Genomic DNA, 255,181 nt, shown 5'->3' with positions numbered 1-255,181 from the left:
CTGACTTCCAATACCTTTATATCTAACTTCCAATATCATTATATCTGACTTCCAATACCTTTTATATCTGACTTCCAATACCTTTATATCTGACTTCCAATACCTTTATATCTGCCTTCCAATACCTTTTATATCTGACTTCGAATACCTTTTATATCTGACTTCCAATACCTTTACGCTGGGTTCACACCTGAGCGTACTGGATGGAGCGATCTGTATGCGCGATTCTACGGGCATCTCACATACGCGGCTCCTGTGCAAGCGAACGCCCATTGTCGCGCGTTCCCGGAAGTCTATGTACGGGAACGCGCGACACTACGCCCCAAAGAAGCTCCTGTACTTCTTGGGGCGTAGGGCATTTTACAGCGCGTTCGTACACGCTGTAAAACACTCAAGTGAGAACCATGCCCATAGGGAATCATTGGTTCTTGCCTGTTGAGCGTTTTACAGCGCGTAGGAACACGCTGTAAAACGCTCAGGTGTGAACCCAGCCTTATATCTGACTTCCAATACCTTTATATCTTACTTCCAATACCATTATATCTGACTTCCAATACCTTTATATCTGACTTCCAATACCATTATATCTGACTTCTAATACCATTATATCTGACTTCCAATACCCTTATATCTGACTTCCAATACCCTTATATCTGACTTCCAATACCCTTATATCCTAAGGTACGATTTTAGACTAGATTCTGTAGAGAGTATTTTACACTAATCGGTTTTTGCTATACTTGCATGGAACTAGATGTTCTTGAGCTCTGCATTTCCTTCTGGGGCAGCATGGTGGCTCAGTGGTGCTTTGCATGGCTGGGGTCCTGGGTTCTAATCCAATAATGGACAACATCTGCATGGCGTTTCCTCCCACACTCCAAAGACATACTGATAGGAAACTTAGATTGTGAGCCCCATTGGGGACAGTGTGATGCTAATGTCTGTAAAGCTTTGCAGAATATATCAGCACTATATAAATGTGTAAAAATAAAATACAATTTATCACCCAAAAGTAGATTTCAAAACATGACTGCATAACATTTCTTCAGATGTCTAACTGTACCCTCTGGACAAATGTCTGTCTACCCATGTACACCAGGGATGGCCAACCAGCATCTCTCTAGCTGTTGCAAAACTACAACTCCCAGCATGCCTACAACAGGGCATGGTGCAAATTGTTCTTTTAGAACAGCTGGAGAGCCGCAGGTTGGCCATCCCTGAAATACAGGTGTTCCAGGTGATGACATAATCTCTCATAAGCATCTGCACTGCATAAGGGTCCATTCACACGTCCGCAATTCTGTTCTGCATTTTCCAGAACGGAATTGCAGACCCATTCATTTCTATGGGGCCACACTATGTGCTGTCCAGATCCGCACTTCTGAGTCCGCAATTGCGTTCCTGAAAAAATAGAACATGTCCTATTCTTGTCCGCAATTGTGCGGAATGCACATTGCCGGTGTCCGTGTTTTGCGGATACGTGGATCCGCAAAACACACTACGGATGTGTAAATGGAGCCTTACACACGTCCGTAGTGTATTGCGGATCACCCGGCCGGCACCCCTAAAGAACTGCCTATTCTTGTCAAGCAATTGCGGACAAGAATAGGACATGTTCTATTATTTTCCGGAGTCGCAGACCGGAAGATCGGGGGCACGCTCCGGAAATTGGGATGCGGACAGCACACTGTGCCAAACACAGATAAGCTACATCTTACAGGTAAATGAATGGGTCTAACGCAACAGGATTCACTTAGTGGGTATTTCAGCTGTTAGACCTTATTCACATGTCCGTGTCCATTTTCAATCCGTGAAAAAACAATGATGATGCCCATGTTTCATCTGCATTTGGTCCATGTCTGTTTTATTCATTTATTTTATATCTGTGTATTCATCCGTTTTATACATGCGTGAAGAAGGATGGTGGCCCATCCCACTTTGCAGATCGAACCTACCCATAGTCCAACAGTCCATGGTTTTCACAGACCCATAGAGATAAATGGGCGTGCTTGGTCCAGAAAGCAGATCAAAGTAGTGCCACACCTTCAATTCTAAGGATCCGTGTGCCGTCCATGGAGAACACGGACAGCACACATCCGTGATTCATTGACATATGAATAATACCTTAGTAAATGAATTATGAGTGCCAAATATGCAAGAGAGCTGGAACTTGGTTGATCTAGTAATTTTGGTTTTAAGGCAACAATTTTCTATGCTGGGCCCCCTGATCATGAGAACAGCGACCTTGTACCCAACAGGGACTCCTGAAATAATTGGATTGGCAGGTCGGGCATGCATACTGCTGCTCCATTCATCTCTATGCCACTGCTGGAGATAGCTGAGTATAGTCCTGTAGTCCTATAGAGATGAAAGGAGCAGCACTGCACATGCATGCCCATCAATTTTGGGGTGCCCAGTAATATACAGTGTCCCCATTCTCATGATCATGGGGGTCCCCGCAGTTGGACCCCACCGATCTAATAAATTATCCCCTATCCTGTGGAAAGGGGATAACTTATTACAATCCGAATAATTCTATAACCTAACACCTATTAAAAGGCTGCTCTTCTTTTTTTGCTTTATACACATCTAACCAGTTCTAAATCACTGGCAAACGTCCCACTGGTTTTCCTAAACAGGAAGCAGAAGACTCACAGTGACCATAGCAAATCAGATGGAATTATAGAAATCTACAGGTTACAGGTTTTACTTAAAGGCGCATTTACACATGGCGGGTAGGCAGGCAAATATCGGTTTCTTTCCCATAATAGCCTGCTCGTCAGAGGAGGTGAGGGCTGCATTCACATGTGTGTATGTGGAAGAGTGATCACTACTGCAATCGCTCTTCCCCTTTCTAGATTCATTGTTTCTGGGCAGTGTTTTTAGGGAGTGACTAAAACTTTGAGAGTTGAGGGGGTTGCACCAAGTATAGGGTATAACTAGCTGATCGATGGGGGTTTCGACCGATGGGATCCCCACCAATGCCAAGAATGTGTCCCATTCATCTGAAGTATGCTGCTCTATTCCAGTGATGGTGAACCTTTTAGAGACCGAGTGCCCAAACTGCAACCAAATACCCACTTATTTATCACAAAGTGCCAATACGGCAATTTAACCTGAATACCAATATAGTATATCTTCCATGTACTTTATTATTTAGCTATAATAGCTTAATATCCTACATTCAGTGCGCTGCCTGTGCTGTTCATAGTGCGTCCTGTGCTGATGAATGGCAGGAAAAGTCTAAAGCATATTGGTACGCCATGGACTTTTTCCAAGGCGCGGGTGCCCACAGAGAGGGCTCTGAGTGCCGCCTCTGGCACCCGTGCCATAGGTTCGCCATCACTGCTCTATTCATTCTCTCTGGAACAGCTGGAAATTGCCGAGCACTGTACTTGGCTTTCTTCAGCAGTCCCATACAGTAGGGCTGCAGTAAACGATTATTTGAGAAATCGAGTATTCTACCGATTATTTTTACGATTAATCGAGTACTCTAATAAGAAGAAATGATTAGACTGTTTTCCTTTATAAAAACTCATCAGACCCCCTGCCATCAGTCCCCAAAACCCTTCCCCCCATGCGATCAGCCCAAGGGCATCAGTTCTCCCCAGTGCCATCAGCTCCACTATCCCCCCAGTGCCATCAGCCCCCCCCCCTCCCCCCCCCCATGCCGTATTACTCGATTTATTCCAGCACTTGTTGCAGCCCTACCATACAGAATGAGTGGAATGGGATGGTTGACTTGCTGCTCTATCAGATCGGAGGAACGGGACCCCCATTCTCAGGATCAATGAGGTCCCAGGGGTCGGACCCACACCCGATCGCTTAGTGATCTCCTATCCTATAGATAGGGGATAGTTTATACAGTATGCACAAACCCTTTAACCTAATTTCCTGGGGTAGCATGTTCCAGAGAACTGATGTAGCTCAAGAGAAGTAAGAGGTTTGGATTATGGTGGATTGTAGTCATAAATTAGTGGCAGAGCGACGAGAGCAGGTAGGGTGGTAGATGAGGCAGGAGATGTAGGAAGGTAAGTGAATTTTTCTGCTTAATTACAATTACACACAAGATTCACATGTCATTTGGTTACACAAGAGGAATGGATTTTCCATGACTGACATTCAGTTTTGGTGAATTTCAAAGAATGATAGTTTATACCATTGTATTCTACAGAAGAAACAGCATCTTAGACTTTGTTCACGTTTGCATCTGAGGCTCCATTCTTAGTCTCCATCACACATTTTCTCCTGTTTGCCAGGAAATGTAATGCTATTTTCCTAGGAAACACTACTGATACTTTCCAGTCCCCCAACAGACTCCACTGTAGGGTAGTGGTGTCCTTTAGGGTGATACGTCCCGCAATGGACCCAGCACTGAGTCATAGTTTCTGTTGTAAACAGAAATCACAATGCAGATGTGAACAGAACCTAAAAGTTTACACATTAGAGAGAAATCAGTGTCAGAATGTTAGGGGCATGGCCAGAATGGGCTTTGCCCCTCATGGTGTCATTGAGACATAGAATGTTTTTGTGGTATTTTTGCTTATTTTATCCTCAGATTTACAGTAAGCGGGGACAGTTCAGACAGCGTTAGGATTGGTCAATTTGGTTGCTGACTGGTTGCTGGGCATATTTCTCATTTTAAATTGAACTTTGATTGACGGAGGGCCTTTTGTGGCGGGAAATTTAGCTATTTATGGAGTGGCTTACATTGAGGATTCAGTCACCGTGTCAAGATTCAAGCTGGAAGTTCGTCCCGTCCGCCCTCCCTAAAGATCTGTCGCAGTCTTTGGAATTTTTTTTCGTTGGGGGGGGGGGAAGGGGGACGGGGGGGTTAGTCGCCCAGCCTTCTGGGTGGACAAAAAGATAAGCTGTAATGGACTTTATTATTTATGGGTATTTCAAAATTATAATGGTATATTAACTTTTGGTAATTTTATGTTACCCCAAAAATTTACTAAAGACCACGGCCATTTCAACCACTCTGTGCGGACAGAGCAAAAGATGTGATAAACAAGGAGGCATACTTTATGAAATATAGAAAATGGCACAGCATTTCAACAAAGGCGTAGTAGGTTGCCATATAGTCATCTTACCCACACATTGGTAACAGGTAGCCAGAAAGTGGCCAACCCCTTTAATAGAGCTTTGCTGCAGGTCCCTACACTGGGAATTGTGGGGTGTCCCAGAAGTCAGACTCCCACTGATCACAATGATGTGTCATATCCTAGCAATAGTCTATAATGTTCTTCAAAGGCAATACTGCTTGTAAATGAATGTATGTATGATATAATGCTGCGGTGATTACTTTCATATTTCCTTATAGTGGTCACTGCTCTGATATTCTGACACAGAGCTCCAATTTCCAGCATACACATGGATTCAAAAGACACCACTAGAAGGAGCTTAGGAACATTCATACCTCCAACGCTGAACACAATAATAACTCCCATTTTTGAAAATCAAATAAATGTATATACCGTATACAATCATGAGAAGAACAAAGTACAACCTCTTTGTATTCAAGGACATATTAAAAAGATCTGGTCCTTAAAAAAAATATTAAAATTAGGTAAATACAACCTAAGGCCTCTTTCACACTACCGTTCTTTGTTTCCGTTTTGCGGGCCGTTTCTTGCGTTCCGTATACGGTCCGTATACGGAACCATTCATTTCAATGGTTCCGCAAAAAAACGGAATGTACTCCGTATGCATTCCGTTGCCGTATTTCCGTTCTGTTGAAAGATAGAACATGTCCTATTATTGCCCCCAAATCACGTTCCGTGGCTCCATTCAAGTCAATGGGTCCACAATAAAAACGGAACACATACGGAAATGAATCAGTATGTCTTCCGTATCCGTTCCTTTTTTTCTGAACCATCTATTGAAAATGTTATGCCCAGCCCAATTTTTTCTATTTAATTACTGTATACTGTATATGCCTATGCCATACGGAAAAACAGAACGGAACAGAAACGGAAACAAAAAAACTGAAAAACAGATCCGTGAAAAACAGACCGCAAAACACTGAAATAGCCATACGGTAGTGTGAAAGCGGCCTAAGATGAACAACAAATGACAAATTACAAACCAGATTCCCAAAAAGTTGGGACACTAAACAAATTGTGAATAAAAACCGAATGCAATGATGTGGAGATGGCAAATGTCAATATTTTATTTGTAATAGAACGTAGATGACAAATCAAACGTTTAATCCGAGTAAATGTATCATTTTAAAGGAAAAATACGTTGATTCAAATTTTCACGGTGTCAACAAATCCCAAAAAAGTTGGGACAAGTAGCAATAAGAGGCTGGAAAAAGTAAATTTAAGCATAACGAAGAGCTGGAAGACCAATTAACACTAATTAGGTCAATTGGCAACATGATTGGGTATAAAAAGAGCTTCTCAGAGTGGCAGTGTCTCTCAGAAGCCAAGATGGGTAGAGGATCACCAATTCCCACAATGTTGCGCAGAAAGATAGTGGAGCAATATCAGAAAGGTGTTACCCAGCGAAAAATTGCAAAGACTTTGCATCTATCATCATCAACTGTGCATAACATCATCCGAAGATTGAGAGAATCTGGAACAATCTCTGTGCGTAAGGGTCAAGGCCGTAAAACCATACTGGATGCCCGTGATCTCCGGGCCCTTAAACGACACTGCACCACAAACAGGAATGCTACTGTAAAGGAAATCACAGAATGGGCTCAGGAATACTTCCAGAAACCATTGTCAGTGAACACAATCCACCGTGCCATCCGCCGTTGCCAGCTGAAACTCTACAGTGCAAAGAAGAAGCCATTTCTAAGCAAGATCCACAAGCTCAGGTGTTTTCACTGGGCCAGGGATCATTTAAAATGGAGTGTGGCAAAATGGAAGACTGTTCTGTGGTCAGATGAGTCACGATTCGAAGTTCTTTTTGGAAATCTGGGACGCCATGTCATCCGGACCAAAGAGGACAAGGACAACCCAAGTTGTTATCAATGCTCAGTTCAGAAGCCTGCATCTCTGATGGTATGGGGTTGCATGAGTGCGTGTGGCATGGGCAGCTTGCATGTCTGGAAAGGCACCATCAATGCAGAAAAATATATTCAGGTTCTAGAACAACATATGCTCCCATCCAGACGTCATCTCTTTCAGGAAAGACCCTGCATTTTTCAACAAGATAATGCCAGACCACATTCTGCATCAATCACAACATCATGGCTGCGTAGGAGAAGGATCCGGGTACTGAAATGGCCAGTCTGCAGTCGAGATCTTTCACCTATAGAGAACATTTGGTGCATCATAAAGAGGAAGGTGCAACAAAGAAGGCCCAAGACGATTGAACAGTTAGAGGCCTGTATTAGACAAGAATGGGAGAGCATTCCTATTTCTAAACTTGAGAAACTGGTCTCCTCTGTCCCCAGACGTCTGTTGAGTGTTGTAAGAAGAAGGGGAGATGCCACACAGTGGTGAAAATGGCCTTGTCCCAACTTTTTGGGGATTTGTTGACACCATGAAATTCTGATTCAATATATTTTTTCCCTTAAAATGATACATTTTCTAAGTTTAAACCTTTGTTCCGTGATTTATGTTCTATTCTGAATAAAATATTAGAAGTTGGCACCTCCACATCATTGCATTCAGTTTTTATTCACGATATGTATAGTGTCCCAACTTTTTGGGAATACTATTCCATTATTTATTTATCAAAAACTAGACCAAAATGTAGAAGCTGTGTGTGAAAAAATTACCCACTTTCTGCTTCCATGGGAATTAAGAGGGTAATTTATCATTAGTAAGTGTGACCACCTATCTAAAAGCAGAAGCTTTGGCAGTTTTCTGGTCTTCAGCATTCAGCTGTGTGTTGGCACAAAGGAGGAAAGACTTCAGCAATGATCTTAAAGGGTATCTGTCACCACTTTTATGGTGTCCTAAGGACAAAATAATTTAGGGACAGATCCCCTTAGCAAAATCGAGGGTCACTTATTTTTAATTGATCCAGCCGGTTTGCTAAAATCTTGTATTGAACCCAATGCATCCCATTGAGTCCTGAATATTCATGAGCTCCTGATTTTCTCCACCACCTGATGGAAAAAAACTGTCAATCAGTGGAAGGGGAGCGGAAAATTCCCGAAGCTAATGAATGTCAGGACTTGTTGGCATGCGCTGGGGCTGTTAGAACCTAGCAGAATAAAACTGGTGACAGATACCATTTAAAGATGCAATTATTGCTGCCCGTCAATCTGGAAAGGGTTATAAGGCCATTTCCACCCAATTTGAAGTCCACCATTCTGCAGTGAGAAAGATTATTCACAAGTGGATAACATTCAAGACAATCAGCATGTTCCCCACAAGGTCAGAGCATGCAATTCTCAAAAAAAGTGCAAAAAAACCCCAAGAGCTTTATATAAGACTCAGGAAGCATACAGCTAGAAAAGAGTCTGAACATGTACAACTTGTTTGGAAGGATTGTCGGGAGAAAGCCACCTCTTTCTAAAAAGAACTTGGCAGGATGGCTTAAGTTTGCAAAGTTGCATCTGAACAAACCACAAGACGTCTTGAAGAATGTTCTTTGGACAGACGAGACTAAAGCAGAGATGTTTGGCCATACACACTTGGCAAAAAGCACACAGCATATTAGCACAAACACGTCATACCAACTGTCAAGCACGGTGGTGGAGTGGTGTTGTTTTAGGCTTATTTTGCAGCTACAGGACCACAAAGTCCTCTGTATAGCAAAGTCAAATGTGAAGTTACCTATCGAACAGCAAAGGCTCGGCCTTAAACTGGGTCATGCAGCAGGACAATGGCCCCAAACACACCAGCAGATCTACAAGAGAACGGCTGAAAAGAATCAAGGTGTTGCAATGGCCCAAAGTCCAGACCCCAACCCGAAATTGAAATGCTGTGGTGGGACCTTGAGATATATGTACATAAACGAATGCCCACAAACCCCAATGAAGTGAAGCAACATTTTAAAGAAGACTGGGCCAAGAGACTGGTGAAGTCATAACGAAAATGTTTACTTGAAGCTATTGCTGCTAAAGGTGGTTTACAAGCTATTGATTCATGGGGTGTACTTAGTTTTTAACACATGGCTTTTCCATCAATATTTGACTCCCGGAAAACCTCTTTTAATATACAAAGGATCCACTCGTTTTGTAGGCCAACTAACTGGACTATCTAGTGAAAATCGGGAAGTATGCATGCAGACAGCAAGTTATCCTCATTTACAAAATTGTGTTTTGTAGTCCACAAACTATGGATACTGGCCGGCATTTTATTTTTCCAGTGTAGTGAAATGTCCTATCCTTGTCCGCAAAACGACATAGGACATGTTCTATTTTTTTTTCGTGGGACTGTGTGCTGTCTGCATTTTTTGCAGCCCCGTTGAAGTGAATGTCTCTGTATCAGATCCAGACAAAATAGATTGGATGGCGAAGAAAATATGGCTGTATGCATGAGGCCTTAAAGGGACACTGACAGGCCCAATAAGCATATTTAGCTATATATATGACTGCACAGGTCTTCTAATGTGTATTAAAATCATATAAGTATACCCCCTGTCCACCTTATAAATACAGTAAACTGATGTTATAACCTGGTAGAATCGTATTCTTTCTGCCCAAGGGGCGGCGTTTCAGCTACACTTGCGCCCAGTCAGCCGCCCCCAACCGCAGTTTTGAAGCGCAGCCCAGCTCATCAATATTCACTTCGCTGGGCGGCTTCTGCTGTCCCCGCTCTGGAGTGCTGCTCTGAAGAGTGCCCGGCGCAGAACGCAGAGGCTGAAGCGGCCTCTAAGAAGCAGAGGGGACGCAGGCGCGATGTGATCCCGGCCAGTGAGGGTGCCGGGCGCATGCACTGAAGATGAAATGGAGTCCGATGCCCATAGCTTTGTATTGGGCATGCGCTGGATCTTGTAAAGTCGGGGACAGCAGAAGCCGCCCAGCGAAGTGAATATTGATGAGCTGGGCGGCGCTTCAGAACGGCGGTTGGAGGCGACTGACTGGGCGCAAGTGTAGCTGAAACGCCGCCCCTTGGGCAGAAAGAAGACGATTCTACCAGGTTATAAAACATCAGTTTACTTTATTTATAAAGCTGGACAGGGGGCATACTTATATGATTTTAATACACTTTAGAAGACCTGTGCAGTCATATATATAGCTAAATATGCTTATTGGGCCTGTCAGTGTCTCTTTAACCACCTCCCGACCGCCTAACGCGCCGATGCGTCCGGGAGGTGGTTGATTTGTTCCTCCTGGACGCATCGGCGCGTCATCTCGCGATACCCGAGATTTCCTGTGAACGCGCGCACAGGAACAGAAGGTAAGCGAGTGGATCTCCAGCCTGCCAGCGGCGATCGCTCGCTGGCAGGCTGGAGATGTGATTTTTTTTAACCCCTAAAGGTATATTAGACGCTGTTTTGATCACAGCGTCTAATATACCTACTACCTGGTCCTCTGGTGGTCCCTTTTGTTAGGATCGACCACCAGAGGACACAGGTAGGTCAGTGAAGTCGCACCAAACACTACACTCCACCCCCCACCCCCCCTGTCACTTATTAACCCCTTATAAACCCCTGATCACCCCATATAAACTCCCTGATCACCCCCCCTGTCATTGATCACCCCCCTGTCATTGATCACCCCCCTGTCAGGCTCTGTTCAGACGTCCGTATGATTTTTACGGATCCACAGATACATGGATCGGATCCGCAAAACACATACGGACGTCTGAATGGAGCCTTACAGGGGGGTGATCAATGACAGGCGGGTGATCACCCATATAGATTCTCTGATCACCCCCTGTCATTGATCACCCCCCTGTCATTGATCACCCCCCTGCAAGGCTCCATTCAGACGTCCGTAAGATTTTTACGGATACATGGATCGGATCCGCAAAACACATGCGGACGTCTGAATGGAGCCTTACAGGGGGGTGATCAATGACAGGCGGGTGATCACCCATATAGATTCCCTGATCACCCCCTGTCATTGATCACCCCCCTGCAAGGCTCCATTCAGACGTCCGTATGATTTTTACGGATCCATGAATACATGGATCGGATCCGCAAAACACATGCGGACGTCTGAATGGAGCCTTACAGGGGGGTGATCAATGACAGGCGGGTGATCACCCATATAGATTCCCTGATCACCCCCTGTCATTGATCACCCCCCTGTCATTGATCACCCCCCTACAAGGCTCCATTCAGACGTCCGTATGATTTTTGCGGATCCATGGATACATGGATCGGATCCGCAAAACACATGCGGACGTCTGAATGGAGCCTTACAGGGGGGTGATCATCCCATATACACTCCCTGATCACCCCCTGTCATTGATCACCCCCCTGTAAGGCTCCATTCAGACGTCCGCATGTGTTTTGCAGATCCGATCCATGTATCCATGTATCCGTAAAAATCATGCGGACGTCTGAATGGAGCCTTACAGGGGGTGATCAATGACAGGGGGTGATCACCCATATACACTCCCTGATCACCCCCTGTCATTGATCACCCCCCTGTAAGGCTCCATTCAGACGTCCGCATGTGTTTTGCGGATCCGATCCATGTATCCATGGATCCGTAAAAATCATGCGGACGTCTGAATGGAGCCTTACCAGGGGGGTGATCAATGACAGGGGGTGATCACCCATATACACTCCCTGATCTCCCCCTGTCATTGATCACCCCCCTGTAAGGCTCCATTCAGACGTCCGCATGTGTTTTGCGGATCCGATCCATGTATCCATGGATCCGTAAAAATCATGCGGACGTCTGAATGGAGCCTTACAGGGGGTGATCACCCATATACACTCCCTGATCACCCCCTGTCATTGATCACCCCCCTGTAAGGCTCCATTCAGACGTCCGCATGTGTTTTGCGGATCCGATCCATGTATCCATGGATCCGTAAAAATCATGCGGACGTCTGAATGGAGCCTTACAGGGGGTGATCACCCATATACACTCCCTGATCACCCCCTGTCATTGATCACCCCCCCTGTAAGGCTCCATTCAGACATTTTTTTGGCTCAAGTTAGCGGAAATATATATTTTTTTTGTTTGTTTTTTCTTACTAAGTCTCATATTCCACTAACTTGTGTCAAAAAATAAAATCTCACATGCACTCACCATACCCCTCACGGAATCCAAATGCGTAAACATTTTTAGACATTTATATTCCAGACTTCTTCTCATGCTTTAGGGCCCCTAAAAAGCCAGGGCAGTATAAATACCCCACATGTGACCCCATTTCGGAAAGAAGACACCCCAAGGTATTCCGTGAGGGGCATATTGAGTCCATGAAAGATTGAAATTTTTGTCCTAAGTTAGCGGAAAGTGAGACTTTGTGAGAAAAAAATCAAAAAAAAATCAATTTCCACTAACTTATGCAAAAAAATTAAAATTCTATGAACTCGCCAGGCCCCTCATTGAATACCTTGGGGTGTCTTATTTCCAAAGTGGGGTCACATGTGGGGTATTTATACTGCCCTGGCTTTTTAGGGGCCCTAAAGCGTGAGAAGAAGTCTGGGATCCAAATGTCTAAAAATGCCCTCCTAAAAGGAATTTGGGCACCTTTGCGCATCTAGGCTGCAAAAAAGTGTCACACATCTGGTATCGCCGTACTCAGGAGAAGTTGGGCAATGTGTTTTGGGGTGTCATTTTTCATATACCCATGCTGGGTGAGAGAAATATCTTGGTCAAATGCCAACTTTGTATAAAAAAATGGGAAAAGTTGTCTTTTGCCAAGATATTTCTCTCACCCAGCATGGGTATTTGTAAAATGACACCCCAAAACACATTCCCCAACTTCTCCTGAGTACGGCGATACCAGATGTGTGACACTTTTTTGCAGCCTAGGTGGGCAAAGGGGCACACATTCCAAAGTGCACCTTTCGGATTTTGCAGGCCATTTTTTACACATTTTGATTGCAAGGTACTTCTCACACATTTGGGCCCCTAAATTGCCAGGGCAGTATAACTACGCCACAAGTGACCCCATTTTGGAAAGAAGACACCCCAAGGTATTCCGTGAGGGGCACGGCGAGTTCCTAGAATTTTTTATTTTTTGTCACAAGTTAGCGGAAAATGATGATTTTTCTTTTTTTTCCTTTTTTCCTTACAAAGTCTCATATTCCACTAACTTGCGACAAAAAATAAAAAATTCTAGGAACTCGCCATGCCCCTCACGGAATACCTTGGGGTGTCTTCTTTCCAAAATGGGGTCACTTGTGGCGTAGTTATACTGCCCTGGCAATTTAGGGGCCCATATGTGTGAGAAGAACTTTGCAATCAAAATGTGTAAAAAATGGCCTGCGAAATCCGAAAGGTGCACTTTGGAATATGTGCCCCTTTGCCCACCTTGGCATCAAAAAAGTGTCACACATCTGGTATCGCCGTACTCAGGAGAAGTTGGGGAATGTGTTTTGGGGTGTCATTTTACATATACCCATGCTGGGTGAGAAAAATATCTTGGTCAAATGCCAACTTTGTATAAAAAAATGGGAAAAGTTGTCTTTTGCCAAGATATTTCTCTCACCCAGCATGGGTATTTGTAAAATGACACCCCAAAACACATTCCCCAACTTCTCCTGAGTACGGCGATACCAGATGTGTGACACTTTTTTGCAGCCTAGGTGGGCAAAGGGGCACACATTCCAAAGTGCACCTTTCGGATTTTGCAGGCCATTTTTTACACATTTTGATTGCAAGGTACTTCTCACACATTTGGGCCCCTAAATTGCCAGGGCAGTATAACTACGCCACCAGTGACCCCATTTTGGAAAGAAGACACCCCAAGGTATTCCGTGAGGGGCATGGCGAGTTCCTAGAATTTTTTATTTTTTGTCGCAAGTTAGTGGAATATGAGACTTTGTAAGGAAAAAAGAAAAAGAAAAAAAAATCATCATTTTCCGCTAACTTGTGACAAAAATAAATAAATTCTAGGAACTCGCCATGCCCCTCACGGAATACCTTGGGGTGTCTTCTTTCCAAAATGGGGTCACTGGTGGCGTAGTTATACTGCCCTGGCAATTTAGGGGCCCAAATGTGTGAGAAGTACCTTGCAATCAAAATGTGTAAAAAATGACCGGCGAAACCCGAAAGGTGCACTTTGGAACATGTGCCCCTTTGCCCACCTTGGCAGCAAAAAAGTGTGACACATCTGGTATCGCCGTACTCAGGAGAAGTTGGGGAATGTGTTTTGGGGTGTCATTTTACATATACCCATGCTGGGTGAGAAAAATATCTTGGTCAAATGCCAACTTTGTATAAAAAAATGGGAAAAGTTGTCTTTTGCCAAGATATTTCTCTCACCCAGCATGGGTATATGTAAAATAACACCCCAAAACACATTCCCCAACTTCTCCTGAGTACGGCGATACCAGATGTGTGACACTTTTTTGATGCCAAGGTGGGCAAAGGGGCACATATTCCAAAGTGCACCTTTCGGATTTCACCGGTTATTTTTTACAGATTTTGATTGCAAAGTACTTCTCACACATATGGGCCCCTAAATTGCCAGGGCAGTATAACTACCCCACAAGTGACCCCATTTTGGAAAGAAGACACCCCAAGGTATTCTGTGAGGGGCATGGTGAGTTCCTAGAATTTTTTATTTTTTGTCGCAAGTTAGTGGAATATGAGACTTTGTAAGAAAAAATAAAAAATAAAAATCATCATCATTTTCCGCTAACTTGTGACAAAAAATAAAAAGTTCTATGAACTCACTATGCCCATCAGCGAATACCTTAGGGTGTCTACTTTCCGAAATGGGGTCATTTGTGGGGTTTTTCTACTGTTTGGGCATTGTAGAACCTCAGGAATCATGACAGGTGCTCAGAAAATCAGAGCTGTTTCAAAAAGCGGAAATTCACATTTTTGTACCATAGTTTGTAAACGCTATAACTTTTACCCAAACCATTTTTTTTTTTTGCCCAAACATTTTTTTTTCATCAAAGACATGTAGAACAATAAATTTGGCGAAAAATGTATATATGGATGTCGTTTTGTTTGCAAAATTTTACAGCTGAAAGTGAAAAATGTCATTTTTTTGCAAAAAAATCGTTACATTTTGATTAATAACAAAAAAAGTAAAAATGTCAGCAGCAATAAAATACCACCAAATGAAAGCTCCATTAGTGAGAAGAAAAGGAGGTAAAATTCATTTGGGTGGTAAGTTGCATGACCAAGCGATAAACGGTGAAAGGAGTGTAGTGCCGAAGTGTAAAAAGTGCTCTGGTCATGAAGGGGGTTTCAGCTAGCGGGGCTGAAGTGGTTAACCACTTCAGCCCCGCTAGCTAAAACCCCCTTCATGACCAGGCCACTTTTTACACTTCTGCACTACACTACTTTCACTGTTTTTTCACTCGGTCATGCAACTTACCACCCAAATGAATTTTACCTCCTTTTCTTCTCACTAATAGAGCTTTCATTTGGTGGTATTTCATTGCTGCTGACATTTTTACTTTTTTTGTTATTAATCAAAATGTAACGATTTTTTTGCCAAAAAATGACATTTTTCACTTTCAGCTGTAAAATTTTGCAAAAAAAACGACATCCATATATACATTTTTCGCTAAATTTATAGTTCTACATGTCTTTGATAAAAAAAAAATGTTTGGGCAAAAAAAAAAAAATGGTTTGGGTAAAAGTTATAGCGTTTACAAACTATGGTACAAAAATGTGAATTTCCGCTTTTTGAAGCAGCTCTGACTTTCTGAGCACCTATCATGTTTCCTGAGGTTCTACAATGCCCAAACAGTAGAAAACCCCCACAAATGACCCCATTTCGGAAAGTAGGCACCCTAAGGTATTCGCTGATGGGCATAGTGAGTTCATAGAACTTTTTATTTTTTGTCACAAGTTAGCGGAAAATGATGATTTTTATTTTATTTTATTTTTTTCTTACAAAGTCTCATATTCCACTAACTTGCGACAAAAAATAAAAAATTCTAGGAACTCGCCATGCCCCTCACAGAATACCTTGGGGTGTCTTCTTTCCAAAATGGGGTCACTTGTGGCGTAGTTATACTGCCCTGGCAATTTAGGGGCCCAAATGTGTGAGAAGTACTTTGCAATCAAAATGTGTAAAAAATATCTTGGCAAAAGACAACTTTTCCAATTTTTTTTATACAAAGTTGGCATTTGACCAAGATATTTTTCTCACCCAGCATGGGTATATGTAAAATGACACCCCATAACACATTCCCCAACTTCTCCTGAGTACGGCGATACCAGATGTGTGACACTTTTTTGCAGCCAAGGTGGGCAAAGGGGCACATATTCCAAAGTGCACCTTTCGGATTTCGCAGGCCATTTTTTACACATTTTGATTGCAAAGTACTTCTCACACATTTAGGCCCCTAAATTGCCAGGGCAGTATAACTACGCCACAAGTGACCCCATTTTGGAAAGAAGACACCCCAAGGTATTCCGTGAGGGGCATGGCGAGTTCCTAGAATTTTTTTTTTTTTGTCGCAAGTTAGTGGAATATGAGACTTTGTAAGGAAAAAAGGAAAAAAAAAGAAAAATCATCATTTTCCGCTAACTTGTGACAAAAAATAAAAAATTCTAGGAACTCGCCGTGCCCCTCACGGAATACCTTGGGGTGTCTTCTTTCCAAAATGGGGTCACTTGTGGCGTAGTTATACTGCCCTGGCAATTTAGGGGCCCATATGTGTGAGAAGTACCTTGCAATCAAAATGTGTAAAAAATGGCCTGTGAAATCCGAAAGGTGCACTTTGGAATGTGTGCCCCTTTGCCCACCTTGGCTGCAAAAAAGTGTCACACATCTGTTATCGCCCTACTCAGGAGAAGTTGGGGAATGTGTTTTGGGGTGTCATTTTACATATACCCATGCTGGGTGAGAGAAATATCTTGGCAAAAGACAACTTTTCCCATTTTTTTTATACAAAGTTGGCATTTGACCAAGATATTTCTCTCACCCAGCATGGGTATATGTAAAATGACACCCCAAAACACATTCCCCAACTTCTCCTGAGTACGGCGATACCAGATGTGTGACACTTTTTTGCAGTCTAGATGCGCAAAGGTGCCCAAATTCCTTTTAGGAGGGCATTTTTAGACATTTGGATTCCAGACTTCTTCTCACACTTTCGGGCCCCTAAAAAGCCAGGGCAGTATAAATACCCCACATGTGACCCCACTTTGGAAAGAAGACACCCCGAGGTATTCAATGAGGGGCCTGGCGAGTTCATAGAATTTTTTAATTTTTTTTGCATAAGTTAGCGGAAATTGATTTTTTTTTTGTTTTCTTCTCACAAAGTCTCACTTTCCGCTAACTTAGGACAAAAATTTCAATCTTTCATGGACTCAATATGCCCCTCACGGAATACCTTGGGGTGTCTTCTTTCCGAAATGGGGTCACATGTGGGGTATTTATACTGCCCTGGCTTTTTAGGGGCCCTAAAGCGTGAGAAGAAGTCTGGAATATAAATGTCTAAAAATGTTTACGCATTTGGATTCCGTGAGGGGTATGGTGAGTTCATGTGAGATTTTATTTTTTGACACAAGTTAGTGGAATATGAGACTTTGTAAGAAAAAACAAACAAAAAAAATATATATTTCCGCTAACTTGGGCCAAAAAAATGTCTGAATGGAGCCTTAAAGGGGGGTGATCAATGACAGGGGGGTGATCAATGACAGGGGGGTGATCACCCATATAGACTCCCTGATCACCCCCCTGTCATTGATCACCCCCCTGGTAAGGCTCCATTCAGACGTCCGTATGATTTTTACGAATCCATGGATACATGGATCGGATCCGCAAAACACATGCGGATGTCTGAATGGAGCCTTACAGGGGGGTGATCAATGACAGGGGGTGATCAGGGAGTGTATATGGGTGATCACCCCTTGTCATTGATCACCCCCCTGGTAAGGCTCCATTCAGACGTCCGTATGATTTTTACGGATCCATGGATACATGGATCGGATCCGCAAAACACATGCGGACGTCTGAATGGAGCCTTACAGGGGGGTGATCAATGACAGGGGGTGATCAGGGAGTGTATATGGGTGATCACCCCCTGTCATTGATCACCCCCCTGGTAAGGCTCCATTCAGACGTCCGTATGATTTTTACGGATCCATGGATCGGATCCGCAAAACACATGCGGACGTCTGAATGGAGCCTTACAGGGGGGGTGATCAATGACAGGGGGTGATCAGGGAATCTATATGGGTGATCACCCGCCTGTCATTGATCACCCCCCTGTAAGGCTCCATTCAGACGTCCGCATGTGTTTTGCGGATCCGATCCATGTATCCGTAAAAATCATACGGACGTCTGAATGGAGCCTTACAGGGGGGTGATCAATGACAGGGGGGTGATCAATGACAGGGGGTGATCATGGAATCTATATGGGTGATCACCCGCCTTCATTGATCACCCCCCTGTAAGGCTCCATTCAGACGTCCGTATGTGTTTTGCGGATCCGATCCATGTATCTGTGGATCCGTAAAAATCATACGGACGTCTGAACGGAGCCTGACAGGGGGGTGATCAATGACAGGGGGGTGATCAGGGAGTTTATATGGGGTGATCAGGGGTTTATAAGGGGTTAATAAGTGACGGGGGGGAGGTGTAGTGTAGTGTGGTGTTTGGTGCGACTTTACTGACCTACCTGTGTCCTCTGGTGGTCGATCCTAACAAAAGGGACCACCAGAGGACACAGGTAGTAGGTATATTAGACGCTGTTATCAAAACAGTGTCTAATATACCTGTTAGGGGTTAAAAAAAATCTCATCTCCAGCCTGCCAGCGAGCGATCGCCACTGGCAGGCTGGAGATCCACTCGCTTACCTTTTGTTCCTGTGAGCGCGCGCGCCTGCGTGCGCGCGTTCACAGGAAATCTCGGTATCGCAAGATGACGCGCCGATGCGTCCAGGAGGAGTAAATCAACCACCTCCCGGACGCATCGGCGCGTTAGGCGGTCGGGAGGTGGTTAAAGGGGTTGTCCAAGTTCATTTTTAGTTCTCTGCATGTTTCTAACTAAGCAAATGTAAAAGGGTTTTCAGTTCACTCGCTTCATCTGCAGAGGCCCTATTCTCCTAGTTATCTGAGCGTCATATGACCTGTGATGTCAGCTTCTTTCCCTGCTCTGATGACATTCTGTGCACAAACTTAAGGGTGCAGGAGGGAGCAGTCCTGCCTCTATGCATGGAACCTCACTGCGGGCTGTGCTAGTTGGAGTGACAAACTATGCCCCCTGGGCCCTGCACTGCTGATCTGCTGGCTGAGCTGTCTGCCCTGTGTCTCCCCTCCCACAGACTCAGGGTTGGAGCCTCTGCCTCAGGTACTGAGCATCTGCAGGGTTTCCTCTTCTCCAGGCAGTGAAGAGACAAATGTCTCCCTCCCTCCAAATAGAGCTGACAAAGACCGGGGGAGCTCTCTCCTCTGTACTACATTTTTTCCATTTGAGTATTCCAATATTTGGGCTCACCCTTTTTTCTGACAGGTAGGGCTTTATTTTTAATGTATTTTTTATTTTAATGTTTCTTTTATACCTGGAGAAAATTTAAAAAACTGGGGGAAAAGCCCTTTTTTCGCTTTTTTTTTTTTTTAATAGCACAAAGTGTAACTAAATAACTTTTTTAAATTGTGTCCCATTTCTGTTACAGGGGGATGAAAGCAGTGGCATGGTCTAGTAGTGTTTTTTCCCACACATTGTGCCCCCAATAAGGTCATACAAAACCTTTGTGGACATTTTGAAGGGGTTGTCTCACTTCAGCAAATGGCATTTATCATATAGAGAAAGTTAATACAAGGCACTTACTAATGTATTGTGATTATCCATATTGCTTCCTATGCTGCCTGAATTCATTTTTCCATCACATTATACCTTGCTTGTATCCAGGGGTTACGACCACCCTGCTTCTCTGGTGGCTGAGACCGTGGCCGAGCACATAGACAAGCACGCGCAGCAGCTCCCATCCAGGGCCTCCTTGTATCTGTGCTGCAGCAGTGGCCTTAACCACTGGATATGAGCAGTGTATAATGTGATGGAAAAATGAATCCAGCCAGCAAAGGACGCCATATGGACAGTCACAATACATTACCTAGGCTACTTTCACACTTGCAGCAGAGGATTCCGGCAGGCAGTTCCGTCGCCGGCCAGATCCGGACTCAAACGGATGCTTTTGTGAGACGAATCCGGATCCGTCTGACAAATGCATTGCCTTTTTAAAGGTCTGCGCACTAATACACTTCAATGTATATTAATGCCGGATCCGGCAAGTGATCAGGATTTTGGGCCGGAGAGAAAACCGCAGCTTTCTCCGGCAAAAAAACGTAAGAGGGACTGAACTGATGCATCCTGAACGGATTGCTCTCCAATCAGAATGCATTAGGATAAAACTGATCAGTTCTTTTCCGGTATTGAGCCCCTAGGACGGAACTCAGTGCCAAAAAAGTAAAACGCTAGTGTGAAAGTACCCTAAGTGGCTTTCTCTACATGATAACTGTGATTTGCAGAAGTGAGACAACCCCTTTAACGTTACATTATTATTATTTTTATTCTCGCTGTAACTGGGGCTGACATATCCGTCCCAGTTATTGGGAAGGCAAGGACAGTAATAAACCGTCCTTTCCTTTTGAGCAGTCCAGCTGTCACTGACAACTGCAGCTGTATACCGTACTCACCTATTACATCCCCTGCCATTGCTCCGATTCTCCCCTCTAGGCTTTGTTTTTTACAGCTCAAGCCATGATGACGGGACCATCCCAGCAGATAATCTTCAGTGGTCACTGTGGAGGACAGTGATTGGGTGCGGTGGTGTCTGGAGTATATGGCATGTCACCACTACCGCTAAGAAGATGACATCATTGATAAGGGGCGAGGAGCATCGAAGCGGCAGCACTGGAGGCGGCGGGGGTTAAAGGGATTCTGTCAGCTAGTTTGAGCCTAAAGAGTGGACATGTGCTGCTAGATCGCCACTAGCACGTCCACAATATACATTTCCCATAGCTCTGAGTGCTTTAAGGGTACTTTCACACTAGCATTTTTCTTTTCCGGTGTTGAGTTCCATCCTAGGGGCTCTATACCGGAAAAAAACTTTTATCCTAATGCATTCTGAATGGAGAGCATTCCGTTCAGGATACATCAGTTCAGTCCCTCTTACGTTTTTTGGCCGGAGAAAATACTGCAGCATGCTGCAGTTTTCTCTCCTGCCAAAAATACTGATCACTTGCCGGATCCGGCATTAATATACATTATAGTGTATTAGAGCGTAGACCTTTGAAAATGAAAAAAAAAAACGGATCCGGTGCCATCAGTTTGCTGGATCTGCCTGCCGGAATCCTCTGCCGCAAGTGTGAAAGTAGCGTTATTCAGTCAAAAAAACGATTTTTTATATATATATATATATATATATATATATATGTAAATAAGGCTAGTAAGGAGCCCAAGGGGCTGTTACCAACGTTTCAGGAGCCCAGCACTGCCCGCATCCTCCAAATCTCCTCCTTGCTCCCCTGATGTCACAGAGTTGAAGCGCTGTAATCTAGCGCCTGCGCAAGTATGCCGCATGTGAGTGCCGGAATGGTGTTCCGTCCCTGTGCTGGCATGAGCCTCAGGGGACAAACAATCAAGGAGCAGATTCTGAGGATGCGGGCAGTGCTGGGCTCCTGAAACGTTGTTAGCCCCTTGGGCTCCTTACTTGCCTCATTTGCATATACATATATATAAAAGCACTCACAGCTATGGGGACTGGATATGGTGGACCTGCTAACGGCACATGTCCCCAGCTCTATAGGCTCAAACTGGCTGACAGAATCCCTTTAAAATAAATAATTTTACCACATTTTATCACAATTGCTGCATTGGGAGACCATTTTTTATAACAACCAGGGAGCTGTTGTGCCCTGAAAGTTGGGACAGTATGATAACGTAGAAAATATAAAGGGATAAATATAAATTGCTCAAATTCCATTTTTTGGGGGCTGGGGAGGTTGTACTTATTTTCCATACGTTCGCATAAAGGTGTGAAAAAGGCTTTCTCTGAGGACATTGCTCGCTACAGAACATGGGACTGCATCTGCAATCTAACTGCGCTGTCTTCTTCATTACTGCGCTGTCTTCTTCATCTCGAAACGGAAATGTGTGCTCAGCCATCTTAGTACACCTCCTGTCCGCAGTTTACCATCGGTAATCCCGACCTCTTTCTCAGCCATAAAGGAATCGCCGTGAGTACCAATATGGAGGTCACTTCCGTTGTAGTTTCCAAGCGTCCGCACAGGCGCAGTGAGAGGAATGGGCGGGGCTGCAATGCCATTGGTTTGACGTAATTAACGTGCGGCGAGAGTGTTCCATTGTTGGCGCCTAGCGTGTTTCATCCGTTTTCTGTTGTCGTGACGCGGTACCGCGGTGTGATTGTGCAAAGCTGGAGATGAGCGGAGGAGTGTACGGTGGAGGTATGACACACGTGCACATTCAGCGCAGGAAGACATATTTACTGTAACCCTTCTACTAACTAAACGACACGCTTCTGTATACGGAAACGCCTGGTGTGAACGAGGGCGTGACTCCCAAAGCGGCAGAGGAGGGTTCAGTGTAGTATTGTTAGTATTCAGGAGGAATAAAGAGGTCAGATCTATGATGTATCTGCACTCTGGATTACATGGAATAAATGCAAAAATCAGAAAGGATAATCCTAAAACATAACATTTAATTTCATATGCCAATAAAATCCTAAATGGACTGTGCGAAATGAGATAACAATTAAAGACCACTGAAACGTGTGGACCATGGTCATCCCAGAATAATATAAATACAAATTTTAAAGTGCACGGCGGCACTGAGCAACCAGTGTGTCCTACCGGTACCCAGGGAAGGTCGTCAGATGCTTCGCCATACGATATTGCAGTAGTAATTCATCCTGTATGGATATGCGGATGAATCTCAGGGAAGATAGTATACGGCTGGCAGTCAAAACACACGTGTGCAGGGTCCCTAAAAGGATCCCTATAACTGTCTAGCCAGTATGCCCTGTAACTATAAGTATGGTAGCAGCCTGACCACGGGGCACTCGTCCTTATAAGGACGACCCCGTCCGGAACCTGTATCTTCCCTGAGATTCATCCGCATATCCATACAGGATGAATTACTACTGCAATATCGTATGGTGAAGCATCCGACGACCTTCCCTGGGTACCGGTAGGACACACTGGTTACTCAGTGCCGCCGTGCAATTTAAAATTTGTATTTATAGTATTCAGGGCACCCTCAGCAGTCAGATGGGGATTCTGCCAGTCTGCTCTCCTACCTGCGGTCACCACAGGGCTGTGTTGCTTTACAAGCCAATTGCTATGGACGCACTGCCTAACAACTGCCCTCACTGGTATGTTATGTGCTGGGGTCACCTCCTTATGACAGCTGTCCCCCAAGTATGGCTGCCATCATTTGATTTGTCTTTCAGGTGCTCACAGATATCAGGATCTGCTTGCTGTCAGTGAGTTGAGCCATCCTTGTTTACACTCAGAGGCTGACTACCATATCCAGCGGACACAGCTTCATGGCTCCTTAGAAGGCGGCTGTGAACCTGCCTCAGCTGGATGTGATCAGGTCAGGGTTTGGTTCTGAGTGCAGACCGAAAGGCCATGGGCCCCGAGGACCTCAGGTGCCTATTAAGTTACTAAAACAGTAAAGCAAAAAACATATATCTATTGAATAGCATTAGAGAAAGTTGTAGAAAAATGTAGTTACTCTTCAAGCATCATTTAAAGGAGTTGTGCAGGCAGTAATAGTGATGACCCAGCCTCAGGATAGGTCATCAGTATGAGATCGGCGGGGGTCCGCAGAGGAGGCGGTATTTGGTACAAGCGCTGATTACACTAGGCGTTGTCTCAGAAGCGCAGTGTAATTACCAGTCACTTGAATGGAGTGAGTGCTTGTTATTACACTGCAAGGGAGACGACGCTCGTTATAATGCGCCGCCTCCAGTTCAAACAACTGACGGGCAGGGTGGCGGGTGTTGGACCCCAACAATTAGATATTGATGTCCTATCCTGAGGACCCCTTTAACGGTGATCAGACCTACGGCAGGTTTCCACTGGCTGATCATTGGGAACAAATGTTGCTCCATCCGGCCGCCTACATCCATCTTTTAACCCCTGTGCAGGAGCTCTGAATACAACGCACAGGTAACAGGCTTGGAGTCCACGGCTGGTGGCAGTCAGGAGATACCTGCATCCATCCATCTCAGATATATGAGAACACCTTCTTATATTCTCAAGGAGGATGCACAAGTTCTTCAAGAAGTCTGCTGAGGATCCTGGTATCTCATACGGTGATGGTAGAACTGAGGGGAATTCTCGCTGTTGAGTGCATTATATGTGGCCGCGCTCGGACCAGTGATCTCCACCTATGCCACACGCCCTGCCTACCCTGAACCCTCTTGCAGCCCAATCTATTACCCTGTTGAAGGGGACCTTTCCCATCTCCGGACATGACTGGTTTAGTCAATAACTGTATTCCATATGAAAGTAAAATTCTTATGACTCTCTGTTGTGTCATCCTTCTGTTATTCCTACTAGTAGTTTATGAATAAATGGATAACTGGGTGTTACCAGCTCGGGAAGGGGTGCCTTTACAGTCTGGCACTGTACCAGGACTATGCAAGGACACTGCCCTTTTGTTTTGACAGTGGGAATGGTAAGGCCCAGTTAGTCCTTTATTCATACATTTACAGTAGGAATAACCGAGGAATAGCACAACATAGTGTTATCCGATAAGATGCTTGTCAGTGCATGTGGAATACAATTATGTACTAAAACAGCCATGTAGGGATGAGCGAAGCATCGGAAGTCGATTTGCGGATCCCTAGTATTCAGTCTGGGGAAATCGGCTTCTTGTGAGAGCAGTATTTTCTGGAGAGAAGACCACTTCTGAGACCCTCGCACTCTGGGCTTCTTACACAGGTACAGTAAAGGACGCATGCTTCTGTGACAGCCCTGTTATGGCTCTGCACAAAACTGGCCATGTATATGAACCCTTAAAGGGGCTGTCCACTTTCTGATGTTCATGAATGTGCTGAAAACAGAACTATAAGGGCTAATGCACACACAAGTTTTTTGCGTTCCCCATACGTGCCGTATTTTGATTCTGTATACGGAACCATTCATTTCAATGGGTCCGCAAAAGATGCAGACTACATTCTGTGTGCTGTCCGCATCCATTGCTCCATTCTGTGGCCCCGCAAAAATTATGAGCCCTGTCCTATTCTTGTCCGTTCTGCTGCATCAGTTTTTTGCTGATCCGCAACTTAAGGACTGCAAAAAATGGCACGGTCGTGTGCATGAGCCCTAAGCCAGTTGCTAATATATTATTAGTACATCAGTGGTCTCTATTGGCTGGCAATACACATAGCAGTACGCACTCTAGCTTCCTGTGCTAAGCTCAGGCACACGACCGCGCCGCTTTTTGCGGTCCGCATCTTTTGCGGACCAATTGAAATAAATGGTTCTGTATACGGAATCAAAATATGGCCCGTATACGGAACGCAAAAAAACGTTTGTGTGCATGAGCCCTTATTCAGTGGAGACCATGGATGGATGCTTGGGACCAGAGCACAAGAAATGGGGATATGCCATCAATGGCAGGTAGGTGCGGGCCCTATTATAAAAATAAAGAATGCTTGTCATTTTTTACCACCAATGAAAAGAATTGTATGAAGGAGGAAGAGAGGAGCACAAGTACTCTCAATTTGGGGAAAAAAGGCACCGGGAAGGAGTTGTTGTTGGGATTGAATGGAACTTTGTGTGTGTGACTGTAATGATGAGATGTTAGGCTGCTTTCACACTAGCGACAGCCTTCTCCGGCGGGTGAACAGCCTGCCGGATCCGTGCTGCATCTAGTGCATGCGTGCCGCCGGAGGTCCGCTCTGGGCCCATTGACTATAATGGGGGCAGGCTGGAGTTCCGGCGGCGCAAACATGCCGAGAGTGGGCCGGAATAAAACTACGACGTGATTACAATATTAGAGCAAAAGCGGGAGTTTATTGGGAGAACTGTAAAAATTAAAGGAGACTCTAGCACACTGTTGGGCCCCCTCTAGCCTGGATACAAGGGGAGATATGGCTGGAGATGGAGACATTACATAGAGAATGGTGTAACTAGCACATTTCTGATTCACTGCCTGCATCCACCTGAAAACAAAGCTGTAAAGTCCTAGCCACTAGGGGTCTCACTTCCACCTAAGTTGCAAGATCCCTCCCTGGTAACAGAAGACAGCTGAGAGTAGGTGGGGGGTCTCAGAGCTAGCTGAACTGCTTCTGAACCTCCTGCCTTTCTGTAAGGGCTCATTCAGAAAGATCTGAAATGTATGACGCCATCCTGACTAACCTCCTAGCACAGGGATGGGCAAACTGCAGCTCTCCAGCTGTTGTAAAACTACAACTCCCAGTATGCCTACAGCTATCAGCCTACAGCAGGGCATGATGGGATTTGTAGTTTTATAACAGCTCGAGTGCCACAGTTTGCCCATCACTGTCCTAGCACTATGACTAAGGCTGTGATCAAGATCTATTATGGACCAAAACGTTGGCCAGTGGCTAAATATTATTTTCTGGATTGATAAAAAAAGTAAAAAAAAATCAAGAACTTTTTAAAAATAATCATTTAACGAAACAGCGACTTGAGTGGCGTGGTTTACTCTTCTACTTGCATGCACTTGGCATAGCACTGAGCACCACCTTCACCACAGAGGTGTGCCGTTCTCTCCGCTTCCTAATATGAGTCTAGGTACAAGTGTAGGGCTGAGAGCAGGTTAAAAGAATTGTAATATTGTCATATATGTTGGAACTTTTAGAAATGAGGAGACCGTTACATTCGTGATCAGCATCTTGTAATACTTCAGAGTATTGTTTTTTCCTTGTAGATGAGGTTGGAGCTTTGGTCTTCGATATTGGCTCCTTTTCCGTACGTGCTGGCTATGCAGGAGAGGACTGTCCTAAGGTGAGCAATTAAAGTGGTCCCATGATGCTGGGGGTTGGGGGGGAGGTCACCGCTGTGATTGGCTGCAGAAGCATGGCTACCTCGCTCTAGTCCCCACTGACAACATCCACATCCAAGGATGGGGAGCAAAGGAGCCAGGAACCAGCCTCAGGGATCAAAGAAGCAGGATTCCCTTTTGAAGGTCTGGTCAGGAGGGCCAGACCTTTTTTTTTCCTAATTCATAAAAAAATAAGTAGTTTTCTGTGTTCTTTAATCGCTTTATTCTTACGTATCCAGGTAGACTTTCCTACAACGATTGGTGTAGTACTGGACAGGGAAGATGGGAGCACACCCATGGAGACAGATGGCGATCCAAACAAAGCAAGAGGGCCAACATACTACATAGATACCAACTCACTCAGGGTACCACGGGAAAACATGGAGGCCTTCTCACCCCTCAAAAACGGAATGAGTAAGTTCTCTTCACTGGTTCCCACTGCCAATAGACAACTGTCAGACTTTATTTTCTCATGTCCTGGGGGGTCAGGGGCGCTGTGTTCCCAGATGGTTATAAGATATAATCAAAATTGAAAAACTTTTCAGGTAATTTGAAAATAAAAAAAAGCTGGACCATAATGTACCCTGTTACCGTGTTATTTAATGCCTAGGGGGTACCAGTCATTCAGGACTATGGGAAAGGGGTTTTCAGTAATATCAGTATTGATGACCCATCCTTAGACCAGGTCATTAATATCTCTATGGGGGAGAGTGAATGTGAGGTACAATACGGCCGTATGATTGAGCAATTAGTAGCACCTATTTTATGTGGAGGGCACTTCGCTTCAGAGCTGAACCCGGACATGCCTCCATTTTCACCCAGGCAGCCCCCCTGACTTGATCATCGGAGCAGTCCATGCTCCGAAGCTCTCCTTTGCCCTGCGCTAGATCTCGCAGGGCAATGGCATTTTTAGGAGTTCCGGTGACGTACCGGGCTCTCCGTGGGGCTGCCAGGAAGCCCGGTAACGTCACCGGCACTGATGGGCGGGCTTTAGCGCTGCCCTAGCCAGTAAAACGGCTAGGGCAGCGCTTAAGCACGCTCATCAGAGCTGGGGGTGAAAATATGGGTATGTCTGGGTTCAGCTCTGAAAAACCCCTTTAAACAGTTTTACTAATGTGCCTCTAACTCTAAAGCCAGTTCCAGTTGGTAATGTAATTTTTGCTTATTTTTACCAGTTGAAGATTGGGACAGCTTCCAAGCCATTTTGGACCATACCTACAAAATGCACATTAAGTCAGAAGCTAGTTTACATCCGGTTCTCATGTCCGAGGCTGCTGTGAGTAGAGGGAAAACGGAATGTCCATCGTGATTATGGCTTATGGCTTATTATTGTTTTTTCCCTTTCCTTTTTAGTGGAATACAAGGGCCAAGCGAGAGAAACTGACAGAACTGATGTTTGAGCATTATAATATTCCAGCATTTTTCCTCTGCAAAACTGCAGTTCTCACAGCGTATCCTTTTAATAGTAGGTCTCTGAGATGGGCCACATCCACACGTTTGTATATTGCATCAGTATGTGTAAGCCATTCCCAGGAGAGGCTCCTAATAGGTATAAATCCTTGTATGATATTTCTATTCTGATGTAATATGCAATGGTATATGATGGTATACTCATGGTTTATGGCTATAACCCCTTCTATAGATATATGGCTTCAAACCCCTTGGAATTAGTAATGAATTTCCAGTATAAGTAATGTGGTTTTCTGAATTTAAGTTTACAGGTGTCTTTCATTTCAGACCATATCCCTCCATACATTTTATAGTGTAGTTGTAGGGATATTAGGAATTGCCCATGTCTATCATGGATATGGCAGAGGACTGGGATTTGTGCAGTGCTCAGGACTGGTAAATGACATTACAAAATTCCTTTTTCTTTTCCCACATACACACCGCCATGGGGCCAAGGAGCAACAGCCAGTGTCTTCTCTAAGTGCAGGTCTTATACAGCAGTACTCCAGTAGAAGACGGTGCTCCATATTTGTAACTTTAATGTTCATTTATTTCAGCCAGATGCACATTATGTACAGCATCTCAGGCTCATATTTAAAGCCCTTTTCAAGGCTACCCATGCACACTTTGCTGCCAATGTAGAGTCACGCCCCACCAATCTGATATTACAAGCCTAGCCTGAGGTTAAGCCTTCAGTATGTTGAAATCTAAAAAACAGCTTTATGTATATTAGATTGTTTTATAGCTCTTCATTTATGTAGCGATTAGGCTTTGCTAATCTAACACAGGAAGCACCCTCTAAGCCTCTCTCTATATGAAAAAAAAATGATTCCTTCACTCTTTGAATTAGCTTTGCCAATGGTCGATCTACGGGTCTGATTTTGGATAGTGGTTCCACACACACTACAGCCATTCCAGTACATGATGGATATGTACTTCAACAAGGTAAACCAATCTCAGCGATGCTAAAGTGCTTTCCTCCAGTAGTGAATACAGTAGACTGTATTATAATGATGCATGTAACACTGGAGCACTACACCAGCATTATGTTGTCTAGTCCTAAACCGAGAGGAGCAGCCAGCAAAAAAATCCCTGCATCAGCCGCCCTTTTCCAGTAATTGTAATAAAATGCTGTTCACATGCTGTGTCTTCTGCATGGTCTGTTTTTGGGGTTTGTCTCATTTATTCTCCCTTAGGATCAAATTGTTTGAAACGGTAGGGGGGATTTACAAAGCTATGTGCACCAGAATGTTGGTGAAAAAACTGCCATACATGCCTTGTACCACATTTATAACGTCTTGTGGACACTTGGCTCCTTGCTTATAAGGATGTGGAAAAGGACGTGAGTTTTTGCAGGTAAGCGTCATGGTTTTAAGGGTCCATTCACACGTCTGTATGAATGGGTCGGTACCCGTTCTGCAATTCATTTCAATGGGGCCGCAAAAGATGCGGACAGCACACCACGTGCTGTCCACATCCGTGGTTCCGTTCTGCGGTCCCGCAAAAAAAAAAAAGATAGATCATGTCCTATTCTTGTCTGCAGCCACAGACAATAGGCATTTCTATCACAGGGCTAGCCATGTGCGGTCTGTATAATGGGAAACGCGCATAGGCGGTGTCCTTGTTTTGCGGATCCACAATTTAAGGACCACAAAACACTTGCAGACGTGTGAATAGACCCTAAATGAGACAATGTGTGCCTATTTTTATTGTAAGCTGGTTAATAGCGGGTATAAAGTTTAGACAAAAGTGTCTCTTGAAGGTGTTTTCCAGGGCTTAAATATTGATGACCTATCTTCAGGATAAGGGGTCTGACACCCGGCACCCCCACCCATCAGCTCAGGCAAGTGCTGTAACCTCTTCTTCGTATACCAAGCACAAAGCTGTACGTTGTATGGTGGCTATGCTTGGCGTTGCTGCTTAGTCCCATTGACTTGAATAGGACTGAGCTGCACAAAGACCATGTGACATCACAGACTGAGGAAGAGGCCAGAACACTCACCCGTGTACTGCGTCCCCTCCTAACAGCTGATTGGTGGGTGTCTGACCCCCCCCATCTGATATTGATAACCTGTGCTGAGGATAGGTCAGCAATATTCATGTCCTGGACAACACCTTTTTAAGAGGCACAAAATCTGTCATACAGCATGAGCGACTGTAATAAATCTGGTTCATTTTTACACTACGTGGGCTAAGGGCAGCCATTCCCATTCAGTAGCCATCTCTCCCGAATCCTTCATGCACATTCACCGTGGCCGATTGTATGAGCGGGGAGAAAGCGGCTGCCAGACACTTCTGTCTGCAGCTTATCTCCTGGGAGAACAAAAGGATCGGGGGTCCGATCCATCGTCGGGAGCTCCCCTCACACATTACAGTGTCGGCTGAACCCACCATTCTCGGCAGGTTCGGATGACGCCTCACTAATGTTTACAGGGGTCTAGGGTTGATGAGTAAATCTGCCCTAGTATCTACAGGACAAGTTGTGAACACTTGACATGGGTTGTCCAATTTGGGCATTTCAATACTTCTCTTCCTCTTTTTTGTAGGCATTGTAAAATCTCCTCTGGCTGGAGATTTCATTACTATGCAGTGTAGAGAGTTATTTCAAGAGATGGGCGTGGACTTGATCCCTCCATATATGATTGCTTCAAAGGTAAGTGTTGAATACATACATAAAGGTGTAAAGTAGCAGAAGATGCTGGATGGTCAGAGCCTGTTTTTGGGCTGTTTTAGGAAGCGGTACGGGAGGGCGCCCCAGCTAATTGGAAGAGAAAAGAGAAGCTACCTCAGGTCACTCGTTCTTGGCACAATTATATGTGCAGTGTAAGTACAAGGTTACGTCTTGGGATCTTCTCTTTTTGTCTTAAGTAACTGGTATTGATCCTTCCTTTTTATCTTCTTTTTTTTTCAGTCTGTAATACAGGATTTCCAAGCATCTGTTCTCCAAGTGTCAGACTCTACCTACGATGAACAGTAAGTTTATGTAGCGTCTTCACTTCAGAGAGGTTTACATAGTAATGTTGAAAGTCCTTCTGAATGCTGTTGGGTCCCATTTCTGCAGGGTGGCCGCCCAGATGCCTACTGTCCACTATGAGTTTCCAAACGGTTATAACTGTGATTTTGGAGCTGAACGTCTTAAAATTCCAGAAGGATTGTTTGATCCTTCAAATGTTAAGGTCAGTTTTGTAACCTGCTACGTCTCTGGTGTCAATTATTCAGTTCAAATGACTGCAGCTACTGCCAGCAAATCGGTGCATGTGTTTAAATATATTGAGTACACATTGGGGCAGATTTAGGGTTTATTCACACGTCCGCAATTTCATTCCGCTTTTTGCGGAACGGAATTGCTGCCCAGATACGGAATTGCGGACCCGCACTTCCATGTCCGCAATTCCGTTCCCGAAAAAAAAATAGAAAATGTCCTATTCTTGTCCGCAATTGCAGACAAGAATAGGCATATCCTATTAGTGCCGGCAATGTGCGGTCCGCAAAATGCGGAACGCACATTGCAGCTGTCCGTGTTTTCCGGATCCGCGGATCCACAAAACACACTAAGGACGTGTGAATGGAGCCTTACGATTGGAAAGTCACCATAATGTTGGCCCAGTTTGCTCCAAAACAACGGCTTGTACCACCACATTTTATAAACCATTTTAGGCACTTTTTCGCCCTCCTTCTGGTTTAGCGGACAAGGGAGTGTCTTCATAGGAAAGAGGGCCTGGCCTTAATATGCCAATAATTGGCACTTTTTACTAGACAGTCTAAAGATGTGCCAGATTTATTATCCAGCATCTGCCACAGTCCAGACTGTCTATACTACGCTTACACTGTCTTCGTTACTCCTAAATCTGCCCCATTATGTTTAGCATGTTTGGAAAATATATACTGACATTATACTGCACATACAGGACTTTTTTGTCTGGAAGACTCCTTTTAAAAGTGTTTTCTGAAATGTTAATACTCGTGACATATCCTCTATATAGATCATCAGTATCTGATCGGTGAGGGTCCCTACACTTGAGACCCCTGCCGATCAGCTGTTTCAGCTGGAGCATCTTTTCTTTTATCTGTATGTTGTGCAATTCCTCTATTATCCCTACTAGAAGTTTATTAATAAAGGTTCACTGGGTGTGTCCCTGCGCAGTCTGACACTGTCCAATCAGTGCTGCCAGTGTCAGACTGTAAAGAGCCCCCCCCCCCCCCCCCCCCAAAAAAACTGGTAACACCCAGTACCTTTATTCATAATCTTCTAGCAGGAATGATAAGCCACATGTCCTCCTTAAATGGTTCAAATAATTTGATTTCTGCATTGAACTCTATGAATATCGCTTACTCATGTGACTTATTCTAAAGAGATGTTTTTGTCCCCAGGGTTTGTCTGGTAATACTATGCTTGGTGTCAGCCATGTTGTGACTACAAGTGTTGGAATGTGTGATATTGATATTAGGCCGGTAAGTATAGAAGTGGCTTATTAATAAAGCTAATGCTAACGACTCCACATAGAAACATAGAATGTGTCGGCAGATAAGAATTATTTGGCCCATCTAGTCTGCCCAATATACTAAATACTATGGATAGCCCCTGGCCCTATCTTATATGAAGGATGGCCTTATGCCTATCCCATGCATGCTTAAACTCCTCCACTGTATTTGCCGCTACCAGTTCTGCAGGAAGGCTATTCCATGCATCCACTTCTCTCTCAGTAAAGTAATGCTTCCTGATATTACTTTGAAACCTTTGCCCCTCTAAAATATAGAATTTCTAGCTGGTTAATATGCACCTGTTTGTTTTTATTCTGTATAAAGCTACATAGATTGATATTGACGCTAATGGGATCGATCTTTAAGATCAGTTTAATGTGGATTACTGTTCCACTGTCTGTTGAAAGCTCGCACAATACAGGGCCCGTGGCTTACCAGACCTGGTTTGGTTGTCGTCCTCCTTGTGACTTATTTCATCTCCTCACAGGGATTATATGGCAGTGTGATTGTTGCTGGAGGTAATACCTTGGTACAAGGCTTTACAGATAGGCTGACGCGAGAACTCTCACAGAAGACTCCACCGGTACGTGTCTCATGTCCTTCAGTGCCATTAGCGATTCTGATCGTTCTCACAGTTTTGTGGAAGAAAACCTTTCTAAGGGTACTTTTACACTTGTGGCAGAGTGATCCAGCAAGCGGTTCCGTCACCGGAACTGCCTGCCGGATCCGTCAAAACGTATGCCAACTGATGGCATTTGTAAGACTGATCAGGATCCCGATCCGTCTTACAAATAAAGTGTTGAGTTTTTTGGGCCAGAGATAAAACTGTAGCATTCTGCGGTTTTATCTCCATCCTGAACAGTCAAAAAGACTGAACTGATGCATCCTTAACGGATTACTCTCCATTCAGAATGCATAGGCATATGGCTGAGCAGTTATTTTCCGGTATTAAGCCGCTAGGACGGAACTCTATGCCGGAAAAGAAAAACGCTAGTGTGAAAGTACCCTGAAATGTAGACTCTTTCGAGGGGTTCTTAACCCTTTCAGCCCTGGAGGTTTTATCGTTTTTGTTTGTTTTTTCCTCCCTGCCTTTCTGGGGCCATAACTTTCTTCGCCATATTCTGACCCCCTATAATTTATTTTTAGTTATGTCTGGAACTGTGTGAGGGCTCATTTTTTGCAGAGCGATCTGTTCTTTTCACTGATGCCATTTTGGGGTGTGTACGACTTTTTGATCACTTTTTATTTAATTTTTGTGGGAGGAGAAGCGACCAAAAGCGGTGAATTGACCATTTTGACTTTTGACATTTTGACAATTTTTTTTACCTAGTCACTGACATTAGCCACGGGTGTCTGCTGCATAAAAACAGCAGTCACTCGTGAGCGGGGGCCTTCTTTATAGGCCAGCGCCGTTATGGGTTTTACAGTTAATGAAATGGCAGCATGCAGGGTGGATTTGATTTAAATCACAATTTAGCTAGTCAGTAAGGCTTGATTTAAATCATAGTTTTTTACATAAAGATTCATATTTGGACAATTTTTCTGTTGTACTTAGGAAGGAGAAAAATAATCATTACCTTAATAATAACAATTTAAATAGGATTTATTCAACTGAAACAATAACATTACAGCATGTTATTTGCCTAAACATCCTTGTTTGTTAACTAATTTGGCTAAAGAAAATATATATATTTTAAGAAACTTAGACTGTCAGCCCAGCCTACACAAGAAAAGCTTAATAATGTCCTCTGTAGCTCACTCGTCATCTTCATCTTCTTCTTTGTTCATAATCTGGAAAATATTCTTTATATTCTATTCACTGAACTTTAAACTTAGCAGTGAAGGGGTTGATTCTGTACTTATAGGTTTGTAGAAGTTAGGATTAAGATCTTTTTCTCAACTCTTCATGTTATAAATTCAGTTTTGAGAACTCCAAAATTAAACCAAGCATCTGTGATAATATCTTGTAGGCAGAGAAACTACCCAGTAATCTTACAAAGACCTCTGGAAGAGCATGACATTGTGAATGGATTAATGGAATTTAACAAAAAATTAAACATATACAGCCTTATTCTACATAATTAAAAGTAATCTTTATTTCATAATGAAATACCTTTGGATGGTAATATATTTTCCTCAAAAAGCATTTTAAATAAAAAAAAATCCGATTTTAAATAAAAAAAATCCGATTTTAAATAAAAAAATCCGATTTTAAATAAAAAAAAATCCGATTTTAATTAAAAAAATCCGATTTAAATAAAAAAAAATCCGATTTTAAATTTAAAAAATTGGATTTTTATTTATTTATTTTTTTTATCATTGATTTTTATCCACCCTGGCAGCATGCATGGTTCCGACTTTGTAATATAGACTTTAAGGTATTGGCTTCTTCTTGGTTAATATTGATCAATGTGTTTGTAAGTTGACTATATGGTACTCGCTGACATAGCCTTTTCTATATTTCATAAGTTATTCCCCCTTGTTTACCGAGTCTTTTGTGCTGTCTACAGAGGTCAGTCTGTAAAATGGCTGCTGATGGAGAGTCATGTGACCAGGGATGTCTCCTCCTTTCAGATACACCGCGCCTGCCCTGTTAGGAGTTTAGGCCAGTTGCAGTGAGTTTGAATGGAGGAGGCTGAGTGATGTCGGGTCACATTAACCTCCATTGCAGATCAGCAGAACACAAACCCCGTCTGTGTGCATGCTGCCATTTTCTTTTTCACATCAGTAGAAATGTCCTATCCTTGTCCACAAACCAGACAAGAATAGGACATGTTCTGTCCTTGGTCGTGTTCATGAGCCCTAGTTGTTTCTTTATTTCACTGCTGTTAAAGGTAAAGCATTGCAGTTCCATTTTTCAGCATTATCTATCTCAATAATCTAATTTTTCCTCTTCAGAGCATGAGATTAAAGTTGATTGCCAATAACACAACAGTGGAGCGAAGGTTTAGTTCCTGGATTGGAGGGTCTATCCTCGCCTCTCTGGTAAGTGAACAGTAGTTATATAGTTTATGAAAACTCTGGATAGAACAGATCTCGGCAACCTCCGGCACTTTAGCTGTGGTGAAACTACAACTCCCAGTATGCAAACTTGCTAGGCTGTTCTTGGGACTCCCAAAGAAGGCAGTGGAGCATGCAGGGAGTTGTAGTCTCACAATAGCTGGAGTGCCAGAGGTTGCTTTTCCCTGGCAAAGAACAGAGAAAATGTATATTTGAAACTTGCTCAGTGAATGTCGCCAAAAGAGGAGGATTTATGATGTAGGGCTGCAGCTAACTATTATTTTAGCAATCGAATTTTATTTTTACAATTAATCGAGTACTCTAATAAAAACTCATCAGACCCCCTGCCATCATTCCTGCCCAAGTGCATCAGTTCCCCCTCCCCAGTGCCATCGTCTCTCCTCCCCTTGTGCCATCTCTCCCCTATGTCCGGGCCCCACTTCAGTTAAACCACGGACGCACGTGAAAGCCCAGCCTGCCCTCCTCTGGACACCCGTGCTTGCTATGACACTGTGCACTTTAGGCGCCCGGCCTTAGTCGCGCCCCCACCCCTTTGGTGTCACCAGCTTACGTTTCCAGCAGGGGCGCCGACAACTCCATCGTTCCGCGCTGCTCTAGACCTGACGTCACACAGCTCGTCAGGTCACGGCATGCGTACGTCAGGAGGTCAGTGCAGCGTGGGACCATGGACGTGCTGTGGAGTGTCCGGAGGCCCCCTGCTGGAAAGGTGAGTATTCTGAGCGTATTGCGGGCCAGCTGGAGTAATAGCAAGCAATTCACTCCCGCTTCGTGGTCACGTGACACAAATGAATCCTCAATGCAAAAAATTAGCATCAAGGATTTTTTTGTGACGTATTACTCTATTTAATCGAGTACTCGTTGCAGCCCTATTATGATGTACCTTGTTCAATGAAGAAATACATTTTATCTTTGGCGTCTTGCAGAGTGTTAATGGTAATACAACTGCTGGTCTAGGGTAATGAATTGCTGAATGCCAACATACCTGATGGACTGTGGTAGTTAAAGATTTATTAAGACAGATGAATATCCGCATCCTGGTGCTGTCTGAGGGTAGAAAGGACAGCACTTGGATTAAAGGGGTTCTGCAGTTTGTTTAAACTATCCTCTGGATAGATCATCGGCATCTGAACGGCGGGGGTCCGACACCTGGGACCCCCGCCGATCAGCTGGAGCTTGTCTGGAATAGCCCTAAGAAAACTATGAGCTCATGTGATATTTTCTTTGTAATAAAGAACTGTGTTGTTCTTCTGTTAATCCTACCAGAAGTTAATGACTAAATTGGCAACTGGGTGTTATCGGTTGGGAGGTGTCCGCATATACCCTGACACCGTTCAGACTGTGTAGGAGCACACTACTTTGACAAGGGGCATAGTAACAATTTTGGAGTACTAATAAATATTTAGGAGGAATAACAGGAACAAAGCAGCATTATGAGGAAAGACGCTCCAGAATTGTTACCTCATGGTGAATTTAAGTATTTACTGAAACAGGCATGTCAGGAGAGCTGATGGGTCATCTTTAATGCCTGGTGTTGAATGGGCTTCTCACTTCCAAGCCTCAGGTTTCGTCATCCTGTGAGTGAGGCTAGCCTCTCAGGCCTTTATCAGAGATGATAGCTACACTATTGACTATATGAGTGCTCTGCCCGATCACCATAGAAGTCATGCCAGACCACTGTGCCACCTTACCACGCATGCATATCTCCCAGGCTGACATTCCTGAAAGCTATGAATGATGAACATTGGGTCTGCCACTTGAGAAGTATTTGTTGAAGAGAACATTAGTCTGTTTGCTTCTAGCAGCTTATGCATTAAAATTCTTACCTAGGACCAAACATGGAATACTCAGGCCAATGGCAAATTCTTAATGAATTAGAGGCATGGGATACACAAAATGCTGTAAATGTCACAGGGATGCACCGTCTCACTCCAAATTGTCTTTCTTGCAGGGGACATTCCAGCAGATGTGGATTTCTAAACAGGAATATGAAGAAGGAGGGAAACAGTGCGTGGAAAGAAAATGCCCCTAGTGTCTCAGACCACTGCCGTGTCTTGTGCCCTTTTCTGAAATAGCTTTAGCGCACTCAGGAAACCAACGGACTTCTTTTCTAGTTATCAGCCTCCTGTAGATTTTTTGACTCCTCAATAGAAATCTGGGTAGCGAGCATTTGCATCCAATGCATCTGTTTCCAAGCAATAACCTCCCGTTTTATAACCCATGGAGCTTCCCTTTTCACAGAGACTCCTTCGTAATTGCAGTTTCCGGCAGTGTGATGTACAGGACGAACATCAGGATCAACACATGAGATTTGTTAGAAACTGCTCCTTTTTTGTAACATATTTAAGAAAAACGTGCCACAGTTTTTTTTATGTTTTTTTTAGTTTTTTTTTTATATATTTAGTTTTTTTTTGTTTTTTTGAGCAAACTAATGAATGGTTCAGTATTAAAGTTACTGCCTAAACACACAACTTATGTCTCTTGTTTTCATATTGCAATACCTTCCAAAATATGGCTTCTCAGACAACCAAAGACTCCATTCAGCAGCACAGTACAGAGATACGAGAGGCACCAGGTCCTCCGTGATCTGACCTAGCCTTACAGCCCCTTTTTGGAGTCTAGAAGTGGTAGAGAAGCCATCGTTCCAACAGCACCTTTGCTCGGTCCTGTTTTTGACGGTCTTCACCGCAGCCTCCTCTTCTGGTCTCTTGAGTGTGTGTTTTGTGTGGACAGTTAGTAGGGAAGTTTAATCATTAGAGGGGAGTGCTGACATCCCAGATATGAGAGAGTGCACCCAGAGGTTGAATAACCTATTAGTGACCCTGTTATATAGCATTCAGTAGAATTCTGTGTACTGTGTCATGCCCTCCAGCAAATCTATTCTGAATACAGTGGACGCTTGATCTATACTTTTGCTGTACACTAATCTACTAACCAATTGGCCTTGATTTTATCTGGCAGACATCATAGAATAACTAAAATCCACATTCGATACACTTGAGCCGTACATATGTCTCTCCTGACGCCTACGTGCACAGTTGGTTTGGCTGACATTCGTGTGGCTGTGGTTTATTGCTGCAATTGTTTATTGCTACAGAAAGGTTCTAGTCTAAATTCTCTTGTAGTATATATTGAGGGTAGCGCCTCTTTTAGACTGAACACGCCCATCTACCTGGGACTTCTGAGCAGAGTACGTATGTAGCTGGTTCCTACACTTCCCTGAATATTGTAGGCTTAAGTAAGTCTAAAGAGAGGCAGTATATTTAGTGTTAGGGACCCCTCTGCAGAAGCCACCTTGACGCCTGGTAGATGGGCCCGGCACATGTTTGAGCAAATATGTGCGCTAAGAGCTTCCATTAATTCATTTATAGTCGGTATTGTACCACTTTTATTTAGAATGACCCCAATTTCATAGTCTCTCTACAGATAGTGATGCTATCGGCAAGCCTGCTGATCCTCCTAGGGTCCTCAGGCTGGTAAGCCTCCTCCTTGATCAAGCACACTATTGGGTGGGGTTTGCACCTTAAAATGGTTTGTGTGTTCACTGATTTCCTGGTAGAGATTCTCTAACTTTGTTTTCTGGCGAAAAAGTCACTATTTATATTTTAGGGCAAGAATACCATTAAAAGTAGAGGACCTTTCACAGAAGACTAAAAATGTGCCATATGCAGGAAATTACTGGCGGCATCTTATATAAAAAGTAGCTGTGTACAGATAAAATAGTAACACAAAAAGACTGATAGAGTACAAATGGAAAAGATCTGGTACTTCCAACATTTTTAAGAGGAAGTGTCCCTTTAATGATGAAGATTCTACTCAGTAGGACAAAACCTCAAGAGTGGATGCCCCTGTGGCCAGAATGTCTAAAAAATCATCGCTATCCTTTAAAGACATGGGTTTGCTACGAGATCCCATGGATGGAAAAAATGCTAATCTATCCTGAAAAGATCATGGGAGTTCTGTACAGCCATGTTGAGGCCTAGTATTGCAGCAGGACACTATCCCTATGGCTATATCAATTAGAAGAGCATCTGGTCTCGGGCTCATCAAGAAAGGATATATTATCCTCCCTTTCCATTTCGTCCACCATGACGACTCTACTATGAGAGATTGACCCTTGACCTTTGTAGGGGCAGGAACACACCGAGTTTAAAAGGCCACCACCCACTCTCACCCTCAGTGTTTCCTGTCCCTACGGGGGCAACTCATAGAGAGCCCTCCTGGTGGAGGTGAAGAACTTTTTATTTTTAAAAAAAACCTGGGGATTTGTGTCCTCCTCCTCTGCCCTCCTGTGGTTTGGTCCAAAGCTGGGCAGAGGACATAAGTGGAGTCGATCTCGTTCCTGATCGCAGGAGCCTGTATCCCTCCCACAGCGTCTGCCCCCCTTCCCTGCATTGGGAAGCTGACCGCACACAAGCAGAGCATGCTGCACGCGGACTCCGGTCGAAGCATCAGCACTATACTCTGCTCTGGGCCAGCAGGAGGCGGAAGGGGCGGAGCTTGGACCGGCGCACTGCGATGACGTCAGACGCCGTGCCGACTATGTGAAGCGGCAGTTTCAAACGGGCAGTGGAACACACCGGTCTTCCTCCTGGAGCACATAACCAGATGTCTGCCCCTGACGCCTCTGCAGCCCAGATGGAAGCCCCCTCGGCTACTCCAACAGTGAGTTCCCCTGTGGGGAAAAGGACAAATTATGTATCATTTTTTTGACTTGTTGATTATCTTGTCTATTGATACCTGGCTGCTCCTCTCTCTTTATAGAGAGTTAAAGAGCCCAAAACAAGAACTAAAGTTCAGAGATGTGCGACTTGTAGCAAGAGGCTTCCTGAGAATTATAAAAAGAAGCTCTGCCAGGGTTACATAAATGATCTTATAAAAGAGGAGCAACCGTCCATTTTGTCAGAGGTCAAATCACTTATTCAAAATGAAATTAAGTCTTCTCTGGCCTCACTCAGATCAATCCCGCCTACACCTCCGGCGAAAAAAACAAGATTGTCGGTTCCATCCTCCTCTGTCTCATAGGATATGGACGAGGAGGCCTCCACCGCTAGACAGAATGTTGATCTTGTTGCTCTGTCAGAGGGTAAAATCATGGAAGATAGTAAAAAAATACTTTTTTTCTTCCGAGGATATGGAGGAGCTTTTGGGAGCTGTTAGAGCAACCATGGGGATTGAAGAGGTGAAAAAACCAAGGATAGGAAAAATCTGGCAAGGGGTCCTACAGCTTATAGACTCAGGGGTAGTGACCGAAGTCCCAAGTATGGAAAGAGGAAGGGGTTATTATTCCAGTTTATTTCTGGTGCAAAAGCCAGATGGTAACTTCCGCACCATTATACATTTAAAGGGACTAAACAAGGCGGTCACATACAGAAAGTTAAAAATGGAATCCATAACATCCATCATTCCCTTGATCAAAGCAGGAGACTTCATGACTTCCATAGACTTAAAGGATGCGTACTATCACGTCCCCATAAACAAGTCATCTAAAAAATTCCTCAGATTCGCCCTAGTGGACAGTTTAGGAGAAGTAAAACACTTCCAGTTCACCGTGTTACCCTTTGGAATCTCATCTGCCCCAAGGGCATTCACGAAGCTCGTAGTAGAAATGATATCTCCCCTGAGAGCAGAAGGAATAAAAATATTCCCATACTTGAACGATTTTCTGGTCTTAGGACCCTCGAAGCAAGAAACAGCCAGCATTACCAAAGATCTGATGCGCAGATTTTCAGACCTAGGTTGGGTAATAAACCTAAAAAAATAATGCATAATAATCCCTTCAACCAAAATGAAATTTCTGGGAGTCATCCTGGATTCAGTGTCCCAGATCACATCCCTCCCTCAGGAGAAGATAACATCCTTTATGGACAAAACAAAGGAATTCCAAAGTGAATCTCAGTGCTCCATTCACAGTGCCATGAGCCTCCTAGGTATGATGACTTCCTGTATAACAGCAGTATCTTGGTCTCAGGCTCACACCAGGGTTGTCCAGTCGTGGATCCTGAGAAATTGGGACAAGAGACAGTGCTCTCTAGAAAAAAGAATCCCCATGCCAAATCACGTAAAATCAGATTTAAACTGGTGGACGAAAGAGAGAAACCTGCTAAAAGGGATACCCTGGGTAAAAGATCCAGAGATACAAATAAACACGGATGCAAGCGGTACAGGATGGGGAGCAAAAATAGGCTCGCTAAATTACCAGGGCACTTGGTCAGGCACCATGTCAAGTAGGGCTGCAGCTAACGATTATTTGAATAATCGATTAGTTGCCGATTAATTTCTACGATTAATCGATTAATCGGAAAAAACGACAAAATTACCAAACAGAGAGGTTTATATGATCTTACTTGAAAAATTATGTTTAAAGGCCATATTAAAACAAATTGTGGACGACACTATTATGGGGGATCTGTGGACGACACTATTATGAGGGATCTGTGGACGACACTATTATGGGGGATCTGTGGACGACACTATTATGGGGGATCTGTGGACGACACTATTATGGGGGATCTGTGGACGACACTATTATGGGGGATCTGTGGACGACACTATTATGGGGGATCTGTGGACGACACTATTATGGGGGATCTGTGGACGACACTATTATGGGGGATCTGTGGACGACACTATTATGGGGGATCTGTGGACGACACTATTATGGGGGATCTGTGGACGACACTATTATGGGGGATCTGTGGACGACACTATTATGGGGGATCTGTGGACGACACTATTATGGGGGATCTGTGGACGACACTATTATGGGGGATCTGTGGACGACACTATTATGGGGGATCTGTGGACGACACTATTATGGGGGATCTGTGGACGACACTATTATGGGGGATCTGTGGACGGCGTAGTTATGGGGGATCTGTGGACGGCGTAGTTATGGGGGATCTGTGGACGGCGTAGTTATGGGGGATCTGTGGACGGCGTAGTTATGGGGGATCTGTGGACGGCGTAGTTATGGGGGATCTGTGGACGGCGTAGTTATGGAGAGGGGGATCTGTGCACTGTTATGGGCATAACAGTGCACAGATCCCTTTCCTCATAACAGTGCACAGATCCCTTTCCTCATAACAGTGCACAGATCCCTTTCCTCATAACAGTGCACAGATCCCTTTCCTCATAACAGTGCACAGATCCCTTTCCTCATAACAGTGCACAGATCCCTTTCCTCATAACAGTGCACAGACCCCCCTCCCCATAGCAGTGCCATAGACAGATCCTCCCCCCCTTCCCATAGCAGTGCCATAGACAGATCCTCCCCCCCTTCCCATAGCAGTGCCATAGACAGATCCTCCCCCCCTTCCCATAGCAGTGCCATAGACAGATTCCCCCTTCCCCCTTCCCCCTTCCCCCTTCCCAACAGCCCCGGCCCCGATGCTTGCATCTTTATTTTACCTTTTTACAATGACGCTCCCGCTCCTGTAACAGCCAGGCAGAGCGGACGGCGGCGTAACGTCACTCAATCACGTGACGCGCCTGCTCCGCCCACCTCATGAATGAAGGAGGCGGAGCAGGCGTGTCACGTGAGTGAGTGACGTTACGCCGCCGTCCGCTCTGCCTGGCTGTTACAGGAGCAGGAGCGTCATTGTAAAAAGGTAAAATAAAGATGCAGCGACCGCCCGCCCGAATAGCAACGAATCGGCGATTATTCGATAACTGGATTCGTCGACAACGAATCCAGTTATCGAATATAATCGATTACATCGATTAATCGTTGCAGCCCTAATGTCAAGAAGATCATCAAACCACAGAGAACTGAGGGCGATCTGGGAGGTGCTGAAGGTGTCACAAGACAAGATCTCAGGAAAACACCTGAAAATCTTTTCGGACAACGTAACTGCTGTCGCATATCTGAAAGATCAAGGGGGCACAAGATCTACAAGCTTAAAAGAACTGGCGGAAAAAATATTCTCCTGGGCCGAAAAAAATGTTCTCTCCATCACAGCTATCCATTTAAAGGGCACAGAAAACATACAGGCGGACTTCCTCAGCAGGATGACCATAGATCCGGGAGAATGGGCCCTAAACTCGGATGTATTCCATCAGATCACCAGGAGATGGGGTGGGGTCCCCCAGATAGACCTGTTTGCATCAAGGAAAAACGCAAAGGTCCATCCTTTCTGCTCCCTAAACCCAAGGGACAACCCTTGGGCAACAGATTCATTCTCAATCAGGTGGACTTGGGATCTGGCCTACGCCTTTCCCCCTTGGCCGTTGATACCCAGAGTGCTGCAGAAAATAAGGTCGGACCCAGTAGCAATAATTCTGGTTGTCCCATACTGGACAAAAAGAAGTTGGTTCCCAGTACTTAAAAGAGCTAGCTCTGGAAGAACCCTGGAGAATCCCCCTACAGGAAAACATTATTTCTCAGGGTCCAATTCTTCACCAGAATCCAGGTCTGTTCAAATTATCAGCCTGGATCCTGAGCGCGAGGTCCTAAAAAGCAGAGGGCTATCAGATAAGGTTATAAATACCCTTAAATCTAGCAGGAAAGAAGTCACCTCTGCGATATATCTTAAAATATGGAAGAAATACCGTAGTTGGCTGGGCTAGAGCCCTCTGGTAAACTCTTCCCCGAATATTGAAAAGGCACTAGATTTTCTCCAACGGGGCTTAGATCTGGGACTCATACCGAGCACTCCTAAAGTACAAGTCTCTGCCTTGGGGACCTGCTATGATACGGACCTAGCAATAGGTGGATAAGGAGGTTTATAAGAGCTGCCTCCAGATTAAGGCCATCCCTAACCCCTAGGGCGCCTCAGTGGGACTTAAACCTGGTCCTGAGAAGCCTTACAAGTTCACCATTTTCTCTTATCCAGGATATCTCACTCGAATACCTTTCATTAAAAGCAGCTTTTCTAGTGGCCATTACTTCAGCCAGACAACTGGGCGAGATCCAGGCACTGTCCTGCCGGGAACCATATCTTACTATCTTCCCAGACAGAATAATTTTACGTTTGGATCTGGGTTTCCTCCTGAAAGTGGTGTCGGACTTTCACAGAGATAAGGAAATTATTCTTCCATCCTTTCCCAAAGATGGTCCATCACAAGATCAGTTCCAGCTCCTGGATGTTCGGGATACTATCATACAGTACCTAGATTCAACGAAGGAATTTAGGAAGGATGATAATCTTTTCGTTCAATATGCAGGTCCAAACAAGGGAAGAAAGACATCCAAAGTCACCATTGGAAAATGGATCAAAACTACCATTACTTGTTGCTATCAGAAGTCGGGTCTAAACAGCCCCACAAATATAAAAGCTCACTCTACAAGGGCTATGGCTTCTTCGTGGGCAGAGAAAGGGGGTGTCTCCTTAGACAAAATTTGTAGAGCGGCCACCTGGTCGAGTATAAATACCTTTTATCAAACATTACCGAATGAATGTGTCGGCTTCTGCGGACTTAACCTTCGGTCTGAAGGTTCTGCAAGCAGTTGCCCACCCTATTTAATAATAATCTCGTAGCTCTCTTAGTAGAGCTGTCATGGTAGACGAAATGGAAAATCCGTAATTAGACTTGCCGGTAATTCTGTTTCCTTGAGTCCACCATGACGGCCCAGATTTTCCCCCTGAGATTTAAGGAGGGGTTGAGTATGAATTAATACTCCAAAAAATAATAAAAAAATGATATAGGTATACATTGCCTAGATTAAGGCTGCACCCACTTGGTAATTTGGAAAGCACTGAGGGTGAGAGTGGGTGGTGGCCTTTTAAACTCTGTGTGTTCCTGCCCCTACAGAGGTCAAGAGTCTATCTCTCATAGTAGAGCCGTCATGGTGGACTCAAGGAAACAGAATTACCGGTAAGTCTAATTATGTTTTTTCTGTGTTAAAGCAGGCCTCTAATTTTATTGCAGATGCTTCTTCCGATCTAGTAAAGCTTTCGGCACTATCCGCAGCCCTGTCGGATGCTGCTTGTAGAGCGTTCTGGTTAAGATCATGGTCAGTTGACGCATCTAAAAACAGGTTGTGCGGAATACCCTGTGAAAGGTGATAGATTTGAACGGTTTTAGATATACTAGACAAGGCTTCAGATAGGGAAAAAAAGGGTTCCCAACAGAGTTGGGAAGATGTAAACCTGACCAAAAGAAAAAGTTAAATTGTTCCGGTTGGCAGTCCACAAAAGGCAAGGCAAAGGGTTTACTGTTTAACCCAGACAAGTCGACTAGACAGTCAAATCAGTAACGCCAGATGCCATGTAGGGAGGGGACTAAAAAGATTTGTATCCGTGTGGGAGGAAGTGTCTACTTCCTGTTGGATTCTAGATGTTATACATCAGGGGTACAGACTAGAATTCAGCTCTCCTCCTCCAGAAAAAAATCTCTTGTTTTCTTAGTTAAAAAAAATAAATGGATCCTAAAGAGCCATATTCTAAAATCCTTAAAGTATAACTGTCATATATATTTTTGGGGGGAGTATTGGATTGTGGTGATTAATATCTCCTTGGTGGCCCTATTTCAACTTTTCACTGTGTATTCAATTACCCCTTAATTCCACAGTTTTGTTCCCTGTACTGTCTACTTTTACCTGTGCTTAAAATAGGGTTGCTAGGCATGGTTCGTCTATGTGTTGAAGGATGGAGGACGCTGCGTGCAAGGTCAGATTACAGACAGCCAGGGACTGTAAGTAAATGATTAAAGCCAGGTCCTCCTCAGCACCTGATAACAGTGCCTGGGCTGGGTGCACTTCTCCCTGTCCCTGCGCTTGGCAGACGCTCCCTTACTCAGCAGAGCTGGAGAATGCAGAGTTGAAGCAGTGCAGACCAGGGAAGGGAGATCTGCCATCTGCTCAGTGTATAAATAAAAGCAACATGTGGTAAGAGGACCCCTTTGTGCTGCAGGAGATTAACCCTTTAGGGGGAGGGCTCTGGTTACTGACACTTTTGGGGGGCTATTGTTACTGGCTAGTGAGGGCAGGCGGGATTAGCCTCAGGGGGAGGGCAGTGGCGGCCATCTTAACTGAAGTGAAATTGCAGTTTTATGCAGACTGGTTGCTAAGGGCTGAATCTTATTAAATATGGGGTAAGTCAGTCTACTAGTAACTGATTCTGGAATATCATGTTATTAGTAACTACATATATGAAAATTGAAATTGGGGTCTAAGTGGGACAGTTATCCTTTAAGCAAACATATCTTACAAGAAATTCAAAATGGAAACTGTCAGATCAATCAAAACTGACACACGATTGCTTACATGGTAACCCTGTATCTGGTAGATGTGTACTATCATGTACCGATTCAAAAAGATTAAAACATTTTGAGAATTGCTCTGTACATAAACAGTTGCCTTTTACAACTTCAATTTCAGATATTACCTATCGGTCTCTCTTCCGCACCAAGGATTTTTACAAAAATAATACTAGAAGTCTCAAGTTTTCTACATCTGAAAAGTACAATTTTCCCCTACCTGGATATTTTTTTTAATAGCAGTCCAGACAGAGAACCACCTCAGGACCTAGCTACAGGCAGTTAAGGATTCCCAACTCATTACATCTTTTCTTCCGGAACAAAAGAAACAGAGCCAGGTCCAAGAAATATTGACCTTTTGTCAATCTCCAAAGGTATCAATCAGAGGCATTATGACGATCCTAGGTCTGATAACTTCTACGATACTAGCAGTAAGTTGGGCTCAGACACGTCAGGACATTACAAATTTTCCTAGGGACAAAAGTCAGTTTTCTCTAGACAAGAGAGTTGTCAAATATATCTTTTATATAAAATATAAATATTTTATATAAAAAAAAATTAAATTTTAATAAAATAATAAAATATGGAAATCAGTCAGGAAATCCACTAGGCGGACATAAAACGCCTTTCTTTTATCTTGAGACTCTAAATTTAATTTATGCAATTAATGAAAACAAAGGGGCAACCAATTATGCAAAATATATGTAATAATTTAATGAGTATAAAACCAATACAAAACTGACATGAGATCAATGGATAGACAAATTGACGCAGTACCAACAAACCACCACTAGATGGTGGTGTAATCCACTATCACTTTCTCATCATCACAGAATCATTAAAAATAACATATGATAAGAAATAAATGCTATATCTTTATCAAACAGACCAATAATTAATACATCAAGAGAAGCTCAGGATTTTCTGTTTACCAACAGGTTATTACATGACAAAATACAGATTAATACAAGAACAATAAATGTTGTCCCTTAACTCTGTCTCAGCCTATGACAATCAAAAATATAAATGATATTAATATGATATTATATCCCACTCAGCAACCAGACTATGGAAATATAATTTCCCAGAGTTTTCCTCTACTCAGACAATGTCTAATCTCCCATTAGCAATATGCATCTTTGCTAAGAGGACAACTAGCATTAGGGAGGTGATTAACACTATATGTTCCCGCAATATGGGAACTCTTGACTATACGCTGAGAGGAATATCGTAATAATATCACAAGCAAAAATATAACATACGTTACCAAGTCAAGGATGGACAGGTTTCTTAAAACTCTTCCAGTAGACAAAATTTAATCCAAGTTTCTTTTTGTTGTTGCAGTTATTTCAGTTGAAGAGTGTAGATTCATAGATAGCTTCCCCATAGATAGCTTCCCCTCTAATGTTTTTACATGCATACTTTATACCCCATGTTATCGAAAAACTCATCCCCTTCCAAATTAGGGATCTCCAATCAGACAAGGTGGGTGTATTCGTATGCAGATACCAATGATGTCATTTTAACCCTTGGAATACTGGTGAAAATGACATACTATTATTAATTTACCTCTAGATGACACTGTTGTACCACATGACAATTTCAACATTAACTCTAAATATCTAATAATATATTCAGATGACCTTATTAACCTTCCAAATATGCATCAATATTAAGGGTTTCTTCCTGACATTTTAATTACCCCTAATCTAGACACGTTGGAGTCACCATCTCCTACTGTCTTCTTAGGGACAATGGACAATGGTTCCTTTTACTTAACATCCGGATTCATTAACTTGCCCACATGGCTAACTAATAATATTCAGCTTTCCTCATGAAATACAATTAGTAAGACGATAGCTTCAATACTTTTCTAAATCTTAAAAGTCTATATGGTCAGTGGGATATACACGACATAAAATATATATTCTAAATAATGCGTATATATATATATATATATATATATATATACAGACGTGGACAAAATTGTTGGTACCCTTTGGTCAATGAAAGAAAAAGTCACAATGGTCACAGAAATAACTTTAATCTGACAAAAGTAATAATAAATTAAAATTCTATAAATGTTAACCAATGAAAGTCAGACATTGTTTTTCAACCATGCTTCAACAGAATTATGTAAAAAAATAAACTCATGAAACAGGCATGGACAAAAATGATGGTACCCCTAGAAAACACAGAACATAATGTGACCAAAGGGACATGTTAATTCAAGGTGTGTCCACTAATTAGCATCACAGGTGTCTACAACCTTGTAATCAGCCATTGGGCCTATATATATGGCTCCAGGTAATCACTGTGTTGTTTGGTGATATGGTGTGTACCACACTCGACATGGACCAGAGGAAGCAAAGGAAAGAGCTGTCTCAAGAGATCAGAAAGAAAATTATAGACAAGCATGTTAAAGGTAAAGGCTATAAGACCATCTCCAAGCAACTAGATGTTCCTGTGAGTACAGTTGCACATATTATTCATAAGTTTAAGATCCATGGGACTGTAGCCAACCTCCCTGGACGTGGCCGCAGGAGGAAAATTGATGACAAATCTAAGAGACGGATAATCCGAATGGTAACAAAAGAGCCTAGAAAGACTTCTAAAGAGATTCAAGGTGAACTTCATGCTCAAGGAACATCAGTGTCAGATCGCACCATCCGTCGTTGTTTGAGCCAAAGTGGACTACATGGGAGACGACCAAGGAGGACACCATTGTTGAAAACGAATCATAAAAAAGCAAGACTGGAATATGCCAAACTACATGTTGACAAGCCACAAAGCTTCTGGGAGAATGTCCTGTGGACAGATGAGACAAAAATCGAAGTTTTTGCCAAGGCACATCAGCTGTATGTTCACAGACGAAAAAATGAAGCATATCAAGAAAAGAACACTGTCCCTACTGTGAAACATGGAGGAGGCTCTGTTATGTTCTGGGGCTGCTTTGCTGCGTCTGGCACAGGGTGTCTTGAATCTGTGCAGGGTACAATGAAATCTCAAGACTATCAAGGAATTCTAGAGAGAAATGTACTAGCCAGTGTCAGAAAGCTTGGTCTCAGTCGCAGGTCATGGGTCTTGCAACAGGACAATGACCCAAAACACACCGCTAAAAACACCCAAGAATGGCTAAGAGGAAAAAATTGGACTATTCTAAAGTGGCCTTCTATGAGCCCTGACCTCAATCCTATTGAGCATCTTTGGAAGGAGCTGAAACATGCAGTCTGGAAAAGGCACCCTTCAAACCGGACACAACTGGAGCAGTTTGCTCATGAGGAGTGGGCCAAAATACCTGCTGAGAGGTGCAGATGTCTCATTGACAGTTACAGGAAGCGTTTGATTGCAGTGATTGCCTCAAAAGGTTGCGCAACAAAATATTAAGTTAGGGGTACCATCATTTTTGTCCATGCCTGTTTCATGAGTTTATTTTTTTACATAATTCTGTTGAAGCATGGTTGAAAAACAATGTCTGACTTTCATTGGTTAACATTTATAGAATTTTAATTTATTATTACTTTTGTCAGATTAAAGTTATTTCTGTGACCATTGTGACTTTTTCTTTCATTGACCAAAGGGTACCAACAATTTTGTCCACGTCTGTATATGTATATATATATATACCCACACACAGACACACTGTTATACATAGATGACATATTATATAAGTCATTGGTTAAGATATGTTGCAAATTTAAATACACCACACAGGAATATATAGAATATAATTATGAAGACATGAATGGGACATTCATACACCCAAAGTAGATTTGCCTAATGATTTTGTAATGAGGTAAAATAATACATTGCTATTCAAATGGTTGTTTCTCACAGATACATGTCTGTAGGACCCATTATAGTATTAACAGATATACTACATCTGCTCACAATAATTTTAAAAGACAATACACTCTATGTCCCTACAAACATGTTACCCAAATTGAACTCAGCATAACCTCATCTCGGCCTGTTTCAACCCTATAGAGAAATATCAGATTCTGGTTCAATCTGTGATTACACTTAAAGGCAATGGGCATTGATATTTAGACTATAATATCTTCAGATAAGACTGTACATTTATGAAAATGCACGACAGAGTGAAAGTACCCTTCCAGGTATAGAATTCACTGAACTAGTGGCTGATTCAGAAGAATATAAATCAAGAAGTATAATGGCACCAACTGAACCAGGTGGTGATTACAACAGATGCAAGCGGAACAGGATTGGGAACTTACTGCGATCAGCAGATGGTACAAGGAACCTGGGGATTAGATCTCCTCCAATCATGCTCCAATGTAAAAGAGCTTACAGCAGTTCTAGAAGTCCTCAAGGCTTTTCTTCTAAACATCCAGTCTCAGAACATAAAGATCCTTTTGAACAACAGAGCTACGGTGGCCTATATCAACAAGTAGGGAGGAACAAGGAGCAAAATTTTTAATCTGATTGTGGCTTCAGAAAAAACCCCTGTCAATATTTGCAGTTTTATGTTTTTATATCTGTCGTGTGATTCTATATATATTTTTATGCCACTCTGTAATTGTCTGTACATTGCTGTTCAGTCTGGACCGGTAGGAGCAAATATACCTTTGATTGGATTCAAACTAGCATCCTCCTGCTTGCAAAAGTAGTGGTAACAAGGTTTCCTGGACGGGACACTAGAGCCTCATGGAATAAATTCCTGACATGTCAGACGTGTTGGCACCGGTGCAGAGCAGACATCCAGAAATGTTTCAGATGGACTACCAAAAGATGAAGAATACATACCATATGCTATAACTCATCCCGCGTAATTGGTATCAGAATGATAAGCCTGATGAAATATGCGTTAGTAAAACATGTCGGGGCCCAATATCCATTAGTGTGGACGGGAAGACATGTTTTGTTAAGATTTTATGCTTGCCATCCGAGGGATAGGGCTGGAGCAGGCACCCATAATAAAGGCCTTCCCAGAAGGCTGGCCCAAGGATGGGAGGGAGACTCCTCTGAGCTCCACCCTGTGTTAAAGGGGGATAAAAATGTGGGATTTGGAACCTTCCGTTGACACAGTTGAGGGATCCGATCAACACTGGGTTGTGTTCCATGTCCTCCTGTCTCCAGAACCAGAATGGACTCTGATCACACAATTCGCTGAGTAGTAAGAACCTTTCTATTTTTATCTTTTTATAACTGTTTTGTGCACATTTATGTATGTCTCTTAGTTTTATAACTAAGTACTGTAGCCTTTTTAGTACATTAAAGCACATCTTTAATGGTTTTGCCATGTAATATAATTTTTATACCTAATATATAAAACTGAGAGTATGTATGTGTGTGTGTATGTCCGCTAAAGAAATCTGCACCGTCACATTTACCATCACAAAATTTGGCACACAGATACATCAGGTGTCCGGGAGGGTTTTAGACGGGGGTCTCAGCTCTCTAGCACGTACCATTCATGAGATATTCCCCAAAAATGCAAATATGGCACATCACATGACCTACATTAGCCAATAGAAGCCTGCAGGTCTTTCTCTTCATATGCCAACTGCCATACACACGGTCACATGTCCCTTATCAGCCAATAGAAGCTTGCGTGTCCTTAGTCTCCACATACACACAGTTTTACACCAGGTTTCCATAACAACCCAGACATTTTTCTTCACTGCTGCAGGTCAGCTTTAACCGCTTTCCGCCACTGTAACGCCGATAGGCGTCCGGACGGCAGCGGTCTCAGCGACGCCTATTAGCGTCATCTCGTGAGACCTGAGATTTCCTGTGAACGCGCGCTCACAGGATCGTGCAGTTCACAAGTTGATCTACAGCCTGCCATTGCATCAGAAAGGTATATTAGATGCTGTTTTGTTAACAGCGTCTGATATACCTGGTCCTCTGGTGGTCCCTTTTGCTTGGATCGACCACCAGAGGGCACAGGCAGCTCTGTAAGTAGCACCACACTACACTACACCCCCCCCCATCCTGTCACTTATTAACCCCTGATCACCCCCCTGTAAGGCTCCATTCAGACGTCCGTATGTGTTTTGCGGATCCACAAAACACTGACACCGGCAATGTGCTTTCCGCATTTTGCGGATACGCACATTGCCAGAACTATATAGAAAATGCCTTTTCTTGTCTGCAATTGCGGACAAGAATAGGACATGTTCTATATTTTTGCGTAATGGAAGTGCGGACCTGGAAGTGCAGATCCGCAATTCCGGATCTGAGTGGGACAAAGTCTGTCCCCATAGAAATGAAAGGGTCCGCAATTCTGTTCCGCAAAATGCGGAACAGAATTGCGGACGTGTGAAGGGGGCCTAAGGGTCCCTTATCACCGCCAGCTAGTTAGCTACTTGTTAGGTAGTTAGCGCCCAGCCCACTGCACCACAGTCACTGATTAGTCGCTGATTAGCGTCATCGCTGTCGCTAATCAGCACAAGTACTATATAGTATCTGTAAGTGATCAAGACTGATCGCAATCAGATCTATATCAGTACATTAGGGTCACCTTAGGCTCTACAAAAAACGCAGTGTTCGCCCGATCAGGCCTGATCTTGTGCGCACACTTGCGTTCAGTCCAGCCCACCGCAGTGACAGAAATTATTTTTTTCTTATCACTGCAAAAATACAGTAAAATCGCTGCGGCGCTATAAAGATCCCTTTTGAGCTTTTTAGATCTTTATTAGCGATCGCAGCTTTACTTCGCAAGCACTCCAATGTCCTTTCCCCCAAAACGGCGGCTCGGATGCGGACCCAAACAACGGTCGTGTGCAGGAGGCCTAAGGAGAACAGCAGAAAGTCCTAATGCTGGCCATACATGTAATGATTGCAGAGACCCTCAAATGCCAGGGCGGTACAAACACCTCACAAATGACCCCATTTGGGAAAGAAGACACCCTAAGGTATTCGCTGAGGGGCATATTGAGTCCATGAAAGATTGAACTTTTTGTCACAAGTTAGTGGAAAGGGAGACTTTGTGAGAAAAAAAATATATAAATTTCTGCTAACTTGTGCCCAAAAAATAAAAATCTTCTATGAACTCGCCATGCCCCTCACGGAATACCTTGGGGTGTCTTCTTTCCAAAATGGGGTCACATGTGGGGTATTTATACTGCCCTGGCATTTTAGGGGCCCTAAAGCATGAGAAGAAGTCTGGAATCCAAATGCCTAAAAATGCCCTCCTAAAAGGTACTCGTTGGACTTTCGGCCCCTTTGCGCATCTTGGCTGCAAAAAAGTGTCACACATGTGGTATCACCGTTCTCAGGAGAAGTAGGGTAATGTGTTTTGGGGTGTATTTTTACATATACCCATGTTGGGTTAGAGAAATATCTCTGTAAATTGGCAACTTTGTATAAAAAAATTGAAAAAGTTGTCATTTACAGAGATATTTCTCACACACAGTATGGGTATATGTAAAAATACACCCCACAACACATTGCCTTACTTCTTCTGAGTACGGCGATACCACATGTGTGAGTTCATGTAAAAATTGATTTTTTTTGTCACGTTAGTGGAATATGAGACTTTGTAAGATAAAAAAGAAAAAAATCTATTTCCGCTAACTTGTGCCAAAAAAATCAAATCTTCTATGAACTCGCCATGCCCCTCACGGAAAACCTTGGGGTGTCTTCTATCCAAAATGGGGTCACTTGTGGGGTATTTATACTGCCCTGACATTTTAGGGTCCCTAAAGCGTGAGAAGTAGTTTGGAATCCAAATGCATAAAAATGCCCTGTGAAATCCTAAAGGTACTCATTGGAATTTGGGCCCCTTTGTGCACTTAGGCTGCAAAAAGGTGTCACACATGTCGTATTGCCGAACTCAGGAGAAGTAGGGCAATGTGTTTTGGGGTGTATTTTTACATATACCCATACTGTGTGTGAGAAATATCTCTGTAAATGAGAACTTTTTAATTTTTTTTATACAAAGTTGTCATTTTAGAGATATTTCTCTCACCCAGCATGGGTATATCTAAAAATCTCAGCAGCAATTAAATACCACCAAAAGAAAGCTGTATTTGTGAGAAGAAAAGGAGGTAAAATTAATTTGGGTGCCAAGTTGCATGACCGAGCAATAAACCGTTAAAGTTGTGAAGTGCCGATTTGTAAAAAAAAGGGCCTGGTCACTAGGGGGGGTATAAACCTGTGGTCCTTAAGTGGTTAAAGGGGCAGGGCACTGGGGGTGACGCTGTTAAAGGAGCGGAGTGCTGTGGGGGTCACAGTTCAGGTGGCAGGTAGGGTGGCCATTCAGGCCATCCTCAAAAGACGGACTTAAAAACCCCGCCACCAGGTCCTGCAGTTGATGGGGATTGAGAAAATGAAGGTAAAAATCTACATCTGTCAGCTGCAGGGGTGGGAGGGAGGGTGACTTTATCCATGCAGCTCACACTCAGACAGCACAGTGCTGCTGTCTGAGGGTGAGCTGTTCAAAAGTACATCCCTGTGTCCGTCCATGCCCTGCATCGGACGCAGGACAGGAAGTGTGAAAGCCAGACTGTCCGGCCTAAAACCGGACCTCTAGCCAGCCTACGGGCAGGCTTCTGTAGAGGTCACAGTTAAGGGGACAGTCCACTATGGAGGTCAGTGTTAAGGGGCTGTAGAGTCCAATGTTAAAGGGAACCTGTCACCGGGATTTTGTGTATAGAGCTGAGGACATGGGTTGCTAGATGGCCGCTAGCACATCCGCAATACCCAGTCCCCATAGCTCTGTGTGCTTTTATTGTGTCAAAAAACCGATTTGATACATATGCAAATCAATCTGAGATGAGTCCTGTACGTGAGATGAGTCAGGGACAGGACTCATCTCAGGTTAATTTGCATATGTATCAAATCGTTTTTTTGACACAATAAAAGCACACAGAGCTATGGGGACTGGGTATTGCGGAGGTGCTAGCGGCCATCTAGCAGCGCATGTCCTCAGCTCGATACACAAAATCCCGGTGACAGGTTCCCTTTAAGGGGATGGGGTGTTGTGGAAATCACTGTTAAGGAGGTGGGGTACTGTGGAGGTCACTAATAAAGGGGCAGCCGCTGTGGAGGTCACTGTTAAAGTGGTGGACTGCTTTGGAGGTACCTGTTAAGTGGGCGGGCTGCTGTCAAGGTCACGGATGCCGTGAAGGTCACTGTTAAAGGGGCAGGCGCTGTGGAGATCTCTGTTAAGGGGACAGGGAACTGTGGAGGTCACAGTTAAGGGGACGGTCCGCTATGGAGGTAAGTGTTAAAGGGCGGGGTGCTGTAGAGGTCACTGTTAAAGGGGTGGGGTGTTGTGGAGGTCACAGTTTAAGGAAACAGAGCTCTGTAGAGGTCACTATTAAGGGGGCGGATTATTCTGGAAATCACTGTTAACGAGATAGGGTACTGTGGACGTCACTAATAAAGGGGCGTCTGTTGTGGAGGTCACTGTTAAAGGGGAGTGCGATGTTACTGTTAAGGGGGCAGGCCACTGTGGAGGTCATTGTTAAAGGGGTGGGGTACTGTAGGTACTGTCGATATATTTTAACGACACACACAAACATTAAATTAAATAGATTAAATATACCAGTGCAAAGCCGGGTCCTTCTGCTAGTATAATATATATGTATGTAAAGTGGAGAAAATATGGCACAACAGTGACATTACCAAGAACTGGACATCCCTCCAAAATTGATGAGAAGACGAGAAGAAAACTGGTCTGGGAGGCTACCAAGAGGCCTACAGCAACATTAAAGGAGCTGCAGGAATATCTGGCAAGTACTGGCTGTACATGTGACAACAATTTCCCGTATTCTTCATATGTCTGGGCTATGGGGTAGAGTGGCAAGATGAAAGCCTTTTCTTACTGAGGAAAACATCCAAGCCAGGCTACATTTTGCAAAAACACATCTGAATTCTCCCAAAAGCATGTGGGGAAAGGTGTTATGGTCTGATGAAACCAAGGTTGAACTTTTTGGCCATAATTCCAAAAGATATGTTTGTCGCAAAAACAACACTGCACATCACCAGAAGAACACCATGCCCACAGTGAAGCATGGTAGTGGCAGAATAATGCTTTGGGGCTGTTTTTCTTCAGCTGGCACTAGGGCCTTAGTTTAGCTAGAGGGAATTATAAACAGTTCCAAATACCAGTCAATATTGGCACAATACCTTCAGGCTTCTGCTAGAAAGCTGTACATGAAGAGGAACTTTATCTTTCAGCATGACAACGACCCAAAGCATACATCCAAATCAACAAAGGAATGACTTCACCAGAAGAAGATTAAAGTTTTGGAATGGCCCAGCCAGAGCCCAGACCTGAATCTGATAGAAAAATCGATGGGGGTGATCTGAAGAGGACTGTGCACAGGAGATGCCCTCGCAATCTGACAGATTTGGAGTGTTTTTGCCAAGAAGAGTAGGCAAACCTTGCCAAGTCAAAATGTGCCATGCTGAGAGACTCATACCCAAAAGACTGAGTGCTGTAATAAAATCAAAAGGTGCTTTAACAAATGCAACCATATTATTTTATTTTTATATTTTTTCTTCCCTCTACCTAAAAGATTTCAGTTTGTTTTTCAATTGAGTTGTACAGTTTATAGGTCACATTAAAGGTGGAAAAAGTTCTGAAATTATTTATCTTTGTCTCATTTTTTACATCACAGAAACCTGACATTTTAACAGGGGTGTGTAGACTTTTTATATCCACTGTATATACATTGTGTGTGTGTGTTCAAATCCCAGAGTAGCACCAAGAGATATTTAGTAATCACCCAAAAATGTAATAGTGGAAAATAAAGTATATATATATTTATATTTATTAATTATTTTGCCCTATTACATTTTTGTGATCACTAAATAAATGACACTTGCTGTTATCCTGGTATACAGAGATGTATCTGTAGATACCAGTGCATTGTGCAGGAATACTAGCAAAGGTTTTCAGTTAGAGAAATTCCACTTCCACAAAGCTGTCAAGCATGTTCCTCAGCTAGTAAGGTTTTTGCCTCTGATTCAGAAGGGTCCCTGGTTCAAAACCCGCCAGTAGCAAATTGGATAAAACGGGAATACAAGTTTTAAAATACACAGAAGTGTTCTCATTTGCTATTATAATGCTCAAGGCCCTAGTTATATGGGGAAATGACTTTTATTTTAAACCCTTTCTGACCTCTGCCATACATGTACAGTCTGTGGGAGCATCAATCAAATGATTGCATGTTAGAGTTCCCTAGGGTCCCTTAAAATAAGTGATCAAAAAGTTTATGAAACTATAAAACAATTTATAAAAATTTAAGTCTGCTCCATTCCCCATATTATTAACAAAACAATAAAAAATGAAGATCATTGTCATTGTAGTGCACAAAATGCCTGTACTATTAAATATAAATGGTATTTATTCTGTACGGTGATCTCCATAATGGAAAAAAAAATTAAAATAAAAACTGCTGATGAAAATCAAAAAGGCATATTTCAAAATGGTTTCAATAAAAACTACAGATTGCCCCCGCAAAACCAAAAACTGCTCATTCATCGGGTAATCTGATTGGTTTTGCACATGCAGAAATGATGGTTTACCGGAAGCAGATTGTGCTGTGTAAACAGGATTTCCTGTCGGCAAACAAGGAGTCAGTAAGGGGAAGAACTATGGCATTAGCGATCGCTCCTCCCCATACTCTGGAGGAGATTACCGCATGTAAATGTAGAGGTCTCCTCCTCCAGCCATCAGTAGATGGTCAGGAAGGGAAACCTCCTCTTTCCGGCTATCTGCTGTAATATCGTCCCGTGTAAAGGGACCTTTAGTTTCAGGTTTTGTCTCGAGATCTGAAGTGTGTGGGAAGGTTTTCAGTGATAAGAACCTTGTCAAGCTCGGCTTATCACAATGAGTATGAACTTGTTTTGCATCAAGGGAAGAGACAAAATTGTCAACTCCTCAGAATTCCTAGTCACCTTCTGGCACCTAGTCAATGACGTTATCTTTTATTACGGTCATAGTTCAACAACTTCCCATATTAGGCTTGTGTGAACGTCGGGGAGGTGGCAAAGTACCACACAATATAACCGGTGGTGATATATATTGGGTGACCCACGGGAGTGTAGTCACACTGTACAGGAGGAAGGTTTTCCAGATCTAAAGATGAGTGGAGGTAAGAAAGGGCTGTGTGGGGAGAAGCTTCTCATTGTGAGCACATACAATCCACTGTCAGAACATTTGTTAGTTACGTACACTCATCTGGGCATGCTTTATTTTGCACTATTGTAATAGAAACTGCTTATTTTTGCAATGAAGAGTGGCTGCTATTAATAATAAGGAGATTTTAATGCTTATTCATATGTATCCGTACATTTATTAAACAAACCAAGTGATTTATTATCTATATGCCTCAAGCTATAAACCTTTATTGTACCATGTACCTGACACTGACAGTGGTTTGTTACGTTGTCAGTGTCTTTGTTGTAAAACTGGCCTCAAAATTATATCCATAGTGGACAACACATCCATAGTAACCAGGACATAAAGGGGTTATGACATGTAAATTACTTATTACCTATCTGCAGGATTGGTGATAAATATTCGATCATGGGGGTCTAACTGCTGGGAGGTCTCAGTCTCCTCTCTGAATGGAGTGTTAAAGAGTTTCTGCCAAGTTTATGTTATCCGTATTATAGGAGATAATTAGCTGATTGCTGGGGGTCCAAACGCTGGGACCCCCACCGAGGACGAGGATCCCATTCTGATGGAGCAGCAGGTTGTGCCTGCACACTGCCGCCCCTTTCATTCTCTATGTGAGCACCAGAGCTCAGCTATCTGTGGTGTTCCCATAGAGAATAAATGGAGCAGCAGAGTGTATGCTCAAACTGTTGCTCCATCAGAACGGGGAAATGGGCCCCACATACTCTTGATCCCTGAGGTCTGAGCATTTGGACCCCTAGTTATTCCCTATTCCGTGGATAACATAAATTTGGTACAACCCCTTTATTGCACATGTTGGTCCGCTACCTCATTTATTTTTATGGGACTGATAATGCCAAAAACTTAATTATAAACCCTATTATAAGTCAAAGAGGACCTTTGATGGGATTATGGGTTACAAACTGGTATGCTTAGCAGATAGGGCAGCCCCCTACAGATGCCAGCACTTTTTTTTCCTCTCAAATACCCCTCCGTTCTGGCGCTTTGTCCCCTGCTGTTTTGGGCGCCTGATATGTTCATTTAGAGTATCGGTACAGGTAGGAAGAGAAGTTTCTCAATGGGCATCTTCTCCCTGGCTTTAGTGCTGTCCAATCGCAGCAGAGAGCATCATAGCCAGGGAGACAAAACAGCTCACCTTCTCCCTGGCTATGACGCTCTCCGCTGCTATTCTATACCAGGCATGGCCAACCTGTGGCTCTCCAGCTGTTGTAAAACTACAATTCCCACCATGCCCTGCTGTAGGCTGATAGCTTTTGGCAGTCTGGGCATGCTGGGAGTTGTAGTTTTGCTACATCTGGAGAGCCTCAGGTTGGCCATCCCTGTTCTATACCATGATAACAGTGCACACAAAGATGAAGTTAGACACTGGAAAAGGGAGAGTTTTTTAAAATTATTTCACAAAAAGTAGCAACCTACTGTGTATTTTTTATTACATTTAATAGTCACATATGGCTTGCTAATATGTGAAAAATTCAAAGTGTCCATTTAACCATAAAGCAGGGATCAGTCATATCCGCAGTACTATGCCGATAATTGTTATATGTTTTGAAAAAATTGGAATCCAGCTGAGGTTTTATACCCTTATTCTAATTTATTGTAGATGAGATTGGAGCTTTGGTCTTTGATATTGGTTCATTTTCAGTACGGGCTGGTTATGCAGGAGAAGACAGTCCTTTGGTGAGTCATATATGTATAAAACCACTTAAATTGAGTATTCCATTATAACCTGGTTAGATTATACAATGCATTCAGAAAATCTTCAGACCTCTTTACTGTTTTTTACAGTTTGTTGCGGCCTTATACTTAAAATAAAAAAAAAGTTTTTCCCCATCATTCTGCACTCAGTACTCCATATTAAGATAGTGAACAGAATTTTAGAAAGTTTTGCTAATTTATTAAAAAGGAAAAACTTAAATTTTGCATGGACATAAATATTCAGACCCTTTGCTGTGACACTTTAAATACATTCAGTTGATTGGACATGATTTGGAAAGACACTCACCTAGAAGTTCTAACAGCTGACAATGCATATGAGAAGAAAGAACTGAACGAGGGGAAGGATTGTCTGGCGCCTCAGATCTGGAGAAGGGTACAAAAATATTCTGCTGCCCTGAAGAGCACAGATGCCTTCACAATTCTTAAATGGAAGACGTTTGAAACAACCAGGACTCTTCCTAGAGCTGGCTGCCCACCAAACTAAGTAATCAGAGGAGAAGGGCCTTGGTAAGACAGGTGACCAAGAAGCCAATGGTCACTCTCACTGAGCTCCAAAGATCCTGAGTGCAGATGGGAAAAACTTCCGGAAGGTAAACCATCACTGCAGCAGTTGCCAGAAAGAAGCCTTTTCTCAGTAGAAGACACATGAAAGTTTGCAAAAAACAAACAAACATGTAAAGAACTCTCAGACTGTAAGAAACAAGATTATCTTGTTTGATGAAACCAAGATTGATTGATTTATTTTTTGCTGCAATTCTAAGCATCATGTCTGGAGGAACCTAGGCACTGCTCATTATCTGCAGCCATCTTACAATGAAGCATGGTGGCAGCATCATGCTGTAGAGCTGTTTTTCAGTGGCTGGGACAGAGAGACTGGTCAGGATTGAGGGAAAGTTGAATAGAGTAAAGTACATAGATATTCTTAATGAAAACCTGATACAGTATGCTCTGGACCTCAGACGGGGCAGAAGGCTTACCTTCCAACATGACAATGACCCTAAGCACACAGCCAAGACAACACAGAAGTGGCTTAGGGACAATTATGTTAATGTACTTGAGTGACCCAGCCAGAGCCCTGACTTGAACCAAATTGAACATCTCTGGACAGACCTGAAAATGGCTGTCCATGCACAGTCCCCATCCAACCTGACAGGGCTTAACAGGATCTGCAGAGAAGAGTGGGCGAACCTTGTGGCATCATATTCAAGAAAACGGAAAGCTGTAATCACTGCCAAAGGTGCTTCTACTAAGTCCTGAGTAAATGGTCTGAATGTCAATGCAAGATTGTAGTTTTTCCTTTTCGATAAATTAGTGAAGATTTTGAACATTCTTTTTTCACTTTCTCATTATGGGATATTGGGTGCAGATTGATGGGGAAAAAGCGTTATTTTTTTTTATTATTGTTTTTTACATTTTAGCACAAGGCCACATAACAAAATGTAAATAAAAGTCTGAAGACTTTCCGAATTTTTTTTTTCCATGTTTGGCACGAAGAAAAAATGTCTGCATCTAATACTGTTTTCGTATACAATAATATACAGTACATAAAATGCTGCCTGTCTCTGACAAAAAAATAATAAAAATATGCCAATACTTCTAAAACACTGTGATAATGAAATGAAACTGAATAAATATGAAATAAATAATATAGTATCCAATGGGGAAACTGTTAATATGCTTGGTAATGAATGATGTGAAAAATGTTAGTAATTTACATGATAACTATATGCAGGTAGATTTTCCTACATCAGTTGGCGCAGTACTTGATGGAGAAGATGGAGGTACGCCATCTAAGTATTACATAGATCCTAACCTTCATGAGATACCTCAGGAAAACTTGGAAGCCATTACACCTTTCAAAGAAGGAATGAGTAAGTTGTGTCTCTTAAGGTACATTTCTAATGATAGATTTTTTATGGAATGTCACATGTGCTATAGGCAAATGTTCTGAAGATCTCAAGTTCCTTCCACCTTGTTCCTATTTTCATTGTTAAGATGGCTGCATAAAGTCATTTTCAAGATTGTTGAGGGTCTCAAAACCGTGCCGGATCTTACTTTTTAAATTATGTCCAGTTGAATCATCATAAGTCTATAATAAGAAATCAAGCAAAACATGATGTTGACTTCTTATTTCCTTGTGTCTAGGTGTAGAAGTTTAGTAACCACATGAGAGTATCACAGCATTGTTTATATACCTATTATACTGCAATTCCCCTAATCTCTTCTACATCTTTCTTTACATAATTTGGTGCAGATTCATTTCATAATATTAATTTTTGAGTACCAAATCCTGGCTTTCATTTACACCGGTAAATAGTAAAATTTTGCCCCCACCACTGGTGGGAGAACAGAAGCCTCTGAACCACATGTAGTTCCCAGAAACACCTTACTATGGTTCATTTGCCTATCACTTAATGCTCTTTTTTTCTCACACGTGGCTTAGTTTACCTGATTACTTTATATCGTTTTGTTGTTACTGAAAGTGTCTGAATATGAATGGCTACAGCCTGAAGCAAAAAGACGGACTTTAGACTTCTTTAGTTTCCCTGTAAGCACTGTAGCGAAGCTGTAGTCATAAATGACAACTCTGCTGAGACATGAGGCAGAAAGGGGCATCACCTGTGGGTGCTGATTTAGGCTATCTTCACATCTGCGTTTTCAATTCCACAATTGAGATCCGTCATAGGATTTTAATAGCGGAAGAAAACACTTCAGTTTTGTCCCCATTCATTGTCAATGGGGACAAAACTGAATTGAACTAAACGGAATGCACCAAAATGCATTCCGTTCCGTTGCATCCCATCACAGACAGAATAATGCTACAAGACGGATCCGTCCTGACACACACAATGTAAGTCAATGATGATGGATCTGTTTTCACTGACACAATAGAAAACGGATCCGTCCTCTGACTTTCAATGGTGTTCATGATGGATCCGTCATGGCTATAGAAGTCATAATACAACCGGATGGTAACGGAAGCGTTTTTGCAGATCCATGACCGATCCCCAAAAAACGCAAATGTGAAAGTAGCCTTACCTGTATATATGTGCTGTGCTTGGAAAGCTTCCGGGAGACGGCTGCACTAACCAGAGCTCTGATGAGCGTTGTGGTTCCCGGTCACATACAGGAACTGGTAATGTAACCATTTACTTTCATTACAATACTTACCAAAGTGACGATAATAATCAACAGGATTGAAAAGTGGAGTTCTCATTGACTATATTTACAAGGAAGCATTTATGTATCTAAAATGGACTTCAAAATGACCCACTGAGATAAACATAACCAGTGCAATTTAAGTTGGCATTTTATGGCCATATGAAAAAATGAACCCATTGTATTGTGCTGTGATATGAAACGGACATCTACGGTCCCACAGAGAGAATATTATTAACAACAGGAGTTGCCTATATGGAATATTAAAAGGACACTCATCTTTATCTAAGTGACATTGATATACAATAAGCGGGTTAACTGAGCGGGACATCAGATTTAATGCATATACAGGGAGTGCAGAATTATTAGGCAAATGAGTATTTTGACCACATCATCCTCTTTATGCATGTTGTCTTACTCCAAGCTGTATAGGCTTGAAAGCCTACTACCAATTAAGCATATTAGGTGATGTGCATCTCTGTAATGAGAAGGGGTGTGGTCTAATGACATCAACACCCTATATCAGGTGTGCATAATTATTAGGCAACTTCCTTTCCTTTGGCAAAATGGGTCAAAAGAAGGACTTGACAGGCTCAGAAAAGTCAAAAATAGTGAGATATCTTGCAGAGGGATGCAGCACTCTTAAAATTGCAAAGCTTCTGAAGCGTGAGCATCGAACAATCAAGCGTTTCATTCAAAATAGTCAACAGGGTCGCAAGAAGCGTGTGTATTGAAGGAAGGGTCATATTTAAATATATATGTATATATGCCGTGACATATATACATATATATTAGCCCTTGTATATGGGCTCCTCCAGGTGGGATCTGTGGATATGCACAGAGATGTATGTAGGCCCCTTGGCAGCATGCATCTCTGTGTATATGTATTAATGGGAGAGATGTGCCCCCTTTATAGAGATGTGCCCCCTTTATAGAGATGTGCCCCCTTTATAGAGATGTGCCCCCTTTATAGAGATGTGCCCCCTTTATAGGAATGTGCCTCCTTTATAGAAATGTGCCTCCTTTATAGAAATGTGCCCCCTTGATATTATATATGCCCCCATATGTAATGTCCGTTCCTATATGCCTATGGATGTGCCCCAAGCATCTATAGGCATATATGTCCGGAATCATGCTGCTTGCTGGAGGGGGAAGGAGACCGACAGTTGGACAATCGTGTCCAGCGTCGGCCTCTACAAAGGACAGAGGATCAATAGATCCTCTGCCCTTTGTCACCATCTCCGGCCGCGCCGGAGATGATGCTCCTAACAGAGACATGGGAACAAAGAGTTCCCATGCCCCTGCGAGTGGCTGACCTCCGGCGCTGTAATTACAGCGCCGGAGGTAAGCGTCCGCTTCACAGGCGGGAGGATCAAAGGATCCCCCCCCCTGGAAGCGCGCTCCGAGATCCTCGGGCCGGCGCGGTGACGTCATATCACCGCGCCGGCCCACGTATTGAGGCCGGCGGTGCGCATGCGCACGGCGCGAATAGAAAGACTGCGAGCGGGCGCCGCCAAGTTTAAATAGACCGGCGGCGCCCCGCTCAGCAGTCAGGTAAGTACACCATCAAGCGATATCATCCCCTGGACTGACGAGCCCCCCTGGACGGACGAGCCCCCCCTGGACAACGAGCATTAAGTATCATTAACCCCCTGAATTATACCCCCATAGCCCCCCCTGGACAACGAACCCCCTGATTTATACCCTACCCTACACCACCAACGCCTCCTATACCCTCTCCTATATACCCTATACCACCAACGCTACCCTATACCACCTCCTATATATACCCCCCTGCTATCTATATACCCCCCTGCTGCTATCTATATACCCCCCTGCTGCTATCTATATACCCCCCTGCTGCTATCTATATACCCCCCTGCTGCTATATACCCCCCTGCTGCTATTACCCCCCGGCTGCTATATACCCCCCTGCTGCTATACCACTAAACGATCCCCTGCATTCCCCTGGTTACCACAAACGAACCCCTAACCCTCTGTGTTCAACCCTTATTTTGTGGCAGCCCTGTCGTGACATCCCCCAGGTACCTCACCCCTATTACCCCATAGGGATAGTATAGATCCAGGCGGGAGGGCTGTTATACCTGTATGTGTGTATTGTGTAGTTAGATTGTGGGTGGAATTTGGGAATGTACTGTGTAGTGTAGTCAGAACCGTGTTAGTGTATTGTATTAGTGTGTGTATTTATATTGTAGTGTGCGGTTATAACAATATATATCTATCCCCTTGTTATAGATATATATAGTTATAAACTTAATACCTTTTTGGTTGTAAAGTATCGCCGCAATAGAGTTAGTATATTGTTGACATTGTATCACTAATGTATTATTAATAAATACCGTGTCATTTATCCCTATTGTGTAATGTGTGATTACTAGTGGTAGTCAGTAAGGCGCGTGCAGCTAGTTTAGTGATTAGTGTAGGGCAATCAGTAGCGATTTGTTGTTCACTAAGGCATAAATAGGCGGAGTCATCACAAGACGATTACGCCTATTTATGAATATTAATTATTGAGATTTATATAAATATCAATAATTAATATCCCCTGTAACAGTGTGGAAAAACCAAGGCGCAAAATAACTGCCCATGAACTGAGAAAAGTCAAGCGTGCAGCTGCCAAGATGCCACTTGCCACCAGTTTGGCCATATTTCAGAGCTGCAACATCACTGGAGTGCCCAAAAGCACAAGGTGTGCAATACTCAGAGACATGGCCAAGGTAAGAAAGGCTGAAAGACGACCACCACTGAACAAGACACACAAGCTGAAACGTCAAGACTGGGCCAAGAAATATCTCAAGACTGATTTTTCTAAGGTTTTATGGACTGATGAAATGAGAGTGAGTCTTGATGGGCCAGATGGATGGGCCCATTGCTGGATTGGTAAAGGGCAGAGAGCTCCAGTCCGACTCAGACGCCAGCAAGGTGGAGGTGGAGTACTGGTTTGGGCTGGTATCATCAAAGATGAGCTTGTGGGGCCTTTTCCGGTTGAGGATGGAGTCAAGCTCAACTCCCAGTCCTACTGCCAGTTTCTGGAAGACACCTTCTTCAAGCAGTGGTACAGGAAGAAGTCTGCAAGGTAAGAAAAACATGATTTTCATGCAGGACAATGCTCCATCACACGCGTCCAAGTACTCCACAGCGTGGCTGGCAAGAAAGGGTATAAAAGAAGAAAAACTAATGACATGGCCTCCTTGTTCACCTGATCTGAACCCCATTGAGAACCTGTGGTCCATCATCAAATGTGAGATTTACAAGGAGGGAAAACAGTACACCTCTCTGAACAATGTCTGGGAGGCTGTGGTTGCTGCTGCATGCAATGTTGATGGTGAACAGATCAAAACACTGACAGAATCCATGGATGGCAGGCTTTTGAGTGTCCTTGCAAAGAAAGGTGGCTATATTGGTCACTGATTTGTTTTTGTTTTGTTTTTGAATGTCAGAAATGTATATTTGTGAATGTTGAGATGTTATATTGGTTTCACTGGTAAAAATAAATAATTGAAATGGGTATATATTAGTTTTTTGTTAAGTTGCCTAATAATTATGAACAGTAATAGTCACCTGCACACACAGATATCCCCCTAAAATAGCTAAAACTAAAAACAAACTAAAAACTACTTCCAAAAATATTCAGCTTTGATATTAATGAGTTTTTTGGGTTCATTGAGAACATGGTTGTTGTTCAATAATAAAATTAATCCTCAAAAATACAACTTGCCTAATAATTCTGCACTCCCTGTATTTTTGTGGAATATCAAGAAAATGTAATCTTGTCTATATAGGGTGGGCCATTTATATGGATACACCTTAATAAAATGGGAATGGTTTGTGATATTAACTTCCTGTTTGTGGCAGATTAGTATATGTGAGGGGGGAAACTTTTCAAGATGGGTGGTGACCATGGCAGCCATTTTTAAGTTGGCCATTTTGAATCCAACTTTAGTTTTTTCAATAGGAAGAGGGTCATGTGACACATCAAACTTATTGGGAATTTCACAAGAAAAACAATGGTGTGCTTGGTTTTAACGTAACTTTATTCTTTCAAGAGTTATTTCCAAGTTTCTGACCACTTATAAAATGTGTTCAATGTGCTGCCTATTGTGTTGGATTGTCAATGCAACCCTCTTCTCCCACTCTTCACACACTGATAGCAACACTGCAGGAGAAATGCTAGCACAGGCTTCCAGTATCCATAGTTTCAGGTGCTGCACATCTCGTATCTTCATAGCATATGAACAAAAAGAAGTTGGATTCAAAATGGCCAACTTAAAAATGACCGCCATGGTCACCACCCATCTTGAAAAGTTTCCCCCCCTCACATATACTAATGTGCCACAAACAGGAAGTTAATATAACCAACCATTCTTATTTTATTAAGGTGTATCCATATAAATGGCCCACCCTGTATATCTATCTACATATTTTTTACATATTTTATTTGGTTTTAAATTTTTCATACTATTGATTCATTTCAAATGTGATTAATTGTATGCTGCTGCAAACTATACCAGTTGGCCGCACTATACTAATCATATTAAGAAGTGTGTGTCAAACATATACCCTAAAAATAAGAATATGGTGTGATGTGGAGCATATACACTCACCTAAAGAATTATTAGGAACACCTGTTCTATTTCTCATTAATGCGATTATCTAGTCAACCAATCACATGGCAGTTGCTTCAATGCATGTAGGGTTGTGGTCCTGGTCAAGACAATCTCCTGAACTCCAAACTGAATGTCAGAATGGGAAAGAAAGGTGGGCTACAACAGCAAAAGACCCCACCGGGTACCACTCATCTCCACTACAAATAGGAAAAAGAGGCTACAATTTGCATGAGCTCACCAAAATTGGACTGTTGAAGACTGGAAAAATGTTGCCTGGTCTGATGAGTCTCGATTTCTGTTGAGACATTCAAATGTTAGAGTCCGATTTTGGCGTAAACAGAATGAGAACATGTATCCATCATGCTTTGTTACCACTGTGCAGGCTGGTGGTGGTGGTGTAATGGTGTGGGGGATGTTTTCTGGGCACACTTTAGGCCCCTTAGTGCCAATTGGCCATCGTTTAAATACCACGGGCTACGTGAGAATTGTTTCTGACCATGTCCATGGCTTCATGACCACCATGTACCCATCCTCTCATGGCTACTTCCAGCAGGATAATGCACCATGTCACAAAGCTTGAATCATTTCAAATTGGTTTCTTGAACATGACAATAAGTTCACTGTACTAAAATGGCCCCCACAGTCACCAGATCTCAACCCAATAGAGCATCTTTGGGATGTGGTGGAACGGGAGCTTCATGCCCTGGATGTGCATCCCTCAAATCTCCATCAACTGCAAGATGCTATCCTATCAATATGGGCCAACATTTCTAAAGAATGCTATCAGTAGAATTAAGGCAGTTCTGAAGGCAAAAGGGGGTCCAACACCGTATTAGTATGGTGTTCCTAATAATTCTTTAGGTGAGTGTAGATATAATTGATGTCGTTGTTTTTAATCTATTTTATTTTTTGGTTGTATATATATGGTCTCTTTTGAATAAAGTATCTTTAATCCCATATATGTGATATGGTACCATGCAAAAACCAGATAATTGAGTGCCCTCTATACTCTTTACTTGATCCTTATATTGCAAATTGGCAGGGATGTTGCCACGGGAGAGTGCACCTAGTTCTGTGGATTTGTGTTGGTTGAGCCACTAAACCCAGGTCTCAGATGTAGGAATAGGTTTGGATTAAAAAAATATATAACTTACGGGAGCGTTTGAATCTGCTGATGAGGATGCTGCTGCTTTATTTCCAGTAGAGTTTTAGGGTTTGATTATAGCACGTCTTCAACTGTGATGAGACCAGGCTGTTCTAGAAAAAAAAAGTGACTGACAGAACCCACTAAAAAGTGCAGAGCGGGCACCAGGGCATAAGGCATGGAAGGACAGATTACCTCTGACAGTATGTAGCAAGGCCCCAGGCTATATGACGAAACCAGCTGTAGAGCACAGATGAAAGAAAAACAAAAAATTCTGGCAACATAATCAGAAAGCTTGAGTGACTTGGGTCTTATTTATGAATAAGTGTGAAGCGCTGCATAGTGTGAAACCTGCAGATGAATGACCTGCCTATTAAGCAAAAGAGCTTATCAGATACAATTGTGCATATACTGAAGGCATGCAAATAAGAACAGGTCCAACAAACACCAACAGGTTGGAGCTCCACTCCACGGAACAACTGCTCCAATAGTGTAATGGGTAAAAAAGATATAAAAATGGAGATCACAGAGCGCTACTACCATTGACTGATTTATTAAGAACAATAAAACAGAAGATAAAGGACCACTCTCTTCATCATCTGTTTTATTTATGGAATTATCCTACCAATGCTTCATCCCTGAAGTGAAAAATACTTGGCATAAGAAGGGTTGTCATTAAAAGTCCTATTAAAGGGGTTGTCCGATCAGCTGTACGGGGAGACGGTGCGCGCAAGTGCCATCTCCCTGCTCTCTTCCTGTCACTGGGTATGATTAAGGGGGGCATTGGACTGGGTAAAGGTGACAGGGTATGATTAAGGGGGCAGGAGACTGGCTATGGGTGACACTGGGTATGATTGTACTTGTTTGCACTTGCACTTAAAATATCAGTAATAAAAAAAATACTGTTACAAAGATTGTTTTCCTCTTTGGGGGTGGGGTGGGGGGGGGCACAAGGTTAGCTCGCACAGGGCGCATGAACACCTAAGGCCAGCCCTGCCTGCTGATGACACTCTGTGACACTGTAAGCTCAGTGGCCACTTCCATCTGAGAACATTCTGCTTGAAGCCTCACAATGGCGAGGTACTTGTTAGGTGTCATCTTGGTCTCTTGATGTAAAATGTGGACAGCATGATGAGGAGGACTGTTTTTTAATACCAATTTTAATTGAACCAGGGAATTTATTGGGGGATTCATGGATCAAACAACTGTTGTGAATTTCGCTGTTAAGCTCCTTGTTAGAGAACAGCAAGTTGTGAAACAGTTGGACATGTGCCTTCAAAAAGTTTAGAGAAGGTCACATTAAGTTCACCTGTAAAGGCATTTTAGGTTCCTCTGTCTGACATTTACAGCATATCCTGGGGATAAATGTTTAAGATGAGAATATCCTTTTAAGAAATGACCTGATACATTGTTACGGGTTGAAAATGACAGTTCCATGTATGATATCAGAGCACATCCAGTCAATCATTAAAGAGTTAAGATAAAAACAGCGCTGTGACAAACAATGACTACAGATGCATAAAAGTTACTCTTTAGCAGGTCAATTGGCTCAAACTGTCCCAGCAGGCTCCATTTAAGGCATAGATTAGACTCATGCTAGATCACGACTGCAGTTTTTACCATATATAGCAGACAGTTGCATTACTTAACCGTTTACGAGATTGCTATCACAGAAATGTTTATGGCTGGCTTATGCTTCCTGTACCAATATTACTTGTTTATTATCCTTATCCATTGAACATGCGATCAGTTGTTTTATGACAGTACACGTAATGCATACTGCAGGCAGAATGCTTTGTAACAGGTTCCAACCTTTGCCTTATTTCTATTAGTATAGCCTGTTATTTGATTTACAATTTGTTTTCTTTAGTTGACAACTGGGAGAGCTTCCAGGCTATATTAGACCACACATACAAAAGGCTTATCAAGTCCAAATCTAGTTTACATCCAGTTCTGATGTCTGAACCTGTAGTAAGTAGTTGCTATATAAAGTAATAAATAAGATCATAATGTTTCTTTTATGTTTCCCCTATACCTTTGATGTTTAGAGCTTTGAATTAAAGGGGTTGTCTCACTTCAGTAAGTGGCATTTATCATGTACAGAAAGTTATTACAAGCCACTTACTAATGTATTGTATATTGCCTCCTTTGCTGGCTGGATTCATTTTTCTATCACATTATACACAGCTCGTTTCCATGGTTACAGACCACCCTGCAATCCATCAGTAGTTGGTTGTGCTTGCGCAATATAGGAAAAAGCACTGGCCTATGTGCGCTTCCATGGTCCCAGCCACCAGAGAGGCTGATGCTTTTTCCTATAGTGTGCTAGCACGACCACCACTGATGGATTGCAGGGTGGTCTGTAACCATGGAAACAAGCAGTGTATAATGTGATAGAAAAATGAATCCAGCCAGCAAAGGAAGCAATATAGATAATACGAATACATTAGTAAGTGGCTTGTATTAACTTCCTCTACATGAAAAATGCCACTTACTGAAGTGAGACAACCCCTTTAAGGCTCACACTAGTGATGGCTTTAGACAGAGCTTGCGAGAAGGAAAGGTGATTTGGTGCTTTTAAAAATAACATTTGAGCTCAGATAAGAAATAAAGTCAGCACAAAATCTAAATGAAATACAAGGATATAAATGATATGTACACTTAAATAGGTTTTCTGTGACAACTATCAATGACCTATCCTAAGGATAGGTCATCATCAATATCAGATTTGTCGGGGTGCCAGGAGCTGAAGGGGACTGAGATTGTGGTCACTACACAGTATACAGAATTGTGCTAGCTCTGGTGTCACTGTGTCTCCTTCGAGGAACTGATCAGTGGAGCTGCCAAGTGGCGGACTCCCACCAATTTGATAAAGATATGTCATCAATATTTAAGTTCTGGAAAACCCTTTAAAGGGTTTTTCTGGGATTCATATATTGATGGCCTATCTAGCTAATAGTGAGCACAACCGCTATACAACGTACGTCGCTGTGCTTGGTTAGCCATGAGGAGGCCACAACGCTCACTGGAGAGCTGCAGCCTCTTCAAACAGCTGATTGGCAGGGGTGCCAGGTGTCAGACTCCAAAGATCCCATATTGATGACTTATCCTAATGACAGATAATCAATATAGTAGTCCCAGAAAACCCCTTTAAACAGTCCTAGTTGTCAATGGCCATCAGCTCTGCCAGCAATCAGCCATAATATAGCAAAAACAGTTCAACTGTGCAAGAAAGAAACAAAATGGAGAGACAGCATTTCTGTATGCATAAGGTTAAGGGCTTACTGCGGATCCTCTAAACATGGTCACTAGCTGTGTGCACGCTTCATCACCGTGCGGACCCATTGACTTCAATGGGTCTGTGCTCCACACTTTGCAGCAAAGTATAGGACATGTCCTATCTTTTGTGCCGCTTCTGCATCCTTCCACATCCATGAGGCCGCGCAGCTAAAATAGGACATGTCAATGGGTCCGTGATGTGATGAGAACCTCAGTACACTTATGGTCGTGTGAATGATGCCTTGGGGGAACATTAGTGTCTCTAATCTAGCGGCTAGGAATTTCACAGCAGGTTTGGTGTCTGTAACCCAAAATGTGTGTAGCTGGTGACTGATGTATCAGTTGATGCAAGACGGATCCATGCACAAAGAATACAGAAACATTACAAGTATTGGTGCTGTCACTACAAAAACTAATAAAATATGCTTGACTAATTTGCAATAGAATTCTACCCTGATTTTTGTGATGTGGATCATACTACACAGGATTTGGAATTAAAAAAGATTGAATTGATTGTGAACAGTTGCACGCTCACAATTAGCAGACCACCAAACAGCATTGATACCATGACACCTCAGGTTCTGGAATGTTACAGTGCTAATAGCAGGAACCAACTAAGGTCTTGTTCACATCATCGTTTCTCCTTTCCGTTCTCCGGCTCCATTGAGGAGCAGGAGAACGGAAAGGACGGATTCAGCAGATAACTGAGACCTAACTGAGCGTAACGGAGCCTACAGACCCCATAGACTATAATGGAGGACTTTCGTCTCCGCTCAAAAATCATGTTCTGAGCGAACACCGAACGGACCCCATTATAGTCTATGGGGTCTTTAGGCTCCGTTACGCTCAGTTAGGTCTCAGTTATCTGCAGAATCCGTCCTTTCCGTTCTCCTGCTCTTCAACAGAGCTGGAGAACGGAAAGGAGAAACGGTGATGTGAACGAGGCCTAATCCTAGAGGGTCTAGGACAATGGTCTAGGACACCTAATATCTGTAGGTGTCAGGACAACGGTTCCATCTAATGTTCTGCATAGTGTCCACATTTTTATTTTCCCGTTTGTCATGTATTTTTATTTTTGCAGTGGAATACAAGAGAAAAAAGGGAGAGGCTGACAGAACTGATGTTTGAGCTCTACAATATTCCATCATTCTTCCTCTGCAAATCTGCAGTTCTTAGCACGTATCCTTGTTAAGTACTAAATCGTGAATTATTTATATGTCATTCGCTATTATCATCTGCAGGATGTTTACTAATGAGCTGTAATTACAAAATTGCATGGGATTATTTTTTTTAAATGTATTTTTCATGATTGCTTCCAGGAATTAAAAAAAGAAGTAAACTTGTTTACTTGGGTCTTCCCTACAACTTAGAGCGACCCTCTAGTCAGGAGCTCCAATATGAGATATAAATGATTACCTGCTATTTATTTTCCCTCAGACCTTGCTCCTTGGCTGTAGCTCAGCTACATTACTGCAGAGCTGTGATCAGTGAATGCAGCTTAGCTGCGTAGGCTAAGGTCGTCTGAGACACACCTTTATCTTATCACTGGTTGAGGCTGCGGCTCTGCTAATCCCAAACTAATCAATGAAATGGACCATTTTCATGGGTTTCATTTTTCTCTATAAACCATCAGCTCTTGACTCCTTGACTGCTGCGTAGATTTGTAAATGGCCGATCCACCGCTGTGATATTGGATAGTGGTGATGCGTATACTACAGCTACTCCAGTTCATGATGGACATGTAATTCAAGAAGGTAAAACAGACTTGGTAAAGGACGTACACAAATCTCATAGGGCCCCATACCAAAACTTAGTATGGGCCCGCCACCCCCATCCCACCCGGTTTCCCAGTATGCATCTGTCAAATATTCCCGGGTGATACGGAATGCAAAGCATTACATCCTAAATTTCTGCCAGTTTACAATTTATTTTATTAAACAGAAAAATGTTTTTTTTTTAAATAAGTCACCCTCCGCCTCACCCAAGTGAAAGAAGTGTTTCAGAAATAAAGCACCCATTCTAAACACCACATTTGTGAATGCATTTACACAACACAACTGGCCTAAATAGATCAATAATCCCCCTCACATAGTATATTATAAAACTGGCTCCCTACTGCCACCACTAGGGGGAGCTTATTGCCGTGTAGCCCTAATCTTATTGTTCCCAGTCATCAACTTTATATTCCACATACAGTGTGGTTAAACTGGACTCAGATCTGTTTGTTTTATGGGACTGCGTGTCTGCAGTTTACTTATAGTACACAGAGGAATGCGTTACAATATATTTTCTCTATGGGATGTAATGCTATAACTAAGATACACTGGGTACATTCTTCTGGAAGACGTTACTCTGAAGTCTAGTGTTTGCCATTTCCAGGCGTTGTAAAGTCACCGCTAGCTGGAGACTTCATTACCCAGCAGTGCAGAGAGTTATTGCAAGAAATGAATGTGGACCTAATCCCTCCATATATGATTGCTTCTAAGGTAAGACTAATTATCAGCAGTACTTGACTACAGCCTGACAGTAGTAATGAAGATAGTACCACCCTTCTTGGGGCATTTTAGGAGGTTGTACCAGAGGGAGCGCCAGCTAACTGGAAGAAAAAGGAAGAGTTGCCTCCGGTCACTCAGTCTTGGCATGATCATGCGTGCAATGTAAGTGCAAGCTTCATATACTAACATTGAATCTGCAAACAAAACACACGTGAAATGCATATGAAGACATTTCTATCAATTTCTTGCAGAGTATATTACAGGACTTGAAGAAATCTGTGCTACAAGTTTCGAGTACCGTGTATAATGAGAAGTAAGTCTGCTTCTAATGTCTGGTTATAAAAGGAACTAGGCCTGGACGGTTATTTTTAATTTAAAGGGGTTGTGCAAGGGGTTTAACCCACCCCCTCACTTGGCCGGACCTGGAAAGAGAAGGTTACTTAGGCTACTTTCACACTAGTGTTTTAGTCTTCCGGTATTGAGATCCGTCATAGGGGCTCAATACCGGAAAAAAAAGCTTCAGTTTTGTCCCCATTTATTGTCAATGGAGACAAAACTGAACTGAACGCTCCAAAATGCATTCCGTTGTGTTCCCATACTGGAGAGAAAACCGCAACATGTTGTAGTTTGCTTTCCTTCCTGGGATGCGGAGCAAGACGGATCCGGCAGGACCCCCAATGCAAGTCAATTGTGTTCTCTGCCACAATAGAAAACTGATCCGTCCCCCATTGACTTTCAGTGGAGTTTATGACGGATCAGTCTTGGCTATGGTAAAGGTAATACAACCGGATCTGTTCAGAGCGGATGCAGATGGTTGTATTATCAGTAACTGAGGCTAGTGTGAAAGTAGCCTTACCTGATCCTGATGCTGGCTCCCCTCGGTGTAAACATCCGGTTTCACTGATATTTTCAGTGAGGGAGAGCAGTGGAGCATTGCAGGCTGGGAGGAGGAGTGAGGAGCTTCTCTTTACAGGTCCAACTCCCCCCGCCCCCATCATTCTTGCATAACCCCTTTCAGGATAATTATCAATTATTCTTAATTTTTTTTATTTAGCTTTTTCTGGCGATAACTTAAAAAAATAATAAATATGTTGTTGAATTGTAGTTTTTAGTGACACTATTCTGTCGTACATATCACTTATAGATTAACTTTCATAATTTTTTGGCGTGCAGTAATGGAAAAAAAGCTACTCCACTGATATTTTTGCACTTTACATTTCCGCCATTCACCGTGGGTCATAATTGGCATGTTATTTTTATTGAATGGATCAGTACGATGATGGTGATACCCAATGTGTACAGTATAGTTTTATTAGTTTTGTTTACTACTTTTGCACAATAAAAAACAATTTTTTGTTGTTGTTGCAGAGTCAGAACTTCATCATGTTTTCGCCAATGTAGCTGTATACAGGCTTGTTTTATGCAGGATGAGATGTAGTTTCATTGGTACCATTTTGGGGTACATGATTAACATAAATTTTTTGTGTTACCTTTGTGTTTTTCAAAACTGCCTAGATGCCGCAGTCGCTATTAACAGCAGCATCTAGGGTGCTAAGGGGCCAGCATATAACTTAACTCTTATGCCAGCTGTTACAGTGGGATCTCGACTATAATTGATCTGGGACGCTGTATCAGCGCAGCCTGTGCAGGGTCTCTCCAGTCTCTGCAACCCACAATTAATGGCGTGGGTGGCAGGGGCTAAAGAAAGTATACAGGCTGTGTTATCGGAGCTTTGACGACTTTTTTAAAAAACAATATCGCTGAGCACTAATCAAATTAATTCAAGGAATGTTATTCTCAATCAGTGTAATGTCTTGTTTCTCCAGTGTAGCAGCCAAGATGCCTACAGTGCACTATGAATTTCCTAATGGTTATAACCGTAAGTTTGGAGTTGAGCGACTAAGAGTTGTGGAGGGATTATTTAATACGTCAGATGTAAAGGTCAGTTTGTGCGGATTTTTTTAGCGCTAAATATTTTGTTAACGTAGTTGCCCATTTTCTGGTTATTGCTGACCAACGTGTTTGTAAGATGATAATATGGCACTTCCTACTATATCTTTTGTTGAAATTCTGCACCATTGTCTATATTTCAGAAGACATGCCCCCTTCTTTACAAAATCTGTTGTGCTGTCCACAGAGGTCCTGTCCATAAGATGGCCGCTGATGGAGGTTCATGTGACCAGACACATCACCTCCATGTGATGTCTCCTCCATTCACATACACTGCATCTGCACTAAACAGTGCAAGTGCAGATGGCAGGTGTATTTGAATGGAGGAGACATCACATGGAGGTGATGTGTCTGGTCACATGAACCTCCATCAGCGGCCATCTTATGGACAGGACCTCTGTATGGACAGCACAACAGATTTTGTAAAGAAGGGGGCATGTCTTCGGAAATATAGACAATGGTGCAGAATTTCAACAAGGGCTATATTAGTAAGTGCCATATTATCATCTTACAAACATGTTGGTCAGCAATAACCAGAAAGTGGCCAACCCCTTTAAGTCAAATCTAAAATAATAGTTTTTAGAATTTGTTCATATATGTGTTGGAGGCTATTTCGTCCGGTAATATGAAAAACAACATGACAGAAACCCAATGGACCCTATAATAATCATTCAAGTCCGTTGGGCGCCCTTTGTGACATATGATGTATCCGTCTTTGGAGTGCATTTCGTTACTCTGTTCTTATGATGGAACAAAAAAAAAAGTGAACGCTCAACATAGATGTGAACATAACCTAAATCTGTCTATATAAAGGATGTAATCAGGTTAATGGGGCACAGCATATAATTACTAAACAGATATATAATAAATATATGATTAATACTCCCTGTCCTTGCATGCGTATCATTTGTATTATAATCTTCTGACATCTTGCTAGACTATGATAGTTAGATTCTTCTACCGTATATTTTAGACTACAAGACACACCAAGATCATGACATTATACAAATATACACACACAGCTCTGCAGTACACATATTATACACACACAAGCACAACAGTGCAGTATACACATTACACACACAGGTCTGCTGTACACATACACACACACTGCAGTGCAGTAAGCACATTATACACACACAGCACTGCAGCGCACACATACACGTACACACAGCACCGCTGCATACTCACAGCAATGCTGCATATACACATACATCTTAATCTCACATTTCTGCTCTTCTTGGTCTGGCTCCTCCACCTGCTGACATTATCAAAGGCCCTCAAGCTGCAGTTAGTCAGAGTTTTCATCTCTTTTCTGCAGCTTGGGGATCTTCAGGATGGAGCTGGCTGTGTTCCTCACAGTCCTCTCCATGATCCCCCGACCTCCTCTCCTGCCTGCACTGATCACACAGATCGGCATTGAGCAGGGAGAGAGATAAGTGCAGGCGCACACCTCTCTCATTGATCCAGCAAATCGATGTATATGTGCTCTGCCAGATCATTAATGAAGCAGTCAGGGATTCTGGCACTGCTGGAGCTTCCTGAGAGCAGACTATAAGACTCAGGTACTTTTTAGCAAGATTTATTCTTGCTTAAAAAAAAGTGTGTCTTATGGTCCAAATAATATAGTATGTAAGATCAATTTAACGTTCTTGTATACTACACACAGAAATTTTGCATCAGTAAAAAAAGGTCAGAATAAGGCCTCATGCACACAGACGTTGTTTTGGTCCGCATCCGAGCCGCATGCGGCTCGGATGCAGACCCATTCACTTCAATGGGGCAGCAAAAGATGCGGACAGCAATCTGTTGCTCCGTTCCGTGTCCTCGCAAAAAGAAAATTTAACCTGTTAATAATCACCAGTACTTATATCAATGTAGGGCAATATGGGAGACATGATAATCTAGGAATGGTCTATCATCTGTATTCAGATGTGAATGGAATGGTAGGGCAAAGCTGGTGATCAGTGTCTGCTCACCTATTCTATTCTGAAGTGGTGGCCAAGAAGAGAAGCTACAGAGATCAGAGGCTAGGTTCTTTTAATTTTTAAAAAAAAAAAATTTAAGTTCAAATAAAAAATTAATTAATAAATAATTATTACAATATGTGGGGGCCCCCGTACAGGACTTGAAGGGAATCTGCCATGTGGACAGGCCAGTTCTTGGAGGAAATAATTCCAAGGAAAAACAAAAGCATTTACACTTACACTATGGCAGTGGTAAAATCATGGGCTGACACAGCTCCGGTGGTTTCATATGGCAAAAAATTCTAAACAATCCAACCATGTTTGATATTTTGCTACAGTCACAAAAGCACCAGCTATATTTTGCCAGCAGTGTGAGAAAGAAGAAAATAGGCAAATTTTGTATCTTAAGGCTTCTTTCACACGTCCGTGTCTGTGGTAACATCCATGACAAGATGGTCAGTAGTTCATCCATGAAGAATCTGTATCTTTTTGCCCTGCATGTCATCCGTATTTGACAGAGGCTGAAAATGAACTTTCAGACCATATACTATCAAAGATCCATGGCATCTGTGTTCGTCTCGTTTTCAGACCCATAAACTATAATGTGCATGAGGCATCTGTAATCACTGTACAAAATCAGGGCATGCTTCCGTGGTGTCACCATGGAAAACCACTGATGTGTGAATGCACACATTAAAGTCAATGGATACAGGAGCGGACCATGGAGACAGCACACATCCACAATTCACTGACGTGTGGATGAGGCCTTATGGCTGATTTCCCTATCCCTTGGAATGCACAATTGGTACATAATAGAAATGGCATGTTTCCCGCTGAGGCAGATGCATGTCAGGAGCAGACTTTTTACTTTATTAGGTTATTGATCTGTAACACTTATCCTACCATTAACAGTAAGTGTCGCTCTTTCTATTGCCTTTGTGTAGAATAGTATGAAATATTCACACTATTTCCTCTCTTTAGGCTTCACCTGATAATACTGCACTTGGAGTCAGTGAAGTTTTGCTGAAAAGTGTTGCGATGTGTGACAGTAAAATAAGTGCAGTAAGTATAAAACCTGTGCACCGTAGCTGATAGGAGTCAGTGCAGAGCCTGCCTGGTTCTCATGGGGCCACAGTAGTTGCTTTTTGACTGCATTAATATGTGTACATTTTTATGCCGTTATTACATAATACCCAGACCTCCGCATTTCTATAGATCAAGGCTGTGATCTAAATTCAGGAGAGCAGAACCTATATACACTCACCTAAAGAATTATTAGGAACACCTGTTCTATTTCTTATTAATGTGATTATCTAGTCAACCAATCACATGGCAGTTGCTTCAATGCATGTAGGGTTGTGGTCCTGGTCAAGACAATCTCCTGAACTCCAAACTGAATGTCAGAATGGGAAAGAAAGGTCATTTAAGCAATTTTGAGCATGGCATGGTTGTTGGCGCCAGACGGGCCGGTCTGAGTATTTCACAATCTGCTCAGTTACTGGGATTTTCACGCACAACCATTTCTAGGGTTTACAAAGAATAGTGTGAAAAGGGAAAAACATCCAGTATGCGGCAGTCCTGTGGGCGAAAATGCCTTGTTGATGCTAGAGGTCAGAGGAGAATGGGCCGACTGATTCAAGCTGATAGAAGAGCAACGTTGACTGAAATAACCACTCGTTACAACCGAGGTATGCAGCAAAGCATTTGTGAAGCCACAACACGCACAACCTTGAGGCGGATGGGCTACAACAGCAAAAGACCAAATCATTTCAAATTGGTTTCTTGAACATGAGTTCACTGTACTAAAATGGCCCCCACAGTCACCAGATCTCAACCCAATAGAGCATCTTTGGGATGTGGTGGAACGGGAGCTTCGTGCCCTGGATGTGCATCCCTCAAATCTCCATCAACTGCAAGATGCTATCCTATCAATATGGGCCAACATTTCTAAAGAATGCTATCAGCACCTTGTTGAATCAATGCCACGTAGAATTAAGGCAGGTCTGAAGGCAAAAGGGGGTCCAACACCGTATTAGTATGGTGTTCCTAATAATTATTTAGGTGAGTGTATGGATTGTAGGGTGGTCGCAACCATGGAAACAAGCCGTGTATAATGTGATGGAAAATGGAATCCAGCCAGTAAAGGAAGCAATATGGATAATCATAATAAATTAGTAAGTGCCTTGTATTAAAGGGGTTCTGCACTTTGTTTAAACTGATGATCTATAGTGACGTCACTGGGCTGGTGGTAAACAGTGAGAAGGCTGCGGCGCTGCTGGAGCGCCGCTGCCTTCTCAAACAGCTGATCAGCAGGGTTCCCGACCTCTGCCGATCAGATGCTGATGATCTATCCAGAGGATAGACTATCAGTTTAAACAAACTGCAGAACCCCTTTAACTTTATCTACGTGATACATGCCAGTTGCTGGAGTGAGATAACTCCTTTAATATATAGATTTTGCATTTAGAGATTTTAGAATGCTGTTATGGTGCCAATTCATTTATAACTTCTAGAAGGACTAATAAACAAATGACACAACATAGAGCCATAAGAATAGATGCTCCAGAACGGTTATTACATGGGGGGTGCAAGTAGGTACTAAAACGGAGGAATGGTAACAGGTTCTCTTCAAGGAGTGGCCTAGTTTTATGGAAATACAGGTCTGGATGTAAATAAGAATATTTCCATTCCTGGTGGCTAATTGAAGTATTGAGAAATAGTTTAAAATATGACGTTCATTTTGCTCATTGACTGGAACCAGGGATTGTGAAATAATAATGTATTTTATTCTGCAGAAATTGTATGGCAACATCATCCTTACTGGGGGAAACTCATTGTTACAAGGTTTTACTGACAGACTGACCAGAGAGCTCTCCAATAAGACCAAGGTACCAGTTATTCTCTATGCTGTAAGGGATGTTAGAGTAATCCCTTCCCCGTATACATTTTGGGCCTCAGTGACCAAGCACTTTTTTTTATTTTTTGATAGTTGCATTCCAGAGCTATAACTTGATTCATTTATCCATCGATGTAGCTGTATGAGGGAATGTTTTTTGGCAAGAGAAGTTGTAGTTTTGAAATGGCACCATTTTGGGGTACACAATCACGGATTAACTTTTACTGCAGAGGAATAAAAACAAAACAGCAATACCGTCATTGCCTTTTTAAGACCCATAGCTTTTTTTTTATTTTTCTTTCTATGGAGCTGTGAGAGATCTTCCATTTTGCAGGACAACATGTAGTTTTTGTTAATCTCATTTTGAGGAACATACATTTTGACTGCTTTTTACTTAGTCTTTTTGGTGGCCTCTGGCACAGGCTGGTAGGCACACACTGAGAGCAGACCTGGGCGCCTTGCAACAGAGGGGACAAGTTGTCAGCTTATTTTAAAGGGAACCGTAAGAAGGAATTGTCCAATGTGGAGGACCCCTGTAATGTAATCTTGTTTTTACTCCTAGAACATAAAACTGAGGCTGCTTGCAAGTGAACTAGCAGTAGAAAGGAGGAGGCTTAGTGCATGGCGTGGTGGCTCCACCATCGCTTCACTGGTGAGTGAACAGTAATATATTTTAAAAGCATTGTGCAATTTATAACTATTCTAGAGATCACTCATGTACACGACCCTATTTTGTATCTGATCGCATTTTTTTAGGATAGCACAGAAAAAAATACCCCCCCAAAAAAAAAAAAAAAAAAAACAGACGGCACACGTGTCCGTATCCGTGTGTCAGTTATGCAGGTTATAGAACATGTCCTATGCTTCTCCGTATTGTGGACGAAAATAGTATTTTCTGGTAATAAGAGTGAGGAAAAATACAGATTGCACATGGAAGTTGTCCATATTTCACGGATCCATGGTTTGCAGACCACAATACCACAATACAGACATAGCCATGTGTACGAGGCCTAATGCAAGTCCTGAGGGGTGGTACATGATATATGGATTATCTCTTTGCTGTTCTGAATCCTACATGACGAACATGGTTATATATGTAAATGTACTATAAGTTGGGGGTGGTTCAGTAAAAAAAAAAAAAAAAGGCACACAAGCTTAAAAAAAAAAAAAAGTAATTGCTTACCGATTCCTGTGCCCCTGTTCTAATGCTTCCCAAGTTCCCCCGACAGTCTCTTCTTCTTGGACCCATTTTGCCCCTTTAAAACTCCTCTAATAGGTCATGTGTCCATTAACAACTTTACGTCTGACAATCCCATAAACTCTCCCATTCTCATTAGTTTAGAGATCCACCTCTTTCCTCGATGGTTCTTTATACATCTTCAGAATTGTTAGCTTGTTTCATTTGCTTGAATCTACACATTGTTTGACGGTTGAGTCCATAAAATAGAAGTTTTGTAGTGGGATTTTTCAAATTCTGACTAATAAGTACTGTGGTTCAGAACACATTGGTCCTTGTTTTGGCATAAAAAAATAAAATAAAAAATCATGTTACTTGTCAAATTTGAAAAGTGGGCATGGCCTCTGCAGAAAAAAAGCCTGACCATGGCAAATATTTTTGTGCAAATCTATTTTGATGTGCACATTGAAGATTTCCCTAAGTGTAGCTTTGATGGAAAACTCAGCCGTATGCCACTATATAGACATACAGTGACATGTCATGTATAGTGTCCTATTGTAAAGAGAAAAAAAATAAATACACTGAACATTTTTGTGGTTGGCTTTACTTTACCATACTTTTTATTTTTAAGTATGCCAGTGCATGGAAGCCAAAAGAACGCTCTTTTGGGTTCTGTCACACACACACACACCAGGACCTTCTCCTGCTTTATATGCTAAATGTTGAACTCAGACGCAGTGCGCAAAAAGCCTTAAAGAGTCACTGTACTTTCTTACAATTTCATTTAATAGAGAATGATGCAACTAGCAAATTTCTAAATCACTTCATTTACAAAATATGCCTGCATCCACCTGAAAAAACAGCTGTAAAGTCACGGCCACTAGGGGTCTCACTTCCACTTTTTTCTTAAAAGAGAAAAGTTTGGGTCATTTAACCCACAGTTAGTCCAAAACACATATGTCTGAAATACAAACCGGATTCCAAAAAAGTTGGGACACTAAACAAATTGTGAATAAAAACTGAATGCAATGATGTGGAGATGGCAAATGTCAATATTTTATTTGTAATAGAACGTAGATGACAGATCAAACGTTTAATCCGAGTAAATTTATCATTTTAAAGGAAAAATACGTTGATTCAAATTTTCACGGTGTCAACAAATCCAGTAGTAGCAATAAGAGGCTGGAAAAAGTAAATTTGAGCATAACGAAGAGCTGGAAGACCAATTAACACTAATTAGGTCAATTGGCAACATGATTGGGTATAAAAAGAGCTTCTCAGAGTGGCAGTGTCTCTCAGAAGCCAAGATGGGTAGAGGATCACCAATTCCCACAATGTTGCGCAGAAAGATAGTGGAGCAATATCAGAAAGGTGTTACCCAGCGAAAAATTGCTAAGACTTTGCATCTATCATCATCAACTGTGCATAACATCATCTGAAGATTCTGAGAATCTGGAACAATCTCTGTGCGTAAGGGTCAATGCCGTAAAACCATACTGGATGCCCGTGATCTCCGGGCCCTTAAAGGGAGTCTGTCACCACATTTTAGCATGTTAGACCGATCAAATAGGGTTATGTGATCCACCCAGAACATAAAAACGGTACCTTTGTTGTAGAAAACAGACTTTTCTTTTTGCAGAAAATGAACTTATAAATCGTAGCGGGCGCATGCGCAATGCGATGCCCGCTCCTGGCAGGGCATCGCAATACCTACTGCGCATGCGCCCGCTACGATTTGGACCACACAGCAGCAGTGGAAAAGGACAGGGGAGGGGAGTAAACGGGCGGGCAGAGGCGCACGGAGGGGGGGGTTATGAGCCGTTTAGGAGGTGCTGCCTGGGGCTCCGAGGATTGAGAGACCGCCCTGGGCACTTGAGAGGGCTCAGAACATAATCTTATAAGTTCATTTTCGGCAAAAAGAAAAGTCCGTTTTCTACAACAAAGGTACCGTTTTTATGTTCTGGGTGGATCACATAACCCTATTTGATCGGTCTAACATGTTAAAATGTGGTGACAGACTCCCTTTAAACGACACTGCACCACAAACAGGAATGCTACTGTAAAGGAAATCACAGAATGGGCTCAGGAATACTTCCAGAAACCATTGTCAGTGAACACAATCCACCGTACCATCCGCCGTTACCAGCTGAAACTCTACAGTGCAAAGAAGAAGCCATTTCTAAGCAAGATCCACAAGCTCAGGCGTTTTCACTGGGCCAGGGATCATTTAAAATGGAGTGTGGCAAAATGGAAGACTGTTCTGTGGTCAGACGAGTCACGATTAGAAGTTCTTTTTGGAAATCTGGGACACCATGTCATCCGGACCAAAGAGGACAAGGACAACCCAAGTTGTTATCAACGCTCAGTTCAGAAGCCTGCATCTCTGATGGTATGGGGTTGCATGAGTGCGTGTGGCATGGGCAGCTTGCATGTCTGGAAAGGCACCATCAATGCAGAAAAATATATTCAGGTTCTAGAACAACATCTGCTCCCATCCAGACGTCATCTCTTTCAGGGAAGACCCTGCATTTTTCAACAAGATAATGCCAGACCACATTCTGCATCAATCACAACATCATGGCTGCGTAGGAGAAGGATCCGGGTACTGAAATGGCCAGTCTGCAGTCCAGATCTTTCACCTATAGAGAACATTTGGCGCATCGTAAAGAGGAAGGTGCAACAAAGAAGGCCCAAGACGATTGAACAGTTAGAGGCCTGTATTAGACAAGAATGGGAGAGCATTCCTATTTCTAAACTTGAGAAACTGGTCTCCTCGGTCCCCAGACGTCTGTTGAGTGTTGTAAGAAGAAGGGGAGATGCCACACAGTGATGAAAATGGCCTTGTCCCAACTTTTTGGGGATTTGTTGACACCATGAAATTCTGATTCAACATATTTTCCCCTTAAAATGGTACATTTTCTCAGTTTAAACTTTTGTTCCGTGATTTATGTTCTATTCTGAATAAAATATTAGAAGTTGGCACCTCCACATCATTGCATTCAGTTTTTATTCACGATTTGTATAGTGTCCCAACTTTTTTGGAATCCGGTTTGTATGTAACCAGCCTTATGACAAGAATACTGGGAAATACTACTAACAGAGTTCATTCACAATTTGCCATCTTGTCTGTCCTCACAGGGAACGTTACAACAGAACTATATATCAAAGAAGGAATATGAAGAAGAAGGAAAACATTGTGTGGAGAGGAAATGCCCTTAGTTCTGCTACATCGACCTAGTAATTTCTTCTGTAGCAGTATTTACCAGTTTTATATAGAATATGGATGATTTAATAATGATGGTTTGTGATTTAATGTGCAGGTCAACCTATGAACAATATTTTGCAGTGTAATGGTCCTGAGTCACAGGCTGTAGGTCTCAGAACATCTTCCTGCACTCCTTGCTGGATCAGTGTCTATAGAGGGCTTGCACTAGTGACTGCAATCTACGACGTGTAATCTTTACCAGGGCTGTGAAGTTGGAGTTAAGCCTATTTTGGCTACAGTCGGAAAAAAGTACCAACTCAGACTCCAGCTTACAGAAAAAAAATCTCTTATAATTATGGTATAATTAATTTAAGTCACTTAGGAAGTGTAGAAATGGTAATAATAAAATATATTTACGTTCTATCAATCTGAGGCTCTTATTTTATTGTCAGAGATGTTGCCTGTGTGGTCACTGCTTTGCCACCAACAGAAAGTAGTAGAGAAGTTGTCCTCTGCTTTTGGGGAATCCATGAAGGAGAATCAGACTAAGGCTATTTTCACATTAGTGTTAGCAGGCTGTTCTAGCAGGGGAACAGCCTGCCGGATCTGTACTAATGGTAGCCCATGTGTACCCCTCGAAGTCCGGCCCCGCCCCTTCACTATACTGGGAATGGGCGGGAGATGTGGCTGCAGCACGGCAAACATGCCGAGGGACGGCTGGACAAAAAATGCAGCATACTGAAGTTTTTGTCTGGCCGCCTTTCAGCATGTTTGCCTGTGCTGCGGCCGGACCTCCGTCCCATCCCTATTATAGCGAATAGGGCCGGAGCAGACTTCCAACGGTACACATGGGCTACCATTAGTACAGCTGTTCCCCTGCCAGAACAGCCTGCTAATGTGAAAGTAGCCTTAGGGTACTTTCACACTTGCGGCAGAGAGTTCCGGCAAGCAGTTCCGTCGCCGGAACTTGCTGCCGGATCAGGCAAAATGTATGCTAACAGATGGCATTAGTAAGACTGATCAGGATCCTGATCAGTCTTAAAAATCCCTGATCAGTCGAAAAAATGCATTGAAATGCCGGATCCGTCTTTCCGGTGTCATCTGGCAAAACGGATCCGGGATTTATTTTTTTCACCTTTTTTTCAGTCTGCGCATGTGCAGAACGGAAGGACGGATCCGGCATTCTGAATGCCGGATCCGGCACTAATACATTCCTATGGGAAAAAATGCCAGATCCGGCATTCAGGCAAGTCTTCAGTTTTTTTCGCCGGAGATAAAACTGTAGCATGCTGCGGTTTTCTCTTTTGCCTTATCAGTCAAAACGACTGAACTGAAGACATCCTGATGCAAACTGAACGGATTACTCTCCATTCACAATGCATGGGGATAAAACTGATCAGTTCTTTTCCGGTATAGAGCCCCTGTGACTGAACTCTATGCCGGAAAAGAAAAACGCTAGTGTGAAAGTACCCTTAAGCAATACTTTTTCTCAGGACAAAATTCATAGATTTCTTCTTATTAAAAGCATAAACAAAGTTTTCCAGTTATTGCATATCTACTTACAGGAATTTAAAGCGAAACTGTCACCTAGAAAACATACAAAACTGGTGACATGGCTACATAGCCACAAAAGCCATGAGTCTATACATACCTTTATTGTTCTTGTCACTGTGAAGGGTCAAGGAATCATGAATGAGGCACTGAATGGTCCCGGCCTGCAGATCTCTCTCCACTAAGGCCTCTTTCACACTTGCGTTGTCCGGATCCGGCGTGTACTCCACTTGCCGGAATTACACGCTGGATCCGGAAAAACGCAAGTGAACTGAAAGCATCTGAAGACGGATCCGTCTTCAAAATGCTTTCAGTGTTACTATGGCAGCCAGGACGCTATTAAAGTCCTGGTTGCCATAGTAGTAGTGGGGAGCGGTATACTTACAGTCTGTGCGGCTCCCGGGGCGCTCCAGAATGACGTCAGAGTGCCCCATGCGCATGGATGACGTGCCATGCGATCACGTGATCCATGCGCTTGGGGTGCCCTGGCGTCACTCTGGAGCGCCCCGGGAGCCGCACGGATGGTAAGTATACTGCTCCCCCGCTCCCCACTACACTTTACCATGGCTGCCAGGACTTTAGCGTCCCGGCAGCCATGGTAACCATTCAGAAAAAGCTAAACGTCGGATCCGGCAATGCGCCGAAACGACGTTTAGCTTAAGGCCGGATCCGGATCAATGCCTTTCAATGGGCATTCATTCCGGATCCGGCCTTGCGGCAAGTCTTCAGGATTTTTAGCCGGAGCAAAAAGCGCAGCATGCTGCGGTATTTTCTCCGGCCAAAAAACGTTCCGGTCTGGAACTGAAGACATCCTGATGCATCCTGAACGGATTTCTCTCCATTCAGAATGCATTAGGATAAAACTGATCAGGATTCTTCCGGCATAGAGCCCCGACGACGGAACTCTATGCCGGAAGAAAAGAACGCAAGTGTGAAAGAGCCCTTACTCAGCCCTGCTGGAAACCCATGCGCCGTCATCCGTGTACTGAGAGGGACCGAGAGATCTTAGACTAAGCTGGCCACTATAAGCAACAGAAACCTGGCAGACTGCAAACTAAGTGAAGGCACAAAACTATAAAGCGGTCGTGATTTTTTCGGCCCTCAGGAATGTAAACAATATCATCTACAGGTGAAACTCGAAAAATTTGTATATTGTGCAAAGTTCATTTATTTCAGTAATGCAACTTAAAAGGTGAAACTAACACATGAGATCGACTCATTACATGCAAAGCGAGATATTTCAAGCCTTTATTTGTTATAATTTGGATGATTATGGCTTACAGCTTATGAAACCCCAAAGTCACAATTTTGAGGTCCCCTTTGCTTAGGGGGTATGGATTAATTGGCTGACTTGAGTGTGACACTTTGAGCCTAGAATATTGAACCTTTTCACAAAATTCAAATTTTAAGCTGCATTAATGCAATTCCTTTTAATTTGCATTACTGAAATAAATGGACTTTTGCACGATATTCAAATTTTTCGAGTTTCACCTGTAGCTTTATGATTAAAAGGGTTTTCCAGGATTTTTTTTTAACTGATGACCTATCCTCTGGATAGGTTATCAGTATCTGATTGGTGGGGGTCCAACACCCAGGACCTCCACCAATCAGCTGTTTGAGAAGGCACCAACACTCCTTTGAGCGCTGCTGCCTTCTTGCAGCTTTCCAAGGACAGCACCGTACATTATATAGTGGCTGTGTTTAGTATTGCACTCAGCACCATTCACTTGAATGGAGCTGAGCTGCTCCTAGGCCACATGAACGTTTCGTCACTCAGCCTAGGAAAAGCAGAGAGAAGGCCGCGGAGCTCACAGGCACAATGCTGCCTTCTCAAACAGCTGATCAGAAGGGGAAAAACCTCGGAAAACCTCTTTAAATTAATATCAGCCCCTTACTGTAATCCATTTTATACATCTATGGGAAATGGAGAAATGTTTATTATAAAACGTCAATTATCTCCAGGTTAAAGAGGACCTCTCCCCACTCCTGACACGCCTGTTTTAATAGCTTCATGCATTCCCCATGTAATAACAATTCTGGAACATCTATTCTTATGGCTCTGTGTTGTGCCATCCCTTTATTATTTCTACTAAAAGTTATGAATGAATTGCTAGCAGTCTGCAGTAAGGGTACAGAGGGGTGTTAACAAATTGGGGGTGTGCACCTACACAGACTGACATTGGCAGCACTGATTGGATAGAGTGAGTCTGTGCAGGTACACCCCCCCAACTGATTACCTCCCCTCTGTACCCTTACTGCAGACTGCTAGCAATTCATTCACAACCTTTAGTAGAAATAAAGGGATGGCACAACATAGAGCCATAAGAATAGATGCTCCAGAATTGTTATTACATGGGGAATGCATGAAGCTATAATTAAATAATGAATTAAAAACTGAATAATTGAGTTTCTGGTAGTTTAGTTCCTCGAGTCTTCATGACTGCAGCACAAAAAGATGTAGAATGAGTTGGAGTCTATGGGAGAAAAACAACAGAGCAACCATGCTTCCTCATGCCTTTTAGACTATGATGGAGAATGCCATGTATATGCTGCCAACTCTTTTCTGGGAATTCTGAACTGGCAGATCTCATTAAAAGGGTTTTCAAAGATTTTTATAATTGCTTAAGAGCAGATGACAGTATAAAAGAATGAACAAACCGCAGTCAACTCCTAAATGTCCCACTGCTCCGATCCCTACTGGGCAGTTCATGCGCAGGTAACTGCTGAGGCCAGCGAGTGGATGCAGTGGTTATGGGAACAATGAACAACACGTGACACTGTACGGCCTGACAGGACCAGAGAAGTGAGGCATTTAAAAGGCGAGTGACGTTTTTTACTTTATTTTATAGAACCCTCTGCTCTCCAGCAATTTGCAACAAATCTGGGAAAATCCCTTTAATATAATTTCTGTGAAAATGCTCTTAAAGAGGTATTCCTGGATAAGCCATCAATATCAGATAGGGGTGGGGGCAGACAACTTGCACCCCAGCTGATCAGCTGTTTTAGAGTAGAGGAATTACACAGCTCTGTCCATTGTGTAGTAACCACAGTGCTGCTCTGTCACCTAAATTTGCAGCCTCTTATAGGTGACTGATCGAGATTCACAGCAGCCTGTTAATCTCTGCTGACAGGGGGAGCACTCTCCTGCTATAGGTCCCTTGTACTCCGATTACTTCTATTAGACAAATAGCACAGCACTTTTTTGCGTTTGTGCTAACAGGAGAGAGGACCTGTCTCCATAGTACAATGTTCTTACGTAAGGCAGCATATTCAGGTGACAGATCCACCTGGGAGTGCCTAAAAGGTCTTTAGCTGAATTGCTGGGCTCACACATACAAAAACTAAACAATGCTAGTTACTAATATACCTCCTTAGGTTATATTCTATACACTCACCTAAAGAATTATTAGGAACACCTGTTCTATTTCTCATTAATGCGATTATCTAGTCAACCAATCACATGGCAGTTGCTTCAATGCATGTAGGGTTGTGGTCCTGGTCAAGACAATCTCCTGAACTCCAAACTGAATGTCAGAATGGGAAAGAAAGGTGATTTAAGCAATTTTGAGCGTGGCATGGTTGTTGGCGCCAGACGGGCCGGTCTGAGTATTTCACAATCTGCTCAGTTACTGGGATTTTCACGCACAACCATTTCTAGGGTTTACAAAGAATGGTGTGAAAAGGGAAAAACATCCAGTATGCGGCAGTCCTGTGGGCGAAAATGCCTTGTTGATGCTAGAGGTCAGAGGAGAATGGGCCGACTGATTCAAGCTGATAGAAGAGCAATGTTGACTGAAATAACCACTCGTTACAACCGAGGTATGCAGCAAAGCATTTGTGAAGCCACAACACGCACAACCTTGAGGATGGGCTACAACAGCAGAAGACCCCACCGGGTACCACTCATCTCCACTACAAATAGGAAAAAGAGATAATATTTGCACGAGCTCACCAAAATTGGACTGTTGAAGACTGGAAAAATGTTGCCTGGTCTGATGAGTCTCGATTTCTGGTGAGACATTCAAATGGTAGAGTCCGAATTTGGCGTAAACAGAATGAGAACATGTATCCATCATGCCGTGTTACCACTGTGCAGGCTGGTGGTGGTGGTGTAATGGTGTGGGGGATGTTTTCTGGGCACACTTTAGGCCCCTTAGTGCCAATTGGCCATCGTTTAAATGCCACGGGCTACCTGAGCATTGTTTCTGACCATGTCCATCCCTTCATGACCACCATGTACCCATCCTCTGATGGCTACTTCCAGCAGGATAATGCACCATGTCACAAAGCTCGAATCATTTCAAATTGGTTTCTTGAACATGAGTTCACTGTACTAAAATGGCCCCCACAGTCACCAGATCTCAACCCAACTGCAAGATGCTATCCTATCAATATGGGCCAACATTTCTAAAGAATGCTATCAGCACCTTGTTGAATCAATGCCACGTAGAATTAAGGCAATTCTGAAGGCAAAAGGGGGTCCAACACCGTATTAGTATGGTGTTCCTAATAATTCTTTAGGTGAGTGTATATATTAGATACCTCCTAATATTGACCCAGATGGACTTGCATCAGTTCTCAAAAAAATACATGAAATGTAACATTTTTTTTTTTTTAAATCACAGATGCCAACGTTGTGTGGAACAAAAACAAAACATTCATGCGGCAATAGAAATATGGGAGGTTTTATTTTACAAGTGACTATTTTAAGATTTATTAGCGATGTGTGGAAACCTTTTCTCCAGTTTATATTGCTTGTCTTTCGCAGCATTTCTCTGTCTTGCCTCTGCTCGCAGCTCCTTCTCGGTCTTTAACCTGAAAGGAATAAAGGTTGAGGTCTTATGCAAATACTTTACAAACTGACCAAAGTGACGTACAGTCCAGAAACATTTTAAAAGTTGAGATGCACTACTGTCGTTTATAATCCCCATGTACTAACACCAGCAGCACATTTTTAGCATTACATACATAAATCCTATTCAAATATGATTAGACCTTGTAATCTTACCTAATATACTGATCAACATATGGCAACGCAAAGAACTTCTTTTGCTTGTAACGTCTGTTCATGTACCACGGTATAGGCCATTCTTTGAACTTATACCTGTTAAAAAAAAAAAAAAAAATGAATATATATATATATATATATATATATATATATATATTAATGAGGTTGTTTATTAAAGCGAGTCTGTCAGCAGTTATTGCCATGCTAAAATGCTAAACGGCACAGTACTAGGTAGGGGCTGGGCATAGCAGGACAAACATACCTTTTTATAACCAGGAGTAGTGGGATTATGAAATTATATTCTGACAGATTCTGCTCCTAAGGGTCCATTCACACGTCCTGTTTTTTTTCATCCTGAAAAACGGTCCGTTTTTTGCGGATCCGTTGTTCCTGAAAATGTTTCCGTATGTCATCCGTTTTTTGCGGATCCGCAAAAAACGGAAACATGTATACATTTCAATAATCAAATAAAGTTGTTTGGATTTCTTTGAAAAAAAATTGAAAAATAAAAAATAAAAAAAAATTTGTTATGTGTTTCCAGGAACGGAATCCGCAAAAAACGGATGACATACGGAATGACATCCGAATGTCATCCGTTTTTTGCGGATCCATTGACTTTGTATTGTACCAGGATCCGATTTTTCAGGACAAGAATAGGACATGTTTTATATTTAAACGGACATGCGGAACGGAACAACGGAAACGGACAGCACACATTGTGCTGTCCGATTTTTTCCAGGACCCATTGAAAATGAATGGGTCCAGATCTGGTCCTGATCTGTTCCTGAAAAAACGGAACAGATCAGGAAAGAAAAAACGGACGTGTGAATGGACCCTTAAGTGCACTGGAGATGGAGCTTCACTGCGACATGCTCTCTGCATTCAGCTGAATCACAGCACCTCCCTTCTGCTTTGAGCGAGAGCTATAGCTTTCAACCAGGACACCACTACAGCAGTCACTCAGAGCAAAGTGGAGGGGCTGTGAAGCAGATCGATTCAGAGAGCACTTCACATTAAAATTCTGCCTCCAGTGCACTTAATGGAAATGTGTCATCAAAATGACCTATTGTTTCAATCACGTTTATAAGTTTAACAAATTTTAAAATATTTTTTTTATGTTATTTTTCCATGTCAATATCTATATTTAAACAAAAAATCCTGCAGTTTTTGCACTGGCCACTAAAGCTAATAATAGACACCACTTCTTGGTCTGTACAGATCACTTTACTGCAGTTACCTGCTTATCTATACACAGAGGATATAATTAAAGGCAGGATTACAATGATGGATAAGACAGGATCCGCCATTCACAATAGGCGATTGTTAAACAATGACCTCTGTGATCATGTCTAGAAAACTCTTCCACAGAAGTCAATGAGGTCCCCTTCAATCCATCATGTCTATGGCCCATGTGGTTGCCGCAATGCAATTTTCTTAATGCTTTCTAAATGCTTAAGAACATCTCAGGCAAGATGGCCACCCCCACAATAATGTTCAGGAAATAAAATAAAACAATCTACAATCAGAGAATAAGGAGAAGTGTTACTATCTGGTTTTAACTGGCAGATAAACATTTTGGTGACATTTCCTTTAAGGAGTAGAATCTAGTTAGTGCCGTCAGCAGTTTACCAAGGTCAAAACTGCTGACACTCTTCCTTTTGGACTCTTTCTTAGCTGGTAATTTTTAGAGAGCCTGTCCGTTTGAAAGGTGAAAAAGGGCCTGTCACCAAAGGAAAAAAAAACAAACAAAAAAACTGTGCTGTTTGTAGAATCTAACCAGGCATACTTTACTCTATGTTCCAGGCCCCCCTAATTCTTCTGTTATGCCCCCCTAAAGTTCTAGCACCACACACATCAATCTGAAGTGACTGGCCACAAAGGTGTGGCTAATCACTATGCGTCTCTGCAAGGGGAGGTTTCTCCCCGCTGTGACAATCACAATTACTCACACCTTCAGGCTGCAACGCGATCTCATGAAACCTACTAAGGCTGAGTTCACACGGGCGAGATTTCCACGCGGATGCAATGCGGGAGGTGAACGCATTGCACCCGCACTGAATCTGGACCCATTCATTTCTATGGGGCTGTGCACATGAGCTGTGATTTTCACGCAAGGTTGCTAAGATGACAGTCTATTCACTGTATTATTTTTCCCTTATAACATGGTTATAAGGGAAAATAATAGCATTCTTTAATACAGAATGCTTAGTAGGTGGTCAATTGAGGGTTACAAAATAAAAAATAATTAACTCACCTTCTCCTCTTGATCGCGTAGTTGCCGGTCTCTTCTTACTTCTTTAATCATGAGCTGCCGGCTAAAGGACCTGTGGTGACGTCAGATCACATGGTCCAATCACATGATCCATCACTGTGGTGATGGACCATGTGATCTGACGTCACCACAGGCGAGTGCTGATCAGTAGGCACTCTGTGTACCCCTCTACCTATACGGCTACATGCATGTTGCCAAGAGAGTGTACATGATGGCCTTATTCTGAACACTTTATACTTTATACATGTATTTACTAAAAGACTACAGATTATCATCTGTTGGAGAGAATGTTGAATTCTTCACCACCATACAGGGGAATCTCTCTTCAACCAGTGCCTCCCCTCAAGCCCAGAGGTAAAGGCTCAGGCAATGCCCCCCTCATATTGTACACTTCAGTTTACATCTGCAAGGTAAGAATTTAGTACCACGATGTTTCCCCAAAGCAGTCCTTTCTCCATTCTCCTGGTCTTGCTTTTTCCTGACCCGTCTGTAAGAGACGAAGAGCATCTTCCCTTTCTGTAACCACTGCGTCAAGATTCTCCATAGACTTGGTTACCTGCAATACAAGTTAGTGAAGGGTATACCCTTAAGTTATAGTGAATGTTCTGTAAACTGACACTTTATGTAAAAGGCCAATACTCTATACATTGCTACAACTACTAGAAAACCCAAATTCTCATGAACCGGTTATAGGTCCCTTTCTAACAATGCAATTTCACATGTGTAAGCCACGGAGCAAAATAGATTGAACGGTTCCTTTATTCCTAAGTCCACTTGATATTCCATAGAAAGATACAATTCAGTAATGAGTTATAAATTCCTTTCTGCCATGTTTAGACCCCCGCATCTCCGTGCATTACAATCCATGTGCACTCAGTCGGAGTTTCCATGCAGTAACATCCACAAGCGCTGGAGCCGCAACATTGTACATAGGTGAAGAGCCACGTTTCGGGGACACGCCTAGGAGGCAGTATTTATCTCAATCTAATTTACATAATTAGCATATCCTGATCACACACAAAATATTATCATATAATATCCATCTCTAATGACAGCACCGGCAGTTAGATAGTAATCCCCTAAAATTACATACTTCAAGCCTTTTTGGGCTCAGTGTCTCTGAGTGTCAGCCGCTGAATCCAAAAGACTAAATGCTGCAAAAGTCTCTGCTGGTTAACTCTTTAATTACCAGTCCTTTCAATGAATCTGTAGTTCACATGTATTATGCTTTTTTTTTTTTAAACATGTTTTGTAACAGTGGTCTCACCATATTATCTTTTTTCTAGTTGTAAATCTTCACTTGCATTCTTTGTCGATGATCGATGACCTATGTTCATTTAACTGAAAGCAACTACAGCATCTAAGGGAGGGAGCAACAGGATAGTGGGGGACCAATGCTGTAATATGGCAGCTGGGGGGCCCTACCATAAGCATTTGCCTATTAGGCCATGTCAGCAGCATGGTCAAATAGGCTGCCGGTCAGTATGGACAATACTGCTTTATGAGCATGATGCAAGTGATCATACAATCTCTGGTTCAAGTCCCCTAGGAGTACCCAAAAAAAAAAAAGTTTAATAAAGCTTTTGTTTAAAAAAACCAAAAAAAAACCACGATGGCTTTTGACATGTGATGTTTAAAAAAAAAAAATGGGAAGAAAACTACTTGGTCTTTAAAGGGGCATTCCAGTTACATCAAGTTAGTGTTCATTCACACATCCGCACATTGCCGGCACTATAATTGAAAAAGCCTAATCTTGTCCGCAATTGCGGGCAAGAATAGGACATGTTTTATTTTTTTCGGGAACGGGTCCGCACTTCCGGATCCGGACAGCACATCATGTGGCCCCATAGAAATTAATGAGTCTGCAATTCCGTTCTGCAAAGTGCAGAACAGAATTGCGGAAGTGTGAATGGAGCCTTATTCTGTGATCACAAACTAGAGGATAACTATTGGATCGGTTGCTGGGGGTCCGATTACTGGGATCCCCACTGATCAAGAGAAGGGGGGGCTCAGTAGCCTGTGGGGACCATCAAAATAATGGAACAGCAAGTTGAGCTTGTGCTATTCCCTTCATCTCTATGGGTCTGCCGAAAGTAGCCGAGTTCCATTCATTGCAGGGGTCCCTACGTGGTAGATGGCACTCGTCCTCATGAACAGTGGGAGATTTGATGTAACCGGAATACCCCTTTAACATCCAAAACATGTGCAGTATTAAGTGGTTAAAGAAGACTTATCACAGGGGTATGGTTATGCTTGTTATTATCAATAGCCCTATTTTTCAAAATATAAGCATGCAGTGTAACACTGAAGAGTAATTATTTTGGCGAGGGTCACTGATTTCTGGAATAATAAGCATACCCATACCCCTTATAGCCACACTTTTTTCATATCTTGTCCCTAATCATACCTTGTAGAGCCGCTCAGGACTTGGCATAGATGTTCTTTGTCGCTTGGATTCTTGTTCTAAAGTCATCAGCATGTTTTTTTCTTTTAATAACACATACCTGAAAGTAAGGACATTAATCACTGTGTCTACAAGAAAGGCAGCTTCATTTGTAGCAAGCATGCAGTCTATAAAAGCAAATCCATCTCCTCTAAAGTGCATTTAAAGGGACAGTCATGTGCGGTTCATGGTATGTCATGACAGCACGGCTGCACTAAATCAGAGGGTGGAAGAGTTTTTTTTTTTTGTTTTTTTTACAGATTCCTTACAGGTCGACCCCAGAAATGTTAACTCAGAAAACCCCTTTAAGTATCTCCACATATTGTATATTCCTTGCTTTGTTCATCAGCAGAGGGAAGAGCTATACATAAGGTTAGCAGGACATCTGGCGGCACAGTTACACACCACCTTCCCCATGTGTTACCTTCTTTTGATCAGGTCAGGACATAGAGGCTTAACTTGAAGCTACTGGAACCTAATGTAAAGTCTGTAAGAGGGCCCTCACCTACCACGTGCCATTTCTAATACGGTGGTGTTCTCATGTGACAGCTACCACTACCCCAGTACCCCATACCTCTGTCAGCTCAGGGGGATGGGATAATATAGCCAATATTGCAGCTTTCTATTGCCCACAGAAAAATAACAGATTTCTTACAGTTTTGTCTACCACCCCGCAGGCTTTGTCTGGGTTACTTACCAAAGTTTGTGTAAGTCTTCACTACTTTTGCATCTCAGTTGGTTAATCGTCCAAAAGTCACCTGAAAGTATTAAAACAAATAAGAAGAGTTGTAAAATCTCCATTCTTCTGCTGCTCGGGTGGGAGCCCTGTACCCGCAGCACTGACAGCAGAAGATGTTGCTCTCTAGATCTGTATGCACTGATGTCCATAGCTGAGGGCGATACAATTTCACACAAAGATCCCATGACATCCAATAAAAACTTTACATAATGGCAGATTTACCAAGCAAAATGCACTAGAATTTAGACAGAAATTACACCAAAATAGTGGCGTACGTGGCAAACACCACTTTACCATGAGTGAGACCATTTTTAGTCCCTTCCTCGACACTTTGAAACAAAACTAGGAAACGGGGAGTCGTAATATGTAAGAAATCTCTTAACACAATGAGCTATGCCAAGTTCATAATTTAGAGGGCGCCTTACTAACATTGGTGTCCCTCAGGATTTTAGGTATTAATCACCCCACAAGTGTATATTTACATACATGGGGTGCTGTTAAAACGTTTTTTTTCTGCAGTTGCAGTCTTACAAGTGAAGCAAGTTAAATAAATGTGCTTTAGGCCTCATGCACACGACCGTTCAGTTTTTTGCGGTCCACAAATTGCGGAAGCCGTCCGTGTGCCTTCTGCAATTTGCGGAAGGGAACAGGCGGCCTATTGTAGAAATGCCTATTCTTGTCGACAAAGCGGACAACAATAGGACAGGTTATATTTTTTTTGCGGGGCTACTTAACGAAGTAACAGATGCGGACAGCACACAGAGTGCTGTCCACATCTTTTGCAACCCCATTGAAGTGAATGGGTCCGCACCCGAGCTGCAAAAAATGCAGTTCGGATGCGGACCAGAACTATATGGTCGTGTGCATGAGGCCTTACCCTGTAAAACACCTAAGGCCACACGCACACAGTATGTATTATGCTTGGAATTTCCAGGCTAATTTTCATGCAGAAAATCCGGCATGTAAGGGTCCATTCACACGTCCGCAACTGTTTTGCCATTTTGCAGAACGGGTGCGGACCCATCGAATTTCACCGTGTGCTGTCCACATCCACACTTCTGTTCCATGGCCCCACAAAAAAATACAACCTGTCCTATTCTTGTCCGCATCCACAGACAAGAAAAGGCATTTCTATTATAGTGCCGGCCATATGCGGTCCGCATAACAGTTGTGGATGTGTGAATGGACCCCAATACAGAACCAGTGGGGCAATGTGTGCATAAAGTACACTGTTACGTTGAATATACAGTTACATTCTCCACATGGGTTGTCACTTACCTTTCCTAGCCCTCCCAAAGCATAATCTGTCTAGTAATACATCCAAAGTCGATTCGCATAAAACTTTGTTTCAATACTGCACGGATCAATCGCTCTGTACAGAATTAGAATGTATTGGCTCCGATGAGCCGCAGTTATTACTTCGCGAAGTCTTGCAAGACTTTTGCGTAATAACCTCATAAATTAATTTCTACTGTAAAAAAACATTTCCCGAACTCGGGTTCGGTTCCAAGGTATCACTTGGAACCGAACCCGAGTTTGGGAAATGTTTTTTTTTTTTTACAGTAGAAATCAATTTATGAAGTTATTACACGAAGTCCCGCGAGACTTCGAAGCAATAACTTCGGCTCATCTGAGCCAATACATTCTAATACTGCACAGAGCGATTGATCCGTGCAGTATCGAAACAAAGTCTTATGCAAATCGACTTTGGACGCTTCATCAATAGTCATATAAGGGTACGTCTACACCGGTGTCGGGGTCTCCATTACAGGTTTTGTTGACTGCAGAATAAAAGGCTTTTTTCTCCACTTAAATCCTGGACTCCCAAGCGGAAATGGGTTCGGTGTGATGCAGGTCGGCTATTGCTAGATCAGGCACTTCTGTTATATTCGCAGTTCTGCTGTTAGGACAACGGAAATATACGTGATGTGACCACCACCTCAGAGAGTAAAGCTAATGGTGGCTACTCACACAGCTTTTCCCAGTAACAGAAAATACCGGAGATGTATGAAAGGGGGGATGTGAAGTCAGTTTTTCATGAGTCTCTGTTGCTGTCATTTTCAGCAAATGTATCAAATGTGGCACAATGTTTGATATATTTGGTACATTTACATTTCTGCCTTGAGACGTTACTCCACTGTCTACACCACTTCTACAAGTGAGAATCAGTTGCATTCATCTGAGCGGGGCTGTTCTGGCAGAGAACATGGATTTCTGCAGGAGAATGGAACGGATTTTCAGTCACAGAAATGGCGGAGTGTGAAGGCACCCTTTTACTGAAGCAGGGATGTGATGATAACGTCTCAGTTGATAAATCTGACTAAAACCTGCCCGACTGGCTAGCATGGCCACTTTCCCACCAACTGTAAAATGCAAACCTCACAAACTTTTGCTCAAATAAGATCAAGAAACCGTATTTTGCCACTTTTTGAGGCCAGAATTCTGGAGAGCAGGGCGTGATAAATTCCCTCCGTTGCATTTTTAAAGGGAGTGTGCCACCTCCAAAATCTGTTTCAAAGTCAGCATACCACCCTGTTGGGCAGGTGCCCTGAAACAAAACCACGCCTTTCTAGTGAAAATCCAGTCCTCTAGTCATTTGCATAAAGATTTTTATGCAAATAAGGCTTTCGGTGCACTGTCGGTGCGGCGGCTCCATTTGGTGTGCCATCACTCTGCCAAAACACTTGTTTGACTGGCAGTCCCTGAAATTTCAGAGCCGATAGCAATGATGCCAGTGCACAGAAAAACTTACAGGTGACTGTGTTCACATCTGCTCTCCTATTGTCAGAAGAACAGAAAAGGGAAAAAACTGAATAAATTACTGATCCGGCCATTTTTAGCAGCAGTTCCTGCCTGCGTGACATTTTCTCCCATCAATAATAAGATGTCTGACAGAAAAACTGATGCTGAAAATAGACGGATCCGTTATTTTTCATTTTCTGGCGGATCAGAAGAACAGAAAGCTCAGCGCAAATATGAACGAGGCTCATTTCTCTGGATTCGTACAAGAAAGGTATGGTTAGAGGGGTTGTCTCATCTCAGACAATGGGGGCATATCGCTAGGATATTCCCCCATTGTCTTATAGGTGCAGGTCCCACTGCTGGTACCCACAATTATTTCCTAAACGGAGCCCCGAAGTGGTGGAGGGCACACTGCACATGGGCAGCCGCCCTCCATTCATTTTCTATGGTGCGCTGGCTCAGCTATTTCCATCAGTCCCATAGAAGTAAATAGGAGCGGTGGCTGGTCATGCGAGGTGTGCTCCCAATCACTTCTATGGGGAGAGCACTTGGTGGTGGCAGGACCGGAGTCCTCCAGCCACCACTTTGTAGGACTCCATTCTGGTTACAATGGGAACATATCCCAGCGATATTCCCTCATTTTCTCACATGAGACAACCCCTTTAAGTTTCGGGGGAACCTATCCTACATGGCGGTGCACTGGCTGATTTTGGAGGGGACAGTGTCCTTAACCCCTTAGGGACCGGGCTCATTTTCACCTTAAGGACCAGGCGATTTTTTGCAAATCTGACCAGTGTCACTTTTCGTCACATATTGTACTTCATGACACCAAAAAATACCAAATTTGCCAATTTCCAAGTTTCAATTTCTCTACTTCTATACATAGTAATACCTCCAAAAATAGTTAATAATTTACATTCCCCATATGTCTACTTCATGTTTGGATCATTTTGGGAATGACATTTAATTTTTTTGGGGATGTTACAGGGCTTAGAAGTTTAGAAGCAAAATCTTGACATTTTTCAGACAGACATTTTCAAAAACCCACTTTTCAAGGACCAGTTCAGGTCTGAAGTCACTTTGTTGGGCTCACATAATAGAAACCACCCAAAAATGACCCCATTCTAGAAACTACACCCCTCAAGGTATTCAAAACAGATTTTAAAAACTTTGTTAACCCTTTAGGTGTTCCACAAGAATTAATGGAAAATAGAGATACAATTTCAAAATTTCACTTTTTGGGCAGATTTTCCATTTTAATAATTTTTTCCAGTTACAAAGCAAGGGTTAACAGCCAAACAAAACTCAATATTTATGGCCCTGATTCTGTAGTTTACAGAAACACCCCATATGTGGTCGTGAACTGCTGTACGGGCACACGGCAGGGCGCAGAAGGAAAGGAATTCTATACAGTTTTTGAAAGGCAGGTTTTGCTGGACTGTTTTTTTTACACCATGTCCCATTTGAAGCCCCCCTGATGCACCCGTAGAGTAGAAACTCCAAAAAAGTAACCCCAGATATCAAATTGGCCGGGGTCTGACTCCCGACACCACCACAGATCAGCTGTTTGAAGACACAAGTAGGGCTGCAAAGAATACTCGATTAAATCAAGTAATTCCCAAAAAAAAACAAAAAAAAACTCTGCAAAACAAAAAAGTTTTTTGCATTGAGGATCTATTTGTGTCACGTGACGACGGAGTGGGAGTGAAGCGCTTGCTATTACTCTCGCTCTCTGGTCTCCCGCTGCGCTCTGGATACTCACCTTTCCAGCAGGGGGCCTCTGGACACTATACAGCAACTCCATGCTTCCGCGCTGCACTGATCTCCTGACATACGCACACCGTGACCTGACGCGCTGTGCGATGTCAGGCCCAGAGCAGAGCGGAACGATGGAGTGTCGGCGGCGCCCCTGCTGGAAAGGAGGCGCTCAGCAGTTCCCTGGGGTGACCTGCACAGGAAGGGGAGCCGCCAGAGCGCGATATGGCGGAGCCTGATTTCGGGTGTTCTAGGATATGGCCCATTGCCCTGCAGAAGCGGGATGAGCACCCGCCCGACGTCCTGCACAACGACCCCCATGGGCGGCACATGCGAGCATATGAATCATCTAACCCCCTGCCCTATGCCAGCCAGTCCTGACACCCCCTGCCCAGTGCCAATAGTCTTGCACCGAGACAGGACCCCCCCCACAGTAGGTACTTTCATCCTGTCACCCTCTCCCGATAGGTACTGACACCCCGGGACTTACTGATTGCAGTCCCTCAGAGGTTGTGTTTGCATTTCCTTACACATTCTATTTTGCTGGGGGGGGGGGGGATGGAGCTGATGGCACGGATGGGGGATTGAGCTGATGGCACTGGGGGGGGAACGGAGCTGATGGCACTGGGGGGGGGGGAACGGAGCTGATGGCACGGGGGGGGGGGGCGGACAGAGCTGATGGCACTGGGGGGGGGACAGAGCTGATGGCACTGGGGGGGGGGACAGAGCTGATGGCACTGGGGGGGGACAGAGCTGATGGCACTGGGGGGGGACAGAGCTGATGGCACTGGGGGGGGACAGAGCTGATGGCACTGGGGGGGGACAGAGCTGATGGCACTGGGGGGGGACAGAGCTGATGGCACTGGGGGGAGGACAGAGCTGATGGCACTGGGGGGGACAGAGCTGATGGCACTGGGGGGGACAGAGCTGATGGCACTGGGGGGGGACAGAGCTGATGGCACTGGGGGGGGACAGAGCTGATGGCACTGGGGGGGGACAGAGCTGATGGCACTGGGGGGGGACAGAGCTGATGGCACTGGGGGGGGACAGAGCTGATGGCACTGGGGGGGGACAGAGCTGATGGCACTGGGGGGGGACAGAGCTGATGGCACTGGGGGGGGACAGAGCTGATGGCACTGGGGGGGGACAGAGCTGATGGCACTGGGGGGGGACAGAGCTGATGGCACTGGGGGGGGACAGAGCTGATGGCACTGGGGGGGGACAGAGCTGATGGCACTGGGGGGGGACAGAGCTGATGGCACTGGGGGGGGACAGAGCTGATGGCACTGGGGGGGGACAGAGCTGATGGCACTGGGGGGGACAGAGCTGATGGCACTGGGGGGGGACAGAGCTGATGGCACTGGGGGGGGACAGAGCTGATGGCACTGGGGGGGGACAGAGCTGATGGCACTGGGGGGGGACAGAGCTGATGGCACTGGGGGGGGACAGAGCTGATGGCACTGGGGGGGGACAGAGCTGATGGCACTGGGGGGGGACAGAGCTGATGGCACTGGGGGGGGACAGAGCTGATGGCACTGGGGGGGGACAGAGCTGATGGCACTGGGGGGGGACAGAGCTGATGGCACTGGGGGGGACAGAGCTGATGGCACTGGGGGGGGACAGAGCTGATGGCACTGGGGGGGGACAGAGCTGATGGCACTGGGGGGGGGACAGAGCTGATGGCACTGGGGGGGACAGAGCTGATGGCACTGGGGGGGGACAGAGCTGATGGCACTGGGGGGGGACAGAGCTGATGGCACTGGGGGGGGACAGAGCTGATGGCACTGGGGGGGGACAGAGCTGATGGCACTGGGGGGGGACAGAGCTGATGGCACTGGGGGGGGACAGAGCTGATGGCACTGGGGGGGGACAGAGCTGATGGCACTGGGGGGGGACAGAGCTGATGGCACTGGGGGGGGGACAGAGCTGATGGCACTGGGGGGGGACAGAGCTGATGGCACTGGGGGGGGACAGAGCTGATGGCACTGGGGGGGGACAGAGCTGATGGCACTGGGGGGGGACAGAGCTGATGGCACTGGGGGGGGACAGAGCTGATGGCACTGGGGGGGGACAGAGCTGATGGCACTGGGGGGGGACAGAGCTGATGGCACTGGGGGGGGACAGAGCTGATGGCACTGGGGGGGGACAGAGCTGATGGCACTGGGGGGGGGACAGAGCTGATGGCACTGGGGGGGGGGGACAGAGCTGATGGCACTGGGGGGGGACAGAGCTGATGGCACTGGGGGGGGGGACAGAGCTGATGGCACTGGGGGGGGGGACAGAGCTGATGGCCACTGGGGGGGGGGGACAGAGCTGATGGCACTGGGGGGGGGGGACAGAGCTGATGGCACTGGGGGGGGGGACAGAGCTGATGGCACTGGGGGGGGGGACAGAGCTGATGGCACTGGGGGGGGGACGAGCTGATGGCACTGGGGGGGGGACAGAGCTGATGGCACTGGGGGGGGGGACAGAGCTGATGGCACTGGGGGGGGGGACAGAGCTGATGGCACTGGGGGGGGGGACAGAGCTGATGGCACTGGGGGGGGGGACAGAGCTGATGGCACTGGGGGGGGGGGACCAGAGCTGATGGCACTGGGGGGGTGGGGACAGAGCTGATGGCACTGGGGGGGACGAGCTGATGGCCTGGGGGGGACAGAGCTGATGGCACTGGGGGGGGGACAGAGCTGATGGCACTGGGGGGGGGGACAGAGCTGATGGCACTGGGGGGGGGACAGAGCTGATGGCACTGGGGGGGGACAGAGCTGATGGCACTGGGGGGGGACAGAGCTGATGGCACTGGGGGGGGGGACAGAGCTGATGGCACTGGGGGGGGACAGAGCTGATGGCACTGGGGGGGGGACAGAGCTGATGGCACTGGGGGGGGACAGAGCTGATGGCACTGGGGGGGGACAGAGCTGATGGCACTGGTGGGGGGGGACAGAGCTGATGGCACTGGGGGGGACAGAGCTGATGGCACTGGGGGGGGACAGAGCTGATGGCACTGGGGGGGGACAGAGCTGATGGCACTGGGGGGGGGACAGAGCTGATGGCACTGGGGGGGGACAGAGCTGATGGCACTGGGGGGGGACAGAGCTGATGGCACTGGGGGGGGACAGAGCTGATGGCACTGGGGGGGGACAGAGCTGATGGCACTGGGGGGGGACAGAGCTGATGGCACTGGGGGGGGACAGAGCTGATGGCACTGGGGGGGGACAGAGCTGATGGCACTGGGGGGGGACAGAGCTGATGGCACTGGGGGGGACAGAGCTGATGGCCACTGGGGGGGACAGAGCTGATGGCACTGGGGGGGGACAGAGCTGATGGCACTGGGGGGGGACAGAGCTGATGGCACTGGGGGGGGGACAGAGCTGATGGCACTGGGGGGGACAGAGCTGATGGCACTGGGGGGGGACAGAGCTGATGGCACTGGGGGGGGACAGAGCTGATGGCACTGGGGGGGGACAGAGCTGATGGCACTGGGGGGGACAGAGCTGATGGCACTGGGGGGGACAGAGCTGATGGCACTGGGGGGACAGAGCTGATGGCACTGGGGGGGGACAGAGCTGATGGCACTGGGGGGGGACAGAGCTGATGGCACTGGGGGGGACAGAGCTGATGGCACTGGGGGGGGACAGAGCTGATGGCACTGGGGGGGGACAGAGCTGATGGCACTGGGGGGGACAGAGCTGATGGCACTGGGGGGGGACAGAGCTGATGGCACTGGGGGGGACAGAGCTGATGGCACTGGGGGGGACAGAGGGGGGGGGGACAGAGCTGATGGCACTGGGGGGGGACAGAGCTGATGGCACTGGGGGGGACAGAGCTGATGGCACTGGGGGGGGACAGAGCTGATGGCACTGGGGGGGACAGAGCTGATGGCACTGGGGGGGACAGAGCTGATGGCACTGGGGGGGACAGAGCTGATGGCACTGGGGGGGACAGAGCTGATGGCACTGGGGGGGACAGAGCTGATGGCACTGGGGGGACAGAGCTGATGGCACTGGGGGGGACAGAGCTGATGGCACTGGGGGGACAGAGCTGATGGCACTGGGGGGGACAGAGCTGATGGCACTGGGGGGGACAGAGCTGATGGCACTGGGGGGGACAGAGCTGATGGCACTGGGGGGGACAGAGCTGATGGCACTGGGGGGGACAGAGCTGATGGCACTGGGGGGGACAGAGCTGATGGCACTGGGGGGGACAGAGCTGATGGCACTGGGGGGGACAGAGCTGATGGCACTGGGGGGGACAGAGCTGATGGCACTGGGGGGGACAGAGCTGATGGCACTGGGGGGGACAGAGCTGATGGCACTGGGGGGGACAGAGCTGATGGCACTGGGGGGGACAGAGCTGATGGCACTGGGGGGGACAGAGCTGATGGCACTGGGGGGGACAGAGCTGATGGCACTGGGGGGGACAGAGCTGATGGCACTGGGGGGGACAGAGCTGATGGCACTGGGGGGGACAGAGCTGATGGCACTGGGGGGGACAGAGCTGATGGCACTGGGGGGGACAGAGCTGATGGCACTGGGGGGACAGAGCTGATGGCACTGGGGGGGACAGAGCTGATGGCACTGGGGGGGACAGAGCTGATGGCACTGGGGGGGAATGGAGCTGATGGCACAGGGGGGAATGGAGCTGATGGCACGGGGGGGCGGGCGGAGCTGATGGCATGGGGGGGACGGAGCTGATGCACTCGGGCTGATCACACAGGGGGGGGAACAAAGGGTTTAGGGGACTGATGAGTTTTTATAAAGGAAAACAGTCTAATCATTTTTCCTACTCGTTTAATCGCAGAAATAATCAGTAGAAATAATCGGTAGAATACTCGATTACTAAAATAATTGTTTACTGCAGCCCTAGACACAAGCGCTGTGTTCTCCTCCCGCTCGACATTACAGCGCCAAGAAGGTTGGAAACTGGACAACCCCTTAAAGGATTTGTCTCTCTCGTTTTAGGAAGAGGGGGTCCTTTAGAAATACAACTCTCATCAGCTCACCAGTCTTGATGGTCCTTTCTCCCCAGTTTTTCGGGTCATCAAAGAAGTCCTCCAGTCCCCTGCGGGCTGCGGATGAGTGGAAGCACTTGGGCCCAGAAGAGTTGCCACTGGTTCTTTTAGGCAAACCATTGAGGATGCTGAAATACACACAAGTACATCATGCGGTGTGGCTGTCAGGGCACGCTGGGAGTTGTAGTGCGGTACACATACAGGACTGTGGCTGCTCTATAGGAATGTACATGCATTTACACGGAGCCGGAGGTCGCGCCTGCATGCTGGGGGTCTGGCTGAGGGGGCAGACGATGGCGGAGGTTCGTCCTTCCCTACCTGGAGAAGTGGCCCACGGTCCTGACACAGACACGCACCGGCACCTGACACACGCTCCTGCATCCTGTCAGCAACCCTCTGACAGCGGGCGCCGCCATCTTGTCAATGCTCCAGGGCAGGAAGTCAGCGCGCGTGTACGCACAGAAGTATCACAAAGTCGCGAGCTGAGAGGAATGTCGCACACGCGTGGCTTTTTAGTATTGATATGATAACACAGTGATAATATGAACTAAGCTGATAAATAGGCGCAGACAAAAATAACAGAAAATGTATTTATTGAGTCCCCAGTGAGGAAAGGACATTGTGTACTGAAGCCGTCGCAGGGGTTAAAACGTCATGACAGCGCTGCCCACAACCCCCCGCGCCTGCCCTCAGTAAAGATGGCGGGCATGAGCCTCCTCTGGTCGGCGGCGGCCTCTCTTGTCAGCCGTCTGCAGCCGGTACAGCGCGGTGTGCTGGGGAGAAGAGCGCTGCTGGGGAGCGCACCGCCGCCCGCTGCGGGTAAGAGGTGTATGGCGGCCTGGGCAGGCTGGAGCCGTGCCCGCAGTGACCTTGGTGGCAGGCTGACATTGAGGTGGACTGTGCAGAGGGGCGCCCTTGGTACCTATGTGTGCGCCCATAGGAAGAAGCTGACTGTCCCCTCATGGAAATAGGTGGCAGGAGGGGAGTATTTCCATAGACTGGTTCCCTCTGTGGGCATGTGACAGGCTCTAGGACTGGATGGCATGGCTCTGCCCTGGGTACATTCACAGGACTAGGGTGCTAAACCTCTGTCTGTGACCCCCGAATTGTGGACATGTGGTCACGGACCTGGAAGCACTGTATAGGCAGCCTTCATTAGTTAGAAGGGAGCTGTCATGTTAAACATGGTGTCTGAGCTGCAGGAGGAGCAGAGTGATGTAGAGTTTATGGGAAAAGATTCAGTATAACTTGTATTTCATTCATTTATATTCCTGCTCATTCTGGGCTGTGAAGTCAAGGAGACTGTCCTATCTGTGACTGACAGCCTTCCCTCTAGGACTGTATATACAGAGAGAGCTGTCAGTCACTGCCTGAGAACAAGGAGACGGTCCTATCTGGGACTGTGTATACAGACAGCTGTCAGTCACTGCCTGAGGGCAAGGAGACTGTCCTATCTAGGCCTGACAGCCTTCCCTCTAGGACTGTATATACAGAGAGAGCTGTCAGTCACTGCCTGAGGGCAAGGAGACTGTCCTATCTAGGCCTGACAGCCTTCCCTCTAGGACTGTATATACAGAGAGAGCTATCTGGGACTGTGTATACAGACAGCTGTCAGTCACTGACTGAAGACAAGGAGACGGTCCTATCTAGGCCTGACAGCCTTCCCTCTAGGACTGTATATACAGAGAGAGCTATCTGGGACTGTGTATACAGACAGCTGTCTGTCACTGACTGAAGACAAGGAGACGGTCCTATCTAGGCCTGACAGCCTTCCCTCTAGGACTGTATATACAGAGAGAGCTGTCAGTCACTGCCTGAGGACAAGGAGACGGTCCTATCTGGGACTGTGTATACAGACAGCTGTCAGTCACTGACTGAAGACAAGGAGACGGTCCTATCTGGGACTGACAGCCTTCCCTCTAGGACTGTGTATACAGAGACAGCTGTCAGTCACTGCCTGAGGACAAGGAGTCGGTCCTATCTGACAGCTGTCTGTATACAGTCTCAGTCACTGACTGAAGACAAGGAGGCGGTCCTATCTAGGACTGACAGCCTTCCCTCTATGACTGTGTATACAGACAGCTGTCAGTCACTGACTGGGGACAAGGAGTTGGTCCTACCTGGGACTGTATACAGAGAGAGCTGTCAGTCACTGACTGAAGACAAGGAGACGGTCCTATCTAGGCCTGACAGCCTTCCCTCTAGGACTGTATATACAGAGAGAGCTATCTGGGACTGTGTATACAGACAGCTGTCAGTCACTGACTGAAGACAAGGAGACGGTCCTATCTAGGCCTGACAGCCTTCCCTCTAGGACTGTATATACAGAGAGAGCTGTCAGTCACTGCCTGAGGACAAGGAGACGGTCCTATCTGGGACTGTGTATACAGACAGCTGTCAGTCACTGACTGAAGACAAGGAGACGGTCCTATCTAGGCCTGACAGCCTTCCCTCTAGGACTGTATATACAGAGAGAGCTGTCAGTCACTGCCTGAGGACAAGGAGACGGTCCTATCTGGGACTGTGTATACAGACAGCTGTCAGTCACTGACTGAAGACAAGGAGACGGTCCTATCTGGGACTGACAGCCTTCCCTCTAGGACTGTGTATACAGAGACAGCTGTCAGTCACTGCTTGAGGACAAGGAGTCGGTCCTATCTGACAGCTGTCTGTATACAGTCTCAGTCACTGACTGAAGACAAGGAGGCGGTCCTATCTAGGACTGACAGCCTTCCCTCTATGACTGTGTATACAGACAGCTGTAAGTCACTGACTGGGGACAAGGAGTTGGTCCTACCTGGGACTGTATACAGAGAGAGCTGTCAGTCACTGACTGAAGACAAGGAGACGGTCCTATCTAGGACTGTGTGTACAGAGAGCTGTCAGTCACTTCTGAGGACAAGGAGACGGTCCTATCTAGGACTGTGTGTACAGAGAGCTGTCAGTCACTTCTGAGGACAAGGAGACGGTCCTATCTAGGACTGTGTATACAGACAGCTGTCAGTCACTCATGTCGTAATGTGCAGCAATGGTGGTGGTTACATAGTGCGGTATGTTTTGTCCCCTCCTGTAGTTCCCGTACGGTTTGAAAGCCATGGAAAGAAGTTGTTTGTAGTCGCACCATCTACATATTATGACAAAAGATTTCTCCACTTGCTGGTAAGTGTGCTGCCCGCCTCAGCTGGTTCTTATACTCCTCCATCCACGGATCTCTCTTCTGTGTCTTCATATTATCTCCCACACTAAAGACCTATCAGAATAGAGAAAACACAGAGACTAAAATAGGCCACAGGGAAGAAAAATTGCCCGTTAAAAATGCAGCGGTGTGAATAGACGCTTGGACTGTGTAATGGGGCTGTCCTGGTGCCTTACTTTTCCCCCTATAGCTTGGTGTTGGGTATTTTTGGCCTAGGCCAGGCATGCTCAACCTGCCCTCCAGCTGTTGCAAAACTACAACTTCCAGTATGCCTGGATAGCCTTACAGCTATTAGGGCATGCTGGGGGTTGTAGTTTTGCAACATCCCTGGTTTAGGCCAGTCACCAGACACCACAGTGGTAAATGTGAAGGGTAAAGAGGCAGCCGAGGCCTAACCGTGAAATGACCTTTTCTCTGCAGAAATTCTACACGTTACTGGCAGCCGTGCCCGCTGGTATAGCCATTACACTCATCAACATCTTCATTGGTAAGACATTTATTTGGGAACTTTTATTGGGCTGGGGCATTTTCTGTGCGATAAAGAAACCTGATAAGCTTGAAATGGGGATGAGGTCGTGAAGGGGTCAGCAACCTCCAGCGGTTTTATTAAACTACAACTCCCAGCATGCTCCATTCTGTTCTATGAGAGTTGCTAGAACAGCCATGCAAATGTGAATACTGGGACTTGTAGTCTCACAACAGCCGGAGTGCCGGGGTTTGCTAACCCTGAAGTAGATGACCTATCCTCTGGACAGGTCAATATCTGATCGGTGGGGGTCCGACACTCGGGATGGTCGCCGATCAGCTGTCTGAGAAGGCACCGGCGTTCACCGTGGCCTTTCTACGTGCTTACCAAGCACAGCACCGTACATTGTATAGCGGCCGTAAGAGGTCGCACTACATTTTCTCCAGAAGAGTAAAATTACTTCTGACTATTTTTGAGACATATTTTTAGCTGAGGAGTACGATATTTGCTGAATTCACATACATGATACATAGGCCTGCACTTTGGAGGCTCCTTTCGGGGTCTCTGTCACGGATCCGGACAAAAAAGCTTTGCATGCTGGACTGTTTTGGATGGTGAAAAGATAGGATCCTGAACGGACTCCATCTTAGTCAGTGGAGTCTGTTCATGTCAGGTATGTGCCTGATTGGGAACTTCCGTTATATTCGATGTTCTGCTCATTTAACGTAGTTGGAAAACAGAAATAAATAGCGGTGGTGTGAACGTGCAATCGGTCAGCTTCTCCAACATACAGTCCCATGTAAATAACATTGATCCCCTCCTTCCAGGATAGGGTCTGCAGTGAATGCTCAGCAAGCTATTATAGCCAAGTGATAAAGTATAGTCCAGCATACTGTATCTTCCCCGTACCTCCAGGTCGGCCGCACACTTTAGCAATACTCCAGTTATTCTACTATGCTGTAAAATTTTAATGCAAAACTTTTGGCAATTTTATAAGGTGAATGTGCTAAACTAACCTGTGCTCAGAACTCCTGTAGAAAATGGTGAGCGTGAAAAAAAACAGGGGTTAAAAAAAATGCAGTGCAAGAAGTCTCATTATGTGATCTGTCATATGTAGAGCTCGCCATAGACATGAGATGGAAACGGGCCATCAGATGGACACCTGATTGGCTACTCCCCAGGTTTAGCTGGCAGCATGAGGCTTTTATTATAAGTCTGTAGGTGTACTAATACATCTCGGGGCTTGCTTGGAGATAGATATATAGATATATATCTATCTATATATCTATCTATCTATCATTACACACTCTAGCAGAAGGACCCGTCCACTCCCTTGACGGTGACCTCCTCAGGGGCCTGCCCCCTAAATGCTAGGACTACACGACAACTTGTGTCGCGTCACATTTTGTCTCAGCAATTTTTATAATAATAGTTTATGGCATTGGACTGCGACATATGACATACTGTGACACGACAGTTGCAAAAAATCCATTCAAGATATCACAGTGCAACACAATAGACTATTATTACAAAAAATTGTTGCGCGACATGTGTAGTTGTGCCCTACATGTCGTGCAACTTATTGTTGTCGTGTAGCCCTAGCCTAAAGCTGACCTACAGCAGTGAAAAAATAAAATAAAATGGCTGGGTTGTTATGGAAACCTGGAGTAAAACTATGTGTATGTGGAGACTAAGGGCTGGCAAGCTTCTATTGGCTGATAAGGGACATGTGACCGTGTGTATGGCAGTTAAGATATGAAGAGAAACTTGCAGGCTTGTATTGGCTAATGCAGGTAATTTTTTAGGAATATCTCAGGAACGGTACGTCCTAGAGATCTGTGACCCCCACAAGATTTCTTTCCAGGTAGCCAGGGATGTGTATACCAAGTTTTGTTGAAATCGATGGTTGCATTTCTGAGTGATCGCGGTACATACATACGTCCTTCTTTATAGATTGTATATATTATTATTATTATTATTGTCGCTCTGCTGTCTGCACATGCACAGAGCGCAGAGATTTATTCTTTCTGGATTCTGTACAATTTAGACAGAAACCCTGCACTGATGGAAGGAAAAGTCTAAGGCATATTGGTACACCTTAAAATGGCCCGAACAAGTGTCTGACACAGTATAGGTCATCAGTAAAACGAAAAAAAAAAAAGCTTGAAAACCCCTTAAAGGGCCCATTTACATGGGCCAATACACAGGGCAATAGTTAGGAGTGAAATGTTCGTTCCTGGTCATTACCCACTTGTGTGAGCTGCCCTTACATGCAGCAGTCGCCCCCTATGTATGATTGATCGCTACTATGATGCAGATTCACAAACTGCTGAAAAACCATAATTTTATGTGCCGCATGATGCATTTTTGCTTATTTGTCGGGCGATCAGTGGCATATTTATATGGGCAGTTATTGAAAGCAAGCTTTCATAGGAACATTTCTTCCCCATGTAAAAAGGACTTAGGCCTTATTCCAACGACTGTTGACAGTCCAAAAAATACTAACCATCTGTCGGACTGACCGTGGTGCCCCTGACCCAAACTGATGGCATCATGAAGTGTTCAGTTCCTGTCAGATCATGTCTGTTGCACAGTACAATAGATCTGCGATCGAACTGGATCCTAAAACACTATGATGCAGTCAGTCTGGATCAGGGGAGACACAGCCGACACACGGACCATGTTTCTCAGACCGGGAAAGATTGATCGCAATAGAAAATTAGCAGCATTTTATAGAGTTGTCATTTGGTGTGTGCCTTGCAACCACTCAGCTCAGAATACCTTCATGTAAAGGCCTAACTGGCTTTGGATGGGCATCTAATTGGTGAGAAATTTGTAGTGATTTCCCCAAAAAACAACCGTTGCGTGTAGTGTTCACAGCCTGTATGAGCTCATCTCATCCAGTATGGGAACCTCTCTAGGTAAGCGGTCTCGATCAGCTCAGATTTAGCAATTCCCATGTGTTGTCTGTTCATTGTTCTTCTATAGAACTACCATAGTACCTGTATTGGTGTCTCAACTATAATTTCTTCTTCTTAGGACCGGCAGAATTAGTTGAAGTTCCAGAGGGTTATGTTCCCGATTATTGGGAGTACTACCAGGTACGTTCTGATTGATGTACAGCATGTCCAAAAATAGCTGACTTGCAGATGTCATCTGAAGACACTTCCTAGATGGGAAAATTGATAATTCGGGAGCAGCCAGTCAACCTCACAAGTGCACTGATGAGGCCAGTGATTTGGCTACTTTCACATTTGCGGCGCAGGTCTCTGGCATGCTGTTCTGTCACAGAATGCTGGGAATCGGCTGGACAGAAACCGTTGTGTGGCGTTTTTTTATGTCCGGCTGAAACCCAGCATATTTGCCAGGGAGCAGCCAGATATTCGCCGGACCCCATTATAGTCAATGAAGCTGGCTGCCTTTCTGGTAACATCCGGCAATGCTGGATCCAGGGAACTCTGACATGCTGTTCCTACAACTGTGCCGCAAAAGTGAAAGTAGCCTTACGTGTCATGCAGAGTCCACAGTACAAATCTATGGTGTCTGAACTTGGTCATAGATAACTTTCTTAAATACCACATTATCCTCCAAGTGTTAATACATGAAGCACTAAGTAATTGGCAAGTGCCCTGCCTGTGATTGCTCATTCCCATACATTGTTTGCCGGCAGCACATCTCTTTACAGAGGATGATCTGCTGCCAGCCAAGAATGATTGTTATCTGCCATATTAAATCTGTCATCACTGAGAAACAGTTGTTTACAGTGTTTTTATTGGTATAATTTACATTTTTTTTGTTCACTTTTTTTGGGAACAGAGGTGGCTAAAAAGCTGCAATTCTGGCATTGGGATTCTTTTTTCTTATGTTCACTGCACACTATTTAAGAACTCTTTTAATTATTTAATAAATGGGGAAAAGGGTTTTGGAATTGTTTGTTTTTCTTTGTGTTTTAAAAACCTTTTTTATTTGTTAGAGATTATCATGTACTATATATCTGGTTTTAATTTTTTACATTAATCATGGAATAATCACTTTAATCTTTTATTTCTCAGCATCCGATTACCCGTTTTCTTGCCCGCAATATATATCATGATTATCAGCAATCATATGAACAGGAAATGGCTGTAATTCATGTTGAGAATGAGAAACGGTTGCTCAGGTAGGTTACACAAAATATTTTTAAAGTGTTCGTATGTGCATGATCATTCTTAAAGGGCATCTATAAGCAGATTATCAGCATTAAAGGGGTTGTCCTGCCATATATATTGATGACCTATCGCCAGCATAGCTCATCAGTATCAGATTGGGGGGGGATCATCCACCCATCACTGCCGTTCAGCTGTTTGAGGAGAAGTATTTCTGAGACGACGTGCAGTGTAATGAACAAGAAGTGCACACATGGATGGCCACCTCCTCTTCAGACAGCTGATAGGAGGGGGTGCTGGGTGTCGGGGACGATAGATCATCAGTATATATGTCAGGACTATCTCTTTAATGCAGCTGACATGGGTCATATGTGCATATCAGTTGAATGTAATGTTTTTAGTCCTAATTCTTTGTGGCCTCAATGTGTCTAATCCATTTTTTATAATATGTAAATGAGCGCCTCCGTGCTTTGCCATACTGCGACCGCTAAAACTGACAGGACAAGCAGTGAAAACACACCTAGCCCTGAAGTCTCGTAGGAGTGCGTTCGGCGTACGTGCTGTACAGAGATGGAATGCATGTCGGTGGGAATATCTCATACCCTTCTTTCGCGACTTTTTGCATTTTTACATCCCTCACTCCACTACAGAAAAGTAGATGAAAGAGTGGATATGGCTAGCCAGCCATGTTAATGAGTTTCACTCCAGATTCATTACTGGGCCTCTTTTTAATAAGTTGCATAAAAAGTCATGTTAAATTCTCCCCTTTTGTATTTAGTGGTTTCTGGCTGTAGTGTTTTTGACCCGAGAAAAAAAGAAACGCGCATTTGGAAAAAATTCACAAAACATCTGTTATTTCAGCCTCAGGCGCACAAGAAACACTGATACACATTCGTCCCAGCTGGCAAAATTCCTGGTTAGGCTCGGGGCTAGGGCTGCAACGAGTACTCGATTAAATCGAGTAATTCGACACCAAAAAAATCCTCAGTGCAAATTTTTTGCATCGAGCATTCATTTGTGTCAAGTGACCACGGAGCAGGAGTGAAGCGCTTGCTATTATTCCCTGCTCCCTGGTCTCCCGCTGCCCTCAAAATACTCGCCTTTCCAGCAGGGGCCTACGGACACTCCACAGCACGTCAATGGTCCCACGCTGCACTGACGGACGGGCTTTAGCGCTGCCCTAGCCTGTAAAACGGCTGGGAGAAAGCCTCCGCCCGGCAGTGTGCTATGGTAAATAAAAGAGCCCTTGCCCTGCGCGATCCTGCGCAGGGCAAGGGAGAGCATCTGAGCATGAAATGCTCCGATGCTAACATCAGGGGGGCTGCCTGGGTGAAATTATGGTTATGTCCGGATTCAGATCTGAACCCCTTTAATTGAAGCAAAGCATGAGCCATGACTGTAATAAAAGTTTGAAATATACAACTCCCATATGGAGCTACGTTCCGGCCATCTTGGTGCAAAAACCAAAACAAAACAAATCCGCACGTGGGGGGCGGGGGGCCGCACTGGCCACCAATGAAATTTAAACTGGGGAGGGAGGGGGGTCTTCACCTGAGGGGTTAATTGTGCTGATCACGGCCCCCTGTAAGAGATCGGGTGCTGCCAGGCAGCAGGGGGCAGTCATGTACACAGTTCGTTGTATATTCTAACTAGAAGCGTCCCCATCACTATGGGAACGCCTCTGTGTTAGAATATACTGTCGGATCTGAAAAAGCTTTTATGCAGACGGATCTTCGGATCAGTCTGTATGAAAGTAACCTACGGCCACGGATGCCAATCTTGTGTGCATCCGTGTTTTTTTTTTTTCACGGACCCATTGACTTGAATGGGTCCGTGAACCGTTGTCCGTCAAAAAAATAGGACAGGTCATATTCTTTTGACGGACAGGATACACGGATGCGGCTGCAAAACGGTGCATTTTCCTTTTATTTTATTTTTTATTTTTTTTCTCCACGGACCCATTGAAAGTCAATGGGTCCGCGAAAAAAAATGGAAAACGGCACAACGGCCACGGATGCGCACAACGGTCGTGTGCATAAGCCCTTATACTGACTTTAAAACCAGCCTCCAGGGCAGATTAACTGGTCAGGTGTGCATGACTGCTTGGAGATCGCCACGCTGTATCTGCGCTCCCTGGACTTTGTGTGGCTGTCGTGGCCCATAACAGGTAGGAACTAGTGTTAGGGACCACTCATGAAGGTGACCTTGACGGGGTGAGTGGCTTATTACGCTTTGGCCAAAATGTACACTAATGCCTCATTCAACATCCAGCATAAAGGCAGGGCAGAGTGCTGGTTTGCAGAGTGCGATTGCATTTTTGTTTTTGCGTTTATCTGTATTTTGCCATAGCAATGTGCACCTGCAAACAGGGTTGTGCGGGCTGAACCCCGCACATTTTTTTCTTTGTTATATATAAAAATAGTTTACTGATAACATAGAGATGACAAAGCAATGGACATTATACATAGATACAGATAACACAATGCATAGAGGACACCACCACACACAGCCACCTCCATTCCTGCCCACCGTGGATGCTACGCAAATGTGGCTAATAATGTGTATGTATATACAGAGTCCACCAATATACAGTCTACTGGATCTACTCTTCTAACCAACTCACATCCAGTACCTGACCATTAGTATATGTACATATAGAGACTCCTGCATAAACAGCATATATAATCTATTGGTAACGCAATTGCCGACGCGGTTGGGTATGACATAGTTATGGGGGATCTGTGGGGGATGCTGTTATGGGGGGGATCTGTGGAGGACGCTGTTATGGGGGGGGGGGGGGGGGATCTGTGGATGGCACTGTTATAGGGGATGTGTGCTATGACACATAGGGCCATGAGGGGGGCCAGCATAAGACACACATATAGCATCTTATGCTGGTCCCCCTCATTGCCCTATGTGTCCTAAACTGCGCACATAACTGGCTTTGTATGTGAAGTATTTTACTACTGTGTGAAACAAGCTCTCTCCTATTGATAAAATGGCCAGCCTCTGTAGTCTGTACTCACTGTCACTTTGAATGCACTGCAGCGAGCGGTAGTGAGGTGGCCGGCCGGCGCGTGACTGAAGGCACTTAGTAACGCTCCTCCCACTTCAGGAAACAGGAGCGTTGCCGGCCGGCCTGCTCGCTGCCGTTTGCTGCAGTGCATTCACCGTAATAGTGAGTACAGAGGCTGGCCATTTTATCAATAGGAGTCAGAGAGAGCTTGTTTCACACAGTAGTAAAATACTTTACACAAAAAGCCAGTTATGTGCGCGGGGCCCCTTCATATATAATTGCGGCATTTTCGGGTCGGCCAAATCGCCATATGGCGATTATCGCGATTCGATTATTTTTTCGATATATCGTGCAGCCCTACTCCCAACTTTCACCTATATCTTGCTGTGTCCCAGCCCCCCACCATAGACGCCACCCTGTGACCACCCAAATATCTTCCCCCATCTCTTGGTCAAGAGGATGTTGTTCAACTGCCTTAGATATGCTAACTAGGGACACAATGCTACTGGCCATACTGAATGGGTGAATACCACTGGGTCCAATTATTAGGCATATTTGTGTGGTCATCAGGATGAGGTTCTGGCTGAAAGCCATATTTCCCTTTAACACGGACCCATTGAAATTAATGGTTCCGCATATGGGCCGCAAAAAAACGGAATGGACACAGAAAGAAAATACGTTTGTGTGTGCATGAGGTCTAAATAAAATGTTTATTGCCATCTGTGTCCTCGTATGTCTCCCAGCATTTATCATTTCTTAATGGACATAACCCATTTGTGATTTGATTTCTTTCAGACTCTATGAACTTGCAGCGCGCCGCTCAATGAGACAGAATGGAGATGGTCCATGGTATCAGTTTGAGACTTTGGATAAGAACCTCATTGATAATTCACCTAAGTCACTCCCTGATGAGTAGTGCCCCTGACTGCTCTGTATTGTTGTAAAGCTTAATTTCACATGTGTCCACTTATTCTGGTGACTGATTCAAATAAACTTTGTACCAGTGTAGTGTTATATTGTTTCAATGCAGTGATAATGAAGTTCAGTTGGATTCTGCTTTTTTTTTTTTTTTCTTTAATTAAGCACATTGGTTCTGTATAGATAATGCCATCTGTGTCATTCATATTACTTCCATTAGTTCAGAAAGTGAAGTGAATGGGAGCACTGCTGCAATTACCAGCTCCGTCCATTACACAATGGACGGAGCTGTGTAGTTCTGGAGCTACAAGGTGACAATATCGTGATTGATAGGGCATCAGTATCCAAATACTGAAATGTCTCCTATAAGGGGCATCTGTCAGCAGATTGGTACCTACAGTAGGACACTGGCTGATCTGTTACATGTGCACTTAGCAGCTGAAGATTTTTTTTTTTTGATCTCATGTTCATGTGTCTCCACAACTGCTGAGAAAAAAAACAGCTAGTTTTAATATATGCAAATGACACTCTAGGAGCAATGGGGGGATTGCCATAAGGCCTGTATTACACTGGCCGATGGTCAACGCTAATGATCATTCATAGGAACGCTCGTTAGCGATGACCTAGCTGTGTAATACAGCCCTAAAAATGCTGCTTGTTCATCCGACAATCAAGATTTTTAAGCATGCTTAAAAATAGTTTGCCGGCGAGAGATCTGCTGCCGGCAATCGAGTTTATATGGGGATCAGCGATGGCATTAGCGATCACGTCTCCTCCGCTGACAAGCAGGTAATTGCCAGGAAGGAACTCTTCATTCCCAACAATTGTCTGCTACATTGTCCTGTGTAATACAGTCCTTACTCCTAGAGGCTCAGGTCTCTATCCAACTGCTGCTTTAATTTTGACTTTAGTCGCGGCTAGGTGTGATGATTAGTGTTGAGTGAACTTGTGTTTTCACAAGGTTCAGGTTCGGGTTTCCTAAGAATTCTGTTATGGTCCGTGGTAGTGGAATCCATAAGTTATGGTCCTTGGTAGCTGAATCCATACTGGAATTCTTAGATGACCCGAACCTTGTACACTGCACTTGAAAACACAAGTTCGCTCATCCTTAGTGAAGACTGTTACACTAGGGGGTGCAGCAGTTGCAGAAAGAGTAGAGTTTGTAGGTGTAATAGTAGTTTTCCCCGGCGCCTCCACAACGGCATTCACAGGAGGGTGTCCCCGCCTCCAGGACAGGAAACAACGAGGAAGCACAGGATTTAAGGAGCCTCCTCCCCTTACCTTACCAGTCGTTGTTTCCTGTCCTCGGACGTGTGTGGAAGCCACTCCTGGGCTTGTCTAGGAAAGAGTGGATCCGCACCGGCCTGGTCTTTGAAGGTCCCTGTCATTCAGAAGGGTCGGTGCAGGGATTGGAGGACCCCAGGGACGCATTGCCTCCCTTCCTCTATCCTCCGGAGTAAGCCCTGGTTTCAGGCATCCCTGGGCTTGCGAGTCCACCGGAACTCGTGCGGGATCCGGCGTGGTGACGTCAGCGGATCGAGATCTCCCTGGGCAAGAGATTCTCGCGAGACGGCTCATGCGGCGGCGGGAGTTTTAAAAACAGGCATTCGCTTCCACCTCCACTGGTGATCTGCAGGATGCCTTCCAGCAACAGAGAATCATCCAAGCGCTCCGGTGATCCCGCTGTCTCGGCCCTCAGCCCGGTAAGCCTCCTCCCGGGGGGGAGTAATCCCTATTCCTTATGTCTTTCCTCATAGGTATATAGGGTTATGGAGTCCCGTACCTCTCCTCCCCCTACACGCTGGGTGTCCGTAATTTTACTATACTGACCCCTCACCACCCTTACTCCGGGTCCCTCTTTTGGCCTATACAAAGTTTGTTTTATCCCCCTTTAGGACAGTGAGTCCAGGAAGATTAAAGCCAAAGGGGATTCAGGGCGCAGGAAGTGTGGTGGTTGCCGTAAGGGCCTGGTGTCGGACCCAAAAAAGACCCTCTGCCCTAGATGTATTGAAAGGGTTATCGCTGAAGAATCCCCTTCCTTCGTGGAGTCCATGCGAACCCTCATTAGAGAGGAAATTAAGGCTGCAGCTGACTCTAGACAACTGGCGCCTTCCCCTGGGCCTTCCCGTTCCCTAAATCTGGAGTTATCAGAGCAAGTGGATCTGGATGACGGGGAATTGCAGGATGATCAGGTCTCCTTATCCTCTGAGGAGGCTGCAGGGAGGCCTATGTGCTTTCCCGAAGAAACGCAGTCCCTACTGAAGGATATTAAATCTACCCTGGGATTGGAAGATGTTAAAGAGACTTAGTCCCTTCATGATCAAATCTTTCAGGGCTTGGGGGAGAAAAAGAAGAGATCCTTTCCCATCCACAATAATATCAAAGCCCTTATTTCTAGGGAATGGAGGGATCCTTCTGGAGAAGGCCTCCGATAGGAAAAAAGGTTTCCCCTCTGATAACCGTTATTACCAACAGAGACGCTCCTTTCAAAGTCAAAAAAGGGCAAGATCAGATCAAAGTAAAAGGGACGGCTCAAAAAGATGGCAACCTTCTAGAGGTAGAAGCCAGAAGCCTCTACCCGCCCTACCCAGTGACACACTAACTCAGGTAGGAGGCAGACTAAAGCAATTCTCCTCCGCCTGGCAAGAAATTCACGCCTCCCCTTGGGTCACTCGTACCGTAAAGGAAGGCCTAAAGCTAGAGTTTGTTTCCCCACCCCCAGGTCATTTTTGTATTAACCAAAGACAACAGCCCGACAAACAGGCATCCCTAGAGTCAGAAATAGCTACATTAATCCTCAAAGGAGTCCTCATCCCTGTTCCGGAAGAACAACACGGCAAGGGTTTCTATTCCCCTATATTTTTGATAAAGAAACCAAACGGCTCCTTTCGCCTAATAATAAATTTGAAGTCCTTAAACAAGTCCATCATTTACAAGAAATTCAAAATGGAGACCATAAAATCTACCACTCAGATCCTTCCGCAGGACTGCTTTATGGCTACCGTCGACCTTCAGGACGCTTACTACCACGTCCCAATATACCACAGGCACCAGTGTTTTCTGAGGATCGCAATTTATTATCAAGGAAGATTGTCCCATTTTCAGTTCACAGCCCTTCCTTTCGGCCTATCCTCTGCCCCCAGAGTTTTTTCAAAAATAATGTCAGATGTCATGAAGTTTCTTCACCTTCAGGGAGTACAGATCGTTCCATACCTGGACGACTTTCTGGTGTTTGCGAAGTCGCGCCAACTTCTACATTCACGCCTCAAGCAAATCCAGGACTGTCTTACAACTCTAGGGTGGATAATAAATCCCAAAAAGTCAGACCTTATCCCCAGTCAGGAGAAGGTGTTTTTGGGGGTGCTGTTGGACTCAAGGCGTCTAATGTCTTTTCTTCCTCAAGACAAACAGTCTCACTTAATCCAGACAGTGTCTCTTTTTTCCAGCAAAGATCGGTCCTCGATAAGAGACATCATGGCGGTGCTGGGACTGTTGACAGCCGCAATCCCGTCAGTAAGGTGGGCCCAGAGTCACACAAGAGTCCTTCAGGCCTTTCTCCTATCTTCATGGGACGGAAAGAACTCATCTCTAGACAGAAAGGTTCACGTTCCCAGACAGGTAAAACAGTCACTAACTTGGTGGAGAATAAAAGGGAACCTGAGCGTAGGGGTTCACTGGCGCCCAAGAGATGTCATGGTCATTACAACAGACGCCAGCAGCTCAGGGTGGGGAGGTCATTCTTCAGGAGCGGTAGTTCAGGGATCCTGGGGAAAAAACATGCAGGACGCCTCCTCAAATTTAAAAGAGCTGTCAGCTGTCCACAGAGTTCTCCTTTCCCTTTACAAAGTTCCCTCTCCAAGACACGTAAAAATTTTAACAGACAACACTACAGTTGTGGCGTATGTAAACAAGCAAGGGGGAACCAGAAGTCGCTCACTGGCAGAAGTATCAAAAGGCATTTTTTGTTGGGCAGAAAAGAGCCTTCTGTCCCTTTCGGCAGTACATATCAAGGGGGAAAAAAATGTGGTGGCCGATTATCTCAGTCGACATCTCATAAGGGAGGCCGAATGGGCCTTAAATCACCACGTCTTCAGCCAGATCTGCCAAATGTGGGGGACCCCAGTGTTAGATCTGTTCGCCACCAAAAGCAACAGGCAGGTCAGAAAGTTCTGTTCCCTCTCACAAAAGGATCATCCGGTATGGCTGTTTTTTGCAATTTCAGGGCCCTAATAAGGGGCAAGCGGCTAGCAAGTAAACCATAGCTAGGTGGATTAGGAACATAATATCCTCTGCCTATGTTTCCAAGAACTGTCAGCCGTCAGGGCAGTAGCCTCATCCTGGGCAGAAACGAAAGCGGTCCCTCTAGAACAGATCTGCAAAGCCGCCACATGGGCCAACCCTATGACTTTTTAGGCACTATAAGCTAGATGTAGTAAAGGATCAGGACTTGTCCTTTGGTCGTGAGGTACTATCTGTTATGGCCCCCCCTAATATTGATTACTCTGTTAGTCCTCCTGTGAATGCCGTTGTGGAGGCGCCGGGGAAAAGGGTAAATTACTCTTACCGGTAATTGGATTTTCCAATAGCCTCCACAACGGCATTGGTTTCCCTCCCAAACTTTAAATCTAGACGAATGATGTAATTTGTTTACTATAATATATAATTTGTTATGCATCACTTCTGTGTCCGCTCTTATTGACTGGTAAGGTAAGGGGAGGAGGCTCCTTAAATCCTGTGCTTCCTCGTTGTTTCCTGTCCTGGAGGCGGGGACACCCTCCTGTGAATGCCGTTGTGGAGGCTATTGGAAAATCCAATTACCGGTAAGAGTAATTTACCCTTTCCCCATTGCTCCTAGAGGCTGATGTATTAACCCCTTCTCTACCTGAGCCATACATGTACGGCACTTGAGCGATGTGTAAACATGGTGCACGCTCACACGTGCAGCGGGCGTCATGGCTGGCAGATCTCTGCCGTTTCATACAGCAGAGACTTGCAATAATGCCAATCGTGGTAATTAAAGGTTTTAGATGCCGTGATCAAGCGAGATCACAGCATCTAAATGTGTAAAAACCTAGAAGCTCGTGATTCTGGGCTTGCTACAGAGATCCCGTGTGGCTAATGTGGGCATCGGTAGTTGCTCTGAATACTTTAGCCTCGCTGACGAGGCTGATAGTATTCATGCTGCAATTCTTATTTTGGCCACCAGATGGCAGACCAGGCTAAGAAATGAGCAAATTAGGGTTTAAATGTCAATTTAAAAATCCCTGATAGAACAAAATAAAAAAAAATAAACATTATTTATAGGCTCATATGAGCTTCAAAATTTGATAAATATCAATACAGGCTACTAGGTGGCAGCTTTTTATTGATATAGTGCAAATGAAGTCTTCAATGATGGCTATTTAGCCATCACTGAATACTATGGGCAATTGAATGATTGCCAGTTATTGTCATCCAAGGTGACTTAAAAAGAAAAAAAAAAAAAAAAAAGAAGTTTTTACAAATATAAAAAAAAAGTCCAAATCACCCCCCTTTCCTTAAAATAAAAAACTTAACCAATAAAAATAATAAACATCATGGGCATCACCGCGTGCACAAATGCCCATACTATTAAAATATAACAATATTAATGGCAAATGGCGTAGCGGGGGAAAAAATAAAAATAAAAACAGCAAATTTGCCATTTTTTGTCACTTAAACTACCCAATAATTTTTGAATAATAAGTAATCAAAAAGTCGCACACACTTTAAATTGGCATCACTGAAAAGAACAGATCGTCCCACAAAAAATGAGCCTGCACACAACCCCGTACACATGGGTCAGAATATGGTTATGGAAAAAAATAAAAAATTCCTCAAAGGTTTTATTTTTTTTATTTTTCAGTATTAAAACACACGAAAAATTATATGTGTGGTATAGTTGGAACTGTACTGACATAGAGAATGAAGATAATAGGACAATTTTACCGCATAGTGTACAGTGTAAAAAATAAAACTTTTATCAAAATTGTGTTTTTCCCCAATTCTACCCCATTTGAAAAATAATTTCCTGCTCCCTACTACATGATATGCAACCGTAGATGGTGCCATTAGAAAGTACAACTTGTCCCGCAAAAAATAAGCCCTTATAAGGCACAGACAGGCCTCCCTAGGGGGGGGGAGGCAAAGAGTTTTTATTTATTTATTTATTTTGCCCAGTTTATAGTGAGTAAAAGAATCTAAAGTTAAATCCAAATATACAAAATGTGCAAAGAAACTCCCTGAAAATTATAAAAAGAAATTTAGCAAATCTTGCATTAGTGAGCTTTTAAAGGAAGAGCAACTATCTATCCTTATGGAGGTTAAATCTATGATTAAAATTTAAATTAAATTCTCCCTGGCCTCCCTTACGCCAGTTCCTCCTACGCCTCCAGCCAAAAAATCCAGGTTCCCTTACGTCCTACCAGCAGCACAGATGGGGTTAACTGCCCCCCGTGGACTGGTAGGACCGGCGGAATGTTTAATGAGCCCAAAGAATAAACCAATAAAAGAACTCCAGCTTCCTTAAAGGGAGGGGTTCATCCCCCAGCCCACCGTGTTTTTTTCTGTCCTTTGGACAGGTGGACTGGCGAGTTTTTTCACTCTCTCCTTGTTGAGAATTGGGGACGTTTTTCTTGACTCTTAGAGCCACGAGTGTCCCCCTTTTTTTCCTTGTTAGTGCGCTTATATTTTGCGCCTCATTTGCAAGTGGATTAGTCTACTTGCCTCGGTCTCTCCCCCTGTGAGTCGGCAGCGCTCCGCTGCATGGCTGGTATGGGCGCCGCCATGACCGGAAGTGACGCGGGCCTAGCCGCAGCGTCACTTCCGGTCCCTCGGCCGGCCGTTCGGTCCCTGACTGCAGTTTCAGGATGACAAGAGTTACCGGCCGGTTCTTTTTTTCTCTAGGGGGGATGGAGGTGTGGTGGGGATCACCACTTATTCATTAACCTTCTCTTTGAGGGAATGTAACAGTAATGAATGGCAGTATCGTTAGGGGGAGGATTATTTTAACAAAGACCACTCCCCTGGGCGGAGCTATTCTATTTAAGCTCCCTGCTTCCATTCAGTCGGTCTCTGGCTGCGCTGCTTTTACAAGCAAGCTCCAGAGTCTCCTGCCTTTGTGTGATATTGCTATCCAGACGGGATTTTTTTGCTTCAGCTTATTACTGACTCCTCTGGTTCGTGCTCCTAAAAATCAATGGAGGGTTTTTCCCTTATTTCTTCTTTTTTAGGATGTTTTAATTGTTTTCCTTTTCTATTTTCAGCTATGGCCTCTCCCAGAGAGCCCGATCAGCTACGGAAAGCAGCTACCAAGAGGAAACACCTGGCTTGCTATGACTGCAATACGCCTCTTGATGAGAGCTGCCCTTTTTCCAGGTGTGACAGTTGTCGTTCCACCACTGCTACTGAGCCTTCGATGCAGGACATGTACCAGTGGGCCAAGACTTATGTTGACGACTCCATTCAAGGGGTCGTACGTCTCCTTAATGAGAGGCTACCTGTTCCCTCCCAAGCTCCTATGGAGGTGACCGATAGGCCTTTACCCCTTTCTGTGGGGTCATCTTCTTCTGAGGAAGAAGAATCGACTTCTGGCTTCTTTCCACCGGAAAAGACTCAGAAGCTTCTAAGGTCCATCAGGTCGGGGGACCATGATGTTGACGTAGGGGAGTCTTCCGATCCCGCCTACCGGACCCAGCGGGTCTTTAGGGCAGATGAGACCCTTCTCTCTGTGATGCGCACAGAGTGGAAAAAGCCGGAAAAAGGCCCAGTCCTTACCAGGAAATTCAAACAAATGTTCCCAATGGCTAAACCCTTAGTGGAATCGTGGGGTTCCATTCCTAAGGTGGACATGGCAATCGCCAAGTTGTCCAGGCGCACTCTGGTTCCTGCAGACGATGGGTCTAGCCTGCAGGACCCTCTAGATAGGAGGACAGAGTGCACCCTTAGACGAGGTTACTCGGCGGCCGCCGCTTCCGCCTCGACTTCCATTGCTGCCACAGAGGTCTCGTCCTTCCTCAGAGCCAGGTTGAATCAGATCCAGACGGATGTCGACCAGAGTGTCTCTCGCGATGATATCCTCGCTGCCTTCAAGTCCGTCAATTTGGCCATGGACTTCCTATGTGACACAGCCCAACTTCAGTTAAAGTTGGCAGCCAAAACAATGGCTTTAGTATCTGCTGCTAGGAGACCTCTGTGGCTGAAACCTTGGAACGCAGATAATGCGTCCAAGTATAACCTCTGTGGGCTCCCCTTTGAACCTGGCCGTCTATTTGGATCTGAATTAGACACCATTATGGAGGGTCTTTCAGATAAAAAGGGGAAGAGTCTCCCCCAACAGTCCTTTCGAGGCAGGGGTAGACAAGCCCGCGGGGGCCGGCCAGGACAGCAGGTTGGACGCAGAGATTGGGGGGGGCCGCCTAGAAAATTTTCTAGACGCTCCCGTAAACCCACCAGGGAGGCAAAACCCTCCTGACTATGGGCCTCTCTGAGGCTCTTGGATAAGCCCTGCTATCCCTGTCGTTACGCCTCTGGTTTTTCCCGTACCCCTTCTCCACCTCCCTCTAAGGGGGCGTCCCTTATCCAGACTCTTATGGGCCCAAGAATCCCGCATCCTTGGGTCCAAAATATTGTAGCCATAGGCAATCTAATAGACCTTGTTTTTCTCCCCCCAGGAAGACTCATTGCTACTCGCAGTTTTTTGCCGGCCAGGCAAAGAATCTTGGAGGTCTATATTCAAGACTACCTTTCCAAGGGAACCCTGGAGGAGGTACCGGCAGGGGAGAAGGGTCTAGGGATTTATTCTCCAGTATTCCTGGTTCCCAAGAAGACGGGAGATCTTCGGACGATCATAGATTGGATACTTCTCAATCGCTTCTTAAGGAGGACCAGATTCCACATGGAAACTATAAGGTCAGTCAGCCACCTCCTCAGCTCTGGGGAGGTGATGGCCACTCTGGACCTCAAAGACGCTTATCTCCATATCCCGATCCACCCATCATCCGGCAGGATCACGGTCCAGATACTAGGAGTAGGCAGACATCTCCAGTTTGCCGCCCTTCCCTTCGGAATCTCGTCTGCCCCCCTGATCTTCACCAAGGTGATAGTATCGGTAGTGGCAGCATTGAGACTCCAAGATCTGACCATTGTCCCTTACTTGGACGTCTGGCCTCTACTTTCCCTTCTTCTTCATGTCGCAATTTTCTTTCTGCTCCACCTAGGTTGGATTGTCAACTGGCTGAAGTCGAACGTGAGCCCTTCGACTTCTATCCGTCATCTAGGATTCATAGTCGACTCTCTGGAGATGTCCCTCCAGTTGACACCAGAAAGAAGAATGCGGATTCAGGACCTAGCAAGGTTCCCTTATGTATCACAACGAGTCTCCATATGGACCCTCATGAAGATGGTGGGGCTCGTGTCAGCGGCTGCGGATGCAGTCCCTTGAGCTTTATAGCACCTCCGGCCCCTTTAGTCGGAGGTCTTAAACAAACGGAACGGCAGCCCCTTGGGGCTAGATTCCCTGTGCCCCCTATTCAACCAGTCCCAACTTTCCCCCACATGGTGGTTCTATCTACCACAGGGAAAGTCTATGACCCAACCAGTTTGGCTCATATTGACCATGGACGCGTCCCTAGTAGGCTGGGGCGCTCACATAGACGGGTCCCCAGTTCGGGGATCCTGGTCTCCTCAGGAGTGGCATCTTTCTTCAAATCTCCACGAGATGTGTGCTATCCGGCTAGCCCTCCTTCACTTCGCCCCTCAGATTCGGGGCAAAGCAGTGAAAGTCCCGTCAGACAACAGGACTGTCGTGCTTTATATAGACAAGCAGGGAGGCACAAGATTCTTACCCCTTCCGTCTGTGAACGGGGTAATTCTGCGGTGGCCAGAGCTGAACTTATCCCATCTATCCGCCACTCACATCTGAGGCTCCTTCAACGTCATCACGTACCGCCTAAATTGCGGCCTATCGACCATGGAATGGTCACTACATCCGGAGATCTTCAAATAATTAGCCCTCAGATGGGGGATGCCATAGGAGTATCTCATGGCAACCAAGTTCAACGCCAAGGTACAGAGGTTCTGTTCCCTAGACAGGGAGAACAACCCCCTGGCGATAGACGCTCTGACAACACCGTGGAGGTTCAGGCTGGCGTACATCTTCCCTCCCCTTTCCATGATCCCGAGGGTATTGATGAAAATCCGTCAGGATCAGGCCTCGGTAATAGCCATCATACCATTTTGGCCCAAGAGATCCTGGTTTACCCAGCTCATTCAGATGAGTCGGGGACAATATTGGAGACTCCCCCCGGAGCAGACCCTGGTGTCATGGGACACACATCTCTGCCCAGATCTGCACAGATTCAACCTGACAGCCTGGAGGTTGATCAGTCCCTTCCCAGAGTGGATGGGCTCTCTGAGTCGGTCCTGAGAACTTTATCGCATTCCAGAGCAGAGTCTACTAAAAAGGCCTACTCCCGGATCATGAGGATCTTCACCTCTTGGTGTAGCTCCAACCAGGTGGCGTTTGCAGATCCGCCCCTCACAGCAATCTTACAGTTCCTTCAGGATGGGATGGACAGAGGTCTCGCCCCATCTACCCTAAAGGTCCAAGTGTTTGCCATCTCGGCCTGTCTTAACAGACCATATTCTCGGGACCCACTCATCAAGCGCTTCCTTAAAGGAGCGGAAAGATTGAAGCCTACAATACTGAAACCCGTCCCTCAATGGGATTTGTCAGTTGTTCTCAGGGGGCTAGCATCCCCCCCCTTTGAACCCTTGGAGGAGGCAAGTTTTAAATTTTTAACACTTAAGATGGTCTTTCTTCTGGCCATAACCTCGGCCAAAAGAATTTCGGAGCTACAAGCTTTCTCCGCGTTATACCCATATACCATGTTTCTACAGGATAGGGTCCTTTTAAAATTTCTACCTTACTTTAGGCCTAAGGTTTCAACCTTTCAGAATATTAATCAGGTAGTCTCTCTACCTGTATTACTCTCTGCCTCCTCCTCTGATGTTCCAGTGCGACATCCACTGGATATATCTAGATGCCTTCAGATCTATGTGGATAGATCCAAAGAATTCAGGTTGGATGAAAATCTCTTTATCCTGTTTGCCGGTAAGTCTAAAGGCCGTAAGGCGTCTAAAACGACTATTAGTCGCTGGGTCAAGGAAGCTATCAGGGAAGCTTTCACCTCTCAATCCTTAGATCCTCCGGAGTTTGTGAGGGCCCATTCTACAAGGGCCGTAGCTACCTCTAGTTGCGGAGAGAAGTCTTCTCCCCCTAGAGTTGATCTGTAAGGCAGCTTCCTGGAGCTCTGAGTCAACCTTCATCTCCCATTATAGGATTGATGCTAGGGTATCAGAGTTTTCGGCCTTTGGGCAGACAGTTCTTGCTTCTGCCGAGCATGAGGACCCTCCCTAGGGGATTCTTCTTGCTATCTCCCCATCTGTGCTGCTGGTAGGACGTAAGGGAATCGTTAATTTCTAACGATAATTTGTTTTCCCTTAGTCCTAACAGCAGCACACAAATTTCCCACCCTAAAGCATTTTTTTCTTGTGATATACACGGTGGGCTGGGGGATGAACCCCTCCCTTTAAGGGAGCTGGAGTTCTTTTATTGGTTTATTCTTTGGGCTCATTAAACATTCCGCCGGTCCTACCAGTCCACGGGGGGCAGTTAACCCCATCTGTGCTGCTGTTAGGACTAAGGGAAAACAAATTATCGTTAGAAATTAACGATTATCAATTCCATCCTACTCTGACGCAGGGGACATAGACGAGGAGGCTTCCACCTCTAGGCATAATATTGAAGATGAGGTATTGTCAGAGGGGGAAATGATTGAAGATGAAAATAAATACTACTTTTCCTCTGAGGAAATGGACTATGGGCTCTTTCACACCTGCGTTCTTGTCTTCCGGCATAGAGTTCTGTCGTCGGGGCTCTATGCCGGAAGAATCCTGATCAGTTTTATCCTAATGCATTCTGAATGGAGAGAAATCCGTTCAGGATGCATCAGGATGTCTTCAGTTCCGGAACGGAACGTTTTTTGGCTGGAGAAAATACCGCAGCATGCTGTGCTTTTTGCTCCGGCCAAAAATCCTGAACACTTGCCGCAAGGTCGGATCCGGAATTAATGGCCATTGAAAGGCATTGATCCGGATCCGGCCTTAAGCTAAACGTCGTTTCGGCGCATTGCCGGCGTTTAGCTTTTTCTGAATGGTTACCATGGCTGCCAGGACGCTAAAGACCTGGCAGCCATGGTAAACTGTAGTGGGGAGCGGGGGAGCAGTATACTTACCGTCCGTGCGGCTCCCGGGGCGCTCCAGAGTGACGTCAGGGCGCCCCAAGCGCATGGATGATGTGCCATGCGATCACGTGATCCATGCGCATGGGGTGCTCTGACGTAATTCTGGAGCGCCCCGGGAGCCGCACGGGCGGTAAGTATACTGCTCCCCACTACTACTATGGCAACCAGGACTTTAATAGCGTCCTGGCTGCCATAGTAACACTGAATGCATTTTGAAGACGGATCCGTCTTCAAATGCTTTAAATTCACTTGCGTTTTTCCGGATCCGGCGTGTAATTCTGGCAAATGGAGTACACGCCGGATCCGGACAACGCAAGTGTGAAAGAAATCTAAGGCCATGCTCCCATCCGCACTACTAACACGTTCTGCTCCGGTAGACGACCAGAACAACGAAAATGATGGATGTGCTTGATTCGACAATTCACTGAAATCAGTGTAGATTTATCAAAGTTGGTGCAAAGGAAAACTGGTTGGATCCTTTCATTTTCCAAATTAAAGCCTCATTCACATGTCAGTGTTCGGTCAGTGATTTTGAGCCAAAACCAGGTGTGGCTGTAAACACAGAACAGGTGCAGATCTTTTCCTTATGTCTGTGGAGGCTCCAGTCCTGGTTTTGTCTCCCAATCACTGATGGAAATCACTGACCTGTGGATGAAGCTTTAGGACGAGAGCGGTCCGTGGTAACATGCCTGGATTCCAGACCGGTCGCGGAACATGGCCGTGTGCATGAGGCCTAACGCTGAACCATGGCATCTGATTGGTTGCTATGGGCAACTAAACCACTTTTCCTTCTCACCAGTTTTGATAAATCGCTCCTTTGACTATAACGGGTCTGTTTAGTCCTACATTAAGGATTTTTGACAATCTGTAGCGGAGGCATTTCTGGACCACTGATCAGCACTGACCGGAATATAAACCCCATTCCCGTGGTGGCACCTCTGCCGGAGGGCAGGAAGGGGTTACCGGTGACAGCCCCCATGTCCCCCCCAGCAGCAGACACATGGCCGGCCACCGTCACCAAGTTCCCCGCTATAAATAGCCGGCCTGGCCTCCGGCAGCGGCAGGGCCCGGGGCTGCTGAGATCTGCCATTGGATTAAAATAGCATCGTCTGTCCTGCCCTCCGGCTGCAGAGCCGCAGCATTGTCTGGGAGCAGCAGGAATGTGAAGATGGCTGCAGACCTGGGAGAGCTGCTCGTGCCTTACATGCCCACCATCAGGGTGCCCAAGTCAGGGGACAGGGTCTACAAGACGGAGTGCGCCTTCTCCTACGACTCCCCTGTGAGTGAGCGGCGCCGCTCCCCGCATGGCTTCTGTTTTCTCCCCGCACGTGAGGCTGACAGGATCCTCCCTGCTGCCTGATCTGCCCACCTGCAGAGGGGCCGCGGACTGGATCTGGGGATCGGGTTTACTGGGTGTGCTATGTACTGTGGAGACAGAGATTGTGTGATCCGGTCTGTACCCAGTGTGAGCTCACTAGTGATCCGGTCTATATGCATATTGTTGTTGTGATCCAGTCTATACACATTGTGAGCTCACTAGTGATCCAGTCTATATGCATATTGTTGCTTGTGATCCAGTCTATACATATTGTTTGTGAGATCACCAGTGATCCGGTGTATATGCATATTGTTGCTTGTGATCCAGTCTATACACATTGTGAGCTCACTAGTGATCCAGTCTATATGCATATTGTTGCTTGTGATCCAGTCTATACATATTGTTTGTGAGATCACTAGTGATCCGGTGTATATGCATATTGTTGCTTGTGATCCAGTCTATACACATTGTGAGCTCACTAGTGATCCACTCTATATGCATATTGTTGCTTGTGATCCAGTCTATACACATATTGTTTGTGAGCTCACTAGTGATCCAGTCTATACACATATTGTTTGTGAGCTCACTAGTGATCCAGTGTATATGCATATTGTTGCTTGTGATCCAGTCTATACACATATTGTTTGTGAGCTCACTAGTGATCCAGTATATGCATATTGTTGCTTGTGATCCAGTCTATATACATTGTGAGCTGGCTAGTGATCCAGTGTATATGCATATTGTTGCTTGTGATCCAGTCTATACATATTGTTTGTGAGCTCACTAGTGATCCAGTGTATATGCATATTGTTGCTTGTGATCCAGTGTATATGCATATTGTTGCTTGTGATCCAGTCTATACACATTGTGAGCTCACTAGTGATCCAGTCTGTACGCATATTGCGCCTTATTTATCAAAACTACCTAACAGGAAAACTGCCCATAGCAACCAATCAGCTCACCTTTCACTTTTTTCCTTTTCAACAGTTTTGATAAATGATGTCCATTGTTGCTTGTGATCACACGAGTGATCCAGTCTATATACACATTGCTGTGACTGAAACCATCAGAAATGATCCTTGTATTGGGCAATGTTATGAGTATCATTATTTGTCGCCGTCGTTTTATCCATTGTACGGATTGAATAATTATCGCTCAGATTGTCCTGTATAAACACTGTCAGTGTTGCCAGTAGCAAGCCAGCATATGACTTAGGGCTCATGCACATGACCGTATGTATTTTGCGGTCCGCAAAAAAACAGATCAACAAAAAATACGGATGTCCGTGTGCATTCCGTATTTTGCGGAACGGAACCGCTGGCCCCTAATAGAACAGTCCTATCCTTGTCCGTAATGCAGACAATAATAGGACATGTTCTATTTTATCGCGGAACGGACATACGGAAATGGAGGGGGGGGGGGGGGTGGACAGCCCATTTCCAACCCTACCATGAAAGACAAACGGGGAATCTGTCTGGTTTCTTTGGGCAACAGTGACATTTTGTGTTTATTCAGTTTTTAAGCACAAGGGTCATAACTCCCTTCCCCAGTGATTTAAATACTCGCACCTCTTCCAGTTTGTGGTCCTTTCTCGGTGTCGGCTTACAAATACTGACATTTTTTTGTGGCCCGTATGTGGAACCATTCGCTTCAATGGGGCTTCAAAAAATCAGAAATGACTATGGATTCCGTGTCTGCGCGGCCATTCTGCAAAAAAATAGAGCATGTTCTATTATTGTCCGCATTACAAAGATGGGGCTGTTTTAGGGGCCGGCCACACGGCTGGTATCCATGTTTTGCAGATCCGTAAATTTGTGGACCGCAAAACATACAATGTTCGTGTGCATGAGCCCTTTTGGCTGCTGCAGCACTTCCTTTTTGTGAGTGGGGGGATTTAATTTTTTTCCTGCACGCAAAATGCCTGAGTTGTGCTGTTGCTTTTTGTCTAGTAGTGCGTCTAGTCTGAGCACACGTTTTTATATGTCACTTCCACTGTAGAGCAGCATGAGAAAGCAGCACTCTTTGACCAAGCAAGGCCAAAAAACTGTGTCTATAGCACAAAAACACTAGAAAATGAGAGGAACAAAATATTTCATAGATTTCATGAACTGGCAGAAAAAAACCTGTTGGAGATTTCTAAAGACAGTTGCCAATTATGGAGAATGCCACAATTTTGCACTTTTCTAATGAGACTGAGAAGGGGCAGGGCTTTGCGGGAGGAGGCGGAGCGTCCTGCAGTCCTCCAGATTTACAATAATTTATATCAGAAAAATTATTATAATCGCATAAATTATAGTCTGCACCAGCCTAATGTATAAGGAGGAGCATCTCTCTTCAGCGCATAGTCGGACACGCCAGTCTTCATAAATCTCTCTCTTCGTGCGACACCACCCTTAGGCCTCTTTCACACGACCGTTGTGCTTCCGTGGCCGTATTGCGGGCCGCATACAGCGGTTCCGCAATACACAGGGCACCGGCCGTGTGCATTGTGCATCACGGATGCGGACCCATTTAAGTGAATCCGGAGATGTGGTGCTGAACGGAAGCATGGAATGGAACCCCACGGAAGCACTACGGAGTGTTCTATCTTTTTGTGGAACGGATGGATCACGGACCCATTCAAGTTGAATGGGTCTGGGTCCGTCCCGGCCGCCACACAGACGTTGCCCGTGCAAATTGCGGTCCCCAATGCACGGAACGGAACCACAACAGCCATGTGCGAGACGCCTTAGGCCTCTTTAGCGCAAACAATACGGATTGTGTCAAGATCTGTTCAGGAAAAAACTGCTGGTTTTGCACACAGGTTCAGGCAGTCTTGTCTGCAATTGCGTTCAGTGTTTCAGTTTTTCCGTCTCTAGGGCGATACTGTGCCTTTGTATGACTCTGGTTTCAGATATTTTTCTGTCGGATATTGAATTCAGCAGAAAGCTCTGTCAGATGCTGTATTACAAAGGTTTCCTCACATAGAAGCATTTCTTCTGAGGAGAATATGTCTATAAGGGCTCATGCAGACGACTGTGATCAGCTTGGGAAACGCGGTCCGTGCATTGGTCGCATCTCCAGTCCTGGGCCGACTGTGGTGCCCCTGACCTGAAGTGATGAACAATATACCATCATTTATGATGCAGTCAGTTTGTATCTGATCGCGTGATGTGAGTACACTGCAATATGCCCACAATCAGATGCACATGGACCTTGATTCCCAGGCCGATCACTGTCATCATAGAGCGGCCATGGAGTGCCTAGGGTTCCCTAGTGCACATGTGTGAGGACTCGGCGTGTGGTATTGTGTACATGAAGCCTGATTAGTAGAAGTATGTATACATATACTGGACTCCTATGTGTGTATATACATATACTGGACTTGTATGTGCATATACTGGACTCCTGTGTGTGTATATACATATACTGGACTTGTATGTGCATATACTGGACTCCTGTGTGTGTATATACATATACTGGACTTGAATGTGCATATACTGGACTCCTGTGTGTGTATATACATATACTGGACTTGTATGTGCATATACTGGACTCCTGTGTGTGTGTATATACATATACTGGACTTGTATGTGCATATACTGGACTCCTGTGTGTGTGTATATATACATATACTGGACTTGTATGTGCATATACTGGACTCCTGTGTGTGTGTATATACATATACTGGACTTGTATGTGCATATACTGGACTCCTGTGTGTGTGTATATACATATACTGGACTTGTATGTGTATATACTCGACTCCTGTGTGTAGATACATATACTGGACTCCTGTGTATATATACATATACTGGACTCCTGTGTGCATGCACATATACTGGACCCCTAGGTGTATGCGCATATACTGGACTCTTAGGTGTATACGCATATACTGGACTCTTAGGTGTATACGCATATTCTAGACTCTTAGGTGTATGCGCGTATACTGGGCTCCTATTAAGTGTCACATTTGAAAGGCCAAAATGCGGAGAAGGAAAAACCTCAATGTTTTATAGGTTTTCCTCATGTTTAAGCTGAAATCCGAAACATGCGGCCTGTCGCTGACTGGGGCCTATTCTTTCAGTTAACAGAACAGATCAGTGCTGCCTTTTAAACTTCCCAAGCCCATTTTACCAGTGACTCAGCTGTCTGGCGTTCATCACGCTGCTGCAGCCACTATTTTTATCCATTCTCTTCAGGTCTCAAGTGTCAAGCTGCAGTTCACCCACCCAGTGGAATGCAACAATCTGCGGGGGCTGAAGGGTCAGCCGAAAACTCAGTTCCTATTTATTGTTACTTTTACTTTGATTTACCACGCCTCGTACCTCCAGGAACCAATGAGGCTGAATACTCTTCTCGCCTCATGAGTACATTACTACACCACAGTATCATTTCTATTGGTTCTTATAAGGCCTAAAATTACCTCAAATAGTTGGCGAAAGGCCATTAAAAAATAATCAGGAAAATACTGTAAATCTGTAGAATATTTCCTTTTATCTCTTTGAAGGGATCTTGCTTATTATAATCCTAATTTTATATACAGTAGAGATGTATTACAAATTGTGGCGGACATTTACCATCGCAGGTATTTTTGAATATAATTTTTAGATCAGACTTGGTACAGTCAGTTATAATTGCGCCTAATAATTGCGTTACAATGTAGTTGCGCCTATTTATTTGCCAGTACACTTGGGGTTTGTGTGGCGCGACTTTACTTACCCCCCCTTCCCCAAAAATCACAGATAATAAATGTAGCTTAAAAATGATCTGCCTTGAAACCATGTTGACTTTTGTACTCCAAAACGGAAAGAGTTTTTTTTTTTATTTCTGGCATTTTGTTTGGGCTTCTAAAAAAAATTAATTCATGCTTTTTTTTTAAAAAAATTGCATTTTTTTGGGGAGGGAGCAAAGTGACTGGGAGTAGCACTGCACTTACCAGCTCTGTCCAATAGTGACCGTGTGGACCCATTGATTTCAATAGGTCTGCGATCTACATGTTGTAGCCAAAGATAGGACGTGCCCTATGGTTTGCTGCGTGCCCGCACGGAGTGGATTTCATTGTGGTTTGGGAGTAGACATTCACATGGATTTACTTGCGGAAAAACTTTGTGTGAACTTATCCTAAATTCTCGGGATGTCAATTTAAGCTGTGGATTTCCACCACAGATTTCAGCTTTTGCTGTGCATAGGGTGAAATCGGCAGGAAATCCACCAGACAGCTTGTTTAAAATATTTATTTGATGGGGTCTGACTGCTTTAACCCCTGTGATCCTAAGAACAAGGGTCCCCGGAAAAAACAAAAACATGTCCTATTCTTGTCTGCAATTGTGAACAAGAATAGGCAGTTCTATGGGTGTGCCGGCCGGGTGTATTGCGGATCCGCAATACACTATGGATGTGTGAATGGACCCTTAGGGTTTGACTACATAGCGATCTTGGTTGCGTGTCAGCTGTCATGTACAAGGACCGCAGTGGGATCACAGTGTAGTGATGCTAGCATAGAATGGGGTCTTATTGCGACCTCATGTTTAGGGTCCATTCACACGTCCGTAGGTGTTCTGCGGATCCGCAAAACATGGACATCGGCAGTGTGCGTTTTGCATTTTGCGGACCACACATTGCCGACACTAATAGAAAATGCCTTTTCTTGTTCGCAGTTGCGGACAAGAATAAGACCTGTTCTATATTTTTTTTTTCTCGGGAATGGAATTGCGGATCCGGAAGTGTGTATTCGGAAATGCGGATGTGGACAGCACACAGCATCCGTTTCAGCCCCATTGAAAATGTATGGGTCCACAAAATCCGGAACAAAATTGCGGACGTGAAAATGGACCCTTCCCATGACTTTGACACCAGAATTGCATTGCATTTTTTTTGCAATTCTGCAGTCGCAACAAACGCATTAGTTTCCATGCTAGCACCGCTTTACTCCAATCCTTGGGTGCGACCAAGATCACTGCGTAGCCAAACCCTTAAATGGAGTTTTTTTTGGGCTCTGGTGTTTTTTGAAAACCACAGCATGTTGAAGCTATGAATGTCTTTTTCTGGCACCTGGAAAAACAGTGATGTCTATGGCATTTTTCGAAGTGAATAGAAAATGTCGGTGCAAAGTCGTGTGTGTAGAGACCCTAAAATGAAAAAGTAGGGCTGGTACATGATGCCTTATTAAATAGACATTGTAATCTTATAGTGTGCAACAAATGCTGAACCCAGATTTAGGGTAGTCATGTGACAGGTTACTTTTAGAACATTGGTTCACTTAGGACATGAGTCACCTGACCGTTACTGAAACGGCAAAAACACTAAGACGTGGGAAATGTATCTGATTCATATCCACCAGTCAAGGAATATTACTCCACTCAATCCCTTACTAAATTTGGTAACTTAAAGAGGACCTGTCACCTCTCCTATTTTGTCTAACATATATATGAATTAAACATATCGAGGTGTTGGGATACTAGGAGACCAGGCTTGGATTCAATAACAGCAGGACTCGTGTGCTGTGTTACTGTGCCAAATTGTGTTCTATTCCTAAAGTCTATTTGCCAATCTAGGAATAATATCTCAAATATATTGCAGGACACAGTTCATACCACATGTCGCGATTGATAGTATTCTTCAACCGCCTTACTTCTGTTAGGCTACTTTTACACTCGCGTTTGGTGCGGATCCGTCTTGTATCTGCACAGATGGATCCGCACCAATAATGTAAACGCTTGTATCCGTTAACTGGTCCGTTTGCATTATAAAAAAAACCCTAAAAAAACCCTAAGGCCTCTTTCACAAGGGCGTCGCTTGTGAGGGCCGGATAGGGTGCGTCGCTGGAAAAATGCGCAAATTTTTTTCTGCGCGAGTGCAAAGCGTTTTGTACGGGTGTGAGAGAAATCGTCATGTTTGGTACCCAGACCCGAACTTCTTCACAGAAGTTCGGGTTTGGGATCGGTGTTGTGTAAATTTTATTATTTTCCCTTATAACATGGTTATAAGGGAAAATAATAGCATTCTTAATACAGAATGCTAAGTAAATTAGGGATGGAGGGGTTAAAATAAATAAATAAATAAATAAATTAAACTCTCCTCATCCACTTGTTCGCGCAGCCCGGCTTCTCTTCTTTCTTCTTCTTTGAGGACCTGAGAGAAAAGGACCTTTAGTGACGTCACTGCGCTCATCACATGATCCATCACCATGGTGACGGGCCATGTGATGGCTCCATCCCTAACCCCTCCAGCCCTATTATACTATGCATTCTGTATTAACAATGCTATTATTTTCCCTTATAACCATGTTATAAGGGAAAATAATAAAGATCGGGTCCCCATCCCGATCGTCACCTAGCAACCATGCGTGAAAATCGCACTGCATCCACACATGCTTACGGTTTTCACTTCTTTGGGGCCTGCGTTGACGTGAAAAACGCACAATATAGAGCATGCTGCTCGTGCATTGCACCCACGCAGGAAAACTCGCCCCGTGTGAAAGAGGCCTAAGTCAAAATAAATCCGTCTTGACTTACATTGAAAGTCAATGGGGGACGGATCTGTTTTCAATTGCACCATATTGTGTCAGTGAAAAACGGATCCGTCCCCACTGACTTACATTGTAAGTCAGGACGGATCCGTTTGGCTCTGCATAGTCAGACGGTCACCATAATGCAAGCTGCATTTTAGTTACCAAAACAAAAAACAAAAAAACGCAACGGAGACCAAACGCTCTCACAAGCGGACCCAGAAACGCCAGTGTGAAAGTAGCCTAATATGGAAGACTGTGCGCTCCTCATACTGTGTGGAAACAAGGTTATAATACCTTATATTATCAGTTTGTCACTTACACATTCAGTTCTTTTATCTTTACCTTTATTTTTATTTTTATCTTCATTTTTATTTTTAGGTTAATAGTTGTTGAATTGGCTGCTGTTTCTATAATTCCTACAGGCCTCAAATTGAATATGCCATAAATGTTTAATAGGGATAAGAGGTCACATCCCTACTAGTCTTAAAGGGCTTCTGTCACCCCACTAAAGTGATTATTTTTTTTTGGGCTAGTGAAATTAGTTATATTGCGATATATCACAATATAATTGTGTTACTTACTTTGATCCAGCAGTTTCTGCAAAAAACGAAGTTTTATAATATGTAAATTCGGTCTCTAACAGCAAGTAGGGCGGCTACTTGCTGCTAGCTGCTGCAGAAATCCGCCCCCTCGTCGTGTTGATTGACAGGGCCAGCCGGGATCTCCTCCTCCGGCCAGCGCTGTCGGCATTTCAAAAATCGCGCGCCTCTATTGATTCGGCGCAGGCGCTCTGAGATGAGGAGGCTCGTCTCCTCAGCACTCCCTCAGTGCGCCTGCGCCGATGACGTCTTCTATTTCGGTGATGTCATCGGCGCAGGCGCACTGAGGGAGTGCTGAGGAGACGAGCCTCCTCATCTCAGAGCGCCTGCGCCGAATCAACAGAGGCGCGCCATTTTTGAAATGCCGACAGGGCTGGCCGGAGGAGGAGATCCCGGCTGGCCCTGTCAATCAACACAACGAGGGGGCGGATTTCTGCAGCAGCTAGCAGCAAGTAGCCGCCCTACTTGCTGGTAGAGACCGAATTTACATATGATAAAACTTCGTTTTTTGCAGAAACTGCTGGATCAAAGTAAGTGACACAATTATATTGTGATATATCGCAATATAACTAATTTCACTAGCCCAAAAAAAAAAAATCACTTTAGTGGGGTGACAGAAGCCCTTTAAGAACAAGGGGTGCCTGGTCTTCTATTCCATGTGGGAATATCGGGCATAGGTTTACATTGGCACTCTCCAACTTCGAAGATGCTACATTAGATCTGGACCTGGCCAAGAAGGGTCTTCCTAAGAGAGTTACTGTTAGCTGTCTGATGGGTGTCTTACAGAACTCTATCATCCTTCACAGGTCTTCATTGTCAATGGCTGTAAAATAGTAACTGGTACAGTACTTACCGTAGGTGCTTTGTGGTAGGAAGTGGACAGGAAAGTAGGAATTAAAGGGAACCTGTCACCTCCAACAAACATCCCAAGCTGGCAGCAGTACCTGAGAGTAGCCAGCAGCATGTTTGTAATGATCATTTTCTTCCTGCAGGCAGATGAAGCAAAAGCTGTAAAAACGTTCTTTAAACCCCTGCCGGCGTGCTTCTCTAGTCCGGCTTGAAGTCACGGAGGCAGCGGCCATCTTGCTTCAAGTCATGGTAACCAGGCCCCCTTCCCTGCCCCTTCGCTGTGACTGACAACGCTTATGCACCCCCACCGATCAGCTGTTTGAAGAGGCCACAGTGCCCCGGAGAGCACTGTGGACTTCTATCGCATCAGTCACAGGTCCTAGGAGCAGCCCGGTCCCATTCAAGAAAATGGGCCAGGGCTGCAATAACCAGCACAGCCGCTACACGATGGACGACACTGTGCTTGGTATTTTATGAGGCTGATGTGGCGGGGATGCCTGGTTTGGTTTTAGAACCTCACCTATCAGATATTGATCACCTATCCTGCGGATAGGCCATTAAATATTTTACTTCTGGAAAACCTCTCTAATGTAACATTTGGCTGCAGCGTTTTTGGCCAAAAAATGTGCACATAAACGTCATGAAACACCAATGCCTTTGTCCATTTTCAGTTTTCAAAATGTGCGTCTTTCCCTCTATCGTGAACAGGCATAGGTCCGTCTGACAGCTCTGTTACATTCTTACACCTTTCATTTGGAAGAACCAGGTAAATGGCGTATCCCTGATGAACTGTAGAACACCCCAATTTACATATAACTGCACAGCCAGTCTAGAATCTTATAGAAAAGGAACCCAAAGTGTGACCCCGGCCTTAGGATTAGTCACTCTGTACAGTACAGCAGCTACATGTCACTATACGCCCGTCTCGCTGTTTTGCATGCATACTTTTATGGGTAATGGATTATTATTACGATGCTGGACCCAACTGGTGAGTCACGGGAGTAAATATAACCAGATCTCTAAGAAATCACAGCCATAAACAAGATTTTCTGAATATCTTTCTGGTGATAATAGGAAACATTTAAATCACCATCTTTTTATCACCCAGAAAGCACAAAAGGACTCTGCAGAAGATGGTCTTTTGGCTTGACCAGGGTTGCCAACGGTCCAGAAATTTCTGGACAGTCTGCAAAAATAGGCCACTTTTTTCCTGTGTCCATGAAAAAAAAAATAGATGTGTCAGTTTTTTTTTTTTTTGAGGCTGACGGTACTTGACTACATTAATTTGGTGGTAATTGCATAGTTACATAGTTAATATGATTAAAAAAAAGGCATAAGTCCATCAAGTTCAACTAAGGGATAGGTGGGGACGTGAATCCCAGAAGGATTGTCATAACTTTACAGCTCACAGTAAATGTTGGTAATGAGTTCTTATCAGTATATTGAGTTATAGACGTGTGGATTGTGGTTTTCCAATTTGTCCATAAAAAATGTTGGATGTCCGTGATTGTGGGTTAAGTTGTCCAGAAAAAAAAAATTCTGGTTGGCAACCCTGGGCTTAACCATTTGACTTCTCATGCAGGGTCGCATTAGCTTGTAACAGTGCCCATCTTCCCATATAAGGGTTTGGGGCAGGTCACGTTTCAGTTGGCCGATGACTTTCCACACTTTTTGCTACTCTCAGACATCTCCACAGTTTGTGGGCAATCAGGTTCTGGAGTTCTACTAAAGTCGTAGGCTACTTTCACATCTGCGTTTTTGCTGGATAATACATGATAATTAGTGATGGACGAAGATCTGCCGGGACGGTTGAAATGAATGGGTCCGCATCCTATCCGCAAAAAAAAACGGATCGGACACTGAAACAAAATACGGTCGTGTGCATGAGGCTTTATAATTATTTTTTAAATTGCATTTGTCACTCTCTGTGGCTGCAGTATCGCAGCAGAACCGCACACAACTGCTGCACAATACAATTGCACTATAATATACTATCTATGTTAGAAAGTATATTATAAGTGTATTACACCCCTCAGTATGTCAGGCCTATCAATAGCACACCTATACCAGTCCTTAAAAGGACTTTTGTGGACCTATTTGATAGCGTTTTTGTCCCTAACAGTCTGTCCCTGCTCCACACAGCAACCTCTCCCTACACTAGCAAAAGACTGAATGTAAAATGGCGGCCAGATCAGGTTTATTTATAGGGCAGTGGGTGTGTCCATGTGCTGAAATGTCTCAATTGTCTGTCCTGTACCACCTGATGGATGTGTCATTGGTCAAAGTTCTTAACAATGTAAAAGAATATGGCAGACGCGAATATCTCCATATGTTCGGCGAATCGCGAACGTGTAAAGTTCACCACGAACAGCAAGGCCATCTCTAATGATAATACAACTGCCTGCATCTGTTATGAACGGATCCGGTTGTATTATCTCTAAAAAAAAATAGTCAGGACGGATCTGTCTCTAAAACCATTGTAAGTCAATGGGTGACGGATCCGTTTTCTTTTGTGTCGGAGAAAACGGATCCATCACTATTGATTTAGATTGTGAGTCATGATGGATCTGTCTTGCTCCTCAACCCAGGACACACTCAAAAATTCTGCTTGCGTGGCAGGGCCAGATTCGCCATAGCCCCTACAGGGAAATTTTCCGGTGGTCTGATGCCCAGGGGGCCACCCAAGCCCTCCTGATGGTCTCAGGCCAGGCATCTGAGGCTCATCGGCCAATGTTGCCCTCCTGAACTAAACTGTATTACCATCCTCAGGACGATGATACAGTTCAATACTGTGGAGAGGGCGGCGGTATTGATTCTGCTGCTGCAGTACTTTGTGCTGCACTATGGTATTTCGGCCCTGTCTACTTCTGCTGTCCCTGCCTACTTATGTCGCCCTGTCTTCTATCAATTTAGTCCTGCCTACAACATGGGGCCACTTTTAGTTTTTTTTTTCAGGGCCAGTTTAAGTTCCCAATCTGTCCCTGTCGCGCGGGAACGCAATGAAACTAAACGGAATGCATTCTGGTGCACTCTGATTCCCTTCAGTTCAGTTTTGTCCCTATTGACAATGAACGGGGACAAAAATGAAGCGTTTTCCTCCGCTATTGAGATCCTATGACGAATCTAAGTAGCGGAATGGTTAAGCGCAGATGTGAAAGTAGCCAGATCTGGTGCCACAGATCTGCATGTTGTGGTTGTGGCTTGCCAGAGTGCACCTCGAGTTGCATGTACTGATGACTATTGCACTGAAATGCACTAGACTAGTTTAAACTTGGCTTGAGATCTCTAAAGGGAAGGGATCATAAGCTTTTTCATGATAAAAACGGTTGTCCGCATGTTTATATTAATAACCTATCCTCAGGATAGGTCCGCAATATCAGATTGGTGAGGGAGGGGGCGACTCCTGGCACCCTCGCCGATCAGCTGTCTGAAGAGAAAGCGGTGCTCTGCAGAAGGTGTGGAATCGCACCAGCAATGGACATGCTGTCGATTTTGAAACCTGCACAGCATGTCGCTTTCGGCACGGAGGATTTGTCTAATCTCATGCACCTTACTGGTGCTGTGTAACGCTGCAGAATAAACTAGCATAATCCATACAGTGTGCTTGTATCCTAGAAGGATAATCTGAAGGTATCATTTTAGGTCAGCTGAATGTAAGTACCTTTCACTTTGTGATCTGTTGCTTCATTGTGGAAAAAATGTAATTCATATGCATATGAGTAGTTAAGTGCACTTAGGGCGGTCCAAACCCTTCGGTGCACGTTTGCTTCTTCAGCCTCCTTAGCCAGCCTCTTCCTCTCCTTTGTGGTTGACAGGGCTAGACAAGATGGCTATGCAGGAACCTGGCCCTCAAGGAGAAGGAAGTTTGGCAGGGGAAAGAGAAGCAAGGGTGCACAGAGTTGATGGCCCCGCCCCCGGTGCACTTGACTGCTCATTTTCATATGGAATATAGTACTTTTTCTTCAGAATGAAACAAAGAATCTCTAACTGTATCATTAACTTCCAGTGACCTTCTCGGGCATTGTTCCTGGTTTAACAGTAAATTTTTGGTGACTGACTCCTTTTAAAGCTTCAGTCCCCAAAAATGGAGCTTATTCACTTTAGAAGGCCCATTTTCATATACAGTAAGTCCTTCTGGTCAGGTATCACAATACTGAGAAGGGATAGGACTTTGGAAAATGCAAAACGTAACCTTTATTGTTAAAAATAAAAAAATATGCTCTTGTGTTTCAACACATGTAAGGCTACTTTTACACTGGCGTTTCTAGGTCTGCTTGTGGGATCCGTTTCAGAGCTCTCACAAGCGGCCCAAACCAGATCAGTTCAGCCCCAACGCATTCTGAATGGATAAGAATCCGTTCAGAATGCATCAATTTGGCTGTGTTTGGTCTCCGTTGCGTTTTTTAGACTGTCACTAAAACGCAGCTTTCAGCGTTTTGGTGACCGTCTGACTATGCAGAGCCAAACGGATCCGTCCTTACTTACAATGTAAGTTAATGGGGACGGATCCGATTTTCACTGACAAAATATAGTGCAATTGAAAACGGATCTGTCCCCCATTGACTTTCAATGTAAGTCAAGACGGATCTGTTTTGACTTAAGACTTTTTTTTTTAATAATGCAAACGGATCCGTTATGAACGGATCCCAGCGTTTGCATTATCGGTGCGGATCCGTCTGTGCAGATACAAGACGGATCCGCGCCGAACGCCAGTGTGAAAGTAGCCTGACACACATCAAAGACAGATACTAACCAAAAGGCAGGTCTAGGAGGGGTATGGCTGATTGCACTACAGAGCGGTCAGCTGTTATAGATCAGTGGTCTTATCTCCTGCCGATTTTGGGATTGGATATGGTTAGTGTTGCCCAAATTAACCTTGTGGCACACTATAGCTGATAATATGATGGGAACGGGTGCTTTGTTTCCTATATCGCCCTATCCACTATCTAGGTAGCATGATAAAGCTAGTCGTAAATGGGATACATGGAGCACCAACCCTGAGAAGGGCCACCCCTGATCCAGAGCTGGAATCATCAGCTGTATCTTAATTGCTTTGCTCAAGCCTCTACGCATTTCACTAGGGTTTCATTCTCGTCAGGAGACAGTTATGGTAGAAAGGGTCTCACTTCTCTGAGTAGGTGCTCCGCTGATATCCAGCTCAGGGTTGGCTTCCTCATGCTATCGAATAGAGCAGGGTGCCCAACCTGCGTCCCTCCAGCTGTTGTAAAACTACAACTCCCATAATGCCCTGCTGTAAGCTGTTGTAGGAGTTGTAGTTTGGCAACAGCTGGAGGACCGCAGGTTGAGCATCACTGGAATAGAGGATAAGATTATAAAAATAAAAAAAATCTGCTCCTATCATATGAAGTCATCCCCTGTAGTGCGCCACTTGGTGGTTTATTGGGGCACATCCAAAGCCAATATCGGCAAGAGATAAGACTCTTAGGAGTGCAATCCTAGACCTGGCATTTTTTTGTATTTATCTTTGATGTGTTATGTGTTGAGACACTAGGACATGGTCTTTTTTATTTATTTAAAAAATAAGGCATGTTTTAATAACACCACCGTCCTATCCCTTCTCAGTATTCTCACTCAGATACCTGAAAACAGAGGGACACAATAATAGTCCCATAAGTACACCCGTACTTACACCCCTAGGAACACCCCTAGGAACTTGAGAATTGCCCTGCGAGTCCCTGCAGGGAACTTATCGTACCAGTAGGGATTGTCCAAAGTGAAGAACCCTTTTTAGACTGGCAAAACGTAAAGATTTTCACCTGATGCAACATACAATTTTTTCTTTTTTTTATTGTGGATTTTGAGCACTGCTTGGAAAGGGTCACAGATATTTCTCACAATATTCAATATAGTTGACCTTAATCTTCACAGCATCACATGTTGATGTCTCTTCTTTCCTCAGCTTTCTGAAGGAGGTCTGTATGTGTGTATGAGCACATTCCTTGGATTTGGAAGGGAACATGTGGAGCGGCATTACAGGAAGACGGGACAGAGCGTGTATCTGCATCTAAAACGCCATGTAAGACAGGTGAGATTTCTAAGTCCTTTTGGAAAATGCAATATCTTTAATTGTAATAATTAGATTTGCAGAGTTTTTGAGGATGTTCACAGTGGGCTAATCATGGTTTTAAAAAGAAATGTAAAAACATTAAGTGGATTTTTTTTTCCAGCAAATGACTGCTGGATCTGCCATATGGGTATGTAACTGCTGGGACTCCCAAGGATACCAAGAATGCGTTTTTTAAAATGTGTAGCCTGTATTTTCAAATCCTATAGTGAAGGCTACAGGAAAAACCTCCGGGGGGGAAAAAAAATTGCCAGCGTATACTGGGTTTAGAAAAAACTCCATTATGGAGTTACTTTCTGGTTGCAGTTGATCAAAATTTGTTAGGTAACTATATGATACTTAATAATATAGCCTTTGTTGATATTCTGCTCAATTTTCTATATTCCATAAAATATGCCCCCTTGTTGGCCAAGTAATTTGTGCCTTTCCGATCCATAAAATGGCTGCCGATGGAAGGTCATGTGACCAGGCTGACACGTCTCCCAGCCCCCTCCATTCAAATGCAGTGGACCTGCCATGCGGTTTGGAAGTTTAGTGCAGGTGCAGGGTGTCTGAATGGAACAGGCTGAGTGTTTGGCCTGGTCACATGACCCTCCATCAGCGGCCATCTTGTGGACAGCACAGAAGATTTGCCCAAGAAGGGGGCATGGCTTATGAAATCTAGAAAATGGCACAGAATATCAACAAAGATTATATTAGTAAGTGCCAGATGGTCATCTTGCCCACACAACAGTACCTAGAAAGTGGTCAACCCCTTTAATCCAAAAATGCCACAAACCAGAACATTATATATGGAGGAGTGTTATTTATATTTCCGTATATACTTTAAAGGGGTTTTCTGGGAGTAAAATGTTGATGACCCATCCTCCAGATAAGTCACCAATATCTGATTGGTGAGGGTCAGACTCCCAGCACCCTGATATTCAGCAGTTTGAGGAGGTGGTGGTGGGGGTGAGTAGACCTCTGATATCTCTTAAGGGTACTTTCACACTTGCGTTGTTTGATTCCGGCAGGCAGTTCCGTTGCCTGAACTGACTGCCTGATCAGGCAAAATGTATGCAAACGGATGTCATTTTTTCTGACTGATCAGGCATTTTTCAGACTGATCAGGATCCTGATCAGTCAGAAAAATGCCTGATCAGTCAGAAAAATGCATTGCAATACCGGATCCGTTTTTCCGGTGTCATCAGGCAAAACGGATCCGTCCCATGCGCAGACCGGAAGGACGGATCCGGCATTCCGGTATTTTGAATGCCGGATCCGGCACTAATACATTCCTATGGAAAAAAATGCCGGATCCATCATTCAGGCAAGTCTTCAGTTTTTTTCGCCGGAGATAAAACCGTAGCATGCTACGGTTTTCTCTTTTGCCTGATCAGTCAAAACGACTGAACTGAAGACATCCTGATGCAAACTGAACGCATTACTCTCCATTCAGAATGCATGGGGATATGCCTGATCAGTTCTTTTCCGGTATAGAGCCCCTGTGACGGAACTCTATGCCGGAAAATAAAAACGCAAGTGTGAAAGTAGTCTAACTCTCTGACTTTGCAGGAATGACTGAGCAATCTAATGTGTATGGGGCTTTCATAGTCTTCACTGAAGGCAGATGTCAGGGAAAATGACAATTAGACAGTTCGATTTCAACTGCCTGATCCTTTTGTTCTCTGAGAGCTAAATCTGTCTGTGATGATTGTCATCGTATTCATGTCTAGACTAGGCTGATCTGGTTGGAAAGGCGGCTGTCCCCTTTCTCTCTTACAGCTCTATGTACAACTGGAGGTCCCCGGTAGCACAAATTGTCCCCCAACAAGCTTGAAACCTCCCTCAATTACATTGATTTACCCTACCAGGGCGTTAGCACAATAATAATCTAGGGTAGACAACCTCTTTAAAGAGTGACTCCACTGTGCAGATGAAGAATCTATCTTTTGTAAGGAGGCTGGCGAGAACCTCCAGAGGACCTCAGGATAGGCATTCCATATGATTATAGGGTATTCCGCTCACGGTCCTCAGGCACATCAAATGACCGTGTGCACCTCTATTATGAAATCTTTGATTTTTCATTTAGGACCTCAGCAGATTGTTATAGTTACTACAGGTATTTATTACTGATGCTTGGCTCTTTTTTTTTATTTTATTTTTTATCGAGATTAGGGAGTGATTAAAGGGGTATGCCAAGTTTTTTCTTGTTTTCATGTGCTCCCCACCTTGATGTGAGTAACAACTTTCATTCATTTCATTATCAATGAAAAAGTTGTAATTCACTTCAATGGAGGGGCATGAAAAAATAAATAAAATAAAAAATAATAATAATAATCTTGGAATACCTCTTAAGGCCACTTTCACACGGGCGTTGCGGGAAAATGTGCGGGTGCGTTGCGGGTACACCCGCGATTTTTCCGCGCGAGTGCAAAATATTGTAATGCGTTTTGCACTCACGTGAGAAAAATCGCTTGTGTTTGGTACCCAAACCCGAACTTCTTCACAGAAGTTCGGGTCTGGGATTGGTGTTCTGTAGATTGTATTATTTTCCCTTTTAACATGGTTATAAGGGAAAATAATAGCATTCTGAATACAGAATGCATAGTAAAATTGCGCTGGAAAGGTTAAAAATAAAATAAAAAATAATTTAACTCACTTGTTCGCGTAGTCGGCATCTCCTTCTGTCTTGATCTTAGCTTTTTGTAGCAACAAGGACCTTTGGTGATGTCACAGTCATCACATGATCCATCACCATGGTAAAAGATCATGTGATGACCGGAGTGACGTCATCACAGGTCCTGTTCATGTAATTAATGCTCACCCCAGGTCCTGTTCAGCAAAGGAGCCAGAAGGAGATGCCGGCTACGCGAACAAGTGGACTAAGGTGAGTTAAATCATTTTTATTTATTTTTTTAACCCCTCCAGCGCTATTTTACTAATCATTCTGTATTCAGAATGCTATTATTTTCCCTTATAACCATGTTATAAGGGAAAATAATAATGATCGGGTCTCCATCCCGATCGTCTCCTAGCAACCGTGCGTGAAAATCGCACCGCATCCGCACTTGCTTGCGGATGCTTGCGATTTTCACGCAACCCCATTCACTTCTATGGGGCCTGCGTTGCGTGGATTATCGCACCGCAACGTACAAAGAGAAGCATGCTGCGATATTCACTCAACGCATAAGTGATGCGTGAAAATCACCGCTCATGTGAACAGCCCCATAGAAATGAATGGGTCGGTATTCAGTGCTGGTGCAATGCGTTCAACTCACGCATCGCATCCGCGCGGAATACTCGCCCGTGTGAAAGGGGCCTTAAGCTTTATTTACATGACCAGAAAACTATTAATGGACTGAGCATGAACTGCAGGTGGAAGTGCTAATGTTTTGTCAGTTGTGACCCCAGCACTTCTGTAGACTAATTGGTGACAATACTCGCTACAGTTAGCTGTCACCTAGTCTTAGCTTGCAGACCACCTAGAAAAACATTCATACCATAGGGCACAAAACAACATTGCATTCTTTTATAGCTTAAAGGTGAAAAATTGGGTTGTACAGTGTAAACTGGAGAAAGTCCCTTGTAGTTTAAGGCTATGTTCTCATGAACATCGGAGTTAAAAATGCTGGACAAAATGGTGCAGCATGTTGCTGGTTGGAAACGTGACTGTTCCCATAAGTCGATGCGCGGGGCATAGAAACAAGACAAGTTGCACACCTTTGCAGGAATCTGTATACTGGATGTATGTGTATTATACGATTATGGATATCTGCTAGCAATAAATAATAGTGGTATTTGCAGACTACATTGTCATCAGTGGTTTCTTCTCCAGTACAGTGTTCAGTAGTATCAGTGCTGAAGGCGTTAACCCACAGTAAGCCTAACCTCTGTTTACATAGTGCTACCGAAACACCGGAAATATAAGAACTGCTGGAGACCAATGGCAGCCCCTCATGAACTTTCCACTGGCAGGCAGATTCTTGGCCTGTACCAGGAACACCTGTCACCGTCTCATATTATGAAAACAGCTCCTAATCCTGCCTAACCTTATCTCCGCCTGTAATTCAGGATATCCCAACACAAAGGTAGTCTGCTTGTTTGGCCAAACATAGTTACAAACAAAAGAAATGGCCAACTACATTTTGGAAATACTATGTATTATTAATTGTCAGTAGGACAATAAATGATGTGCTGCACGCAAGGCCTTAGTTACATACGCGCCCTCTACAAAGGAAGTATCACCAGTAAATAGCCCTTGAGTTGTCCTCTTCTGTGTTCTGGAGTCAGTTTCTTGGAATGTTGCATAACAAATCTTTGTACATAGCAATACAAAATGGGCAATGTGTCCATGTATAACCAAGCGGGGTTGCCGTTCAGGGGTCTGGGAAAGTTGAGAGCTGAGAGGGTTTAAAGCTCTTTGAGAAGAGGGCACCTTACACAAGTCCATGGTCAAAAAAAACATTAACACTCATTGCCCTTGTACTCATTGCCCTTGTATGTGTTTCGCCTTGTTTAAGGCTTCATTGACCTGTCCGTGGAACACCGTCCGTGAGATACCAGACTGGCATCCTGCTTAGTGCAGGAGCGCACGGTGTCATTGGTTGCTGTGATGCCTTGCGCTTTGTGCTGCCGCCGCAATACAGTAATGCCCTCGCAGGATGCTAGTCCGGTATCTAGCGGACCGTGTTCCACGGACTTGTGAATGAAGCCTAAGGGCTCATGCACACGAACGTATTTTCTTTCCGCTTCCGTTCCGTGTTTTTTTTTTTTTTTTTTGCGGACCGTAAGTGGAACCATTCACTTCAATGGGTCCGCAAAAACAACAGAAGGTACTCTGTGTGCATTCCGTTTCCGTTCCGCAAAATAGTAGTGAATGTCCTATTATTGTCCGCAAATCATGGTCCGAGGCCCGATTTCAAGTCAATGGGTCCGCAAAAAATACGGAACGCATACAGAACACATCCATATGTCATCCGTATTTTATTCGTATTTTGCTATGCCCAGCCCATATTGCTCATGTGTTTGTTGATTAATAAGTTACTGTTTCCGATCCGCAAAAAAAACAGATCAAATACGGAAAATATGAATGTTTTGTGCAATAACGGAATGGAAGAGGACTTAAATCAGAGAAAAAAAAAAAAAACCTCAACGGACTACAAAACAACAACGGTTGTGTGCATGAGCCCTAACGCAACCTCGCCTGTTCCTCAGAATCTACTTTCAATGTGGTTTGTTACCATTTTGCATAAACTCTGGGTCGATGTCAGGCCCACTGTATTTGTGAGGAAGGTACAATCTGCACTAGCGGGGTACTTTGACACAATTCATGTGGGCCCTGCTTACAGACGTGGACAAAATTGTTGGTACCCTTTGGTCAATGAAAGAAAAAGTCACAATGGTCACAGAAATAACTTTAATCTGACAAAAGTAATAATAAATTAAAATTCTATAAATGTTAACCAATGAAAGTCAGACATTGTTTTTCAACCATGCTTCAACAGAATTATGTAAAAAAATAAACTCATGAAACAGGCATGGACAAAAATGATGGTACCCCTAGAAAACACAGAACATAATGTGACCAAAGGGACATGTTAATTCAAGGTGTGTCCACTAATTAGCATCACAGGTGTCTACAACCTTGTAATCAGCCATTGGGCCTATATATATGGCTCCAGGTAATCACTGTGTTGTTTGGTGATATGGTGTGTACCACACTCGACATGGACCAGAGGAAGCAAAGGAAAGAGCTGTCTCAAGAGATCAGAAAGAAAATTATAGACAAGCATGTTAAAGGTAAAGGCTATAAGACCATCTCCAAGCAACTAGATGTTCCTGTGAGTACAGTTGCACATATTATTCATAAGTTTAAGATCCATGGGACTGTAGCCAACCTCCCTGGACGTGGCCGCAGGAGGAAAATTGATGACAAATCTAAGAGACGGATAATCCGAATGGTAACAAAAGAGCCTAGAAAGACTTCTAAAGAGATTCAAGGTGAACTTCATGCTCAAGGAACATCAGTGTCAGATCGCACCATCCGTCGTTGTTTGAGCCAAAGTGGACTACATGGGAGACGACCAAGGAGGACACCATTGTTGAAAACGAATCATAAAAAAGCAAGACTGGAATATGCCAAACTACATGTTGACAAGCCACAAAGCTTCTGGGAGAATGTCCTGTGGACAGATGAGACAAAAATCGAAGTTTTTGCCAAGGCACATCAGCTGTATGTTCACAGACGAAAAAATGAAGCATATCAAGAAAAGAACACTGTCCCTACTGTGAAACATGGAGGAGGCTCTGTTATGTTCTGGGGCTGCTTTGCTGCGTCTGGCACAGGGTGTCTTGAATCTGTGCAGGGTACAATGAAATCTCAAGACTATCAAGGAATTCTAGAGAGAAATGTACTAGCCAGTGTCAGAAAGCTTGGTCTCAGTCGCAGGTCATGGGTCTTGCAACAGGACAATGACCCAAAACACACCGCTAAAAACACCCAAGAATGGCTAAGAGGAAAAAATTGGACTATTCTAAAGTGGCCTTCTATGAGCCCTGACCTCAATCCTATTGAGCATCTTTGGAAGGAGCTGAAACATGCAGTCTGGAAAAGGCACCCTTCAAACCGGACACAACTGGAGCAGTTTGCTCATGAGGAGTGGGCCAAAATACCTGCTGAGAGGTGCAGATGTCTCATTGACAGTTACAGGAAGCGTTTGATTGCAGTGATTGCCTCAAAAGGTTGCGCAACAAAATATTAAGTTAGGGGTACCATCATTTTTGTCCATGCCTGTTTCATGAGTTTATTTTTTTACATAATTCTGTTGAAGCATGGTTGAAAAACAATGTCTGACTTTCATTGGTTAACATTTATAGAATTTTAATTTATTATTACTTTTGTCAGATTAAAGTTATTTCTGTGACCATTGTGACTTTTTCTTTCATTGACCAAAGGGTACCAACAATTTTGTCCACGTCTGTATATTGGCATTGTATGGTACTTTTTATTTAGAAGTGTTTCGGCTGTATTTACCCGGTCATATTATGACATTATATCTATTTCTTTATTGCTGCACATGTGCTGGGAACAGGTGATAAAGGCTGTTAGTGATACTTCTTAACCCTTTCCTGACACAGGCTCGTTTTCCAAATCAGACATGGGTCACTATATGTGGTAATAACTTTTGAATGCTTTTATTTATGCAAGCAAATTTTCAGACTGTTTTTGTGACACATTGTACTTCATGTTGTGGGTAAATTTGGGTTGATCCGTTTTACCTTTATTTAAAAAAAAAAAAAAAAAGTAAATTTTTTTTAAAAAAAATTTGCAATTTTTTTAAATTGGAACTTCTCTGCTTTTAAGACCGATAGTGATACCCAACAAAATAGTTATTAATTAACATTCACCAAATGACTTCTTTATGTTGGCATCATTTTGTACATGACCGTAAGCCATTATTTACAGTAAGGGTTAACAGTAAGACAAAAAACAATATTTATCACCCTAATTCTGCAGTTTTTTGAAATGTCATATGTGTGGCTCATGTGCTAACTTACTCAGAAACAGCCCTCATAAATGAAGGTGCACCTTATTGATTTTAGGGTCTTAATTTTATTAAGATGTTTTTCAGAAACAGTGTCAGGTTTGCAAGGGTCTTGAGCTGCCAAAACATAAGAAACACCCCTCAAAAGACCCCATATTAAAATCTATACAACTCAAAGAATTTATCTAAGGCCTCATGCACACGACCGTTGTGTTCATCCGTGTCAGTTGTTCCGTTTTCCATGATTTTATGAGGACCCATTGACTTTCAATGGGTCTGTTGAAAACTCGGAAAATGCACAGTTTGTCATCCGCGTCCGTGATCCGTGTTTCCTGTCCGTCCAAAAAAATGACCTGTCCTATTTTTTTGACGGACAACGGTTCACGGACCCATTCAAGTCAATAGGTCCGTGAAAAAACACGGAGGCACACAAGATTGCCATCCGCATCCGTGTCCGTAGGCTACTTTAGCACAGACGGACCCCCAGATCCGTCTGCATACAACTTTTTCAGAGCTGAGTTTTCACATTGTGAAAACTCAGATCCGACAGTATATTCTAAAACATTGGCGTTCCCATAGTGATGGGGACGCTTCAAGTTAGAATATACTAAGAACTGTGTACATGACTGCTGCCTGGCAGCACCCGCTCCCTGGCAGACCCCCCTCCCTTCCTACCCTGTATTAAATTCATTGGTGGCCAATGCGGCCCCCCCTCCTTCCCCTGTATTAAATTCATTGGTGGCCAGTGCGGCCCCCCTCCCTCCCTACCCTGTATTAAATTCATTGTTGGCCAGTGCGGCCCCCCCTCTTTCCCCTGTATTAAATTCATTGTTGGCCAGTGCGGCCCCCCTCCCTCCCCTGTATTAAATTCATTGGTGGCAGCAGAGAGTTCCGATCAGAGTCCCAGTTTAATCGCTGGGGCTCCGATCAGTAACCATGGCAACTAGGACGCTACTGCAGTCCTGGCTGCCATGGTTATTTAGCAATTTTAGAAGCATTATACTTACCTGCGCTGTCTGTGACCGGCCGGGCGTTCCTCCTACTACTGGTAAGTGAAAGGTCTGTGCGGCGCATTGCTTATAGCACAGACCTGTCACTTACCAGTAGGAGGAGCGCTCGGCCGGTCACAGACAGCGCAGGTAAGTATAATGCTTCTAAAACTGCTAAGTAACCATGGCAGCCAGGACTGCAGTAGCGATTTTAATTAGGGGGGGAGAGAGGGGGGGGGGGCCGCACTGGCCACCATGGAATTTAATACAGGGTAGGGAGGGAGGGGGGCCGCACTGGCCACCAATGAATTTAAAACTGAGGAGGGAGGGAGGGGGGTCTGCTGCCTGGCAGCACCTGATCTCTTACAGGGGGCTATGATACGCACAATTAACCCCTCAGGTGCGGCACCTGAGGGGTTAATTGTGCGGATCACAGCCCCCTGTAAGAGATCGGGTGCTGCCAGGCAGCACGGGGCAGTCATGTACACAGTTCTTAGTATAGTCTAACTTGAAGCGTCCCCATCACTACGATGTAACTCAAATCCGATGGTATATTCTAACATAGAGGCGTTCCCATGGTGATGGGGACGCTTCAAGTTAAAATATACCATCGGATTGGAGAAAACTCTGATAGGGACTCCTGACTTTACATTAAAAGTCAATGGGGGATGGATCCGTTTGCAATTGCACTATATTGTGTCAACGTCAAACGGATCGGTCTCCATTGACTTGCATTGTAAGTCAGAACGGATCCGTTTGGCTCCGCACGGCCAGGCGGACACCAAAACAACTTTTTTTTTTTTTTTTTTACTTTTCTTCATGTCTGGTGATCCTTCAAAAATCACGGAAGACACATGGAAGAAAAAAACGGACACGGAACAACGGAACCCCATTTTGCGGACCGTGAAAAAATACTGTCGTGTGCATGAGGCCTAAGGGTGTAGCAAAGCATTTTCACCTCACAGGTGTTTTATTAAATTTATTAGATTTGGCCATGAAAATTCAAAATAAAATTTTCTGTAATAAAATGCTGCATTAGGGTACTTTCACACTTGCGTTAGAGGATTCCAGCAGGCAGTTCCGTTGCCGGAACTGCCTGCCGGATCCGGAAATCCATATGCAAACATATAGCATTTGTTTCCGGATGCGGATCCGTCTGAGAAATGCATTGAAATACCGGATCCGTCTCTCCGGTGTCCGGTGTGTATATATAATATATATTTTTTTTAAATATTTTTGAAGGACTGCGCATGTGCAGACCGGGAAACCAGATCTGGTTTTCCAGAACACTTGGTACCGGAATGCTGCTGTATTTTCTCCGGCCAAATACCGTAAGGCCTCTTTCACATGGGCGTGTGCGCCCCGTTGCCGTATTGCGGACCGCATTTGAGGATCCGCAATACACGGGTGCCGTTCCGTGGGCATTCCGCTCACGGATCTGTACCTATTCACTTGAATGGGTCCGCAAATCCGGAGATGCGGAATGGTGCGGAACAGAACCCTACGGAAGCACTACAGAGTGCTTGCGTGGGGTTTCGTCCCGTACTTCCGTTCCGCAAAAAGATAGGACATGTTCTATCTTTTTGCGGAATGGCCGATATCCCATGCGGCTGCCCCACGGACTGTGCTCGTGCATTGCATTTTTGCGGGCCGCAGCACAACCACAGGACGCACACGCCTGTGTGAAAGAGGCCTAAGAGTGACTAAACTGAAGGCATACTGAACGGATTGCTCTCTATTCAGAATGCATTTGGATAAAACTGAAGCGTTTTTTTTCTGGTATTGAGCCCCTGTAATGGAACTCAATACTGGAAAACTTTTAAGCTAGTGTGAAAGTACCCTTAGCCCCAAATGTGTTATTTTCACAAGGAGTAATAATAGAAAAGGCACCCCACTATTTGTTACACATTTTCTCCTGAATACAGCATCACCCCATATGTTGTTGTAAACTGCTGTGTGGGCGCACCACAGGGCCCAGAAGAGAAGGAGTGCCATTTGACTTTCAGAGGTCTAATTTTACTGCAATGGTTTCCGGCGCCATGTTGCATTTGCAGAGACCTTGAGGTAACTCTACAGTGAAAATCCCCCAAAACCTATGCCATTTTGTAAACTAAACCCTCCAAGGAATTCACTTAGGGGTATAGCGATTGGCTTGACCCCAGAGGTGTTTCATAAAAAAAAAATACATTTTTTTTTATTGGGACATGAAATTAAAAAGAAAAAGCAACCCAAATTTTGTTACATAATTATTCCAAGTACGACAGTACCCCCTATGTGGTCATATGGTCAGAAGATAGTAAGAGCACCATGTGCATTTGAGGCCTAGTTTCATGATTTATACAGCCCTGCAGATTCTTTGAAGTGAGATACAAAAGGAACCCCTTCTGGGAAACCTTCTGTCCTGGCATTTATGCAGATGTTACTTTTACACGTGCCAACACCTCTAATGGTGGCAGTATTTCATATTGCCAGTGGCCTTTATCAGTAGGATAATACACTCTGCCACACTACAAAAATTGTTCAAAAATGGTTTGAGGAACATGACTGAGTTCAATGTGATGACTTGGCTTTCATATTCCCCAGATCTCAATCATCTGTGGGGTTAATATAGGCATCACCATACACAGGGCATCTTCAGAGGTCTTGAATCCATGCCTCTATGGGTCAGAGGTGTTTTGGTGGCATGAGTAGAACTTTTTTTGTTTTTGTTATTTTAATATAAAAATGTTTAGCCCTGCTTGCCCTTTGGTAGTAGATTGCTAGGATATGCCACCAATGTCCAATAGGTGGGGCTCTCACCTCTAAAACATCTCAAAGTTAACAAGGGCACACTGTGTAAGTGCGGCCACCTATTAGAGTTCCGCAAACAGCTGAGTGAGTCCTTGTTTGGCTATTTACAAAATTCCCATATAGATGAATGGGGGGAAATGCTTGTGCGGTGTGCTCTCCACTCACTTGTATGGGAGGTCCAGAAATAGTTGAGTGTACTCTGTTTTTTTCAGAACTTCCATAGAAGTGAATGCAGAGCATGCTGCACATGTGCGGTGCACTCTCCATTGCTTTGGGGGCCCTGTTCTTGAGACATTAATGGCATATCCTAGTACAACATGGCCAAACCACTTTAAGGCTACATGCACATGAACGTTGTTTGTTTCCGTATCTGCTCCGTTTTTTTTTTTTGCAGATAGAATGCGGACCCATTCATTTCAATGGGTCCACAAAAAATGCGGACAGCACACCGTGTGCTGTTCAAATCAGTATGTCCATTCCGTAGCCCCGCAAAAAAAAGCTGCCAGCTTCCTCACCGCTCCTGCTCCGAATGCTGAGCGATGCGAGATTTCACCAGAGTACAAGAGTACAGGGCTGGCAGACAGATGCGAGCGCTGCCTGGCCTGTCAATCAGGACTTGGAGGGAGGCGACAAAGGTGGGAGAACAGAGCCTCTAGGAGCAGGGGCAACGGCCCCCATGCTCCTAGAGGCTAATTAGCATATTATAAAAGTTAGATTTCTGGCGTAACGGGGGCATAGATAAAAGTAGGAATAGGCTAGTTAGGTTTAGCTGACATTAGCACATCGCCAGTGTCAGCTAGCTTAATAGGGGTAAATCTGGTGACAGAATCCCTTTAAAGACATAATACGTAGCCTGCACTTGTTCACATCTGCGATGGAGGCTGCGTTTGGAGCCTCTGTCTCTGACAAAGAATCCTCGCATGCAGGACTTTTTTTTTTCCCGGTAAAAAGACAGGATCCCAAACTGGTGTACTGAGCCAGTAGACATGGGCATAGATTCAATCAGACATACTGTAGTGATAGGGATGGCAGGTAATAATGTCTTCTTCTTTTTGAAAGTGAAGGCATGAAATAGTTAGGGCATGCCTCCACCTAGCGAGCTGCAGTAGCTCTGGCTTAAATCCACTGCTGCCCAAGTTTTTTTTCTGTGGCATTGCTGCCAGAATTGCAGAGGGTTGTCTGCTGTTTTCAACCTTTTACCTTTCAAAGTCTGAAAGCTGTGGGTAAAAACCCACAGCATAAACTGACGAAGCATATGGAAGTCTTCTCCACTTTGCTGGTACTGTAAATGCTGCAGAGTTGTCGCCCACAAACCCACTGTACCCTTGTCCAAATTAAATGCATACCTTCCCAGTAGTGGTAAATGTAATAAAATAGCAAAAGAAGTTATGGCTGCCACTCTTCCCTGCTGCTGCCGGCGCTGTGCTTTGGACCTGCAGCACTGACGTCCTCTTCATGGCTGCAGCAGTGACATTCCATGTGATGCTGAGCGGTGACATGGTGTGTACAGGACAATATGTAGCTGTAAAACCACGGCACTCAGAAAGCAATGCAGCTCATATGGATGCTTTTATTGTGATCCAGCAACAGAATATAGGAAATAATTCCACGGCGGCCAACATTTCCTTGGTCATGGCTTAAAGTGCAGATATGCATAGTATCACTTGTGTATACAATTCTAATATGTGTAGTAGTGCCATATACGTATAAGGGGAATTTATTATTTGCAGTGTTTTTTGTGTCATTTTTAAGCCTACCTTTGGTTTGTGACGGTGTACCTAATTTATGAAATAGTGATCTGTAACATTGAATTTGGCGCTATTGTGATGTGGTTTACCTCTATATAGTATAAAGTATGCCTCAGTCCTGCCTGGCATGGAGTCGAGACATTTTTGCGACTTTTGTCATTGTCGCAGAAGATAAATGAGATTTAAAAGTGATCTATTCTGCAAATTTGGTCGTAATCCCAACCCACTTTTGAAACTAAGTCACGTGCGACAGAACTTTCAGCATTTAAGACCCGAAAGTCTTGCACATGTTTGGTGGTTTCTCCCACATATGTTTGACCAAAAGAGGATTTAATTAGATACGCTGAAGGCAGAGAAGCATAACAGATTTGTCCTGTACAGGTTTAAGGCTGCGTTCACACGGGCGAGATTTCCGCGCGGGGGCAATGCGGTAGGTGAACGTATTGCACCCGCACTGAATCCTGACCCATTCATTTCAATGGGGCTGTGTACATGAGTGTGTTTTTTTTTTCACGCATCACTTCTGCAATGCTTTAAAATCACAGCATGCTCTATATTCTGCGTTTTTCACGCAGCCCTGGCTCCATAGAAGTGAATGGGGCTGCGTGAATAACTCATTGCGTCCGCGAGCAAGTGCGGGTGCGATGCGTTTTTCACTGATGGTTGCTAAGAGATGTTGTTTGTAAACATTCAGTTTTTTATCACGCGCGTGAAAAACGCATCAAAACGCATTGCACCCGCGCGGAAAAAACTGAACAACTAAACGCAATTGCAGCCAAAACTGACTGAACTTGCTTGCAAAATGGTGCGAGTTTCACTGAACGCATCCGGACCTAATATGTCACGCCCGTGTGAACTCAGCCTAACAGTTCTGTTCCCTTAGGGCCCATTCACACGACTGTATTTTTCTGTCCGCATCTGCACTTTTATTCTGTGACCCTGCAAAAAAGAACATGTCCTATTTAAATGCAAATACGGGGAAGAATAGGCATTTCTATCATGGAAAAGGACATTCCATTCTGCAGAATGTAGAAGACGTCCTATATTCGTGGTTTGCGGTCCTCAAAAAACGGATAAGGTTGTGTGAATGAGCCCTTAATCACACTGGTGTGTATGGGATGCCACTGCTGCAGCCACGAAAACGAACACCTAGGGACCATATATTTGTGTCCGTGTCCATTCTGCAATTTTTGTGGAACGGATGCGGACCCACTCATTTCAATGGGGCTGCAAAAGCAGAGCAGACGGCACAACGTGTGCTGTTCACATCCGTACTTCTGTTCTGTGGCCCTTCAAAAAAGATAGAGCATGTCCTATTCTTTTCTGCAATAGCGGAAGGACTGGAGTGCGGGGCAGGAAGTGGCAGAGGAGAAAAGTGGTCAGTAGGCCTTTTAATACTTTTACCACTGCTGGGGAAGGATTTACTACAATTAGACAACCCTCACTGGAGAAAGCCTGTACTCCGTTATTACAGAGTTACAGGGGCATAGCCCGTCAGTTTGGCTAATACAAATAGGTTTACATGAGGACGTCTGAATCACTGGGCATGTTCTAGAAGCTCCATCCTATTGCTTCTAAACGTTTTAGGCTTTCTGGATTGATGATTTCTGTGTAACGTGTTTCCAGTTCTAGTCTTGAGCAGTGCCACGTTTCTCCCCTACACAGTAGGTGGTCCTGTCCGGTAGAATAAGCATCATCCATCCCTCCTGCCAGTACTCTCCGAACTGTATCCTCTTATGTGGGTCTGACCTTTAACAGTTCCTAGATGTCTTCTGTTACTTCTCACTCTTCCCTGAACCTGAATACACAGCAAAACCACAGGCATTGTGGACTCGAGGATAACTTGGGAGGACTTTTCTCTTTTTTGGTATTTCTGGTACATCATGCATTACTGTATGCTGTGCTATTCTAATAGTTAAATTTTGTCTATAAGCAAAAGACTTCTGATTGGTTATAAATTGAGGTGGTGAACAATTTGGGTGTGCTTTTTGTGTCTATGGGGCTTTTTATTTATTTTTTCCAGACATTTTTTTCCCTGGCCACTTTTATAGGAAAAAAATCCACCTGAAAATAATTTTAATACTGTATGTCTAAAGAGAGAAGTACAGCACTAAAAAAGATATAGAAATGCATAGGGCTGCAGCTAACGATTATTTGAATAATCGATTAGTTGCCGATTAATTACTACGATTAATCGATTAATCGGAAAAAACGACAAAATTACAAAAAAGAGGTTTATATGATCTTACTTGAAAAATTATGTTCAAAGGCCATATTAAAACAAATTGTGGACGACACTATTATGGGGGATCTGTGGACGACACTATTATGGGGGATCTGTGGACGACACTATTATGGGGATCTGTGGACGACACTTATGGGGGATCTGTGGACGACACTTATGGGGGATCTGTGGACGACACTTATGGGGGATCTGTGGACGACACTTATGGGGGATCTGTGGACGACACTTATGGGGGATCTGTGGACGACACTTATGGGGGATCTGTGGACGACACTTATGGGGGATCTGTGGACGACACTTATGGGGGATCTGTGGACGACACTTATGGGGGATCTGTGGACGGCGTAGTTATGGAGAGGGGGGTCTGTGGACGGCGTAGTTATGGAGAGGGGGGTCTGTGGACGGCGTAGTTATGGAGAGGGGGGTCTGTGGACGGCGTAGTTATGGAGAGGGGGGTCTGTGGACGGCGTAGTTATGGAGAGGGGGGTCTGTGGACGGCGTAGTTATGGAGAGGGGGATATGTGCACTGTTATGGGCATAACAGTGCACAGATCCCTTTCCTCATAACAGTGCACAGACCCCCCTCCCCATAGCAGTGCCATAGACAGATCCTCCCCCCTCCCCATAGCAGTGCTATACACAGACCCCCCCTTCCCATAGCAGTGCCATAGACAGATCCCCCCTCCCCCTAACAGCCCCGGCCCCGATGCTTGCATCTTTATTTTACCTTTTTACAATGACGCTCCCGCTCCTGTAACAGCCAGGCAGAGCGGACGGCGGCGTAACGTCACTCAATCACGTGACGCGCCTGCTCCGCTCACTTCATGAATGAAGGAGGCGGAGCAGGCGTGTCACGTGAGTGAGTGACGTTACGCCGCCGTCCGCTCTGCCTGGCTGTTACAGGAGCGGGAGCGTCATTGTAAAAAGGTAAAATAAAGATGCAGCGACCGCCCGCCCGCCCGAATAGCAACGAATCGGCGATTATTCGATAACTGGATTCGTCGACAACGAATCCAGTTATCGAATATAATCGATTACATCGATTAATCGTTGCAGCCCTAGAAATGCATATGTGACACTTTTGCAGTGTTTTGCACAATTTTTTTTTTGTGTGTGTGTGTGTAGGGACCCAAACAGAACCCAATTTAAAAAAAGTTGAAACACATTGAGGCAGACTTACTAATACTGTCTATCATTTAAACAGTTTGAATCTTGAGTAGACAGTCTAAAAATGCACCATATTTGTCACAGTGGTTATTGCATAGTCCAGAGGCGGATTGGCAATAGACCTTACGGGGAAATTTCCCTCCTCACGGCTGGCCAGTGGAAGTTTTTGGGGATGTATTTTGTGCTGCTGGCAGTATTAGGCCCCTTTCACACAAGCGAGTTTTCCGCGCTGGTGCAATGCGTGACGTGACCGCATAGTACCCGCACTGAATCCTGACCCATTCATTTCAATGGGTCTGTGTACATGAGCGTAGTTTTTCACGCATCAGTTCTGCGTTGCATGAAAATCGCAGCATGTTCTATATTCTGCGTTTTTCACGCAGCCCTGGCCCCATAGAAGTGAATGCAAGTGCGGGTGCGATGCATTTTTCACTGATGGTTGCTAAGAGATGTTGTTTGTAAACCTTCAGTTTTTTATCACGCGTGTGAAAAAACGCATTGCACCCGCGTGGAAAAAACTGAACAACTGAACGCAATCGCAGACAAAACTGACTGAACTTGCTTGCAAAATAGTGCGAGTTTCACTCAACGCACTCCGAACGCATCCGGCCCCAATCCGCAACGCCCGTGTGAAACCAGCCTTACTGTAAAAAACCTTGGAACCAACCCGAGTTCGGTATTGAGGTTTTTTACAGTGATAATTATCTCACAAAGTTATTACACAAAGTAATAACTTCAGCTTATCGGAGCCAATACATTCTAATACTGTACGAGGCTCCTGCTCCATTCAATATTATAACAAAGTTTTATGTGAATCAACTTTGGATTAAGCATCCGAAGTCGATTCGCTCATTCCAAGTTGTAAGGGCCCCTACAAACATAAATTTGCACTGATGTTTTAGTTCCCTAAAAAATTGCTATAGAAACTGTTTGCATTTTTTCCATACTACATGTGGTTTTTTCGTAGCGTTTTCCAAACCATTTTCTCAACAGTTTTTTTCCCTCCCTGCCTTTTTATTTCCTATAGAGAAGGAGATGCCAGTGTGTCAACATGCAGCATTTTTTTTAAATGCCAGAAACCCCAAAATTCCACCTAAATAACAATAAAGCTAGTCGCAAAAAAGAAAAAGAAAAAAAAAAAACGCTTGTGTGTCCTGCTTTTCATATTTCTCATAGAATTACAGGAAATGTCTGAAGCTGAAGTTTTTACCACCAAAAAATGCACCACAAAAACTGCAAACGTGCACAGGAACACTACTAAAAATGTGTGTGTAAAACCCTTATCGCTAGCCAAGACGGAGAGACTAATTTGCTGTTTTTGACAACAATTTTTCGAATTCAGTAATAAAACTGAAATACTGTTAGCTAGACTATTGAAGGACCTTACAGCTAAGGGTGGGTTCACACTAGTGTTATGTAGTCCGTCATGGCTCTCCGTTATAACAGGGTTATAACGGAATCCATAGGATGGAATGCAAAACGGAAGCCTTTAAGAGGCATTCCGTTTTGCTCCATCCTAATAGAAGTCTATGGGAAAACATAACGGATCCGTCTGGATCCCGTTATGCAAGACTGAAAAAGTCCTTGCGACAGGACTTTGTTTTCAGTCTTGCATTACGGGAACCAGACGGATCTGTTTTGATTCCCATAGACTTCTATTAGGACAGAGAGCAAAAGGATCCGTCTTATGGATTCCGTTATAACCCTGTTATAACGGAAAGCCATAACGGACTCCATAACGCTAGTGTGAACCCACCCTAACTCTACTCCTTATTTAGTAAAATATTCTCACAATATCCCCCATTATGACCCCTCTATAATTGCCCACTTATTTCACACCTACAAACCGGATTCCAAAAAAGTTGGGACACTATACAAATCGTGAATAAAAACTGAATGCAATGATGTGGAGGTGCCAACTTCTAATATTTTATTTAGAATAGAACATAAATCACGGAACAAAAGTTTCAACTGAGAAAATGTACCATTTTAAGGGAAAAAAATGTTGAATCAGAATTTCATGGTGTCAACAAATCCCCAAAAAGTTGGGACAAGGCCATTTTCACCACTGTGTGGCATCTCCCCTTCTTCTTACAACACTCAACAGACGTCTGGGGACCGAGGAGACCAGTTTCTCAAGTTTAGAAATAGGAATGCTCTCCCATTCTTGTCTAATACAGGCCTCTAAGGCCCCTTTCACACGAGCGAGTATTCCGCGCGGGTGCGATGCGTGAGTTGAACGCATTGCACCCGCACTGAATCCTGACCCATTCATTTCTATGGGGCTGTTCACATGAGCGGTGATTTTCACGCATCACTTATGCGTTGCGTGAAAATCGCAGCATGTTCTATATTCAGCGTTTTTCACGTAACGCAGGCCCCATAGAAATGAATGGGGTTGCGTGAAAATCGCAAGCATCCGCAAGCAAGCGATTTTCACGCATGGGTTCTAGGTGACAGTCTATTCACTGTATTATTTTCCCTTATAACATGGTTATAAGGGAAAATAATAGCATTCTGACTACAGAATGCATAGTATAATAGTGCTGGAAGGGTTAAAAAAATAAAAAAGTTAACTCACCTTCTCCTCTTGTTCGCATAGTTCGTTCCCGGTCTGTTCTTTGCTAGCTGTGGGCTAAAGGACCTGTGGTGACGTCAGATCACATGCTCCATCACCATGGTGATGGACCATGTGATTGGAGCATGTGATCTGACGTCACCACAGGTCATTCAGCCCAAGCCCACAGCTAGCAGAGAACAGACCGGGAACTACGCGATCAAGAGGATAAGGTGAGTTAACGTTTTTATTTTTTTTAACCCTTCCAGCACTATTATAGTGTGCATTCTGTAGTCAGAAAGCTATTATTTTCCCTTATAACCATGTTATAAGGGAAAATAATACAATCTTCAGAACATCAATCCCAAGCCCGAACTTCTGTGAAGAAGTTCGGGTTTGGGTACCAAACATGCGCGATTTTTTTCACGCGAGTGCAAAACGCATGACAATGTTTTGCACTCGCGCGGAAAAATCGCGCATTTTCCCGCAACGCACCCGCCTCTTATCCGGGCAAAAAACATGACGCCCGTGTGAAAGAGGCCTAACTGTTCAATCGTCTTGGGCCTTCTTTGTTGCACCTTCCTCTTTATGATACACCAAATGTTCTCTATAGGTGAAAGATCTGGACTGCAGACTGGCCATTTCAGTACCCGGATCCTTCTCCTACGCAGCCATGATGTTGTGATTGATGCAGAATGTGGTCTGGCATTATCTTGTTGAAAAATGCAGGGTCTTCCCTGAAAGAGATGACGTCTGGATGGGAGCATATGTTGTTCTAGAACCTGAATATATTTTTCTGCATTGATGGTGCCTTTCCAGACATGCAAGCTGCCCATGCCACACGCACTCATGCAACCCCATACCATCAGAGGTGCAGGCTTCTGAACTGAGCGTTGATAACAACTTGGGTTGTCCTTGTCCTCTTTGGTCCGGATGACATGGTGTCCCAGATTTCCAAAAAGAACTTCGAATCGTGACTCGTCTGACCACAGAACAGTCTTCCATTTTGCCACACTCCATTTTAAATGATCCCTGGCCCAGTGAAAACGCCTGAGCTTGTGGATCTTGCTTAGAAATGGCTTCTTCTTTGCACTGTAGAGTTTCAGCTGGCAACGGCGGATGGCACGGTGGATTGTGTTCACTGACAATGGTTTCTGGAAGTATTCCTGAGCCCATTCTGTGATTTCCTTTACAGTAGCATTCCTGTTTGTGGTGCAGTGTCGTTTAAGGGCCCGGAGATCACGGGCATCCAGTATGGTTTTACGGCCTTGACCCTTACGCACAGAGATTGTTCCAGACTCTCTGAATCTTCGGATGATGTTATGCACAGTTGATGATGATAGATGCAAAGTCTTTGCAATTTTTCGCTAGGTAACACCTTTCTGATATTGCTCCACTATCTTTCTGCGCAACATTGTGGGAATTGGTGATCCTCTACCCATCTTGGCTTCTGAGAGACACTGCCACTCTGAGAAGCTCTATTTATACCCAATCATGTTGCCAATTGACCTAATTAGTATTGGTCTTCCAGCTCTTCGTTATGCTCAAATTTACTTTTTCCAGCCTCTTATTGCTACTTGTCCCAACTTTTTTGGGATTTGTTGACACCGTGAAAATTTGAATCAATATATTTTTCCTTTAAAATGATACATTTACTCGGATTAAACGTTTGATCTGTCATCTATGTTCTATTACAAATAAAATATTGACATTTGCCATCTCCACATCATTGCATTCAGTTTTTATTCACAATTTGTTTAGTGTCCCAACTTTTTTGGAACCTGGTTTGTATTTGTCATGATACTTCCTCCCTTCAACCCTCCCGCAAGATGAGGATAGGAGAAATAGATGAATACCTATCCGAATGCTCTTTTCCTACTTTATCGCTAGAAGCATTGGCTCATTTAAATCATTTGATTATGATGATAGAACCGAAGGAGGTAGTTGAGGTGAATCCCCAGGTGCTGTCAGGCTGGTAAATTTTATATTGATAACCTACCCTTAGGATAGATCATCAATATCAGATCGTCGGAGAGGCTGGGTGCTCCGTGAGCACTGCAACCTCCTCCTAGGCCTGGTATCAGCAACCTCTGGCACTCCAGGTGTTCTGAAACTACAACTCCCAGAATGCTCCATTCACTTCTATGGGAGTTAGATGAACAGCCGAGCACATTTGCATGCTGGGAGTTGTAGTTTCACAGAAACTGGAGTGCTGAAGGTTGCCCTGTCCTAGGCCATGTATCCTCACCACATTGGTCACATTGCCTAGTTATGGCTCAGCCCCATTGAAGTGAATGTGGCTGAGCTGCAGTACCAAACAAGATAGTAGATAGATAAAAGTAAAGTTGGAAAGCTGGGACTACACAGTGCTTTGACATCTAATGATTATCTATGGGGTTGTGATGTGACATGCAACAAATTGCAACTGTGACAATTGCAGAGTCGCTGGATTTTTTTTTTTTTGCAAGTCGCACATGACTTTGCTGTCATAGACCAAAATGCAAATCACGTGTGACTGCAACTTTTCAGCAATTTGTATTTTGCAGCAAAATTACTGCTCTGAACTAGTTACGCAACAGCAAGTAGTAGACGAGTCACATGACTTTTGCTGAGACTTGTAGTCATGCGATATATTGCCATGTAGCCCCAGCTTTAAAGAGGACCTTTCACTCCTATACAAACTAAAAACTAACTCTATCTTTGGGCAGAGCGGCGCCCAGGGTTCCCCCCTGCACTTACTAGTATGTCTGGGCGCCGCTCCGTTCGCCCGGTATAGGCTCCGGTGTCTCAGCTCCGTCTGTTGTACTGGACTGATTTTTTTGTAGGAGGAGTGTCCCTTGCTGTAGTGCTGGCCAATCGCAGCGCACAGCTCATAGCCAGTCTATGAGCTGTGCGCTGCGATTGGCCAGTGCTGCAGCAAGGGACATGCCTCCTACAAAAAATCAGTCCAGTACAACAGACGGAGCTGAGACACCGGAGCCTATACCGGGCGAACGGAGCGGCGCCCAGACATACTAGTAAGTGCAGGGTGACCCCTGGGCGCCGCTCTGCCCACAGATAGAGTTAGTTTTTAGTTTGTATAGGAGTGAAAGGTCCTCTTTAAGCCAGTTTCACAACAGCATGTTTTCCAAACCAAACACTGCAAGCGTGTTTCCTGGACCAAACACACATGTGAAACTGGGAGAAAAACGGGTAAATGGGGATGTTTTCCCAAGTTAAAAGGGCAGATTTATTATTGTAAATGCACCAGAATTGCCACATTTGCAAAAGTAAATCCGCCATTTGGGACACATTTCATCAAGCTCGCCTTTGTTTTTTGTTGTTGTGTTTATTTCATTTACTTAAAAAAAAAAAAAAGGGCATATTGGCAACTGCTGTCTTCCTACGCGCTGTAAAACGCTCAACAAGGAGAAACCAATGCTTCCCTATGGGAATGGTTCTCACCTGGGCGTTTTACAGCGCGTACGATCGCGCTGTAAAATGCCCGACGCTCAAAAAAGTTCTTGAGCTTCTTTGGGGCGTTTTGTCGCGCTTTCCCGTACATAGACTTTTGGGAACGCGCGACAATGGGCGTTCGCTTGTCTCCGTATGCGCGATTGTAAACGCCCGTACAGTCGCGCATACAGAGCGCTCCTTTCGGAACGCTCAGGTGTGAACCCAGGGTAAGACTGGTCTAATTAGTATGTGCATGAAAATGTGGTGAGGTGAAATTAGGCGCACGTCTCTATGACAGTAGGCAAAATGTATCGCCACTCTCCACTCAAAACAAAGTTAGAAAAGTGCGCCAGCCCTGGAGCGGAGTATAAATTAGACCGTTTTTATGACTAAATCAGGTGCAAAATAAGGTGCACCTACATAAATAGGTTGGAAAATAGGCGCAAAAGTTTGAAAACATCTGAATTAGTCTTGAACTCAAAAATTGTCGCAACAGGTACAAATGCCTCCAAAACTGGCGCAAAATCAGTTGGTAAATGAGACTTAAAAAATAAGACAGTCGGAAACGCTTATGAAAACAGGCGCAGACACTACAATACCTGTAAATGTGCCCCATTGAATTCAGTTGGGGAGACCTCCCAAGGTAAAAACCCCATGTAGAAATTGCGGTTTTCCCTGGAAACTGTCCCAAAAACATTTCCTAAAATTGTGTAAAGTCTGAGCTCAGCTTGAACTTTTTACATATGAGAAAAACTGCTGTATAGACATGACTGGAAGATATTGGTAAAGTTCTCAGCTATTGTCAGTTGCGTATCATTTTGGTGCATTTTTTCCAGCGATTTAAGAAAGAAACTGCCAAAATGATACGCAACTGACAATAGCTGAGAAATTTGCCAATATTTTCCAGTCAGAAACATATCGGAGCCCCTCATGCACCACGTCACGGTGTCCCAACATGCACATGGGGTCCTACCACTCTACTATCCGTGGTGTGTGAACAGGGTCTGAACAGTGCTAGAAATTAACTCACAGCCAGACTCTCACATGCCTCCATAGTGGTATCACCAAAGCACTGTGAGGTAGGATAAAGCTGTGAGCCGCACCCACAACAGACCATGTGACACAGAAGCTACCAGGTGCAAAAGAATGTTACCACCACAATGAAGTGGCACATTCCATACACATAGGGACAAAAACTCACTGAAAAAAGGGCTCCGATATGTTCCCGACGAGAAGATATCAGCAAAGTTCTCAGCTTTTAACAGCGGCCTGAGGAATTAGCTAGTATTGTCAGTTGTGTATCATTTTGGTGCATTTTTTGCAGTGATTTGTGTATATATATATATATATATATATATATATATATATATATTTATATATTTTTTTTTCACCTGCACAATGTATCACTTTGTGTAAGATGTCCTTGTGGTGCATGCGGTCCGCCCTGGCATCCTCCCTTGTACGCATTTTTTGCTGGGGACTGCCGTTGTCTGCGGACCGCATGCGGAGGAATTGCTCCCCCGGTTATAGACACACTACAGTGTCTGGGTTTGGGGCATTTTCACCCGTTTAGGTCACTTTTTTTTCAGTGAGTTTCAGTTTTTCTCACCAGCAGCAAAGACTGAAAAGTTCTTAGGCCTTATGCACACGAACGTATTTTCATTCCGTGTCCGTTCCGTGTTTTTTTTTGCGAACCGTATATGGGTCCGCCCAAAAAATGGAAGGTACTCCTTGTGTATTCCGTTTCCGTATGTCCGTATTTCCATTCTGCAAAAAAATAGAACATGTCCTATTATTGTCCGCATTACGGACAAGGATAGGACTGTTCTATTAGGGGCCAGCTGTTCCGTTTCACAAAATACGGAATGCACACGGATATAATCCGTGTTTTTTGCGGACTGCAGAATACATACAGTCATGTGCATGAGGCCTTAGATTTCAGGTAGCAGCTGCTCATGTGGCAGGTGGAATAAGAAGACCTTCTTCTCAGTGCAACGGTTTCCTGGCCAGACTGTTTATTCAGCTTGACTAAAACTTGAGTGGCAGCACCTCCACAGCAGATACAGACCAGAGAAGTGGATTGCTGTTAGTTTTATGGGACAGCATGTAGAAAAATGGGAAGTAGATTTGGCAAAAACTGGTGGATATTTTATTTCAATTTTTTTCTATGTTTGTAAAAATAATTAAACAGAACTCGACGCTTAGATTAGGCTACTTTCACACCTGTGTTTAGGTGCGGATCCGTCTGGTATCCGTTCAGAACACTGGTATCCGTTGAGAACGGATCCGTTTGCATTACTCTGTAAAACAAAAAAATCTAAGTGTAAGTCAAACTGATCCGTTTTGACTTGCACTGAAATTCAATGGGGGACGGATCCGTTTACAATTGCACCATATTGTGCCAGTGAAAACTGATCAGTCCCCATTGACTTACATTGTAAGTCAGGACGGATCCGTTTGGCTCCGCATCGCCAGGTGGACACCAGCGTTTTGGTGTCCGCCTCCAGAGCGGAATGGAGGCTGAACGGAGGCAAACTGATGCATTCTGAGCGGATCCTTATCCATTCAGAATGCATTGGGGCTAAACTGATCCGTTTTGGGCCGCTTGCGAGAGCCTTGAAACAAATCTCACAGGCGGACCCAGAAATGCCAGTGTGAAAGTAGCCTTATGTGTTTGAATTGCAATAAGTGCTGTCTCCTCTAGAAATGTTGACGCATGTGTTTGCGAATGTCACGGTTTTTGTCTCTATAAGAATCCCCAAGGGAAAAAAAACTTTTGCAACATGGGCCCAAAGAATTTTACTGGTGCTTTTCTTTTGAGCTTTGTGTGGCTCCGAACCCAATATCAGCCATGTACTGTACCTGCAGGCTCAGATATTTGGTAGGCCCCTTTTCCAGCACATATCTGTAGAAATGTTTTTCTTTTGCCTATAAAGCATTTTCAAATGTATGTGTAAATTTTTTATTTTTTTCCCCCCAAATTTCAAAGGATGGCCAGAACCTGATCATCTTCTGATGGCACTGAGACCGGCTGCTCTGTCTGAATATATAGCAGGGGGGGACACATGGAGTCTGATAATGGCAAATGCTGAGGGACACATGTCTGATGATGGCAAATGCCATGGGGCGCTGATCTGATGGCACTGGCTCACTGGGGAACACATGGAGTCTGATGATGGCAAATGCCACATGGGGCTGATCTGATGGCACTGGCTCACTGGGGAACACATGGAGTCTGATGATGGCAAATGCCACATGAGGCTGATCTGATGGCACTGGCTCACTGCTGGGGGACACATGTCTGATTATGGCAAATGCCATGGGGCGCTGAGCTGATGGCACTGGCTCACTGGGGGACACATGTCTTATTCAGACATGTGTCCCCCAGCAGTGAGCCAGTGCCATCAGCTCAGCGCCCCATGACATTTGCCATCATCAGACAGTCTGATAGATGATGGCAAATGCCATGGGGCTGATGGCACTGGCTCTGGGTCACAGGTGGACATGTCTGATGGGACTGATGGCACTGGCTCTGAGGGACATGTCTGATGGCAGATGATGGCAAATGCCATGGGGCTTGGGGCTGATGACACTGGCTCTGAGGGACAATCATGTATGATGATGGCAAATGCCATGGGGCTGATGGCACTGGCTCTGGGCCAAGTTTTGTAATTTGTATTTTTTTGTATACATACAGAAGAAAATAATATATCGCATACCGCACATACTTCAAATTATATCTCAATATAGATTTTAGGCCATATCGCCCACCCCTAGTATGTACCCCAAAAGATTTTTCCATCTGACTGAACTGCCTTTACATTTTACATGATTTCATCCACCTTTTGTAATGAGGTATTATACATATTTTTGGGTGGGAATAGTTTTTATGAGCTTGGAAACTATATAGGCCGGTAAGTTTAACATCTGTCGTGGGTAAACTGTTTGAAGGTTTTCTAAGAGATGCTATCTTGGAGGATCTCAATAAAAATAACCAAATAACGCCTTATCAGCATGGCTTCATGGGGGATCGGTCATGTCAAACTAATTTAATCAGTTTCTATGAGGAGGTAAGTTCTAGACTTGACAGCGGTGAATCAATGGATGTCGTATATCTGGACTTCTCCAAACCATTTGACACTGTACCACATAAAAGGTTAGTATATAAAATGAGAATGCTCGGACTGGGAGAAAACGTCTGTATGTGGGTAAGTAACTGGCTGAGTGATATAAAATAGAGGGTGGTTATTAACGGTACACACTGAGATTGGGTCACTGTCACTAGTGGGGTACCTCAGGGGTCAGTATTGGGCCTTATTCTCTTCAATATATTTATTAATGATCTTGTAGAAGGCTTGCATAGTAAAATATCAATTGTTGCAGATGACACTAAACTGTGTAAAGTAATTAACACTGAAGAGGACAGTATACTACTACAGAGGGATCTGGATAGATTGGAGGCTTGGGCAGATAAGTGGCAGATGAGGTTTAACACTGACAAATGTAAGGTTATGCACATGGGAAGGAATAATGCAAGTCACCCGTACATACTAAATGGTAAAACACTGTGTAACACTGACATGGAATAGGACCAAGAAATTTTAGTGAACAGCAAACTAAGCTGCAAAAACCAGTGTCAGGCAGCTGCTGCCAAGGCCAATAAGCTAATGGGTTGCATCAAAAGGGGCATAGATGCCCGTGATGAGAACATAGTCCTACCACTTTACAAATCACTAGTCAGACCACACATGGAGTACTGTGTACAGTTCTGGGCTCCTGTGAACAAGGCAGATATAGCAGAGCTGGAGAGGGTTCAGAGGAGGGCAACTAAAGTAATAACTGGAATGGGGCAACTACAGTACCCTGAAATATTATCAAAATTAGGGTATAAATATATCAGGGGTCAGTACAGAGATCTATCCCATCATCTATTTATCCCCAGCACTGTGACTGTGATGAGGGGACATCCTCTGCGTCTGGAGGAAAGAAGGTTTGTACACAAACATAGAAGAGGATTCTTTACGGTAAGAGCAGTGAGACTATGGAACTCTCTGCCTGAGGAGGTGGTGATGGTGAGTACAATAAAGGAATTCAAGAGGGGCCTGGATGTATTTCTGGAGTGTAATAATATTACAGGTTATAGTTATTAGATTTCTGGAGGTCGTTGATCCAGGGAGATATACTAATTGCCTGATTGACGCCGGCAAGGATTTTTTCCCCCTAAAATGAGCAAAATTGGCTTCTACCTCAGAGTTTTTTGTTGTTGTTTTTTTTGCCTTCCTCTGGATCAAGTAGCTGGATAACAGGTTGAACTGGGTGGACAGATGTCTTTTTTTCAGCCTTACAAACTATGTTACTGATATAAATGACTGGCACTCAAGTGGATGCTATTCTGACAATGTGCTTCTGTTGATTTCTAGAAAGAAACTGGAGCATCTGGTGGAGCCCTTCCTAGACGTATTAATGGCAAGTTATTTTTAGGTAAGCTGAATTGCTATAGAAATATACATTTCCGGTATCTGAGCAAGGTATATAAGTGGGATATTGGGTAACTGTAATTTTATTCATTGTATGCACTTGTATCCTTTTTCCATTATAATACAATGTTGATTTATAAGAAGGCTAAGAAGCAGTCTGCAATTGTCTAGGTCTAAGGGAGAAAATTAATTCCCAACTCTAGAAGTGAAAACTAGAATAATCCTCCCCATCCCGGGCAATGTAGCATAACTTGACTAAAAGCCTCATCATCCTGCAGCAGAGCTCCATAGTATATCCATCATTTATCTAGATCCAGGGTGTGCAATTCAAAATCAAGACATATATAATGCTCAGTCTGTAAGAAGAGTGAGCTATGTGACCTCTATTTGTCTCCTATGGACTACTCTGTATCCTGTTCAGTCGCCTGTTTCTTTAAAAAAAGTAAATAAAAATAATATTCTACAGTTTTCAAACCAGCACTTGGATCTGAATAAAATTTTAACATAACCACTGAGTTATTCAATAAAATCTATCCGTATAGCGCCACCTGCTGTTTTCTTTTTCTTATTTGTTTGTCCTGCTCACTGAGAAGGCCGCACATGCTCCGTTTCATCCTTCAACTGCCTCCTGAGTTTTATAGGGAGAGCATGGACACGCCCCCTGAGCTGTCAGCCTGATATAAATCTAGCAGAGCAATGGGGAGATCTCTGGACCCATGTGAGGTACAAGGCTGGTTCTAGAAAGAGATTGCCATGTACTATATGATGTCTGATTCTCATTTTTTACATTAGTCATGGGTTAACCCCTTTAAATTGACACCACATTTAGAAATTGATAATGTTCATTCGTTGTCCAATATATATATATATATGTGTGTTGTGTTGCACGTATATCGCTGTAGCCAATCACTGCGATCAATGCTGCCTGGCTGAGAGGATGGAGAAGCGGCACTGGATCGGAGTGGGCTCTGAAACATGGGATATCCATGTTTCTTTAGAGATTTTTTTAATTCCTGGCCTTAAGAAGGGACCTCAGTGTCTCGAAAGCTTGCCTTATAACATTATGTATTTTAGTTAGCCATTAAAGGATATCAAATTACAATATTTTATATTGTTTCTCTTTTGGAGAGCATCAAGACTTCACACTACTGGCTAGCACGGTACAAAACCTTTTTCTTTTGGTTTTGTACCATATACCGCTGAGTACCGCTGCAATGGTGACATGCCATATACCTGTATCAGGGAGGTGGGGGCAGAGCACCATGATTGAAAGGAGCCAGAACCGAGCGACGGGGAGCAGGTAGCCTCCTCAAAAGACCATTTTATCTTCTGAGACTGATAATCTGGCAATTATAGCCTCCTACATTCTGTGAATGCAGCATAGTTCCTGTTATGTGACCAATTTAAAGTTTGCTTTATTGGGCCGTTCAAGGAATTTACAGTTCTTGAACCTTAAAGCAGACATGTGGTTGCTTTTCTCATTATAAAAATTGATCCACTCATCGAAGTTGGCAATCTGAGAAGTGAAGAGGTCATATAAGTTCACAGCAAATTCGTTGTAGTATTATTCATGTCTGTATAGACCACTAAGACAAATGTGAGGTGAGAAGAACATGAAGTAAAACACAGGAACCTTTCTTATCTTGTCACTTTTAGACATGTCCACTAGAGAACTATATATAGCAGCCTTAAGGGCCAGCTGTTAGCCGATCTAATTCTGAAGCCAACGTGTCCAGTCCTCTGTTCTTCCACATCGTATATGTTGTTTTTTTCCAGAGACCATGTTACCTAGAAGTCAAGGCATCTGTCACACTCTGTCAGCAAATGCTTGAGTGCTTAGTGTTTGTCCAGATGAGGTCTGGAATTCTTTGAACTTTCTGACGTCCACAATACCATGTCGAATTTCAGTTCCTTGACTTCCATGAGTTTGATTCCTTCATATTGTGTGAGAAAAGGGAAGAATCACATTACTCCAGTAGATATTTCCCATCACGGTTGATGATCATCTAATGGTGTTGTGCTTGCTATACATAGCTCAGTTATCGAACCCATTCTTGGCCAGATCAAGTATCCGTAAAACGTGACTATTCAGGGAAATGGCCAAGGTGACCATGTTCAACACACTCAACTCATGATACTTTTATTAAAAATCTCAAAATGCTTACCAACCCATCAACATTTAGTGAACTTTGTATAGCAGTATAGACCATCAGTAGCAAAATCCTGGGCAACCCCTTTAAGTTTAGTGATTGAGCATATGGAAAATACTGGGAAAATTTGATACAATTTTCAATTTGAGACAAAAGGTGAGTGATCAGAATTGCAATGTGCCATCAGGACATTCTAATCTATACCTTCCATCTAGACCACTGTAGAAAATGTTTTGTAAGGGTTAATCCTATATCTATCCAGCTGAATGTATAAATTCTACATTTCCTAAACCTTTAAAAGTGTTCATTAAGGGTACTTTCACACTAGTGTTTTTCTTTTCCGGCGCTGAGTTCCATCAAAAGGGCTCAATACTAGAAAAGAACTGATCAGGTATATCCCCATGCGTTCTAAATGGAGAGTAAGGCCTCTTTCACACTTGCGTTGTCCGGATCCGCCGTGTACTCCACTTGCCGGAATTACACGCCGGATCCGGAAAAACGCAAGTGTACTGAAAGCATTTGAAGACGGATCCGTCTTCAAAATGCTTTCAGTATTACTATGGCAGCCAGGACGCTATTAAAGTCCTGGTTGCCATAGTAGGAGCGGGGAGCGGGGGAGCGGTATACTTACAGTTCGTGTGGCTCCCGGGGCGCTCCAGGGTGACGTCAGAGCGCCCCATGCGCATGGATGACGTGCCATGCGATCACGTAATTCATGTGCGTGGGGCGCCCTGACGTCACTCTGGAGCGCCCCAGGAGCCGCACGGACGGTAAGTATGCTGCTCCCCCGCTCCCCGCTACACTTTACCATGGCTGCCAGGACTTTAGCGTCTTGGCAGCCATGGTAACCATTCAGAAAAAGCTAAACGTCGGATCCGGCAATGCGCCGAAACGACGTTTAGCTTAAGTCCGGATCAATGCCTTTCAATGGGCATTCATTCCGGATCCGGCTTTGCGGCAAGTCTTCAGGATTTTTGGCCGGAGCAAAAAGTGCAGCATGCTGCGGTATTTTCTCCGGCCAAAAAACGTTCCGTTCCGGAACTGAAGACATCCTGATGCATCCTGAACGGATTTCACTCCATTCAGAATGCATTAGGATAAAACTGTCAGGATTCTTCCGGCATAGATCCCCGACGACGGAACTCTATGCCGGAAGAAAAGAACGCAGGTGTGAAAGAGCCCTAATCCGTTCAGGATGCATCAGGCAAAAGAGAAAACCAGCATTTTTTTTTTCTATAGGAATGTATTAGTGCCGGATCCGGCATTCAAAATGCCGGATCCGTCCGTAAGGTGAAAAAAATAAATGCCGGATCTGTTTTGCCGGAGGACACCGGAAAGACTGATCGGGCATTTCAATGCATTTTTTTTGACTGATCAGGCATTTTTGAGACTGATCCGGATACGGAACTGCTTGCCGGATCACTCTACCGCAAGTGTGAAAGTAGCCTAAGTTGTATCTTTCTGTTTTTGTTTATCTTGTGTTTTTTTTTTTTTGTTTTTTTTTTTCTTCAGATCTTGAAATAGATGCTGATTTCAACAGTGATGATTATGAACTTGAAGATGAAGCCAAACTTGTTATATTTCCAGATCACTTTGAAATTGCCTTACCTAATATAGAGGAGCTCCCAGCTCTGGTTAGTAGTTTGGTGTATTGTACTGTATGCTATCATGTATGAAGTACTGTAAAGGTTATGTTTTATATATCTTTTTGGAAGTTTATTAACATGTTCACATTTGTACTGATGGCCAGTAATGTCTGTGTGTGTATATGTGACGACTACAGGTACCAGAGTAACATAACAGTGGGCTGTTTACTTTGAGAGTGATGACTGAGAAACTCCACTACCACCTGTGGTTGCTTTTTCTGATCGAGAAGCAATGGTTTCATGGCGTGACCCCACCTGCAGCCACAATTGCCTGCACAGTTTTGCCAGGCACACTGTGAGGTCTTACCTTAGGGTTCTTTCACACTAGCGTTATTCTTTTCTGTTATTGGGTTCTGTCCTATCTCTGTCCAAAATTCCGGAACACTTGCCGGAATGCTGGATCCGGCATTTTTTCCCACAGAAATGCATTGATGCCCGATCCGGCCCCGAGTGTTTCGGCAAAACGGGTCCGGCATTGTGGTAAACATAAATGATGACACCGGAGAGACGGATCCGGCATTTTAAAGCATTTGTCATACGGATCAGGATCCTGATAAGTCCAACAAATGCCATCAGTTTGCATACGTTTTGATGGATCTGGCATGCAGTTCCGGTGACGGAACTGCCTGCCGGAATCCTCTGCCGCAAGTGTGAAAGTACCCTTAAGATATACAATACTGATGTTTCCCTTACCTTAAAGGGCATCTGTCAGCAGATTTGTACGTATAAAAACTGGCTGACCTGTTACATGTGCACTTGTCATCTGATGTGATCTGTGTTGGTCCCATGTTCAAATGTGCCCGCAGTGCTGAGAAAAATGAAGTTTGAGTACATGCAAATGAGCCTCTAGGAATAACGGGTGTTGTGGTTACACCTAGAGGCTCTGCCCTCTCTGCAACTGCTGAGCTCTCAGCACTTTGACAAGGTCAGCTATGATGATGTTTTCACTGTCTGGCCCTGTCAATCACAATGGAAAAGGAGTGGCAGTTGCAGAGAGGGCAGAGCCTCTAGGTGTAACGGCAAAGCCCCTGTTGCTCCTAGAGGCTCATTTGCATATATTAAAACAATGTATTTCTCAGCATTGTGGGCACATATGAGCTGCCAGCATCAGAGTTCCGCGGTACAATCAGCAGGGTGGCAGCTATTCATAAATGTACTCTGCTGACATTTATTAATGTGGTGACTGAGAGGTAAAGAGATTGTCCAGCCATGTCCGTCAGTGTCAATAGATGCGCCAGCTTCCATTTGTAAAACAGATACCTTGGCACTTCCATGGGCATCTAATCTGTCCAATCGCAGCGCAGAGCTCACAGCCCGGGAGTTTTATTCTTCTCCCTGGCAGTGAGCTCTGTGCTGCGATTGGACAGCGCTACAGCCAGGGAGAAGGAACTCCCAGGGAGAAACAGGGCAGACTCCGCCTAGTATAACTAATTCAGTGAAAATACCGCAGGACATAGCGGAAGAATGGAGCGGCGCCACGGAATAATAGAAAGGGCAGTGAGATTCTGGGGCGCTGCTGTACACAGCCCGATAATTGTCTTACAATGTTTGGACTGATGAAAGGTCCTCTTTAAGAAAGGGGACCTTCAATAGACACCAAATTGCAGTGTATGAAATAGATGATCATATGGAAGGTTCATATATGGACAACTGCTGGATCATACAGCAGTACAATATCAATTGGTGGGACCTGTTAAGTTCCAGACTAGGTGTATTACAGTAAGAGCATTGTATGGACTTATTTCACTTACTGATGATCGGATTCACGTAAGCAAATGGCATTTATCATATAGAGAAAGTTAATACAAGGCACTTACTAATGTATTGTGATTGTTCATTTTTGCCTCCATTGCTGGCTTGAGCACCTTGCCTTCTCAAACAGCTGATCGGCTGAGGTCCTGGGTGACAGACCCCCACCGATCAGACACTGATGATCTATCTAGTGGTTTGTTCATCAGTATTTAAATCTCAGAAAAAAACCGTTAAAGGCATTTTCCACAGAGAACGTTTTGTTGATAAATTGGCCCAAGCAATGTAAAAATAACAAAGCAGGATTACTCGTCTCCTCTGATCCCCCACAGGTCTCCATTTCTAGTCCTGGCACTACACACCAGAAATGACAGGAAAGGCCCTCTCAGCTAATTACTAGCCTTACTGGTGACCTGCCTTAGCTTTCAGCTAAGAGGCATTTCTGACATGTCGAGCCAGGATAGAAAGTGAAGGGCAGCGGGGACCAGACCAGTGGGAATTGGTGGAGGCGAGTGTTCCTTTTTTTCTGTGTTTTTATTTATTTATTTTTTAACTAAAGTTTCTCCCTAGAAAAACCCTTGTAACCTGACAACCTGAACAATGAAAATACCAATCACATAGTACAATCTGATCCTTTTACTCCTTGTAATGCTTGCAGGATCTCAATTACCATAGCAGAACTCCTGAAATCTAGTGAACAAGGTGTAAAATAACATTTGTGAATAGATTTCACCTTGTCTGTATGTGAAGATTATCTAAATGAGATGCTGAACATCTTGCTAAACATAAAATGTAAGGCTTAGGAGCAAGTACTTTACATAGTGGTGAACTGTGCTACAAATGTCTTTTTATTTTATTTGCAAGTATGTAATAAAATATGTGAATATCGAATGGCCACTTATTGTTGTTGCGTCTTTCGGTGCAGGTAACCATAGCTTGTGATGCTGTTCTGAATTCCAAGTCTCCGTACAGAAAGCTGGAACAGGAGTCCTGGGAAGAAGAACCACAAGTATCAAAGTTTGCAAATAACCTTGTGCAGATAGACAATGGTGTAAGAATTCCACCAAGGTAAATTCCGTAGAAAATTATTGAAATGAATGTAGTAAAGGTGTAGATCGTCATGTTTTAGATAATTGAAGTTTACTTTGCAGTTTAACTTTTGGAGTCAGTGCGCTGTGCTATTTATTTAATTACAAATTCTCCAAATGTAGATCTTCTTAACCACATGAGATTTTTATTTTTTTTTTACTTTATCTGCAGTGGCTGGAAATGTGCTAAATGTGAACTACGAGAAAACTTGTGGCTTAACCTGACCGATGGTTCCATAATGTGTGGGAAATGGTTTTGCTCAGGCAGTGGTGGGAATGGACATGCCTTAGAGCACCACAAGCAGTTGGGCTACCCTCTGGCTGTGAAGCTTGGAACTATTACACCAGATGGAGCAGGTAAGTAGACTAAAATACCATAAGCAGAATTCATTTGACTGGGAAGTCTAAGGTGATTGTACTATCACCATTAAAACTTGTCTTGAAGAAGAAAACACCTGTATTGATGGAACAATGGTAACGCTGACCATAGACCTAATCAAGCATACGGCTCTACATTTGGCCAGTACCATACACTTCTGACAATGCCCCGATTAACCATTTTATAACATCTGGTTGACTATTGAGAGGGAAAAAGATTCAAAATTTATCTCATGCCCAAGAAGTAGGGACAGTCTGGCCTTCTCAGTCGAAGAACCATTTTGGCGATAACCACTACCAGTCTGAATGAAGCTATGTATTACATGCTTTCCCTTTTATCAAAGCTGGATCACACATGGTCAGTTTATCTGCATTGCTTGACTCTTAGGTTTCCAGTAGTGTTCATTGCAACAATATTGTAAATTGCAGAGTAAAAATGTCTCCTTCTTGTACTTGACAGATGTGTATTCCTTTGATGAAGAAGAAACTGTATTAGACCCTCACCTTGCCAAACATCTTGGGCATTTTGGGATTGACATGCTACAAATGCAAGGGGTATGTATTAAGAGATGTTTAGAGATCAGTAAAATTTTGTACTTTTGAGATGTTCTCTTTCTTTCAGCTTTACATTTTATTTATTCTTCAAAATACCTAATGCTGTATTGTGTCAGCAACTCAAAAGCCTCCATACAGGAAGAATAGTAGGCCCCATTTATCAAAACTTTCTCACAGAATATATTGCCTTGTTGCCCTTAGCAAGTATATACAGTGCAGCTTTATGAGCATCAGCGCCAGTCAGTGACCATTTCCAAGCTTTCCTTATGTATGTAGACTTTGGAGTGCAGAAACGTAAGGATTTCTGCTTCTTGATGAATAGCTGAACCCGGACATATCCCTTTCTTCCCCCATTCAGCCCCTCTGACGTGAAATGCTCCGATGCTCTCCCTTGCCTTGCGTTGAATTGTGCAGGGAAAGGGCTTTTTCTGCAGATCCGGGGATGTACCGGGTCTCAGCTAGGCGGAGGCTTCCGCCTAGCAGTGAGCCCTGTGACGTCACCGGCACTAATGGGCGGGCTTTAGCTGTGTAAAGATGTAAACAAAAAAGCCCTTGCCCTACGCAGTACAGTGCAGGCAAGGGAGCGCATAGGAGCATGATATGTCATAGGGGCTGAGTGGGGGAAGAAGGGGATATGTCTGGGTTCAGCTCTGAACCCAGACAACCACTTTAACAGCAGTTAGGGCTACTTTAGAGCAACCATGGGCCATAGACACAGTGGTAAGGTAGGGATCTCATAGATTTTTATGGGAGAGTTTTCTAGACCTGCTCACTGACCTATGCAGAGGACAGAAAGGAGCAGATAGGAGCAGATAAACTCTGATATCGCCCATTGTGAATGGTGTATCCTGTGTTATCTATATATCCACTTTAAGCTGGGTGGCGCATGAACAGGAAGGAGCCTGCTCCGCTCAGCTAATTATGGCATAGCACATGGTTACATGGTACCCATGTGCTATGCCAGTCTTTAGCCAAGCTCAGGCAGCACAGACAGCAGCAGTGATGTGTGCTCCTGCCCATACACAGTTTACCGCGGACCCATTTCTATAATATAAAGAATCTATACTCAGTACACTGCTGAGATTTGTGACATAAAAATAATATAATTGCATAAAAGTTTAGTTACTTTTTAATAAGGATCCTGACGTAGAAACTGAAAAATAACCACAAAAAATTATTATTATATCTTGTAAAAGTCTTTGGCATGACTGAATCTTTCTTATTACCTTCTTTTTAGTCAGAGAATGGTGTGATGGATAATGAAGTTAAACCAAGGGTTAGTGAGTGGGAAATCATCCAAGAAACTGGACTTAAGTTGAAACCAATGTTTGGCTCTGGATACACTGGTATTAGGAACCAGGGGAACAGCTCCTACCTCAGCACAGTGATGCAGGTCATCTTCAGCATACCAGAATTCCAGAGAGCGTACGTATCTCTTCTTACTTGTCCACAAATAAATCTACAACCCAGAGATCACTGAGATATTAATAAATAAATAATAATTCTGTTGAACATTATCCCAATATATGACGATAAAGGGGTTCTCCAGTTTTGTGATTTTTTTTTTTTAAATCTACCTAGAGTATCCCAGGCACTGCATATTTTGGTCTATATGCTTGTTTTTCATGTCAGCAATTTCCTTCGCCTGTTCTTGGCTTTACTGCATCCTGGCAGGATGTTTACATGGCATAGGGTACTTTCACACTAGCGTTTTTCTTTTCCGGCATAGAGTTCCGTCCTAGGGGCTCAATACCGGAAAAGAACTGATCAGTTTTATCCCCATGCATTCTGAATGGAGAGCAATCCATTCAGGATGTATCAGGATGTCTTCAGTTCAGTCTTTTTGACTGATCAGGACAGAGATAAAACTGCAGCATTCTACAGTTTTATCTCCGGCCCAAAAAAAACTGAACACTTGCCTGAATGCCGGATCCGGCATTTTTTTCCATAGGAATGTATTAGTGCCGGATCCAGCATTCAAAATACCGGAATGCCAAAAAAAAGGTGGTAAAATAAAACGGATGACACCGGAAAGACGGATCCGGCATTTCTGTAAGACTGATCAGGATCCTGATCAGTCTTACAAATGCCATCAGTTGGCATACGTTTTGACGGAACTGCTTGCCGGATCACTCTGCCGCAAGTGTTAAAGTACCCATACTTCTGGTTTTCATAAACCTCCTGCCGGGTTCGCTAACCAAACCCAGTATACAGTAATGTTTCACAGAGCTTGCTCTGCCTAACTAATATTGAGAAGGATGGTGTAAGGGGTCTGACTACTGCATAGGGAACAGGTTGCCAGGCAGAGCAGGAAAAACATTGCAAAGCATGCTGGGTGATTAAAATATCTAGTAGGAAGCTGATGAAAACAGGAAATTTTGAATGTAAACATCCTGCCAGGATGCAGCAATGCCGAGAACAGGGGATGGAAAGTGTTGACATAAAAAACTCATATATGGGCCAAAAATATGCAGTGGGGTGCTCTGGGCAGATAAAAAAAAAAAATCATTATGGGACTGGAGAACCACTTGAAGTCACAGTAGCAAGGTATGAACAGTGTCATCAGTTTTATATTTAAAGGGTGCTTCCAGTACTGAAGCCCACTTTTACCAGAAATGTAAATGTCACAGTGGTTGATACTAGATATGAGCAAATCAAAGTTCTCACCGAATCCGTGTTTCCTCACAATTCGTGGTAATGAATCAGAAATGGCTGCTGCACGTGTTAGGACAAGGAGCAAGGAACTCTGGGAACGAGGGATCACCCACAATGCCATGCCTGCAGCCAGCCAGCCCTGTGATGTCACAGCCCTATAAATAGCCTCAGCCATTTTCCAGTGTACTTGGTGCAGGAAGAGACATTAGCAGGTGCTAGGGACAGTGGTAAAAAAGACTTGAAAACTATTTTGCTCAAAAGAAGTTCAGGAAAGAGCATTAGAAGTGTAGGGAAAATGATAGGGAGGAATCATTCCACAGCATTTATGTAGAACATGAGTTAGGGAGGTTCCAGTCTGGGTAATAGGAACAATCCTATTACACCTTGCTGCACTGTCTGTGGATCCAAATTGCCATTAGCCAGCTCTGTAACTCCAGCAAACTGTTTTTGTTATTGGGGTGCAAGTGCTGTGTGATACAGCCATTAACAGGGTTTATTACAAGGAACTATTTCTACGTCTTATTTGCCCTTGTGCGTTGCAGATATATGTTCTATAGCATTTTTGGCTTGTATTAGTGGGTGAAAAAAAGGCTTATTAGCCGTTGTGTGGTGAAGTGAGAAAATTGCAGCCCTTTTTGGCATGTATTAGTGGCTAAAAAATATATAATAATTGCCGTTCAGCGATGCAGTTACATGTTCTAAAGCCTTTTGTGGCGTGTATTAGTGGAAAAAGGAAAAATGTATTTGCCGTTCAGCAGTGCAGTTATATTTACTAAAGCTCTTTTTGGCGTGCATTAGTGGCAACAAAATATATATTACCGGTATTTGCCGTTTAGTGGGGCAGTTATATGTTCTGAAGCCTTTTGTGGCAAGTGGGAAAAAATAAGGGCCTATTTGCCGTTCTGTGGTGCAGTTATATGTTCTAAAGCCCTTTTCCAGGACGTCCTCCATGACAGCACTACATGGAGGATTGTCTCCCCCGCCCACTATTGGGACAGGAAACAGAGAGGTTAAAAGCTCCCCCCCCACCCACCTTCACCAGTGTTTTTTCCTGTCCCAATAATGGACAGGGCAGAGAGAGGGTCTCTCTTCAGACCTTTTTTAGTTTTTTCTATTTTTTCATTTATCTTTTTTCTAAACGCCAGGCTAAAATCCCTAAGCTGGGGTCCCTTAGCCTCCCAGCCCCTCCAGTACCTGTGGGTCACGCGGCTCACTGCTGGGAAGGATGTTCGCAGGGGCTGGGGAATGGTAGCCGCAACCCCGCTGGGGCTCTGGGCTGCAGGATGCTCTCTCCAGGGACGCGGGAGCCGGAGCGCCTTTTTTCTTGTACTTCCGGTTTCGGCGCTGATCCGGAAGTGACGTTGAGGCGCCGGTGAAGGAGTGCGCATGTGCGTGACCTCCGACACCGGATCCAACATGGCGGCGCCCTGTGTTTGATCCCCGCGGCAAGGGACGCTAGAGGCCTAGCGTTTGGGCCTCGCGTCCCGTCCGGAACCCCCTGCAGTGACCGGAAGGAAGGGGAGGAGCATCCACGCCAGGAGGGGTAAGTGCCAGGGGCATTTAAAGTCTGGTGGGGTTTAGTGCGAGTCCCTCAAGTCATGGAGTCAGCCAGTATGAGAGACCAGTCCCCAGACCCTCCTGCCCAGGGACATGTGAGTAAACCCAGCACTGCAGGGTGATGTATGGTGATAGGGTTAGCAAGCATTATAGCCTGTTTCTATCATCATGTCTCCTAGGGGGAAAAAGATCCTACCTTAAAGGTGGATGCTAAAAAGAAGCCTAAGAGATGCGCTATCTGCAGCAAAAGGCTTCAGGAGTCATATGCAAAGAAACTTTGTGCGGATTGCATTAACAAGATGATGAAAGAGGAACAGTCGTCCCTTTTAACAGACCTTAGAGCCATCATTAAAGAAGAAGTCAAGGCATCAGTTTCCTCCTTAATAGCGCCTAAGGTGGCAGAGCAGACCACGGGGATTAAAAGACCTAGGGAAGCCTTGGAATCAGACCCAGAGGTTATTGAGATGGAATATTCAGGAGAGGAGGAGGAAGAAGAGTCTTTACCTTCCTCATCCCACGAGGAGAAACGCAAATATTGTTTCTCATCTGAGGATATGGACTCCCTTCTGACTGCGGTTAGACAGACCATGGATATCCCAGACGAACCAACTAAAAGGTCCATTCAGGAGGAAATGTTTGCAGGCCTGATTACTAAACGGAAAAAAGTTTTTCCTTTGAATTCCAGCCTAAAGCAGATGATCCTGGATGAGTGGGAAGATGTGGAAAAGAGGCTTTTTATTCCCAGAGAATTCAAAAGTCGTCTATCCTTTGACAAAGAGGACACTAAACTATGGGAAGAAATCCCAAAGATAGACGCCCCGGTCGCCAGGGTAGCTAAGAAAACAGCAATCCCATTCGAGGACTCCTCCCAGCTGAAAGACCACATGGACCGCAAGGCCGACGGTCTCCTGAGGAAATCTTGGGAGGCGTCGGCGGCCTTGATCTCCACTAACGTGGCAGCCACATCTGTGGCTAGGTCTTTACTATTGTGGTTATCTCAGCTGGAGAATCACTTGTCAATGGGAACTCCCAGGGAGGACATCTTGGAGACTATCCCACTCCTGAAGATGGCAACGGCCTTTTCAGCGGACGCCTCGGCTGAGTCAGTCAGGTTCGCAGCTAAAAGTGGGGCCCTTCTAAACACCGCTAGAAGAGCTTTGTGGTTAAAGAACTGGTCTGGTGATCTCACCTCAAAAAATAAATTATGTACAATCCCTTTTTCAGGATCATATGTGTTTGGCCCTAGCCTGGACAAGATTCTTGAAAAGGCCTCAGACAAAAAGATAGGGTTTCCTGAAACAAAAACTAGGAGGACACATTTTTTTCGGAAAAAATTTCAGCCAAAGAACCAAGCGTATAAAGACAAGGGTAAATCGGGAAGATGGTCCTATCCTAAAGGGGGTAAGGGCAGAGGATTTCTGCTTAACCCCAACACTTCCCAAGACAAACAATGACGCCAGGCCAGTCGGGGGAAGATTAAGATCTTTTCTCCCAGCATGGAGCCAGATAACCCAGAACCCTTGGGTGCTCCAAATTATTCAGGAGGGATACAGGATAGAGTTTATGTCTGTTCCGCAACACAAATTTGTGCTGACAGAGTACGGAGGAGATACACCTCAGGAAAACCTTTTAAAAGACGTCACAAAATTGAAGAAGCTGGGCGCAGTGACTCGCGTCCCTGCGGGTCAGGAAGGCAGGGGCTTCTATTCAAGGTTATTCCTGGTCAAAAAGCCAGACGGTTCATTCAGAACCATAATCAACTTAAAACCCCTGAACGTCTTCATAAAGTACCGTCGTTTCAAGATGGAATCGATAAGATCGACAACACCCCTCATTTCTCAGGGAGCGGTAATGTGCACCTTGGACTTAAAAGATGCATATTACCATGTACCAATACATCCGGACCACCAAAAATTCCTAAGGTTCGCGGTAAGGGAGGCAGGGAAAGTAAACCATTATCAGTTTCAGTGCCTGCCCTTTGGGATTTCAACAGCGCCCCGGGTGTTTACAAAGTTAGTCATAGAGATAGTGGCCTTTCTCAGACTGAAGGGAATAAAGATTGTACCCTATCTAGACGATCTTCTCCTAACCGCAGACTCTGCTCCAGTTCTAGCAGCACATACACAGACAACAATATCCCTCTTACAGGATCTCGGCTGGATCATAAACTGGGAAAAGTCGGACCTAGTACCAGAGACCAGAAAAATCTTCCTGGGAACGCTGCTAGATTCGAACCTACAGAGGTCTTTCCTTCCACCTCAAAAACAGCAAAACCTTGTCAGGAAATTGAAAGCGTTTCAGGGGAAATCCGTGTGCACCATCCGAAACGCCATGAGCGTCCTGGGCTTGATGACTTCTTGCATATTTACGGTACCGTGGAGTCAACATCACACGAGGATCCTACAGAAGATGATCCTGTCCGTCTGGGACGGGGACCACCGATCCATAGACCGGAAAATCCTGGTAAAGGAGAATGCTCGGAGATCCCTGGATTGGTGGCAGATAGCAAGCAACCTGTCAGAGGGCGTCTCATGGAACCTAAGTCCATATGTCGTAGTAACTACAGATGCCAGCCAACAGGGCTGGGGTGCAAAGGTTGGAATCTACTACTACCAAGGAACTTGGAGTCAGACCATAAAGAACAGGTCTTCAAACTTCAGAGAACTTCAGGCTGTGTGGGAGACTCTCAAACAGAGTCAGGATCTTCTAAGCGGCCAAAACATACGAATCCTATCAGACAACATGACAGCGGTTTCTTTCCACAAACATCAGGGAGGTACAAGATACCCTCTTCTCCAGAGTCTAACAAACAAAATTTTTTCCTGGGCCGAGGAGAATGTGCTATCAATCTCTGCAGTACACCTACAGGGTTCAAAAAACCAGTCGGCAGATTTCCTCAGCAGACACCTTATAGATCCAAACGAGTGGACTCTGAACAGACAGGTGTTTCTAGAATTGACAGCTTCATGGGGGTACCCAGAAATCGACCTCTTTGCTTCAAGGGAGAATGCTCAAACAACCTCCTTCTTCTCCCGGAACCCTGCCGATCATCCCACAGCAGTAGACGCTTTATCCCAGTCCTGGGACATGAAGCTAGCGTATGCGTTTCCTCCCTTCCCCCTGATTTCAGTAGCCCTAAGAAAAATCAGCAGGGAATCGTCCAAGGTGATCTTCATAGCTCCCTTTTGGCCGAAACAAGCCTGGTTCCCAGTCCTGTCCTCCCTGAGTCAAGAAGATCCGATTCCTCTCCCTCTCAGACCAGACCTGCTGCATCAGGGTCCAATCAGGAGTCCGGAAATAAACAAGCTGAAGTTAACAGCGTGGCTTCTGAAAGGGACTTGTTGAAATTACAGGGGTTCTCGGACGAAGTAATAGCCACTATCCAGAGAGGCCATAAGCAGGTGACATCGGCGATTTATAATAAAATCTGGAAGAAATTCTGCTCCTGGATGACGCTGAGAGGGAAGAGTCCCCTGCTCCCGAGTCTAGGAGATATTCTTGATTTCCTCCAGGAAGGATTCAACATGGGTCTTAGGCCCAGTACCCTCAAGGTGCAGACTGCAGCCTTGAGTTGGTTTCTAAATTACTCTCTGTCAGAAAATCGATGGGTAAGCAGGTTCTTAAAGGCAACAACGCGAATTAGACCAACACTAAGATCTCCGGTTCCGCCTTGGGACTTGTCGCTAGTGCTTAGGGCCTTAACAAAACCACCCTTTGAGCCCCTACACGAGAGTAGCTTAAGAAACCTAACCTTAAAAATGATGTTTTTAGTAGCCATCACATCAGCCCGTAGACTAGGGGAGATCCAGGCCCTCACCATCCGTGAGCCGTACCTTACAATCTGTGAAGATAGGGTCATATTAAGGCTAGACCCGTCCTTTATACCTAAGGTAGTTTCTTCCTTTCACCGGAACCAGGAAATTGTACTGCCAACCTTCTACACAGATCCAAAGACCGAAAAGGAGGAAGAATTCCACCTTCTAGACGTCAGACGTTCCCTCCTTTCCTACTTAGACGTTACTAGTACCTTTAGACTGGACTCAAATCTCTTTGTTCAGTTCTCAGGCCGCAATAAAGGCAAGAAAGCTTCTAAAGCGACATTGGCAAGATGGATTAAGATAGTCATTAAAGAAGCCTATCAGAGCCAGGAGCTCCCCTGTCCCCAAGAGGTTAGGGCTCATTCTACAAGAGCAGTCTCGGCTTCATGGGCCGAGCATGCGAATGCTTCTATCGAACAGATATGTAAGGCGGCCACCTGGGCAAGCTCCCAGACCTTTTGTAAGCATTACAGATTAAATGTGTCAGGGAATGTTGACCAGTCTTTCGGGCGGAAAGTTCTTCAGGCTGCAGTCCCTCCCTAGTTATTGGATTAATTTGGTATTCCTACTCCATGTAGTGCTGTCATGGAGGACGTCCTGGAAAGTAAGAATTAGTCTTACCGGTAATGATGTTTCCAGGAGTCCGACATGACAGCACTGGTAGTTCCCTCCCTATTAGTTAATTGTTTCTTTTTGGCTATGATACCCATTATTGTGTGATAATCTATAAAACACTGGTGAAGGTGGGTGGGGGGGGGAGCTTTTAACCTCTGTTTCCTGTCCCAATAGTGGGCGGGGGAGACAACCTCCATGTAGTGCTGTCATGTCGGACTCCTGGAAACATCATTACCGGTAAGACTAATTCTTACTTTTTTTGCGTGTATTAGTGGCACAAAAATAAGTATTTGCCGTTGTGTGGTGAAGTGAGAAAATTACAGCCCTTTATGTCGTGTATTAGTGGCAAAAAATATATATATTTGCCGTTCAGCAGTGTAGTTATATGTTCTAAAGCCCTTTTTGGCGTGTATTAGTGGAAAAAAATAAGGGCCTATTTGTCGTTCAGTAGTGCAGTTATATGTTCTAAAGCCCTTTTTGGTATGTATTAGTGGCCAAAAAAATATATTATTTGTCGTTCATCACTGAAGTTATATGTGCTAAAGCCCTTTTTGGTGTGTATTAGTGGAAAAAAACGGCTTATTAGCCGTTGTGTGGTTAAGTGAGAAAACTGACTTTTTTTGGGTGTTTTAATTTCCTTTTTATTTATTTAATTGATCTACCGGTATGTCGGACAGAGAAGTGCCAGGCCCTGCACAGGGGAGTGTCAGAGGCCTAAATGTTTCTGGCACAGGTCGCAGCAGAGTAAGGGGACGTCGCAGCAGGAGTCGCAGCGAGAGGCCTGAGCTCCCGTTGTCATCTAGCTCCTGTTGTCATCTAGCGGTCGTATTTTGACCAGCAACCCAGCGGTGGTTGAATGGTTGACTCTGTCATCCACTTTGTCCCAAGTGACATCAGACACTCCCAGCCAAGAGTCGGTGGGTTCGTCAGACACAACCCTTAGTTGGCATGGCTCGGGAGCAGGCCCTGTGCCCTCACCTGTCCTCAACCTGCCTCTGTCCTTTTCTGTTCCCTCAGCCAGATAAGGATTATATGCTGTGGTCTCAGCTGGCAAACATGCCTGGGGTAGACCATCCACTTGACAGGAGCCTACCTGCCCGGAAAGTAGTGGTGCAGGGGTTCACGGAAGCAGCGGCGGTAGCAGTCAGTCAGTGTGGAGTATTGGGGGTAAAATGACCTACTCAGCGGTGTGGCAGTTTTTTGTTAAGCCCCGGGAGGAGGTGAACATTGCCATTTGTAGAATCTGTGGCCGGGGTGCCAATGTTGGCACCACGGCCCTGCGTCAACATATGCAGCATCACCATAATGTGGCCTGGGAAAACTGTGGCTCCGATGTGGTGGTCCAGCCTGCCGCAGCAACCGTTGCATCACCCAGTGGCAAGCACCCGATTTCAGGCAGTTAAGGCTCCACCAACTCAGCTGAAGGGAGCTGTCTGTCCTTCCCATCATCTGCTAGTCCTGATGCTCCTGCTCCTCCTCCTACTCCTCGTCAGTCATTCCGTCAGCAATCTATCACCGAAGCGATTGCCAAGAGACAACAGTATGCGTGCACTCCAACGGCGCAGAAGCTGAATGTGCTCCTGGCCAAGTTGCTTGTGCTGCAGTCCCTCCCTTTCCAAGTGGTGGACTCTGCACATTTCAGAAAACTGATGGCTTGTGGAGAGTCCCAAGCCGTCATTTCTTTGCCAAAAAGGCAGTACCAGCCCTGCACACGTATGTAGAACAGAAGGTGGGCCAGTCCTTGAGTCTGTCGTGTCTGCCAAAGTGCACAGCTGCGCCGACGCGTGGGGCTGTAACTACGGTCAGGGACAGTACATGTTCTTTACGGCCCACTGGGTGAAGGTGGTTCCTGCACAGCCACACCAGCAACTTGGACAGGTGACGCCGCTTCCGCCTCCTTGTTCTCACGCCGTTGGTCCTGCGACAATGTCCGCCTCCTCATCCTCCACCATGTCCTCAGCCTCCACTGCAGGGACAATTCACAGTGCCCCTCCAGCATACCACATGTGCAGGGCACGGCGGTGTCACGCTGTTCTGCATCTCGTTTGCCTGGGCGAACGGAGTCAAACAGGGGAGGAAATGCTCCGTGTCCTTCATCAAGAAATCGAATCCTGGCTTTCTCCACGACAACTCAAAATCGGAACAATGGTGACCGACAAGGGGAAGAACATGGAGTTGGCGCTACATCAAGGAGGGCTGAGGCATGTGCCCTGCATGGCACACGTGTTCAATCTGGTTGTCAAGCGGTTGCTGAAGTCTTCCACCCATCTGCAAGACATCCTAAAAATGGCCGGGAAACTTTGCATGCACTTCAGCCACTCGTACACCGCAAAGCACACCCTCCTTGAGCTGCAGAGGCAGAATGGCGTTCCCAAACATAGGCTGATATGTGACGTTTCCACCACAACTACTTGATGATCCAAGTGGACAGGAGTACTCCCCTGTGTAACGTCGCTGTCAGCCAGTGGCAGCTCATGCGTGACACCTGCCGTTTGCTCAGGCCCTTTGAGGCGGCCACGTTATTTGTCAGTCGCCAGGACTACGGGATGAACAACGTCATTCCACTGCGTCATGTCCTGGAACAGATGCTGGTAACTATGGCTGGTCAGGGGACTGGAGACGTGGCGCCTAGATCTCACATCCACATGAGACTTGTGGGGGCTGAACTGGAGGAGGAGGAGGACATTGGAGCACAATCAATGTGTAGCAAAATGGGTGGTTTTTCTACACCGGTGACAAGAGAGGAGGAGCAGGATCAGAGAAGCTACAGGATGATGAGGAAGACTAAGCAGAGGACCCAGACACACCCTGGCAGTATGCAGTGGAGATGGAGGCAGGGGTCCTTCCGAGTCACTTGCACAAATGGCCCGATGCATGCTCGCTTCAGCCGAATTGTCACCATTTGGCAGAGGGATGACTTCTGGCTCTCCACCTTGTTGGGCCCTCGCTACCGGTCCAAAATGGGGGGCCTTTTTTACACCCGCTGAGAGGGAGGACAAACTGAAATACTATAGAGACATCCTATGCACCATCGTCCATCCTTTCGCAGGTCTGACCGGGGGGGGGGGGGGGGGGGCCCTCTGCGCTCATGTTCCTCTGCCATGGCTGCTGTGGCAGGGTGGGGGGTAGGAGCAGTTCCAGCTCCATCTGCAGCAACTTGAGTGTACAGTCGCTGATAAGCAGCTTTCTTCACCCGCCTAGTGAAGAAACTACTCACTAGTAGCAGCTAGACCTGGAGCAGGACCTGAACCAGCAGGTGGTGGCATACTTGGACAGCACCCTGCCACCCCACATTAAAGATCCGCTGGACTACTGGGCAGCCAAACTGGATTTGTGGCCACAACTGGCACAGTTTGCCGTGGAAAAGCTGTCCTGCCTGGCCAGTAGTGTGGCATCAGAGCGGTTTTTAGTGCGGTGGGGACCATCGTTACCCCAAGAAGAACTTGCCTGTCCACCCAAAATGTGGAGAGACTGACCTTTTTGTCAAGATGAATCAGGTGTGGATCAGCCAGGATTTCCACCCACCAATGCCTGATGCATCAGACTAGATCATCCATGGTACCACACCAACACTTTGACAAAAGAGACCAGTTTCTCCTGGCTACCTGCCTCAGATACTATTCTGATGCTGTCACCCACCTGATGCCACACATCTGATGCCAAGTGCTCCTTCTTTCACCCACCATCTTCAGCTGGCACTGGTATCGCCACCCACTCTTTTACTGGTTAACTCTGTAGTCTCCTGATGCTGCCGCCACCTCCACACTATGTCACCTTGCCACTCTGTGGTCTCCTGATGCTGCTTCCACCTCACCACTATGTCATAGGGCCATTCTGTGGACTTCTCCTGCTGTTCCCACCCTCCCCACTTCATGACTGTGCCACTATTTTGCCTTTTGGCCTCTCTGATATAATCATTTATTATCATTTTATTTATCTGATTTGTCAGAAGGAAGGAAAAATGAGACGCACAACGGATCCTGTCTGTGTAGCAGCTGTAAGGCCTGTATGGTCCCATCAGAATTGGCTTTTGTTTTGGTAGCAAAAAGCAGGAGTGGGTACAAAACACAGAAGACATGCAAATATTCCATTCACATGTCAGCTCTGTTTTAGATCCGCTTCATTATTATTTTTTTTGGTATTAGCAATACTGATGGATTACTGACCAAAGGCTGACCGAGTGAAGACGGATGCTCAAAAGACAGGATCCGTTTTTGGGGGGGTAATTGTACTGACGGATCAGAGGAAGGGCAAAATAATCAGTGACGTTAACACAAACTTACTGCTGACACCCTCTCCACTCTGTCGGGGGGCTCTACTTGTATAAGTGTTTAATAGAACAGGTTCTGTAGAAATCTATGTGGAATCAGCTGATAATGGTGTAAAAGGAGTGCGCTTCTTCTTGGCGCTAACATCGACCTGTAAGGCTGAGTTCATACTTGAGTTATTTGGTCAGTTTTGGCCCCGTGACTGCCCAAATAAGTAAAGTGTGCAGTGATTCTAGGAGCGACGCCTGTCATCTGCATGTCATACAGACTCACAGTATTATTTCACTACCACAGCAGACTCCCTATGCATGTTACTACAAGGCACAGTGTTCTACACCACTATAAAGGCTCTAAGCAGCCAGGAAATAGCCGTTTTTTAATGCGATTCGCCGCGAAAAAGTTCCGGTCGAACCAATTTTTTTTTTTGTTATTCAGCGAACCGACCGAATTGGATTTTTGAGACATTTGCTCATCTCTAGTTGATACATTCAGAAGATTTTCACTCTGCCTGAAGCCACTGCTGCAAAGATTGAAAGCCATACAAACTTTGGGCATCGTAGAGTTGGCAAAAGCATTTTCTACGGGCTGCTTCTTTCCTTGGCCCAGGAGATGGGAAGGCCCAGAACACTGGAGGCAACCCTTTAAAGGACAATATTATACTATAGTTTTGGTTAATCTGAACTCGTTATTGCTTACACTGTAGTGTGGCAGTGCTTGACTGGAACAGATTATTATTATTTAAAAAAAATTTCTGGTTATATTAAATACACGTAGGGTTTCAGGTATCTGGGTCATGATTTGTTGCATTTTGTTCATTATGTATATTTGTACATTTTCACATACTAGATTTGACAATATTTTTGCATTCAAAAGGTTTTCTATTAGACAGCCATCTTTGTGGTGGCATGGTAAGCTGATAGAGGGGTTCTCTTTCTAAGGGGTTTCACTTCAGTGACGATAAAACAGTAGCAGTGAGTGTCCTGCAACTATCCAGTCTCAGGACACCGAAATGTAACAACAAGCTTTCCTTAATGGATATGCCCTTTTAAATGGAGACTGAAAAGAAAGGAGTTAACATCCGACAGATGATTTTAGTACATGTATGCCAAGAGACTGACATAAATACATAGTGGGATCATTGGAACTAGCATCATCAGGAGAAGAGTCTTTGCACTGAATACATGATACAGTTGCTACAAACTTTGACTTGAGTATGTCACATACTGACATAGAGACAAACAAATGAACAAATAGAAAATGATAGCACTTTATTCCTTTCAGATATTTATATATATTGTCTAGGTTACATGGCCCCTCACTGCCTGAATTGTATTATTGGTGATGGCATAAAGACTGCTTAAAGTGGATATCCAAACCTTCTTGATTTCTGATTTCTTCTATGATTACTGTGATAGATATCAGTATTCTATGCACTCACTAAGTGACCTTATGATGGGCTTGTGCTTAAAGAAAGAAGCCAGTCCTGAATAGGCAGAGCTGCAGTGAAGAGAGGCAGGACAACAACCAGGGTTTGTGATGGAGCAGGAGATGGAGTTCACGCAAGTTAATGATTAGAACTGTACTCTAATGAAGCGGAGGTACAAAGCAACCAATCTGGCCACACTGGTGTTACCTATAGGTAGTGAATGGCATATATTTTAAAGGTAATCTGTCATCCTGATTTTGGACTATTATCTGCAGTAATACATGAGTAGTACCGCAGATAAGCAGTCCTGGTCGCTATTTTTTATTTTCCTAAATAACCCCTGTTCTCCTGCTGTCAAAGCTGCACTGAAATACATTGTCAGATCTGCTGTGCTGTTCTCACATAATGCACATGCACAGTAGTCCTGACAATGTATTTTAATGCATCTCTGAGTGTTGACAGAGGGAGAAAAGGGGGGGGGGGGGGGGTAGGAAAATGAAAAAAAAAAAAAAATTCTGACCTTAACTCCATATTTGCAGTGCTATGCATGTATTGTGGTCCAGAATTGGGGTGACAGATTCCCTTTCAGTCTACAACTGGACATTTGCTTTAAAATTACTTAATTCTCTTTAAATAGAGGAAGTCACATCCGAAATCCGTTTCGAAGTAAGCATACTGCCATGTAGGGTAGGTCTGGTCCTCTAATGCAGAGAAAAGCTCCTTGTTAATTTTATGCAAGTGAGGTTTTCGGTGCCCCTGGCTTCCCCAGTATTATCATGGCTGGATCTGAAATCTCAGGGGATGTCAATCAAACAAGAGGGGGAGTTTTTTGGTGATGTTATGGTTGATTGATGGCCCGCCAAATGAAGCCGTCCTGCCCACCCACAGTACACAGAAAATAAGAAGCACCTCTCGGGATTAGACAACTGGATTTTCATAGTAAAGAAATGGTTTTGTTTCAGGGCACCGGCTGCCCTACAGCTATCCTTACTTTGAAACTGATTTTGGAGATGACAGACGCCCTTTAAGAAGTAAGATCCAATGACTTGCTCAAAAGGACTTTAATCTGTGTCTTTTATGAGGTACAAATTCGAGAAAGTATCTGATCTCATGATTGGTCATCATTCATTAGTGCTCATCTCAGTATGGTGACTACCTCATACTCCCCAGATACAGAGTTACATAGTCGTACTACTATGAGGCCCTTAGAAGGATTAACACTACAAGACTTGGTTTTGTTTGATTTTTTTATTTATGAGAAAGGAGGCACTATGGACAATCACAGTACATTAGTAAGTGCCTTGTATTAAATTTATCTACATGATAAATGCCATTTGCTGAAGTGAGACAACCCCTTTAATGAAAAAATATGTAAATGGATGAATACTGAATATTAAGATATACCATTTATTGAGTAAGAATTTGCAGTTGTTACTATTAATTTTAAAATATACATTGGCACTCTCGTATAATGGCAGTTAAACAGTAGTAAAATATTGCAAGTTGATGCTATAAAAATGCTAATAAAAAAAAAATGGAAAAAAAATAAATATAAATGGATGAATAACTCAAACCCCCAAAATTACATAAATCCATTAATTCAATACAAGTGAGTAAAAATTATACGAATATGGAGTGATTCTACCCATTTTTCGTCTCCACTATAACATTCCTCATTCCTCAATATGAGTAATTTTGTCATTGAAACATATGTGTACACATATTCAGGAATGAGTAATGTTATGGAGAAATGGTGGAATCACTTCATATTAGTATAGATTTTTTTGTACAGTGTATCTATCATTTGTATTGAATTATGTTTAATGTATATACTTTTGGGGGTTTGCGTTATTTCATCCATTTATATATTTTTAATATTTTATTATCATTTTTATATCAACTTGCAATATTTTACTACGGTTTAACTGCCATTATACGAGTGTGCCGATCTATATTTCAAAATGAATAGTAATAACTGCCAGGGTTCAGATTATGCATCAGGTTTTCATGCACTCTCATAATAAACCTCCTATAACATACCGTTGCATCTATGCAATATCAAGATAATTTGAAAATGAACACATTATAATGATCACAAAATGCCAGAAACGGTGTAGATTTATATGGGTAAAGCCAAACAAGATGCTTCTGGGCGTGGCTGACGCCATAGTCTAATTACATTTTAGTTAGTGAAACCACTATTTCACCTGCAAAACCATGCGGCCGATTGCAGTGGCCACTCTATTTTATGGGTCAAACAGCTGTTTTACTGCAAACGAAAATAATCCAGTTAAAATGTCATTAGAAAACAGTCTCTGGGCCGCATCATGGCCTTGTGAGAACCTCCCTGTTTGACGGAATCCTTGGAACTGCCGTAGATGTTTGTTGCAAACTTCCTCCAAACTTAAAACGTACTTGAGAGTAAAAGTACAATCTCAGGTGCGATTTATTTTAATTTTATTTTTTTACCTTGGTAGTGTGCCGCACCAGCCAATCACTATATGCAACGGTCACGTTAATATACTGTATTGGCACAGTATGTCACCATTTTAGCCAACTATTGGTTGCTAGTCACTTGTCCAGTACGACATGTCATTGTACATGTAATTAGACTGGATAATGGACGTTCCGCTAGGTTGGAATTTACTATAGAGCAGAATGGTTAATTATGGTGCCTCCCTCTTGGTTATCTAACAGAAGAACCATAAAAATACCTGGCGTTAAACACTGTACACAGTAGCCATCAGTTACCATGTAATACATGCATAATCATTCTTTAAAGATCATCATCACCAATAAAATACAATAACCATACTGGTGTATCTGCTCTAGGGAATGTGATGTATTATCCGTCTGTGTGTACACTTGATTCAATAGTCACTCCTGTTTCATGCCATTGCACTGTCCAATTTTACATCCATATTTGCAATATACATTAGAAGCCAAAATAAGATGACGCTTCATAATGTTTCTGAAAACTGACCTAGTGGATTACTTTTTCTGTAATAATTAGATTGACAATGAAGCAGACAGTCCTCTGTGTATTGTGATTTCCCCATTACTTACTGTGACATTGCTTTACTTTCCTAGTTATGTAGGAAATCTGACCCGGATATTTGACTATGCTCCTCTGGATCCCACACATGACTTCAGCACCCAGATGTAAGTGCATTCTGCCTGGTAGGACCTCAACTGTATCAATTATTGCTCTAAAGAACCTTCATTTTCTCATTTTCAGCAGGACGCATATTTTGTGTAAGCTTCATAACTACTTTTTCAAGTATCTAATTTTCTGTATGTCTGTGAAACCGCTGCTCAAAGCAGGGAGGGCATTTGTTCTAGGCCGATGACGGTGACACTGGAGCCGTCGGTCAAGGCCGAGGAGAAGGCATTAGGCAGGGTTTACTAGTAAGAACTAGACCACTTGCTAGGCTTGGGACCACGGGGTGCGGCCTGTCATAAAGGACACCAAAAATGCTAAGTCTTGGTGCACAATTCTAGTTTCAATGAAACCCACTAATAGGTGGTGTAAATTTAGACTAGATAGTCTGAAGGTGCAACAGCCACTCTGATAAATGACGCAGTGTGAGACTGTCTAGTCTTACTTTCCACAAGTATTAGTAAATCTGCCCCGTTGTTGGTTTTCCTCTGAAATGCTAAGTCTAGTATGTTCAGTCATACATGTTCAGCCATACATGTGTTTGAACATATGTTTATGTCCTCTATTCAGCACTGTTATCACTATCATTGGTGATGAAGATCCTGACACACTCTCTATAAAGGGAATTTGTTAGGTTCCCCCAAATACTGGAGTGGTACTATTCATGTAGTACAGCACCTGAGTCCCAATCACTAAGTTATCTGTCCATACCCCCCCCACAGCGCTAGAATACATTGGTAGGACTGCTGAGCACTGCACATAATGGAGAGGACTCCTGTGAGTCTGGTTTCCCATCTATGATATCCAGCTGCATCTGTTCAAATGCCTGTAAGATATGTCTTTTTTTATACTTCTGGTTACAGATATATCAGTTATGTAAGGGCTTGCTCACATTTGCGTTTGGGGTCTCCGTCACAGAGTTTGGCAAAAATAGAGGAGAGAAAAGTCCTGAATGCAGGACTTTTTTTTCCACTAGAAAAATGTTCTCTTGAACAGAAACCAACCAAGTGGATCCTATTCTAGAAAGTGGGATCTGTTAGGCTCCATTACCAATCTGGCACTTCAGCACTTATTACTTACGTTCTTCAGAAGAACAGAAATAGCAGATGTGAAAGTGCCCAAGTGTCTATAGATTTTCATTAGAATTAAACAAAAATTCTAAAGGGGTTGTCGAGGATTATTTTTAATTTTTTTTAAATCCACCCCCACCCAGTGCGACCTGTGAAAAGCTCTATACTTACCTGCTCCTCACTGCTCTGTAGCTCCCAGGCTGTATTCACTGGACTTCTGGTGGGGTTACGGGGTTGGTACCCCACGACTAGAGCACCCTAACCAGGGCACGAGTGCCGCATTTTATTATGTGTTATTAGATGTAGAGGATGATATTTAGTGGTTCTAGGATTCGGGGATCTCACCCCAAATGATTGCTTTGTATTAGCTTACAGTACACTGTCTCATATGTAACATCTTACTTCTCTCTTCGCTGGTAGGGCTAAACTCGGTCACGGTCTGCTCTCTGGACTGTACTCAAAGCCACCAGTGAAATGTGAGCTGATAGAGCAGGTGATGAAAGAAGAGCACAAGGTATTTATTCTGACATTTGCCAAGGTAGAAGTTGAGTATAAATGTGAAAATAGTTTGTGCATTGTGTGCATTTTTATGTGTTTAAAGGTTTTTTCAGTTTGATATTTAAAAAAATCTTAATTGCTTTGTAGATGGAAAATTCCACAAAGTTGGATGATACATGTTTGAGCAGATTTCTGAAAACAAATGTTCTTTCTTCCCATAGCGATCAATCACAGAACAGCTTAAATTTTTTTCAGGAGCAGAATGCGAAATTAAATCTGTGATTGGACGCTGTGAGCAGCAAGTCCCGTTTCTCTTTCAGACAGTTTCGTACATCTCCTCCTCTTATCACAGATCTTAGTTTGCTGACCATAAATGAGCAGGGCTAGGTCTGAAGCCGGACTACACTGACGCTGCTGCTTCATCCATGATTACTCTACTTAGGGTAGATTCACATGTTTTTGGCAGATTAATTTAGATTGGCATTTTATTTGCAAGGTCTTGAAGTATAATCTCTTACTTTAAAGGGGGTATCCCATCATTCATGAAAATCACATAGCACATAACCATCTCATTCTAACAGCCAGAACCAGCCCTGTACATGCATCCTGGGCTTCCCTCATTCATTGTTCCAATTGCTCTGGTAGGTTTTCTTAAAGGGGTTGTCTGGTTTCCAATATTGATGACCTGGTCAGTTGTTTGAAGTGACCGCAGCTCTTCATTGTCTTCCTGCTCCCCATCGGCTTTGCAGCAGCGAGCAGTGTAATTACAGCTCTGTCACCCCATTCACTTGAATGGAACAGAGCAATGGTAGTTACACTCTGTCCCATTCAAGTGAAGGGGATGGAGGAGCTGTAATTACACTGCTCGCTGCTGCAATGTCAACGGTGAGCAGGTAAACGGTGACGAGAATGCTGTGCTCATAAAAGTGCTGAGCCGATCAGCAGGGGTGTCCGAAGTGGGACCTCCAGGTATCTGATATTGATGACCTATCCTGAGGATAGGTCATCAGTATCGGAAAGATAACCCCTTTAAGTCTGATAGCTCAGTCCTTTCTGCTGCACATCTCTCCCTCTAATTGTCACATGTTCTAACAGTACGTGTGGTTACGAAGGATGGAACTGAGCATGTGCATCCACCTCAGCGAGGTGGACAAAGATATAAGGAATAACAAACTATACTAAATTTTTAATTGTATTTAGATGAACTTGTTGGTTTCAAAAGTAGAATATTTTTTTGTGGGATAACACCTTTAAAAGGTTTTTCCAAGACTGATTGGTGGGGGTCTGACACCTGGGACCCCCGCCATTCAGCTGCTTGAGAAAGCCTTGGTGCTCCTGTGAGCGCCACTGCCTTCTGTGCTCCCTAAGCAGCGCCGTACATTGTATAGCGACTGTGCTTTGTATAACAGCTCAGACCTATTCACTTCTATGGGGCTGAGCTGCTCCTAGGCCACATGACAGATGAACTTATCATCGCTGGCCTAGGAAAAGCTGAGGGTCCTGGGTGTCGGACCACCACTGATCAGATACTGATGACCTATCCAGTCTCGGAAAACCCCTTTAAAGCAGTAAATGAAGCAGTGAAACTCCGCCCCAGTATTATTTAATGACAGACTACCACTGGTTGTTTGAGTGAGACCATGTCGCAGGTGAAGGCCGTTTAATGTGGACCTGTCAGCCGTCCTGGCATGTCTGGTAAATAGTTCTATTTCCCATAAAATAACAATTCTGGAACATCTCTTCCTCTAACTGTATCATTCCCCTGTTATTTCTCCTATTTGTGAATTAATTGACAATTGAGCCTTACCATTCCTTTTGTGAAAGGGGAGTGTACTTACATAGTCTGCCACTGTCAGTACTGAATGGACAGTGATGGGCAGTGTATGAACATACTTCAAATAGGAGGAATAACAGAGGAACAGGCACCACACAGAGTTATACTATAGGAAATACAAATATTTGTTAAAACAGTCCTGTCATTAGAGCCACAGATACTTAAAGGGGTTCTATGGGAAGTAAAGTAATATTTAAGTATTTTAATTTTCTTATTATAAATATATTCCCAAATACCTTTTGATTAGTTACAATTGCTCGTTTTGTCTCGGGAGCAATCATTAGGAGAAATAAATTGACCGCTGTCCTAATCACACAGCAGAACGAGTTACTAAAGAGCTGCCTCATCTTCCTCTCTGCTCTATTGTCAGGGAGTTTGAATACATTTTAATATGATCTTCAGCTGAATCTCTGAGGTGTGACTGATGAGCAGCACCACTTGTATGCAGTCTCCATTACCACAGTCTGTCCTGTCCGTCCTTTGTACTTCATGTCTCCTCATGAACTTCATTCCCACAGAGAATGAAGTGCTAGGCTGTATTCAGGCTCATAATCTCTGACAAGTAGAGCAGAGAGGAGGATGAGGCAGCTTTTTAGCTCAGTGTACTGAAGTAACTTGTCCTGCTGTGTGATTAGAACAGGTTTTGTGTGTACTGTGTGGCCATTTTATTTCCCCTGATTGCTCCCCAGACAAAAAGAGCCATTCTAACTAATGAAAGGTATTTGGGAATATATTTATAATAAAGTAATATATAGGTATTTTCATTTTCTTAATTCCTAGAGAACCCCTTTTAAGAAAGGAACTCCCTGTTCTATGGATATTTCTGTGAACCTCAACATGAGTGACCAGTTTGATTCTGGTAATCTAAAGAATTCCAGTAATATAAAGAATGGCTTTTTGCCCGATTGTTGATTCAGCCGTACAGTGTCGTGTGGTAAACCTGTTTGCAGCCAGAGGAATGAACCTCTCCTAGTGTCGGAGAGCTGATATGCCGATAGCTGAGGCTGTCAGCCTGGAGAGTCTTCAGAAATGATCCTTCATAGAATGGGGGTGGGCAAGAATTTTACTTGGCAATGAAAAGATAAATAAAAATAGCCCTCCCTCTATCTGGTTTCATCAGAGCTCGCTATCTCCACGACCGGTTATTTTAAATGTTAACTTTTCTTTGAGGCGGTGTTCTTCCATTCTTTATGGTAGGTGACTAATGTGGAATAATGTCGCTCTGTGTTTCTAAAATAAATATTGTCTGTTACGGATATCTTACACTCCAGCTGAGTAAATCCGTACAGCGTCTACCGAAAACCAAGTAAATCCGAAGGTGTTGTGAATATATAGCTCCTAGTCCCCCACAAGCAGGATCCAGAACTTCAGGAAGGGGGTCAAAACGATCAACTTTATTGATGGCCACAGCTCAGCCTTTTATCAAGTCCTCCAGCAAGGGTTACTCCCACGGGGCCCTTGTGGGGAACAGGCACGGAAAATACAGTGACCAATCAATATACAGTAAGATATAACACACACCCACATGAACAGTAAAATCTCTCCTCTCTGTCCTGGAGATAATTGGATAAAGGGGCCAGACATAGTTCCATGCGGTCGATGACCCAGACCATTGTGTTTGCTAAATCTATCACAGGCAATATCCATTGTGTTTGTGGTTTGCGTCACAGGCAATATCCATTGTCTTCGCTAAAGTCCATTGTGTTCGCTAACTGTGTCACAGGCAGATGAGGTGGTTTGTGTACATTTAAAGGGCGAAATAGGATTAACTACATGAACAGCAGACGAAATACAAGAGTCTGGACATTCCTAAAACAGGGGTTTTGTCACATTGTCATTTGTATTGTACTTGGTTAAAGGGGTTCTCCGGGCATTTGGTCTAATTAGGACATAGTTCGAACCTGTGGAGGGAAGCTCTTTTACATAGGACTTACCCTCGCTGTCTCCACTCGATGCTGCCATCTCTGCTGCACCTCTCTCTTCTCTCTGTCGCGTGCTCCGGGCTCTTCCACCTGGGCACTGACCAGATGTGGCTGCCTCTTTTCCTGTTCAGCTGCATTACCTATATCAGTTTTGCTTGAACAGTACGTCAAATGCTAAAATGCACATGCTCATGTGTTTGAGGCCGAAAAATAAACCTTGGATATCTCCATGTACAGGGTGGGCTCCCAGAATCAATTCCACTGGTAGGCCCTAGCCACCACAGACTGAGATGGAGTACAGGATAAGCTTATCAGTAAGGGCTTGTGCTGCACTGTGACCTGACATCGCATATCGCTGATGTGATAAACATAATGGAAGTGGTCATTAGCATTTGGACTATAAGACGCACTGCCACTTTTCCCTCACTTTGGGGGGGGGGGGAGGGGGGGGGGTCTGAAAAATACGGTATATAGTTGTCAGGGGTGGATTGGCCATAGATCGTACAGGGAATTTTCACTGTGGGCCAATGCTCTCAGTTGGCTGCCCGAGCCATCCTTACTGGTCAGGTAAGTAATGATCTGATTTGTGTACAATCTGCTTATCCTGTGGAGGACCATTACTTTATGAATAATGCATTTGCTTCTTGTTCATTTGTTTTTTCTGCCAGTAATCTATAAATATATTCTGCTATTTTGATTTTTAATCTGCCTCTGCCTGTTTAAGCTTCAACCGAAAGGAATTACAACTCGAATGTTCAAAGCCTTTATAAGCAGATGGCATACAGAGTTCTCCTCAAACAGACAACAAGACGCTCAAGAGTTTTTCTTGCACCTTATTGGTCTGGCAGAGGTATGTAAAGTAAGATTTCTGAGCTGTTGATTTGTAATAAGTAAGTAATGCATTTTTTGGGTTACTTAAAGGGGTTCTGCAGTTTTTTTAAACTGATGATCTATCCTCTGGATAGATCATCAGCATCTGATCGGCGGGGGGACATTGAGTGCTATGTAACAAGCTCCGCTTATACATAATGTAGCATCAGACAGATTATACAGAGACCTCTGTAGAATACTATTACTGTCCAGTATAATGTCATGGTGGCAGTTATAGGGGCTTAGTGTGTGTATGGCAAGCCACTGTGAGCCAGTTACTGCCTTTTATAGTGAACTAGATTGAAAACAACAACAACATAAAATGCACACAGAATATTGACATCCATAAAGGTAAAAAAATAAAAAATGCTTTTTAAATGGCTGACCTTTGTTTAATTGCCTTTTATCTTTCCGCTTGTTGCTACGTGACTCATTTTGTGCAGTATTATGGAGAAATTGTCTCTTGATTTGTAGAGAAACAGCATCGGCTCAGAAAATCCCACTGATGTCTTCAGGTTTCTAGTAGAAGAGCGGACGCAGTGTTGCCAATCAAGAAAGGTTCGCTACACCGAAAGAGTTGATTATATCATGCAGTTACCTGTGGCTATGGAAGCGGCAATAAATAAAGGTATGAGTGTTACGTGACGCCCTGCCATGTCTGTTTTTGTGTACTACATTAAAGAACAATGCTGGAGCATCTTTTCTTAGAACTCTTTTATGCTGTCCCTCTGTTTTTCCTCCATGAAGTGAATAAATTGACAATTGGGAATTACCATGCCTCGTGTCAGTGGAGTAATTCAGAAATTCTGCCTCCACAATGTGATGGGGATAAGCTCCTGTTAAAATTCATTGGTGCCGTAGACGTGCTTGTTCCAAGTGTTTCTAGTTTTCTAACCATATCTCCATTTTGTCCTACATTCTATTTGTTGGTTTATTATACTGCTCTTAGGGTGCACTCACATCACTGTTTAGCTTTCCGTTCTTCTGATCCATTAGAAGAAGAGATATAGGCAAAAAACCCAGGATCCTGTAAAACAAAACACCCTGTTGTCATACATTTGAGCCAGTTCTGTCTGAGATCCATCAAAAAAAAAAACGGATCTCAGATGGAAATGGCTCAAACGTATGACAACTGATGCAATGGGATCTGTTTTTTTTACAGGATCTGTATTTTTGTTTGTTTTTCTCCTTCAGACAGATCAGAAGAACGTAAAGCTAAACAGTCATGTGAATGAACCCTTAAGTCCACATCTTCACCAGTTATACACCTAATGGTAATACGTATATTGATGTGTTTCAGATGATTTGATTGCCTATGAGCTAAAGAGAAGAGAGGCAGAAAGTGCAAAAAGACCACCCCCGGAAATAGTGCGCGCTAGGATCCCATTCAGTGCCTGTATTCAGGCATTCTCTGAGCCTGAGAATGTGGATGACTTCTGGAGCAGTGCTCTTCAAGCCAAGTCTGCAGGTGTTATGTAAGTGTCCCTCTATTAAAGGGAGTCTGTCTGCAGTTTTAGTCATGCTAAACTGCCGACAGCACTAGGTAGGGTCTTGGGGGGAGCAGGACAAACATACCTTGTGTGGAGCTTTTATCATCAGGAGTGGTGTGAATATGAAGTTATATTCTGCCAGATTCTTGTTCTGCAAGTGGCCAGTAGGTGGGGTTTCACTGTTTATATCCATAGCCAGTATGTGGAAGGCAGGTTGTGACTTGGTAAAAATTGGTTCAAATTTGGTCTGGAGCAGGTAGTGCATAAATCAAAACAATACCCACTTGGCAATTCATTAAAAGCTATGGACACCCTTGGGTGCATTTTTTAAAATAATTATTGCATCATTCTTCCGCTAAAATCATTTTTTCCATTAATCTTTATAAAAAAAAAAAAGTCAACAGCTTTTCCTTCACAGCGTTCACCATATGTGTCTTAAATATTTTTAATAAAGACGAATTGAAAAAAAATTACTTTAGCCCAAAATAATTAGAATGCAATAATAGAAAAATAAATTGCCCCCAAAGGTGTCCATAGTCTTTAGCTTGACAATCTCAAACACTTATCTCTTTGACAAGTATATATATATATACAGACATGCCTACTTTTTAACCAGTTGACTTCATACGTTGCAGCGGTATGCTCCTATCTGTAACCTGATGTATAAAATCGTCGGGATACATCGCGATCTGCCAGCGGCCCGTGCTGCTGCAGAAGGCTGTGACCGCGCTGTCATTAGACAGCTGCAGTCACAGGGAGAAGTGCCGTGAGCAGCAGGAGCGGTCTGGCTGTGATAGATGCTTACAGCAGCCCTCTACAAGCATCTCAGTATAAAATGTAAAAGCCGGCAGGGAGCGCCACCTGCAGGCTGTGAATTAACTTCTTCCTGCCTTGACTGTTGCAAGAAGGGGTTTATTCCCTTAAAAAAAAAAGTCAATAAATAAAAAGTAAAAAATGAATATTAAAAAGAGCAATACAGAAAATTAAAGCTGAAAGTTATAGCAATATTTACTAGTATTAGCAATAGTATAGCAGACTACATTCACACCCACACCCCTTTTTCGTTTATATAAAACAAAAATAATACAAAAATATATATTTATATTTATTAGTTTTAGCAATAGCATAGTGGAATTTGTATGTGTAAAATATACAGACACTTTTTTTTGTTTAAAAATCTAGGTATTTGTCTTGTATTGTATAGCAGGGTTTTTTTCTGTGTAAAATATACACGCATCTTTTTTCATTTATTAAAAAAATTAAAAAATAAAATGAAAAAAAACCTTAAAATGTCAAATTTTTCCCAAGATGAATACAACATACAAAAAGTCACTTTGCATGGGCTTGTAATGTTTTGGCCCCGTACAAGATTTTTCTGGTGCAGAACCAGCAATAGAAAAATAGGTTGCCAAAATGTGCTCCAGTCTTTCAAAGTCTTGCGGAAGGCCCAGCCAGTAGATAAATTGCATTTTCAGGGTACAAGCATACAGTAATGGTTTTAGAAATGTTTTGTCTTGAAACCTCTTGTAATAGTTCTAATAAAAAAAATGATAAAGAAAAATTATATATATTATTGTTCATAATTTTAACAGTTTTACCTCAAATATATAAAAAAAATACATATCCATCTTCTAACGGCACAAGAGACAGGTCTAAGGTGTCCTGTGAAAAATAATATGAAATACATGTAGGCTGGCTCAGAAATGAATCAGTTAGGTAGGCGCATTGCTACAACTGAAAGAGTGGCCTGGCAAGGAAGGGGGATAAACACTCCGGTAATGAAGCAGTAAGTAAAAAGGCTGATCATAGAATGATTTATTATTATTTTACTGAGCTCTGCTGACATCCACGCCACCAGTTCATATGCCCGTGGCAGGTGGAGGATGAATGTTTTTTTAACTTATCACACTCTCCCCTACTCTCTCTATACAAATAACATGCAGGTTCGGCTGATCGGAATATAGTTAAAGGGGTTTTCCGAGATCTTTTTACCTATTCCTCTAGACAGGTCATCAGTGTCTGACCAGGAGGGGTCTGACACCTGGGGCCCCCGCCAATCAGTTGTAGTGCTGCTGCATTCTCTCAGCTTTTCCTAGGCCAGTGACACTACATTCATTGGTCTTGCTGCCTAGGTGCACAGCCGCTATACAATTGACTGCGCAGTGCTTGCTGAGCAGAGAGAAAGCCACGACACTACTGCAAGTGCTGGTGCCTTCTCAAACAGCTGATCAACGGGGATCCCGGGTGTTTGACCCCTACGATCAGATACTGATGACATTAACATAATTCATTGTACCTGTGATGTAAGCACAGGAAGGGGCGGGGTCATGACTATGGAACCACATGGCAAAGTGATGTTACTCACTCAACCATGTGTCCAATTTAAATATCAAAACAGGACTGAATCTCAGCCCTGTAACAATGCCCCAGCAGAAAGGGTGGAGGTACAAAGGAAGAGGCAGGGCCTAAAAGGCCCCATTTTACATCAAAATTCTGTCTCAAAGTAAGTCAGCCAATAGTTAGTCTAGAGTCTGGATTTATCATCCAGCCTGAGTCACTGTGAAAAATCTGGTCCCGGTCTAGGCAACCTGTCTAAATTTGCGTCATCTTTAGGATTAGTAAATCTTTCCCCCTCAACGTGTGGAAATATTTCATATTTATTTTAAAGTACACTGTGGTAGATTTATAAAGGTAGTGCTAGGGAGAAGCGGAGCAGTCAGATTTCGCAGACCCTTTGTAAAATGAAACCAGCAGCCTCATGGCTTGCTATGGCAAGTATTCCACTTATCCTTTATATTACAGTCCTTTTTTAATGTTATACTGTGCACATGCATACTTACCAAGCTTTGTTGCTAAATGTGTGGCATTTAAGTCCCTTCCAAGGCCTGCCCACATATGGGTGAGGTTCACATAAGGCTACTTTCACACTAGCGTTCGATCGGATCCGTTCTGAACGGATCAGATCATATTAATGCAGACGGAGGCTCCGTTCAGTACGGATCCGTCTGCATTAACAACTTAGAAAAATTTCTAAGTCCGAAAGTAGCCTGAGCGGATCCGTTCAGACTTTCAATGTAAAGTCAATGGGGGACGGATCCGCTTGAAGATTGAGCCATATGGTGTCATCTTCAAGCGGATCCGTTCCCATTGACTTACATTGTAAGTTTGGACGGATCCGCACGCCTCCGCACAGCCAGGCAGACAGCTGAACACTGCAAGCAGCGTTCAGCTGTCCGCCTGGCCGTGCGGAGGCGAGCGGAGCGGAGGCTGAACCCCGCCAGACTGATGCAGTCTGAGCGGATCCGCTCCATTCAGACTGCATCAGGGCTGGACGGAAGCGTTCGGGTCCGCTCGTGAGCTCCTTCAAACGGAGCTCACGAGCGGACAGCAGAACGCTCGTGTGAAAGTAGCCTTAGCCCCACTCTTTTTCTGGCTTGGACAGGACGAATTTTCTTGGATTGTCTCTAAAAAATTCTCATAATCCCTGCAAATTCGGACTGTTGGCAACCATGAACATGTGCTTTCTGTTCAGGCTCCCATTCACATATACAGATATACAGTGCTTCCATGCATGCAGTGTTGAATGATGTATGCCACAATTTTTTTTTCTATATGAAATTGGAGGCATACAAAGGCACAGGCATAGTGCTATGGCTATGTACAAAATATTGCCATAAAGCACGGTTTGCATTCCTGTAAATGGTGCCCACATCTACTAACCAGATTAATCCCAGTGGCTGGTGCTGGATGATATATCTGGTGCATCTTTAGGCCGTCTAGCCTAGTTTGTACCTCCTATTTGTTGGCATAGTTTATGCCAACAATTTCTCCACATGCCCTGAAAATCTGTAACAATGTGCCAAAAGTCTGTCCACCAAAAACTTTAGACAAACTCTAAGACTGTCTAATTTGCACCACTTTTATATGCCAGTAGCTGCCCACGACCACATTCTAGTTTAAAACCAGAGTTGTCAAAGATATTGGAGAAATTCATTATTTTTGCGCCCCTGATTGTCTAAAATGAGGTGCACCAAAATTTTGATGCAAACAATGCCAAGAGAGTGGCACACTCATTAAGGTGGGCTATTGTCGTAAAATACAGCGTATGCATGATGCTTTACTCTGTCCATTGCTCTAATCCAAAGTAAAATTAAAATCCTAACGTGGCATATTTTATGTGGGAATAGCAGAAATGCTATGATAACCCAGCTTCCTGGGTAATAACGGATTATTATAAAACCAGAAAGCAAATAGGAGGAAACATCAGGATTCAGATTGCCCACTCCACTTTACTGGTCTGGTGCTTTTACATCTACATTCAGGCACGTTCAGAACAAGGCGCAGATTCTGATATAGTTGCTTAGTATGGTCTAATTCAGGACAACTAGAGGGATTTTACTGTATCATTTTCAAACTTTGATTTGAGAATCTGTAACAGCCTGTTTAGCCATTGTCTTGAAAAGATGTGAAATTCTTGTAACATGGGGATTTTCTTTCTAGGACATCTCGCTTTGCTTCATTCCCAGAATACCTGGTAATCCAGATAAAGAAGTTTACATTTGGTCTTGACTGGGTACCTAAAAAACTTGGTAGGCAACTTGTAATTCCTTCCGATATGTATTGTATACGTTTTATGTTGTACCATCCGTTTGTAAAGTAAAAAATTATATTTGAATAAATGTGATTTTCATTCCAATTTATTTTTTATTTTTTTAGATGTAGCAGTGGAAATGCCTGATGTCCTGGATGTTAATAATCTCCGAGCTAAAGGTCTGCAGCCAGGAGAAGAAGAGCTCCCAAACATTGCTCCTCCCATTGTTATTCCAGATGACCCCAAAGGTACATGGAAATGCTATGTCCGATTATCTTGTATTTTATGCAGTTATGCCCTCACTTCAAAGGTAGTATAGATAGATTTCGGAGTATACACCAGGGTTCAATTTCCTGGATCAGTGAATGGAAGAGTTGTCTTGTAGAAGCTAAAGGAATACCGTATTTTCCGGCATATAAGACCACCGGGCATATAAGACGACCCCCAATTTTTTCATTTAAAATAAAGGTTTTGGGCTTTACTCGCCATATAAGACTACCCCTGAATGCCCAGCCCTCCTTGTCTTCAAGACGATCTTCTCCAGTCCAGGGAACTGACTGGGATCTGTGAATGGCACTGCTATGGGGAGGGGGATCAGTGGATGACACTGCTATGGGGGGGATCTATGGATGACACTATATAGCATCTTATGCTATATGTGTCATCCACAGATCCCCCTCCCCATAACAGTGCCATCCACAGATCCCCCTCCCCTAAACAGTGGCATCCACAGACCCCCCTCCCCTAAACAGTGGCATCCACAGACCCCCCTCCCCTAAACAGTGCCATCCACAGATCCCCCTCCCCTAAACAGTGCCATCCACAGATCCCCCTCCCCTAAACAGTGCCATCCACAGATCCCCCTCCCTTAAACAGTGCCATCCACAGATTCCCCTCCCCTAAACAGTGCCATCCACAGATCCCCCTCCCCTAAACAGTGCCATCCACAGATCCCCCTCCCCTAAACAGTGCCATCCACAGATCCCCCTCCCCTAAACAGTGCCATCCACAGATCCCCCTCCCCTAAACAGTGCCATCCACAGATCCCCCTCCCCTAAACAGTGCCATCCACAGATCCCCCGCCGCTCACAGGAGTACATTTATAAACTGTAATCAGTAACTTTACCTTTAATCATTGCTCATCTCTTCACTAGGATACCTTACACTCAGCTCCAGTAACAGCAGGCAGTGCGGGCGGCGCTCACTCACTGACGTCACGCGTCTGCACCGCCTAGTTGGAGGAGCAGGCCTGTGACATCAGTGAGTGAGCGCCGCCCGCACTGCCTGCTGTTACCGATGCTAAGAGTAAGGTATCCTAGTGAAGAGATAAGCAATGATTAAAGTTAAAGTTACTGATTACAGTTTATAAATGTACTCCTGTGAGCAGCGTGGCCCTGTATATTCTAACCCCCAGGCAAGCGTCCCCGTTACCATGGGAACGCCTGGGGGTTAGAATATACCATCGGATTTAAGTTTTCACGATCTCACTAAGATACCATCGGATCTGAGTATACCCGGCGTATAAGATGACCCCCGACTTTTGAAAATAATTTCTAGTGTTAGAAAGTCATCTTATACGCCGGAAAATACAGTATTTATTTCTGAAGATAGCAGAGTAGCTTGCAGTGTTGCCTTGCAGCAACGAGCTCCTGGGTTTGAATCGGTCTGAGAGAAACCTTGTATGCAAAGTAGCTCTTTCCAAAAAGAAAGCTGAGCCTCTAATGCCACCAGATATAAGCTAGCTACTGTATCCTATAAGTCAATCCTCAACCTTTTAAACAGGCCTTAAGACATAACTTGGATTATAGTTAAGTCAGTACAGTGTAGGCAGCAGTTCAAGGGTCATTGATTCTCATCAGTGCAGAGAGAACTGGCTAAGGGCTCTTTCACACTTGCGTTCTTGTCTTCCGGCATAGAGTTCCGTCGTCGGGGCTCTATGCCGGAAGAATCCTGATCAGGATTATCCTAATGCATTCTGAATGGAGTAAAATCCGTTCAGGATGCATCAGGATGTCTTAAGTTCCGGAACGGAACGTTTTTTGGCCGGAGAAAATACTGCAGCATGCTGCGCTTTTTGCTCCGGCCAAAAATCCTGAACACTTGCCGCAAGGCCGGATCCGGAATTAATGCCCATTGAAAGGCATTGATCCGGATCCGGCCTTAAGCTAAACGTTGTTTCGGCGCATTGCCGGATACGACGTTTAGCTTTTTCTCAATGGTTACCATGGCTGCCGGGACGCTAAAGTCCTGGCAGCCATGGTAAAGTGTAGTGGGGAACAGGGGAGCAGCATACTTACCGTCCGTGCGGCTCCCGGGGCGCTCTAGAGTGACGTCAGGGCGCCCCAGGCGCATGGATGACGTGATCGCATGGCACGTCATCCATGCGCATGGGGCGCTCTGACGCCATTCTGGAGCGCCCGGGAGCCGCACGGACTGTAAGTATGCCGCTCCCCGCTCCTACTATGGCAACCAGGACTTTAATAGCGTCCTGGCTGCCATAGTAACACTAATAGCATTTTGAAGACGGATCCGTCTTCAAATGCTTTCAGTACACTTGCGTTTTTCCGGATCTGGCGTGTACCTCCGGCAAGTGGAGTACACGCCGGATCCAGACAACGCAAGTGTGAAAGAGGCCTTAACTGGGTGACAGGCCTTTGTCAGGATTCAGAGGGCACTATTTCTTAAGGAGAGTACCTAGTTAGGCGTAGGGAGTTTTATAGCGAAGATAATGCTCCTCTGAGAAAATGGATATCCAAATTAGTCCTCTTTCCAAAAAGAAATTAAAGCTTTAGACTCTGATGCCACCAGATATTATGCAGCTACCCAAAGTCAATGTTTGACCTTTTAAATATTCCTTGAGACATAACTTGGATTATAGCTAAGCCAGTACCTCATCCGCAGACAGCTGTTTCAGGGTGGTTGCCTCTCATCGGTGCAGAGCAGAGAGGACTGGCTTAACTGGGTGAGAGGCCTTTGTCTTTACATCTCAGCTGGATTTTTTTTACTTTTTGGAAAAAGAACTACTGTAATTTGTATATCCTTTTTCTCAGAGGAGCATTGCCTAGCATATAAGACTCCTTACACCTACCAGGTGCTCTAGTACTCCTGACCGCGCTCCCCCTCCCGAAATGAGGGAAACCGCTGCATAGAGTTTGTATGTTCTTTCCACATTTGCTTGGGTTATCTCCCACACTCCAAAAACGTGACTAGGGATATCCACGAGACCAGAGAGGCCAAACTGTAGACAGCACTGTTCCAGATTTTTTGTTCCTTTCGTTTGGCGGATATTCTTAGTCATGTTTCAAGACTCTTTAATGGGTGGTTAATGTTACAGTTTACAGTTTTATCAGGACAAAAAAAAGCTGAGTTTTTTTCCCTCCAGACATGGATGGATAGGCTTTAGTTATATTTTCTACTGGCACATTGAAGGCGTGCTTGAATTAGAATTTTCTTTTTCAGATCGTTTCAGGAACCATTTCATGGAAGGTATGTATATACCCTTATGTTTGTATGTAATTAACAAGCATTGCAGTGTGTGTGTATTCTGCATATAATAAATGGAGACTTATGGATTTGCCTGAGAATATTACATTTTTGGAACTAACTATTGACACAAGAGGAATACAAAAAAAAAAAGTTGTAGCTCTTCTCCTCACAGTCATAAGTCATGTTCCTCTCTGCATCAGTACATTTTCTATAATATAAATGCTCAGAAATCCATTTCTTGCAGCAATAACGATTTTAATACAAGTGCTTCCATAACCTTTATGTACATTTTCTTGGTACTAATGCTTCTTCTTATTAAGGTGGCTGTCTGGTAGAAAATTACACTATTAAAGAATTCAGAATCATTGGCGGTTTCTGATTTAGAGCTTTTATCCATTAGCGAGAGCAGAGAGTGACTACACAATGCTTCTGTCTTTCTGGAGAACTTGGCAAGTTAGTGATTTACGTTGGCAGCCCATTAATTCCAGTGTAATACTTCATTTCTCCAGTTGTGACGCCAACAAGAGTTAAAGGGATTGTCCAGAGGGTTTACGTTTTAAAAAAAATCTAGGCTGAAGCTAGTCACTGCTGTGGCCAGTGATTGGTTGGGCAGGCTTCTCCTGCCATTTCCAATATGTTGAGCCAGGACCATGAAGAGTAGTATAGACCGCATAAGCAGAGAACGGGAGTGGAGGAGGTGAGTAAGGCTAGATTCACATCTCCATTCGGTAAATCCGGTAGTCTGTTCTGGCAGAGGTGTAGATTTACCATATCCAGCATAGCCGGACACTGCCGGATCCAAATTCACCATAATGAGATCTGGCGGGTTTGTGGCATGAACACTGGCTTTCTGCTGGAAAAATACATGTCGGAACAGGGGATTTACAAACGCAACCCCTAGCCTAATGTTTTTTTTTTGTTTAACCCATTCTGTTTTTTTTGTTTAACCCATTCTGTCCCATAAATAGAATTAAAAAATTTAATTCAGGTAGGGCTGCACGATTAATCAAATTAAATTTCTTTCTTGCAGCCAGGCGATGTCCGTTTTATTCAATATCGTGATATAGATTTTTTATTTTTTTTAATCTGGAGCACCTAATCAGCACAGCATGTGTGGGTCTTTAAGTCCCCGCTGCCCATGCTGTTAATCCAGACATGGACTGCAGAGAACAGCCCGTGCTGCGCTGATCCAGTGCTCCAAATCAGTGTGGGAGCCGGCCCCGGCTGTAGCCGGGATCCCGTTGTAATGGCCGGGGGGTATAGAGTGGATGTAATGGCCGAGGGGTAGAGAGAGCTCCCTGCGCAAAATAGCTTCATCCGGGACTGCATGTGGCTGCGCCGACCAGGACATTGGTATATCTGCTGTACTTAGAGGGAGGACTGGAGTAGGGTCTATAATATATATAGAGCGTTTGTCAGCTGATTTGAAGCACAATTATCAGTGTAACCTTTGGGCTGTTTCACACGAGCGGATGCCGTGCGCGACATCCGCTCCGTGAATGACAGCCAAGACCCGATGCGGACAGCAGAGACACGGAGCATTAACATGATTGATAATGCTCCGTGCATCTCTACGATCTCTTTACTACAAAATAACTGTGACAACTTTATCTCAATGTGATTTCGTAGTAAAGAGATCACAGTGAGGCACGGAGCATTATCAATCATGTTACTGCTCCATGCTTCTTCTGTCCGCATCGGGTCTTTGCTGTCATTCACGCAGTGGATGTCACGCTCGGCATCCGCTCGTGTGAAACAGCCCTTAAGCTTGCACTACATGTCACTTGTCCGGATAGTGGGCCTGCTGCAGAAAACACAGGCATAAACTTCCTCCTGATCTGTTTAATTTTCAGACCCTTTAATAATAGTAACTTCCACAGACCCCCAATAACATGTGAAAGATACAAATATCCTCAATACGAGTTATTGTATCAGGTACCCCCAATATCAGTGACAACCACCTTTTTAGTTTCAAGGCTTGAGGGGCAGAAGGTTCCAGTGGGCAGCAACATCAGCTGAACGTCACTTAGCTGCACCAGCACAGTGGATCCACACCACCTCCACCATCCTGAACCATGTCATGGTCCCAGATCTACTTATCACCCATACACAATCCACCTATGCATGAGCCCTAACACTGTACATGCTTATACAACATTGCCCATATCTACTTGGTTAACTGTTGTCATAAAAACATTGTGTAGATCCAAATCTCAATTGACATCAATTGACAAAAAGAAAAAATGCACCCAGATAGAAATGTCCGATTGCTGCAAAAGTTGGCATGCACCTTTTACTGATAAATTGTCAACTGCTAGACATCCCCCTATGGCACACTCTAAGGCATTTAGCCCAATTGACAGACTTTGAGAGGGGGCACATTATTAGATGGAGAGGAGCAGGATGTTCTCTATCCACCATTTAGGCCATTCTGTTAGGAGATATGGGAGGAGTGTTTACATGAGAGCATGCACACACAGTGAACAAGCTACGGGCATACCAGACAGATCACCAGAAGAAAGGATCATTTGATCCGGTGACCAGCATGAGCAGCTGCCACAATTTTGTTATCCATGATTCAGACACAGATGGCACCTGTATTGTCTTAGTGACCAATCCAGGTTCTGTTTGGGATATGACAATGGTCGGGTTCAGGTATGGAGGCCTCGTGGTGAGCACGACACAGCCCTAACTGCTGGTATAATGATCTGGGAAGCAATCGCATATGACAGTCGGTCATCCCTAGTAGTGATATGAGAGACCCTAACATCTCAGAGATATGTGCAGGACATCCTGTAGCCACATGTTGCCTCTCGTACAGAGTTCCCAGCTAGTATAGCACGATAATGCTCGCCCACACAGCAAGGGTTTCCCAGGAATGTCTTGCCCGATCACCAGATTTATTGCCAATCGATCATTTATGGGACCAACTGGGACACCAGATTCGGCAACCTATGAGTGTGCAGGATCGACAGGCCCAACAGCAACATCTGTGGGCAAATGTGCCACAGGATTCCATACAGAACCTGTATGTCTCCATCTCCAGCCGTATCTCACCTTGTATCCAGGCTAAAGGGGGCCCAACAGTGTACTAGAGTCTCCTTTCGGTTGTACAGTTTTCCCCAATAAACTTCTCCTTTCGCTCTAATATTGTAATCACTTACATACTGTATGTCATCATTACAGTCACACCTAGAAAGTTTCATTCAATTCCAACAACAACTCCTTGCTGCCTTATGTTTTGTTTTTTTTGTCAGGCCATGCATATATACACATTTATTTGCCATAAGTTTGGTGGGATTTAGATACTGATGTACATGATGATTTGGATGCAAGGCACCAGATAAAATTTAGAACAAGAAATGTCTTCAGAACAGCAGTGTCAGGCTGTGGGCCTGTAACATCAAGAGATCAAATCCTGGTAATTTATATTGATGACCTATCCTTGGTATATATCATAAATATGGACCCCCACCCATCAACTGTCAAAAGAGGTGGGTGCTCCGTGAGCGCTGTGGCCTCTTCTTTGGCCATGTGAATTCACGTTCATCGGTCACATGGCCTAGTTGCAGCTTGGTCCTATTGAAGGGCATAGGGCTGAGCTGGAGTACCAAGCACAGCTGCTATACTATGTACAACGCTATGCTTGGAAAGCTGCCAGGAGCCACCGCACTCCACAGACCTGTGGTGAGTGTGGCGGCTCCCTGAAAACAGCTGGTTGGCCAGGGTGCCAGGACTCTGATCCCTGCTGATGTGTTAATGATGACCTGTCCTGAGGTCATCATTTACCTGGATAACCACTGGTGATACACACTCTATAGTTCTTATATGCTGGATTAAAGGGATTTAACAATAAAATATTGATCCTGGATAGGGGTGCACCGAAATGAAAATTCTGGTCCGAAACCGAAACCGAAAATTCAGGATACCCCTTGACCGAAACCGAAACTGCCTTTTTGCCCAAATACTTTTAAAAGACCCCCCACCCCATAACAGTGCCATCCACAGACCCCCCCCACCTCATAACAGTGCCATCCACAGACCCCCCCACCTCATAACAGTGCCATCCACAGACCCCCACCCACCCCATAACAGTGCCATCCACAGACCCCCACACCATAACAGTGCCATCCACAGCCCCCATTGTACAATTAATAGATTAATAGAAAATATTTCAAAATAGCGGGGAGGGACTGGGAGGAGGAGCTGGGGGCCGGTGCGTTCACTGTGCTCCGGCCCCCAGCTCCAGTAGTTATAAAATGTTGTACAATTAATAAGCATTCTATTCATGAGGCCCCCTCTGCAGTATTACATTCAATATAGCCACATCCTACTCACAGGGCTGTCATCTTAATGCTGGCCGGCCGGGCAGAGGAGCGGCAGTGTCACGACTGACGTCATGTGCCCGGCCTACTTTCTGAATAAAGGAGGCGGCGCAGGCATGTGACGTCAGTCGTGACGCTGCCGCTCGTCTGCCCGGCCGGCCAGCACAGCCCTGTGAGTAGGATGTGGCTGTATTGAATGTAATACTGCAGAGGGGGGCCAAATGAATAGAATGCTTATTAATTGTATAACATTTTATAACTACTGGAGCTGGGGGCCGGAGCACAGTGAACGCACCGGCCCCCAGCTCCTCCTCCCAGTCCCTCCCCGCTATTTCCGGCCGATATGTAAAAATATCGGCAGAAACAGATTAGGTGCATTCTCGGCCGATATTTTCGGCCGCCGAAATTTCGGTGCACCCCTAATCCTGGACAATGTTGAATGTAAGAAGTACACAATTGTTAATTTTAATAAAATTTGCTACAATTACATAAAATACAGTCTTTGTTATAGTATAATATTCTGTGAGCAGTAGCTATTGTTGTTATAGAAATTTTCAAATGGGAAAATTATTTAATTATTTCCAGAGAAGTGTAGCTGTAAGGCCCCTTTCACATGGGTGAGTATTCCGCGCGGATGCGATGCGTGAGTTGAACGCATTGCACCCGCACTAAATCCTGACCCATTCATTTCTATGGGGCTGTTCACATGATCTGTGATTTTCACGCATCACTTATGCGTTGTGTGAAAATCGCAGCATGCTCTATTTTGTGCGTTTTTCACGTAACGCAGGCCCCATAGAAATGAATGGGGTTGTGTGAAAATCGCAAGCAAGTGCGGATGCGGTGCGATTTTCACGCACGGTTGCGAGGAGACGATCGGGATGGAGACCCGATCCATTATTATTTTCCCTTATAACATGGTTATAAGGGAAAATAATAGCATTCTGAATACAGAATGCATAGTAAAATAGCGCTGGAGGGGTTAAAAAAAAAAATATATAATTTAACTCACCTTAGTCCATTTGCTCGCGAAGCCCGGCATCTCCTTCTGTCTTCATCTTAGCCCTGTGTAGCAACAGGACCTGTGGTGACATCACTCCAGTCATCACATGATCCATCACATGATCTTTTACCATGGTGATGGATCATGTGATGACCGGAGTGACGTCACCACAGGTCCTTGTTGCTACACAGAGCTAAGATGAAGACAGAAGGAGATGCCGGCTACGCGAGCAAGTGGACTAAGGTGAGTTAAATTGTTTTTTAATTTTTTTTAACCCCTCCAGCGCTATTTTACTATGCATTCTGTATTCATAATGCTCTTATTTTCCCTTATAACCATGTTCCAATCATGGAGTCATGGTTCGTGATGCACACCAAACGCACCCATTAAAGTCTGAGTCCATGAAAAGCACAGACATGAAACAGATGGCATCCTGTTTCACAGACCGTTGCTAGGTAATGCTCTTGAAATTAATATGGGTGACACACAGTGGACACTTGGATCAAACACGTACATCTTCATGGAAAAAACCCAGACTGATTTAATTTTTTCCTCATGGATGTCAAAAAGACATGGAAATGTGAACAAGGCTTAATGGTGCTGTTTAAAATATTATGTGGTATTTGCTATCCCCATACTCTATACATGTTGCCACTTAGCTTCATTAGGTAGGTTGGCACAAAGCAATGGCGCCAGTTACCAGAACGCTGAATGGCCTCTCCTGCATGTTATTTCAGCTCCTGACATAGACGAGTCTTCTGTCATGCAGCTGGCTGAGATGGGTTTTCCACTGGAGGCTTGTCGGAAGGCTGTCTACTACACTGGAAGCATGGGTGCAGAATTAGCTTTCAACTGGATAATTGCACACATGGAAGATCCTGGTCAGTAAAATTAACATTAAGGCTGGGAAGGAAAAATAAGGGTTAAACTGCTCTGCTTTTTCCTAAAGCCAAGCAATTAAAGAAATAGCGGGAAAGTGATGCTAATTCCTGTTTTTACAAATTATTCACCTAATAGGGCATATGTCCTGATGGGACCACCCCTTTTAGTTCAAAATTGGGGACATAGGTTCAGTTTTTGGTAAATTAAACATTTTTGTTTCACAGTTTACGTTCCAGAACATCAGACTTTAAGATACTAAATTAACTGCAGTTTTCGTTGTAAGAAAGTTGGTGTAAAAAAAATGAATATGGTTTCCGTGTTTCTCCTCAGATTTTGCAGAGCCATTAAATATCCCTGGATTCGCTGCTGCATCTGCTCAACCATCCTATGAACTCCATGCACAGATCAACCTACCACCAGAAGAGATCGTAGCTCTGATCACATCCATGGGTTTCCAGAGAAGGCAAGCTATTCAGGCGTTGAGGGCAACAGTAAGTTACTATGCAGCACATGAAAGTTCCCTTTAGTGCAGTATATGGATGTGTCTATAAAGATACTTTGAGTATTATATAAGAAGTAGTTCCCATGTCTCCAGGTGCCTAGGGATGGGGAAGATCATGAGGTGTGACATCCTATAGACCACATACTGTAGCAGATTCCTCTGACAGTTTCTATATGACCACGCGCTCCAGGTTTGAAATGTGGGTGGAAAACTCCAGATTCATCACTGAGACTTTTTTTAAAAGTCACAATCTCACACCAGTAGGAGGGTGGAGTAGGAAAACTGCAGCTTTTCTGGGCAAAGTGTTAAGTTTAAAGGTGTATTAGACACCCTGATGCTGTAAGCGATTGTCGGGAGGGAAGCATTCGCTCCCGGCAGTCGCCAGATAGCTAGCAGAGGACACTACTGCTATTACATGCAGCGATGTCCTCCGCAGCGTGGCGAGGAGCGATCACTTTGCCATCACACGTTCCCATGCAGGACAGCGGTGTGCCAGCAACAGATCGTGATTACACAGCACGATCTGCTGCTGGCTAAATCAGATCTTTCAGCATGCGTTTGCTCGTTCATCCAGCAATCGGAAGCAGGATTAGACTGCCAGATAGTCAGTAACGAGCGTTCATAGGGCAGAAAATCTGCATGTCATATATAGCTGAGGGCCATTTGGATATTTGTAAAATTGTTTGCGGGCCATACAAAATTCTCAGCTTAAAAATTTGACTGCTATATTTTGTCAAACATATAACTGACTTAGGGGTAAGTTATAGAAATTGTGCTTCAATTAAAAAATCTAGGGTGCTGTATATTTGCAGCACAAAATGGCGCCTGCACTATATATATTACATTTTGACCAAACATAGCAGTCTAATTTTCAAGTTCTGAATGTTATTTATTTAGTTCTTTATTTGGCATTAATGGCAGCCAGGCAGTCACACCCCCATGAGACCCTCCCTAGCCTCAGATCAGACCCCTAATAGGTCTCCCAGCCACAGATCAGTCCCCCAGCGACAAATCAGACCCCCCCAGCCTCAGATCAGCCTCCCTCAGACGCTTCAGCCTCAGATCAGCCCCTATTATACCCCCCAGCCTCAGATCAGACCCTCCTCAGATCAGCCCCCATTAGACCTCTCCCAGCCTCAGATCAGACCCCCAGCTTTAGATCAGACCTTCCCCACCCTCAATTAGCCTCAGATAAGCCCCTATCAGACCCCCCGGCATCCAATCAGACCTCAGATCAGATAATAAAAAAAACTTACTTCTCCAGCTCTGGACGGCGCTGCCTCTTCACTGCCTCAGATTCACTTACCCTCTCTGGTCTTCTTCCCGCTGCGCTGTACTGTAACCTGACCGCGCACAGCCTCAGGTCATAGTGCGCGTCTAGGTGCAATATGTCCTGACATTATGTGTCAGGACACAGAGCGAGGCTGGAAGAAGACCAGAGAAGGTGAGTACAGCCAGTGCAGTGTTCTCACCTCCCTTGCATCCCGCATGCTAATGACTGCTTCTATAATGGAAGCAGTCATTAGCATTTTCACTATATGTTATGGCAGGGGGCCACATGAATTGATCCCGAGGGCCATATGCAGTTCCCCACGCCTGCCTTAAAGGATGAGACAAATTTCTCAAACAACATGAGACATTTGATAACTATGGCATACAGTATGCCAACACAGACTCGAGCAAAACTGTCTTAAACTTTTTTTGAGGTTTTCTCTCTGCCTCCACAATGTAATTTCAGAATATGTCAGTTGGTTGCCATTTTATGTCGCTCTTCTCCATCCTAGAATAACAATCTGGAGCGAGCCCTTGACTGGATATTCTCTCACCCTGAATGTGAAGATGAAGCTGCTAATACTTCACAATCTGTGGATGATGAAAACAATCACCAATCAAATGGAATCCTGACCGACAATGAACAAGAAGGCCCTCGCGTAAAAGACGGAAACGGAAGTAAGAAGGGGAATGCTAATCGTTACTACAATGAAACTCTTACTATTCGAGTCAGAACTACCATAGCTAATGCACATCAAGTGCTCCACAGCACTGCACAAGTGAAGGTCTGCCTGGTTTTGGCACACTGGAGGGGGCTACTATACAGATGTAGCAAAGGATAACATGTACACAGTGGCAGCAAATTCATGTTGGCTTTTTAAGTGGTTTTGGTTGTGTTAAGTGTCAATTTAAGGTTTGCTGCAATAGTGTGTTTCATGTGCTAAATGTCAAGGTAACACTCGCTACATCTGTATGTATGGATACATATTTTGTATTTTCTGTCTGACATATCCACCTTGAAGAAGATATATAGAATTTTTGGGAATTATTATGTTCCTTTCTGTCGACAATTACATATTAAAGTGTTTCCACATTTACTGTACATGCTCACAAAGCGACACTCCAGAATACATGTTTTTTGAAGGGATAGGCTTAATGTGACAACTGTTCTTTTCTCCTAGGGTATGAACTGATTGCCTTTATCAGTCATATAGGAACATCGACGATGTCTGGGCATTATGTGTGTCACATCAAAAAGGAAGGAAGGTAAATATGAATGTTTATAGGGGTTTTCCATTGATGACCTATCCTCAGGATATCTGATCGGTGTGGCCAATCGCTCTTGTGAGTGCTGCGGACTCTTACTAGGCCGGTGACGTCATGGTAAACACATGGCCTAGGCGCAGCTCAGTCCCATTCAAGTGAATGGTCCAAGGCTGCAATACTAAGCACAGTGGCAATAGCCCCCTATAGCCCCACATTCCCTTTAAAGGGCACCTGTCAGCAAATTTGTACCTATGAAACTGGTTGACCTGTTGTATGTGCACTTGGCAGCTGAAGGCATCTGTGCTAGGCCTCATGCACACGACCGTTGTTTTGGTCCACATCTGTGCCTCAGTTTTTGCGGCTTGGGTGCAGACTCAAAACCTGTCCTATTCTTGTCCGTTTTGCGGACAAGAATAAGCAGTTATATTAATGGATGTCCGTGCTGTTCCGCCGTCCGTGTTTTGCGGATCCGAAATTTGCGGACTGCAAAATACACAATGGTCATGTGCATATAGCCTTAGTCCCATGTTCATATCATATATACCCGCCTTGATGAGAAAAATTATGTTTTAATATATGCAAATGAGCCTCTAGGGGCAGCGGGGGCTTTGCCTTTATGCCTAGAGGCTCCGCCACGCCCTCTCTACTTTCATTCACAGCCAGGCAATGAAAACGTCATCAAGCCTGGCCTTGTCAATTAAAATGCAGAGGGCCTGGCAGTTGCAGAGAGAGCAGAACCTCTAGGTCTAACGGCAACACCCCCATTGCTCCTAGAGGCTCATTTGCATATTAAAATATCATTTTTCTCAGCAATGCGGGCACATATGAACATGAGACGAACACAGATGCCTTCAGCTGCCAAGTGCACATGCACCAGGTCAGACAGTTTCATAGCTACAAATCTGCTGACAGATGCCCTTTAAACAGCAGATTGGTGCCTGTTTTGAGAACCCCACAGATCAGAAATTGATGACCTATCCAAAGGGTATATCAGCAATATTCTACTCCTGGAAAACCTGTTTAAACATGGAATTCTTCGCCATTGATAAAATCATTATTGGTTATGTTATTTTCCATGTTCACATCTGATACTGTAGTCATTCCGGCACTAGATGGCATTACTGAGTCATGAACCGTGGCAGATTACAATGATCGCCAAGCAACATATTGTATACAGCCATTGAAAAATCTTATTTGGATAATTTAGAATACAGTCAGGTCCATAAATATTGGGACATCGACACAATTCTAACATTTTTGGCTCTATACACCACCACAATGGATTTGAAATGAAACTAACAAGATGTGCTTTAACTGCAGACTGTCACCTTTAATTTGAGGGGGTTTACATCCAAATCAGGGGAACGGTGTAGGAATTACAACAGTTTGCATATGTGCCTCCCACTTGTTAAGGAACAAAAAGTAATGGGACAATTGGCTTCTCAGCTGTTCCATGGCCAGGTGTGTGTTATTCCCTCATTATCCCCAATTACAATGAGCAGATAAAAGGTCCAGAGTTCATTTCCAGTGTGCTATTTGCATTTGGAATCTGTTGCTGTCAACTCTCAAGATGAGATCCAAAGAGCTGTCACTATCAGTGAAGCAAGCTATCATTAGGCTGAAAAAACTAAACAAACCCATCAGAGAGATAGCAAAAACATTAGACGTGGCCAAAACAACTGTTTGGAACATTCTTAAAAAGAAGGAACTCACCGGTAAGCTCAGCAACACCAAAAGACTCAGAAGACCACGGAAAACAACTGTGGTGGATGACCGAAGAATTATTTCCTGGTGAAGAAAACACCCTTCACAACAGTTGGCCAGATCAAGAACACTCTCCAGGAGGTAGGTGTATGTGTGTCAAAGTCAACAATCAAGAGAAGACTTCACCAGAGTGAATACAGAGGGTTCATCACAAGATGTAAACCATTGGTGAGCCTAAAAAACAGGAAGGCCAGATTAGAGTTTGCCAAACGACATCTAAAAAAGCCTTCACAGTTCTGAAACAACATCCTATGGACAGATGACACCAAGATCGACTTGTACCAGAGTGATGGGAAGAGAAGAGTATGGAGAAGGAAAGGAACTGCTCATGATCCTAAGCATACCTCCTCATCAGTGAAGCATGGTGGTGGTAGTGTCTTGGCGTGGGCAAGTATGGCTGCCAATGGAACTGGTTCTCTTGTATTTATTGATGATGTACCCGAACTTTAGACGCTGAACTTAAAACACAAGTTTGCTTAACCAAAGAGTTTTTAAGGGAAATAAGTGGAATGTTATGCAATGGCCAAGTCAATCACCTGACCTGAATCTGATTGAGCATGCATTTCACTTGCTGAAGACAAAACTGAAGGGAAAATGCCCCAAGAACAAGCAGGAACTGAAGACAGTTGCAGTAGAGGCCTGGCAGAGCATGACCAGGGATGAAACCCAGCGCCTGGTGACGTCTATGCGTTCCAGACTTCAGTCTGTAATTGACTGCAAAGGATTTGCAACCAAGTATTAAAAAGTGATAGTTTGATTTATGATTATTATTCTGTCCCATTACTTTTGGTTCCTTAACAAGTGGGAGGCACATATGCAAACTGTTGTAATTCCTACACCGTTCACCTGATTTGGATGTAAATACCCTCAAAGTAAAGCTGACAGTCTGCAGTTAAAGCACATCTTGTTTGTTTCATTTGAAATCCATTGTGGTGGTGTATAGAGCCAAAAATGTTCGAACTGTGTCGATGTCCCAATATTTATGTACCTGGCTGTATATATGCATTAGGGACATGTTTTCAGTATAGTTTCTCTACACCACTTTGTGGACAAGTGCAGCATTTCTGCATGTACTGTACTGGCGTTCACCCCCGATGATGTTCTTTTTTTTTTTTTTGCAGATGGGTGATTTATAATGACCATAAAGTTTCAGCCTCTGAGCGACCACCTAAGGACTTGGGCTACCTTTACTTCTATCATAGGATAGCTTGCTGAGCCTTCACTAAGGGAGCTGCCAGGGCGTTTATACCACCTCAAGAAAGAATGCCGGACTGCCAGAAGCCCCAAGAGAAATTTACAGTATTGTTTGCTTAAAGAAAACTTATGTTTGCTGCTTGGTTAAGCGTAATACTGGAAATTTCGACTTTGCAAAACCATAAATTGTTTTGTGCAATTTTAAATGAGAACGGATGAGTGTGTTACCTTTTACTTCACTACAAACGTTAGGAATGTTTGCTGTCTTGGAACAACTGATAACTGGAAATAAGTGAGGATAGAAGCTGTCGCCTAAGTGTGCAAGGAATCCACTATGTTTCTGTAGTTTGTTAATATTGCTCAGCAGGTGGCGCTGTTACTACATGTCTGAATGCAGAGTGGAAGCATGCAGCCGATCTAGGTTATAAAGTAGCTGAAAAAGGCTTATAAATTGTCACCGATAACTAATATTCACCCCATGTCGACATAATATGCAAATGGTTCCAACTGAATAGATAGACGGGAATATAAATAGATAGGAATTTATAGAGCGAGTGCGACGTATCCCATTCTCCAGCCCTTATTCTTTTGTTTTAGTAATCTCCTTTAAGCCTCTGCTAAGTCCTTCTTTGCAATCTGTGTACTTTGCTGGCAAAGTTATAGATGTAGTTCAGTATTAGAACCTCTTGAGAAGATGCGCTCACATTTTCATGTGATTCCCTTTTGTAAACCCAAGGCAGTCAGTAGGATTACTTACCATCTAAGACAGACATACTGACTCGCCCGGAGGCTCAGCAAAGATTACAGAGCACTTTCTGAGTGCTGCAGTTACATGCTCCCTCCAAACCTTCACTTGTATTGTCTGTATTTGTTATCATCCATACAGAGCAGATATATTCAGAATGATGAGCATTCTGGGGGTGACGAGAACCTCTCTGCTAGGTCTTAGACTGCAGTAGTATCGGACACGTACTAGAGACTCCTTTATTAATTTTGTCATGCATCTTATCACAGAGCTTGAAGTGGCCATCCTCATTCTGATAGACTGAACACAATTGAAATCAACGTTAAAGACGTTTTTTAGGGTGTAAGGAGTGGTATAAAAAAAGTGCCGCTAATCCAATGGTATCATTTTCTGAATGGAGCTGATAACGTGCAGTCTAAGCACATGACAGCAGCAGTCAATTGCTGGCTTCAGCGGTCTCATCTGTACGACTAAACTGATGAGGCCATTGATTGGCGGTAATAGTCATGTGGCTGGACAGCATATAATCTGCTGCATGGAAGTGTACAGAGACTGACTCTGCTGAACCGGTCAGAGACGGTGGCATGCCCGGATACTACAGTATTTTCTGGATAACCCCTTAATGGAGTATAAAAAATAGTATAAAAAAAAGACACAGGTCCATCAAGTCCAACCTATAACCCTAACATGCTAATCCAGAGGAAGGCAAAACCCCTTAATTTGCCCCATATTAGAGAAAAAATCCCTTTCTGCCTCCATGTATGTCAGAATAAATTGCTGGATCGACACCCATAACTTAAAAATATCTTACTTTTCAGATAAAATATGCCCAAAGTTTTGAAATGTCTATTGGCCTGAAACTATGAGGTGTCCCTTCTGTTGAAGCCATTGCCTGCAGTGGTGACCCCTGTCAGCCAGCGATTGGCTGCACAAGTGTCTTCAGGCATTTCCTGCGTATTAAGATAAAACCAGGAAAACTGGGGAGCGGCAGGGGGTCAGAGGAAGAATATGGGTTTTTGGTGGCCTTTTCTAATTTTACCTCCTGAACAAGCCATTGAATGTGCACTATACATCGGTGATATATTGTTTTGTTCCTTATTATAAATCAAATATATTTCTTATAGTTGATACAAAGAGAACAAAGACCTTAAAATTGCTCTTTCTGTTTTTACAGATGAATCATTAAATTGTAGTCAACAAAATGCATAATTGGTTGATGACAAAACTTGGGTAGTGACCAAGACGATTGAGGCCGAGCCAAGTGTTATTTTAATTAGTTATTAAATCTGTGCCCATATACACTGGTTTGTAGTACAAAGATTCAGTATGTGAGGCTGAGACTATTGTGTGTGTGTGTGTGTGTGTATATATATATATATATATATATATATATCTCCTAAGTCATGAAGAACGCTGAGAACACAGCCTGACTCGCACACATTTACTTTGCTGACTCAGGTTTTTTTTAACGTTACCGAGTCAGAATACCTGCCTGGAATAGAATTCCCCTGACTGTGTACGAGAGCCATTGCCATTTGGCTTCATTTGCAGAGTCCTGTCTAAAGCAATCACATGAATTCAGGATTACAAAGGCATTTATAGGTTGTGACCAGCCTGCCAACCAGCTCCGAGAAAGATGCAGTGATATATATCGCCATATAGTGCAGCATTTACCAAAATGTCAACTCCACTTTGTCATTATCTGTTTGGCTTTGTCTTCATTTTTCCAGTTTGAGCAACTTAAAGGGGTATCTCGTTATATATAAGGTTTATCCCATGGAACCCCCCTGAAATGAACTGAGGGGCCGGTCGGCCATGTGTACGGCCACTCCATTCATTTCTATGAGAGTTCTGAGCACTGTACTTTGCCATCTCCTGAACGCCCATAGAAATGAATGGGGCGGCTGTGTGCATGCCCAATTGAACACTTCGAGGTACAAGATTGGTAGGGGTCTCAGAGGGATAACTTTATACAACCGGAATACCACTTTAAGTATCATGTACTGTATAATAAAAAATTATGAAATTTTGCCTCCATTCCTTATGATTTCCAGGATCTCTCTGCATGTCTTCATTATATATTCTAGAATCTGAAAATCGGTCCTGGTCATGCGATGTATTCACAGGTGCTTGGCTTGTTAGGCTACATATAGTGGAGTCTTGCAGGTTCAATCTGCTGCGAAGTCCTGACCAATTCCTCATGTAAAATGTGGATTTTGACGCAGGTCCACTGTGCAATTGCAGTATTTCTGCCCAGTGTGGCCCAATTACAGTTACAGTATGGTTAGGAGAGCTTTTTCTTGTAAGCTGTGTGATCTTCCCATGACTCTGATTTTACTTGAAGTGAACAAGGTAAGCTCTTGAAAACTATGAGGAGTCGATAAAGTATATTATAAAATTGCATAACTTTTTATTATACAGTAAAAAAAAAATTTTGGGTTGAAATCCAGAATACACCTTTAGGTAGCGCTCTATATAACACAGCCAGTAGACCTTATGGGCATACATAGTATTTTCTATTTTATTCCTCCCCATTATACCCTCATGACTAGTAAAGAAATAGTTATTTACACCAGGGCGTGAACACATATGTCCTATATTTTGAAAAGCACCTGACCACCACAATCTAGGTGGTCAAATCTAGGAGTAGCTTTGAATTTCTGAACCCTCATTTAATAAGCGATTGACATTATCCTGATGTAACATTTGGAGTATATGGTGTGTGCAAGACGTGGATACCAGTGTGTAATCGAAGATGTCGGTGCTGACGGTAGAGATGTGTGTGGGTGTGTCTATACATTGTAAAGTATTGTAATTATTTTTGATGGATGCTCTCAATATCTCTGGCAGTCACATATATCATATTCCAGTCTTTTCTCAGAGGACGGGATTGATGTTGGGAAGTCTCCAGATGCAGAAAACTGCACTCGCTCATCTCTTGGGGCACTTTGGCTCCTGGAACTCAATCCTGCTTCTGTGTCTTTTCTAACCTTTAGTCCATAGCCCAATAAATTATCGCCATACAGTAACGGTGCTGAAATTTTAACACCTTGATCCCAAAGATCTCCTTTAACTGACCTGTAATTGTATTAATGTTATACATATGACTGAACACTAGACGATTGGGGGAAGCGCTGGTGTTTGAACTTCTGCTCTTGACCTGCTGGTGTTTATTCCACGTTGTAACACAATGTTCTGTGCTCCAAGTACCTGTATTGTATATTAATACATTGATATTCCAAGTGGTCAAAAAACATAATCCAATTGTACTGTCCAAAACCAAAGTAGTTGTGGCATGTGTACATATGTATTTAAAGGGGTTGTGCCATGACAAACCCTAATGCCCTATCCACAGGATAGGGGATAAGTGTCTGATTGTCAGGAGTTCAACCAATGGGTCCTGAGAACAGGGGTCCTGTGGTCTCCTCCTTCTTAAATGGAGTCTTTCACCTAAACTGACCATTATAGAACACTAGCACCATGATCTGCATTATAGTCACCATATTTGAATACTACTTACCGTATAGCTGTCCGTCGCTTATTTTAGCTAAAAAACACTTTTATTCAATATGTTAATTAGCTCTGGGCGGCGTTCATGCAGCCGGTGCTCAGTCCCCTCGTTGCTTTTCATTTAAAAAAAACTCCCTTTTCACCCCTCTGGCCCGCCCCAGGTTCTTCAGAAATCCAGCGCCGTTCACAAGGTTCGCCGCGCCTGCGCACTTCATTCCCCATTATGGGCAGAGGCACAAGAGCGTTTAATGCGCATGTGCTGGCCCGTACATCTAGCCGGCCTTGTGCCTCTGCCCATAATGGGGAATGAAGTGTGCAGACGCAGCAAATCTTGTAAACGGCGCTGGCGCTGGATTTCTGAAGAACCTAGGCCGGGTGAGAAGGGAGAAGGGTTTCATATGAAAAGCGACGAGGGGCCTGGGCACCTTCAGAACCTAATTTACATATTGAATAAAAGTTTTTTTAGCGAAAATAAGCGACGGACAGCTATACGGTAAGTAGCATTGAAATATGGGGACTATAATGCAGATCATGGGGTTAGTGTTCTATAATGGACATTTTAGGGGAAAGACTCCCTTTAAGTGGTGGTTACACATGCACATTGCCGCTCCATTCAACTCATGGGACTCCTAGAGATGCAGAGCCCTGGTACTCTCTTATCTTCAGCAATCGCATAGTGCTGAATGGTCGCACAAGTGTGACAACAGATTCATTCAACTCGGAGGACTCCTAGAGCTAGGAGAGCGATTGTACTCTGCTATCTCCAGCAATCCCATAGTGCTGAACGGTAGCACACATGTATGACCACCGCTTTGTTCAGACAGGAGGACACAGGGCCCCTATTCCCATGATTGGCGAGATCCCCAGTTGTTGAAGCCCCACCAATTAGATGCTTATCTCCTATCTGTTGGATGTTTGTTATTGAACAACCCCTTTTAAAGGGGTTAAGTGTGACAACCATTTCCAATAAAGTAAACCTGTGATATAATGAATGTATATACCATAATTGTTTATCCTGAGGTTCTCCCTGCTCAGTAAATTTGTACACATCACCCTCTTTGTCCCTATAGTTTTGGATGTTTTAAAGGGAACCTGTCACCGGGATTTTGTGTATAGAGCTGAGGCCATGGGTTTCTAGATGGCTGCTAGCACATCCGCAATACCCAGTCCCCCATAGCTCTGGGTGCTTTTATCATGAAAAAAAAACTGATTTGATACATATGAAAATTAACCCGAGATGTGTCCTGTACGTGAGATGAGTCCGGGGCAGGACTCATCTCAGGTTAATTTGCATATGTATCAAATATTTTTTTTTTTTTTTTTTTTTTTTTACACAATAAAAGCACACAGAGCTATGGGGACTGGATATTGCGGATGTGCTAGCGGCCATCTAGCAACCCATGTCCTCAGCTCAGTACACAAAATCCCGGTGACAGGTTCCCTTTAAAGGGGTTTTCTATTTTTAGAAGAATATATGTCTCAATTCAACAACAGCACCACACCTGTCCATAGGTTGTGTCTGATATTGCAGCTGCTTCTACTTCCATGGACTGAGCTGTTACACCACGTAAAACCAGTGGACAGGTGTCGCACTGTTTTTGGAATAAAGCAGCCATGTTTATTGTTTATTTTTTATTTTTATCTTGGACAACCCCTTTAAGGAGTTGCAGTGTGCTTGGAAAGAAAGCCAGCTGAGAACATGCCCTGTCAGATTTACACAGCATGCTGCAGGGAGAGCAGGAGGATCAGTTCTCTTGTAAAATGTATTAATCATAGACACTGAGCACTTAGTACCTGGTGTTGCGGTTAACCTCAGTGCTACTTATTGGGGCCTATATGGTATACAACATCCAAATATGGGGAGCAGACATGTTCTTTGTAGCTAAACAGTATTTAGATGACATGAATGGCCGTTCCCTGTTGAGTACACTTACTTACAACACAGGCCACTTACTGTACTTACAATATGTATCATATTTTTTCCAATCTTTGGGCAACCTGAGTGCATTGAAAACCAACACTATCCTCCGAGCACTGTGACAGCACTGATGTACTATGCAAATTATCTTTAAAGGTTTAATACGATCTGCCATTGCAGTGTCTAGAAAAATGATGTTACTTTATTGGATTTATTTTTTCAATCTTAAAATAGAAAGTGTTACTTTGGAAGAGATCCACAAACTGTTTTAAATTAAAAGATTTTCACACACACGTAAGTTGTGGTCGCTTTCTTTAGCTGAATGTTGATGGTATCGATGTCATGATATATTTCTACAAAATTTGTCCTGATGTTCTATATTCCTAAAGTTAACGAAAAATTCTCCATCTCACTTTAATATGATTTATATGACAAAACTATTGAATGGAGCTCTCTGAGCAGATGGTGTTTGTGGCAGCATGTACTACAGGTATTCGCCATAAACTTAAAGGGATTGTCCTGTTTCAGGAGGAAACCGGACAGCACATGCAATCTATCTGCAGTAAAGAACAGATAGATCTATGCTAAGGCTACTTTCACGCTCGCAGCAAAGCTAATGCAGCAGGCTGTTCCGGCAGAGAGCTGCCTGTCTGGCATAGATCCATAGTGTCGCGTGTCTGCCCGATCCCCATGACTATAATGGAATCTAGCAGGGATCCCACTCCCCAGCATAAATAGTGGGATTCGGATGAACAAAAATTGTTGCACGCAATTTTATACCGGGAAGCGTCTGGATCCCGTTCCAATTGCCATTATAGTCAGTGGGGTGGAGTGGGCAAGCGTTACCTTTGACCTGAGACAGCTCATAGAGTCCCATGGATTTCAGTATCGCTTTTATGCTGATGACATGCAAATTTACTTCTCTGGTTCAGATATCACCACCACAATCCCACAATGACTCCTCTTGCTTTCTAAAACCTAACATGGATAAAACAGAATGTATCATCTTTCCCCCATCTCACTCAAACCCTCCCCAACAAACCTATCTATCACGGTCAATGGCTGCACACTCTCCCCGGTCAACTAAGACCGCTGCCTTGGAGTGACCTTGGATTCTGCTCTCTCCTTCAGACCGCACATCCAAGCCCTTTCCACCACCTGCCGCCTCCAACTAAAAAATATCTCGAGACCACGCATTCCTCAGACCGGAGTCTGTAAAAATGCTTGTACATACCCTTATCATATCCCACCTAGACTACTGTAACATTCTTCTATGTGGTCTTCCATCTAGTACTCTCGCTCCCCTCCACTCTATCCTCAACTCAGCTGCCTGACTAATCTACCTCTTCCCCTTTAACTCTCATGTCTCTCCACTCTTCCAATCCCTTCACCGGCTCCCCATTTCCCAGCAAATTCAGTTTAAAATACTAACAAATACATATAAAGCCGTCCACAACCTTTCCCTTGCATACATCTCTGAGCTACTTTCCCGATACATCCCCACATGTAATCTCCGATCCTCACAAGACCACCTTCTCTCCTCTTATTACCTCTTTCTGCAATTGCCTCCAAGAGTACTCCTATGCATCCCCTATACTCTCTAACCCAACATATCAGACTCGCCTACAGTGGAAACCTTTAAAAAAACAAAACTTCAAAACCCACCTCTTCAGGCAAGCCTACAAGCCTGCTGCTATACCACTGTATGACCAGTTTTACCCTCACCTACTGTATCCTTCCCTCATCCCTTGTAGACTGGAAGCTCTCGTAAGCAGGGTCTTCTCTCCTTCTGTACCAGTTTGTAACGCATCTTCTTTATTCTTATATTCTTAACACAACAGTTATTACAACTGAGGAAGGTCCTGTTGGACCGAAACATCCGGTGTATGACAAATATTGTGGTTCTCTCAAGCTCATTTACCAAAATCCTGAATTAGGCCTACATTCACACGTCAGTATTTTCCTATATCCCGATTTTCGGTCCGTTTTTTGCGGATCCGTTGTTCCTGAAAATGTTTCCGTATGTCATCCGTTTTTTGCGGATCCGCAAAAAACGGAAACGTATAAATTTCAATAATCAAATAAAGTTGTTTGGATTTTTTTGGAAAAAAAAATGAGAAAAAAAAACAAAAAACATTTGTTATATGTTTCCAGGAACGGATTCCGCATAAAACGGATGACATACGGAATGACATCCGAATGTCTTCCGTTTTTTGCGGATCCATTGACTTTGTATTGTACCAGGATCCGAATTTTGCGGAAAAGAATAGGACATGTTTTATATTTAAACGGACATGCGGAACGGAACAACGGAAACGGACAGCACACATTGTGCTGTCCGATTTTTTCCACGACCCATTGAAAATGAATGGGTCCAGATCTGGTCCTGATCTGTTCCGCAAAAAACGGAACAGATCAGGAAAGAAAAAACAGACGTGTGAATGGACCCTTACCCAGTTAAGCCAGTACTCTCTGCACTGCACTGATGAGGGGTAATCACCCCAAAACAGCTGTTTTCAGATGAGGTGCTGGCTTATTTAATATCCAAGTCATGTCTCAAGACCTAGCTAAGGGTCGAACATAATACAGAATAGCTGCCTGACATCTGGTGGCATTAGGGGCAGAGCTTGTTAAGAGCTCAATTGCATCCCTTTCTTCCTAGAATCCCAGAGGATCATGTATGGCCTATAACTCTCCGCATGCCGATTAAGGTGCTCGCTCCCCAAGGAGAGAGAGTACCCACCAAATCCTGACTTAGGCCTTTTATGCAGTTAAGCCAGTACTCTCTGCTCTGCACTGATTAGGGGCAATCACCCCGAAACAGCTGCCTGCAGATGAGGTGCTTGCTTACTTAATATCCGAGTCAAGTCTTAAGGCCTATTTAAAGGGTCGAACATTGACTTATAGCAGGGATGCTCAACCAGCAGCCCTCCAGCTGTTGCAAAACTACAAATCCCAGCATGCCCTAATAGCGGTAGTCTGTCCAAGTATGCTGGGAGTTGTAGTTTTGCAACAGCTGGAGGGCCGCAGGTTGAGCATGCCTGACTTATGGGATACCTGCTCTACATCTGGTGGCATTAGAGGCAGAGCTGGTTTAGACTCCATTTGTACGGCATACATATTAGGACATCCTCAGACATCATCCACAACTCCCTCCTCCGTCAGGAAAAACTCTATCAGTACTCCTCCCTTAGACCAATCTCCCTCCTCCCTCAGACCAAACTCCCTCCTCTGTCAGACTAAACTCCCTCCTCTGTCAGACTAAACTCCCTCCTACCTTAGACGTCAGCCAAAACTCCCTCCTACCTCAGACGTCAGTAAAATAAATACCTTCTCCATCAGCTCTCAGCCCAAACTCCATCAGCCGTCAGCTCTCAGCCATCGGGTCAGACATCAGTTGTCATCCCTCAGCCTAAACTCCATCAGCCGTCAGGGGTCAGACATCAGGTGTAAGCCCTCAGCCTAAACTCCATCAGGGGTCAGACGACATCAGGTGTCTGCCCTCAGCCATCAGGGGTCAGGTGTTAGACATCGGGTGTCAGACATTGGTTGTCTAGGGAGGGGGCCGCACAATTTACAGTGGTGTACATACAGGGGTCACAGTTGCGACCGGGCCCGGCACTCCAGGGGGCAGCAATTATTGTGGTCCCGCTCCCAACTTTAGAATCCCCGCTCAGCCACATTGCGCCACCCAGTATACAGTCAGTGCAGTGACAGTGTCAGAAACATCTGCGTCACGGCGCTGACGTCCTCCTCATAATCTTGTGTGGCTTAGCGCAGCGGGCGCCGCCTACCAAATATTTCTGCACTACTGCTGTACTACTTCTTTTTGGAGGAGGAGAGAGCAAGCAGCAGTACGCAGCAGGGCACGGTAGTGTCGGCGGTGCCGCCATCTTAGAGGCTGTCAGCCCTTGTTATGGTGCCAGGTAAATGATCCCCAGTTCGGGACGGGCGCGTTGCTTTACACAGCAGCTGTCACTTCACATAAGACTGCGGGCGAGATGACCAAGATGGCGTGTGTGCTGTGCTGGAGCCTCCGCTCCGGATGAGCGTCCTGTCTGTGAGTATGTCAACGGGGTCAGGCCGCACCCATGTCGGGCAGAGTGGGCACCGACATGTTGCAGTGTGGGGGTACATGGCGCGGGCCTGGTGGAGTGCACTGTATTCGGGGCTAGGGCCTTTGTGCACCTGGGGAGTTGTGACAGGCATCATGCTCATGTCGCCCAGTTACCCTGGCAATTAGTAAGAATCCCCTTCATTTTAGACAGCTGCCAGTACTACAACTCCCAGCGAGTTATGTGCACTACTTTCCACATTGGGTCACCTGATTCATTGCCCTTCTGTGTGTGGTAGGCGTGCCACCTACTTACTGTGCCCTAGTGTGCAAAACTTTTTTATTCTGCACTTTGGGGCACTGTTGCCGGGTAAAGGCTGCACCATAATATTTCCCTGTTTTTCATACACTACGTGCAGAATTATTAGGCAAATGAGTATTTTGAGCACATCATCCTCTTTATGCATGTTTTCTTACTCCAAGCTGTATAGGCTCAAAAGCCTACTACCAATTAAGCATATTAGGTGATGTGCATCTCTGTAATGAGAAGGGGTGTGGTCTAATGACATCAACACCCTATATCAGGTGTGCATAATTATTAGGCAACTTCCTTTCCTTTGGCAAAATGGGTCAAAAGAAGGACTTGACAGGCTCAGAAAAGTCAAAAATAGTGAGATATCTTGCAGAGGGATGCAGCACTCTCTTAAAATTGCAAAGCTTCTGAAGCGTGATCATCGAACAATCAATCGTTTCATTCAAAATAGTCAACAGGGTCGCAAGAAGCGTGTGGAAAATCCAAGGCGCAAAATAACTGCCCATGAACTGAGAAAAGTCAAGCGTGCAGCTGCCAAGATGCCACTTGCCACCAGTTTGGCCATATTTCAGAGCTGCAACATCACTGGAGTGCCCAAAAGCACAAGGTGTGCAATACTCAGAGACATGGCCAAGGTAAGAAAGGCTGAAAGACGACCACCACTGAACAAGACACACAAGCTGAAACGTCAAGACTGGGCCAAGAAATATCTCAAGACTGATTTTTATAAGGTTTTATGGACTGATGAAATGAGAGTGAGTCTTGATGGGCCAGATGGCTGGATTGGTAAAGGGCAGAGAGCTCCAGTCCGACTCAGACGCCAGCAAGGTGGAGGTGGAGTACTGGTTTGGGCTGGTATCATCAAAGATGAGCTTGTGGGGCCTTTTTGGGTTGAGGATGGAGTCAAGCTCAACTCCCAGTCCTACTGCCAGTTTCTGGAAGACACCTTCTTCAAGCAGTGGTACAGGAAGAAGTCTGCAAGGTAAGAAAAACATGATTTTCATACAGGACAATGCTCCATCACACGCGTCCAAGTACTCCACAACGTGGCTGGCAAGAAAGGGTATAAAAGAAAAAAATCTAATGACATGGCCTCCTTGTTCACCTGATCTGAACCCCATTGAGAACCTGTGGTCCATCATCAAATGTGAGATTTACAAGGAGGGAAAACAGTACACCTCTCTGAACAGTGTCTGGGAGGCTGTGGTTGCTGCTGCACGCAATGTTGATGGTAAACAGATCAAAACACTGACAGAATCCATGGATGGCAGGCTTTTGAGTGTCCTTGCTAAGAAAGGTGGCTATATTGGTCACTGATTTGTTTTTGTTTTGTTTTTGAATGTCAGAAATGTATATTTGTGAATGTTGAGATGTTATATTGGTTTCACTTGTAAAAATAAATAATTGAAATGGGTATATATTTGTTTTTTCTTAAGTTGCCTAATAATTATGTACAGTAATAGTCACCTGCACACACAGATATCCCCCTAAAATAGCTAAAACTAAAAACAAACTAAAAACTGCTTCCAAAAATATTCAGCTTTGATATTAATGAGTTTTTTGGGTTCATTGAGAACATGGTTGTTGTTCAATAATAAAATTAATCCTCAAAAATACAACTTGCCTAATAATTCTGCACTCCCTGTATGTATTTGTAGGTGTCAGGCAATGTGAGCTGCCACGTGGCAGATATCGCTTTTATTATGGTGCACACGCGTTATCGTGTCTTACATTACTAGAAGGCACTTATGGGGATATCTGTGGATGACAAATATATTGCATATTATGCTATATATGTGCCATCCACAGATCCCCCCCATAACAGTGTCATCCATAGATATCTGGCACCATAACAAGGGCTGACAGCCTCTAAGATGGCGGCACAGCCAACACTACCGCGCCTGGCTGCGTGCTGCTGCTTGCTCTCTCCTCCTACTCTTCCTGCAAAAAAAAAAAAAAAAAGAGGAGGCAGCAGTAGTGCAGAAATATTTGGTAGGCGGCGCCCCGCTGCGCTAAGCCACACAAGATTACGAGGAGGACGTCAGCGCCGTGACGCAGATGTTTCTGACACTGTCACTGCACTGACTGTATACTGGGCGGCGCAATGTGGCTGAGTGGGGATTATAAAGTTGTGAGCGGGGCCACAATAATTGCTGCGTGGCCGGCCACCCGCACAGCTTAGAGGGAACAGTGACCGCAGGGGCCAGGGGGGTCCACAGGCAGCCGTGCCCCCTGGAGTGACCCCTGTATGTACGATGTACGCCACTGTAAATTGTGCCACCCCTTACCCAGACAACTAATGTCTGACACCCGATATCTAACACCTGACGGCTGATGGAGTTTAGGCTGAGGGATGACACCTGACATGTGACCCCTGACAGCTGATGGAGTTTAGGCTGAGGGATGACAACAGATGTCTGACCCCTGACGGTTGAGAGCTGACACCTAACGGCTGATGGAGTTTAGGCTTAGGGCTGATGGAGAAGGCTCATTTTCACCTTAAGGACAAGGCCATTTTTTGGAAATCTGACCAGTGTCACTTTATGTGTGAATAACTTTAAAATGCTTTTACTTATCCAGACCATTCTGAGATTTTTTTTGTCACATATTGTACTTTATGACACTGGTAAAATAGAGTAAAAAAAAAATTTCATTTTTATTTATAAAAAAATACCAAATTTACCCAAAATGTTGAAAAATTTGTAAATTTCCAAGTTTCAATTTCTCTACTTCTATAATACATAGTAATACCTCCAAAAAGAGTTATTACTTTGCATTCCCCATATGTCTACTTCATGTTTGGGTCATTTTGGGAATGAGATTTTATTTTTTGGGGATGTTACAAGGCTTAGAAGTTTAGAAGCAAATCTTGAAATTTTTCAGAAATTTTCAAAAACCCACTTTAAGGACCAGTTCAGGTCTGAAGTCACTTTGTGAGGCTTACATAATAGAAACCACACAAAATGACCCCGATCTAGAAACTACACCCCTGAAGGTATTTAAAACTGATTTTACAAACGTTGTTAACCCTTTAGGTGTTCCACTAGAGTTAATGCCAAATGGAGATAAAATTTCAGAATTTCTATTTATTGGCAAATTTTCCATTTTAATCATTTTTTTCCAGTAACAAAGCAATGATTACTGCACTGATTCTGTAGTTTATAGAAACACCCCATATGTGGTCGTGAACTACTGTATGGGCACACGGTAAAGTGTAGAAGGAAAGGAGTGCCGTGTGGTTTTTGGAAGGCAAATTTTGCTGGACTGGTTTATTTACACCATGTCACATTTGAAGCCCCCCTGATGCACCCCTAGAGTAGAAACTCCATAAAAGTATCCCCATCTAAGAAACTACACCCCTCAAGGTATTTAAAACTGATTTTACTAACTTTGTTAACCCTTTAGGTGTTCCACAAGAGTTTTTTGGCAAATGGAGATGAAATTTCAGAATTTAGATTTATTGGAAAATTTTCCATTTTAATCCATTTTTTCCAGTAACAAAGCAAGGGTTAGCAGCCAAAAACTCACTATTTATTGCCCTGATTCTGTAGTTTACAGAAACACCCCAAATGTGGTTGTAAACTACCGTACGGGCACACAGTAGGGCTTAGAGCGAAAGGAGCGCCGTGTGGTTTTTGAAAACTACAGAAAACTACAGGATAAGTTACCCCATTTTGAAAACTACAGGATAAGGTGTCAGTTTTGTTGGGACTATTTTTAGGGTACATATGATTTTTGGTTGCTCTATATTACATTTCTGTGAGGCAAGGATACCAAAAATAGAAATTCTGAAATTTCATCTCCATTTGCCATACCTAAAGGCTTAATAAAGTTAGAAAAATCAGGTTTGAATACCATGAGGGGTGTAGTTTCTTAGATGGGGTCACTTTTATGGAGTTTCTACTCTATGGGTGCATCATTTTTTTTTTTTTTTTTTTAAATTGGACATGGTGCCCAAAAAAAAGACCATCAAAATCTGCCTTCCAGAAACCATATGGCATTCCTTTCCTTCTGCGCCCTGCCGTTTGGTCATACAGCAGTTTACCACCACATATGTGGTGTTTCTGTAAACTTCAGAATCAGGGTAATAAATATAAAGTTTTGTTTGACTGTTAACCCTTGCTTTGTTACTGAAAAAAATAGATTCAAATGGAAAAATGTGACAAAAAATAGCTGTTTTGGCACCGCTTTTATTTTATTTTTTTGACCGTGTTCATCTGAGGGGTTAGATCATGGGATATTTTTATAGAGCAGATTTTTACGAATGCGGTTATACCTAATATGTCAACTTTTTTAAAATGTATTTTGGTTTTACACTATATTATCCTTTTTTAAACAAAAAAAAAAAAAACATTTTAGTAACTCCATAGTCTGAGTATTTTTTATTTTTTGCCGATTGTCTTAGGTAGAGGTTTATTTTTTGCGGGATGAGAGGACGTTTTTATTGGCACTCTTTTGGGGGGCATATGACATTTTGATCTCTTGCTATTACACTTTTTGTGATGTAAGGTGACAAAAAAATATAAATTTTTGCACCGTTTTTTTTTTTTTTTTTTTTGCAGTGTTCATCTGAGGGGTTAGGTCATGGGGTATTTTTATAGAGAAGATTCTTTTGGACACGGCGATACCTAATATGTCTACTTTTTTAAATTTATTTTGGTTTTACACTATATTATCCTTTTTTAAACAAAAAAAACCCATAACATTTTAGTATCTCCATAGTCTGAGTCAATTTTTTTTGTTTTTAGCCAATTGTCTTAGTTAGGGGCTCATTTTTTGCGGGATGAGAGGACGGTTTAAGTGGCACTATTTAGGGGGGGATATGACTTTTTGATCGCTTGCTATTACACTTTTTGTGATGTAAGGTGACAAAAAAAACATTTTTTGCACTTTTTATTTTGACCGTGTTCATCTGAGGGTTTAAGTCATGGGGTATTTTTATAGAGCAGATTCTTACAGACGCGGCAATACCTAATATGTCTACTTTTTTATTTATTTTAGTTTTACAAAATATCATTTTTGAAAAAAAAAATGTATTTGGGTGTCTCAAGTCTGAGAACCATATCTTTTTTTTTTCAATTGTCAGTGGCTAAATGGAATTAAAATTGGGGAAGGGATTTATAAATTTAGTACTGTATGGAAGTGTGGTACTCCCTGAAACAACCAATAATGCAGAGGCCCGGATGATCGGGGCACATGTTACACTGATGTGGTGGTGTCCTTCCGTATCAACCTCATGTGACACACGCTACACCTTTTTTAGGTCCGTCCCTTCTTTCCAGTATGGGGGACCACACCTGGAAAGTGTTGGCCAGGGACGATCTGGGCACCTCCAGTTCCCGAGGTACTCCGGCCTGCTCTTTACCGGTCAGAAAAGATCAGGGCCTTGAGGACTGCCTCATAGAACTGGAGGAATTTCCCTGTGTTGCCAGCACTCCGGGACAGCACAAAAGAGTTGTACAAGGCAACCTGCACCAAGTAGACCACAACTTTTTTGTAACATGACCGGGTTTTGCGCAAGGCGTTATATGGCTTGAGGACTTTATCAGAGAGATCAACACCTCCTATATACCGATTGTAGTCGACGATACAATCGGGGTTAAGGACAGTTGCCGCGGTACCTCGCATAGGGACAGGGGTGATGCCGTTACAGTGAATTTTGGACAGTACAATGACATCCCTCTTGTCCTTATGAAATCTGGCAGCTCAAAGGGAGTGTCTTTTCTGCTGCAGCTAAGGGGGCATGTGCATGCTCTCCGTATCACAGCTCAGTAGCCAGTTGAAGGATGAAACTGAGCATGTGCGGCCATCTCAGTGAGCAGGTCAAAGAAATAAGAAAAGAAAAAAACAGCAGGTGGCGCTACACAGATATATTTTATTGAATAACTCTGTGGCTATGCAAAATTTTTAATTACATATAAATACAAAAGTATTCAGACCCAGGTGCTGGTTTGAAAACTGTAGAATACTTTCTGTGGGACAACCCCTTTAAATGCTGTGGGGGAGGGGGGGGGGGGTTCCCTCTGTAACAGCTCTTTTTTATATAAACGTAACATTCTTTTGTAAAATAAAACGTAGGTCAGCATCCTAAGGGCTCTTTCACACTTGCGTTCTTGTCTTCCGGCATAGAGTTCCGTCGTCGGGGCTCTATGCCGGAAGAATCCTGATCAGGATTATCCCAATGCATTCTGAATGGAGTGAAATCCGTTCAGGATGCATCAGGATGTCTTCAGTTCCGTAACGGAACGTTTTTTGGCCGTAGAAAATACCGCAGTATGCTGCGCTTTTTGCTCCAGCCAAAAATCCTGAAGACTTGACGCAAGGCCGGATCCGGAATTAATGCCCATTGAAAGGCATTGATCCGGATCCGGCCTTAAGCTAAACGTCGTTTCGGCGCATTGCCGGATCCGACATTTAGCTTTTTTAGAGTGGTTACCATGGCTGCCGGGACGCTAAAGTCCTGGCAGCCATGGTAAAGTGTAGCGGGGAGCGGGAGAGCAGCATACTTACCGTCCGTGCGGCTCCCGGGGCGCTCCAGAGTGACGTCAGGGCGCCCCATGCACATGGATGACTTGATCGCATGGCACGTCATCCATGCGCATGAGGCGCTCTGACGTCATTCTGGAGCGCCCCGGGAGCCGCGCGGACTGTAAGTATACCGCCTCCCCGCTCCTACTATGGCAACCAGGACTTTAATAGCGTCCTGGGTGCCATAGTAACACTGAAAGCATTTTGAAGACGGATCTGTCTTCAAATGCTTTCAGTACACTTGCGTTTTTCCGGATCCGGCGTGTAATTCTGGCAAGTGGAGTACACGCCGGATCCGGACAACGCAAGTGTGAAAGAGGCCTTACATGGGACAAGTATGGATTTGCAGATGATTGCCACAATATCCTTAGATATGGCTGAAATGTGTACTAATGGTAAATTTGTCACATGTAAAGGCACATCTATCTTGAGATGATCTTCTTGTTGTGTACACGGGTTCTTCAAGCAGCAGCCCTTTCTTTGGCCCCACTTAAATGATTGACATTATACCCCTGGTTGCTCAATCTGATCATGATGTGTTAACATTTCTTTTCAAATGCAGACTCTTCACAGGAAACTCTTCTTGTCCTTACAAATTCAAACATGTACAAATTCAAACAAAAGCCTCTAATATGAACACGTCACTAGACAGGCCCTTATCAATTGGGCATTTAAAAGATGACTAGCAATCGGAAGTTGGAGAGTATTTCTACAGAATTGGGATGTAATATGTATAATAATGCCCTCAGGCCATATTAAAGGCATAAATAAATAATAGGATAATGAGTGCTACACCTGGCCAATTGAATACGCTGAGAGACTGATGAAAAAGATCCTGGTTCTCTTTGGAATAATTGGGTGCAGTCGGAGAAAGCCTGCATGTCAGTCCACGTGGTATATCTGATGTGCCTGTAGAGCAAAAGCACCTGGGTGAGCACAACTGGCTGATGTAAATGTGGCATGGGGATAGGGAAAGGTGGATTGTGCAGAATGACAGATTTTACTGTCATTACTGGTGAACTTCCCGGGGTGGAGATGAAGCCCCAGGAAGGAAGATTGAGCTTCTGGGAGGAATAAGAAGCCCGCTGTGGGGTAACTAAGCCCACCACCGAGTCCTTGAGTGCCAGGCACAAAGTTGGGTATCTCGGCCAATGGTCTTCAAATTAATTGACATGATGAGCTTACTAAATGTTTGCAAGACCCATTTAAACACAGTTTTAAATCTCTGGCCCAGGATGTATGACCTCTGCTGGATGGATCGGCAGTCTACCGCCTGCTTTTTCCTTCCGCAAACTCTAGGAGCCAAGATCCAGGCATTGGTAAAACCTCAGTTTGTAACCTGAGGCTGCAAAACTCTGCCCTAGACACATCGTCTGCGGATTCTCCACAAAGGTGCAATTTCAGATTTCCTCCTCCGATGCCAAATTAGAACCTTGCCTCTTTGAGCTTGCTTTAAAAATCAACATGTGCCCTGCTATGAGGAGATGGTTCCCAAGCACCGTCCCCCTCCATTGTCCAATCCCCATCCGTTCGGGGTCACTGGGGGGAAAAACACCACTGGTTCCCGAAAACAAGGAACTCTGGTGTGGGCTCAGCGACTGCTAGGGTCGCATTACATTTCCAGGAGAAGATTACAGGGTTTGTGCAAAAGGAATATATTGATGACCTATCCTCAGGACAGGTCATCAATACCTGATGGGTTGGGGTCTGACAACCCAGCTGATCAGCGGTTTCAAGAGGTGACACTCCATGCGAGAGCTGCTTCCTCTTCATTACACTCAGCGGCGACTCCTTTGCAGTGGTGGCATTCAAGTGAATAGAGCGAGTACTTGTGAATACACTTCACTTCCGAGACCACGGGCAGTGGAGCACTGTCTCCTCTTCAAACAGCTGATCGGTCGGGGTGCCTGGTGTCGGACCCCCACCGCTCAGATATTGATTACCTATTCTGTGAATAGCTCATCAATGTACAGCACCTACACAAACCCTTTAAGCCCCAGGGAGGAAGATGAAGCAGTCCTCTCGGCATGACTGACCACTATTGAGTGGGAGCTAGCATCCTTTCACACCCCCAGTACCTGAGGTCCACGCAACAAGAGAATGTGAGGTTGGTACCCGGGGACATGGAACTGTGGTCAGGACACAATGAGCGGCCATGTCCGTTCAACTACCAGGGTTGAAGATTATGCACTTAGCTGGAAAATTAAGCCACAGGCTCACAGTGTCAGGCACCTTGAGGACCACAGCCACCCTCACTGCCTCAGTCACCGCTCCTACCCTCTCCTCTCTCCTCACCTAGTGCGCTGGACATCAACTTTATCATGACACGAGTTCCTTTTTGATAAATTTGTCATCACTGAAAAGCTTGTCATCTCTGCTCCATCCTCTTGCTGCACAGGTTTAAAAAACGCACCACTGGCTTTTTCGCTATGCAATATTTAATGAACGCTCAATCCGAAGCAATACCACCCAAACCAAAGATTATGAAAGAAGTGCACAAAACACTTAAATTGGGTGTAAAATAGAGAGAATTTATTTAACATCAAATGACTGTATTTTTATTTAGTGCCTCACATTTATTCTCAGGCTAATTCTTAGGGCACTGAACATGCACACCCCCGACTAACGAAGAGTTACCCCCCCCCCTCAGGAGAGGAAAAACCCCTGTGGGGGAAACCTCTAGGGAACCATGGCTGGAGGGTTGCCCTTCCCTTGGGTTTAGAAGGTTAATGCCAAAATGGAACAAGATATTTTATCAGAAGGTGTACATTTTCAATGAGACATGATAGAAATTAATTAAAGATATGACAGAAAGGACATCAAATAGTCATACATGTTAAAGAGTTAAAGAAACAGATTAGTAAGCAGTTACACAATATTAAACACTCTGTAGCAGCCTCTTACGGAGATAGCCAAATTCGACCACTCCTGGCCTTACACGTAAATTTTCAGCAGCTGGCGCTGGATGTGAGGGAGATCTGGCTGCAGCGTCGACCCATTGATGGCTAGGGCTAATTTGGCTGATCTGGCTGGGTAGGCGGATAGGGCTTATCTGACTGGCTAGGTGGATTGGGCTGATCTGGCTAGCTAGGCGGATAGGGCTGATCTGGCTAGCTAGGCGGATAGGGCTGATCTGGCTGGCTAGGCGATAAGGCTGATCTGGCTGGCTAGGCGATAAGGCTGATCTGGCTGGCTAGGCGATAGGGCTGATCTGGCTGGCTAGGCGATAGGGCTGATCTGGCTGGCTAGGCAGGCGTCCCCTTCCTCCCTCTACAGATGGTGAAGCTCCAGGTCTCCAGACACATCAAGCATGGCTCTGTAAATGGCCGTTTGTCCTTCTGTTATGGAACCTTCATCTGTGGGTACTTTATGTTATAGACTTATGCATCTATGACATCAGCAGCACAATTGCCATAGTTACTACAGGGGCTTATTATTGATACCTAACTCATGCACTTTAACTATGAAGTCAGCCACAGTGGTCCCAAGTATTAACCCTTTCTTGACTGACTGGAGACTCTACAATGTACTTGTCACTAGAAAGGCCCCTAATCACTATGGCATTTAAAAGCTGCCCAAACAATAGTAAGTTAGGGAGTGTAATGACAGGTTTGAGGTGTAATATGCACATCCATGCCCTCAAGTCCATTTGCTACATCTGAATTTACACAGATTCCAGTGGACTTTGCTTTTGGTGCCAATAAGTAGCAATCTATCAAACTATCACATTATCAAGATTTTAGTATAACCAGTTTCTTATACATTGTCTTTGAAATGACCAATACCTCATGTCCTGTTCTCACAATATGTACCCCCGGGGTCTATATGCAGCTAAACAGGCAGATATCACCATTCTACTAGTTAATAAGATGAGACTTCTTTCTGTAGTCTGTGGTTTTATTAACCGGCAGTAGATAAGGTAAACTATAGGAAAATGAACATACAAGAACTGAATATACAGCACAATATACACAAAACTTATGCAAAAACATTAATTAATCCCTTACCGACAATGCTTTAGTAAGAGACACAGTGTGCAGCTGCTCCTTCCATGAGGTGAAGGGAAAAAAGGAAGAAGGTGCCTGTCTCTTTCCCAGAAAGCACTGTGAGCAGGAAGTCAGGTGACCTAATAAATATGCATAGTTTAACAAGGCAGAAGATGCACGTACAGCTAAAGGTCACTAGATGGTGCTGAAGGCACACATATGAACACACACATTAACAAACTATGCAATAGTTAGTGAAGGGAAGACCGTTCACTCCCCACTTGACATCAGCCGATGTCACTATTAGAGTCCTCAACTTTACGGACATGTCCGTCTTCACTTGGAAATACTTTAGTAATAAGGCCCAAAGGCCAATGATTTCTTTGAACCCGAGAGTCTTTAACAAGAACAATGTCATCCGGTTTCAGGCTGGGCTTAACTGTGTGCCATTTGGTTCTTGTCTGTAAGGTGGGAAGATATTGCTTCTTCCACCTATTCCAGAAAGTATCGGCAAGGCCTTGCACTTGTCTCCATTGGCGTTTGTAGAGATCTTTGGTGCCAAACTCTCCGGAAGGAGCACTCACCATACCAGTCTTTTGGGTAAGTAGAGAGCCAGGCGTAAGCAGTATTGGATCTCCTGGGTCATTTGATATCAGAGCCAAGGGTCTGGCATTGATAATGGCTGAGACTTCGGCCATAAAGGTTTTAAGGCATTCATGAGAGAGTCTAGCATTACCCACTTGTAAGAAGATAGAGTTCAAGATTCTGCGGGCTATGTGTGCTAAGCAGGTGATAGCTCGTACAAGTGACTTCCAGGTGAAGAACCTGATGAAACGGTGGCTACCAAGCTGATTGTACGAATTTACAGTAAGTAGCACAGATACCTGGGGGCGGATTTCTTTGTCAGAATCTGCATCTAACAGCTCATATGAGTCACAGGCAGAAGAATGTTCTGAGTATAGAAAAGCAGGACCCGTGAACCAAACTGTGTCCTTAAGGTGACTGGAAGCAACTGACCTGGTTGCTAAGTCTGTTGGGTTATGGTCAGTAGATACAAAGTGCCATTGTTTTGGGAAAGTGGACCTCCTGATTCTTAACACTCGGTTGTTAACGTAAACGTAAAAACGCCTAGTTTGGTTGTAAATGTAGCCCAGGACCACTTTACTGTCTGTATAAAACTCTGTGTCTCGAATCTCTAGGTTTATCTGATGTAATTAATTCAGCTACTTCAGCAGCTAGTACAGCGGCACAGAGTTCTAGCCTGGGTATTGTATGTTCGAGAAGTGGTGTGAGTTTTGCTTTGCCCATGACAAACCCTGTGTGGCACTGACCTTTGTTGTCTACCATTTTCAGATAAGCTATATCGGCAATTGCTTTGACGGACGTGTCAGAGAATACTTAAAGTCTTTGTGTTTTTACTTCTGTGGATGGCACAGGAGCGTAAGAACGTGGAACATGGAGGTTAGATAAAGTCTTTAGGGAGTTTCTCCACTCTATCCATATGTTTCTTTTTTTAGGGGATAGTGGGTGATCCCAATCCAATGTTTCCTGAGTTAAGTCTCTAAGTAGTGATTTGCCCTGGATTGTAAATCCTAAGGAATCATAAAGACTGTTTATGGCAGACAGGACACCTCTACGGGTAAAGGGCTTCTCTTACTGGCTGACTTGGAAGGTAAACGTATCTGATTTTAGAGTCAGTCCCTTAATCTAAGCTCTGTAGGTCATTTGAGTGGTCTTATGAGGGAAATGCTTCTGTCAGCTGCTTACTATTGGAGGCTATTTTGTGGAGTCTCAGGTTCGAGCATGCAAGCATTTCTTGAGCTCTGTTAAGGAGACTTACTGCACCCTCAACAGTGGGTAGTGATTTTAGACAGACAGTCATCTACATGAAAGTCTCTTTCTATGAATTGTCTGACGTCTGACCCATATTCTAGTTCGCCTTCCTGAGCAGAGACCATAAGTTGCAACTGCAGGGGAGGGACTGTTACCAAAGATATGTACCCGCATACGGTACTCCGTGATATCTTTTGTGGGGTCATTGTCAATAAACCAAAGAAATCTTAAGAAGTTTCTGTGTTCCTCTTTAACGAGAAAGCAATGAAACGTCTGCTGAATATCCGCCATGAAGGCAACAGAGTCTTTGCGAAAACGAAGCAGTACTCCTAGGATCCTGTTGTTAAGATCTGGACCTGAAAGCAGGACGTCGTTTAAGGAGACACCTTCATATTTTGCACTAGAGTCAAACACTACTCTAATTTGACTTGGTTTCTTTGGGTGGTAAACCCCGAATATGGGTAAATGCCAACATTCTTCCGAGTTTTTAAGGGTGGGAGCTACCTCCGCATGACCATTCTCAAATATTTTTCCTCATGAAAGTAAAGAAGTGATCTTTCATTTCTGGCTTATGGAAGCTACGTCTTAGGCCGAATGCACACGGCCGTGTTCCGCGGCCGAGAGTGGTCCCTTGTAACACGGCCTGGATTCATGTTCAGAGCAGGAGCGCACAGCGTCATTGGTTGCTATGACGCCATGCGCTTCATGCCTTCGCTGCTGTACAGTAATATAGTGTATTACTGTACAGCAGCAGATGCATGAAGCGCACGGCGTCATAGCAACCAATGATGCCGTGCGCTCCTGCTCTGAACATGAATCCAGGCCGTGTTACCACAGACTGCTCTCGGCCACGGAACACGGCCGTGTGCATTCGGCCTTAGAGAGACAAAACGTCTGTAGACTTGCTCTCTGTTATTAGGCAAACGTTGCCTTTGAGGCCTGAAGGGAAGGGGTGCGACCCAACTATTTGTTTCATCCTTACTGATTTCCATTTGCATGGTCTCTAAAAACAATCTGTCTTCATGGGACATTGCTATCTGATTGTCCTCCTTGGTCCTCTTGAACACTGAGCAACCTAGGTGGTCTTTGTCACTGTCACAGGCTATGTTGTGGTCTACAGAGTTTAGTTGAGTACTATGTGGCAATTCCTTTATGAGAAAGTTGTTTTTACATGGTTTGAAGATAGAGGGACGTCCATTATCTAATATGCTTGTAAGCATGCTTTTAATGGAAGTTGGTTTGTGTATGCTTCCTAAGGAGACATCTCCTACTATGACCCATCCTAGGTCATGCCTTTGGGCATAAGGAGCATGATGAGGGCCATACGCTGTAAATGGGGGTGATGTATGGCTACCTTTGGTGTAGGGATCTCGTGTCTATTATCAGGGATTTGATTACATTCAGTAATAGTTGGTAAGGAAAGACACGTTTTAGCATCTATGGACTCAATTAGGTAACCACTAGCTCTCCTCCCTGCTGTTTCTACAGTACCTGCACAAGTCTTTAGAGAATAAGTAGTGTTGGGCCCTTTAATGTTGAAAATGTCAAAGAAAGTAGATTTGGCTAGGGACGCATTACTTTGGTCATCTATGATGGCGTAAACATTAATGGCTTTGTCTCTGCAGCACTTTGGGTATACTTTTGTTAGGCAGATTTTTGAGCAGGACCTGCCGCCTCTGAGTCCTTTGCAGACTTTAGTGCATTGTGAAGTAACTGCTGGTGGGTTAGCTTCAGAGTTACTTTCCTCCCCGCCATGCTCTCTGGCACTGTTACTCTGTGATAAGGTCCGTGGGAAAGGCCCAGGATGTAGGGTCGTGTTGTGATCTGAGGTGTTGCATTCTGTGCATTTTACACTAACCTGACAGTCTTTGGCAATATGTGATGTTGATTAGCAGCACTTGTAGCAAATGCGATCTCCTATGGACCTTTCTCTAAAGGCTCTGCACTTCAGAAGAGGGTGTGGCTTCTTGTGTAGAGGGCACTGCTTACCAGGATTTTTGACTGTTTCGCGGCTGGCGGAACTGTAATGCCTGTAAGAATCTGCAGGTGAAATGTTAGTTTTGTGCACTGCCACTGATCCTTTGTGTGGTCTGTGGTCATAGGGAGTGGCACAAGACTGTGATAGATCAAAGCTAGGGTCTTTGCGAATATTAGCCTCTAGCCTTACAAAGTCAACAAACACACTGAAGGGAGGGAATGGCACATTGTAGGTATGTTTGTACCTTGACACGTGGGAGACCCATTTCTCCTGCAGGTTGTGGGGAAGCTTTAATACAATAGGCTTGACACCTCTGGCAGTGTGGAGGAAAGAAAGCCCCGGTAAATCCCCTTCGGCTTTGGCAACCTGTAATTCCATCAGTAGATCACTTAAATCCCTAAGTTTCTGGAAAACTTTGCTAGATATTTTAGGGAATTCGTCAATTCTTTTAAACAATGCATCCGCTATGATCTCTGCAGAACCATAACATTCAATCTATCCCAGATTATTCTTAGGCCAATCTCTGGGTAGTTTAT

General features: G+C 44.1%; 5 protein-coding genes across 6 annotated transcripts; 4 read left to right on the top strand and 1 right to left on the bottom strand.

Moving 5' to 3' along the window:
• Window positions 1-22,276: 22,276 nt before the first annotated feature.
• LOC122935793 (actin-like protein 6A) lies at window positions 22,277-38,414 on the top strand. The gene is made up of 14 exons (XM_044291681.1): window positions 22,277-22,426; window positions 26,889-26,965; window positions 27,242-27,416; window positions 28,178-28,278; window positions 28,356-28,453; window positions 29,302-29,396; window positions 30,998-31,104; window positions 31,185-31,274; window positions 31,363-31,424; window positions 31,513-31,627; window positions 32,823-32,903; window positions 33,421-33,516; window positions 35,832-35,918; window positions 37,903-38,414. Exons 1-14 carry the CDS (start codon window positions 22,402-22,404, stop codon window positions 37,981-37,983), a joined length of 1,290 nt encoding a protein of 429 aa, XP_044147616.1. The 5' UTR covers window positions 22,277-22,401; the 3' UTR covers window positions 37,984-38,414.
• A 20,794-nt stretch (window positions 38,415-59,208) lies between these two features.
• On the top strand, window positions 59,209-87,513 carry LOC122935295 (actin-like protein 6A). The gene is made up of 14 exons (XM_044291060.1): window positions 59,209-59,224; window positions 60,872-60,948; window positions 62,720-62,858; window positions 71,789-71,889; window positions 74,279-74,376; window positions 74,857-74,951; window positions 75,577-75,683; window positions 75,765-75,854; window positions 75,944-76,005; window positions 77,519-77,633; window positions 80,591-80,671; window positions 82,405-82,503; window positions 83,068-83,157; window positions 86,821-87,513. Exons 1-14 carry the CDS (start codon window positions 59,215-59,217, stop codon window positions 86,899-86,901), a joined length of 1,245 nt encoding a protein of 414 aa, XP_044146995.1. The 5' UTR covers window positions 59,209-59,214; the 3' UTR covers window positions 86,902-87,513.
• A 5,582-nt stretch (window positions 87,514-93,095) lies between these two features.
• On the bottom strand, window positions 93,096-108,958 carry MRPL47 (mitochondrial ribosomal protein L47). Its single transcript, XM_044290653.1, has 7 exons — window positions 108,724-108,958; window positions 108,397-108,533; window positions 98,859-98,919; window positions 98,126-98,222; window positions 96,144-96,274; window positions 93,447-93,542; window positions 93,096-93,253 (listed from the first exon to the last, which is right to left on the bottom strand). The coding sequence occupies exons 1-7, from the start codon at window positions 108,819-108,821 to the stop codon at window positions 93,145-93,147; spliced, it is 729 nt and encodes a 242-aa protein (XP_044146588.1). The 5' UTR covers window positions 108,822-108,958; the 3' UTR covers window positions 93,096-93,144.
• Window positions 108,959-109,066: 108 nt separating this feature from the next.
• On the top strand, window positions 109,067-120,242 carry NDUFB5 (NADH:ubiquinone oxidoreductase subunit B5). The gene is made up of 6 exons (XM_044290654.1): window positions 109,067-109,224; window positions 111,479-111,564; window positions 112,022-112,088; window positions 115,107-115,168; window positions 116,120-116,226; window positions 120,024-120,242. The coding sequence occupies exons 1-6, from the start codon at window positions 109,104-109,106 to the stop codon at window positions 120,142-120,144; spliced, it is 564 nt and encodes a 187-aa protein (XP_044146589.1). The 5' UTR covers window positions 109,067-109,103; the 3' UTR covers window positions 120,145-120,242.
• A 13,264-nt stretch (window positions 120,243-133,506) lies between these two features.
• Window positions 133,507-232,556, top strand: USP13 (ubiquitin specific peptidase 13). Of its 2 annotated transcripts, none has more exons than XM_044289839.1 (21): window positions 133,507-133,748; window positions 148,648-148,764; window positions 176,690-176,750; window positions 180,409-180,530; window positions 183,217-183,359; window positions 183,552-183,736; window positions 184,218-184,312; window positions 185,550-185,737; window positions 201,742-201,813; window positions 203,302-203,395; window positions 207,860-207,985; window positions 208,480-208,633; window positions 209,306-209,480; window positions 213,996-214,084; window positions 214,212-214,334; window positions 217,546-217,572; window positions 223,638-223,781; window positions 224,113-224,273; window positions 226,069-226,234; window positions 226,738-226,822; window positions 229,708-232,556. In XM_044289839.1, the coding sequence occupies exons 1-21, from the start codon at window positions 133,638-133,640 to the stop codon at window positions 229,799-229,801; spliced, it is 2,532 nt and encodes an 843-aa protein (XP_044145774.1). In that variant the 5' UTR covers window positions 133,507-133,637; the 3' UTR covers window positions 229,802-232,556. The 2 variants fall into 2 exon arrangements, with proteins under 2 accessions (XP_044145774.1, XP_044145773.1); XM_044289838.1 differs by having other exon boundaries at window positions 133,508-133,748; window positions 148,648-148,773.
• Window positions 232,557-255,181: the final 22,625 nt, after the last annotated feature.

The sequence above is a fragment of the Bufo gargarizans genome, chromosome 4 (genome assembly GCF_014858855.1).
Source record: "Bufo gargarizans isolate SCDJY-AF-19 chromosome 4, ASM1485885v1, whole genome shotgun sequence".
In the NCBI taxonomy this organism is placed as follows: domain Eukaryota; kingdom Metazoa; phylum Chordata; class Amphibia; order Anura; family Bufonidae; genus Bufo; species Bufo gargarizans.
Note: the sequence above shows the minus strand (reverse complement) of the source record. Positions and strands in the feature narration are given on the sequence as shown.

What these genes read in the sequence shown, in the direction of transcription:
- LOC122935793 (XM_044291681.1), top strand. Translation starts at nt 22,402, where the DNA reads ATGAGCGGAGGAGTGTACGGTGGAG. An exon ending in TTCTCATGTCCGAGGCTGCT is followed by an intron (nt 28,279 to 28,355) that starts GTGAGTAGAGGG and finishes TTTCCTTTTTAG; the next exon opens with TGGAATACAAGGGCCAAGCG. An exon ending in TTGATCCTTCAAATGTTAAG is followed by an intron (nt 31,628 to 32,822) that starts GTCAGTTTTGTA and finishes TTTTGTCCCCAG; the next exon opens with GGTTTGTCTGGTAATACTAT.
- NDUFB5 (XM_044290654.1), top strand. Translation starts at nt 109,104, where the DNA reads ATGGCGGGCATGAGCCTCCTCTGGTCGGCGGCGGCCTCTCTTGTCAGC. An exon ending in ATTATTGGGAGTACTACCAG is followed by an intron (nt 115,169 to 116,119) that starts GTACGTTCTGAT and finishes TTTATTTCTCAG; the next exon opens with CATCCGATTACCCGTTTTCT. An exon ending in AATGAGAAACGGTTGCTCAG is followed by an intron (nt 116,227 to 120,023) that starts GTAGGTTACACA and finishes GATTTCTTTCAG; the next exon opens with ACTCTATGAACTTGCAGCGC.
- MRPL47 (XM_044290653.1), bottom strand. Translation starts at nt 108,821, where the DNA reads ATGGCGGCGCCCGCTGTCAGAGGGTTGCTGACAGGATGCAGGAGCGTG. An exon ending in ACCGTGGGCCACTTCTCCAG is followed by an intron (nt 108,534 to 108,723) that starts GTAGGGAAGGAC and finishes TGTGTATTTCAG; the next exon opens with CATCCTCAATGGTTTGCCTA. An exon ending in GTCCTGAGCGGCTCTACAAG is followed by an intron (nt 96,275 to 98,125) that starts GTATGATTAGGG and finishes CTTGTATTGCAG; the next exon opens with GTAACCAAGTCTATGGAGAA.
- LOC122935295 (XM_044291060.1), top strand. An exon ending in CATATATGATTGCTTCTAAG is followed by an intron (nt 75,684 to 75,764) that starts GTAAGACTAATT and finishes GGGGCATTTTAG; the next exon opens with GAGGTTGTACCAGAGGGAGC. An exon ending in AGTACCGTGTATAATGAGAA is followed by an intron (nt 76,006 to 77,518) that starts GTAAGTCTGCTT and finishes TTGTTTCTCCAG; the next exon opens with TGTAGCAGCCAAGATGCCTA.
- USP13 (XM_044289838.1), top strand. Translation starts at nt 133,638, where the DNA reads ATGGCTGCAGACCTGGGAGAGCTGCTCGTGCCTTACATGCCCACCATC. An exon ending in ACCTTATTGGTCTGGCAGAG is followed by an intron (nt 207,986 to 208,479) that starts GTATGTAAAGTA and finishes CTTGATTTGTAG; the next exon opens with AGAAACAGCATCGGCTCAGA. An exon ending in TATTCCAGATGACCCCAAAG is followed by an intron (nt 214,335 to 217,545) that starts GTACATGGAAAT and finishes TTTCTTTTTCAG; the next exon opens with ATCGTTTCAGGAACCATTTC.